The 242,954-nt window shown below is 45.7% G+C and overlaps 4 protein-coding genes across 8 annotated transcripts; 1 reads left to right on the top strand and 3 right to left on the bottom strand.

Annotated features, from left to right (window-relative positions):
* The first annotated feature begins 38,960 nt into the window (after positions 1-38,960).
* Positions 38,961-45,266, top strand: BSX (brain specific homeobox). Its single transcript, XM_035138848.3, has 3 exons — positions 38,961-39,228; positions 43,042-43,238; positions 44,982-45,266. Exons 1-3 carry the CDS (start codon positions 38,961-38,963, stop codon positions 45,264-45,266), a joined length of 750 nt encoding a protein of 249 aa, XP_034994739.3.
* A 14,045-nt stretch (positions 45,267-59,311) lies between these two features.
* On the bottom strand, positions 59,312-91,018 carry JHY (junctional cadherin complex regulator). 3 transcript variants are annotated; one of them, XM_035140007.3, is made up of 8 exons: positions 90,927-91,018; positions 88,419-88,826; positions 84,124-84,628; positions 69,821-70,494; positions 68,540-68,828; positions 64,309-64,389; positions 61,204-61,329; positions 59,312-59,764 (listed from the first exon to the last, which is right to left on the bottom strand). In XM_035140007.3, the coding sequence occupies exons 2-8, from the start codon at positions 88,763-88,765 to the stop codon at positions 59,561-59,563; spliced, it is 2,226 nt and encodes a 741-aa protein (XP_034995898.3). In that variant the 5' UTR covers positions 88,766-88,826; positions 90,927-91,018; the 3' UTR covers positions 59,312-59,560. The 3 variants fall into 3 exon arrangements, with proteins under 3 accessions (XP_034995898.3, XP_088513936.1, XP_088513937.1); XM_088657810.1 differs by having other exon boundaries at positions 90,553-90,954; XM_088657811.1 differs by lacking the exon at positions 90,927-91,018 and adding an exon at positions 90,609-90,800.
* A 1,454-nt stretch (positions 91,019-92,472) lies between these two features.
* CRTAM (cytotoxic and regulatory T cell molecule) lies at positions 92,473-118,184 on the bottom strand. 2 transcript variants are annotated; one of them, XM_060268309.2, is made up of 12 exons: positions 117,480-118,184; positions 114,314-114,463; positions 112,697-112,849; positions 111,739-111,882; positions 110,179-110,334; positions 108,923-108,997; positions 100,147-100,245; positions 95,301-95,399; positions 95,025-95,126; positions 94,205-94,348; positions 93,871-93,954; positions 92,473-92,824 (listed from the first exon to the last, which is right to left on the bottom strand). In XM_060268309.2, the coding sequence occupies exons 1-12, from the start codon at positions 117,532-117,534 to the stop codon at positions 92,691-92,693; spliced, it is 1,395 nt and encodes a 464-aa protein (XP_060124292.2). In that variant the 5' UTR covers positions 117,535-118,184; the 3' UTR covers positions 92,473-92,690. The 2 variants fall into 2 exon arrangements, with proteins under 2 accessions (XP_060124292.2, XP_060124293.2); XM_060268310.2 differs by having other exon boundaries at positions 95,025-95,123; positions 117,480-117,680.
* A 1,445-nt stretch (positions 118,185-119,629) lies between these two features.
* UBASH3B (ubiquitin associated and SH3 domain containing B) lies at positions 119,630-199,817 on the bottom strand. Of its 2 annotated transcripts, XM_035139190.3 has the most exons (14): positions 199,386-199,817; positions 146,549-146,602; positions 143,710-143,896; positions 141,461-141,659; positions 138,486-138,655; positions 137,770-137,978; positions 136,662-136,797; positions 136,424-136,544; positions 135,532-135,654; positions 129,642-129,734; positions 128,877-129,021; positions 127,293-127,399; positions 125,932-126,041; positions 119,630-125,115 (listed from the first exon to the last, which is right to left on the bottom strand). In XM_035139190.3, exons 1-14 carry the CDS (start codon positions 199,547-199,549, stop codon positions 124,978-124,980), a joined length of 1,956 nt encoding a protein of 651 aa, XP_034995081.2. In that variant the 5' UTR covers positions 199,550-199,817; the 3' UTR covers positions 119,630-124,977. The 2 variants fall into 2 exon arrangements, with proteins under 2 accessions (XP_034995081.2, XP_034995082.2); XM_035139191.3 differs by lacking the exon at positions 129,642-129,734 and having other exon boundaries at positions 124,189-125,115; positions 199,386-199,813.
* Positions 199,818-242,954: the final 43,137 nt, after the last annotated feature.

Genomic DNA, 242,954 nt, shown 5'->3' with positions numbered 1-242,954 from the left:
AAACCTGTGGTTGGAAGAAATGGATGCTTCAGAGCTCCCCAGCCATGGCCAAGAGGCAAACTATTTCTTGAAAGCAAAACAGCCGATGGGAGAATGCATATAAACGTACTGTATATAAAGTAATTGATTCTAAAATGAAATGGGAGACCTGTAAGAAAAACCCTGAGATACCCAGGCAAATTGCACGCTAGCTTCCATTTCATATAAAATACCGAGGGTGTGCTGTTAGTGTTGAGATGTTTGTACTAACTCTATTTCCCCCCTTGCTTTAAAGGGTGGAAAAAAGACCCTGACCGATCAACTTTTCCCTACTCTTGAGAGAGGGAAGAGGTTGCTTTCGAATTTCTGCTGCTTAAGTATGATTTATTAATAATAAGCCCTTTAATTAGCAGACAAATGGGTTCTAAGAAGGCAAAGGGGGGGGGAATATGTTCCTCGCTTTCCTTGTCCTCGCTTATTCCTGATTGATTTCCCAACAATACCTAATTCTATTATTCAAAGTGATTTCCCCACGGGCGGCAGTTTATTTCTGTCATCAAATATCTGATGAAATCTTTAGGCATGAAATATTACGCCCAGTAGCAACAAATCGCATATCGTGCTAACAAGTCACAAGCTACCCGGAGTTGGCGTTAGAGTGTAATTTGAAAGCGAGTGAAGTGATAATGCCATGTGCACTGCTTTTGTGAGCATGCATTAATGTGTCTTTGACTTGGCTGCCCATTGACAGCAAATTGACTTCTGCTAATAGAGTGCAGGAGGGGACAAGGCACTTGGGGGGGGGAGCTGGAGCGGGGGTGGATTGATGCAGCAAATAAAGAATATTGACCGGCAAACCGCAGTGCCTTGGTAGCCTTTAATCTACAATTGCCCTTGATGGGAATGTTTTAATGCAACTTTAGCATCAATTGCATTTGCAGGCCGATGGCCTGCCTGCTGGGTAGCGCTGGGCAAACGGCAGAGCTCAGAGTGTGTGGCCGCTTCAGAGCTCATGGCTATCGATTGCTCGGGGCTCAGGAGCCTGAGTTATAATTATTTCATTAAGCTGCTTAATGGTTATCAAATATGAACCCTTCCATAGCTCTGCTGAGGAAACGTAGGGAGTTGGCGTTTCCTCACTAATTCAGGGGGATCTCGTTTTAGGAAACTGTCAGATGTTTGCAAAGCATCTTGTTCCCTCCTGAAAAAGTAGGAAAAAAATATATATTCTGCAGCGATCAGCCCAAAGCAAAACCTAAAGTGCTGTATTCTCTTCCCATCACATCCAAGAACACACTGGAATCATCATGTTTCCCCATCATTGCCTATTTGGCTTCATGTATCAGTGTAATATTCTGGCCTGTAAAAAGTACAACCAATAGAGATTCAGCGGGAGTCTTCTGCGTTCTCCCTGTGGAACAGCCCTCCCTTCAGATGTCAAGAAGATAAAGAACTACAGTACATAACTTTTAGAAGACGTCTGAAGGCAGCCCTGCATTGGGAACTTTTAAATGTTTGATGTTTTAGTGTGTTTTTATATACAGTATGCTGTAAGCCACCCAGAGTGGCGGGGAAAACCCAGCCAGATGGGTGGGGTATTATTATTATTATTATTATTAAATGCCCATGGAAAACTTTTCTATAGTGGTTAATTGATGCCTGTTCTTAATTTTTAAATGGTTTATATTATATGCTTTTATTGCTGAAAACCACCTTGATTATATATATATATATATATATATATATATATATATATATATATATAGACACAGCAGTATACAAATATTTTAATGAATAAAATATTCATTTAGGACTCAGTTGAGCTAAGGGTTTTTTCTCCCACTATCAGGTGTTAAAATTACAGCTACAATGCCAGAAAGAGATCTGTTTGTTACCATTTTTGAGAATCATCACAGTGCTTCTCTTGTTTATGTTTTGAGTTTCCTGCTGAAGTGCTACATACTGTACCTTCTGTATCTTATGGCTTTTGGGTACCACTGTTCAGTTTCATTTATGTCTGTGCGTGTGTATTGCACGTGAACCCACTGAGACTAGCACTGCATGCATTCGATGAAATGGGTCTAGTCCAGTGGTTCCCAAACCTTTTCTCCCACAGACCCGTCAAAAACTACTGACTGTATTGGCGGCCCACCTAACAATTTCTCTGCCTGTTGTGATGATTGCAATGTACTGTGCTAAATGGTGTGTGGTTTTTAATTGTATTTATGCAGGCACACCGTGAACCACCACCTGAAGGAAACTCGTGGACCACAGTTTGGGAATCCTTACTTTACTCCAATTATCTTTGACCTTTTCACACCTAGGACCTACGTTTAACCCAAACATGCACTGGTGGGGGACCCAAGATCTCTTAATCTTTTACCATACATCTGCATGGCAGTAGTGCTCCTGTCTCAACCCACTTTGGATCAGGCCATGACATTATCATCATCACCATCATCACCATCGGCCTGCCACCCATCCGACTGCGTGCCCCACTCGTTCTTGATGGCTCCCAACAAAATATTAAAAGCACAGTAAGGCATCAAACATCAAAAACTTCCCTAAACAGGGCTGCCTTCAGATGCCTTCTAAAAGTCAAGTAGTTGTTTATTTCCTTGACATCTGATGGTAGGGCGTTCCATAGGGCGGGTGCCACTACCAAGAAGGCCCTCTGCCTGGTTCCCTGTAACTTCACTTCTTGCAGTAAGGGAACCACCAGAAGGCCCTCGGCGCTGGACATCGGTGCCCAGGCTGAACGATTGGGGGGGTGCACCTTCAGGTCCTGACCCACCAGCTGAAGACCAGCACACCTACTCCATGGAAACCTATGCACAGAAATGCTGTTGCACCAGCCTAACACAGTTGTCTCTCTGCAAGGTCTGGCTTCCAAAGCTCTCCTGCCTGACCATTCACCATTCACTTTTTGCTACCACACACAGGCCCCCTTGCCCCTTGGACCTGCTTCCAAACACAGCCTCATTCCTTTCCTGTTCTTTTTTTTTTGTGGGCCACAGCCTGTCTCATGTTACCTCCCATGTCACCTACCTTATCCTCATGTCCCTGTGTCTCTCAGCTCTCTGCCTGCTTTGTCCCTTCTCTTCCTTCTCAGGTTCTCTGCCTGCAATCTGAGAGCCCCTTAAGATGTACAACAGGGAAATCAACTCCTGTTCAAAACAAACAAGCAAACACACACCTGCCAGGCTACCTGCCGAGTCCTAGAAGCTGTTTGTCATGAAACCAGTCAGGGCCAGTCCAAGACATTATGCCGCCTGAGGCAAAGGACAAAATGGTGTCTTCCCATTCCATGCACTGAAGCAGACCAGGTCTTCCTTTAGTGTTGAAGATGGTACTGCTTCTTCCACCACTCCTAAGGGCAGCAAGCTGGGTTAGGAGGATATAGGGCAGGCCATGGAGGCTCACCCAGTGTTGCCTTTCAACACTTCACTGCTGTTCCCCACTTCCTGTGTATGCTGCTCAAGGCAATTGCCTCATTCTGTCTAATAGTAGGGCCAGCCCTGCAGCCTGTAAATGTAGTCAGCCTTATTTATAATAATTCCCCAATCAAAACAGAGCTTCATGGCTTCCTTATCACAAACAGCAGATGGGGGGAGAAATCTGTGACTGCGCTGTATGCAGTGAATGCTGTTTTCATTGGAGCAAAGGGGGCACTGCCCTACTAACTTGCCTCTGCCCTCAGCCAGCCCCCACCTACGTGCCTGTCTTCTTACAACCAGAAGGATAACCCTGCCTCTCAGCTTCTTCCTCCTCAGTCTCAGATTTGCCCTTGCAGAACTCTGCAGGGAGGCAGGTGGGGACAAAATGATAATGATCTCCCCCCAATCACTTACAGTTGGCCTCCCTGTCTTCCACCCTACCTATTCTTTATTATTATTATTATTAGTAGTAGTAGTAGTAGTAGTAGTAGTAGTAGTATTTTATTACTATTACTCTTATTATTAATTTACCTGTCCTTTACCTTTATGTCCCAGGCCAGCTTACAACAGCAACAGGGCGGGTTACAAGAACCTCCACTGACTGTACCACTTTTGATTACAGCGAGGCTCTCCTATTTAGTTTCATTTGCATGTAGGTTCTGGAGAGCTAGTAGGCCTTAGGAAATAGCTGGGTTTGTTTCATTACATGTAATCAAAATTGCACCGTTACTGAAATACAGAAAAGTTAGCATTAGCCCATTAACCTAGCAAAACAGTTGCCCAAAACTAGACCGCCGCCAACCATCTTCCAACCAAAGCGGCCCTGATGGAGCCAAAGAAGAAATCCGTATACACAATAATGATGTTCATGATGAACACGTTTACATCCTGGACTAAGTTTTCATCTCCCCCCCTCCCCAAAGTGAATCCAGAAAACTTTCCATGTCCACAAACACCCAGGTTATATCACATCAACACTGCACATCATCCCATGTTCAGATGGCGAGGACGGCATTTGTATTCAAGCTTTGTTTGAAAGCCAATGTATTCATTTTCACCTTTATGTTTTTAAAACCCCGGACACTTCAGGAAGGCTCAGCCCCTAATTTTAACAACCTGATTCCTAGTTTTTTTCCCCCCTGGCTGGGTAATGCAGCTCAGTAGACTCCTTTATCAGTATTCTCAACCGCCTTCCAACAGATGCTCATTTTCTGTTGCCTCAACCCACGCTGACCTCATTTTCTGCCGCAGAGCAGCCAAGGAGATGGTCAAAATTAGTTATATTAGTGGCTCCTGATACACTCCGTTTATTTGTGAGGCGACAAATATTTCAGCCATTAGGATCTTTCCGTCTCTTATCAGCTTAAATGCACTCACTTATATTCCAAATCACTTCCTAATTTAAAAGCCTATTTGTCTAAGATTGTCAAAGGCGTAGGAAAAGGAGGGGGAGAGAGGGGGGGGACAGACAAATAAATAAATAAATAAATAAAACCCTGCAGAAACCCGCCAAGCACTTACGCTCTGATAGGGCTGTACTCTTACGCGCAAAGTCCTAATCACATAGTGTGCAGCAGAAGCATGTCACAATCCCAGAGATGGAAATGCGATCCCCTCGCTGAATATGCAGCCTCAGAGGTCCTGGTTTTGAGAGGGGAGGGGGGAGGCGGCTTGCTGTGCCTCCCATCTGAGCAATGAGGGTAAAGGCCAAAGTCTGCACATGTTCCTGTTTTGATGCTTTAGCATTACTGTAATCCCAAAGTGTGGAAAGTCTACCTTTCCGGAGGGGCGACTGTGGCTCAGTGAGGAAGCACATACACAATGCAGTTGTTACAGAGTCTTCTTGGTTTTTCCAGTTTCCTCTTAAATCCCCTCACCTCATCAAACCCACCCCCCTTTTTTCAGATGGTTGCCACTGAGGTCACATTCACACCATACATTTAAAGCAACTACGGTGCCACTTTAAACAGTCATAGATTCCCCCAAAGAATGCGGGGAGGTGGAGTTTATTAAGGGTCCTTAGAGTTGTGAGGAGGTCCCCATTCCCTTCACTGTGCTACAATTCCCAGAGTTCCCTGGGAAGAGGGATTGATTGTTAAACCACTCTGAGAATTGTAGCTCCAGGGGATGAGGGACGGGGTTTCCTCAGGACTCTCAGTCACCTTTCACAAACTACCCTCCCAGGCAGCGGCAGATGAAGCCGCTCGGGTGCCTGGGGCAGTGTGCCCAGGGATTGGGTGAGCCCAATGGGGCTGGGCGCCTTTGGGGCTGGGCGCACCGCAGGGCCTCCGGAGTCTGCCTGCCTCCTCCCACTCAACCACCCTACAGCTGGGGGGGAGGGAGGCAGCGGGCAGACCATTTGGCAGTGTGGACCCTGTGTGCACCCAAGCCCCCGTGTCTCTCCTAGGAGAGATGTGTGGCTCGGGCACACTGCAGGCCCAGCAGTGAGTGCCGCCTGGCATTTTGTCACCCCCCTCGGGGTGGCCTACACCCACTGCACCCCTTTCCTCTGCCCCTGTTCCCAGGATTATTTGGGTGAAGTCATGAGTGTCTAACGTGGTATCATAATGCTTTAAATGAGGGGTGGCCAACTGGCAGTGATCTACCCCCTTTTGGGGGGGTCAGGTCAAAGTTGTTGAGCTTTTTTTTTTAGGAAGGAGGAAGGCCCATTTGGGGGGGGGTTCGGGTCAAAGTTGTTGAGTTTTTTCAGGGAGGAGGTAAAATGTTGAGCTTTTTTTAGGGGAGCCACAGTTGTTCAGCTTCTTTGGGGGGAGCCAATGATCTACTGCAGACGTCCAGTGATCTACCGGTAGATCACGACCTACCTGTTGGACATGCCTGCTTTAAATGCATGTTGTGAATGTGCACTGTGTCTGTTTACACACACACACACACACACACACACACGCACACACACACACACACACACACACACACACACACACTTAGTGTATATGACCGTGCATGCAGCTTATAGAATCATAGAATGGTAGAGTTGGAAGGGACCCTGAGGATCATTTAGTCCAACCCTCTGCAATGGGGCTCGAACCTGCAATCTTGGCATTATCAGCACCATGCTCTAACCAACTGAGCTGCAAGCTTCAACCCAGCAGGAGCCAGCTGCAAACCATAGCTTAGACACTGTGAGAGGTGTTCTGCCCTCCTCCACTCCCTTCTCCCAGTTAACTTCTGTCTCCATGCCTACTTCCCTGTGATACCACCAGGGCTGCCCCTGAGTCCCAGGTTTGCACCCTGAAATATCAGAGTCTGGGGTGCTCTTGACCTGGCAACTTTAGTTTCGCAACCTGTTTTTAGGTGCATCAGACTAAAATGTGACACAGGCTCTTAACTTAGCCCTGCAGTTTTAAGCAAATAAGAGATGTGATTTGTAAGAGACAAAAGGCAAGAGAAGCATTTGTTTAAACAAAAATCAATTTCTCTCTCCTTTTTGTGTCTGCGCGCTGTATTTTGTTTTCTTGTGTCACCATTTTGGCTAAGGACCTCTAAAGTTGGAACTAGCCCAGGCCTGTCTTGACCTCTGAGATGCCCTGCAGGAACTCAAGAAAATGTTAATATTTGATGGGACATAAGGACAGATGACCAGAGATCTACCGTAACTTACTGGGGATTTATTGTGAGGGAGCTGTGCTGAACAAACCAGATGACTGCTACAATCCTCATCTCAAGGCATGTGTTATTTTAAAGTCCTCAGCAGAGCCTAACAGGGTTCCCCTACCTTAGCAGTCTTGAGGCCTGGGAACATCACATGCTCTTAAAAAGAAAAAGATAAGGATCTCAAGATTCTGCAGAAGTCATGGGATTCAGTGACGATACCAGCATAGGTTCCCAGACCCTTTGTTCATGTCGCTTAAATGAAGTGATAACGAATAAATGCTCGAGGCTGATCAATCCTGTTAAACAACTGGGCGAGTGGCTCTATGCATAAAATCAGTAAGAGGGCAGTTCCCCTCCAGCGTTATCACTATCGACCAAAGGCAAGGCCCACCTGGACATTTAGCCAGTTACTGGAGACCAGCACAGAGGTCAAGATCATGATTTGGCAGCTATTGAATTACTGATGGCTTATATTATGACTGACGTTATAAGAAGCGCACTGAAGGCTCTCGTGATGTGGCAAAATGACTTGCTGCTGTTGCTAAATGGCAGGTCGGCTCTGAGTAAGACCTTCCTCATCCATGATCTGTTTATGGATGAGGAGGCTGATCAGGTCTGTATCACTGAGTCTTGGGTGGGGGAGCACGATAGAGTTGGTTTCTAGCTGTGCCCACCTGGGTACTCAGTACAGCATCAGGACAGACGAGGGTCCAGATGTTAGGCAGCAGAGGATCCAACCCCCACGGCAGGGCACCAGGAATGGATAAGACAAGGAAAAGTTCTTACCAACTGTTCTTTATTCAAGAGAGGCTTGGAAATGCTGCCTTTGGAATAATGGCGTTGCCCCGAGTGAGTCTCATGTGTAACAGCTACAGCCGCTGAAAAGTGCCCTCTGCCTTTGAGCTCTTTGCTCTCCTACTTTCAATGCTTGCCGGGTTCTGGGACAGGGGGGTCTGGAATGCTTTCTAAAGGCACTGTCTGTTAACTGTCGCCCCCCCTGGTGCTTCTTCTTCTTCCTCCTCCTCCTCTCCCATTATTTCCCAGATTTTCCCCTCATCTGCCTCTGAGCTGTGATCTCCTCCAAACCCCTCTTGCAATTCTGAATTGTCTTCTTCTTCTCTGGAAGGGTCAGGCTGAAGAGGCATTCTCAACCATTCCTCCTCTGCCCAGTCCCTGACACTGGGAGAAGGAGTTGCTGTGGTCTATAGAAATTCTCTCTCTCTCTCTCCTCTCCCCCCACTCTCCCCCAGGCCCTCTGTTTAGTTGAGTGGGTGTTCCTGGCATTGGGCAATTGGGAGTCTCGGGACATATCAGAGATTCTGCTGGCTTACCGCCCGCCTCACTGCCCAGCAGTCTCCCTGCCTGAGCTGGCAGAGCTGGTCTCAGAGGCTGTGTTGAGGACTCACGGACTGCAAGCTTTGGGAGACTTCAACATCCGTACCCTCCCACATTTCTCTGATGAAAATAGGGATGTCCCATTCCATAATGATAATTTTACTATTTATACCCCACACATCTTACTGGGTTGCCCAGCCACTCTGGGTGGCTTCCAATATTTATAAAAAAAAGCATAATTAAACATTAAGCATGAAAAAAAATCCCTATACAGCACAGGATTGCCTTCAGGCGGCCCGGGGGTCAGATAACTCCGTGCCCTCCAACATTTCTCCAATGAAAAAAAGGGACGTCCTAAGGATAAGTGGGCCATTCTGGGATCAAACCAGAAACTGGGATGGCTTCTCTAAATCAGGGACGTCCCTGGAAAATAGGGACATTTGGAGGGTCTGCAACATCCATGCCAAGGCAGCTGGCTGTGGTGTGGCTCAGGACTTCATGGCTGCCATGACACCTATGGGACTGCCCAATATGTCATCCACCCAATGCACATTGCACGCTAGCTGCCAGTTACTTTCTGGGCCCAATTCGAAGTGCTGGTTTTGACCTATAAGCCTTAAGCAACTCAGGGCCACAGTACCTCAAGGCCCACCTCTCCACATATGAACTGATGTGAACCCTGCAATCATCACCTGAAGCCCTTCTTTGTGTGCCACCTCCATGAGAGGTCTGGAGGAAGGCAACACAAGAATGGCTCCTCATTTCTGGAATGGCTGTCCCTAGAGAAGCTTGCCTAGTGCCTGCATTGCATTGCCTGCATTCAGGGCTGTCTTATCCATAGGCGTTAGGGTTGCAGGGTACCCGGGCGCTGGGCTCTCAGGGGTGCCAGGCTGAGAGTCTGGGGCCCGAGAGTTGATTCCGGGGAAGAGCCCACCCATTGGTCGGAGCGCCACTGCACCGTGAGTTTGGGGGTGACCGAGCCAGCAAGACGCTGAGGCAGCCGGCCGGCTCTGCCCTCCTGTGTACCTGGGACTGGGCAACCTGGGGGGAGGCACGCTGGGCGGATCTTTGCACCCCGGCGCTGCATATGCTTAAGACAGCCCTGCCTGCATTGCATATCTTTAGGTGCCAGGTGAAAACATTTCTCTATAACCAGACATTTTAAATGTGCTTGTGGGAGGGGAAGTTATTGGTTTGTTTTTGTTTCATATGTATTTTTGTTCTCATTTTGTGTTTTTATGTTGTGAACTGCCCTGTCATCTTCAGATGAAGGGTGGCATACAAGTTTACAACAACAACAACAACAACAGCAACAACAACAACATTGTAATAATAATTTGCTAGCTGGAGGTGATTGCTTAATGGCATCCACTGGCTAGTGGCTACTAGCCGTCTAATTAGTTTGGTGATTTGAATGTAGGCAGTGAAACAGGTAGAAGCCTCAGTTTTGTTGCTACATTGGGAAAAGGAACTTTGGGCTTTTTGAAGTCACCGATGACTAACAAAGACCCCAGTCAAAAATCCACTAGCCTATCTCTCTTTCTATCTCCGTCTCTCTCTGAAACTTGCTCAGTATTCAAATTGCTTAAAGGACCTTTCTGGGATCTACCATTCTCGCATCAATTATATTTAATGACTTACCATGTCACCCAAAAAATTAAAAATAAAATAGAGCACACTTCATAGTATTTGTCAAGTTTCAGCATTTGGCTCATGAAAACGCTGGGAGTTCAGCTGCTGATGGAAATGTATTGATTTTTGTCCCCATATTGAATGTTTCAGAAAGAAAGGAAGGCGAGGGGGGGAAATGCAACTCCCCTGGTTCCAATTAAAATCACCTGTTAACTTTAAAAAGTCCCTTTTAAAAAGGGTTTAAAAGATTTTCATTTAATTGATTCCCATGTAAAATGCCCTTTACAATTACCACCACAAACTAGTCGGTACCTGCTGGGTAAAATCCTATTTGAGATGTTGATCAAGACTTCCACACTTACCACTTTTCATACTGAGTTTTAAATTCCTTATTGATAGCTTGCATCTGTCAGCAACAGATATTTTTAGTGAGTTGCAAAGAAAAAAGAAAAGAAAAAGGAGAAAGAAAAGCTTTTAAAAGATTGGAATGGCTTTATTTTGATTGTGGTTGCAAGTGTTAGCTAAGCTGTGAAAGGCCTGAGACATACAGACCGCTGGGCACACACCTTAAACTACAGGGGTGAAATGGTTTGATTCTCTTGCACCCTCAACCCCCCCCCCCCAAAGTTCTCCTCTGATGACGTTTCCATCTCAGTGAAATGCTACAGTACAATTGTGCATGATGGAGCCAAACACATAACACATCCATGATTTCAAAGCATTCCTGCTACTTTGAGCTGTGTGCACATAACTCCCATGTTGGCTAAAGAAAATTTGAATCTGTGGCTGAAACTCAAGGATCCTGCATCTTTTCCCAGGGCACTCCATTTACCCCTCCCAACTGGTTTCCTATCCATCTCCCCAACAGACACCCAGCTTTCCCCAGCATCCTTAGGAAAAACACTGGGCTGTTGGGAGGGAAGAGTTTGCCCCTTCATTTCCCCTGTTTTCTGCTCTCCCCCCCTCTCTCTGCTTCTGGAAACCTGAGATTGCTAAGATCTGCCTCTTCCTTCTAAATAGCCCCATTTTGGCTACACAGCCATAATCACCCAGTACCAGAGTTCTCTATTTGTACTGTATATTGGATGTGCTTGCAATCAGGTAAACTTTGAGAGTCCGCTTCAGACCCTGGTCACTTCCAGCCACCTATCACTATACTAAATTGTGGAAACGTAGGCTAGGGACCCTTTCACTGTAGGATCTTTCCCCACCCAACCCAAGAATCGAAGGTGGTGATACAGTTATTTTTGCCTGTAGTGTAATGTATACAGTCAGAATTTTGGGTTTTTTTTAATCCTTATGCTTTCTATCTGTAGTTAAACAGTTTTCATAGCCCATCATAAACCTGCAAGAGTTGTTTGACCAGAGACAGTAAGTGGAAGGAAATTTCCTGCCCTTTTGATCTTCTTTAAAAAAAACCACTATGTATGTATGTATGTATATGTATGTCTTTTTTTGCCTACAAGGCACACTGCAGAGCACCATGGCTATGAGATCCCAGTCTCCCTCCAGCTGAATTTGTCCAGAGGCATCAATACGTATAAATTAGCATATGCAAATGTCATGCTGATTTTCTTCACAGGCCTATGTCCCTGAGTCCTTCAAGTGCCTAGCAACCTCCTGGCTGTGATAAACCCCTCCACATCAGCATTTGTTACCAGTATTTGCAAAAGAAATGAGAAAAGTTGCTTAATTTGAGTTTAGTGGCAACCAACTGCTGCTGACGTGAAGCAGTCATGTTTCTGGACAATGAAATTTTTGAGCTTTCTTTCTTTCTTTCTTTCTTTCTTTCTTTCTTTCTTTCTTTCTTTCTTTCTTTCTTTCTTTCTTTCTTTCTTTCTTCTTTTCTTCCTTTCTAAAAATCCTCATGGATTAGACTGCTCATTTGCTAAGGTTGAAAACATTTGGCCTGCATGTAAGCGGCAACAGACAAGACCCTCTGATCCCCTTCTTTCTTGTTCATTTAGGGGTGAAAAATTACCAGCAAGAACTCAATTAACCTCATATTCTGCTTAGCCTGGTTTGAACCACGAGCCACCTAAGCCAATACTTTTGCTCCATTGTTCTGACAATAGTGGCATCTGTTTTATTATGAGTGCCTAATTAATTCAAACATTGACACTTTTAATAGGTTAACATTGTCTTTTGGGGTGAATTTCATCAAAAAGGGGGAAAGAGGGTGTCCCTCAATACTTTCTTTATTTGGGGCATATTCCCACAGTTTGTCCTCACTCCAAGGAGATTCCATAGTAACAAGCAGACTGCAAATGTGGGGTTTTAAAATTAAATTAAAAATAATCACTTTCCCCTAGAAATACAAGTAATAGTCCACACACAAGATTACAATGTGTCATATTAAATGTCTGTCCTACTCAGAACAAATTTATTGAAATTGATTGCCATTATTAATTTGGGATATATTATTTTCAGTGGCTCTACCCTAAATAAAACTCAGTTGGATGCAACCTAAATAATACAAAATACATATTTCAGTGGTTAATAAGTAGATTCCTACCATAGGGTTGCCATATTTCAAAAGGTAAAAACCAGGACATCCCAAAATTGTTGAGCTTTTTTAAAGCAAACCACCGAAGGTTGTTGAGTTTTTTAAAGACAAACTCCAAAGTTGCTAAACTTCTTTTTACAAGAAAGATCCAGGACAAAGCTTTGCTTTTCGGAAATTCTCCCTGGAATACAAAATGCTTCTATTCTCTTCTCCTTTTCTTCTCATATTGATCCACTAGTTACATATTGACCATTTCTTTTCCTTTATAATGTTTCCATGATCTGTCTGTTTCAGTAAGACACCCATATAATTTGGCTCTGTATTTGTTATATAGGAAGATAACACTAGCTAGCTCTGTTCCTCCACATGCAAAAATGGGTACAGATCACACCAGATGACAATTTAATAGGCACTGGTTTTAGAAATCTACAGTATTATTAGTTTGTTTGTTTGTTTTTTAATCCACAGTCTTTCTGACTCCAAATGCAAATATCTTCTGCTATCCAACAAGGAAGAAATAAACTTTTAAAATGCAAGAAAGCCCTGAGCCCTGAGTTAGAAACCCTCTTCAGAATGAATTTCAGAATAAGGGCCGCATTTCCTTCCGGGTAACTTTCTGAGGGCCACATGCCCAGGGACGAAGGAAGGTGTTGTGACACCCGGGGCGGGCGTCACTACGTATGCCACATGCACCATACGTAGCGATGCCGCACATGCGCTGTATAGCAGCTTGCCGCCGGCGCCACTCCAGCACCGTATGGACGGTGCCGGGATCCCTCCGTCACTGCTACAGCTGTGAACGGAGGATCCCCCACATGCGGCTGCAGTGGTGCGATGGCTGCTCGTGCTGTTGCAAGCCCCCGCAGGGCGACTTCTTGTCACCCCCGCAGACATGGAACCCGGGGCGCACCGTGCACCACCACCCCATTGCGACGCCACTGCACATGCCAGTGGTGGCAGGGGTCAGAGACAAAAGTAGGTGGAACAGCAAACGTGAAATGTATCTTAGTACAGTAGCCTGTCTCCTATGCACACTAGCACACTCCTCTGTATCGCCCCACCTAGGCAAGCGGGAGGCATCTTGAGAGTTCAGGGGCACATTCCAAAATGTGTGCTTTTTGCGGGATGTAATACACTTGGAGCAGTCAAGTACAACATTCCTTGTAATGCTAGAGAAGACAGGCGAGGGAATGTTTGGTCCAGCCAGTCAAAACTTCCTGTTCCTCCTGGCTGGAGCATCCTTCCTTTTGCATGTGATAGAAGGTGGGTGTGACCTAACCTGTCCAGGTAACAAAAGGACAAGTCATGCAGCACACCTCCCTGTTTGACCTCCTTCTTCGTTTGACCAGCTTCTAGCTAGGACTGCTCTGCTAGCTCTCAGCTAGCAGAAGCACTGGGATTATTCACCCATATGGGATAGATCCACATGTATATATTTGTAACTACCATGTTTATCCGAAAATAAGACACCGTCTTATATTTATTTTTCCTCAAAAAAACACACACCATGGCTTATTTTCAGGGGATGTCTTATTTTTCCCCCTCCTCCTGCCGCAGCCGGCGTTGCTGCTGTACCTATCACTATGTCTTATTTTCAAGATATGGCTTATATTCCTTGAATGCTTAAAAATCCTGCTATGGCTTATTTTATGACTACGTCTTAAAATAGGGGAAACAGGGTAAGTCTGCCTTCAGGGGTCCAACTGTGAACTGATGTAAGTAAACTTCTTTTATTGACTTTGATTAAGATTGTGGTGTCTTTATTCTTTTAAGAGGGATTCAAGGGAACTTACCAGGAATGTACAATTCAATCTGAGACAGATTGAATTGTATAATAGCCAGAGGCTCACACGAGCCTGCAACCAACTATCTGCTGTGCATGTAAAAAGTAAACTCTGCTAAGTAAAGGAACTTGCTAGCACAAGTTAGGAAGGATATTAATAAACAATATATCCTATCCTCCCACTCTGAACATTCCCACATTTTGAAGCAGAGCCAGTAAAGGGGGGGGGGGTGACCTGGGGAGACAGAGGGGCTTGGACATCTGTATTTGGTCCACAGTCCTAAGGTTCTCCATTCCTAACTTAGAGGCATCCTATCTCTGCAGATATTTCTGTTATCACTAATAGACATTAATATCCTCCATTGACTGTACTGTACTCCATACTGTTCAGAAAGCCTTATAAATTGTTGCTGGGTCTTGTGACAGTGAGTTCTGTGAGTCAATTGTGCAAGTTCAGATTAGCTCTTGGATGCACTGAACAGACTGCAGTATTTACATTTCAGTTAAACATATATCAGGGATTTGAAAATTGCTGTTTAATTTGCATGAAGAAGCTGGTCAACATGTTTTGTAACAAAGGTTGTATAAACTTAGCAAAATATTTGCTTCTAGTATGAAAAATCATATGTTTTCTTTTTAAAAGAGCAAAAGTGTGACTCAGCATTTAAATTTTCTAGATTGGATGCAGGAATGTTAATAGGGCAATTAAGGAGATGATTTTCTGTATCACTTGGTTGCCAAATATTTGCATGCCTGGAATACGGATCGATCTATCATCTTGCTTAGTTATTAAGCCATTTTATAATATTGCATTATTTAGAGCTGTATTCTGCATTTCTGACTGGAATTTATTCAGTGCCGCGATATATTTTCATTTAGCATTATTTGTGATTCAGAAACAGTGCACTTAATTTTTGTTTTTATGTTTGTAATCAAATCCAAGATGGAGGAGAAAGAAAATAATTCATATTTCCCTGACTTTGCTGATTACTAATAGAAAGTGAAGCAGTACAATTACCCCTTACTGTGCTTCCATATCTTCACACACACACACACACACACACACACCTATCATTGCATAGCCTCCATTGCTGCATCTGCAGTGCCTCCTCACAATCTTGGATTTGCATGAAGTGAGGGTGGGGAAAGGGCGCAAAGGAGAAGACAGGTTTTAAAATGGCAGGCACAAACAACAGAAGATATTTGAATAAAAGAGGGGGAAAGTGGTCAGGGGCGGGCTTTGGCCATTCAAATTTCAGCAGTGCCCTGTGCGAGCCCAAAATTTGGCACCCCTCCCCATCTCTTGTCTTCCATTCTGCTCAATTCTCTATGCCATAGTTGCAATGCCCTGTGGTGCCCTCTAGGCTTGGCACACAGTGTGGTGGAACCGGCCACGCTGCCCTAAATCCAGCTCTGATAATGACAATAATAATAATAATAATAATAATAATAATAATAATAATTATTTATTATTTATACCCCGCCCATCTGGCCGGGTTCCCCCAGCCACTCTGGGCGGCTTCCAACAAAATATTAAAATACAGAAATCCATCAAACATTAAAAGCTTCCCTAAACAGGGCTGCCTTGAGATGCCTTCTAAAGGTCTGGTAGTTGTTGTTCTCTTTGACCTCTGGTGGGAGGGCATTCCACAGGGTGGGTGCCACTACCGAGAAGGCCCTCTGCCTGGTTCCCTGTAACTTGGCTTCTTGTAGCGAGGGAACCGCCAGAAGGCCAACACTTTGAATTGTGCTCGGAAACGTACTGGGAGCCAATGTAGGTCTTTCAGGACCGGTGTTATGTGGTCTCGGCGGCCGGTGCTTGAGTGGAGCAAGCAGGAGAGCAAGGGCAAAGGACAGCTTAAAATAAGGCTTGAGTATAATGAGAAGGGAAGTAGGAGGAAAGGCTTTGTTGTGCTAGCTTCAAATATTCCATAGTACGGTCTGAAAAATCATGCATTTCCCTCCTGGTACAATGTATTTCCTTCCAAAAAAGAGGAGGGAGTAGGAGGCATGGGAATGGGGTAGATGATGAAAGCGGGAGCATGACTGGGTCTGAAGAAGAGGAGAGGATGGTGGCTTCATCACTGGGCAGAAAGTGAAAGGGGTGCTTAGTAGTTGCAGTGTGTGGGGGAGGAGGACGATGCAGGAGGTTGCCATGGGGGTGGTTTTTGTGCAAGGGGTGTGTGAAAGTGAAAACAGGGCTGCAAAGCAGGGTTGCAGAGCAGAAGTGGCCTCAGAAATGGGGCTGGAAGCTGAAAAGCGAGCTCAGTGGTCTGTGCGTAGACAACACAAAGCCAGATGGGCTAATGGTGTGGCATGAGGAAATTTTTTGTGTTCCCAAATCACTTTTCACAGAATCATAGAATTGTAGAGTTGGAAGGGATTCCAAGGGTCATCTAGTCCAGGCATAGGCAACCTTGGCTCTCTAGATGTTTTGGAACTACAACTCCCATGATCCCCAGCTAACAGGGCCAGTTTTCAGGGATATCCTTCCTTGAAGAGCCCACAACCTCCGAAGGGAAACTGTTCCACTTTTATTCCTTTGCAGTCATTATTTCTACCTTGCAGGGTAGTTGTGAATAATAATAATAATAATAATAATAATAATATATTTAATACCCTGCCCATCTTGCTGGGTTTCCCCAGCCACTCTGGGCGGCTTCCAACAAAATATTAAATATACATTAAAACATCAGTCATTAAAATTTTCCCTAAACAGGGCTTCCTTCAGATGTATTTTTTTAAAAATAAATAAAAAACATTCAATCATTTTTTCAATACGAACAACAACTGCAAAAGACACATAAAACAAAAACCATAATAACAATAATAACACAATTTGACAATTCAGATTTGAATACACTGCTATACCTATGACTACATCTTTTTAACAATATTTTCCCACCTCTCTCTCCTTCCCCTACTTCCAGTACTGAGAAGGCCCTCTGCCTGGTTTCCTGTAACCTCACTTCTCACAGTGAGGGAACTGCCAGAAGGTCTTCGGTGCTGGACCTCGGTGTCTGGGCTGAATGATGGGGATGGAGACCCTCCTTCAGGTATACTGGGAAGATGAAACAAGATAAGACTTGCAGGACAATATGGTTAAAAATGCTGTAGAAATGGTGAATAATAATAGACTTCAGTGAGACCAAAACTGGCATAAATATCAACACAACTGATTTGTGGGTTTGGGTTTAAACAGAAAAATGAACTGCCCACCAGGGTAGGGACTACTGGGGAGGGAACAAGGTCCGCTCAGAACAGAAGAGGCTTAAGTCTGATATGTGTGTTGTGGGCGAAGTAGAGTGGATTGAAAAGCGTCAGAAGAAAGTGTCACATGCAACTCTTAACGCTAGAAGGAAGTGTTTGTGTTCCGCAGTCCATTACTGGAAATGCATATTGACATTTTGTTGTGGTGCACTCAAAAGGGTCTTTGCATTCTGCCAGAGGTCAGTTATTTGGAGGTGTTATTAAAAAGTTGTTACCTTGATTGGAATAAATACTTAAATATGAAAGAAATAAACACAAAACGAAGGCTGTGGGCCTTAATGGATGGATGCAAGGAAGGGCTGAACAGTGCGTAAGTAAACTCAGCCGTCCTCTCTTGTCTACTGCATTAGATAGTCACAGCGACCCCCCCCCCCTCTGCACTTTCCAATCACAACAGCTAAATTAGAAAAGATGGTCGCCCTTAATTCCCCCAAACAATCACTTAATGGGAGCCGCATTATTCCATGAAATAGGCGAATGGCGTACTGATCCATTTTATGGGCCATCAATAAGCGAAACCTTGCCTGCTTTTAAGATTAAGCCAAAAAGAGACATGGGTAAAGTGTGTGTTGCCGGGGGTGGGGGTGGGGGGAGAGGAGATGGAAGGAAAGTGGAAAGCAGGGAGGGAGGAAGGGAAAGAGTATTTATCTTTACACAAAATTTGTGCGCCAGCAAAGTGCAGGCAGTGAGAGGAATTTCAATTATTTAATCAGAAGGAAAATGGAAGCGCCTTTAAGTGTTGTGATTGGAGCCAGAGAAATCTAATGTGGGCTGACACCGAATATGAGGGAAATGGGAAAGAAATTAATGCTGCTCCTACTTAAATCATGGGACTACAAATGATAAATTAGTTTCTCGATGCTTTCATTTAAGTGTTTAAGTGGAAGGTTTTATTCTTAATGTAGTGTTGTCACACGAAATAAAGCCCTTATCCGCCTCTGGGGCTGGCTGCTTCTCTCTCTCTCTCTCTCTCTCTCTCTCTCTCTCTCTCTCTCTCTCTCTCTCTCTCTCTCTCTCTCTCTCTCTCTCTCTCTCTCTCTCTCTCCACACACACACAGACATATACACACACTTTCCCCTCTGTGTTTGCTTGATTTGGAAGCAGGCAGGGAGCTGGGGGGGGGGGGCGGCCCAGTTGAAGAGCCACAGTAACATTTAGTATTCTTTTGTCCAAGCAACCCCTGCAATATGCTTTCACCACACGCTCATTAAGGTAATAGATGAATAATGACTATTAAAATGCACTAGGCTAAATGAATTTAATGTGTGGGTTGGGAAGGGGGGGGGGAGTTATTAAGGAGCACATGGGCAAAGCTCATTTGGAGACGATACAATATGCATTTCTAAATCAAAGCTTCTTTTTGGGAGGTGCGTGTGCAAAAAAATAAAATCCAGGCAAGGTGGGCCTGTATGTTCAACCTGGTAGGGCAAACGCGCTGCAGTGTGTGAATTAAATTCAAGATCAGTTTTGTGTGAAAAATCCTTTGGTACACATGTTTCACAGGTTCCACTTTTTACGCTTGCTCAGCCAATTGATCGATCAATCACCCATCATTGCTTAGTTACAGGACTTACTTGAACAAGTGGTACACCTCTAGCAAAACAGCCTGTGCATTTGACATACAACCAGGAAAAGGGCTTTTAATTTAGTCATTCCAATAGAGTTTTTAGACTATCCTTCAGAGGGGGGGGGGGGACCACACTGAGTTAAATGATTTGACTCATTATATGGCAACTTCCAATGTGAATAACTATGGAAGAACCCTAGTTCAGTGGTAGAGCATGTTCCTTGCGTGCAGAAGGATCGCGTTGAGACCCCAGCCTGACTCCTTTGAGAGCCACTGCCAGTCAGTGTAAAAGGGACCCAGGTGGCGCTGTGGGCCAAACCACTGAGCCTAGGGCTTGCTGATCGAAGGTCGGCGGTTCGAATCCCTGTGATGGGGTGAGCTCCTGTTGCTTGGTCCCAGCTCCTGCCAACCTAGCAGTTCGAAAGCACGTCAAAATGCAAGTAGATAAATAGGAGCCACTACAGTGGGAAGGTAAACGGCGTTTCCATGTGCTGCTCTGGTTTTCCAGAAGCGGCTTTGTCATGCTGGCCACATGACCTGGAATCTATACGCCGGCTCCCTCGGCCAATAATGCGAGATGAGCGTGCAACCCCAGAGTCGGTCACGACTGGACCTAATGGTCAGGGGTCCCTTTACCTTTACCTTTGTCAGTCAGTGTAGATGACACTGAAGTAGGTCCAATGACTTGACCAATAAGGCAGCTTTCCACTGGGGGCTGATCTGCTGGTGTCAGAGGAGTACCACTTTCTCAACCCGACCCTGGCATTAAGTAGAACCTTTGAGAGGATGTCATTTCAATTGGGGGGGGGGAGAATTGTAGAGGGGAAAGGGTTAACTCAAAGACACTTCCCTATTCAAGGTGTGAATTCCCACCTGTGGCTGCTTTAGTGATGCATCTCCTGGGTCAAACATGGGTCACTGCCCCAAATCAAGAAAAGCTGCAGTTCCTCCTTCCCCCTTTTCTTTTACAACTCTCTTAAAAACTCTATAAGGAAAGGCCCTGCGATCTCATTGTTTGCTGAGACATGGGCAGAGAGAGTCTCTCAGTTTAACATACGGAGTATGTTGAAGTGATATTGGCTAAGATCAGAGGCCGTTTTTTTTAAATGTCATGCAAGGTAATATTCCTGCGTTCCTCCCCATCTGGAGTACCTCCTCTTTGGAAATGTACAAAATGGCATTTGGCAAATGTAATCTCCAGTTTAAAAGCAGCATTTGAAGATCCATTTACCTGATGCAGAGGAGAGACCTGCCTTTCCACCCGGAAGACCTGTCATCCACTTCTGGAGTGCTTAAAACTGAGTGCCCAGATATGGAGCAAGTTGAAACAGTCAAGAAGCAATCTAAAACAAAACAAAACAAAAAGCCATGTGGGTAATGCAGGTTACTTAGATCTTTCTAAAATACATGCCTCCTGTAGCCTGCTCTCTCTCTCTCTCCCCCCCCCCCCCCCCAGTTTCATTCTGAAGGTCATGGTACAGAAAAGTCCAGCTAATGGAACCTATATTTTGCTTTGATCCTCAAAATAAACCTCCCTCTTTTTCTTTTTTAAAGTAGTCTTGGTGCAGCCTAGATGGAGAAAACCAGATACAGAAGAGAGCTTTAATTGTTTGTTTGCTGATAAAAGAGCATCCCTTTCCCATTTTGGTGGGGAATAAATTGGTTAAAATTGCATAAAGCCTTGACCAGTTCTTTGTGACTGTGCATTATGATGGATAGATTGCAAAACTGTTTAATGCCCTTGAAAAACCACATAAAGGAGAGGAGAGCCATGATCCAAAGGGTCTGGGCATGCCCAATAGGAGTTCTGCCTCCTCTGTCTTGGACAGCCAGCCATCATGCCATAGAATAAACTGGTTTTTTAAAAGTCTCCTATGTGAGAAAAGATGCTAATGGCACAGTCTTAGTCCACAGTTGAGTGCATGCCAGTTGAGTAAGCAGGATGAAGCAGTTGTTTATGGGTTTTTATTTAGGCGTTTTCACAGACTTAATATATACAGTTACTTACAGTTTCTTTTGCTAATCTCATGTCAAAAGACTTCTACATTCACCCCATCATGGTTGCTTGTTTATTCATTGTTGTTGTTTTGCTGCATATCCTTTTAGTAACATTTACCGATTTTTAAAATTCCATTTCCTCCAAGGAGCTCAACATGGCTTACGTGCTTCTCTTCCTCCCCATTTTATCCTCACAACAACCCTGTGGGGTAGGTTGGACTGAGAGACTGTGGGTCACCCAGGGAGATTCATGGCTGTGTGGGGATCTGAACCCTGGTCTCCCAGGTCTTAGTCCAAAACACTAACCATTATGCCACCCTGGCTTTCAGAGGTTCCATTGGCTTATCTGTGGCATATCTGCAACCCAGGGTAAATGGGACAGGAGGGCTAGTCTGTCCCAACTATGTGCGTGGATATCTAATGTGTTCATAGAATTATGGGTAACTATTTTGTTGTTCTGCTCATCAAAATACTTGGAATTTAAGTCATTCAGAGATAACATTCTGAATCCTTTTTTTTAGCAGGAGATGGGATGGTGGATTTTTTCTTATTTTTTAATGGAAACTGGACCTTTTTGGTGTTGTTGTTTGGGCAGTGGAAGGAGAAGAGAGAGCATGTCCTCTCTGGTTCTAACATCACACCCAGAAACTTCCGTAATAGGGCAAATACTTGGCTGTTGGTGAACTTGGTCAAACCACTTGAACTCTCTGTGTGCTTTCATTTCTTCCATTATATGAGGGAGGAGGATAATTCAATTTCTTCCTCTCATTTGAAAAGCATTTTGAGATCTTGAGTGCATTGATTTATTACATCACCCTGTTTGTGGACAACGTCTAATGTTTCTTTTACTCAGAGTACAAATTGAGCAGCAGTGACAGGAGGAGAAATGTGGAAATGTAAGAAGACCTGAATTATTGTGTTGACACGAAGGGTGAAAGCGATTGCTCTTTCACACATTGCATATTACTAAGCCTGAGTTTGCTTCTGCACACAAACTAGAACCTCATGAGTGCTGTCTGAGTGCTCATGCGATGCTCATAATGAGTGCCTGAAGAAGTGAATTGAAATGATTAGGAAATAATAATAATAATATTATTATTATAAATTTTTATTTATACCCCGCCCTCCCCAGTCAAAACCAGGCTCAGGGCGGCTAACACCAATAAAATTACAATAAGACAATAAAAGAAAAGAAAACAATTAATTAAAATACAGATTAAAATACAATATTAAAATTTAAAATGCAGCCTCATTTTAAGTAGTCCATAAATCCAAACCATGAGGGAGGAAAACACAGGGGTCAGACTGAATCCAACCCAAAGGCCAGGCGGAACAGCTCTGTCTTGCAGGCCCTGCGGAAAGATGACAAATCCCGCAGGGCCCTGGTCTCCTGTGAAAGAGCATTCCACCAAGTTGGGGCCAATACTGAAAAGGCCCTGGCCCTAGTTGAGGCCAATCTAGCCACCTTATGGCTCAGGATCTCCAGAATATTGTTGTTTGTGGACCTTAAGGTCCTCCGCGGGGCATACCAGGAGAGGCGGTCCCGTAGGTAGGAGGGTCCCAAGCCGCATAGGGCTTTAAAGGTCAAAAACAGCACCTTAAACCTGATCCTGTACTCCACCAGGAGCCAGTGCAGCTGGTAAAGCACTGGATGAATGTGATCCCACGGCCGGGGCCCTGTAAGGAGCCTTGCCGTGGCATTCTGTACCCGCTGGAGTTTCTAGGTCAGCTTCAAGGGCGAGTTACAATAATCAAGCCTGGAGGTGACCGTCGCATGGATCACTGTGGCCAGATCAGGGCGAGAGAGGTAAGGGACCAACTGCTTGATACGGCGGAGGTGGAAAAATGTGTTTTATGTGAGTTACATTCGCACATTACATGTTGTGGCTATGCCTGAAATGCCTTAGGAATGTTCCCCTGATCTGCAACATGTGAATGTAAAATGTCTGCAAGATTCACAGAGGCTTATTAATTACTTATTGGGTTCCTGAGCCTGAAAAGCATTGCAGTCCCCAACTGCAACCTATGAAGATAGCCAGGTCCAACATGGCAAATCACTTGAGGGAAGTGCAGAGGAACTTGTTGTGCAAAGCAGATTAAAGATTTGGCAATGCTCTGATACAGAAAAAATGTCAGAAAGAAAAGAAAGGATTTTAGTCCCCCACTCTTTGCATTGAGGATTAGAAAGGAATCAATTGGCTTATAATGCACTTCTAGAGCTTCTGATGTCATGTCCTGACCACAAGTGGAACTGGTAAGGCAAGATTTTTAAAGTTTTGTTTTGTTTATTATTACATTTCAACCACACCTTTCTCCAAGGAGCTCGGGGTGGTGTGCATGGTTCTCCCCCTCCCTTTCATCCTCACAACAACCCTGTGAGGTAGGTCAGGCTGGGAGACTGTGACTGGCCCAAGCATCGCCAAGCAAACTTCCTGGTAGGTGGGAATTTGGACCCTGGTCTCCCAGGTCCTAGCCCAACTCCTACAGCAGTACTACTTAAACTATCTGATGTGGTGAATTGGCAAGTTCCCCCCACCTACCCAGTGTGCCATTGTCCAGTACCATATTTGGTCTCTGAAGTCTGGGAATGTTGAGGATAGTAGGAGAGGATATATTGATTAAATATTATCCTTCCTCATTCACGCTAGTGAGCTAGTAGCAGAGCACATTCCCTTGCACATTGCAGGAAGCTAGTTGATTCGCTCTAACCATTTGAGTTTAGTGATCCAGTCTGGCTTGTCCAGATTGGATTGTTCCTGGTAAATCCCCTTTAGTTCCCTCTTCAAAACAATAATGACACAACAGTCTTCTTTTAAAAGTAATGATAAGGTTTACTTACATTCAGTTCACAGTATGGTCCTGGAGGCAGGCTTTAAGCTTGTAGTTACAGTTACAGAGAAAAGTGTGGGTTCATCCTCTGTGAGGGATGAGCCCATGTGCTGCTGGCTGAAAGCCAGCACACAGCAAAAGGCAAGATGAAATAAGGCGAAAAAGGAAGATGGCTGCATGACCAGCCCTTTTGTAGGGTCTGCCAGGGTCATGCCCATCTACCTGTTCACACGCAGGGGGAGGATGCTCCAGACCAGGTGTGACAAGAAGTCCTTCTGGCTGGAGCAACATTCCCCTATGTGTCCACTCTGGGCAAACAGGAAATGTTGTATTTGACTGTTTCAGTGATGTTACATCCCACATGAAGCATCCCACCCAATCTGGGCTGTGGTGGAGTTGCTGTGGACCAGTCATATAGGACCAAGTAGAAACCCAAAGGCTAACATCTTGCTCCAACAAGTTCCAGAATCCAGCTGAGCCTATCAGATTCTCCTTCCACCTATCCACCTTTGATGTGCAGAGAACTTAAAGAGAGAGAGAGAGCAATCTCTCCTGGTCGCTTGCACCTTATCACCCTCCTGGTGTTTCCAGATGGGTTCATTGGCATATTTGATGAGCACAGACAGGAGATCGCAAGACTCTCTGTGGAAGCTGCAGTACTGTAGTATCTCAGGGGGTTCAGATGTTTGGATTCCAGTTGTTGGGTTGGGGGAGTCTGTACCATGGCCAGCTCCACTGCAGTCTGAGGTGTCCAACCACAGAGGACTGCTAGGTGATGCTGGCTTGAAGGTATATAAAGCAGGCATCCCCAAACTGTGGCCCTCCAGATGTTTTGGCCTACAACTCCCATGATCCCTAGCTAACAGGACCAGTGGTCAGGGATGACGGGAATTGCAGTCCAAAACATCTGGAAGGCCGAAGGTTGGGGATGCCTGATATAAAGTATCTTGTAGTTGCATTATTTGACCTTTCGCTCTTTTTCTGCTCCTGGTATCTTACTGTTAGATCTCTTTATGATGAACTGTTCAATGAATCAATTAATTTAGTCTCCATTTTATATTGACAGCAATCCTGTAAGATAGGCTAAGCTGAGGGATATTTACTCACCCAGTCAGAGTTTAGAAAATGAAGGGCCAATGACTATGGCACAGACAAAACTTCAGGCACTCCTTCCCAAGAAACAGAGATCTTTTCAAAACCTGGGGTAATGTTCAGTTCCTTAAGAACTTGAGGCTCAGGACCACAGCACAATTTTCCATAGCATTTGCATATGCTAAGACAGGTGTATAGATGCAAAGTTGGGTCTCTGAGCAAATTAAGACAGTGGGTGTTTAGTGCCTCACAGGTCCTGTGCTTTGCAGCTCTGTAAGATAAATAAAACTTTGTTTTAATAATGGGGGAGGAGATCTGGAGCCAGTGCAAAAGACTTCAGGTTCAAACTTCCAATGTCACCCTCTAATATATCCCCTGTACCCCAAATTCCTCATTTTGCCTCATTTAAAGCACTGTGCTATTGCTTTAAATAGTCGTGGCTTCCCCCAAAGAATTCTGGGAGCTGTAGTTTGTTAAGGGTGCTGAAAGTTGCTAGGAGACCCCAATTCCCCTGCCAGAGCTCCCATTTTCAGAGTTCCTCGTGATGAAGGATTGATTGTTAAACCTCTCTTGGAGGGGGGAAACGGGGTCTCCTAACAACTCTCTTTGAAGCAGTACCATTGTGCTTTAGACGTATGGTGTGCATGTGGCCTGAGAGAGCGACATGGGACACTAGGGGGCTATCGAGTGCTGTCAGACTGTGCAGCTGGAAGGCAGAGGGAAGATCCCTGCAGCTGGCAGCTGTGAATGAGGCTAGAGGTGCTGTTAGTGACCACAACAGTCTTTAAGACAGAGGTCAGCAACAGAGCACCCACAGGTGCAAATGTGCCCATCTGGTACTTCTCATGGCACCCATAAAAGGTCTCAGAAAACATTCCTTACAAAGTGGAAACCAAAGAGTCAGAAGAAAAGACACCTGTCTAATATGTAATGGGAGGGAGCATTTCCAAAGGCAGGTGCCACAACACTAAAGACACAAATCCTATATTGTGCGTAACAGTCCTCCTGATAAGGCAGTATCTCCATCTGGTACACAGGCTGAGACCCTACCTGCCCACAGACTGTCTCACCAGAGTGGTGCATGCTCTAGTTATCTCCCGCTTGGATTATGGCAATGAGCTCTATGAGGGGCTACCTTTGAAGGTGACCCGGAAACTACAACTAATCCAGAATGTGGCAGCCAGACTGGTGACTGGGAGTGGCTGCTGACATCATATTACACTGGTCCATAAAGACCTACATTGGCTCCCAGAACGTTTCCGAGCACAATTCAAAGTTTTGGTCTCAGCCCAGTATACCTGAAGGAGCGTGTCCACCCCCATCGTTCAGCCCGGACACTGAGGTCCAGCACTGAAGGCCTTCTGGCGGTTTCCTCACTGCGAGAAGTGAGGTTACAGGGAACCAGGCAGAGGGCCTTCTCAGTAGTGGCGCCTGCCCTGTGGAACGCCCTCTCATGAGATGTCAAGGAAATAAACAATTATCTGACTTTTAGAAGACATCTGAAGGCAGCCCTGTTCCAGGAAGTTTTTTAATGTTTGAAGTTTAATGTTTCATCATCATCATCATCTGAAGGAGGAACTCACCTGCAGAGTGCAGTGATCAACTGGGTATATTTGGGCTGGAGAAATCTTTCAGGTATTCTGGTCCCAGGTCATATATTCTAAAGCAGGGTGTCCCACTTCCAAGAGACTGTGATCTGCTCCCACTATAATTAAACTGGCAGTGATCTACCCATTGGATTGACCAGAGTTGTTGAGCTTTTTTTAAGGAGACGATCAGCCAAAGTGGGGGGGGGGCATCAGGGTCCCACGATAGACCAGGATCGACCAGGAACATCCAACGCTCGACAGGTAGATTGTGATTGACCTGTTGGACACCCCTGTTGTAAAGTATGAATGAGGATCCTGTGGTCCTCCTGTGGTCCCTTCAGCCCCAGACATCATGTTCAATTGTTAGAGATTGTACTCCAAAACCTTTTGAAGGACTACAGGTTCCCCATCCCTATTCCAAAGAAAGTGCAGGTAGCTATCTACTGGTTTAGACCTTTGGAGTTGCAATGGGTGGCATATATATATATATATATATATATATATATATATATATATATATATCATTGCACCAGCATGTAACCCATCTCAGCACAGATGCAGGACACAATGCCAAATTAAGGCAGAGAAATAAAAGCTGGAGAAAACCTACCAAAGGTTGTTTGCTGGGAGGGTGCAAACAAAAAGCCCCGAGATGTGAATGAAGATGCGGGATGATGGCAAGATGACCTGAATGAAGGAAAATTAACCAAGTTAATGGGCTATGGCAACAATAGAATGGATCTATAAGAGAAGGGGGGATTAACCAGGATCTCAGCGCACACAGATGGGGTTTGGTTTAATAATTACATTGGTCTCCAGGGTACAACTGAGACCCACATGCATACCATGGTTGCTCCGGGATAATTAGTATGTGACCAAGTGAAGAAGAAACTTAATTGAAAAACAGGATTCCAGGGAAACATCTGAGCTTCTCAATTCTGCCTCGACCAGCATCCTGTCTGGGGTGAACAATGGGGCACGTGTGACACAGTGAGTGCGGCCAGGTGATCTAGCCGCAACAGCAATCATTTGGTATGGACAGTTCCCTTTCTTAGAAAGCCTTGAAAGAGCTCTGCCTTCCTCGCCATCTGATTTTCCATGAAGCACCACCAGACAATATTCCTGATAATGTGAATGTTAGCCCCCCTCCCAGGAAAGGAAAAGTATAATTAAGGATTGGCCAAGTGGCATCAATGGCAAAGGACAATAGTGCAGTTGAGCAGGAAAGGCAAGACCCACCACTTATTTCACTGACCCTGACACACTTTTAGTTATTTATTGACTTATTTGTCCCACTTGTATCCCATTTTTATTCTCAGAAGCTCAAGGTGGCATCAGTGGTTCTCCACCTCCTCAATATATCCACAACAACCCTGTGAGGTAAGTTAGGCTGAGAGTGAGTGGCCAGCTCAAAGTGAGCTGCATGACCCAGTGGGGAATTGAACCTTGGTCTCCAGGTCCTAGTCCAGGCATAGGCAAACTCTCCAGAAGTTTTGAGACTACAATTCCCATCATCCCTGACCACTGGTCCTGTTAGCTAGGGATGATGGGAGTTGTAGTCCCAAAACATCTGGAGGGCCAAGTTTGCCTATGCCTGTCCTAGTTGAATGCTCTAGCCACTACACCAAAGTGGCTCTGTTTGCCAACCATCTGCATGTGAAACAAATAAGCTTCTCCACCATCACCACCAAATAAGCTGAGCACAGGAAGAGATTTGTTCCATTGTTTATTTATCACTTATTTAATTTAGAGTAGGATTCCTCAAACTCGGCCCTCCAGATGTTTTGAGACTACAATTCCCATCATCCTTGACCACTGGTCCTGCTAGCTAGGGATGGTGGGAGTTGTAGACCAAAACTTGGAGGGCCGAGTTTGAGGAAGCCTGATTTAGAGCATATGTACTCCACTTTTCAGCTAAAAAAAAATCTCACAGGGAACCTGGCATGCAATCAAGTAAAACAAGGCAGTTCCTTTTCAAATAGGGTTGCCAGACTCAATAGAGGACAGGACTTCTGTGCCTTTAATTGCCCTGCTCTCTTTTGAGTCTGGAAACCTTAAAGAGAAACCAGCAGACCTTTTGCTTGGAAATTAAACAAAGGGTCTGCTGGTTTCTCTTTAAGGGTTCCAGACTCAAAAGAGAGCAGGGCAATTAAAGGCACAGAAGTCCTGTCCTCTATTGAGTCTGGCAACCCTATTTCCAAAGGCTAACAATCTTAAAAAGAAAAAGAAAAAAGGCCATGGCATGCAAGGGGAAAGATACAGGGAGGGAAGAGGAGAAAAACAAACTCAGGCACTGGTTGTTATAATAACCAGCTGGCACAGTTCAAAAGCAGGAGGTGGCTGGTGGAGCCGATCTTTTGGTCAAGCTGGTAGAATGAGCTCTGCATGAGCATGAGTAGCAAAAGCTTAAGGAACCACTTCATTTTGAAAAAAAAACCCAGTTTCTTTATTAGAGGAGTGGAGAACTTCAGGTCTGGGTGCCCTTAGGATTCTCCCCTGGCCACACCCCCTTTGCCCAGGACACACCCTTTTCCACCCCTGCTTTGCTGAGTGCTTTTGCCTGGGAGAAATGTGTCCTTGAAGTCTCTGATACTTCTTGCTTTCTTGCCTGGAAGGAGGATCTACAGAGCGGTGTGCGAGTTTTATAATCTTAAAAAGGAAGTTCTGAGCATCTCCCCACATATTATTATTGTCTTCTGGAACTAATCATCACAAAGAGGACCAGAAACATGATTCTTATTTAAAGTGAAAGTGTAATTCTCAGGGGGGGAAATATTGACACAACAGTGCTACAAAGGCTTACTTTAAAAATCAACAGGTGCCTTCACTTTTCTGCTTCCCAGGCTACAAAAAAGGAAGCTCTTCCTTTCCTTTCCACCTTTTCTGGACAGGGGATTGATCTTTGAGCACTCTGCCTTGTTCCTTTTAACCTTAGTCCTCCTGCTGTACAGTACATGCTTTCTCCTCCCCCACCCCCACCCCCACTCCACACCTCCCCTCCAGCTTCTCTCCCACAACCCTCTAGGATTTGCTGAAGTCCCATTTCTTTAATCTTCGAATCTTCTTTGAAAAAGAAATATCGCTGATAGCTAAAAGAGGTGCTCCCTCCCTCTCTGAGAAGTAATTGCATTAGATGAAATGGGGAGGCAAGCCGCTTAGCTCTCTCTCCCTACCATGGCTGGCTCCATTAATAAGTTGGGTTTGTAAGCCTGTTCCATCACTATTAATTCATTTGCCTCCCCCGTTTGCTCCTAAGAGAACACTTGTTAGCCTGTTGGCTTTCTAACGCATTGAGCCCAAATCCTAAAGTGATGGAGGAGCTAGTTTTTCAGGGAAGGGGCAAAGCATGGAAGAACCCCTCTCCAATTTGTTCTGTGGGCACAGGTGACTATAGAATTCCACCCCAAATGAGACCAACTCTCTATGCATGGCTGGGTGGATAAAATACTTAACCATTTGTAATATTCAAAATATTGTTGCCTTCATCCTATTGTACTACAATGTATTTGATTTTGAATTTTATGGGTTTAGATACTGTGATGATAGCCAAGTTGTTTGCTGGTGTTTGTTGTTTTCTGAAAAACAAGGGGGGGGATTCATACAGGGTCTTTTTTATAACCATTATCCATTATAGTTTGTGTGTCTGGTTTATCGGTGGCGCTTTTCACTGCAGAATTTGCTCAGAAGTAGACTTACAATGTATGGCTGTATCCAACACTCTCTGTCCACTAGTGCAGCGACTCTTTCACTAGTAGGTGAGTGAGTTTTAATGTGCAATTTGTGGAATCCAGTGCAACAGTGTCTCCACCCCCCATTGTTCAGCCAGGACACTGAGGTCCAGCTCCAAGGACCTTCTGGCGGGTCCCTCATTGTGAGAAGTGACGTTACAGGGAACCAGATAGAGGGCCTTCTTGGTAGTGGCGCCTGCCCTGTGGAACACCCTCCCATCAGATGTCAAGGAAATAAACAACTATCTGACTTTTAGAAGACATCTGAAGGCAACCCTGCTTAGGGAAGTTTTAATGTTTGATGTTTTTTATCATATTTTTAATATTCTGTTGGGAGCCGCCCAGAGTGGCTGGGGAAACCCAGACAGATGGGCAGGGTATAAATAATAAATTGTTGTTGTTGTTGTTGTTGCTGTTGCTATTATTACAGTATGCAGGATCTATTGCACAACAAGTTACCAGTAACCTGCTTATTCATCACCTTGCATAATAATGTTTGATTGGCACAAAACATTTCACCAGCGGAGAAATTATGCTGCTAAGTGATGTTAGCTTAGCTCTACACTTGATACAACCCATAATCTCTCTAGGACACTGTCACCTGCACACTACTAAACCATATCCCCAGTTTTCAGCTACTTGCCATTTATAATTTCCTTTCAGCACACTTAAAAGCACCTGTGACCAAAAAACCCCTAAATCTATTGATTTTTGCCCCAATCAATGTTAATATATTGGGGTGGGGGTGGGGAATCCCATGTGGTTTGTAAAAAAAAAAAATGAATCAGAGAAGCAGACCTATGTAGCCTTATTTGGACACAACACACATGTCATTTGGGACATTTTACTACTCCAAGATGTATTGGATTTGCCTTAGGGCAGTAAAATGTACCCCCCCCCAAAAAAAGATCTATGTCAGTTTCTTTGTTCCCAAGAAGGGTTAACTAAATGTAATTATATCCAATTGCAAGGTGTTGTGCCTGATTAAAGAATATATCTAAGTCAAAATGAGTTCTTATATCTCAGGAGGAGATATCAACCATAGTCATAAAACTCACTGGTGCATGGAGTCATATAAATCTAGAGCAGGAAGGGAACCTTAAGAGCTCATCTCATTCAACCTCTGCTCAGTACTGTACAACCACCACATCTGTCAAAGTGTCTGCTGAAATGCCTCCATTACTCCTGAGATAGTTTGCTCCAATGACAAACAGTGATTGCGGATTGGAGCTTTCCCATTGGGTAGAAGAGCATCTGCTTTGCATGCAGAAGGTCCCAGGTAAAGTTCAACCCCATCATCTCCAAGTAGGGCTGGCAGAAAACCCTGCCTGAAATCCTGGACAGGTCCTACCAGTCTGTGCGGAGGACTCTGGACCAATGGTCTAGCTCAGTTTAAGGCAGCTTTCTATGTACATAAACAGCTCTTACCATTAGGAGGTTCTTCTTATCGTTTAGCCAACGCAGTATTTGCTTCCTCACAATATCTGCTCATTAGTTCTAGAGAAGCAGAGAACAAGTCGTCTCACTTTTCTATGAGTCAGCCCTTCAGATACTTGAAGGCTGTCATCATGTCTCCCCTTAAACTTCTCTTTGCCAAGTGAAACATGCACAGTCCCGTCCCCCCCGATCCTTTTTCATGGGACTTGGTTTCCTGACCCCTCACCAGCCTGACTGTTCTCTGTACATGCTCCCATTTGTAAGCACCCTTCTCAAAAGGTGGTGCTGAGAACTGGACAGATTATTCCAGGTCTGTATATGTGTATAGAGGAAGGCACTGCCCCAGTGATAAACATGGAAGAGGCAACTACTATTAAAACCAAGGGGAGTTTTACCACTAGGTCTGACTAGGGCAGGAATCCCCAAACTCGGCCCTCCAGATGTTTTGGGACTACAGTTCCCATCCTCCCTGACCACTGGTCCTGTTAGCTAGGGATGATGGGAGTTGTAGTCCCAAAACATCTGGAGGGCTGAGTTTGGGGATGCCTAGACTAGGGGAACTCTTCGCCTTCCAGATATGGCTGAACCAGAAATTCCCATCAACCCCAGCAAGCATGGCCGATGGCTGGGGATGATGGGAGTTGTAGTTCAGCAGCATCTGGTGTACCAAAGTTCCCCCACCCTTGGCCTGGGGCCTAGGACCAATATATCTTCTGGAGCTGAAATCCCAAAAGAGCTACTTTAGGTGTCTCCAAAGGGTGTGTTTTGGCCATGGCCTTTTCAGTATTGGCCCCGACTTGGTGGAACGCTCTCTCACAGGAGACCAGGGCCCTGCTGGATTTGACATCTTTCCGCAGGGCCTGCAAGACGGAGCTGTTCCGCCTGGCCTTTGGGCTGGACTCAGTCTGACCACTATGTTTTTCCTCCCTTATGGTTTTGATTTGGGCCATTTTAAAATGAGGCTGCATTTAATTTATTTGTTTTTTAAAATCTGGATTGTCTTTTAATCTGCATTTTAATCAATTGTTTTTCTTTCTTTTGTGTTTTGTTGTGAATTGTGATCTTGTTGATGTCAGCTGCCCTGAGCCCGGCTCTCGCTGGGGAGAACGGAGTATAAATAAAAATTTATCATTATTATTATTAGTAGTAGTAGTAGTAGTAATAGTAGTAGTAGTATGTGTTTTACAGGCAGATATCAAGTCCTTCTTCCAAAATGACTTGAGCATGCCCAGTGGGATTTTCTCCATACCTATATGCAACCCCTTTCAGTGGAGGGTAGTCCATTAGGGCAAATGGGGCACTGCCATCAGCCTGCCCTCAGCCACCACCACCCCCACCTGCCTGTCTTCTGACTTACAACCAGTGGAAGGAGTAGTCAAGCCTAACAGGTTCCTCCTCTTTGGCCTCAAGTGTTTCCCCTTGTGGAACTCAGCAGGGGGGTGGGGCGGAACAGGAATTCGTCTGCTCTGGCTCTCCCTCCTGTTGGCTCCCTGCCTTGTGTTCCAATGGGCACCAACCACCAGTGACCCCATCTAAAATGCAGTTCGGTGGAGCTGTGGTGAGCATCCCAGGAAGGACGCACACCCAGATGATATCCACTGCATCATCTTCCACAAACAGCAGCTCTCACTTGTTGGACCAGGGGAGACTGACTTTTGCACAAGCTTCTGGGCCCTCTTGTTTTTCTCTAGTTTTCATTGCAGCAAAAGGAACATTAACAATCCAATAAAGCAGAGTGATGAAGTGATCTCTGGAACACCGAGACATGCTGTGGCTGTTATCTTCCTGAGGCCATTTTCATTATCCAGCAGACAAACATGTGGGAGTTAGGGTAACATTAACTCATGTTCTCTGAGTTGCAGGTTCATTAAACTATCATGATTGCCGTTTCTATTATTTTCGGGGTTTTGCCATTTATTTACCATTTACAAGCTCATCCATATGTATGGCATGGTTTACACTTCCTGGAGAACTGTACTTTTCAGCCTAATTGATTCTGGTAATTAATTTGTTCTACCTGCTAGATCAGATGGAGCTGCTGTCTGTGCGCCCAAGGATTACCACTTGTCTTCCTAACATCCCTCCTAATTATCTAATAGCATGGGTTGCGAGAATTCTGGCTCTATTAAAACATTTTGACTATTAACAGCCCCTGACTGGAATTGTGATGACAACTCGATTTTGACAAATTAGAGCTTAAAATCAGGAGATGAAGGAGGAGTGCCTTCTTTTAATTTCCCCGAATTTAACATCAATAATTAGAGCAATTTTCTGAGATGCGAGCCGAAATTATCTCGGCTATGATGTGGTGTATCACCCTAATTTTAGCAAATTGACTCTGGGGAAATGAATGTTACGGATAAGGAGGGGGTAAAAAAAACAACATAACAAGCAGAGGGAGAGGCGAGGAAAAGCAGGGGAAGGTAATAAGGGGTGAGACATAAGATTAGAAGGCAAATGAGCTGGAGGAAAATCCCAACAGGATAATGTCTAGGAGGAGCAGAAGGAAGAAGTCAGAAAAAAGATGTGATGGGGGGGGGGGAATTGCAATAATTCAACTTCATGGGGAAGGAGAGGAGGGGAGGGAAGTTTCAGCTAAAAGTTCCTTGTTTTTCTCTAAACATTTTTGGCTTAAAAACACCTATTGCTCACAATCATTGTTGGAACACATCAGGGCGGTAGAACTAATGGAGCACAGCACAATAGACATCAAAGTTTACCTCCCCGCTCAGTTATGCTGCCCCCAAGCAAATTATATTGGTCTTGCCTACCTCACAGAGCTGCTGTGCAAATAGATTTAAATTATGGTAGTTATCAGAATCACCACTGATTGATTGATTGATTGACTGACTGACTTCTAAACCACAATCTCAGGGTGATTTATATACAAGAGAATTAAAAGCAGTTAAAAACAGCAAATACCATACTTTTCCATGTATGAGACCAGGTTTTTTTTAACTCAAAAATAATGTTTAAAAACCTGGCTCGTCTTATACACAGATAGTGAAGGGGGGATTTGAGTCCCCCCAATACATGGGGGTGTCTTATATATGGAAAATTATGGTACATTTAAAACAAGACTAAAATTTGAACATTGGGGGGGGGTACTCGTGGTAAAGACCCATTTATCCAGCTGGGAAATCCTGTCAGAACAACAACAAAAAATCTTCAATTGTTTCTGGAAAATGCAGGTAACTTGTCGGATCTTGACAGGAATGGTTTCCCACAGAACAGGGGCAGCCGTCCTTAAAGCCCTGCTCTGAGTGACTGTGGAGTGGAATTCTTAGATCTTTGGAACTCATAGGAGAAACTCTCCCGCAGACCACAGCGATCTATTGGGTTTATAAGGGGCAAGGCAGTCTCTCAAGTAAGCATCTCCAAAGTATGACTGTCTGGCCTCTGCTTGAAAACCTTCAGCAAAGGTGGCAAGAACTTTATTGGCCCCAAAATGGAAACTACAGGACTTACCGACTGTTGAGGAGTGGAGGACAAAGATGATGGATTATGCAGAACTAGCCAAGTTGACCTCCGGGATCCGATACCAGGGGGAAACAAGGTTCCAAAAAGAATGGAGTAAATTCGTTGAATACATGGAGAGGAACTGTAGAAGTTTAAGGACACTTGCAGGACTAAAATAAATCCTACGAACTGACTTTGAATAAGTAGGTAAAAGAAACTGCGGGATAAGAGTGGAAAAACAAAGCCGAAGGATGGGAGGGAGGGAAGTCTAAGCTCGGTGGAGCGAATTATATTAAGATACAAGAGTATAAGATGCAAGAGGTTGTGTTATGTGTGTATCTCTTTGTGTGTGTTTGTTTTATGTTTGTTAATCTGTGTGTTTATGTGAAAAGCAATAAAAATATTTTAAAAAATAATAATGAAAACCTTCAGCAAAGGAACAAGGGCGTAGCCACGGGGGACAATGGGGGCAGTTGGCCCTCCCCACAATCAAGCAAATAAATAAATATAAAATACTTAACTAAAAGTAGAATTAATCAGAATATTTGAAACTGAAATGCTCAATGAGCTATCAATGGACTGTGCTTACTGAGTATGCACAAAAAGCTGCATCAGGAAAAAGGAGGAACTTGAGAAGGAAATGCTGAACCCCCCCCCCCCAGCAAATCCAGGAAAACTTGTTTTAGTTTAGATTTTCTTAAAATAAGATGGAAAAGGTGTGTTCTTTATAATTTTGCAAAATATACTTCTTAACCTCATGAAAGGTACTCCCTGATGCTATTTTTTAAATTTATCTTCCTAGCTTTCAAAAAACTGAAGATTTTGACATATTTTGACTTGGAGTCAAAAGAAAAGTGATTTAAAACAACTGTTCTTGAGACATTTCATTCCGAATCTGCTAGACAGAGGATGATGAGAGGTGGGTGTCCTGCCTCCCCAACGTAAATCCTGGCTACACCCATGCAAGGGAGAGCTCAGCCCCCCCCCCAAAGGGAATTGATTCCATTGTCAATTGTCAAATTCTTCTTACCATCAAGAACCGGGGTCCCCAAACTAAGGCCTGGGGGCCGGATGCAGCCCAATCACCTTCTCAATCCGACCCGTGGACAATCCAGAAATCAGCAGGTTTTTACATGAGTAGAATGTGTCCTTTTATTTTAAATGCATCTCTGGGTTATTTGTGGAGCATAGGAATTCGTTCATATTTTTTTTCCAAAATATTGTCCGGCCCCCCACAAGGTCTGAAGGACAGTGGACCGGCCCCCTGCTGAAAAAGTTTGCTGACCCCTGATCAAACTAAGGCCCGGGGGCCAGATCTGGCTCAATCACCTTCTAAATCCGGCACGCGGATAGTCCAGGAATCAGCGTGTTTTTCTATGAGTAGAATGTGTGCTTTTATTTAAAATGTATCTCTGGGTTATTTTGGAGTCATAGGAATTCATTCATCCACCCCCACCCCCCCCCAAAAAATATAGTCCGGCCCCCAACAAGGTCTGAGGGACAGTGGACTGGCCCCCTGCTAAAAAAGTTTGCTGACCCCTGATCAAGGAGATTCTACTAAGGTTCCATCATGGAGGAGATAGGGCTATATAAGTGGCTTCTAACCTTGATGGCTATGTTCTACCTCCACTGTCACAGGCAAGATGCTTCTGAATACCAGTTAATGGAAACCGCAGGAGGGGAGAGTGCTCTCTTGTGCTCATGATGTCCTGCTTGCAGGCTTCCCACAGAGATCTGTGAGGTCACTGTGAGACCAGGATGCTGAACTAGATGGGCCATTTGCCTGATCCAGCAGGTCTTTCTTATGTTCTTAAAATTTACTGACTTAGAACTTAAGCCAAATAGATCGAGTCCTTCCCACTAGGGCATCAGATAATCAATCTTTGCCCTCTTCTGTGTGACAGCCCTTCAGGTGTTCTGAGACTGCTGTCATGTCCCCACATGATATCATCTTCTCTTTGCTAAACATACCCAGTTCCTTCAACCTTTCCTTCTAGGTTCCTTCCCCACTCACTACCCCCAATATCCCCGAGCATTTCTGTTGCTTTCCTTTCTCAGTTTTTCTACATTTTTGGAACCTGGAACTGGATACAGTGTTCTGGATGATCCCCGACTAATGCAGAATAAAGTGGAGAAACAAAGTTAAGACTGAAAGACCTCCTAAATGTACATGTGGGTCAGAGGCTGTTTGAACATCATTAGCTGAAAGCCACTCCTTTAAACTCACTTCCAGTTTCCATCAGATGCCATTTGGACATTTCTGTTGTTGTTAGATACATCGCCACTTGGATGTCTTCTTGTTTTTGCTGGGAAATTAAGGTGTGGTTAGGTTACTCCTGTTGAAACCAATGGAATATAGAACCTGATTCTGGGTAAGTGAAATCAGAAGTGATCCTCACTGGATTTAGCGAAGTTTGCTCCCAAGGATCTATGCATGGGACCACAGTTTTAGGCCTTAGGAACATTTGACTTTGGCTGACCAGGTCTCTTCTGCTGCTACAAACACTGTTAATGATGCATTCTTAAGCACCCTTAGTAGGAAGCAAGTCCTATTGCATTCATGGGCAAATGTGCATAGGATTGGGTTGTTAGTGTCTTGGGACATTGTCCTAACCTAAACCATCCTATAATCCCTCTCTGTGCCAATGCAAACATGCAACCGTATCTCAGACAATCTGCACTTCTTTCTCAAACAGAGGGATTCTCTCAGTTGTGATTTCTGATCATATCTACCACAACTTTATTTGTTTCAACATCTATATACTGCTTCGTGCCATACTTTCCAAGGCTCACTTTAAAAATGTACAAAGCAACTTGTTGGTCCTGGCTGTCACAGATGGAGAACTGAGACTGGGAGATTGTAGCCCCCCCCCCCAAGGCTCTGCAGCTGAGCTACCGGTATCATTCCACCTCCTATTTTTCCCAAGCCTTACCTCTAAGTCACAGAGCCACGCGGTCGCCCAGGGATGCACAAATAACCACCTTGAATTTGACACTGAAAGTACTTCTGTGCCTGAGAAAAAGAGTATGTGTTGTCCTGCATGGTGATCACACCTGCCTCGATTGCAGTGCATGGCCAATTGTGGGGGAAGCTATGGCCAATTATGGCTTCTGGTTACACCCAGGAAAAAAACATTCCTGGCAGTCTAGAAAGTAGACTGCATTTTCCATGGGAAGGTGCTGGTGGTGCTGGTGGTAGGAGGGGCCTATCCCTCTGAATCCCCTGTCCCAAAGTGGACACCCCTTCCTTCCCACCCCATCCCTTGGCGCTCCTGCTCACTGCCCCGCAAGCAGCTTCCCTTGCGCTCTTTTCAGAACCACGGACAGCGTCTCCCTCCGTGGTTCGCCACTCCTGTGGGTGACATCGGGCAAAGCCGGTTTTTCCCTCCGCCCTGCTAGCCCGCGATTGGCTCGCTGGAGATCCCCCTTCGGAGCGGCCCTCAAAGGAGCAAATCCTCCCCCTCCTCACCCCCACCCCCAGCTTCCGAAAGCCCTTGAAGGATCCACCTTGCTCTTTTCTCTTGGCTCCCTCCAAACCGTGAAGGGAGGAGGAGGAGGAAGAAGAAGAAGAAGGCGACTGAGAGAGAACCCTACTCCTGGTTGGCTTAAAAAGCAACAAAAAGACCCGGAGAGGCAGAGGACAAGAGCCAGGGAGTTCCTTCTGCGCCCCGCATCCCGCATCCGCGTTTCCAGAAGCGGGGAGATGAACCTCAACTTCACCTCGCACGCGGTGGCCCACTCGGTGTCTTCCCACAGGCCAACTTCCTTCTTCATCGAGGACATCCTGCTCCACAAGCCCAAGCCCCTTCGGGAAGTGGCCCCCGAGCACTTCCACAGCCCCCTAGCCTCTCGGGTCCCTCTGCTGGACTATGGGTACCCCCTGATGCCCCCGCCGACCATCCTGGCTCCTCACCCGCACCACCCGCTCCATAAGCCGGATCACCACCACCCTTATTTCTTGACCACTTCGGGTAAGCGCGCCTTCGCTGTCGCCTCTCTGCCTTTGGCTTTAGGAACCGCGCGAGTCTCTGTTGTGCGCGTTGCTTGGTACCCAAACTCGTGCTGGTGTGTGTCCGGTGCCACAGGTTGGCTGCTGTTGGTGGGTGAGCTTTTTTCGGGGAAGGGAGGCTTTAAAAAGGAGTGGAAGCTGCCCGCTTTGCTGTCCAAGAAAAGGCAAAGCTGTCCAGTGAAGTCTAGCCGCGCTGCTGATGCGAACTGTTTAGTCGAGAGCCCCCCAAATCCGATTTCATCCAGGTGGTTGCCAAACTTTCTTCTTTACGCACAAAATGACAAGACGCGGGTTGAGGCTTTATAAAAATTCAGAGCAGCGAGGGCATCTTCCGTCCCTGCTCTCTTTGATGAAAGAGAGGAGAGATTTAATCAAATAAGCGGGGAAAGGGCGCTGGAAGTTTGGGAATTAGCCCCTTGACGCAGAGATCCTCCGCTTGCGTCGCGGGCACGAAAATCCCTCAGTCTATATGAGTTTCAGTTCGTCCTTAAAAGAATCAGAAGCCCTTGGAAGTAAAGTCCTCTTGGTCTCTAACTTCCAAGGTTTCTGACTTCCGATGCTCAAAAATAAATCAAGCCAAACCTTAATAACTTTTCAGCGATGTCATGATTGAATCTGAAATTCTAAAATAACTTCTTTCCCACGGAACTTCTTTCCCACGGAATACAAATAAAAAATGAACTCACGCGGTTGCTGTTTTCCTTCAGACTTTTAAAGAGGAAGAGAAGACAGCTTAATATTTTGTGGAGCGACCAGTGGTTGAAATTATAATTTAATATGAATCATTCTCCGTTTATAAACGAAAACGAATATTGGATTTCTTTTCGAACCAAATTCATCCCACAATTTAGACTCCAGTATTTAGAATTCGTTAAAAACAAGACGCTAATTAATTTAGAACAGAGACGGAAACAACTGTCCTTTTGACAAAAAAACAACAACTACCGGTATCAACCCGTTACATTTTAGAATGTATAAGACTTACATATTTACAAAGGGATAGAAAAGGAAAGGGAAGAAAAGCCAAAATGTCAGACGAAAACTTAAAATTTATTTCCTTAAAATGTATTCAACTAGAAATTATAAGTAATATAAGGGGACGTTGCTTGAAATTGCACAGGATTGCAACCCAAAAGACTAGGAAGCTTTTCAAGAGTTGCCAAGCGCACAAGAATGTTTCCTTGAGATGGTTTTATTCAATCCCGTTTTTCCAGTCATGAAAATGCAAAATCAAACAAAAATAAATATTTTTTATTATTAAAAAAATGTCGATAAAGGAAAACATCTTAGAAATACGAAAACAGTAGTCGTGAAAAGAAACACACAAGCCTTGCATCTTGCCTATAAGGAAAGTAAACGATACTTTACGATTATACGATTTAAAACGTGGAAGGTACCCCGTATAGAGTATCGCATATAGAAATAAGGAGCCGCAGTGAGCGCGTGTTTTTAAAGGCTTCAACGTAATCAGATGCATGGGTGTCGACTCCCTGCGGCCCTGGGTGCCCGAGCCATAGCTGCCAAGTTTTCCCTTTTCTCGCGAGGAAGCCTATTCAGCATAAGGGAAAATCCCTTTTAAAAAGGGATAACTTGGCAGCTATGGCCCGAGCACCCACAAAATTCCCCATGAAGGGGCCGCACACCCACAAATTTTGACGCCAGGCCTTGCACGCTGCAGGGCACCCACGGTCGCGGGGCCAAGCTGGCATTCCTGATCCGATGTGAAATCAGGCTGGCGGGTGCAGACCGCCTCTCTTCCACATTCTGCTCCCACCCGCAGATCCACCTGATAGGTGATCAAATAAAGTCTTCCTTAGGACTCAGCAGGATGATAGATAAATAGCTCTGTTTTGCCGGCCATTACTTGCAAACCACGGTGAACTGACACCCGGTAAAAAGAGTCGTCTGGAATGCATCCACTCTGGGACGTGGAATTACAATCGCACGCCCAGAGGGTTTCTTTTTAAATGACGGACTTTTGCAGAGTCTTAAAAGCCAGAAAACAAAGGAGAAAAACGAGGGTGGAAGCGAAAAGGGGAAATACGGTAGCTGCGGAGTTGGTCACAAATATTTAATGACCCATTTGGACTCGCATTTGCATTTGGGAGATTAGGTGAAGGGTAGATCAACTCTAGGAAACCTTAGCAATGAAAGATGTCAGAGAAAGCGGTTGGTGCTGCCCTTAATGGCCTCCGGACTTGCAGGCTCCCTTTATTTTTCCAGGAAGGCAGAAATTCAGCAGGAAAAGCTCTCCCCGCCGTTGTGTTGGGGATGGGGAAAGCTTCACCAACAGATTTTCTGCCTGTTACGCCGCAAAGTCACAGGAGCTCTGCCATGGCTAAAGAAAAGTCCTCTCTCTCTCTCCCCGCCCCCAATTGATGTAGTAGCAGACAGCGAAGAAGTCCTGAGTTCAAATTCTAGCTTGCGGGGTGAGGGTTAGGACTGCTGGCAGGATCTTCGCAGGGACACGCACGCAATTTGCTTCTATCGCAACCTTCTGCTTATCCACTCAGAAGTCGGTCCTACTGACTTCAATCTACGTAAGCGTGTAAATGTGTGAGATTGTGGCCTTTTAGCTCTGCCTCTGAAGCCACCGCTAGCTGTTTTGGTCGGCAGACCTTTAGCAGAGACTGTTCGTTCCGTTACCCTGGAAGAAAGGGGAGGGGAGCTCTGTGTCGTCCAGGGAACTGGGGTAAGGGGGGCCGGGGGGGGCTGGAAGAAGAACGTCCCACTTCTGTCATGATCGACGGGGGAGATTTTGGACCGGGACGCAGGAACTGGCTCAGGTGCTGAGCTAAGAACACACCACCTCCCAGTTCCCTGAAAAGGCGTCCCGCAGGCGTCCAGACTCCAAGCACTCCAGACCACGGAACATAGCTGCCAAGTTTTCCCTTTTCTCGCGAGGAAGCCTATTCAGCATAAGGGAAAATCCCTTTAAAAAAGGGATAACTTGGCAGCTATGCCACGGAATGAGTTGCTCCGGGGCTCTTCAACCACCGTTTGTTTCTCTTGGAAACCCGCCCACACACCTCCGCCCCAATTTTGAATTGTGCTCACTCACGTGCGTAAAAGAGAGGTTTGGGAACAGGAAAGCAGACCTCCCGCTTAATCCGTATTAATTAATCCGGGCCAAACGGCAGAGGATTTTCTTTTACCCCTTCAGGTGGCTGCCTCATGATCTGAATTCAAAGAAAGTGGAGTGCGGGGGTGGGAGGGAGATGGGGCCCAGGAAGGGAGATGGGGCCCAGGACTGGGTGCGAAATGACACGTATTAAAACGAAGTCTAGTGAATAGGGGGCATAAGAGGTCCAAAGGTTACGCGGGGAACATAGAATTAGGGAGCTCAATGCTACTCCTAAGAGGCAGTGTGGTGGTGCTAGGTGTTGGGAATGGCAAAAAAACAAACAAACAAAAAACAACACCACCTACTCTGGCGGTTGCAATGCCGCGGCTTCGCCATCCCGGGCTGCGTTCACATAAACGAGGCCTCTCGGTAGTTTGCAGTCGATTTACTGTTGAGGCCTCTCGGCGTTGAACCCGCTGCTATGGCTACATGGAGCTTCCGCGGGCAGGGGCAGTCTACCTCTGTTTGGCGGAGACCATGACACCTCCACTCCCAGTGCCTGGACCTCTTAGAGGGCATTGGCCTGGGACTCCACGGACCTTTCCTCCCACCAAGAATCTATATCTATCGATCTCTCCTAAAGGTGGGCTGTGGGTTGTCGGTGGGGCGCCTGGCAGGCTCGCCACGGATCCGCTCGTGTCTTCCTTGCAGGGGTGCCGGTGCCCGCTCTCTTCCAGCCTCACCCGCACGCCGAGCTGCCGGGCAAGCACTGCCGCCGTCGGAAGGCCCGCACCGTCTTCTCGGACTCGCAGCTCTCCGGCCTGGAGAAGCGCTTCGAGATCCAGCGCTACCTTTCCACTCCCGAGCGCGTCGAACTGGCCACAGCGCTCAGCCTCTCGGAGACCCAGGTAGGGCCGGGCTGGAAGGATGCGGAGGGACGAAGCGCGGTGGGTGGGTGGGTGAGTGGGTGCAGTCAGGCACCCCGCAAAAGCCCTCGGCCCCCAATGGGGGGTTTAAGGAGAAAGCAGCTGTCTTAAAGGGGAGTGAGGTGAGCCCCGGAACGTTTTCCTCCCTCCCTCGAGAGCCTTGGGATGCTGGGTGACCGAGGCTGCGGTCCTCCTGCCTACGGCCTTACTCGGGAGTCGGTCCCATGGAGGACACGGGGGGGGGCTTACTTCTCAGGAAACGTGCGCAGGATGTTGCTTGCAGCGGTCATAAGTCCTGGCTCAGTATGTTGAGAGCCTTTCTGTGTCGTGGAGGCGGAAGGAAGGATTCAGGCGGCACAGAAAGAATTTAAACAGTAACAGTAAACCAAAATGTTCGTGTCGAATTACTTTTAATTGATTTGAGTTCTCGCCCTTTGAGTTGCAGTCCCGGCCCACGGGACAGTTTATGATATTTCAGTAAAACCCGAACAATAGTAAAATAGTAGTAGTGATGGTAGCAGTAGAAGAATTAATAATAATAATAATAATAAATTTTAGAGTTGGAAAGGATCCCGAGGGTCATCTAGTCCAACCCCCTACAATGCAGGAATAATAATAATATTAATATGCTATTGGGACAGAATTTAATATCATAAATCAGCCATCCCTTAAGTTCACCAGAGAGATGTCGGTTCTCAAATCTGCCACCCCGAGGAGCAAATGGAGCTTAGTCTGTCGTCTGAACTGGATTACAAAGGACCATCACTTCACTTCGCAAGGTTCCAGAACTGACACAGAAGCTCAAAAGACCTGCCCCGAGGACCCTACAGTTTGCATGTCAATAATGGGAGGGCAACGGTGAAGCTAGCGGGGCGTGGAGATGAGCAGATGAAGTTCTGCTACAAAGTCGTGCAATGAAGCATGTGCATGCATGTTTACTCGGAAGTAAGCCTTAAGGATCTCAGTAGAGTTTACTAGCAAATTAAGCCTACATAGGATTGCAACCTTAGGTTTCCTTCCCTTGCGCAACTCCATGCACGCTTTACCTGGGAGTAAAACTCCGCTGAATTTATTTGCGAATAAAGAATGAGGCATCTGGCTTGGCTTGAACCCAATCAGAAACCTACGGTGAATGTGGAGGGCAGTTTTTCTCTCCCCATTGCGGAATCGCTCGCGCCCGCGTGTGTGTGTAAGAGAAGGATGGGCTGACATTGCGGGGTGTTGAATAAGCCCCCCTTACACAACCTCAATTTCCCACCTGCCTAAGGCGCCCGCTTCTTCTCGGGAGTTGTGGGCAGAACACTTTGCAAGCTTCCGTGAACCTTGGAGCGGCCACGTGCTGTGTTTAATGGCAGGCGTGCGCTAGGATCCCCCTGAAAGAGTCTAAGAAACCCAAAGAAAACTGGGCTCCTAAATAGTTGTCCAACGTGTTCACAATGCAGATGTGATACACGGAGGCATTTCAAGCCCTCCCCGGACTTTCCACTTGCCCTACAAAATGTAAACCGGTTTCGAAACCGGATCATCATTTCCCGCTTTCTTTTTCTTTCAAACTTTTGTTTGTCCACTTGGCAAATGTACCTTTCCCATTCGGTCCCCTCCCCTCCACCCTTTTCCAATGCCATCCCACCCACTGCGCAGGGATGGCGTTTGGGAGGATGGAGTTCCGAATATCTCTCCCTTCTGACGTGCTCCCGAGCCAACCCTCGCCGCTTCTCCTTGCAGGTGAAAACGTGGTTCCAGAACCGTCGGATGAAGCACAAAAAGCAGCTGAGGAAGAGCCAGGACGACCCCAAGGCCCCCGGCGCGGAGGACAGCGCGGAGCAGGGGACTAGCAGCGAGCCGGAGCTGGCGCCACCAGACAAAACGGCCCCCGGCGCTTCTTCGGCCTCCTCCTCTGCCGAGCCCCGCAAGGGCGGGCACCCGCCGCCTTTCCTGCTAGAGGAGACCGAGGACGAGGTGGACATAATCGAAGGGGCGGAGCTGTGCGGCCCCCAGCACCTCATCTAGGGCGAGCTCGGACTCCGGGACTCAACCAAGATGGGCTGGGGTGGGGCTGGCCCGACGTGGCGGGGAAGAGTGGGGTGGGCGCCTGCTGGCAAAAGACTCCTGGGTCCACTTGAGGACAGGTGGCCGATGGATCTGACCCCAGACTCTGATCCGAGAAGACCAAACCCCGGACAGATGTGAGAGAACCCCACTGACCCATTCATCCATCTTCCCCCCTCCTTTTTAGGACTGGGAATCTCCACCAACATTTCCCCGCCCTGCCCAGTTAGGCAAAGGTTGTGGGAACGGGGCGGAGGAAACTGAGCGAGGCTCAGAATCCGGATTAGATCCATCCAGGTGATCTTCTCAGCTGGAGGAGGGATTTGGACCATGGCATTTTTAAACAGCTGTATTTTTGCGCGCTGGGCTGAGTGGATTTCACCCCCCCCATTCCTACGGTAAATGCATAGCTGCCAAGTTATCCCTTTTTTCCTCGCGAGAAAAGGGAAAACTTGGCAGCTATGGTAAATGCAGAAATTAAACTGAAGTCGGGGGAATGAATGGCAGTTTCTCTGAATGCAAATATAAACCATGAACTCTTCCATCTCTGTTACGTGGAAGATGCAAAGAAGGGAACGTCAGCAAGGCCATTTAATAACACGCATGAAAAACATATCATTTCTAGGAAATTTAATTCTCAGAATGCTTGAGATTCCATCCCCAAACAGCCCGATCCTATGGCGCGTGTTTGCTCAGAAGTAAATCTCTCCGCGTCCACTAAGGCTTGCTCCCGAGTAAGCCTGCACAGGGTTGCAAACTTAGTAAGACCGTTGCAAGTAAAGGCTACGATCCAAGCAAAGTTAGAAGCACTTTTCAGTCCCATTAGTTTCAAAATGGGAGTTAAAGTACGCGCTTAGATCTTTCTCCTTGGGATAAATGGACTTTTAGGGTGCTTAATTATAAAGGGATTGTGTCTGAAATTTATTCCATGCTGTACATAGGAATTTTTTTTTAAAGTCATTTTCTCTAGAAAGTTGGGCGTCTGCTCTCAACAAGATTGCTATAATACAAATGAAGCTACTGTATGGATTTTTAAAAATGTGGGCAAATTTAGCACTGAAAATTTTAAGAGATAAAAGTCAGAATTAGGCATTTGCCTTCAAACGCTGTACTGAAAGGCGTGGAGCTGGGGAAAGGTACCTCTACAGAAAGGTAAGGAGTTTTCTTCCCTGAAAAAAGGTAAGATTTGTACTTTGCTAGGCTGGATGACCTCTGGAATGTTGTTGTCGCTGTGGACATTCTGCAAGGGCAAGGAAGCTGCACTAAATGACCTCTGAGGTCCTCTCCAGCTCTGAGATACTAATGAAAAATAATACCCTCCCAAAGTATCCAGGAGGATTGATGGCTTGAAGAAGCCATTAAATAAAATCTGTTCCAAAGAGAGGGAAGACAGATGGAACCTGCAAAGATTCTCAAGCTATTTAAGCGTCTGGCTGTGTGGAAATTCTACCCTCTTGCCTTCTGCTGCTGCAAAACAACAGTCTGACGAGTCTTTAAAGACTGCGATCCTATGCCCACTTCCTTGGTACACGGTTTCTTGGGAGGAAGTGCCGTTGAGTTCAGCGGGAGGAACTTCTGAGCAAACAGGCACAGGGCGGCCGGGGATGCGTGTCTTTAAAAGAGCAGACAGTCGTGAGTAAGTCCTACTGATTTCAGGCCAGTCTGCACAGAAGAAACGCGCAATTCGGTGCGTGCTCATCATCCTCCAGAAGTAAGGCCTGTGGCATCCCATGTTACCCACCCAATAAGTGCGCGCAGGACTGAAGCCACAAACCCTGTTGTTCTTTGTAAAGTGCCTGAGCGCCCTCTCAGAAGAACCCCGCCTTTGGAAGAAGAAAAAATTCACCCTGTCTAACGCAGAAGCTCTCAAGCGTATGACATGGTTGTTTTCCTGTCCTTATTAAACGCCCCCCCCCGCAAAAAAAACAACAACAGCTTTTTAGGGTGGTTAGAAAAGAAGTCTGTTTGCAAGGACAGAATAGAGCGCAGCGCCTTCCAAGAAACTTTTTTTGGGGGCGTAATTGACCAATTTGCAAGTGGGAAGAGTAAGGAAGTATGGGTGAGAGAGACAGCGAGACACTCCTCTTAATTTCACCCCTATAACCGTGTCCAAATTCCAGTTAATTTCCTGCTTATTCTCTTCTACTAAGCTTTCTCCCACCGCCATTTGAGCAAGCCACACATTCCTCATACCATGTTAGAAAAGAAAACCTCCCTAGAATTGAACCCTTATAAAGACCCTGGTGATGGATATCTGCTGCCTGCAGTGCAAGGAAAGGATTTCCACGTTCAATTACACCGTAGGACTAAAATTCCCTTCGGGTCTAGTTTACTTAGATCTTGCCTAAGCCTTGTGCAGAACGGGAGCATTTCGGGATGCGTTTGGAAGAGAGACACAGTCCTTGTCTACTTTGCCTTGAGGAGGGATCCTTAAAGTCAAACTTCCCGCGCCTCGGAGCCTGTGGCCAGATTACAGCTTTGATCCTGTGTTTCGCTCGCCACTGTTTCCTTGTCCCTTTGGCCTTTAGAGGTCCCGATTTTTCATCTCCACGGTCCGATGATCCTTTCTCGAGTTTTCCCCAGCCAACATCAGACTTGTTCACTCATGTATACAAAAGTTAAATGCTTGAAATAATGTATGTTTCCCCGTTTTTGTGGGTTTGGAGAATATTAGCGAAAATATACTACTACTACTACTACTACTAAAAATATAATTTTTACAAATCGCACGTAGGGAAACAAAATAAACATTCGGAGAATGGATGATTGTCATCTTGCGACTCTCTTGCGGTAACGAAACCAACCCAGATAAAAGATTCATCCATGCATATTTACTCCGAAGTAAGACCCTCGTGCTACGTTCGAGGAGACAGTCTTACTCCCAAGTAAGTGGTTGCAGCAGCCTTAATGGGTTGATGTATAAGGAAGGATGGGGTTTATTTTCCCTATCCCTCGTTCCTCTCCCTAGTTAGCTCCCCGCCAGGATCTTGCAGAACGGTTCCCGCCACAGCAAAACGGGCCATTCCCTCTTACTTCACCCCACAGAGTGAAATGGGAGCAAATGCACAGGCTCCGCTCCTTCTGCTCTGAGGCTGCCTTCGAATCATGCAAGACTTGATTGAATGCCCCACTGAAATCAGTTTGCAGATATGGTATTCAGAAAAAGAAAGATTTTTTTAAAAAAAAATATTAAAAGAAAAGTGGGAAGTGTTTCTCAAATTATAAAATATTTGTATCATGTCAAAAGGAGCAGTGTAGCCATTTATTTGCAAGACCTGATTTGTGCTGCTGATTCAAAGCAGCCTTTTTAAAAATCTATGGTTAGTTAGTTCCAGAGAAATAAGCCTGCTCTTTTGGAAGGAAGGACAAGAGAAAAGTTAAAGAAAGAAAGAAAGAAAATCTCTGTCATTTTAACAGCTATGCTAATCTTATGACAAAGTCAGTAATTCAAAAGGGCATTCCCCTTTCCCCAGTTAAGGACTGCAATCCAATCAATTGATTACAAACATTCACTGTGTAATCCTATATATGTCTATTCAGAACTAAATCTCACAGAGTTCCAAGGGGCCCACTCTCAGGTAAAGGGGCACAGGTGTACAACCTTACTTGACTAAAATGGGGCCCCGATATATTGGCCAGATTTATTTATTTTTTAAATGTATTTTAATACCAATATATGGGGAAAGAGTGGATAGTCACCACTGTCTTGCCAGAGGCACCACCCACTTCTCACACCCAGGATGGGAATATATCCTTTATGGGGGGCCTGTGACTTGCTGTATGTTCTTAGACTACAACCACCATCAGCTCTGCCCATTGGCCATGCTGGCTGAGGCTGATGGGAGCTAGAGTCCTATGTGCCTCCAGCAAGACAGATGTGTACCATCTGAAAACGAGCAAAGCATGTTTCTTGATTCAGAACTACTGTGTTTACTCATATGAAAGTGTAAGCAAATGTAATCAGTGGCTTGATCAACTAATCAAATTAAACCCATATGATTAATCAGATTAATCAACGACATAACTTGAAGTGGCCGGGGGGTGGGTGGGTCTGCTCTACTTCAGTCAAAGGAATATAGGGTTGCATAGGAAGATGGATGTTTGGGGGGGGGTAGAGGGATTAAAATCACACACTCCGAATGAATCAGAGTGGAATGTCCCCAAAGTCCTATGTATTTATTTATTTTCCAAAATTTATATGCCACTGACTCTAGAACAACAGACAGTCTAAAGTAGTCATTAAAATTCCAATAAAAAGGCAAAACATTAGAAACAAGTTACATAAACATTTGAAAACCTGAAATAAAATCAGTACGGCAATTTTAAAACACTTACACTTCCTAAAACTACGTTGACAAAATTACGTGCCAAAATTCTATGGCTAGAACAAAGTGTTTTGCAGAGTCCAAAACCAATACACTGAAGGCACCTGCTTAAGGCAAATATTTAAAAATGTAGTATAAACACCAACAATTGGGAAACACTGGCCTGCGAGCGCTCCAAGTGCAGAACAGCTCTTATCAAAGGTGTCACGGGCTTTGAAGACACTCAAACTCAGGACGCTAGGGAGAAATGTGCTAAGAGGAAGGCACGCTTGGCAAACCCTCACCAAGATCAACTTCTGCCCAGAAACCTATGTCCCCACTCAGGAAGGATGTGTGGATCCAGAATTGGCTCCACAGTCACTTACGGACTCACTATTAAGACTGTGTTTATGGAAGACAATCTTACTCAGCTACGAGTGATTGCCAAAGAAGATGTCAAACATACAACATTTTAGGAATTTCTAAAATGACCCTGTAAGGCAGGCCAGTATGTTTGTCCCCATATTATAGGTGGTGTATGTTTGTGTGCACTTATTTTACAAGTATTGCATAAACAGCAGGGCTGAGCTTTGCGTCAGGGACTTCTGCCACTGACAGCTGCTTTTAGTGGGTCCACTTGTGGGAATGTTCAGGGTCGCAGGAGAGGATATATTGTTTATTAATATCCTTCCTAACTTGCACTAGCAAGTTTCTTTACTTAGCAGAGTTTACACTCCCCTTTTACATGCACAGCATATAGCTGGTTGCAGGCTCGTGTGAGCTTCTCACTATTATACAATTCAGTCTGTCTCAGATTGAATTGTACGTTCCTGGTAGGTTCCCTTGAATCCCTCTTAAAAGAATAAAGACGTGGCAATCTTATTCAAAGTTAATGAAAGAATTTTACTTACATCAGTTCACAGTTGGATTCCTGAAGGCAGACTTAGTTACAAATATGTACATGTGGATCTACCCCATATGGGTGAATAATCCCAGTGCTTTTGCTAGCAGCTGAGAGCTAGCAGAGCAGTCCTAGCTAGAAGCTGGTCAGACGAAGAAGGAGGTCAAAAGGGAGGTGTGCTGCGTGACTCGTCCTTTTGTTACTTGGACAGGTTAGGTCACACCCACCTTCTATCACATGCAAAAGAAAGGATGCTCCAGCCAGGAGGAACAGGAAGTTTCGACTGGCTGGACCAAACATTCCCTCACATGTCTTCTCTAGCTTTACAAGGAATGTTGTACTTGACTGCCTCTCATGGATCACAATCCACACACCACTAAGATGTGTTGACAGTAGGCCCTACTTCTCCAAATCACTTCACCCCTGAGCACAGTTCTTGATCGGTACCCATTGAAATGGGCTCAAGGCTGACACTGTTAGATGCAACCAAATGCTGAAAGACCGGGGGCTCCGGGTGTGTGGTGAAGCGATCACACATTGGCTATCCCATTCTCTCTGAGGAGAAATGCCCTTGACAGAAATCCAGTTTTCATTTGACCCTCATCTCAACCCCCTTGTAAATGGGCTGGTGAACTTGCTATAAAGATAAATGATGGTGGATTTCAGGCTTTCTGTCCTCATGGAACGCACTCAGTTTGCACAGGGACACACCCCCCCCAGTCACATGTTGCAGGAACACTGCTGATAGCCTAGTAGACACACTCAATTCATAAACAGTTCTGGCCAAAACTCTGTCTGAACTGAGGCTACATACAAATGACCCACAAATTAGAATTGGGGGTTCGCTCCAGTCTTAGTTATCCTTTGGCTCATTGAGATCAATGGAACCTTAACAAGTACAGTATGACTAGGGCTGCACCCATAACTATGTCTACTCAGAAAACAAGCCCTATCTAATTCATCACCCCCCATCGTTCTGCCCGGACACTGAGGTCCAGCGCCAAGGGCCTTCTGGCGGTTCCCTTGTTGCGAGAAGCCAAGTTGCAGGGAACCAGGCAGAGGGCCTTCTTGGTGGTGGTGCCTGCCCTGTGGAACACCCTCCCATCAGAAAAACAGCTACCAGATTTTTAGAAGACATCTGAAGGCAGCCCTGTTTAGGGAGGCTTTTAATCTTTATTCGATTATTTTATTCTTCTGTTGGAGGCTGCCCAGAGTGGCTGGGGAAACCCAGCCAGTTGGGCGGGGTATAAATAATAAATTGTTATTATTATTATTATTATTATTATTATTATTTAGGCTTATTCCCAGGTAAGCAGAGTTAGGATTGTAGCCTAAGGCTTCCTACATATAATTTATGTTTAGGGCACTTGGGTTTGCCTAAAAATCCTGGGAACTCTAGTTTGCTCCTCACAGGGGTACAATTCCTAGCACCCTTAAACTACAACTCCCAGGATTCTTTGGGGGGAAGTCAGGTGCTTTGAATATACAATGTGCACACAACCAATGTCTTGATTCAGCTCTATGGTTTCCCCCACTTCTGAGTCTGGATCTCTCCCTTCCCTCCACTTCACATCTTTGCCCTATATCTGACAGATGTACTGGCCAGCCATTTGAATGTAGATCTTGTTCATCTGATCTGCACTTGCCCCTGTGCTTCAGACAAACTGCCTGCCTTTAAATAAATATTTCTAAGGACTGAATGCATCTGTATCCAATCAAACATACACAGGTCTCTTAATTCTTAATAAGAGTACAACAATGTTGCCTAAATGCTGAAAAACTGCTCATTTTGATACAGGAAAAAGTCACACTGATATGAACATTCAAAAAGGGCTTGCAGTGAGTTCATTGCGTCACTGGTTCTAGCCAACTGATGCTGTGTACAGACAGGTTCTGCTGAAAACATGTATAACTGTCTCTCCTCGAGCTTGATCCACGAGAAGACTGGCGATTGTACATTTGAACACACAGCAGTGGGTGCATTTCCACATTGACTCCATCCATCAAGTGCTGTACATTTGTGTATGTGATGTGTTATGTAGAACATAATGTGCATTTCTCTGCAGCTATTCGATTGGTCTGACACGGTCGCTTGTATTCTGTGATGGATAATTTCATCGAGTCACTCAAGATCCGCTTCTGAGGAAGCCCTCAAGGTTCTCTGCAGCACAGTTTGAAAAACAACGTCTGCTGATTAATGCAAGCTTGAAGGTTAAACCATAAAGACTGAGCCTTTTAGCCAAGGGAAACTCCTTTTCCTGACTGCACAGAAAGAAAATATTGTTGATCTGGAAGTTTAAAAGGGCAATCTGACCTGTTCTTTTGGATAACAAGCTACAGTGAGCGCCCTCCACATTTCATTCTAATGATAGGATAGCAAAAAGCTATCATTCCGAAACGGGGGAATCATGTTGTCTAGGATATAATATAAACACAGTCATTAAACATGGTTAGGAAGGTAAAAGATTTGTATTCCAGAGTATTCTACCTCTTGACACAAAGACAACACTATATTTACAGTATAATTTTACAACCCTCTTTTAAAAATCAAAATCCTCAAAGTGGTTGACAGCCTAAGTAAAAATAAACATTTCCCCTTACTTGCTAGCATTTCCATTAAATCACTTCTGCTCGTCCTCCTCTTGTGACCTTCTACTTATTAATTTTATTTTTCTCATGCCTGGCTAATATTCCTGTAAGATAGGGATCAGTCTTGCGACCTTCTACTTATAAATTTTATTTTTCTCATGCCAGCCTGACTAATATTCCTGTAAGACAGGGATCAGTGCGGAACCTTTGGCCCTCCAGATGTTGCCATGCTCCAACTCCCATCAGTCCCAGACAATGGTCAGGGATGATGTGAGCTGTTGTCCAGAAACATCTGGAAGACCATAGACACCCCATCCTTGCTCTAAGGCAGTGTTTCCCAAACTTGGGTCTCCAGCTGTTGTTGGAACACAACTCCTATCATCCCTAGCTAGCAGGACCAGTGGTCAGGGATGCTGGGAACTGTAGTCCAAAAACAGCTGGAGACCCAAGTTTGGGAAACCCTGGAAGCTTAGAGCCCAAGCATGCTTACTAGAGAGTAAGCCCCTTTGATCACCATGGGACTTACACGCACTGTGCATCTTTCTCAAGCTGGGGACATGGTTACTTCCCAAGAACGCCTGGAATTTCAAAGCAACTCCATATAAGGAAGACATTACAGACATTCATTGACTTACAAAGGTATTGCAAGGCCTCCCTGTCTTTTAATCACTGCTGTGAATTAAAAAAAAAAGCAACAGAATGTCTGGCCTCAAAGGATTCAAAAAAGAGAAGTCAGCACTTTTCAATGACCCTTTGGTAAGTTTTAGCCACTCAACCTTTGGAGGACATTCACAACATAGGAAACTACCACCAAGTCAGACCATCTGGGTCCACCCAGCTCAGCAGGTCAACACGGACTGGCAGCAGCTCTCTAGGGTTTCAGGCAGCTCTACCTAGAGACACCATTTGCATAGACTGCAGTACTCTATGCTCCACTACCCAGCAATGGCTCTCTCCCCTTTCCCAACTATCCCGGCCGACAACAATTGAAATACCATTCTGCAAAGAGAATAAGCGAAATGTCCTAAGACTCAGATGGAGTTCTCCAAGGGTATTGAAAATGAAAGTATAAAAATATTCATTGATTGCTCAAGTTCACTGTTAAAAGAAGCGACAGAACATTGTTAAAAGTTAAAGTGCTGTGGAATTGATGGGTACAATTTAGGGGTTTAATGGGTACAATTTGAATGTCTCTAAAAGCTGAGGTTGTACCTGCCTTTTTCAAAGGTGTCCTCATTTCCAGGTGATGTGGAAGATGTAAGGAAGGCACGGACAGTACAGAAGGTGATCAATTAAGACATTAAGCATTTCCCAACACATGGCCTCATTTGCATTTTATCCTAATAACAAGGCCATCAGCTCATTTTCAGGGGAGCACGGGCTACTTCAGCTAAATCCTTGGATCAAAGCAAAAATGCCCGCTTGCATTTTCTAATCGGAAAGGGGAATGCTAATTTAGAGCCCTTAATGTGTGGTGGTAAGAGACTCCTTCAATTAACCAAATTCTATGGGCTCAGGAAAAAAATAATAATACTAATAAAAAATAGATACAAAGAGAGTCAGTCTGGAAAGGCAGAAATGCTTATTAAATCAAAGAGGTCCAGCATTCATTACCTCCAGCATCTGGGGCCAAACACTAGGCGTGCAGCTCATCAAAGCAGTGTGTGTGTGTAATGGGTTAAATTGAGAATATAATCTAATTAAAATATTAGATGCGAGTAAATAGTTCTTTGATATCCCTCTGAAGCTTTCATTAAAAAATAGGTTCTCCAGCTTTATGTTCGAGGGATTATCACATCTAATCAGAGAAACAAGTTTTGGGCCCCACTGAGAGATGCTTCAAAGTGTTACCATTCTGGGGTGGGATGATTATTATCTGTAGATAAGCAGTTCTTATGCAGTATGGAAATGTTACTCTGTCACAGGCAATATCTGGGAGACCTAAGTCAGGGCCAGTGCTATAATGAAGTTTGCTGAGGCAGCTGCCTCAGTAGCACTCTGGGGGAGAGCTGAACCAGGCAGAGGGCCTTCTCAGTGGTGGCACCCGCCCTGTGGAACACCCTCCCATCAGATGTCAAGGAAATAAACAACTATCTGACTTTAGAAGACATCTGAAAGCAGCCCTGTTCAGGGAAGTTTTTAGTGTCTGATCTTTTATCGTGTTTTTAATGTTCTGTTGGGAGCCGCCCAGAGTGGCTGGGGAAACCCTGCCTGATGGGCGGGGTATAAATAATAAATTATTATTATAGCAGATTTGGACATGGGTGCTCACGCATCTCCCTGTCACCTAAGTGAATATATAGGAGGGGAGCTAAACTGGAGTAGACCCAGAAAGAAAGAGAACTCCACCCCTGAGTGTGGGCCACTTCAGCATGGTGCAATGCCACATTGTCACAGCAAGTATGGGACTGCACATGTTGGCAGGGCGGATCACATGGTTTGGTGTTTCTTTTTTTCCTGGGGAAGGCCATTCTTTGAGAACGGCCCACCTCACATGCACACCATTGCAATGTGGCGTTGTGCCCTGCAGAAGCACCTCTTGCTTTGCAGGGAATATAGGAGAAGAAGACACAGCATTTGCTCTGCACAGGGTAGGATTTAGGTTTGATGAGGCCCTAAGCTACTGAAGGTAAACGGGGTCCTTTATATGTCCAGCTGTGCTTTGTCAACAACAAATTTTTGCTTTTTTGTGTTGAATATATGCTATATGGTAGTTTATGGACCTAATAGGTATCTAAAGCCATTTGCACATGTTGCCGTGCAACCAGTCCATGCAGAATGGAGGCACCCTATACAGTGGAACCTCGGTTTATGAACACCTTGGTTTATGAATTTTCGATTTACGAATGCCGCGGACCCATCTGGAACGGATTAATTCACTTTCCATTACTTTCAATGGGATGGGAAAATTCGCTTCAGTTTATGAACGCTTCAGTTTATGAACAGACTTCCGGAACCAATTACACCCATGCTTCAGGTTAAGTACGCTTCAGGTTGAGTACTCCTTGGACCCGTCTGGAACGGATTAATTCACTTTCCATTACTTTCAATGGGAAAGTTCGCTTCAGTTTATGAACACTTCAGTTTATGAACAGACTTCCGGAACCAATTGTGTTCATAAACCGAGGTACCACTGTATATAGCAATGAGCAAACCAGTGATATTTTAGGGAGCAGGCTAGCAGGCAGGGCCCATTAGTTACATCACAGGAGCCTACATAACACAAAACACTGTTGCTGTATGAGGTTTTATTTTATTTGTTTTCCTTTAATTTTTTGGGGGGCCGCCAAGAGAGTGGGGCTCTAAGCTATAGCTTGTTTAGCTTATACGTAAATCCAGCACTGGCTCTGCACGAAGGAGGTCCCAGTTTTAATTCCTGATGGAATCTCCGAAGCAGGACTGGGAGAGAACCGTCACTGAAATCCTGGAGAGCTTCTGTTAGTCAGTGTATACTGAGCTGGATCGACCATGGTTCTAACTCTGTATATAAGACAGCTTCCTAGCTGTGAAGGGGTCCAGAAACAGAGCACCTTTCAATTTATGGACCTGCTAAATGCTTTCTAGTTTGGCTTTCCAAAGGAGCAGTGGAGCCACATTCTTGGGTTGTGCGAGGTTCCGCACCTTGCGCAAGGTATGTAAGATTATTTATTATCTTATTTGTTTTTTTTAAAAAAGCCACTTCTGCATCTCAGCTTCACAAAAAGATAATCAAAGCGGTTCACAATGAAAACCACATGCAAATTTACAGATCACCTGCTGACTGTTACAGGAAATATGTGGTCTGTGTAAGTCTGGCAGCACAGAAAGGCTTTCAGCAAACATTTAAAGGTTTAACATTTAAACATTTAAAGCAAACATAGAAGATGCCTGCTGGATCTCCTTAGGAAGAGTATTCCACAGGACTGGGCCAATTACACTGTTCACTATGTACCAGACCCCTGGAATTTGCCATGGTTTTTGAGTATTCACTTGAGGTTGTGTCAGACAGCCTTTGCATTGTGCATTCATGACCATTTGTGCTCAGGGTGGTATCGGGGTGGTTATATTCATTCCCACTTTCAATAATATTTGTCTCTGCAAGCATTTTGGGGTGGATATGCTGCTTCATTTCCAAACAGTGCATGTCCTGTAGCTTCCCACTGAAATCCTGTAAATTTTTACATCAGGATTTTCCCCGATTTTTCTTTTGTTGTGCTATCATGCAAGAGTTGCCCCTCCAGACAACAATACTGTGGATAAGCTTGGGGAAGCATTACAGAATCCCTAATAAAGTGGAAGGATGTGTGGACTAGATACAGTATGAATCTACCACTGGTGGCAGAGGGGGCCTTCTCGGTGGTGGCGCCCACCCTGTGGAACGCCCTCCTATCAGATGTCAAAGAGAAAAACAACTACCAGATTTTTAGAAGACATCTGAAGGCAGCCTTGTTTATGGAGGCTTTTAATGTTTAATAGATTATTTTATTTCATTTTTCTGTTGGAAGCCACCCAGAATGGCTGGGGAAACGCAGCTAGATGGGCGGGATATAAAAAATAAATTATTATTATTATTATTATTATTATTTCAGTGATATGCTGCAGAATATTTCTTCCTTCCTTCCAAATGTTGGTATACTGCTTAACTCTAAGGCAGTCTCTAAGCCATTTTCAAAATAAAAAGCACCATATGGAGATATATATATCTATATGCATAACAATGAAACTGGAAGAACGTTGATTTGGGAATCGTTTCACACTGTGCAGAGTAAGGGCTAAGGAAGCCATATTGCTCACTTTGATTCCTGAATATAATTTGTAGAGTCCTAGAAGGCACAGAAGGGTGACTTTTCCATGCCACTGTTTCTGCAAAATGAACGCCCAAGTAACTGAAACCATGATTTCGTTCAGTACAGGCAGCTCCCTGTTTATATGCATTCAATATGTGCATGACCGTGTATACATGCGTCGTGCTGAACCCGGAAGTGACCTGGAAATGTCATAAAGATGTCACTGAAGCATCACTAAAAGGGTGGAATGGGGTGTTTGCAGGCTTTTTCATGGGTTTCAATTATACATGATTTCATCAACATGTGAGCAGGGCTGGATTTAGGTTTGATGAGGCCCTAAGCTACTGAAGGCAACGGGGCCCTTTTTATGTCCAGCTGTCCTTTGTCAACAACAAATTGTTGCTGTTTTTTGTGTTGAGTATATGCTATATGGTAATTTATGGGCCTAATAGGTATCTAAAGCCATTTGCACATAACAAATAGGAGCCTACACCACACAAAACACTGTTGCTGTATGTGGGTTTTATTTTATTTGTTTTTTATCTTTTATTTTGGAAATGTACATCCAGTTTTTCCCCCTTTAGATTTTTTTGGGGCCCTAAGCTATAACTTGTTTAGCTTATACGTAAATCCGGCACTGCCATAGCTGCCAAGTCTCCCGTATTCCCTGGGAAATCCCCGTTTTCCCAGCTGTTCCTAGCTGAAGAAACAGATTTTTTTTTTTGTTTTATTCTGGCGCAGCGGCCATTTTGGAACTGGGTGGAGCATGCTCAGAAGTGACTTTTCATGCTGCTCTGCCCAGTTCCAAAATGGCTGCACAGTGCGACTTCTGGCGCAGTGGCCATTTTGGAACTGGGCAAAGCAGCATCAAAAGTCACTTCTGAGCATGCTCCGCCCAGTTCCAAAATGGCGGCAGCGCTACTTCCGACCCGGTCCCTTATTTCTCCGACAGCAACTTGGCAGGTATGGGCACTGCATGTGAGGTGCCTTGGGATGTAACCCCCACGTAAACAGGGCTGGGCTGGGTGGGCTGCCTGTAGTTCACTAAGCTTTTAGTAGTTCAAGTTCCCGATCAAGTGTCACCTGCGATCCTTGGGGAAGGCACCAAAGTTACACCTTGGCTTAACTGTTGCTTTGCTGTTTTTCTTCATAGCAAGCCACCCCAGAGCATTTACTTCAAGTCAGCTTGAGCATTTGACAGCATTTCAACACACATCATTAGCATAAAATCATATGTATTTACTTTAGCTGAGTTGGCTGACTTCTGCCTGACTGGAAAATACAGCGTTCATTAACCCCCCCAAACAACAACAACAACAACAACACAACCCCTCACCAACCTGGAGTGGCCCTAGGTGTAACATGACATTGGCCCAGTGAAGGATTTGGCAAGGAAATAATAAAAGGGGAAAGGTGGTGTAAATAAATTAAGACCGTTCTAGAACATTACCTATCCAACTCTTTAATTAGCAACAATAAAATCTGACATAAAAATAAAAATGAGGGAGGGAGGGTGAAGGAGAGAAAAATACTTCACATCTTCAAAGTTCATTTTGTGATAGCAGAAACTCATAATTCAATGCCAGTCCTTGGGCATTCGGGGAGACCATCAAAAGACAAGAGCAGAGCAAAACGGTCCAGTTCTCTGCTACCTCGGAAGGCGTGCAGTCAGTCCCTGGGACTTTGGGCTCAGTCTCATACAATATGAAGGGTTTTGAAAGCTGCAACAACTTGCTTCTCCTTTTCGTGCCTGTTCTGCAGGGATTCGAGGGATGAAATGGGAGGAAGATTCTCTCCGTTTAAGGTGCGTGCCAGATTCTTCTCGTCCTTGGGCTCTTGTTCCGACGACTTCGACACATAAAGCTTGGGCTTGGGGATGGTCTTGGCGTACTCGAGGGCCTGAAGGAAGCAAATGAAAAAAAATGAATGAACACAGCAGGGGGACACACTGTGCTTCCCAGGAAAGGGCACAGTTACACATCCAGCATTTACTTCACGTCTGGAAGTGCCGGTGGCGGCTGGGTTCAGTTTTCAAGTGGGAAGCCGTATGCTGGAGGAGGGGTGCTTAACCCTCTGCCTGGCTTCTGTTTCCACACAGAGTGGGGGATCGTTCCACACAATGATCTCCCACTCACATCCCTCACACACTGTTCCCCCCCCCCAGCTGGGATTCCACATGCAAGTTTGGAATATGGGAGTTTAGAATATTAGGACCCTCGTACCTACGGGACCGTCTCTCCTGGTATGCCCCGCGGAGGACCTTAAGGTCCACAAATAACAACATTTTGGAGATCCCGAGCCATAAGGTGGTTAGAATGGTCTCAACTAGGACCAGGGACTTTTCAGTACTGGCCCCGACTTGGTGGAACTAGGAGACCAGGGCCCTGCGGGATTTGACATCTTTCCGCAGGGCCTGCAAGACGGAGCTGTTCCGCCTGGCCTTTGGGCTGGACTCAGTCTGACCCCTGTGTTTTCCTCCCTGTGGTTTTGATTCGGGCTATTTTAAAATGGGGCTGCATTTTTAAAATTTTAAATTGTTTAACCTGTATTTTAATTGTTTTTTCTTTTATGTCTTGTTGTAATTTTACTGTGTCAGCCACCCTGAGCCCGGTTTTGACTGCTGAGGGCGGGGTATAAATAAAAATTATTATTATTATTATTATTATTATTATTATTATTATTATTATTATTATTATTAAAAGTAACTAGGGTTGGGGAAATCTAAAAAATTAGGAAGTGGGTGTTGGACGAGGTAAGGATGCTTTACCATGCCTGCCATCTTCCCAGCCACTGGTCTGCTGAAATCACCTTCATGCTGCTTTAAGGGAGAAGCAGCAGGTGAACAGAGATAACCATTCATTAAGTGGTGATTTACCGTGTGAACCGCATGTTTTACAGCACAGAGAGCCTCTGTGGGCACGTCCAAGTGGCAGTTTATCGACTCGGCGTTCCTCATGCGTAAAAGCTTTGCTTAGTGCCTGCACCACACCGTCTTTTCATCAAAAGGCCACCTCAAACCATCTCCCCGCTTAATCTGGATTCAAAGTTTCCAGCGGAAAATCCATTATGTAAATAAAATCCTAGTGAAATGGCAAAAGTGGATTGAGCTGAGGTGCGAGGACGAGAAGCGGGATGGCCTTTTGATGAGAATGGTGTTGCATGGATGGTGCCAAAAAACAAAACAAAAAAACACCCCACTTGCATGTGATGCATGAGCAATAAACTGCCACATGGAAGCATCCTATGTGCTGTTGACTCAAGGAAAAGAGCTGAGCATGTCCACCCAGTGCCTCTTATCCCTCTGCTTGCTGAGTTTCTCTTTCTGGGAGCTGACTCACCTTCTGCCTCGACAGGGCCGATTTGTTGTCGTGCCTCGGCTGTGGTTTCCGAGCGCTAGAGATGTTCTTCATGTTTTGTTCCTTAACCTGCTTGGCATATTCCTTCTGTTGCTTCATCTTTTCCGTCTGTCGGGAGACAAATGGCAGTAGTCGTAGGGCTGTTTAACAAGTCTGGGATGCAGTGTAAGGATGCGGTGTGATGGTTGGCGATAAATTTAGAGACAAGAGCAGAGACTGTTGATATCCCAACTGCCCCTATCAGCTCCGCCAAGCATGGCCAATGGTCCAGGATGATGGGAGCTGTAGTTCAGAAATATCTGGAGGGCACTGTGTCAGCTGCTCCTGGAAGAGGATAGAATGCTCGACTTCTTAAACCCAGGAGACCTGGGTTTAGAAATCCCTGCTCAGGAGTACAAAGATCTGTGGGTGGTATTTGTCAAAGCATGGTCTCTCGCCCTAGCCTACATCACAGTAATGTTGTGAAGATGAGATGGGGTTTATGCCACCGTAAACATCTTGAGGAACACACAGGATACAAACATGACTAATGACTTAAATAAATTATCTTCTGTTCTCTTTTGTGTTTCTGATTGTGTGGTCAGATCACCCATTTTACTTTGAGGGTGTGGATAGGACACTTAAAGAGAAGTCACTGAGAGTTTAGCTCACTTTTGGCTTCATAAATGATATGACATGTGGATATTCTATCAGGTTGAACAGGACTATCAGCCACCATTCCTGCTCCTCCTCTCATGTTCCAGGCAGGTTGTTCATCTTTTATGTTTTTTAAACAACCGAAACAGTTATACAGTGGTACCTCCGGTTATGAACGTAATCCATTCTGGAGGTCCGTTTGTAACCCAAAACTGCTCATAACATGAGATGCGCTTTCACTAATGGCAGCGTTTGCAAGGGGGACGGTACGTAACACAATGGTCCACTGTATATCCATCTGCCTTATTTCAACAATGGAGACATGTTCAAACTCAAGTTTATTTATGCATTAAATTTATATAGTCACCCATCAACAAATAGCCCCTGGGTGGCTTACAAGCAAGACAATATTAAAAATTTCAATATTTAACTACTGGAATTTATAGTAAGTGGATGAGACTTTCCTTAGAAATGATTTTTCATCTTAGACGCCACTCGTGCCATTCCAGTCATACCCGGTGATGGATTAACCACTGGTTGGACGAAGCACGCGCTTAAATCTTTATTTTATGGTTTAATATTATTTTTATTTAAAAATCATATCGGGGAGGGCGTATAACCTTTTCAGTGCTCAGGGCTAACAACAACAACAACAATAACTACAACAAAAAATATTAAAAACACGATAAAATATCATCATTGTGGCCCTAGTCATACCAGAATGGCATGTTATGCTTGACATGTAAGTTTATGGAGAGAAAAAAACCTCATGGTTTCACGAAGGCTGTATGTGTTGCTATGGACCTCTGCATTTATTCCTATTTCAGCTGTCCAATCTGCTTCATTTCACACACAAGGCCAAAGGAATCAAAGCAGCTTTTAAAGTACTCTGGACCGGTGCTGTCTGCTGAATTATTTCCCCCACTGCAACACCCCGCGGTGCTCTCCTAGACTGCAAATGCTATATGACTGTTGCCTTATCAGTAGGGTGGAAGGGCAGCCAGGATTATGTTCTCCCATCTATCTGCTCAGAGCATCTTGCAAAATCATCCACGGTAAAGGGGGAGAAAAGAGGCTTCTTTCAGGCCCTTTCTTGGATGATTGGCTCCATCTTCTTCTTTGGTCCAGCAACACCTGATGTTTCTTAACAGGGCCTAATGTGCATTCAGCTACTCTACGGCTGCATTTGCTCTGCTGTGTTTACTTTCATTTTCCTCCCTTCTGCAATAAAGCCAGGCCATCTGAATTCGCAAGGGCAGCTCAATTGCATTAAAGTAATGCACACTTGAACCAGCCGGAAGAGAATAAACTTGGGTGTACTTATCTGCAATTGGAATTCTCCGCAGGTGAGTATCGACTAATGGATACCTTTGCCAAAGGGCAAAGAAAACGGCAGATTGAAAATATGATCTATTTTGAATGCGCCTGGGTTCGGAGGACACAGTGTCCGCCCCTGCCCCCACCTCTGTTTCTTTGGGTCAGGAAGAACAAACAGAACCACAGGGATGGATGGGAGCGGATCATCTAGTCCAGATTCCCTCAGGCTGCCCCCACCAAGATGTTTTGGGGACTCCAGTCCGCATCAGCCCCAGACATATTTGCCATTGATGAGGGATGATGGGAGTCCAAGTCTCCACATCATTCCCGACTTTTCAAACCTCCACTGCCCCCAATTTCAAATCCATTGTCCTTTAGGGATGCTGCTACATAACACCAAGGATTCATTCGGGAACAGCCCCACACCACAAATTTGTGTACTATTTGCAGGTGCTAATTTAAAGGTATAGATGCCTCCAGGAAAATGGACAGTGGGGGTGGCTGGGGTCTCACCGGGACTGTGCTTCCTTGAAAAAAAAAAGGGGGGGAAGGACAGCAGGCTCAGGCCCCTTAAGCCCACCCCCATCCCAATTTTTCTGATTGTAAATTGATTTAACTGATTTTAATTCTGCATTTTTACATTGTTGTGACTTGCCCTAGGAGATAGTGGTGAAGGGCAGGTAACAAGTCTAACAAATCAATTAAAAACATAATAGCAACAACAACAACAGCTTGTATCCAAAGTAGCACTGGTGGATTTCTGCTGGCCCTGTGGCACTTATGTTTCCTCTCCCCACTCCAGAGACGATTTTGGAGGCACACCAGAGGCTTCAGGGGAGAGGAGAGGTCCATTCTGATAGTGTACATAACTTGTGCTAGTGGAAGGGGAGCATTTGATACTGCCCAATATTAAAGATATTAATATTAACAACAATAATATTAAAATAAAAAAATTCCTTCAGTAGCACCTTAAAGACCAACTAAGTTTTTATTTTGGTATGAGCTTTCGTGTGCAACACGGCTACCTACCTGTAACAATAATATTGCACCTGTTGTTGTCCCCAGTGCAGGACAGTTGCAAGATGTGCAAAAGATTTAATTTTTTTTTAAAAAAATGCCATGCATGCTGCTTACTTTCTCTTTGATGGTTTCATAGTCAGGTCCAAGGCCTCCAAGCTTGAGGTCCATCTTCATGTAGCCTTTTGTCCTCGAACCCTAAGCAGAGAGTTGGGATGAAGTTTTGCTTCCTGAGCAAATGGCAAAGACCTCCGCCATTCATTGTTTGACGACTTATTTAACCAGGACTGCAAGGATCAGTAATGACCACAGGAAGAGCAGGAAAAAAAACAACAACTGGAGAGGGGACCTGAAGATATTCCCCATGATATTCAAACTCATGAAACTGTGGTTGGGTTTCAAACTCAAGTTAGTAAACAAGTGAGCACCTGAAACTTTGCTTTGATCCTGGCTTGCTTTCACTAACTGGAGCATAAACAAGCCACAGTTCCTTGAGTTTGGGAACATCAAGAGAAACTGTGGTTTGTTCATAACTGGAATAAAGCTTTTATTTTCCTCTTGCATGCACAAGAGGAGGACAAGGTATTGCACATGAGTTCCTTGCCATAACTTACTCCTGTATGGGAAACAGTGGCTTCCTGTGACAACTCAGCTGAGCCAAAGATAACCCAAGTGTTGACAGGAAGGCTCTGAATTCACTGGCACAGGCCCAATTGCAAACTCAGGAACTGCAATAGCAATGGGGATCTTCCTTTTAAGTTTTTCAGTGAGCGTGCCTGGGCTGTCGCTTGCCCCACACAGCTTTAACTGCCAAGATACAAATTTCTGTTTTCTCTGAAGCATCCAGCATAATAGCCCCAGAGAATTTGGCTGTGAGAGTCCCACCCATAGGTTGGGGGGGGGAAGGAAGACTCGGGCCAGCAGCTTTTGATAAGGAAAACTAGAATTAGAAACTGATATCCCTTTCTGTCAAGGATCATTTTCACAACTTGGTGTTGTTGTGGCTATATTTGAGGAAAATGTAAACATTTCCAGCAAGCAAGCAAAGAGAACCTCTCAAAGTTGGGGGCCAGGTTGTATTATGAATGGCAACCCTCTGTGAAATTCTTCAGAAGCCTGCGTGTTAAGACCATTATCCAAAAAAGGGAACAAAAGATGATAGTCTGGATATGGAGGAAGAGAAAGGGAAGGAAATCTGCCCTGCAGTTATGGTTCTAATCCAGCTAACCCCCTTCTTAGGGGCAGTGAAGCAGCAATCCACAAAGAGCCATCTGAGTAGCCATCTGAGTCATCACTCATGGACAATTATTTCAGCTTAGCTTGTCTGCTCTGGGGCCAGAAGCCACCTTCTTAAACAGTGTAATTTGTCATGGGTGCATGAGGATATTTTTCAAAACCGTCCTGTCCCAGTGTCAGGATGTAATTGCTACTGCATGGAGTCTGGACATGCTGTTGAAAAAAAAGGAACCACAAAATCAAAGCTGTAGTGAACTGGGACCCTGGTTAAGTTTGTTGTGAGAATATCTGAGCTTCAGAAATGCTGTAGCATCCGATGGGTTTGGGTTCATTTCCCTCGGGAAGCGGGGTGGGTATATTGATGGGCAAAATGGGCATGGCAAGGGTAATGGTTCCCTCTCGGACTTGCAGCCTGGCTTCCTGCTGATGTATATAAATGGCTGTGTTTGAAACCGTTTTTTTGCGGATGCAACAGCTTAAAGGTGAAACAGTGCCCCCTGCATCCTTCCATATGACAGATCTCATAATGCGGAGGCAGGGGAGAAGTGGCAAATGGATTGGTTAGCACAGATACTAGGAATTAAATACTAGCAAATGAAATATTATTTTTTAAAACTCTCCTTTCTCAATAAGCTTTTGATTCTGTTGTTCCTCGTCATGTCGCTCGTGAGTGCTGCTCCTCTTGTTCTTAATGCTGTTGCTTTGAGTTTGCTAATTTGTGCTTTAGTGGGGAGATCATGGGTTTTTTTTAATAATAAAAAAGCTTTTATATTAAGGTTACCAGATTTTTTTCAATGAATCCGGGGAGACTTTTCAACTTCAATGGATTTTGTATGGGGACTGATTTGTAAATCTGGGGACTGTCCCTGGGAAACGGGGACGTCTGGTAACCTTATTTTATATTGCGAAATTGCTTTGAGCAAGTCCTTTGGGGAGTGGGAAAGAGGATAAAATTTAAACATAAACAAAATACCCCTCTCCGGCATTTGCAGTTAAATACACCCTCCCGTTGCTTATTTGCTCATTTGTTGCAGGGCCTTAATTGCAACACTTTGGTGCTTTCCAAGATTACATTTCTCATTGCGGGGTTGACAGTATTGCACAATGGATTAATTCCACAATTAGTTTGCTAATGGACAGCTAATTGGGCAGCAGATTTTCTTTCCTTACGAAACTAAACTAGTACTTATAAAGAATGTGGGTGGCAAACATAATCTTAAAAGGCACCACTCCATTCCTCACTGGACAACAACTCCCATCACTCCTGACCACTGTCCATGCTTCCTGGGGGGATGGGAGTTGGAACTCAGTGCATAGCTGTCAACCCTCCCTTTTTTTGCGGGAAACTCCCTTATTCCAAGCCACAGCTGTCAACCTTCCTTTTTTTGCTGGAAATTCCCTTATTCCAGCGCCGTTTCCCACTGCTATCCTGGATTGTTAGATATACCGTAGACTGTCCCTAGGACAGGTGAGGCTGCTGATCCCTTATTTTCAAATCCGAAAGTTGACAGCTATGACTCAGTAACACCTGGAAGGGCCACAAACTCCCCATCCTTGAATTAGGCTGCTGAGAGTTCCCTGGGAATAAAGGCTGACTGTTAAACCACGCTGGGGATTGATAGGGACCCAGGTGGCGCTGTGGGTTAAACCACTGAGCCTAGGGCTTGCTGATCAGAAGGTCGGCGGTTTGAATCCCTGTGACGGGGTGAGCTCCCATTGCTTGGTCCCAGCTCCTGCCAACCTAGCAGTTTGAAAGCATGTCAAAATGCAAGTAGATAAATAGGAACCGCTACAGCGGGAAGGTAAACGGCATTTCCATGTGCTGCTCTGGTTTGCCAGAAGCGGCTTTGTCATGCTGGCCACATGACCTGGAAGCTATACGCCAGCTTCCTCGGCCAATAATGCGAGATGAGCGCGCAACCCCAGAGTCGGTCACGACTGGACCTAATGGTCAGGGGTCCCTTGACCTTTTAATAACTCTCAGCATCCTTAACAAACTACATCTCCCAGAATTCTTTGGGAGAAGCTGTGAATGTTTAAAGTGTTGTGACACCAGGGCCATCTTAAGCGCCCCTGGCGCCGTGGTGCGCCGCATCCCTCCGGTGCCCCCCCTGCCCCATTTCCCAGCGTGGTGGGCGGGCGGGCGCAGTGCGGCTGCCACAGGCGCTGCTGCGCGGTGGGTGGGCAGGCACAGCGCGGTTGCCGTGAGCGCAGCTGTGCGGCGGACCGGCCAGTCAACGGGCGGGCGCAGCTCGCGGCGTCCACCTGGTGGGCTGGTGCCGTGGTGCCCTGCGCTACCCAGCCTGGCCGTAGGGCCGGCCCTGTGTGACACCGCTTTCAATGCACAGGGCAGATGGGGCCTCAAAATGCTAATGAAGTTGAATTGCTCCCCTTTCAGGAGTCCCATCACACACACAAAAACACACCTGATTCCCCCCACCCACGCCCCCAAATACCTTCTATATCTCATCAGCCTAAGGTGGGTATTTTTTAAAACAACAACAAAAAACAACAACAATCAATCAGTACAGTATATTAATTTTAGGATATAAATAAATAAATAATTTGAAACAGTTGTGGTTTTTTGGGGCCACTGTCCCTTTGTGTCCATAAACTCCTCCTTAGTGCCTTCTACTAAGGGAGATACTAACTCAAAATTCAAAACAGTAATAATAATTTATTCAAAATTCAATTAAAACTATTTAGCTTTGTTAATTAAACAACCAAACAACCAAATGGTGTACTTGCTCTGGTAATACCAGCTTCTCAAAGCCTGATAGTCATTTATACATCCTGTTACCACCTACTTTGTGAACCACTGATTAAATTATTTTTGGTAAGATTTTATTAAAGTTTTTTGGTTTTTTTTTTGGTAATGTAATAAGACAAAAGAAAGTAATCTAAATTAAAACAAAAACGGAAAAACAAAAACAAAAGGAAACATAGAGTCCTCTCTTAAAGGTGGGAACCACTGATTTAGAAGGAGGCGGTAGGATTGCTGCTCAAGGAACTGAGAGCCAGAATTCCTTGCAGATCTATCACAAAACACTATAGGAGACCACAGGCCCGCTTCCACCCACCCTTGCTCTGCTTGATGCTCTTCCCAGCTTACCTTCCTGTTCTCCTTCCTCTCCTTCTGCTTTTCCATCTGAATCAAGTAGCCTTCGGAATTGCTGCGGCTCAGAATGGGCTGGCGGGTCTGTTCACAGCTCTCCATGTTGAGTTGCGAGTCGCTCTCTCCCCTCTGTATAATGGGAGGAAACATGGCCGTGAACTGGCTCACAGCGAGGTGATCATCTGCCAGCTGAGAGATTTCTCGGTGATGCCGCTCTGCCGCCTGGATGAGCCGGGTGGCTGGGGAAAGGGCTCTTACCGGGGTGTGAGCAGATGGCTGAGACGGCCTCAAGGAAGAAGAGCGGGAAAAGGGAAGCAAAAGGAAACAAAGTAAAATGGAAGACAACGGAAAGCAGCAGCGGGGTGAGAATCATTTTTAGACCTATCTAGGTAGTCATATGCGTTGGGAGATGTATAAGGTATAGCAACAGTACCACTCTATTCTGCCTTTGTCAGACCCCATGGAGAGTACCTTGTCTAGTTCTGGGCACCACAGATTAAGAAGGATATTGACAAGCTGGAACGTGGGCAAAGGAGGGGCAACCAAGAGTCTGGAAACCAAGCCTAATGAGGAACAGTTGAGGGACTTGGGTATGTTTCGCCTGGAAAAGAGGAGACTGAGAGAAGATATGATAGCCATCTTCAACTAATTAAAGGCCTGTCACATGGAAGATGGAGTAAGCTTGTTTTCTGCTGCTCCAGAGGGTAGAATCTGACAGAACCTTCTGACAGTAAGAGCTGTTTGACAGTGAAACAGACTTCTTTAGAAGGTGGTGGATTCTCCTTCAATGGAGATTTTAATACAGAGGTTGGATGGCCACCTGTCATGGATGCTTAAGATTCCAGCACTGAAGGAGGTTGGACAAGGTGACCTCTGGGGTCCCTTCCAACTCTAGGATTCTATGATTCCATGATGCGAGCCTTCTCCTCCACCCCACTCACCTAGCTGCTATGTGGGAGAACAATAACCTGTGTGTGTGTGAGAGAGAGGGGGGGGGGAAGATGCATGCTGAATGCTAGAAGCAGCATAACAAAATATTTTTTTGAAAAAAGCTCTTTCAGTGGATGAGAGATATTGCAAGAAAATTGTATAGGTAAATACATGGGCAATGCTGCAGAAAAGTTAGTATCTGTTATGTACTAATTGGGGACCACAGTCCGTATTCATGGCAATTTCAGGCACAAATCAAGAGAAAATGAGCTAGTACTGGCTATACATCTACAATGCTCCCCTGATTCTCTGACTCTTTTAATAATATTGATTATCCTGCATCCTTACTCTGAGTTACCAGAAACATAGCTGCCGAGGGTCTTCTTTGTATGAATCTGTCTGGGGTTCCAAGACAAAACCTCTCCGTTTACAGGCTGTTGAAGACCTGCATTGTAGGCATCCGAAAAGCTCTTGTGCTCTACGAGGTTCCAACACTTGCCATGTCTGGCGGTAGACCAAGGCTCTGAAACTGTATACCTATAGGGATACTGGTGGTGGGACCCAGAAGCGTTTTCAGGATCACATCGGTATTTCTTCTTCTTTTCACCAGTACATGGTGAATGAAACCCTGTGAAGTTCTGGTAGGAGCCTGGCTGAAGAGGATTCCTAGCAGAGGTCAAGTTCATGGAATTTTGCTTGCCATCCTGATGAATAACATAGGCTGAGTCTGGAGAGAATGGGCTGTCCTGACCAGATCTCTTGGGAGCTGAAGGAGCGGCAAATGGATTTGGATGCAACCTGTGATGCAACGGACGTCTGGCGTCCTGCTCCAAATCAGGCACTTCTCTATAAGAGCTGGAATCTGCACAAGCATTCTCAAATTCTAACAGATTGTGACATCCACCATACTGGCTTCTTAGTTCTACTTGGGCTCCCAATGGATGCTGGAGAGAGTTTTCTTTCGGGGATGCAGCTTGGCTTGGGTCTGTTCTGCCTGTCTTGGGCCATTGGTATGGGTGAGCCTAAAACAAGCAAGCAAAGTTATCATGAAACTCAAGATAGCCATCTTGCATTCATGAAGAATCACGTTGTGAAAATGCTGGCAAGCAACACAAGCGACCCTTCTTTATTATGACATCTTTATCCCAGCCTCTCCAAGGAAGGGGTTGTGATGTGGGTTAGGCTTAGAGGGCATGACTGACCCATTGAAAACTCCGCAGCATAGCGGGGATTTGGAACCCAGTGCTAGTCCAACACTAACTGCTATACCACGCAGGCTATCACACTATATGCAACAGCAGCCCTAAACCTGGAGGGCGATGGTTCCTTTTTGTGCATGTACCTATCAAATAAAATTTGATACCAATGTGTTGTAGTGGAGAGAGTTTTGGAAGTGAGTCAGGGAGACCCGGGTCCAAATCTCTGGTCAACTGAGAAGCTAGGTGGATGGCTTTAGGGCAATCCACCACCTCTCAGGTTGTAGTGGTGAAATGGGAGAAGCTCTTGAAGAGGATAAGTGAATAAAAAGAAATGGAATACAAATAGACGAAGACTCTTATAAAACCATGCCTACCCGCTGGGATATGGGGAAAAAGGCTGTAGTTGAATCCAGACAGGAATGAGGGGAAGACTCATAGACCTTGTAACTGAGATAGATAGGGAGAGTGGAACTCTATAACCTTAAAGTTGAGGTGCTCAAGGACTCATTGCTTTGAAACATCAGGTCATGAGCAGGCTTGGCCAACTTTACTACTGCCTGTTAAAATTTGGAATTGTGATAATACTGATGAACCCTCTCTCCCTAACATTCTGAGGTGGCCTCAATCTTCAAAAGAGTTAGCATCCTAGCTTGTCAAGAATGCATGCTTTGCCCATGACCTTGGCTGCATTCAATCCAGAGTCAAAATGAAGGCATCCGCCTTCCCTCCAAGTACCATGTAAGCAAGCTTTAACTGCTGTGTACACATCAAGTATAACACAAAGAGTAAGCAATCAATGAATGGAATTTTTGCATCTAATGATGTACCGGTTCTGCACAGGAACGTTTGCAAGATTATCAGCTCATGCGAACTACATATGTCACAAGCGGAAAATGATTACTTCATGAAAAAGAAGCAAATTGGATTTTGTTTGACCAGGACAAATCAAGTGTATGTGTAGTAAGTGGTCATCTTTTTAAAGTTCAAGGACTGCTCCCTTCCTGCCTTCCTTCCAGTGCAGTGCTTGGAGGCTCAGGAAAAAAAAAAGTGAAATTGAAAAATAATTCAATTTCAGAAGAGTTTTACATTTTTTCTGCATCAGTCAATTGTGCCCCACTGCATCCTAAAATAAACAAGGCAGCAATGTGTTAGTACATTCTTCCTTAGAAACAAACACCCTCCTCCCTTAGGAGGCCTGACACTAAAATGAAGAAGACGCGGGGATAATTATAAGTGCAAAAACACCAGTGTTAAAAAAAAAATGAAGTCTTGGGGCACCCTAAAAGTAACAAATTTATTATGGCACAATAATGCCAAAATCACCAAACAGCAACATCACACCAAATAATGTTAGACTAATAACAACTCCCATGATCCCTAGCTAACAGGACCAGTGGTCGAGAAAGATGGGAATTGTAGTCCAAAACATCTGTAGGGCCAAAGTTTGGGGGTGCCTGTCTTAGTAAGAAATTCTTAGCCCTTACCATCCACAGAGGGACAGCAGCTCCTCCCAGCTCTCACCTGGGATCTTTTATTTCCCTTCCCAGCCTCTCACCCTGGGTGGGAGATGTACTTTTCCCTCTCTTCTACCCAGGGCCCTCCATTAACCATCTACCACCCCCAGGAGTATGCAATCCCTGGACCTTAATAGAGGCGCCAGACATAGGATTCCAAAGAAAAAAGAAAAGAGGGAAATTCTTCATATTCATCCATAAAAGAGAACATGCCTCTTTGAAGAGGATGCTTACTAAATGACACATATGTGATCATCTTAAAAATAAAGGAAGCTGCTTCAGAACTCTTCATTTTGCCCATATGCAAATTTAATCAGAGGAACATAGGAATATGCCTTATAATGAGTGAGACCAGTGGTCCACGCAGCTCAATATTGTCTACACTGACTAGCAGCCTTTCCCTGCCCTACCTACTGAGATCCCACTGGTTGAATCTGGGACTTTCTGTGCACAAAGTGAATGCCTTACCACTGAGCTACAACCTGCCCTGGTATAATTGATGAGCCAAAGTTCCTTTAATTCTCCAACAGCCCTACAAAAGAGGTGTAACACTTGTGTTTAAAAAGGGAACAAGATGAAGGAAATCGAGGACTGACCTGAAGCATTGGGAGGAGGGCATGCTGCTTCTGCCACCGTGCCATGAAAATTAATGTGTGCTCTGTGTGTTCTTCATGCAAACGTCCATATTAGAAGAGTCTGAATCATACCAGCATTGTACCTCCTCTGTCAAAGGCAGGATGCCTCTGAATATCAGCTGCTGCACTCATGCCCAGTTTGCAGGTCCCCCACAGGCATCTGGTTAGCCACCAAGAGGACAGGATGCTGGCCTAGATGGGCCATTGGCCTGATCCAGCAGGCTCACCTTGCGTTCCTATCTTAAGCTCACCTCTTTTTTCCTATGGGTAGAACTGCCTGATTTGGCCTTTGGGGGAATGGGCTTCTGTTCTGTGCCCACATCAAACATTGCTTTAGGTTCGCGGTGATGAGGGCAAAAGATCAATCGGCTGCTTCTAGGGCTGGTCCAAGGTGTTTTGCTCCTCCATGCAAAGGACAGGAGGGCACCTTCCCCCGTTTCCATGTACAAAAGCCAACCAGGCTGGCGGGTTAATCTGACTTGTCTTTGACAGTGGCAATAATAGAGGGACTCATTCAAGGGCAACAGGCAAGCAAAGGCAGGCCGCAGGCAGGCTATGTAGCACACAAACAGCTCTCTTCACTCACCGCCCCCTCTGCAACTGCCGCCTGAGGCGCCTGACTCACTTTGCCTAATGGCAGGGCTGACCCTGGCTGAGTCAATGTCTGAATAGGAGCTAAGAGGTCTCCGTCGCCATTTTAAAGAACCATCAAACTCGAAATGGATTGCCGGGGGGGGGGGGAGTTAAAGCTTCATCAAGTTCCAGTTAAGGCCTCAGGTGCCACTCCTCATGAGGTGAGACGCTGGACTCCCCAGAGGTAACGCACAAAGCCATTCTCAACGCATTTAATCTTTGTCCGCACTGAACTCCTCCATTTCATCCTCCAGCCTCCCCAGGGTTCCTTTGTGTGCAACACTTGCATTGGAGGCAGAGTGTATGCACTCAGAATAACTGCTTAATGGTAGGTATTAAGTCACATATAGAGCAGAATGTTTTAGTGAAAGCTTTAGCACTAGGGAATCCCAGCTCCCGGTGACAAGACGATAACCTGTTAGCCAGACCTTTTCTCTAGTGATTAGTGTTTATATGCAGAGCCAAATCTTGCTTATAGCCCTACAGTCTCGGCATGAGACGGAGGCAAGCGGTGAGCTGGCCATCACTTTCCTGCTTGGGTGCATTGAGTGGTGTAGTAAAAAGAAAAAAAGGGGGAAATAATTAAAAATTCACTTTTCAGCAAAGAAAAACTTGCATCGCTTTACTTTCGCAGCATAACATTCCTCCTTGGGCTGTCTCCTAAAGAGCAGGCAGCTGGAAACTCAAAACAGTATGTTCAAGAGGTTCCAGCATAATCTCAAGCACACAATCCAACTAAAAGAGAGAGAGAGAGAGAGAGAGAGAGAGAGAGAGAGAGAGAGAGAGAGAGAGAGAGAGAGAGAGAGAGAGAAATGGCCTTTCTCAAAGCCATCGTATGGGGAGAGTCTTTGCCAGATACAGCTATACATACAAGGGCTCTCGAAATACTGTTTAAAAAATGTGGACAGATTAGGGGCAGAGCTCACCTACACAATACCACTTGCCCCATTGCATCCATCAGAACACTTACAGACCGTCCAAGTGTCCCTATTTTCCAGGGGCAAAACAACAACAACAACAACAACAACAACATGTCCCAATTGGCATTGGAGAAATGTTGGAGGGTATGCACTCTGAAGAGACTTTCATGGGTGAAACTGACCCAGTTGAAAAGTACTGAATTTGGTTTTTTAAAAAAATAACATTTATTGATTTCCAAACATTACAAATTACAAAAATTCACAAAAAACACAAAAAAATAAAAACATAAAAAAGAAAAACATCAATTCTAACATTTTAATTAACATTGTAGACTTCCTCGATTCCCCTCACACTGGGTCCATTTTTAACTCCAAATTAAGCAATTTTCATTTATTATCTTAAATCATTCTAACACATTTTTCATTACCTCACAACTATTTCTATTCTTAAAAGCATCGACTATCTTCCACCCCTAATTCATCTTAATCGAAATTGAAATTTATTTTCCCATCCATCTATCCTCTATTTCTCCCCTTAGCCTCAAATTTATACCCCCCAAAATTTCCATACATTCAAATATTATTTATTTTATCATAATAACATTTAAACACTTAAATCTAATTCACCCCCCCCCCCCTGGACTCAGGGTCTCCCAGATGAATCAGCCAGTTCCATAGGTCATTCCAGTTTTGGGCCATCAGTCAGAAAATAACATCCATTATTACTCCTTACCCCACTCCCGCTATTTCACCACCTATCCACCACTCTCCCTTCTTTGTCTCCTGCTGCCTCTCCAATTTCCTAGCTATTGCACAATACCATCCAACTACATTTCCACTTTTCAGCCCTGTCTCAATTTTGGTTCCCCTTAAGTTCTGGCCCCAGCATGGATCCTGTCCTCCCTCTCTCACTGGGAGGGCATTATTCCATGCTGGTTCTTCTTTGAAGGCTCTTTGAATCAAGCATGAGTCCTGTTCCCCCCTCTCACTGAGGGAACAATGTTCCATGCAGCTTCTTCATCATCTTTGAATTCAATTACATTGTCCATGGCTGATGATTGTTCATCTTGCTTCTCTTCATACTTTGTTGGGATTAGTCCTTTTCCACTTTCCGCACAGTTCTGTTTTATTTTATCAATCTGTATAGTATTCTGACGCAGTTCACTTTTAAAATCCAAAAGCAATTCCAAAAGTTCCTTTTGAAAGTCAATAATGTCAGAAGATGTTTTGTCTACTGACATCCTGGCCGTCTCCAATTTCGTGGGAACAGCGCAGATTACAAACAGGAAATGGTGCAGTTCGTATTTCCAAACTTCAGAAACAGAAATTATGCCCGATCTGGTTACAAACTCTCATTTTTAATTCTTCTTCATATCTTAAAACTCATATATCCATTTATGAAAAGAACATCTATCAAACTTCTTATTCACAACCTTATATTTTACGCTCTCTTCAATGTTGACAGTTTTCAGCCTCAAAGAGATAAATAAATTCAATCCTATTGTGATGTCATAATAGCAGCTCGCTGATCCCTCCAGGGACCAGACTCCAGCTTCCAGGGGGACTTTCCCCAGACCAAATTAAAGAACCTTTACAGGGATTTTGTAAAGTCCAACCTTTCTCCACTTTACCCTGTCTTAGGGGGGAAAGTTTTAAGTCCGATTTTTGGTAATTAAAAACTTCCTGTCAGCTTCCCGGCTTCGGTCAAGTTAACTGCGTCTCAGTTTGCTCAATGGGAGAAATCGACTTCCTTTTTAAATCTCCTCCCGTGTCCAAATCTTTTCAATTAAATTTTTTAAAAAGCCTTTCCCTTTACTCACGGTGTCCAATGTTTTCAAATCCTTTGAATCTGGAAAAATCCACTGCTCCACAGGCTGCTGGCTCGGAGCTTCACGTTGTGAGGGTAGCAGATTAACTCAAGGCACCACGTCTCCACTCCGCTCGCTGAAAAGGGCTTACCGGGGAGTGGAGAAGACAGAAAAAGGTGCTGCTGAGTCCCCACATCTCCAGAATGCTCAATCTGGAGCTCTTTTGGGGGTCCACGGCGCTCTCGTGGCTCCCCCTCCCTCACAGCACTAGAGAATCTCGGAGCTCGAGATTCTCCCGCCGGCCAGCAATGGCGGTAGACTGGAAGTCCAAAAAGTACTGAATTTGAATGTTGATTCAAGAGTCAACAATTGCATGACTGCCTCTTTCCATATGAACTTACCCAGTCCTTAAGATTATTTTCTGAGACCCTCCTTCGTGTGCCTCCTCTTCGATAGGGCCAGAGGGTGGCAAAATGAGAATGGGCCTTCTCTGCAGTGGCTCCCCGTCTATGGAATGCTCTCCCCAGGGAAGTTCACCTGGCACCTTCATTACCCACCTTTAGGCGGCAGGCAAAAATGTTCCTTTTAAACCAGGCCTTTGGTTGATCTTAATGACATCCGGCACCCTTTTAAAATGTAGCTTTTTTGGGTGGGGGTTATTGGGTTATTGCTTTTGGTTTGATTTTGTATGTTGTGGTCTTGTTGTGAACCGCCCCGAGACCTCCAGGCAAAGGGTGGTATATAAGTTGAATTAATAATAATATTCATTGTGTGGTGTAGTGGTTAAGAGCGGTGGACTCGTAATCTGGTGAACCGGGTTCGTGTCCCCGCTCCTCCACATGCAGCTGCTGGGTGACCTTGGGCTAGTCACACTTCTCTGAAGTCTCTCAGCCCTACTCACCTCAGAGTGTGTTTGTTGTGGGGGAGGAAGGGAAGGAGAATGTTAGCTGCTTTGAGACTCCTTCGGGTAGTGATAAAGCGGGATATCAAATCCAAACTCCTCCTCCTCCTCCTCCTCCTCCTCTTCTTCTTCTTCTTCTTCTTCTTCTTCTTCTTCTTCTTCTTCTTCTTCTTCTTCTTCTTCTTCTTCTTCTTCTTCTTTGAATCATAGAGTTGGAAGGAATCCTGAGAATCATCTAGTCCTATCCCCTGCAACTCAGGCATCTCAACTAAAACATCAATGACAGATGACCAATCCTGTGAAAGCTCTCCTTCACACATTCAACATTTGCCCAAATATATGCATTTTTATACACATTGTTTGGTTGGAGAACAGTGTTACAAAATTCGATGAAGGGTGAATTGTGGAGGATAGCAGATTGGTCTGGGTATGGATTCAGAAAGCGAGAATGATGCGGGTTTACCTCTGAAAGAGAACTGAACTGAATTTCTCCCCCACCTCTGATCTTAACTCCCAGCTGCCAAGGCTCTGTGCTGCACCTGCAAAATGGCCACTTAACAGTGGTAGTGATGGAGTCTGGGGCAGGCAGATGGATCCTGATCCCTGTGCCATCTCCATGCTGGCACAGTGCCGACGTGGAGTCAGGGGAACACGACTGGTTTGGTTGCACTGGGCACGGAGTTTGAGAGGTGCCACCGGGGGGGGGGGACGGGGACGGGGACGGACAACTATGATGTAGAATGGAAGGAGAGAGGCAGCGGGGCACTAAATGTTAGCTTTGTACAGGGTGCCACTGAAATTTGAGACCCCCAAGGTCCACCGCTGCACAGTGATCAGGCCCGTACTGTGTCTGATGCTGGCCAGTGCTGGTAGCGAGACCCATCGGATTCTGAGCTGGTGCAGTCCCATGCTAAGAACCCTCCATTTCAGGGCCTTCTGCCCGACTCCGCTGGCAGAGGTACTGTGAGTGTGCCTCCTGCCTGTTCAAAAGCCAGCTGAGCTGGCAGAAGCAAGGGAAGGGATACTGGAAGGGGAAAGGCTTTAGCTAAGTGGTACAGCATCTGCTTTGCATGTAGAAACTCACAGGCAGAAGTTATACGTGCTTCATTTATTTGTCGCCACCACTGATTTCAATCATATTTGGAAATTTTCCCATACCATTTTTTTTCAAAAAAAACTTTTACCAATAATTTTAATGCTTTCTTTTATATTGTTGTAAACTGCTTAGAGGTTTGTTTGCTTTTTACAATCAGGGGGTATATACATTTTTAAAGGGTGGGGGTGGATTTCAACCTAAGAAGTAGCACTTGTTTGTCTCCTTCTCCCTCCCGAGTCTCTTTTCCTTTTATGTCATGACATTTAGGTTGTAAGCCTGAGGGTCGTGACTATTTCATCAGTGACATCTGTAAGCCTTTTCTGTGGCTGAAGAACAGGATGAAGGTGCTTTAAACAAACAAACAACCAACAAATGGGGAACAGACATTTGCCCCTTCTCTCCCCCCCACCCGTGTGAGGTGGTTTGGGCCACAATCTGTTTATCTACAGCATGAGTTGGCTGCTCCTTTAAACATGCCCCTAATTATTAATCTTGCAAATCCTTACTCCTCTTTCAATTGCAGGCATTACCACTGCATTTCTCTTTTATTTTAAGAGCACGAGACCAAATGAGCCCTTTAAGCCTCGTATTGTTCCAATCCCTTTTTGCATTACACTCTAAGGAGGAGGCTAAATTAATTACAGTCCCCTGCCCCCCCCCACCTCTCATTTAGGTCTGCCTGAACTGTAGCTGTACAGTAATTAACGTGTTTGTGTCTGAATAAACAAGGAAGCTAGGTACAGCAAATGCCCTTCCATGGTGCTGTCCTGGGAGACAATCCATCCTCCAGATGTTGTAGGACTACAACCACTGTTAGCCCCTGACCCTTGGCCAGGCTGGCTGGGGGCTGATGGGAGTTGCAGTTCAGCAATATCTGGAGGGGACCCTGTTGGCTATTCCTGATATAAAGCATGCTCAGTGAGGTCCTGCTAGGGGTAGAAATAATGTGCTGAGCAAACATAGCATGCAGCTGAGAATGACCCAAAAGGAGCAACGGCGTAGCCATTGGTGGCCTGACCCCATTTGCCTTCGCTGCTCCAGGAAGGCAGATAGCACTTTGCAGCTGGGTAGCCATATCAAACCAAGGGAAATTCAGAACCATAACTTTCAGGGGTCTTCAGCTCATGTAATTAATCCTCTCGCTGAGTCACATTGATCCAAATACTAATTAATGGCTGAGCCTATCAGCCCTCACAGCACCATAGGGCAGCTAAGAAATATTGAGAAGCCACCCGAGAGCTCAGCTCTTCCAGAACATACGGAGGCAGACAGATTTTTGCTGCTGGGAGAAAAAATGTTTTGGTAGCGCCACAAGCCGCACAGTGCGCCGGGCAGGCAAGAGCATGCTTCTGCATTATCTCTTTGAAAGAAGAACAGGACAGAACTTCGACCCACTCTCCTTCCTTCCTTCTTCTTTTTTTGGGGGAAGCGAACTGTTCTATTAATGCCAATCAAATTGAGAAAATGATCAAATGAAATTGCATTTTGAGCATCATAAGCTGTGTAATGTCTATTCTGTTAAATTGAGGCCCGTAATTGCTTCTCTGCTGAAAAGATACAACAAAGGCAGCAATCATGAGATGTCATTATCCCGGACTAGAAAACCGGCCTTTGCAGGGAGGACTTCAAAGGCTTGTGGTTCTCGAATTGCATTTGGCTGCTATTGTTGGAGCGCAGGCAATCTTGATTAGGTGTTTACACGGAGGTAAGGCACAGTGCACAGAGAGTCTGAGTGCCTTGGTCTAGAGCCATTAAAAAACCGTACATTATGTTCCTCGCTTTGAAGTAAGGGGTTTACAGGGAGGAAAAGAAACTCAGTATGAGCACAGCGCAGCTAGATAGGCCCCGCTACTTCTCTCTTGCGCTCAAAGAAACTCATCATCGGGTTCTTAGGGAATCAGGCAGCACTGCAAAAGAAGTTGATGCTTTAGAAAATATGATCTGAACGAGGGAAACATTCACTTCAGCCCAGATTTGTACAGCCTGGCGCAGATGTATACCCATTTAACAACAACGGGAGTAGCAACAATAATTATAATTAGCATTTATATAGCTTTCCCCGCTAACTGTTCCAAGATAACCCAATCTTAAGGCTGCTTTGCACATTACATTCTTATAGATGGGCATCTTTCAGGTGGATACTCAAGGTCAAATTACATGTGGTTTAATGTTGTGTTTATCTGCCCCCTCCCAGGATGTAAATAGCAGCTGATGAAAGCCCAGATTTGGAGCAGAAGATGGATTAACCCTTTCCTCCCAGCAGGTCCAAAAGCAAGCAAGCAAGCAAGCAAGCAAAAAACCCTGCCCCCGCTCTGCAGCGTCCATTAACAAATTAAGTACGTTCCCATGAGTGTCGCCTTGGAAATAAGCCCCCAAATGTTACTGAGGGTGGGATTTAATGTTGCGCCATGACAAACATTTCACCTGTGCAAGCATTTGGGCTTGCCAATCAGGACAATTCCACCCTCTTCTCCCTGCGCACTGCTCCGGACACTCTCCAGACTCCCCCTAAAGTCAATTTTTTTTTGGGGGGGGGTGCACAGGCAAAGGAAAGCCCAATTGCACAAGCGGAAGTCCTTGCGTAGGGCCTCTGCTTGATGAGGCTTGTTAGGAGAATCCTGCCCAACCAACCCCCCCCCAATGGTTGTAGTCTACTAAGAGGCTAAGTAGCCTGTGTTTTCAGGCTGGATGTAGAGGAGAGGGTGCACAGCCTATTAACTTCTTAGAAGGCTAGTAAAATAAATTAAAGGTAGCCTTTTACCTAGTTGGCTGAAGAGGGACCAATCAATTTATGGTATCTCTTCTCCACTAGTTATGCTCACTTTTCCATACGGAATTCCAGGAGGGTGGTTAGAGGCAAAGATGTGTTAGTGCTATTGGACGTCTCCCTCCCAATGCAAATGGCACGAGCCGAAGGCGGGTGGAGTTGTCTACTATTTATAGTGTTCACAAAGGCAAGACCACAGACAACATCCATGGGACCCATAAACAGTGAAAGAGGGAGTCAGTGCTGTTAATAGAAAGATCAGCGCAAAATATTTCAGCAAAATAATACATAAAAATGCAACTGAAACTGAGTTGGGAAGAAACGTGTGAAATAGACTCATATTGTAGCCAGATTACCACGAAAGAGGTTGAAAATACAAAATCCCCTTGTGAAGCTAATCTAAGATTTTTATTTTAATTGTTTACATTTGTATTTATATTGTTTCATAAGCTAATACTTTTCTTAAGGGACACGTAAGCTGCCAAGCATGAAAAATCCCTTATTTTTAAGTTGGATTCGACAAACCGGTGAATCAAGATACAATCTGGAGCTCTCCTCAACTGCTCTGCAGTAAATTCTTCTTAGATTCAGCTGCTTATGGGCTCCGCTGACTTTGTCTGTGGTTTGAGGGCTGCACAGAAACATGCCAAAGGAAAGCTCATTCTTTTAACTGCTGCCTTTAACCAGCAAACAACAAATGTATTTCCTTAGAGTAGGTTTTGCTGAAACTCTGTGCCAATTAAGGTGGCATTATGTTATGCCAAGATTTAACTTCCAGAGGCTAACAGCATTAATCGATTTGACATGCCAAGAAACATAGCTCCATTGAGTTGATTGCTAAATATGTACAAACCACAAAGTATTCAAGTGAAATCTGTTGGTGGGTGATTTCTCTCTCCCAGCACCAACACTTATCATCATTCCACATTGCCAGTTATTTACTTATGGGTTCTTTTCCTTCTGCATTAGATCAATAATTCAATTCTTTTGAATAGGTTTGCCTATACCAGTCATTAGAATGTTAGAGGCATGCTATCAACGCAGAAGAATTCAACCTACTCTTGCGTTTCAACCTCTGGAAATATTTTAACCAAGAACTATTGAGAATGGGTGGATTATTATTATTATTATTATTATTAATAATTACAAATAGTTATAATGGAAAAGGAAGTGGGGAAGGAAGGAAGAAACCATAGCCATATATTTCATACCCTAATTCAATGATGGAGAACCTGTGTCCCAGACAGAGGGACTACAACTCCCTTCAGCCTCAGCCAACATGGCCAGTGGCCTGGGATCATGGGAGTTGTAGTTCAGAATCACCCACCCTGTCCTAATGCTTCATAAGCATAAAAAAAACATTTGCACACTTACTTGGCAGTATGGCTTACTGAATTCTGTGAGACATACTTTCAAGTAAGCATGCATAGGATGGGGCCATGAAAGACCAATTTACAAATGAAGTGGTCCCCGAGTTTGAATCCTGCCTCTCTTGTAAATTCACTAGGTGCCCCCAGGCAAGTCATTCTCTCAGCCTCAGCTTCTCCCATCTGCAAAATGGCAATATTAATAATGGCCTACTAGGAGGTGCACCAAAGAGAGCAAAAATAGTGGTGTTCCAAAGGTGGGTCCTTCTTGCTATGGGAGATTATTCAGAAAAAGTGTTTGTACATTTGAATTTTGCTGCATAATTGCTAAAGCTGCAGCCCTAAAAAGGCTAAACCACATATCATTATAATTACTTTTCACATTTCAAAAATAAAGACCTGTTATACTGGAAACAGAAGGGACCCAGATGGCGCTGTGGATTAAACTACAGAGCCTAGGGCTTGCTGATCAGAAGGTCAGCGGTTCGAATCCCTGCTATGGGGTGAGCTCCCGTTGCTCGGTCCCAGCTCCTGCCAACCTAGCAGTTTGAAAGCACATCAAAGTGCAAGTAGATAAATAGGTACCGCTACAGCGGGAAGGTAAACGGCGTTTCCGTGTGCTGCTCTGGTTTGCCAGAAGCGGCTTTGTCATGCTGGCCACATGACCTGGAAGCCTCCCTCGGCCTATAGAGCGAGATGAGCGCCGCAACCCCAGAGTCAGTCATGACTGGACTTAATGGTCAGGGGTCCGTTTACCTTTCTACTGGAAACAGTGGCACATTCTTAAAGGAAAGATGGTGCTTAAAGGTAAAATCTGCGGGATGGCGTGACTCTAGGCTACAGCACACATATTCCCAATTCTGCAGCAGTGGCAAATATAGAAAAATCAACACATCCTTTATCTTCCTTCATTCGAAGTGAGCAATATTTGCCCCAGATGAATTCCATATGCAAAACCTGCATTTCCAAATATTGCTGTCAGGAAATGAAATTGCCAGGACTCCAACTATCATTAAAGCATTCCTTCAGTGCCCCCTAGTGTGTGAAGAAGTTTATGTCAAGTTCTGGAGATTAGGACTGATGTAATGTAGAGCATCCTTCAAGGAAATGTCTGATTTGGGAGTATGTAGGGGTTGAAGCATTGTCTGTGAAAAGGATTTCATTTTGTCTAGATTGTAGCTTGATTTGAGAAATCCTTTTCACAATCAATGCATGTTTTTTATATGCAAGCACATCTACGTCATCTGCCACATAAATCAGCACTGTGCCATCCTATACACATCTACTGAAGAGCAAGTCGCAATGAGTTCAACCGGATTTACTCCCAGGCAAACCCCCCCCCATCTCAAAAATATGTTAATAACCCTGCACTCCATCTGGTGGAAGTCCTGGTGCTAATTTATTAATTTATTGTATTTCTATCTCACCTTTCTCCCAAGCTGGGACTCCAGGAGGCGTACAACATTCTAAAAACATTGTTATGAAATACAAAGTGATAAAAATAAGCTGGTTAATTGGGCAACTTCATGGAATGCAAACCCTCGTTTTATTGGATGGTTTGCAAATGTTGCATTGCACACAGCACAAATTAAATAAAATAAAATCTGAGACATGAAGTGTTTTGAACACATTGACATGTAAATAATTGCTAAGTGCAATTATCGTTTTATTGGATGGTTTGCAAATGTTGCATTGCACACAGCACAAATTAAAGAAAATAAAATCTGAGACATGAAGTGTTCTGAACACATTGACATGTAAATAATTGCTAAGTGCTGTCAGAATGTTCTAAGCAGAGGTCATTCACCTACCTCTCCTTCATGGTCTTCTCTTTGCTTTTTACCATGGCGCTGAAGATATGAATTGTTCTCTTGGATGGCTAGTCCCAAAGTGAGCTTGTTCTTTTCTACGAAGTCCTTCTCAGGCCTCGGTTTAAACTCTTTCATCAGAGTAGAAGAACTGTCGCTGTGTATACTAGAACAGCTGTTATAATGGCAAAGAACTACAACTTCCTGTTCCTTGTTATACAGACCACAAGATCCATTGCTGGCCTTTGCAGGCTGATCGCAAGAGTTCAAGAGATCCCGGTCAAACACAGGTGGTCTGTTTTGTGGCCTTTCCTGGCGCTGACGATGCCTGTATATGAATCTGAACATGGAAGGGCTGCCATTTGAATCGAGGGAGAGAACGGGCAAGTCTTCGTCTTCCTCTGGGGGAGAGCCATCTAATTTGACAAAGCCTGCTGCCTTTTTATTATTCTTCCAGTTGGGATTATATCTCAGCTCTGAATACCTGTCCACGGTTTCCTTTTCATTACTAAAAGGAACAAACGAAAAGGAAGTTTTGATCAAGAAAAGCATCATTTTCAAAGGCTTCTTGTTTTACAATCCCAGTCATGGGCGCTAACTGTTATAAGAATTTTTAGGTTCAGACGCAAGGAATATACCTGGGTGTGTTAGTGCTTACAAAGGCAGGTTATGGTTTTTGCGACAACCAGAAAGCAAGTTATCTACAGTCACTTGAAACAATTGTTCCATTTTTGATAAACAGCAGACGGTGACCACCAGACACTAAAAATTCACTTGTTAGAAAACTGCTTTGAAGTTTTTAGGAAAGGAGACAGAAACTTAAGGATATATAGGAATCTCTCTGCAGGAGATTCCTGTAGCCAATCAGAAGCCGTGCTGGAAGGGGTGGCGGCCAGAGGCGCCCGCAGCTTCTGATTGGATGCAGGAATCTCCTGCAGCCAATCAGAAGCTGTGGGCGCCTCTGGGCGGCGCCCCTTCCTTCCCGCTGAGCGGCGGCGGCCTCAGAGGAGGATCGCCGCCCGCATCCTAAATGGAGGCGCCGGCCCTGGCTACACGGGCCACATGCCGAGGTCTGGCGGGCCGGATTTGGCCCGCGGGCCTTGTGTTTGACACCCGTGATGTAAATTATTCAGTGAACTTCAGCCATAGGAGTCAACTCCATACAATATTTGAGAGGGATGCCCCCCCCCGCAAGTTGATGAGCATTGCCATTCAAATTGTGTGTGCCCAGTGTCATGTGATCAATTATGCAGGGCGTGGCTTTCCTGCCCCCCCCATATTTTATTCAAGTTGGCACCCCTGACTTCAGCTAATGCCTGCAGCTGGCTAGGCTAGGGACTGGAACACACTATTAATGTCCCTGCAGGTTTAACTGGAGGATGGTCCAAAACCAGCCATGATTATTCATGAATGCAAATGATATGCACGCAGGAGAGCTTTTCTGAAGTGGCGCAAGCCCAGAAATATGTCGCACTGGGCTTAAAACAATGGAAACACTTCTAACAACAGAGTGTGATCCTTGCCAAGCTCATTGTATTGAAATCCAAGTGCATGAGCTCTGCTGCACCGTGCTGTCTATCTAGGGTCAACCTGGTGAATCCAAATGGGGGTGAATAGATTCATCTTCAAAACAAGACAAAAAGAGGGTCTCTGTCGCTCTCTCTCAGTAATCCTGTGCCCCGCTTTCTCTGCTGAATAAGGGTTATATGGACTCTCTCTGGAACAACAGATGTAGGGGTTCCACTTCAAATTCCGAGCTCAGAATAGAGGCAGACAGGAAACATCACAGGCACAGGGAATGATATTTGTCTCCATTAATGGACTCCACCTGAACACGTACTGTGATAATTTGGAAGAACATAACATCAAATTTCCATTGAATGAAGAGCTTTGTGCTCTGTCAGAATCCCCCTCCCCACAAAGGCTGGAGCATGTTTCCTACACAATTAACATCCTTTCCCACTTGCAATAAAATGTTCAATAACTAGCCACTTTGCCCATTGAGGAGGTGCACCAAAGCGCACCGTTAATAATTTAACCCTCTTTCCTTTTTGCCATGTTTGTTTCTAAGCGGAGCATGAAAATGGATTGTGTTTATCGTTTTTTGATTCAGGCTTAATTTAATCCTTTTAAACAACAATTATTTTGCATTTACGCAGCATTAAGCCTTCAGTGCACGCAACAAATCCAATTTCTATTTGCACAGAATGGGAAAGTTAATGCACCTCTCAAAGTAAGCAGGGGAAACAAATAACCACTCTGGAATTTTTTAATTTGCCATTTATGCAGTTATTGAATAAAAAGGGCAACTATTTCATTGGCACGTCCTCACAAGTCCTTTAAAATTTATAGCGCCTTCTAGCATAAGCAGATACCTTAAAAAATGTGATTGAAGGACTCTACACACTTGAAACCAATAGAATCGAGGCCCATTTTACAGCTGGTAACTTGCCAGTGAGTGCAAGTAGTCTTGTAAGCAGTCTGTTTGCCTTGCTCAGCCAAGAGATGACCAGAATGTTATTTAAAAATATAAAGGAGGGCAGCACCAGTCTTCAGGCCAGAGAAATGAAATAAGAATGTTGTATGTATTTGCAGAACAATTTTCCAGTACAGCAGGGTCTTTGTCAAGGACAGCTAAAAATCAACTCAATACATCATGCAAACAAATGTATTATGGGAAAGAAGCTTGGGATCCTCCTGGTGTTGTTGAAATTCAACTCAACTCCCACCAGCCCTGGACAGAATGGCTAATAGTCAGGGATGATGGGAGTTGTAGTCCAACAACATCTGGAGGGCCACTGGTTAGGGACCCCTGGGATAAAGATTGTGACACACTGTGCTGTTTAGGCTACAATCCTCTACATGCTTACCTGGGAGGAAAACTTATCATTGACTTCAATAAACTTAATTCTCATGTCATAGGACTGCACTGTTAAAAGCATTGTTTTAATGATACCATTGTGATCTTAATGTTAACAAATATGTAGAACAATATTCTTAAACAATATTTAAATCTCACTGTTCTATTAGCATTTACAGTTACTGGATTATGATAAAGAAAAAAGTGTGTCAACTCTGTTTCTATTGCAGTCGTACCTTGGATCCTGAACACCTTGGTACTCAGACGTTTTGGCTCCCAAACGCCACAAACTTGGAAGTGACTGTTCCCATTTGCAAATGTTATTTGGAACCCAAACATCTGATAGGGCTTCCGCAGCTACTGATTGGTTGCAGGAGCTTTGTGCAGCCAATTGGAAGCCGAGCTTTGGTTTCCGCACGTTTTGGAAGTTGAACGGACTTCTGGAATAGATCCCGTTTGACTTCCAAAGTACGACTATATTTGATAACACAAGAGAATGTTCTACTTAGAAATATTGGTCACTAGAAGAAAATGGAATGCTTCTGCAAACAAATACTGTATAGCAATTTTCTTCAGCATTTTTAATTTGCTGGAAGTATTTGTATACCACTGTTCAGGTTCCTACCGTAGGCTAATCCCCCTTAAAATATTAAGGGAATAAAATAAACAAAAAAATCAAGGTCATGTAAAGGACCAGGTAAATGAAAACCGGCAGATTAAAGGTAATCAAAACTTTGAGGTTCATCTCTATAGGTGCTTTTAGACCATCACTATTTTTGTGTGGGATTTAGTCACATGCCAGCAAAATTCAGGTTGTTCGATTAAAGCTGATTTGGAGCTCTTGTGCAACAAATTCTCTTTCCCCTCCCCAAATTGGACCTTTAATGAAGAAGAGAAGTGACAGAAAAATGTACTGGAAAGTATAGCATAAATTTTGCTTGACTGCATTGCCTAACTTCCCTGCAAAGAAATCAGGATCAATGCACAAAAAACTTTGAGCAAACAAACCAGGCTAAATGTTCAAAAAACAGTCATCAAGAAGCAATCTTTGATTTTCACTTCTGCAGAACTGCATGGAAGCAGTAGAGTATACCGCGATAACGTATTACTTGGTAAATGACCATCTTGTCATTCACTCTATGTGATTAAAACCAGGCTCAGACAAGTAAAGGAGAATAGGTCTCAGCAGCCACTAGCCATGAAAGCTAAATGGAACGTCCATATAAAAAAACACACAGTCTACAGTACTTCAGGAGACAGAGGAGGGTTGCTACTTTCATGGTCTGCTTGTAGTCACTACCAGGTCTCTGGACTAGACAGATCTTTGCCTGATCCAGCAGGGCTCATTTTAGGTTTGTCCTTATATTTTTAACATGCCCTGACTGAAAACAAAAGTGCAGGAATGCCTGTACTGTACATTAAAATGCAAATGCTTTACCTTGCATGGCTGCAGTTTTCCTTTCCAGAACCACTTCTGCTTGGAACTTGTGTTTCTTCTCCACCAGAGACTTCTTCTCCTCCACCCAGACATTTTTCCTCCAGGCTGTCTTCATCTAAGCTGTTTTCGTCTAAGCTGTCTTCTTCCAGCTCATCACCAGACTGGCCCACCAGCTCTTCACTTTTGTGGATCCGCTTCTGAAGTTCAAGCTGATATTGAATCTCCTGAGCAAGGCTTTCAGAATCAGAGTCACTCTGTGACAATCCTTCAGATGCCGTTTCCAAAAAGGAGTAATGGATGTGTGGCCGAACTAAACCATTTTGGGATAATGGGCTCCTTGTGTTCATGGTGCAGGGGAAAAAAAGTTTCAGAATGAGCAGAAAAATCCACTTCACGTGTGTGACCCTTCTGTAAAACAAAGTAAGCAATACCCTAATTATTGCTGTCTGCTCTGTTTCTGAGATGGCTTACAATTATATGGAAAAGAGGTTTGTGTGTGGACCATATGATCCCAAAGACCATTTCAACTCTTCACATTTCCAACGAAAGAAAAGCCAGCATTTTAAAATAAGCAAGTTTAGTGTTTTCAAGATTTTACTTTGAAAGCTCAGAAACCCCTGGAATCCTCAAGGTTAAAAACACACACCCAAGAATAGCCATTCTTTAATTTTTAAAAATGTTTTCAAGCTAAAATGTGGAAGGTCTGAAAATCTGAAAGTTGCTTGAAAAATGACCAAGCCTTCTAATGCAACTTGCAATAACCGTATATTCCGGCGTATAAGACGACTGGGAGTATAAGACGACCCCCAACTTTTCCAGTTAAAATATAGAGTTTGGGATATACTCGCCGTATAAGAAATACGACCCGGCGTATAAGATGACCCCCGACTTTTGAGAAGATTTTCCTGGGTTAAAAAGTAGTCTTCTACACGGGAATACACAGTAATTGTTTATATTCAAGTCATGTAAACACTGCATGTAAAAAAGGGCATTACAGTCTTGATCTATGTTTTGTGTTCGCAACAATGGGCCTGAACTGTTTTTGTAGGCAAAGACTCCTCAGCAATCTCAGTGGCCTTAAGCACAAGTGATCAAATGTTACTATTACTTTATCTAAGGCTGTGTATAACCCCCCTCTGCATCCATTACACACTCCATCACTGGTTTTGGAAGCATCGTACACATCAGGGATGCCATCTCACCCTCAGGATTGTTGGTGCTCACCCCATACATGCAGGTGTGTGCAGGTGATGTCTCGTGTCCGCGTTGTAGTAGCAACGGTGGCTCCTCTCCCTCCTCCTCCTCTCCGCAGCCAGTGAGGCACCCTTTTCTGCAGGGAGGGGTTCGGGCTCAGAAAAGGGTGCCTCGCTTGCTGGCCGCAGAGGGCAGAGCTGGACCGCTTCTGTCTCGGAGGCAGCGCCACTGCCACCTGCCAGCTTTTTCCATTGACTTTGTGGGTGCCCAAGCACCCATGGCCCCCTGGAGTTGGCTCCTACAGTACATGGCTTAGCCGCAATCCATATCTATCCCGCATCTATCCTGTTGTTTCTTGTGAAATTCTGCCTTCTGATGCATTCCCCCCCAAAACCAGCTTCAATTTGAATTGAGAAAAGAATGACTTAGCTGCACTTTAAGCTAGTAATGCGCAAACAGCCTAAGGCTGGAACACCTAGGCCTATGTACGTAATCCCCATTCTACAACATAGGAGTTAGTATTCCTGCATAAGGACCACTCTGTACTTTCTGGAGTGTAAACGAAAGGAAAGCAGTATGTGGTTCTGACCACATTCCTCTCTTTTTCAATGGTGGGGGAGAGCAATACCATTAGAAGCAGCCATGTAAATTGACCATCCTAAGGTCTCCTTGCCTGGAAAAAGGGTAATATCTATTTGGTCTCAGGGCACAACACAAATGGAATAAAGAAGACATCACATATGTGCTTCTTGCAATAATTCAGGCAGCTGGTATCATAAGTTATAACAACACATTTAAATATATTGATATCTATTTATTACTTTTAACTGTGTGCCTTAAACACACCAGTCTTCCAGGGCAGCTAACTCAACAAGGCAAAACAGCAACAGCCCAATACAAGCCACCACTGCAAAACCATAAGACAAACTTTTATACACACATTTTTCTCCATGTGGATCTGTGATAAACCCTATGAGTCAAACCGGCCCCTCCAACCTTGGAGGGGTGGGTGTCCTCTGAGCTGCTCGTTGCCCTCCTTCCACCTCTAGGTCCATTTAATAGCTGCATGACTGGCAGAAATTCAACCGGGGAAGCGTTTTCCGCCACTGCATCCAGGAGAAGCTGCTGCACCTGTTGGACTCATTGCACCTCCAGCAGCTGGCCAAAGGGTGCAGGACTTCGAAAGGGGTGCAGCTTTTGTTCCCCACTGGCATCATGCTGAAAAATGCCCACCCCGTTTCCTTCCTGTCTCTTCTCAAGTGATACCTGCCTGCTTCCCCCCCGAACCCCTTTCCCTTTTTGCTCCCCAACTACCTTTTAGCAGCGACGCCGTAGGCTATTCACAGAACTACTCTCCGCAGCTCCCGCTGCTCCACTAGCGCCACGTCTCCATAGCAACGGCACACAGATACACAAACCTTCGCCCCGCCCTCTCCGCTCTTTCTGGGCAGCTACCAATACTCCGTAACGGGGGGGGGGGTTGTTGTGAGAGCAACGTGGTCAGGACGGAATGGTACCTTCCGACCCAAGATTGCGGAGGACGTTGAGGATACTCAGCTGGCTATTGGGCGACTTTTGTCTCTGCGGATCAAGATAAACTGGTGGCAGCGAAGAATTTTAAACATCTGGCAACTGAAAATTGAAATAAGCAGCCACGACGATGCATTCTATGTTTTAAATTGGATAGTATTTAATTTTCGTCTGCTTGTGTTTATATATGTATGCGTTTTGTGCACGAACCCTTATAGTTGGCAGCGGATACAGATTGATACTGTACCTGTCTTGGCAGAAATGGAAATGGCAGGAGCAATTCCCTTTCCTCTCTCACAATAGGGAAAAGCCTCGTTTAAAGCCCACGTGGTGCACGGCAGACTGGGCTAGTCCAAGATATTTCGCTGCCTGAGGCACAACAGCAAACGGTGCCCTTTTTCCAAGTCAAGGCTGCTCCCACCCAGATTATTTTAGCACCTGAGAACAGAAAACCTTGCATTTGCCTCTCGGTGGGGTTAAAAATAAAATAGCAATACATTAAATAGCTTAGCAATTTTTGCCATTTCATGACACCCAATGTCAGCTACCTTTGTCACCCACCTCACTCTGTCTAACAATAGTGCTGTTCCCAAGGGCAATGAACAGCATTGTCCCACAGCCCATTGGGCTCGGAGGGGGAATGACTGGTCCTAGGTCACCCAGGACCATAGCTGTCAACTTTTGGATTTGAAAATAAGCAGCCTCACCTGTCCCGGGGACAGTCTATGGTATATCTAACAATTCAGGATAGCAACGGGAAATGACGCTGGAATAAGGGAATTTGCAGCAAAAAAGGGGAAAGTTGACAGCTGTGGCTTGGAATAAGGGAGTTTCCCGCAAAAAAAGGAGGGTTGATGGCTATGCCCAGGGCCTCCTGGGTTCTTTAATGCTTCTAGCAAGTTCAAACCACAGCCTTGGTCAGACACCAGATAAGTCAGTTCAGCTCAACTCTCTAGGTCAGGCATGTCCAAAGTCCTTTTTGGAGGTCTAATCCGGCCCACCAGTCAATTTAATTTGGCCCCCGTGGCAGTATATGTCCTAGGGTAAAATCCTTAAAAAAGCTCAACAACTTTGGCCGGCCTTCACGCATGTCATGTTCACTTCATCAAATCTGGCCCTCTTTGAAAAAAGTTTTCTAGGTTGTGCTCTAGGTAGCCTCAGTCTTCCCATCTGCAATATAGGGATAATTATTCTGACCTGTACAACATTGTTGGGAGGGTTTACTGGGAAAATGTGTGAACTTCTTTGTATGTTCCAAAGTGCTAACGTATTGTATTTATTGAGATGCTGGCTGAATCATAACATATACAAGTTGCAGATTCTCAACAGCTTTTGCAGTATGGTTGTCTTTTTATTTACAACACAATTAGCCCAGCTTGAACCCCACATTTATAAACCAGTTGTTTCCGCTGTTTTGAAATCCTGTTGAAAATATTGATTGTGAAGGGTTTTTCACAGAAAGGTGGAATATTTAGCCACAGGCTAATTCAAGTGAATGCCGTCCTGCGCCATTGTACATAGTCCAATATTGTCAGTAGGAAGTGATGCTCACAGGTCAGTTTGCTTAACGGAAGGCGAATGTTTTTCAAAGACTGATGAATCTTGACTCCCCTCTGAATTCTTTGTTGTCCTTGTGCACGATCCTCCAATTACATATTTCTTACTGATCTTCCAAGGGATAACTGGATAAAAAAAGTAACCAATATGTATTGCTATTGCCCATCATACAGAGGAGTGCTTATTTTGCCATGTAATATGACATGAAGTTATCTCTGTCAGCCATTACTGAAATCAGAACCTATTCATGTATTTCGAAGCAATCTGGGACCTAAAATTGTATATATTATTATTTCTTGCAGTTGCGTCCCACCTCAAGGTGGTGGACAAGGTTCTCTCCATCCTCATTTAATCCTTGCAACAACAACCCTATGTAAAGTAGGTTAGACTGGCCCAAGGTCACCCAGTCAGTTTCATGGCTGCATTGGGGGTTCAAAACCTGGTCTCCCACTACACTGACCTTGCCACATGGGTTGTCAGGTGCCAAGGACCTTTTCACATCAGGAAGATTCCCTTCCTTGAGAATGCCATTTGGCCCCCCCTCTCTTGCTGCCTTCAGATGAACCCTCCCCCCTTTTTATTCTTTTAAATTTTGCTGATTTTACTGTTGACTGTACTGATGCTGTTTTAAAAATACAGTCATACCTTGGAAGTCAAACAGAATCCGTTCTGGAAGTCTGTTCGACTTCCAAAACGTTCAGAAACCAAAGCACGGCTTCTGATTGGCTGCTTCCTGCAGCCAATCGAAAGCCGCTGAAGCAGCGCCGGACGTTTGGCTTCTGAAAATTGTTCGAAAACCGGAACACTCACTTCTGGGTTTCGATCATTTGGGAGCCAAGGTGATCAGGATCCAAGGTATGACTGTATTGGAATTTATTTCATCGTATCATTTATTCCAATCTCCCTTTTAAATTGTAACCCCTTCTTGTAGACACTTTCTTTGTGTCCTTTCTGGACATAGGCCTTGAATTGTGGGGCTTGTGGTACAACTTTGTTTTCATGGATGAAATCCAGATTCATTGCTTTGGAACAATTGTATAAACCGAGAACAAAAATACGATTCGACTTTAATCCCTAGTTGATCCGTCAGCTATCACCTTGGTTGCATTTCTTAATTCCAATCATTCCCTCTGCCCCCATCCACACAAACACAAAAAAATTCCATGCTTACCATTTCTATTCTTCTCCTGCCCATGGTTGTCTTCATTTGGTCGAGATTTGTTACTTTCAAGCGTCTGATCCGAAACTTCATTTTCTACATAGGTGACATATGGAAAGGAAAATAATGAGCAGCTGTGTGTGTGTGTGTGTGTGTGTGTGTGGTGACATTTCTTCACAAAGAGGCAGGGGTCAATTGCAACCTGAAGCCCCACTGAATTCATTGGGATTTACTCCCAGGTAAGTATGCATAATGACAGTCCTACCCCCTGCGCTGCTTTTGGGAGGGGAGGGGTTGCCAAAGCATCCAAAATACACACTCTGTTCATTTGTTTGTCCTCTCTAACCTTTCTTCCATTCTCTGTGTGCCTTCCACAGTTTCACCACAAAAAGCAGGACAATAATGAAGAGAGCAGAAAGTAACACCGTCACAAGGATGGGAAGCAAAAGGCTCGCTCGTTTCACGATTCCTTCATGCGTAAGATTTGTTCCTGTTAACAAAAACAACAAAAACAGAAACGTGTGTTTTCATGCCTTTGGTACCTTGTCCTCTGAGTGTTGCAGAAACATCATATTCCTGTAACAGCCATGGTTCCTTTAGGCCCTGCAGTGGTGTCCAAACTTTTTTCAAAGAGGGCTAGATTGGATGAAGTGAAAGGCCATTGTTGACCTTTTTTTTGGATTGAAGTTGTTGACCTTTTTTATGATTTTACCCCAAGTTGTTAAGATTTTTTAAGAATTGAAGTTGCTGGGTTTTTTTTAGGATTTTATTTACCCTGGGAAATAAACTGCCACAGAGGCCAGATTAAACCAACCGGCGGGCTGGATTAGGCCCCCGAAACAGACTTTGGACATGCCTGCTAGGGGCAATGTCTGATGGATCCCCACCAGCAAATGAGTTAACAGCAGTGCCCTGGGTTGGTTGCAAAGTTTCTCTTCAGCTGGTAGAATGAGTTTTTGGTCACTTCCAGATGACCCGTCTATTGAGTGTTTCCAAAAAGTTTAGATGTTTTTATTGAGCATTCATTCCACAAGTTGGACTACAACTCCCACCATTCCTGACCATTGGCCATGCTGGATTGGGTGATGGGAACCGGAATCCAAAACATATGTTGGGCACCACACTGGCTGCCTGTATATCAGGACGTTAACATTTCACTAGCTTACCAATTGTTCTCTGAGAATTCATAGTTGCAGTGTCAGAACCTGGATACAGTGTTTGTGTACTAGAATTTCCTTCTGTCACATTGGATATTTTATCTGATCCTGCTGAATTGAAAAAAGAAGAAGGTTTATTCCTTTCATATCCTGAGAGGAGTGGATATAGCAATGCTGATGTTACGGTGAATAGCTTGGAATAACCTGTATATTTAAGGATTAGCAGCAGAGGTCAATTCCATTTTTCCATTTGGAAACGATTATTTTAATATTATTTCAGCATACCTTTAGTGGCATAAGAATTCAGGGTTGCTGCTCCTCCAGTTGGAGACAGAGTTGGTATACTAAGGTTTTCTTCTGTTGCATTTAATATTTTTTCTGAGCCTGGAGAAAATGAAAAGAGAAGTGTTGTTCCTTTAATTCCAAAGCAAAAATTTAAGAACTCATAAAGAAACCTACTAGCTCAGCCTCAGACCAATGCTCCATCTAGGTCAGCATCTTGTTACCATGTTGGCCACTGGATGCTTCTGGAAATAATAGAATTGTAGAGCTGGAAGGGACCACAAGAGTCATCTACGCCAACCCCCTGCAATGCAGGAAACTTTTGCCTAACATGGGGCTCGAACCCACAACCCTGAGATTAAGAGCCTCATGCTCACAAGCAGGTCATAAAGGCAAAGGCTCTCTCCTGCTGTTGCTTTCTGCTGTGAGGTTCTATTTAACCATCTGAACAAATAGGCACCAATAGCTTCAGCCTCTATGAATTTGCCTAATCCACTTTTCAAGACGTCTAGACTGGTAACTATCACCACATCTAAAAGCAATGAACTAAGCAATGTTCTGCATCAATAATAATAATAATAATAATAATAATAATAATTTATTATTTATACCCCGCCCATCTGGCCGGGTTCCCCCAGCCACTCTGGGCGGCTTCCAACAAAACAGAAATTCTAAAATACAGAGATCCATCAAACATTAAAATACAGAAATCCATCAAACATTAAAAGCTTCCCTAAACAGGGCTGCCTTGAGATGCCTTCTAAAGGTCTGGTAATTGTTGTTCTCTTTGACCTCTAGTGGGAGAGCATTCCACAGGGTGGGTGCCACTACCGAGAAGGCCCTCTGCCTGGTTCCCTGTAACTTGGCTTCTCGTAGTGAGGGAACCGCCAGAAGGCCCTCGGAGCTGGACCTCAGTGTCCGGGCAGAACGATGGGGGTGGAGACGCTCCTTCAGGTATACCGGACCGAGGCCGTTTAGGGCTTTAAAGGTCAACACCAACACTTTGAATTGTGCTCGGAAACGTACTGGGAGCCAATGTAGGTCTTTCAGGACCGGTGTTATGTGGTCTCGGCGGCCGCTCCCAGTCACCAGTCTAGCTGCCGCATTCTGGATTAGTTGTAGTTTCCGGGTCACCTTCAAAGGTAGCCCCACGTAGAGCGCATTGCAGTAGTCCAAGCGAGAGATAACTAGAGCATGCACCACTCTGGAGAGACAGTCAGTGGGCAGGTAGGGACTCAGCCTGCGTACCAGATGGAGCTGATAAACAGCTGTCTTGGACACAGAGTTGACCTGTGCCTCCATGGACAGCTGTGAGTCTAAGATGACTCCCAGGCTGCGCACCTGGTCTTTCAGGGGCACAGTTACCCCATTCAGGACCAGGGAGTCCTCCACACCCGCCCGCCTCCTGTCCCCCACAAACAGTACTTCTGTCTTGTCAGGATTCAATCTCAATCTGTTAGCCGCCATCCATCCTCCAACCGCCTCCAAGCACTCACACAGGACCTTCACCGCCTTCACTGGTTCTGATTTAAAAGAGAGGTAGAGCTGGGTATCATCAGCATACTGATGGACACCCAGCCCAAACCCCCTGATGATCTCTCCCAGCGGCTGCATATAGATGTTAAAAAGCATGGGGGAGAGGACAGAACCCTGAGGCACCCCACAAGTGAGAGCCCAGGGGTCTGAACACTCATCCCCCACCACCACTTTCTGAACACGGCCCAGGAGGAAGGAGCGGAACCACTGCATGACAGTGCCCCCAGCTCCCAAACCCTCTAGACGATCCAGAAGGATGTTATGGTCGATGGTGTCAAAAGTCGCTGAGAGATCCAGCAGAACAAGGAAACAGCTCTTACCTTTGTCCCTAGCCCGCCGGAGATCATCGACCAGTGCGACCAAGGCAGTTTCAGTCCCATGATGAGGCCTGAATCCTGACTGGAAGGGATCCAAATGGTCCGCTTCTTCCAGGCGTGCCTGAAGTTGTTCAGCAACCACTCGCTCAATCACCTTGCCCAAGAATGGAAGATTTGAGACTGGGCGATAGTTGGCCATATTGGCCGGATCTAAAGATGGTTTTTTAAGAAGCGGTTTAATAACCGCCTCTTTCAGCGGGTCTGGGAAGGCTCCTTCATGAAGAGAAGCATTTACCAACCCGCGAAGCCCATCGCCCAGCCCTTCCTGGCTAGCTTTTATAAGCCAGGATGGGCAAGGATCAAGGAGACAGGTGGTTGGTTTCACTCGTCGAAGCAGCCTGTCCACATCCTCGGAGGTAACAGATTGAAATTGATCCCACAAAACTTGACTAGACAGGACTCTAGCACTCCCCCGCCCCGGCCCTGCTCCCACGGTGGAGTCTACCTCTTCCCGAATCTGAGCGACTTTATCTGCAAAAAACTTTGCAAAATCATTGCAGGAGATCATGTGGCCCGTACTGGGCCCGGATGGAGCAGGTGGTTCCGCTAAATTGCGAACCACCTGGAAGAGTCTCCTGCTGCTGTTTTCTGCAGATGCGATGGAGACGGTGAAGAAGGTCCTCTTCGCTGTCGCCATTGCCACTTGGTAGGCTCGAAGTTGAGCTCTAGCCCGTGTCCGGTCTGATTCAAAATGAGTTTTCCGCCACCGGCGCTCTAGCCGTCTCAACGACTGTTTCATCGCCTGTCCGGGCTCCATGCAATCTGAGAGGGCGCTTCGGAGCCAGACAGTCAATAGCGCTGGTTAACTCCGCATTCCAGCGGGCCACCAGGGAATCAGCTGAAAGGCCATCGACATGGGATAAAACATCCCCTACCACTCTCTGGAAGCCAATTGGATCCATTAAGTAGCGGGGGCGGACCATCCGAATCGGTCCCACCTCCCTGCAGAGGGGAAGGGTTGCGGAGAAGTCCAGTTGCACCAGAAAGTGATCTGACCATGGCACTTCTTTTGTTTCGCTTTTACTTAATGTCAGATCACCAACATCCATAGAGGTGAACACCAAGTCCAAGGCATGTCCGCGGCTATGAGTTGGGCCAGACTTATTCAGGGACAGCCCCATGGTGGCCATGCTTTCCACGAAGTCCCGAGCGGCTCCTTGTAAGGTCGTGTCGGCATGGATGTTAAAATCCCCTAAGACAACCAAGCTAGGTGTCTCCAGGAGCACATCCGACACGACCTGAAGCAGCTCGGGCAGGGAATCCTTGGTGCAGCGGGGAGGTCGGTACACCAAAAGGAATCCTGTACTGCCCCTATTGCCCAACTTCCAGAACATGCACTCAGAAAACTCCGTCTTACCAATAGGACGCCTGGTGCAAACTAATGACTTCCTAAAAATCACTGCAACCCCCCCTCCCCGCCCAGATGGCCTGGGTTGCTGTGCATAAGAGAAACCTGGTGGACAAGCAGCGCCAAGAACGGGCCCATCGGCTTCATCCAACCAGGTCTCTGTCACACATGCCAGGTCAAATCCTCCATCCACAATCAGGTCGTGAATGGCAGTGGTCTTATTCATCATCGACCTGGCATTGCACAGCAGCACCTTCAGGTCATGTGGGTATCCCTTGCTGATTCCAATATCCGTCCGGTCAGGACCAGACCCGGAGGCAGGGATAGTCCTCAGACAACGACTAAGTCTGTCTCCTCGGTAATGACATGGTCTGGTCTTAGCGTAACTCCTCCTCCTACCCGTGACCACTGAGATCGGTTGTCCCAGTGCATCACCCCCTGTGGAATCTGCCCCAGCCATTTTGCTTGCTGGGACCCCCTCCCGGGCAGCCCTGACCCCTCCCCTTAAAAACAAAATAAAACCTCTGTAAAAACAGCAAAGAACAGAACAAAAGAAAAACACAAAAAACACAATAAAACAATAAAACCAAAAACAATAAAAATTACAAATACACTAAAATTTAACAGATTCCCACACCCGACTAAAAATCCCTCCCTAAAACCTATGTAAATCAAAAAATACAGTAAAACAATACAAAGACAGAAAATTACAAACTAAAATTGACCCCTCCCCTTAAAATCAAATTTAAAACCAATACAGAAAACAAACTAATGCAATAAAACAATACAAACAAAGACAGAAAATTACAAACTAAAATTAACCCCTCCCCTTAAAATCGAATTTAAAACCAATACAGAAAACAAACTAACAGACTAAACGATAAACAAAAACCAAAAACAATAAAAGTTACAAACACATCAGAATTACAAGAAAAGCAGCAGCGGCACTGTTTCAGGCCTCCTAGGAGCCTTAAAGCTGTGGTAGAGTATGGGTCCCGCCCCCGGGCCCAAGGTGGAAGTGGGCTTCAGGGGGAGCAGTCCTTCCAGTACTCACAGCAGCAGTGATGTTCCAGGCCTCCCAGGAGCCTTAAAAGCTGTGGTGGAGTGGGGGACCCGCCCCAAGCCCCAGGTGGAAGTGGGCTTCAGGGGGAGCAGTCCTTCCAGTACTCACAGCAGCAGTGATGTTCCAGGCCTCCCAGGAGCCTTAAAAGCTGTGGTGGAGTGGGGGACCCGCCCCAAGCCCAAGGTGGAAGTGGGCTTCAGGGGGAGCAGTCCTTCCAGTACTCACAGCAGCAGTGATGTTCCAGGCCTCCCAGGAGCCTTAAAAGCTGTGGTGGAGTGGGGGACCCGCCCCAAGCCCCAGGTGGAAGTGGGCTTCAGGGGGAGCAGTCCTCCCAAACACTCCCTGGCAGAGCAGCAGCAGCAAAAGAGCAAAAGAGTCATTTCTTTTGGTGAGCCTAATGTAAAATGCTGCAATACTGATATTCCAGGAGATGAATTGAAGCAAGCTGCATGTGTTTCGGTTATCATCAGAAATCGCTTTCATTTTTTAACATCAGGAAATAATTGTTAAACTGCTTCATCATACCGTTGGTAGCATTAGAATTCAGAGTTGCTGCTGCAGTGCTTGTGTGTGGTGTTGGTGTTCCAGGGCTTCCTTCTGTAATATTTAATGCTTTGCCTGGCCCTGTTGAAATAATAAAAAATAATTTTTTATTTTTTTTTGTAAATTATTTTTATTAAAGAATTTCTTAGGTTACAAAGGTAGTGCAATGTCTCTTTCTTTTCATGCATCATTTTTACACATCAATTTTTTACTTGTTGAGACATTATGAGGAAGGGGGGGAAAGGGGGGAAAGAGGTAGGTGGGATGGGGAGTTGGGTGTGGTGGATTGCTGATGTTTCTGTTTTTCTTGATATGTGTAGGGGTTCAGCGTCAGCGTCATTTGTGCAGGTTCTCTGTTGTTAGTTCGTGCTTCTTTGTTGGTGAGAGAGGTCAGGATTTGTCTTAGAATGTGGTTGTTCATTTATGGTTGGCTGTGATGATCCTTAATTTCTTGCGTGAGTGGGGAGGGAGGGTGTTTTGATCAAGTTAGCCATATTGATTTGTATGCTGACGGTAATTTTTTGTCATTGTCCTGTTGGGTTGTATAAGTGATGAAGGGGAACCATACTGGGGTGAAGGTGTCTTCTTCTGTTTGTCCCCGTGTCAGTTTCAGCTTACTGGTTAGTTTTTCTAGCAAGGCTGTTTCCCATACAACTTGGTACCATTGGTCCAAGCCCACTCCCGATAAGTCCCTCCAGTGCCTGGCTACGATATTTCTGGTTGCTGACAACAGATGGATTATAAGTTCTTTATGATTTGCGTGAGCGTTGTTATCCTGAAAGATATTTAGTAAAACCAATTCTGGGGTAATTTCTAGCACTTGCTTAGTTATGTTACAAATTTCTTGCATGGATGTCTTCCAGAATGATTGAATTTTAGGGCACTCCCACCACATGTGGAGGTACGTGCCTGTGGAAGTGCATCCTCTCCAACATTTTGATGAGATTCCTGATCGTATTAGTGATAATTTTCGTGGAGTCAGGTACCATCTGTGAATTAGTTTCAACGAGAGTTCTTTTCTTTTCATTGATATAGATTTGAAAGGGGGTTTCGACCACATTTTAGTCCATTGGGTAGGGTTGATTTCATACCCTATGTCATCCTCCCATTGTCGTTTTATCTTGTCCAGAGGATCTATGGGAGTCTGAATTAGTATCTTGTAAATTGCAGATACCATCCCTTTTCCGTGTCCTTTTGGCAATTGGAGGAGGCTTTCGAAAGCTGTCAGGGGTCTAGTTGCTGCTGGTTTTACAGTTGGGTTGTTCAGAAAGGCATGTAGTTGATGTTGTGCTAACCAGGGCATTGGGATGTCTTCTAGTTTGTCCTGTATTTCTTGTGGTGTCAAAGGTTTGTTGTCTTTATAAAAGTCTATTAAGCGATGTAAACCTTTGGTTTGCCAGGTCTTCATCTGGAGGTTTTGTGCTGCATGATGGAACAATGGATGGTAAGCCAGGGGAGTTAATGGGGATGGGGTTGGAGATAATTTACTAGTTTCTGCTTTCCATGCTTTGAACATGGTTTGTGTGTATCTGTTGAGTGTTGTGGGAATCTTCCTTAATTTGTTTGGGAGAAATGGATATGCTGTGGTGCAGATATTTTCAATTGAGTCCCTTTCCAGATGTACCCATTGTTTAGTCTCGTCTTCAAGTATATATGGGATTATATGGCGTATTTGGTTGGCGTTGTAGTATGTTTCTATGTTGGGGATTCCCCATCCTCCTGCTGAGGTGGGGAGGTGAAGGTATTTGATGCTAATCCTTGGTTTTTTATGTGAGAAAATAAAAGAATGTAATTTTCCCTGCCATTTATGAAGTTGGGTTGGGGGGATCCAAATTGGAAGGGTTTGGAATAGGTAGGTTAGTTTTGGGAGGATGACCATTTTGACCATGGCTATTTTGTCTGAAAGAGTGAAACTCATACTGTCCCATCTTTTTAGGTCTTTGTTTATTTGTCGCCACAGGGGTTTGTAATTGTGGAGGTATAATTTGTTGAGGTTCTTGGTTATTTGTACTCCTAGGTATCTGAATTTGGTGTGACAGAGTTTTATTTTGGTGATATTGGTAAGTTCTTTTTGGATGTGAGGAGGGGTGTTGAAGCACATGGCTTCTGATTTACCAAAGTTTACCTGTAAGCCCGACACCATTGCAAATGCGTTGAGTTCTCTGATTAGGGAGGTTGCTGTATTTAAGGGGTCTGATGTTGTGACCATTAGGTCATCTGCAAAGAGCCCTAACTTATAATTTCTGCCTTTTATTTCCACTCCTTTGATGTCTGTGGCTGCTCGGATTCGGATCGCTAGGGGCTCCAAAGCCAGGATAAATAAGAATGGAGACAGCGGACATCCTTGTTTTGTGCCTCTTTGGATTGCTATGGTGTTTGAGTTCATATTATTAATTCTGCAATTTGCTGAGGCTTGAGAATATATTTGTTTGAGAATTTGAAGGAAGTTGGGGCCAAATTTCATTTTAGTTAGTACCGCTAATAAGTATTTCCACTCTAAGCAATCAAAAGCTTTGAGGATATCTAGGGACATAATTGTCAGTGGAAGTTTGGTTGTTTTGCTGTGTTCAATTAAGTTCAGTAATTTCCTGATAGGGTCTGTAATGTTGCGACCAGGGACGAAACCGGTTTGGTCTGGGACTATTAAATTACCTAGGAAGATTTTTAAGCGATTGGCCAAGATTGATGTAAATATCTTGTAATCCTGATTTATTAATGAGATTGGGCGGTAAGATTCTACTTTGAGGTTGTCCTTCAATGGCTTTGGGATGGAGACTATTTTGGAGTGATTCCATGTTTTGGGGATAAGCCCCCCTTTCATGATATCATTAAATAGGCGTAACATATAGGGCAGCAGGGGTTCCTTAAATTTTTTATAGAATTCTGCTGTGAAGCCATCTGGGCCCGGTGCTTTGTGTGATTTCAAGTTTTTAAGAACTGTGTCTATTTCCTCGGGGGTGATAGGGCTGTCCATGCGTTCCTGTTCTTCATCGGTTAAAGTGGGCATGGTCAGTCCTGCCAGGAATTTTCTAATTCCTTCCTCAGATGGGTTGTGGGAGGTGTACAGGTTGGAGTAGAATTCTGCAAATTCAGAAGTTATTTCTTTCGGGGAAAATGTTACGTTGCCATCTTTTTTGGTGATGCAGTGTATTCTTGTTTTAAGTGCTTTTTTCCTGCATCTATTTGCTAATAGTCTGGAGTTTTTCCCTCCGTACTCATAGAAGCGCTGTTTAGAATATAAAATATTGATCATTGTTTTGTTGATTTCTAAGGAGTCTAATTCTCTTCTCTTTTGTTCTAGAAGTTTAAGTAGTTTTTTGGAACCTGTTTGTTTGTAACGTGATGAGAGGGCAATAATTTCTTGTTCTATTTTGTTAATTTTTGAAGAGGTTTGTTTTTTAAGGAGTGCTTTCTCTTTTATGCAAACTCCTCTGGTCACCGCTTTCATAGCGTCCCATAAGAGGGGGGTATTTATATTGTCTACATCATTCTCCTTAAAATAGTTTTGGAGAGTTTTTGTGATACTTGCTCTAATTTGGGTGTTTGTGGTTAGAATGGGACTGAAAGACCATGATGGAGTGGTTTGCGTTTCTTCACCTATTTTAACAGTGACTTCTACTGGGGCATGATCTGTGATTTTGATGCTGCCTATGTTTGTTGATTCTACCAAGGGGATCAGACCCTGTGTGAGCAGGATGCTGTCCAGTCTGGACGTTGTACCATGACGTCCGGACTGGAATGTGTGGGTGGTGTCTCCTGGGTTGTGTTCGCCCCAGATGTCATAGAGACCCCTGTTTTTTAACATTTTTAGTAACTTGTAAGAAGCCTTAGTTGTTTGGGAGGGGGGGTTGAGGAGGGTTGCCTGTAAGTTTACAGGATGTGTGTTTTCCAGAGTTATGCCCTTAATATTTAAGTTAAGGTCGCCTCCTAGAATTGCTTCCCCCTCAGAGAAAGAAAGGAACTTGTTTAGTGTTTTTTGAAAGAATTCAAGTTGTCTCGAGTTAGGGCCATATAATGAGCCAATTGTCAGTTTAATTTTGCCATCTAGTATTCCTTTAATGAAAATGAATCTACCTTTTTTGTCCTTTAGGACTGTTATGGATTTGAAATTTAAGTCTCTACTAATTATTACAGCTACTCCGCGAGCCTTTCCTGAGCCTTGTGCTACCCATTGTTGACTAAAACGAGGGTCATTCAGGAGTTTGTTCCCTTTGGGTGGGTTGTGTATTTCTTGTAGGAAGGTGATGTGTGGTTTCATGGTATTTATGTATGAGGTGATACGTTTTCTCTTGATGGGATTTCCCAGCCCCCTCACATTTAGTGTGATTGCTTTTAAGCTAGCCATCTTGTTTATTCATTCTGTAGGATGGTTCCTTGCCAACCCGTCTGGGTTGTCCTATGTCCCTCACTTCGTGTTGTGTATTGAACCATTGGAGTTGCGCTGACTTATGATGTGGCGGGTGGGGGTTCAATGGGATTAAAATTAGAATCGGGTTAAAGAGTGGGAGGTAAATTATAGAGGGTTTCCTATATGTAGTTATATAGGTGTACGTTTGGGGTATTTTGGACCTTTTGGCAAATAGCCGGTTGGTCCTTGATCTCGGCTGATGTGAAGGGCTGTACTCAAGGACAGGCCTTCCCCCTTGTCGTTTGTGACAGGGGGTGATCAGCGAGACGGTGTAGAGTGGTTTTGTAATGTTAGTGTCAGGTATAAGGTTCGTGAGCAATGTTGCCAATGTTAATAGCAACATCACTGATGTGTTAGAGTGTGTGTATGTGTTGGCGCGCTCTGGTGCCACCATGTTGTTGAATAGGTATCATGTTTTAGCCTGATAGTGAGTTGTGTTATGGATGTTGGGGGAGCTGTTTTTCTCTTGTTTGGTATGAAAGGGATACTGGAGATATGGGCTGTGGTTGATGGGGAATGTGATTGAGGTTATCTGGACTGGTGTCGGGGTGGGGTTGGGATGGGGTAGATTCTATGGAGGTGTGGTGTTGGGGGGGGATATTGATGATGATAGTTATGTTCAAGGCCTATGGGGAGGGGGGAGGGGGTAGGGGGATCACCAGTCCTGCAGTTTGAGATGCTTTCCAGTTGCCTCATTCAGCTGTGGTTGTTGTTGTTGTTGTTGTAGGGTTGTTCATCAGTGATGTTTTGGTTCGGTTGATCGTGGTTTGGCGTCCTGTGGAGAATGTTCGGTAGAATGATTTTGTGCGCGATGGTAGATGGTTGAATCGACGAGTCTTGATGTATTGCTTCTGTTGTCTCTTTCCCCTCTTTACTTCCATCCATTCATTTACTGTTATTCCACTTTCTTGATCTCGGCTGTCACTTGGTGGGTCTTTCTGTTGCTGGTTCGATGGAGGGTCGAGTCCAAGGTTCCTCAATAGTTGTTGGGCTTCCCTTTCGTTGGTAGCCATGTATTGCGTTGTATCGGTTGTCACGATGAGACGGAAGGGAAAGCCCCAACGGTATCGAATCCCTTTTTGCTGAAGAAGCTGAGTGTATGGACGTAGGTTTTTTCTCCGATTTAGGGTGTCCTGGGATAGATCCTGTAGGACCAATATGGAATTGTCTTTGTAATGGAGATTGGTTGAGTTCTTGAGGCTGTTCCATATCTCCTCCTTTTTTCTGTAGCGTGAAAAGCACACTATGATGTCTCTTGGGTGGGCACCAGGTTTTGGCAAAGGTTTTAGAGCTCTGTGTGCCCTTTCCAGATCGGAAACCTCGAGTGTCAGATTTGGGATTGTATCTTTCAACCAGCTCACAATTAGGTCTGCTGGGCTTTTCTCCTCTGCTTTTTCTGGGAAGTTGCGGAAGCGGATATTGCAGCGTCTGTTTCGGTCTTCGATGTCTGCTTGTTTAATTCTCAATTCTTCATTTTCTCTTTCCAGTTCGCACAATTTCTCATTCATGCGTGTGGTTTCATCCCGATATTGCTCTATTATTCCTTCTTGCAGTTGATTCTTCTTTTCTAGAGCTTCCACTCTGGAGGTAAGATTACTGATTAGTAGCTGTATAGGGGTCGTTGCATTTTCCACTGCAGCTTCCAATTTACTTGTCATCCTCTCTTCCATTTCTCTTAGGTGTTGTAATATTTCATCATTTTGAGGAGGTGTTGCGGTCTCATTGTTTTTTACCATCTTTTTAGTTGGTGACACCTTCATTTCCTTGACGTTCTTGGTTTGAGGTTTGTTTGGCATTCTCTCAGAGTGGGACGTGTTACGGTTAGGAGTTATGGCGATGATGATTTCTGGGTGTTGGGTTATTGGATTAATCAGGCGTTGTTGACTGGTGGCTTCTGCAGAGCGTTCGGTTTAGGCAATCATTTGTGTCATGCCTTGGTGATGTTATAAGGACGCCTCTGAGGTTGTCGTGTTCGCCTCAACAGTGTTGTCAAAGCGGTGGTCTGGTACTCAGAGAGGTGGGTGTACCAGTGGACAGATAGACAAACAAGCAGAGACAGACAAACAAACAGGCAAATGAAGGGGGGGTTCGATTTAGAGGTGATCAAGTAAGCAATCTAGCAAGCAAAAAGGGTATAAAACAAAAGTGAGGGTGGGGTGAGAAGTGAGGTAGAAGGGGAAGATAAGGAAGAGAAGAATAAAGGGGAATCCAGCTTCTGGGAAGGGGTTTAAGGAGAAGGTTTATGTATTGGAGAGAAGGAAGGAAGATAAAGGTTTATGTATTGGAAAGAAGGAAGGAAGATAAAGGTATAACAGAAGTGGGGGTTTTTTGTTTTGTTTTTTAAGTTATTTTACTTTACTTTATTTTATTTTTTAAAAGGGGGAGGTGATGGGTGGGAGGAAAGGCTACCCTATTGGAGATAGGGTGATAAACAGAGTAGATGGGGGGGATTCAAATTAAAGGGAAGAAGGAGTCGAAAAAGAGAGAGAGAAAAGGGGCAGAAGTAACAAGTGGGATGGAGGGTAAAAATAAGAATTTTTCTTAGAGGGTTAAAGTGTATGAAAAGAGGGGGTTTGGGTGTTAAAAAGCGAAAGGGATAAAGGGTAATGATACTTCTTTTTTTAAATATATATATATATATATATATATATATATACAGTTAAAGATAAAAAAAAGGAAAAAATATTATTCTCCCTCTCTCTCTTCTTCTAAAAAAAGGGGGAGAGAGAGAGGGAAAAAAATCACTTCTATTTTTATAGAAGAAAAATTAAAATTTTAAGGAAAAGGAATATTTTCTAAAAGAAGGAAACGAGAAGTGTGTGTGTGTGTGTAATACGTAAATATCTTAAAAAATTTTTTTTTAAAAAAAATTATATTTCTTTTTTTTTAAAAAAAGAACCCTATATATATATATATATATATATATATATATATATATATATGTTCAAAAAAATTTTTTTTTATAATAATAAAAATAATTCAAAAAATTATAACAATAAAAAATTATAACAATAAAAAATTATAACAATAAAAATAAATATATATTTGAAAATAGAAAAATCGAGGCCTTTCCACTGGGCCTTCCTCTGGGCCTTTGGCTCACTTGGCGGGAAAGTGGGCTCAGGGTGGGCCTACCTCTCTTTCAATATCGGCGGCGGAAGAAATGGCGGTGGCTCGGCAGTGGGGCAGCGAGGCCAGGACCTCTTTCCTTCCCTAGGCACCCCCGCACTTGCCTCCTGGGTCCCTCCAGTCCCAGGGCTCCGGATAGCCGGGCGACCCTGGTGCAGCGGCGCAGCAGCAGTAGGGAGGATGATTGACAGGTCGGAGGTTGGAACAAGGTTCCTCTCTTCTCCCCCTCCGAGTTGAGCGCGGCGGCGATGGTAGTAGTAGTAAGTGCAAAAGATCGCCCCGCTTACTCTTCGAGGCTCCGGCGTGCCGCGAGGCGGGAGATCCCAGGCCTGCGGGTCCCGGGTTCCCGCCTGATCAACGGCTGATTAGCAGCCGGGCGCCCCAGATTCCGGCTCCAAATTCCGGTTCGCTGGGGGGGGGACTCCTCAGCTGGTCTACCGAGCCTCCCCCCGACCCTCGCACGGCAACGGCGGCGATCCCCGCGGCTCAGGAGTCGCTCAGGCAACGCGACCACGTTGGCTGCCCTTAGGAGCTCCGTGGCGCCGTGGCACGCGCCATGATGCCTCGGCGGAAGTCCCCAAACCCACACTTGTATGAGAACAATTGCAAATGCAGAAAATCCCAAGCTGACAGGTTAGGAGCAGACCAGCATTATTTGCCATCGATGGCTCTGGAGCAGGGGCCGGCAAAGTTTTTGTGGCTTGGGCCGGTTCACGGTCCCACAGACACCGCGGTTGGCCGGAGTGCCATAAAAAATAATTTTTAAAAAGTCTTCTTCCTCCTTTTCTTACCCCAGGATCATGGGGGACAAAGTTTACAAAACCTAGCTCTCAAAACAAACTGCTCATTGCAGACTGAACAGATCAGTTTATCCATGTACCGTGGTACTTCAGTTCTCGAACATAATCCATTCTGGAAGACTGTTCGACTTCCAAAACTTTTGAAAACCGAGGTGCAAAGGGCTGACTGCAAATTCAATTGAGAAAATTGAAAAACATGCAGCAGAAGCTGTTCAACCTCTGAGGCTCGTTCGAAAATGGAAGCATTTACTTCTGGGCTTTCAGCGTTTGAAAACTGAAACATTCGGCTTCCAAGATGCTCAAAAACTGAGGTACCACTGTATTGGATTTGGGGGGAAAGGCAGGAAGTGTCAGATAGCATTGGATGAGGAGAATGTAGTGTGTACACCACACCCCGCAAAATGGTGGTGGAATATTTTACCTTTATAATGGGGAAAGTTTTCTGGAGTTATCGTAGTAACTGCAAGTGTTGTTGGGGTGGCGTCTGTGGTAGGCTCTGGAAAACAGAAACATATTTGTTCAGAATTTTCCTCATTTCCTCCATGTAAGGTTGTGGTGCATATATTGTCAGATTCCCAACTGCCACCAGCCTCAGCCAGCATGGTTGTGGATTAGAAGTCATGATGGGTGCTGCAGTCCAACAAAGTCTGGAGGGACACAGATTCCCGATCCCTGATGCACAGCATCAGAGCATCCACTGTACCTCCAATAGCGAAGGACACAGAACAAGCCCCCCCCCCTCTTCTGCTCTCACATAATATTAGAACTCAGGGTCATTTATAGAACTCACTTTCACAAGAAATGGCAAGGGCAATTACTTTCGGTGGCTTTAAAAGAGGGTTAGCAGAGTTTAGGAATGGCAGAACCTTCACTAGCTATTCTGCACAACAGCTAAATAGAAACTCCAGTTTCAATGGCAGTCTACCTCCATGCACCTAGGCTAGGGAGCAAAAATGGAAGAAGGACTATTTTCTTCACGACTTTCTCGATATATCCTTGAGGTTTCTGGTTGGCTACAGAAAGAAATAGAATGCTGGAAAAGTCAGGCCTTTGGTTTGAGATTCAGCTGAGCTATTATTACGCTCTCATGTTCTTCTGTTCTTAGTAAGCAACGAGATTAGCATGGGGCCTGGCAAAATTGTAGAAGCCTCAACGAGCAATTTTGAATTCTGCCTGGTTTTACTAAGTTAGATTAATATAATTGTTGAGTTGGAAGGGATCCTGAGCATCATCTAGTCCAGGCATCCCCAAACTGTGGCCCTCCAGATGTTTTGGCCTACAACTCCCATGATCCCTAGCTAACAGGACCAGTGGTCAGAGATGATGGGGATTGTAGTCCAAAACATCTGGAGGGCCGAAGTTTGGGGATGCCTGATCTAGTCCAACCCCCTGCAATAGCAGGAATATGCAGCTGTCCCGTACGGGGATTGAACCAGCAAGTGGGGCATTATCAGCACCCTGCTCTAACCAACTGAGCTAACTTGCTGTCATAATGGGGCAGCCCCTCCTTTTTAAAGCAGGCTGCCTCTGCCACAATCTGCGCTATTGATTTGCCATTGAATGTATTTTGATGTGAAGAAGACATAATTTGTGCCTTCTCTCCTCTCAGTATTGCTCTGTCTTGAACACTGATGACACAGAGCCACCTCAGCGACACTGTGTGCATTTGGCACTTACCTTTGTGCCCAAGGTGTAAATTTGCTGTTAAATTTCCTCCTTGTAGAGCTTTGTGACGAATAACACAAGTAACACCAGACTTCTGGGTGTAGGTGTGGACTGTGAGGGTGCTAGTTGAATTCCATTTCTTCTCTTCCAGCTGATGTTTATCATCACCTAAAATGCATTTGGGAATACAAGGAAGAAAATAATAATAATTATGGTTTTTAAAAAAAGAAATAGCAAGCAATTAAAACTTTTGGAACTTTAGTCGACAGCTAGAGACCTGTCAATTCTCTGTTTTCCTTTCTCCCTCCAACTCCTTCCTGTTGCCTTTTCTGCCTTTTCTGCCTTTTCTCCCCCCCCCCCCAAGAACACTCCTGTCTCCAGGCTTGCTTTATTTGAACCCCTTTATTATTTGATCCCTCCTTTGCTGTGTTCTTCTGCCCACATTGCCCTTTCTGAGAATCACCATAACCAAACCAATCACTGCCAGAACGCCCTTTCAATTTGTCATTTTCTGCAGGCAAGACAGTCACTCTGAGAGTCTCTGGTCCTGATTGGACCGCCACAAAATCCCTTATAGTGCCATACCATATCGATCTATTCAGAATGATTGGGACATTTGAGATATTCTAAACCTGTCTCAGGCATAGTATCTAGAACAGGGGCGGGGGGGGGGACATTTTTCAGCCCAAGGGTCACACTCCCTTGTGGGTATCCCTTCTGGGGCAGCATCACAGTAGTGTGTAGGGGCAGTGCCAAAAGTGGGCCAACCACTTGGTACACAGTAGGCTACACTCCAGCTGTGCAAAAGCTGGAATTATCCAGAGTTCGAGGACATTTTATTCCATCCAGGCAGAAGCATCAGGAAAAACTTTCTGACAGGAAGAACTGTTTGGCAGTGGAATGTTCTCCCTCAGAAGGTTGTGGATTCTCCTTCCTTGGAGGTTTGTAAGCAGAGGTTGGATGGCCATCTGCCTTAGTCGAGATTTCTGCATTGCAGGGGGTGGGCGGGCTAGGTGATTCTTGAGGTGCCTTCCAACTCTACAATTCCACGATTCTATGATTCACTCAAGAGAGGGGTGGTGTGAAGTGTGCCCAGGGAACAGTGCATGGCCCGAGGGAGAGTGCTGAGGGCCAGACACAGATGCCTACACAACCACATTTGGCCCCAAATCCAGAGGATCCTTATACTTGATCTGGAGTGTTAATTTCAACCCAAACTCTACCAGCATTTGCTTCTAATAAAATTATGAAGACCTGGGAGGAAAGTCTTTAAAAATGTATTTGGAAGAGAAAGGGAAACCAGAAAGGGGGAAAGATTCCTGCATTGCAGGGGGTTGGATTAGATGACCCTCGTGGTCCCTTCCAAACCTACAATTCTATGATTAGTGTATCTGAACGCAGTTATTAAAAGGTGATTTTATGGAATAAAATTTGGTTATTGTGCATGCAAATTTGCTTCAGTTAGAAGGGCCAACCCATCATTCCTGACCAATGGAACAATCTGGTTCTAGAACGGCTTTTAAAAGACAAAATACACTGCACAAAGAAAGCAAGTGGCAAGCAAGTTCATACCAAAGAGTTCCATCCCATTGTCCAGCAACCACGTAATTCGAGGAGGGGGTTTAGCACCCCAGGTGGAGCACCTTAACACCATCTTTTCCTCTTGATTGTGAACTCTGACTCTTGATGCTTCCAGCAGAGGTCTGGAAGGAGCAGCTGTAAGAAGACAGAATCAGATTTGGAGGTGACAGTCTCCCCACCGCAACTTCATTATGGCAAAGAATGAAGGGTTCGCTCCAAATATTTCAACACCTGCAGATAAGAGATGTTCTCCTAGTGAACAACCCAAGGATCACAAGTCAACAACGAGCCATGGTTTCTGGGAGGCGTTCATGGTGAGTTCTGGCACCTCTTTTTCTAGAAAAATAGCACTGCTTAGAGGTTTTCTGAAAACTGTATTATTTAGACAGGCCTTTGAAATGTGAATTTTCTTTCAACCAAGCCAATTATGGCTTTTTATACTGATGTTTTCTTGATGCTTTTCATACCATTGCAACTTGCATGTGCTGCCACACCGCCTTGTTGCATTTCTTATGAATGCGAGCTGTATAAACATTTAAACAAAGAAACAAATACATTTTAAACTTTTTGCCTCTTAATTTTAATTTGGCTGTTTTAACCTTTCTTTATCTCTTACTGTTAATTTCAATTAGCTTTCGGCGTTTTCAGTTGCTTTTTAACAGATAATATCAATATTCCTTGTCAACCACTTTCACTACAATCGAGCGGCATACAATTTTTGTCAAATAAATGAAATGCTGCTCATGCAAAAGGAACCGGGATCAGCCAGCGACTCTGGCATCTTTGGAAGTGCAGATGCAGCCGCTGATTTTCAGCCTGGTTCCAGCTCCTGTCTTTGATCCTGGGATGGACAAGGAGTTCGTGGCGCCTGCTCAGCAGCTGTTGGCGGTTCCACTCTGACATCACCCATCCCATCACTACATCATCCACTGAAAGCCTGGAGGCTCACCTAAGACATTGATTTTCACCTGCTTCCTTCTGGTTGGCACCGTGTAGCGGAGGCATGTATAGACTCCTTCATCGTGCACCGTGACGTTGGAGAGACGGACAGAGAAGTCAGCCGCTGAATGATGGACAAGTGTATACCTTGGATCTCTTATGCCTGCAAAAGAGATAAACAATGGAGGCAAGTCAGTAAAAGATTGCATAGCAGTGCATTAGGTTTTGCCTCATTATGAAGGGGAGTAATGGGCTGTGTTGCAGGGATAAGGGGGCAGAGAGAAGCATGCCTCCACTTTTAATCCAGGAAATATTTTGCCCCAAGAATCAAAAGTATAGGCAAAACACTCCTGTAAAGTGGAGTCTTTAAAGACCTACCTATTGATTGATTGCATTGCATTTATATCCCACCTTTTTCTCCAAGGTGCTCAAGGTGGTAGACATGGTTCTCCCTCTCCTCATTTAATCATGATATAATAGCAAGGGGTTCTCAGGTAGAATCATAGCTGCCAAGTTCTCCCTTTTTTAAAGGGAAATTCCCTTATGCTGAATAGGCTTCCTCGTGAGAAAAGGGAAAACTTGGCAGCTATGGGTAGAATGTGCCAACTTAAATGTTGCAATTGACCACTATTTTATATAGTTCTTTTCTCCTGATCTTCTTAGCTGCCAACGCATATAGTGCTACTTTATAAGTTACAAAGTCATCAGTATCACTCAGCAGCCATTTCACCCTTTCCACCCTGTCCGAGTGTTCCATTCGTGAGCAGGGGTTTTATAAATCGGTCTCTTGGTTCTATATATATAGCGGACATTGCAATACATAGTGGTACAGGTCCTCTATGCAAGGTTGCCCACACAGACAGAGTCTCTCCTTGTACTGTACTTTGCCGTACCGACCATCCACCACCACTGAGGGCATCGATTGGAATCGTAATTCTGTAAACGCGATTCTTAGTATGGCAAGTGGGAGCTTTGTCAAATAACTAGCTCGGATGTGCTCCGTTTTGATAAGTGGGAACGATGGTGAACTTTTGGTAGAGGCAATCGTGGTTAAATCCCTTTCTGCATCGGACCTGAAGAGACAATATCTTAAGTGCCTCTTATCCATCTGCATGATCACCTGAAGATCTTGTAATTGATATTGGGTCAAGAGGTGTTGGATTCATTTAATCCTCAAAACAACTCTGTAAGGTAGGCTAAGCCAGGAGGCAGTGACTGGCCCAAGGTCACCCAGTGAGCTTCATGGCCAAGTGGGAATCTGAACCCTGGTCTCCCAGGTCCAAGTTCAGCGCTCTAACCACTGCACCACACTTGTGGCACATGTTAGAGCCCACCTGAACAAACCGATTGTTGGAAAGAGTGGTGGGCCTTTTTCCGTTCCTTTTTCAAATGTAGGGGTGGCATAATAAACCCGTTGGAAGGAATTGCTGTATTCACACATCCTAACCACTGCAAAGGGGGCCTTCATTGCATTGACTTCCTGCAGGGGTGTGGCTGTGAGTGAACCTGTCAAAACTGAGTTGTGTTGGTGTGTGTGTGACTCTCATCGCTGTTCCGTGGGAAGTATTACTTGTTTCCTCTTTTCAGTGGAAATGTTATGGGGTCCCTGCCTTCCCCCAACACCTACCTCGCTCGGTGTTCCTGAAGAAAATCACAAACCCACGTGGGTTCTTCCACTCCACAGCAGATCCGGTGTCTCCAGCAACAGGGCAGTGTAGATCCAAATTTCCCCCCTCCACTACAGTTACGTTTTCAACGGAAACTTCTTGAAAAGACCCTGCAAAAGAAAATGAAGGGTTGCTCCGAGCCAACAGCTCACTTTGGAGTGAGATAGAACAGCTCTCTCCTGTTTTAAAGAGCTGATATTTCAGTTCAGTCACACACCTTTAAACATGTGTTTATTTTCCACATCAGTGCACACAGCGCAATGGCGAACTCAGGTGGTGAGTGTCACCAGCATTATAGCCAAACTGGGCCCAATGATCATGCTCAGGGGGGACCCTGAGGTTAAGTGCAATGAAAAAAAACCCACACTCAAGAACCACTACCACAAGTACAGTGCAGCGAGGGGAGAGCCTGTTCATTTGCCACAGAACAATGAGTTGCAGCTGGAAAACAAAAACCCCCGAAATGAGTGGTGAGCCCTATGTGACAAAGGTACACAACTTAGGTTGGGTTAGATAAAGGAGCATGCTTTATTTGCACTGAATTAGCCAGGCTGTCTCCTTACCAACACAACAAACGAGCATCAGTTCTGCACTGTCTGGGTTAAGCCTGATTCTCAACCTGATTTATCTCACATGGCTGTGGTGACTATTAAAGGAGGCTGCCTCAAGGGATATGATCTCTGACAGAGAAACAAGTAGGACTGCAACAAAATGTTGCAGCGTTGAATGTTCAGAGTTCTCACCTTCTATGTTCCTTCCAGGATACCCCTCCTGTCCTCTCCCTACCACATCATTCATTGCATTTATGTGCCACCTCCAGGCAATTTTCATAGACAAGAAAGTGCAAAATACAATTAAAATGCAAGCCCTCAAGACAATAAACAAACAAACCACACAGCAGAAACTTAGCAAGAAACTTAACAGCTCAAACCATTAGCTAGTGTCCCATGAGCAGAGCAGACCACAAACCATGCTCAATTCCTCACTGGGCTGTTGTGTGTGTGGCGTTTCTTACCATTATTATGGTTTTTTTTTCTTTCTCTAAAGATTGCTTGTGCTTCTGCAAACCTTGGTGCTTTCCCCAAGCCTGCTGATACCTCCCCGCTTTGTGAGGAAGGTACTGTTTTGGATGCATAAGGATTGCCGCTCATATAATGAAATTGTTAGGGTACATGAGAACCTCCTGAAGCTCTGACTTGAAAGAAAAACATTGTGAAGTTCACTCTATCAAGGCGGAGAAAGCTGTGCTTGTGGTTTTCTATGGGACCTTTCTATAACTTCACTGCTTCCTGCCACTAGCATCAGTGGGGGCAAAAAATATCTCCGTTCAAAAGCTTTAAACTAAAAGAAAAAGGAAGTTTATGTGTGAGCGCACACAGCTCAGATTCATTTGTGCAAAAAACCCCACAGAACTTTCCCATGTAAGGCATTAGAAAATCCAGGGTTACGACAGGCAACCCTAAGTATATGGCCTAAACTATCAGGGAACCATCAGTCTTCAGCTGGTGGGTTTGAAGGAACCTGCAGCTTGGTCATAGCTTGATCTAAAGTGGATCGCAGCAGTACTGCCATACCAATGCATGGTAAAAAAAAACTTGAGAAGTGGGGCCCCCAAGGTATGTTTGGGTTCAAGGTCTAGATGGTGGTTGCACATTCTCAGTCCAGAGTGCAGGGAATGCATGCTAAACCCACTTGAATGGCACCCAGTTGCACCTCATAAGCAACATCATTAATTGTGGGCTAAATGCAGCACACCACCTTCAACAGGACTCACCGAAAGCTGACCACCCCTCACATAGCTTATATATAAGTTCCAGTTAAGACCCATGCAGTCATGTTTTTGTCTTTGTAGAAACATTCAGAGCTGCTTCAAAGCCCGTTCCCCACCCCAAACAGAGCCAGGTTCTGCATAGGCTTGGGAGAATAAGAGGTGGCAATTGTCGGTTCGGCTCCCCAATTGGAAGCCGTTTGGTGGCTGCCCTCACACATCCAGCCATAGCAGACCTACTGGAAAGACAATGGCTTCCCACTCCATTTCCTGAAAGGACTCTGGCTTGCCAAGCTTTCCAGCCTGGGGATCTAGTGTTTCCCTGTACAAGCTAATAGGAGGATAAAGCAAGGCGATTATGGGGAAGGTAGAGATGGCTTCTAATGAGCAGTCCAGGCCCACAGTGAGGGAGGCAAGTGAGGGGCTATCCCAGCATGGCCTCGCCTGGTGCTCTTCTCTGCAGGCATCAGCGGGATATGCATGGCAAGGGCCATGTCAGCCGAATGGGCTCCTCCCTGTGCGGGTGGGCAGGTGGTGCAGTGCAATCCTGCTTGGCTCCGGTGAGGGCGGGAGCGCTCCAGTGGTGTCAGTGGCTTGCCTGCCCTGGGTGCCAGCAACCCACGCTATGCCACTACAGGCAGGTGAGGCCAGGCTGAGATTGGTGGGGCAGTGGGACTACGCACGTGAAATGGATTTTGTATTTATAAGATGTAACAAAGGCGCTGTTTGTAAGGAGGGAAAAAGTGGTTGGCAAGTGAAGGGTGACAACTGGACACTAAATAAGAAATGATGCAGCTACGGGAGGAAATGATCATTGTTTGCAACAGGAGCGGGAAATCCAATTTTAAGAAATTGTATTGAATTAAAGTAATTTGGTTTGATTTGTAATCATTTGGAAAATAAAAATAATAAGTTGAGATTGGTAGGGCAGTAGTGCCCCATTTGCCCTGGTGCCCCAGCCTCTGCTGCTCAAGTTATCTTTGGGTAAAGGTGGGTATGGGTCTGAAAAAGTTGAAGTGTGTCACCCTAGGCCATTTCCCAGAATCTTCTGGGTGTCCTGTTACAGGGATGGCTCTCCCTGAACTTGGCAAGTTTGAACATCACCCAAATGAGCTCAGAGAGCCAGCGGTGGTGTAGTGGTTAGAGCACTGGACTAGGACCTGGGAGACCAGGGTTGAATCCCCACTCATCCATGAAGCTCACTGGATGTCCGTAGGCCAGCCTCTTGCTCTCAGCCTACATCACAGGGTACTTGTGAGGATAAAATGGGGGAGAACTACGTACATCACTTTGAGCTGCCCAGATGAAAAGTGGGATACAAATGCAGTACATAATAAAAAATAACTGCTGTGACCTACCTTGTAGCAGTTGCAGCAGCAAAGCCAGCTCAAAGAGTGCCGGGACGAGGGACATGTTGAGATGGTGCCTGCTTCAAAGGCAGCCCCCGAGTTGCAACCTAAGAAGCTTCCTCTTTGCTTCTGAAGGCAGGGGACTGTAGATGGCTCCTCCTTTTCAACAGGCAACCAGGCACATGTACCATGACCTCAGCAGTGACAGGATCTGCCCCCTTTCCTCTCTCCGTTCACATCTTTCAGACGGGGGACACTTTCCTCTGTGGCTGAAGTCAAGAAAACCTGTAGCCACTTGTTAGGCTGCTCTAAAATTAACTTTCTATGTGGGCAGTGCTGACATCAAACACCTCTGCTGATTCCCCTCTGAAGGCCAACATACACTTCATCTTTCCTTGCTGCTTCATATATGGAAAAGGCAAAACTATCTCACACAATTTCCAGTTCAGCCTGTTAAGGTGGTTGTGCATAAAAAGGTAAAGGGACCCCTGACCATTAGGTCGAGTCGTGACCGACTCTGGGGTTGCGGCGCTCATCTCACTTTATTGGCCGAGGGAGCCGGCGTACAGCTTCCAGGTCATGTGGCCAGCATGACTAAGCCGCTTCTGGCGAACCAGAGCAGCACACGGAAGCGCCGTTTACCTTCCCGCTGTAGCGGTACCTATTTATCTACTTGCACTTTGACGTGCTTTCGAACTGCTAGGTTGGCAGGAGCTGGGACCGAGCAACGGAAGCTCACCCCGTCATGGGGATTCGCACTGCTGACCTTCTGATCAGCAAGCCCTAGGCTCAGTGGTTTAACCCACAGCGCCACCCGTGTCTGCATGCTTGTGTTTATTTACCAAGCTGCGTTGGGTCGTTGGGAATTTTTTTCCTAAGCTGCTTTATCAGAACTCCATATGGTAGGGTATCCCACTCAAAAACGGGATGGTGAGAAATTTGGTTTGGATTTTCACAGGAACCCCTCTTGTTTGCACTTCCTGAAATAACATGTGAATCGAAAAAAGCACCATCCTTTGAAACCCACGCTTCTCCAAATTTCGTGATGCAGTTCCTCAGCCAAAAAGGGTGAGCAAAATGCATGTTCATGAAAATAACTCACACACAAAAACATCGTACAAAATGGCTTGTAAAATGTGTAGTAGACAAAACTGTGTATGAGAAGAAATGCATACTATCCTGATTACAAATTTTCATTATTATTTTTTTGAATGCAGAATGCTGCAGAAATGTGACAAACAAGACAGGAGAAAAAGGGAAACCAAGAGAAATGGGAAGTAATGGATGCATTTGGCCATCCCAAGTTATGTAATGAAATACACTGGAGAGACAGTGTGGTGTAGTGGTTAGTGTCAGACTAAGGCCTGCCAGAGCAGAGGTCCAATCTCCACCCAGCCATGAAACTCTCTTGGTGACTTTGGCCAGTCACCAACTCTAGTCTACCTCACAGGGTTGTTGTGGGGATAAAAATGGGGAGGAACAGAACCACGCACACCACTTTGAGCTCCTGGGAGGAAAGGTAGGATATGAAACGTCAGATGTATAAATGATTAATGCCCTGCCTGTCTTGATCCTGCTACCAGTCAACACTATTGGCGGACTCACAGCAAAATCCTGAACATGTTTACACAGAAGTGAAGTCCTACTGAGCTCAAAGGGGCGTTACACTCCAGTATGCACACTTAAGATTGCAACTCCATAGTTTGGATATTATGAGAGGGGCTGAAGAACGTCTCTGTGTCTTGCACTTCCATCTTTTCCACAAAAAATTATTAAGGCCCCCCCCCCAATTTTAAGAACATAAAAGAACAGCCCTCTTAGATCAGGACAAAGGTTAATCTAGTCCAGCACCCTGTTCTCACAGGAGTCAACCAGACCCCATATGGGAAGCCCGTAAGAAGTGCCTGAATGCAAAGAACTCTCCCCACTTGTGATTCCCAGGCAAATGAGATTCCGAGGCACACGGCCTCTGACATTTCTCTAAATTGGAAGGCTTCCAGTGCTTCTACTTTTCCTTGCAGGGAAGGTTCTGCTCCCCTTTTGTCAACACACCCACCCCCTTTTCTGCAATCTTCCTGCCACCTGCTCCAAAACAGAAATTTGGTGGGAGAACACAACACTTTTGCGGAAGAAACGGGCATGATTCAACACTTTCAAGCTTTGTGATTGTGAGAAACTCAGACGGAATACTTTTTATTATTATCGAAATCAATAATTTTCTAGTGACAAAAACATGGAAGATGAGCTGTAACACAAAACATAAGCAGCAATTTTCCCTCTTCTTGGTTTTTTTTTTAAAAAAGCATCCTAATGAAATCTTGTGGAGGAGGCAAAAGGTTTTCCCTTGGTATTGTAAAGCGCTTCTATAATTGGAAGTGTGTTGCCTTATTAGCACCAATTCTTCTAATGCAAAATCTTTCTCCACTCTGAAAATACTGGAAGTGCCAGTGGTATGGGTGTTATTTTTTTTTTTTAGAAACCCAACATCTGAGAAGGAAAAGAAACATCTTTAACATCCAAAAATATACTTTTGTACAATCATCTTCCTCCCTCACTGTCCATTTTCTGGAATAAAATTGGATTTTAAAAATACACACTCTTCAGCATGCTTTCCCCAGAAGTAAATCCTATGATTTTCAGAGGTGCCTACACCCAAGTTAAGTGTGCATAGGACTGCAACCTAAATAGCCAAGAGAGCAAAAATGTGCACTGATCCAGTCATTCCACAGGGAATGGGTCTCGTCTGATGTTATCAATAACATTCCAGCAGGACCAGGGAACAAAATGTTCCATTCGTGGCAGCATCCTGATGCATTTTTTACCATTGTATGCTGTTCAAACATACTTTTGTACAGTACATAATAAAGAGTTAACGACTCGCAAGCCATCAGTGCAAAGAACAACAACTGTCCCACCCTGGCAAGCTATCCTGCCCCCAGAATTAAATATATACCAGTAACCAACATTTTGGTCATGATTGTCATTCAGTTCATTAAAACTCTTCCTCAGAAAGCAGATCTGAAGAAGCCGCAAACCAATTCATCCTCAGAATGTCTGTACATAGCCAAAAAATAGTTTAAATTACATATGCATATATAGATAGATATATATATGTATTTCCAAAAATACCAGCAGCTAATAACAACTGCAAACAACACAGTTTGCTTCCCTGCTGTCGTGTAACTTTTATCTCCCCGACTTTTCACTATACATCCCTGGTAAAAATAATGCATTTGAGAATGTCCTGTGGCATTTTACATGTCAAATGTACACGTTGCGAGTTAAGGAAATATACATATTGCACTCAAACAGCATTCTGCCAACTCTAGTTTAGCGCCTTCTGTTCACTCTTTGAAAAAGCTCCCTATGGGAGCGGATTCTGTCCTGTATGTAAGATCAAATGCAACTTGAATTAATCCCAGCTGAAGCTGGCTGTGTGGCAAAGCTGTTGGCTAATTGGTCTGCCACTCATTCAGATCACCCAATCAGTATACATGGAGGGTTTTTTTTTTTTTAAAGCAAGTATGCATGGGTGGCAAGCTGAGGAAATGAAAGAGAGCAAACAGCCTGGTTAAAGAAGACCAGCAAATGTAGGGGGACCTGTGGCCTTTCGGATGGGAGGTATGACTGACTATAACTTCCATTTTTCCTGAGCACTGGCTGTGTTGGGCAGAGCTAATGAGAACAGTGCTCCAAGACCAGGCATCCCCAAACTTCGGCCCTCCAGATGTTTTGGACTACAATTCCCATCATCCCTCACCACTGGTCCTATTAGCTAGGGATCATGGGAGTTGTAGGCCAAAACATCTGAAGGGCTGCAGTTTGGGGATGCCTGTCCAAGACCATACCAGGTTGGGAAAGTCTGCTTTAGATTATCATAGGAATGGAGATCTTGGGGCTCAGGGATGAAGCAAGATGCAGTCTAAAGCTTCTGGAGCCCTACAGGTTCTCCACCATTGCCTTGAGCCACCTCCATCAAAGAAGGTTTTCAATGACATTAGTGGTTCCTCAAAGAAATAATTTGGTCAACAAATCTCAATGACACATCCTTCACTTCAGGGTAATACTCCAGGTAGCATTGGACAAACAGAGCTTTCATTATCTGAAGTTGTTACTCAGTTTTTTCCTATGTACTTCCTACTGGGTGTCTGGAAGCCACCATTTTAATTTCCCATAATGCCTTGGAATGCTTCTACAATGGGAACATTGTGGGACATAAAAATGGTGGCCTGGAACTGAGCAAAAAAAGCTGTAATGGTTTCCCATGGCAGGTGTCAGTAGTGGGCCTTGTGGGGCACTGGGCCCCCAGAAGCTGCCCAGGGGTGCCAAGTTGTGACACTGGGCTTGACGACATGCACACTACAGCTCCCTCTTCCTCATTTGCTAGGGTACATCTGATGAAACCAATGACTAACTCAGATAAACGTGATTTGCTGACCTGACTAAAGCACCCCAGTGGTCCTTTTGAAGACAGAGCTCACTTGCCAAGAGTGTTTTCTTACACAGCAAATTTGGGAGTGCAAACTTCACAAAAATATAGGCTACGGCAATGTGAGAGTGTGCCCTGAGCAATAATGATAACAACAAACTCTCAGCTAATAGCGGTCATTACTTTAAAAACTGGTTGTCTGCTAGGGTGGCCCTGTGTCCCTACTTTACAGAGCGTAGTCTTCTGTTTGAAGGGCTGTCCGGCCCATATCCAGTTTAATGATAAAGAAATGCTAAGAAGGGAGAGCAGCTGAGGGGCCTTGAAGTTGCCCATTTACTGATAGCACCAGGGCAGCAGATGGAGGAGGCACCCAGATCCCCTGGTCACAGTCTTCCCCACCATGGTGAGATGTACTTCATTTCAATTTCTATTACAGTGATCATTTATCTATGTGCGTCTATACATATAAATAAACAGATGCAAAGATTATGCAAATCAGTGTCCCCTTTTGTCCTCTCTCTCCTTTTTTGGAAGGGGTCATGCGTTTCTACTTTTTTTTTTTGGCTGCACGAGTCAGAAAGGTGGCTTCTCTGGAATGGCGTGGCATTTGGATTTGGGCCTGTTACAGAAAGGAATCGTCATATTGGGAGTAAAAACACAAATGGTCGAGAGACATGTCCTTAACAGCCCTTGTCCAAGGGGCTGGTCGTCATACAAAAGATAAGGAAACATGGAAATAATCTGTAAACATGGGAAGTTGTCAGAGTCATTGGGGGCATCTTTGGGCGGCACTGCTGAGAATGCATGTTTGTCACAAGAGACGCTTTGCCTGTGTGAGAATGCCATCAAGGTTCAAACACCACATATGAAACTTCCATATGACATCTAAACACGATGCTCAAAACAGAAGGCCACCTCGTTGAGAGTTATCAAGTACTGGGAGACCAAAGCGATGTGTGAATGAGCCCTTCCTCATAACAATTCTGTCCAAGAACCAAGACCCATTTGGGCTCATTTCAAAAATATCTGAAATATCCAATGGTGGCAGTAAACTAGCTATGCTATGGGTTGTTGTTTTTTAAAAGCAGATCCTCTAATTGCACAAATTCCTCGTCAGACACCCCAGGTTAAAAAAGCGAGCACAAAAAACGAGCTTGGCTCCTTGCGGTCACCCTGTATCAGTGGTGGTTTCTCCACACAGGTTTCTGAATCTATTCTGATATTTTCAGGTCTGCTGAAATCTCAGCAGATCTACTGAAATGTATACTGATCTACAGATTGTCAGAAAAACACACACACCTTCAAACAATATCTACTGGTGTTTGGGCCTTTAACATGAATTCTACAATGGAGAATCCATAAACTCTGCAGAAGTTGCTCCTTCAAGCCAGGCAACGCAGTGGATTAAAAGCAGAGTCAAATTGGCAGCTGTGTTCAGGGGACTCTGCAAATGGCAGGATGGTCCACTTGGCCCCCTCTGCCAGAATATTTTGTATTGTCTGCAGAATCAAGTTGCCAGTCAATGAAGCTTTTTCCGAGGGTTTCTGGATGGTCCGTTTCAGACTCAGGCCAGTCCTATGGCTGGTCTGGCCAATCTGAATGACCTGATTAGGAGATGGAGGGTTTAGTGAGCCGAGCCAAAACCAATCAATAAATTAGTAGTTCTCTGGACTGGCTCACTAAGTGGATCTCCTCAGCCTCTCACAACCACCTGAAGTTCTTGTGTTGGGGATGGATGGGGGAAGGGAAATGGTGTATAGCTTTCCTCCAAGAAAGCAAAAAGCAAAACTATTTTCGCCGATTCGATATTGGACATGAAGTGTGTGGAGAGCATGCTCTCCAAGGCTTTGAGGGACAAGGTCAAATTCTCTGCAGGGTTGCCAAATTACAAGAGTGCTGCTCTGATCCTCGCCTGCCAGATCTCATAATGCCAATGTTGAGGGGCTCGTATGTGCAAGTGCTGTGCTCAAAAGGAAAAGCAGGGCCTGACTATCTGTGGAAAAAGAAAACTTATACCTACATGCATTATAATAAGCCACCGTTGGCTGAGTGGGACACCAGACTAGTTATTTTGCATTGGGGGGAGGAGGAGGAACATAGGGTACAAGCCGGGCCTAAGGTGCAAAACCAGGAGTACCTTAAGGGCATTTACAACAAAGTGTTACCTGCCCGAAGATGAAGTAGAGGAGCTTCTGGCCCAAATGAAGAAGGTGTTGTAATGTGTTTGGGCAGTTTAAGAACAGAAACTGAGCACATTCTACCCTTAAGTAATTTGTGCACACACTTTCCTTGACAGCGCCTGTCATTTAAAGGCTTAAGAAACACATACACCTAATCTGTCCCGCTTTCACCCCATTTTCCAAGTACACATCATCAGCTTTCCAACTACACATTTTTCATTCAACTGCACTTTTTTTTATAAAAAAAACCAAACAAACACAAAAAACCAAAACCCCTGAGGCGCATAATTCTACACTAGTTCTGATTGGGGGAGCCATTCCACTTTCTTCTGTCACATGTTTTTTTGGGGGGGAATCTTGTGGAATGTAGATGTGGCACATATAATACAGTACGGTGTGGGGGGTGTACTTTACCCGAAATGGCTTGGAATGAAACGGCAAAGGTCAATCCTGTGAAAAATTAAAAGTCTAACAAACAAAAAGTCCACAATTTAGAACACAGTCCTAATTGTCACTAATGTTATACGGAAGGCAGTGAAAACTGGTTCTCCTCCCTGGAGCTTAATTCATTTTTTTTTTAAATTATATATTAAAGCTCAGTAGCTTACGTCACAAAGACATTTCTGCTGGACAGAAGCCTGAAGAGAGAACGAGAGAGTGTTTGAGTACACATATATTGTTCCACAATCCAAGCATACGTCTATATTGAGCTATTTTTCTAGACGCATGAATGCCACTCTGTGGAAGATATGCTAGAGTGCTATTTTTTAAAATCCATCTAAAAGGTTATGAATAATTTTCTCCACCATCAGTAATTAGAAGGGGGAGAGGGAGAAGAGTTCCAATACACGAGACGTTCTCCAGTCTTTTGAAAGGCCAGCTGGTTGGTCACCCTTCCTTATTCTTGTAGCAAAGTTTCTCTCCAGTTAAAGCCGCCGGTTGGTCCATGAGTGAGAGGGAGGATGGGTGGATCAGTAAGTTGCCAGAGACCCGTCTCTCCAAGTTCTTCACAGCAACAGAACCCCAAGTATGGAATCTGCGGTTCATAAAAGAGATGGATTAAAAAGGAGTAAGAGAGAGGAGAGGGGGACTACAGTGGAATAATGATTATAGCAGAATGCAGCATGGAATTGGCACTCATTTCCATATTATTTGCAAACAGATTCTTTTTCTGGAAGCAAATAACTCAGAAATGAGCATTAAGCTTGCAGAAGTGTCTTTTATGCCATGCAAAAGCTCAGATATACATATACAGCTAGGGAAAAAGTCACAAAAATGGAACACAGCCATTAATTCTCCAGCCTTCTGGAGCTCAGACAATAGGATACGATGATCTTTGTACAGTTGTACCTTGGATCTCAAATGCCTTGGCTCCTGAAGAAATCGGCTCCCGAATGATCAAAACCTGGAAGTGAGTGTTCCGGTTTTCAAATATTCTTTTGGAAGCCGGACATCCAATGGGGCTTCTGTGGCTTCTGATTGGCTGCAGGAGCTTCCTGCAGCCAATTGGAAGCTGCACTTTGGTTTCCGAACGCTTTGGAAGTCGAATGGACTTCCGGAACGGATTCCCTTCGACTTCCAGAGTATGACTGTACTTGGAAGATTTTTCACTTGGGGGCAACAGAGTTCCAAATTGGACAAGGAGCCCCCGTGAGCCAAGGGGGATTCCTATTTTCAGAGGCTGACCCTCTCACTTGTGGAGGGTAGTAAGTAAAGGGGGGGTTCATGTATTTGAGGGGGTAGGGCTTCCTGCCCACACCACCTCACATGACCTCCACTCAGTTACGTGCTTCTGCAGTGATATGTCGCTATACATCTAAAGATCTTTCCATTACTGGTGGGTTCCCATTACCTTTCTGACCATCTGCACAAAGTCCTTGGAATTCTGAGGAGACAGTCCTTGCAGTTGGCAAGTACAAGCTTCCAGGGAGGATGCATGGGCCACTATCAAAATGTTATTCCCTGCAGGGAGAGAACATAAAAAAATTGGCACATCACAGTCACCTGTTTGTGATGAAGTTTATAATGCAAAACCAACCTCAGGAGCCTGTGATTTCGAGTGGGGAAGCACTGGGAAGGGTAGAGTGCTTAACCCTCCCCCCTTCCGACTATGTTCACTCCTTGAAATCACCTTCTAAATGGGGTTCCAAATTGGACAAGGAGCCCCCGTGAGCCAAGGGGGATTCCTATTTTCAGAGGCTGACCCTCTCACTTGTGGAGGGCAGTAAGTAAAGGGGGGGGTCATGTATTTGAGGGGGTAGGGCTTCCTCCCCACACCACCTCACATGACCTCCATTCACTTATGTGCTTCTGCAGTGATATGTCGCCAAATTGGGTGGCCATCGTGCCTAGCAGGCAAATTCATGGAGGAGAAAGCTCTCGATGGCTACTAGACATGATGGCTATGCTCTGCCTCCACATTCAGAGGTAGCAATGCTTCTGAATACCAGTTGCTGGACGCCATAGGAGGGGAGGGTGCTCTTGTGCTTGGGTCCTGAGTGTCTCTGGCAAGCATCTGGGTGGCCACTGTGAGAACTGGATGTTGGACAAGATGGGACACTGGCCTCATCCAGCACGACTCTTCTGTTCTTAAATGTGTGAAGGGCAAAAATGCCTGAGCAGGGCTAGCAAAAAGGCCAATTTACACATGCACATTCATCATTAGGTAGCTGCAAAAATGCTCTTGGGATTACTTTTAACACAGACAATTGGGGCCCTCAACAAAATGCTGCTGCCATTCCATTCCATTCCATTCCATTCCATTCCATTCCATTCCATTCCCTGCCCCTTTTCCATCTCCCCACTCTGCCAGTCAGGAAGCATTCCACGCTCACCGAGCATGCCCAGTCATCACTGGGCTGGGTTTTTTTTTTTTGGTCCCTTGGGATTTTTCTTTTTTTGTACTACTACAAATCTTGCAGTTCACCAAAAGCAGCTTATACCTCTCCTGTTGTGCACGAATGCTGCAATTTTGTTACATGAGCAATGACACTCCAACCATTGGAATTAGAGAGAATGAATCTTTCACTCCACCTTGGGGACACTCCCTGCTGCTTTCTGTGGTTCAGCTGCTTGATCCTTTTAACCTCCCTTAGATGTATACGTGACACTACAAAGCGACTTATTGAGGATGCAATTCTGTACACCCCTGGCTTGGGAGTAAGCCCAACTTAACTAAGCAAATCCTTGACTGCAAGGTGGGGTTTTACTTGCCTTTGGCTTTGCATTCACTTAGGATCTCTTTTGTTACTTGGTAGCTTCTGCTGATGTATGTATCGTATGACTCTGAAATGCCTAATTTGCTCACCGGTATATGAGGTCTGTGGACAGAAAAACATCAGTGTAGAAGAAAAGCAGGAATGGTAGAGTTGAAGCAGAAGAAGATGTGGCCTGTCCACCTGTAATAATGCCTTGTAGGGTTGGGGGAGGCCAGGATCCAACCTTCCACCTCCGCATGAATTCAACAAACCCAACGACAATCCCAGGGACCCTCCCACTGAGCCTCCACTTCTTCAAATGCAAGATGGTTGGGATGAGAAGAAAAAGCTAGAAGGAAGCCGAACTCTTTGCCAGAATAAAAATGGCTAGGCTTCTACTTTGTGTTCTTGGAGCACAAACACACACACACACACAGTGGAACGGTCTCCCTCGGAAGGCAGTGGACTCTCCTTCCTTGGAGGTTTTTAAGCAGAGGTTGGATGGCCATCTGCCATGGGTGCTTTAGTTGAGATTCCTGCATTGCAGGGGGTTGGACGATATGACCCTGGGGGGTCCCTTCCAACTCTATGATTCTATGCTCCCGTTTTAAAAATGTATCTGTGGTATAAAATATTTTACATAAATATATCTAGCACTCTACAGTTCAGCATGGCTACTAGCCACGACGGCTATGCTCTTCCAACACAGGTGGAGTCAGCCATGCTTCTGAATACCAGTTATCAATGCCAGTTATCAATTAATACCAGTTATCATCTGAAAGCAGCCCTGTTTAGGGAAGTTTTTAATGTTTGATCACATTATTATTATTATTATTATTATTATTATTATTATTATTATTATTCCCCCAAATGGCCACAAACTACAGCTCGTAACTCGTCTGGCTCCTAACACAAGGAGCTTGCTCTCTGCCTTTAACTTTAGGTATTGTGCCTCCCCCCTCCTCTTGCAAAACATCTGTCTGGCCCTAACCCATCTTCATTCTCCAGCTGCAGAGATGCTTACAGAGCATCACCTTTCATGCTTCAATTCAGCTCCCTGGCAGTCGCGTCTTTCTTGCCGTAAATCCCATTGGCCTGAGTAGGCTGCTGATTAAATGCACCATGGATGAGCTGGTTGGGCTTCTCAGCATGCAGAACCTTTACCCGCAACCTGTTGCCCTCCTCCAGACGTTTTGAACGACAGAGGAAACTGCCCTATACTCCGACAGATTATTGGCCGACCATGCCAGCACCATGTCTACCTGGACTGGTAGTGGCTTGTCAGGATTTCAGATGGGAGCTTGTCCATCCCTACTTGGAGATGCCCAGGATTGAACTGGGAATCTTCTTCATTCAAAGCATGTGCTGTACTTCCACTGAGCCATGGTCCTTTCTCATCAAAAAGGGGAGAAATTCCCCAGATCACCTCTCATCAACCCCTGCCAGAATGAGCCATGGTCTGGGATGATGGGAGATGCAGTCCGAAACATTTGGAAGGCATTAGTCTGGGTAAGGCTGGGGTAGAGGAACACAAGCTCGCTATGTTCCATCTTCACAAGGTTCTCCCCCCCCCCCAATGCACCATATTGGCTTCTCTTACCTATAAGTTGTATCCACACTCAAACTGGCTGCAGCTAAGTCCACTGGAGGTATCCAGGCAGGCAGGGAGCTCCCAGCGACCCATTTCGTCCACTCGAATAAGCCCGGCTCTACACGAATCTTCAGATTATTTTCCTGCTGCAAGCCTGGAAGTTGAGCAGGAAAAAACAGGGCACTCTGAATAAGAAACACACTACAAGTTCAGGACAGGGACATAGATAGGACACTCCAAGGCATTTTCTCATTCCTGATTTTGCAAATATTTTGTGAGCCCAGAACTAAAAGTCCACTCTTTTTCATCCCCTTTGGGAGATGGAGCATTAGAAGCAAAGTAGCTGTAGGTTTTGTCCAGCTATAGTTTTTTTTTTTTTTTTTGGGGGGGGGAATTTTCACTCCAGGGCATCTGTGCCTCCCCTTGCATATAAATTCCTCCCCCCGCCCCACCCCCCAGTTATGGATATCAAAATGAGACATCACCCCTGTTTGCAGAAAGGACCACCAGAATTTTGAAGGAAGGAAGGAAGGAAGGAAGGAAGGAAGGAAGGAAGGAAGGAAGGAAGGAAGGAAGGAAGGAAGGAAGACAATATGAACAAAGCATGAAGCAGCCCTGTACCAGGAAGTTTTAAATGTTTGGTGTTTTAGTATGCTCTGATATATATGCCCAGAGTGGCTGGGGAAACCCAGACAGATGGGTGAGGTATAAATAATAAAAATAATAAAATTATGATCATTATTTAGTCCAGCTACCTTGCTGCCATCTTCTTACCTTTCAAAATATAGTGTGCAGTCTGTACGCAGCGCAGTGATGGGGAACAGTAGATGTGGTGGATAACTGTGTTACTTTCAAGGAGGGCCTCACCTGTTTGAACACACATACTCAAAATAAGAGTGCATTCAGACCTGGGGAATATTGCATCAGTTTTCCTGATTATAATGCTACAGATTCTTTCTTTCCCCCCTAATTATCCCACCTTATTTCTCCCAAACTCAAGGTGGTGTACAGTGGAACCTCGGTTTACGAACACCTCAGTTTACGAATTTTCGGTTTATGAACACCGCGGACCCATCTGGAACAGTTTAATTCACTTTCCATTACTTTCAATGGGAAAGTTCACTTCAGTTTATGAACAGACTTCCGGAACCAATTACACCCATGCTTCGGGTTAAGTACGCTTCAGGTTGAGTACTCCGTGGACCCGTCTGGAACGGATTAATATACCCCATTACTTTCAATGGGAAAGTTCGCTTCAGTTTATGAACAGACGTCCGGAACCAATTGTGTTCATAAACCGAGGTACCACTGTACATAGTTCTCTTCCCTCCCATTTTACCCTCACAACAACCCTGTGTAGTAGGTTAGTTGGAGAGGTCATGCGGTGAGCTTCATGGCAAGAGTGGGGATTTGAACCTTGTTCTCCCAGCTCCTACTCCAGCTCTCCAACCACTACACCATACTGTCCTGGCTCCTGCTTGCTGGTTTCCTATGGCCATCTGGCTGGCCACTGTGAGAACAGGCGGCTGGATTAGATGGGCCACCGGCTTGATCCAGCAGGCTCGTCTTTTGTTCATACATTCATAGCCAGCTATTATTATTATAGCTCCCGATCAATAGTCGGTTTGCTCCCAATCGATAGTCGTTTCCTGTTTAAAGTAGGGCATTTGCCGCTGGGGCCACAGCAGTTCCTTCGATATCTGGCAGATAACCATTTCAGTCTTGAAACAAACACGGCACAGTTTGGTGGCGAAGCAAGACTCATTTTCCACCAGCAGGGGGCAGCCGCATTGCACTTGCCAACTCATGATCCTGATAGAAAAAATCGACAGATTTCACTGTGACTTCCCATCTGGTTTAAGTAAAGAATCTTGTACTCTGTATGAATATAGGGCAGATATTATTTGAGCATCCCAGGTGATCTGTTTTGCTGTAAGCTGGGAAGACTTCTGGCTGCAATTGTCTTCTTTCTGCAGCCCACTGAAACTAACCAAACAATGGGGTGGGCTTCAGGGAGACTAGCCGTTCATCATTTTAAGGACTGCTTGTGTTTAGAGAACGCTTAATAAAATAGGAAAATAGTTTGTCCATGTATATTGCTGTTGTTGCAATCCGTTATTTCTCTTATAAGAAAGAAAGATTGTAGCTCAGTGGTAGAACACATCCTTTGCACGCAGAAGGTCCAAAGTTGAATTCCCAGCACCGCCAGTTAAAAAAATAATAGGTAGTGGGTTAGAATCATGGAGCTGGAAGGGACCACCCAGGGCCATTTAGTCCAACCCCCTGCAGTGCATGAATCTCAGCTAAAACATCCATGACAGGTGGCTATCCAACCCCTCCTTAAAAATCTCTAAGGAAGGAGAGTCCACCACCTTCCAAGGGAGACAGGTCTGTGTCAGGACTAAGCCAGAGATGACAATAATGAACTAAATGGACAAACTTGTCTGGTCTGGTATAAGGCAACTTTGTACTTTTGGCCAATTAAATCAATTGATTCATCCTCTTTCAATCTAAGGCAGGGCACTCCAACACATGCTGGAGACCTTCTTTGGAGGCCCTTGGAAACATTTGATGCCCCCTGCAGCCCTTGCCCTGCCTTCCCAAAGCCAGGTAAGCAAGGTGCTGGGCTTTGGGAAGGAGGTGTGAGGGTTCTGACAGGGTCCTAGAGTCCTCCCACCTGCTTCCCAAAGCCTAGTTTGCACTTTCCCAGCTTCGGGAAGGAGGTAGGAGGCTCTAGGACCCTGCCAGAGCCTCATGCCTCCTTCCCAAAACCTGGGACCTCACTTAGCTGCCTTTGGGAAGACAACATGGGAAGGGGGTGCCAAATATGGTCTTGCGCCTCACCCTGCACAACAAGGCAGTGTGTGGGCTCTCTTGGTATGGAAAAGTAGGACCGTCCTGATCCAAGCCATAAGGATTCCTTACTGGTGCCAAATCTACCGCCTTGATTTTTCTTCCCACAACTTCTGGTTGCCAACCCACAGATAAAGGAGAGGTCCTCTAGCAACATGAAGACTCCCTAGCAGGCCAATTTAGAAGGGCATGGCTGGAGCCTGCCCCCTTCCTACCTTCTCACGTGACCCCCTCCAGAACACACCCCCTCCTCCTATTGCAAATTGCATTGCAACTTACATCAACATCATGCCACTTAAATTAAACATTTCTAGACAATAACATTTCTTTCTGCATCTAATTATTACCCTGGCCTTTGGCACTTGAGATGCACATTTTCAGGGTGCCACCCTCTTCCTGCAACTGTAATCTGTTTTAACTGTTTTTTAAGACTGAATTTTAAATGGCTGGTGAAAGGTGGAACAATGAATTTAATAATGATACCAGAGCAACAATTCTATTGTGCTCACAATAAGATCCTGAGGCTTCTACACACAGAGATGGGTAACTGGACTGCCCACAGTTTGCTGGGTGATAAGGCAGGCAACTCTCAGGGTTGTGAGTGATAGTCACAGCCAACAATTCCACATGTGCTAAAATAATGCTTTGTCCCCTGCTGTATGACTAGGTGTTGAATGTCTTGCTTCCCTGAGATATTTTGCATGGAAGAAGCAAGGAGCTGGCATTCTCACGCAATGCTTGGAGAATCTCAGCATTGGAAAGCTTCCCCAGCAACTCGCTCGTTTCTCAAACAGGCACTCAAATCGATGTGTCACTACAGCAGCTCATGGATTTGCAGCCAAATGTTTTTTCGCTGCTGAGCTGACAGTTATGTGCAAATAGAGATCACAGCTTAAGTCGTCGCCTCCAAAGTCACCCTGACAATGGCTGCTGCTCGTCTCGCACAGGAACTGGTACAAATGGCAGCACAGAAGGGCAGCAGGGCCACCAGGCAAGAACTGGAAACTGCTGCGCTCATGCAGAATTTAGGAAAATTGCAACAGCTCTCTATCTAAATCATATACTTGACTACGTGCTGGCTGGGGCTGATGGGATTTGAAGCCCAAAACCTCTTTAGAGCACCAGGGTTGCAAAGCCTGGCTTAAACCAAACAACCAAAGAGACTTGCAACAATCCTAGGCTCAAGGTCCATTCAGGGACGTAGCTAGCTGCTCTGGCACCTGGAGTGGCGGGGGCGGGGCGATTCGCCCATGAGGCTGCAGCGGCGATCCGTGCACGGGAGCGCCATGCTGATCTGCCCGGGTGTGTGTGTGTGCCATGGTGAGCTACCCAGAGAGTCCGCCTGGCAGACGCAAGCCCCACGCTGCCATTTCGGGCAGCACGGGACCCGAAGCCACCGCGTCACTCCCAGGAGAGACACGTGGCTCGAGTGCGCTGCAGGCCAGGCCCTGCGGTAAGTGCCCCCCCGCGGTGTGCCATTTTGTCACCCCCCTCAAGGATGACACCCAGGGCAGACCGCATCCCCGCCCTACGCCCCTGGGTCCATTCTCCCAATGGCAGCCACTGCTGAATAAGATTACCCTTTGGCAGGAAGATCACATTTAATGGGCCGTGTTTTCCCACCTCTTTCTCTTCTCTCCCCTTCACCACACTTGGAGTATTTGGTTCAGAGCCAATACAAGATTGGTTCACTGCCAGTTAATGACTTACAACAATAGACAGGGTGCCCAAGTGGAAAAGATGTCAGTGTAAAGGAAATAATTTCTCTGAACGTAAGAGCATGTGGAGAGCCTCATCTAGTTCTTACAGTGTCCAACCAGATGCCTGCCGCAAACCTGCAAACAGGACCAAAGCACAAGAGCCCTCTCCCCTCCTGTGGGTTCCAGCAACTGCTTTTTCAGAACCATTCAGAGCACAGCCATTGTGGCTCGTAGCCATTGATAGCCCTTCTCCTCCATGACTTTGCCCAATCGTCTTTTAAATCCATCCACGTTGTTGGATATCACTGCCTCCTGCGGGAGTAGGTTCCACAGTTTAACTACACGTTGTGTAAAGAACTTCAGCTTGTATAGCAAGCTGCGCCAGCTGAAACCCCAGCTTCTGCTGCTAGTGTGTCTAGATGCAAAAACAAAGGGCAGGTCTCCTGCACTTTCAATAGAAGAGGGCATTTCACCAAATGTAGTTTGTCATCTAAGCTGAAATTCTCTTTTTAAAAAAGTCTTTTATCTTCTCTTGGTATTTTCTTCATCTATTAAATCTTTTTTAAAAAGGGCTTTCTATGTATGCAACGGTGGCGGCAAGAATGTGACTAGCCCAAAAATGGAAAGAAGAAGAACCAACAACAAAGGAAGAATGGCAGATGAAATTGATGGAATATACGGAAATGGCAAAACTGATGGGGAAGATCAGAAACCAAGAGGATCAAGTATTTCTAGAGACTGGAGTAAATTTGTAGTTTACTTTAAAAAAACCCACTGTAAACAGTTAAAAACATTGGTAGCATAATGACATTTGTAATGTGAAACTGATTATGATAATCAGAAATACATAATAGTTGGACAAAGCATAAGACGCAGAAAACTTAACCATTTAATATAAGAACCCATTGGAGGGAGGGGAGAAAGTCTGAAGGTTCAGAGAACCTTGTAATTTAATGTTTGAATTGGTTAGAGATAAAGTGTATAAAAATGTGAAAATCTAATAAAAAATTTATTTCAAAAAAATGAAATTCTCTCTCTCTCTCTTTTTACAAAGCTATTAAAAGCGCAGGAGCCCCTCCTCTTTTTGCATCCGGGCATGCTAACAGTCAAGCACAGCTAACTGGGTGGCCCTCCAGGTTTTGCTGGGTCTCCACTCCCAGTTGGCATGGTTGACAGCCAGGGATAATGGGAGTCATAGTGCAACACCACCTACAAGGCGCCACACTGGCTACCCCAGGAGTAGAGGATCATGGGAAGAGGTGAGAAGGAGGGACATGGCGAGGAATGGGTTTTTTCTTTTGATGAGATTGAAATCTGAGCCAGAAAAAGAATTGGGAGGTTGTAATCTGAGGTGAGCATTACAAGCCCCAGGGGCTCATATTTCTTAACCTAGAAAATCTAGACTCTGAGACATCTCCAATTTCCAGCTCATAAAGGCTTCTTTGCAGTGGGCCTAATGCACTTTAATTCAAGGTGATGGCAAGTAGGAAAAACCACCCCTTAATTGGTACCTCTTGTCCTCTAATGCCCAAGAGCCAGAGAAGTTTTGGAAGAGTTGCAAGACAGAGCAAGCAGGCCTGATTTTATTATTACTACTATTGTGGTTGATGTGCTACAACTGCTCATGTTGTGGCTGGGTGTTTGACAGACGAGGATCCGTTAAGAGAGCAAGAGAGACTAGAACCCAAAACTCTCAAGGAGACAGGTTTTGAGTACCCATAAAAAAGGTAAAGGACCCCTGACAGTTAAGTCCAGTCGCAGGTGACTCTGGGGTGTGGCGCTCATCTCACTTTACAGGCTGAGGGAGCCAGTGTTTGTTTGCAGACAGTTTTTCCGGGTCATGTGGCCAGCTCTGCGAAACCAGAGCAGTGCACGGAAATGCCGTTCGCCTTCCCGCCAGAGCGGTACCTACTTATCTACTTCCACTTCGGTGTGCTTTCGAACTGCTAGGTTGGCAGGAGCTGGGATCGAGCAACGGGAGCTCACCCCATCGCGGGGATTCAAACCACCGACCTTCCGATCGGCAAGCCCAAGAGGCTCAGTGGTTTAGACCACAGCGTCACCTCAAATACAAAAAAAGAAAAATACTGTTCCCTAAGTGGGGAGCTTACCCACAAGCCGTGCTTGAGTGCAGCCAAACACGGTGATGGGGGCATCCTTTTCATAATCCCTGAAACCACCACTCCGTTGAGGTAGGCTGTGAGGCATATTCAGGTTTGTCCGCATGTACCTTCCTGTCAGGAGACACAGAGAGCAAGGAGGCAAAAATTTAGGTGATTCCCCCAAGTGGTGATTCCTTCAGGTAGCAGTTCTCAAATTGAAATGTGAGTTCCCCCAGCCATCCAAGGGAGGCAACAAAACATTTGGAAGATCGTGCGAAGTTCCAGAGAGGGAGAAGATCCTGCAGCAGGGAGTCTCAGGGTGTTTACCTGAGGGTAGCTAGTTCCCCACCCCAATACAGTTCCTCCTGAGAGTGAGAATGTCAATACGTCTCTTGTCGTTCCCAAACAGAGCTGCTTTCTATGCATTCAAAGTGTACAGAGGTCAAAAGCCCTATGCATTAGACCAGGCATGTCAAACCTGCGGCCCTCCAGATGTTTTGGCCTACAACTCCCATGATCCCTAGCTAGCAGGACCAGTGGTTGGGGAAGATGGGAATTGTAGTCCAAAACATCTGGAGGGCCGCAGGTTTGACATGCCTGCATTAGACACTTGGGTGGGGGGGGGCAACTGAAAAGCAAACACCCTACTTTACAACTTTAAAAGAAAAAATATATATGGGTGTGAGTAATGGAGGCAGGGTGCATCCCTTGAATATGTAATGGAATCTACCAGACTGTAGATTCTGAAGAGGATGATTGGTCTGGTTGGATCTGTGGAGTCCACTTTGACATTTCAGTAGTGCAGATTTCTCCTCTGTTCCTAGCAAACTAATGTCTGCTCGCATGGCCTTGGATGTCCCCCAATAAAAAAAGTAAAACACTGTGACAGAAACAAACTCACCTTTGGCATCAAAACACTGTGAGAGCCAGTATTTTCCAAACACAACGTCCATCCTTTCGCCATGTCGGCAAACGAAAAGGCACCTCTTCTGTGGCCCAGGTGGGTTGGCGATCCTTACGGGCTGAGGATGAGGTTTAAAAAGCAACACCTTAGTATGATAAAAAAAAAAGGCTTCCTTTCCCCCTTCCTGGTGTTTCAGCCTGCCTTGGAGGCAGGTAAAGGTGCAGATGAACCTTACCTGCATACTCTGGCAAAAGATTGTGAGGGGCCCAGTATCCCCTGGTCCTTGGTCTTCCTGCAACCTTCGATCCATCACTCCATCAGTGAACATCAGGAGGGAGGGGGACGAAGTGGCATTCAGAATGGAATATGACCTGTCAAAATAGACACAAGTTTTTTGTGGATGCTTTTTTTTAGATTTTTATTGAAGTACGAGAATTTTTACATACATTATCTTCTCTCCTTCCAATTTTTAATTTCCCGTACCATTTTTCCTTTCCCTCCCCCCTCCCCCCCATAATCCATTGGAAGGGTTCAAACAGTTGTCCTCAGCCACGGGCACAATGTCTTTGATTTTCCACTGAATGTCCTCTGGTCCAGTAGTTGTTATCCATTGAAGATAGGAGTTCCATCTGGTCCTTATTTTGTGGATGCTAGCACACATTTCATCTGTTTAATGATTTACAGCCCACTTTTCCCCATAATAAAGCATGTACAAGGCATCTTACAAAAGGACTGGACAGACTCTGGGTGAGATAATCAGCCAGGATTTATGGGTTGCAGCTTACTGAGTTCTTAAAAAAAATTATTAAAGATTTCCTTGAATTACAAAAGTATGTGCAATGTCTCTCTCTTTCTCTCTCTTTTAGATCATAGAGTCTCTGAGTTATGCTCAACGTTACACAATGCTGTGTCTAGTACAGGGTTGAAGGGGAAGAGAGGTGGGAGGATAGAGTGGCTGGTAAATTTACATATTATTTTTCCTTTCCCCCCCAAAAATGTTATATGCGTGAGGTTTTTGTGTCAGCGTCACTTGGGCAGGTTCTCTTTCTATTCATTCATTGGTTTACATTGGCAGTGAGAGAAGACCCACTTAAATGAATGAACCTACGTTAGATAGGTGCATGAATGGCAAAGGATTGAATATGACCAGGGAAATATAAATAAATACAGTATAGTAATCACAATCATAGTCAATAATTGATGCCCGAACCGAAAATGACTTGTTTTCCCCTCATCCGTGAGTCAGCTTGAGTTTCCCTACCACCATGCTGTGACCTTCTAGTGGCAGACTCACCCACAATAAAAGCCCTTGCCACCCATGCAAGCAGGATCAGACCTCTTACCCATGGAACACCCATGTGCCGCACTCGTCTGCTTTGGTGATGTAATTCTCAGGCAGCAGCCCAGAACACCCTGTCGCCAACGAAGTGCCATAGATCCAGCCTTCGCTGGTGGTGACTTGCTCCACGGGAGACATGAAGATGAAGTCCCCTGGGACGAGCTCCAGCTCGTCATCGTTCTGCGGGGTGTATGGGTAGATCACCTGGAGGGTCTGCAAGGGGTGGAGAAGGGGGAAAGCCTTAAGCCAACAGTGAATGAGCAGAAGAACATCAGAAACTGCCTTGTTGCAAGTCATTGGTATATCCAGCTCAGATTGCTTACAATGCCTAGAAGTGGACCTTCAGATTTTCAGAAAGGGGACACCTGCAGCCTGACCTGGAGATGTTTGGGACTGAACCAGGGGACCTTGTTTATGAAGAGCACGTGCTAATCAATGGCTCTTCCCCAACCAACCAACCAACCAACCAAAAATAAATATTTTTCCTCATTAGCAGTTGCCCTCCCTACCCTAGTGCTCCTACATCTTAGGTGGATGGGCACTGGGTTGAGAAAGAAGGACAGACCTTGTGATCTGGATTAAACCCTCAGAGCCACAACTTCCCTGTGCCTACTTTATATTAAAGCAGACACAGATCCTGCTGCAAGAACAACTCCCACCCTGGGAACGCAGCAACCGCCTTCATTTCCCCCTAAGGGAAACAAGGAGTCCCACCCTTACCTCGTGATTGGCAAATCTAATATCCCGGGAGAATATGGCGGCCACCCAGTCGCAGCCCAGCTTGACGTCTATGCTCTGAGCTAACTTCTCGAGCGTCGGCAAGTGGCTGGCTTGGAAGTGATAGGCCAGGGTGACATGGAGCTGCTTCTTGTGGGGTTCCACGTGGACATCTGCAAATTGGAAATCTGTGGTCAGTTGGGAGCCACTGGGACGATGGGTGAATTGGATATCAGCCAGGTCAGCCTAGCTCAGCGCTGGTGAGTCAGGTGCTTCTGGATGTTTTTGTTGTCTTTTCAACACCTATTGAAGACATTCCTTATTTTTTTTAAATAAAAAATAAGCCTTGTAAGAGATGATTAAGGCCCTATCTGCACTATGCATTTAACGCAGTATCATGCCCCCTCAAACAGTCATGGCACAAGGAATCCTGGAAAGTGTTATCTTCTGGGAGTTTTCTGGAAACTTCCATTCCCCTCACAGACCTGAGAGGCCAGATTCCTACTCAGCCATGAAGCTCAGGGGGTGACTTTGGGCTAGTGACTGCTTCTCAGTCTACCCTCACCTCACAGGGTTGTTGTGGGGATTCGAAAGATAAATAAAAATCTCTCTACACAGGGGCTCTGGGAATGGTAATTCTGTGTGCAATTCACCAGCATTTTAGCGCAAATCTCTCCTAATGTACACATTTGCACACCCCCCCCCAAGCATACACATTTTGCAAAGCAATTTTCCCTAATAGTGAATATGAAATACAAAAATGCATTCTAATATACAGGCGAAACTCGGAAAATTAGAATATCATCGAAAAGTGCATTTATATCAGTAAAGCATCTTAAAAGGTGAAAACAATATATGAGATAGATGCATGACATGCAAAGCAAGATATGTCAAGCCTTTATTTGTTGTAATTGTAATTATTTGTCATTAGGTGGGTCAATTATAAATGGAATGGAATTGATGAAATGTAATAGTGATGTTAATTTTTGTATTATTGTAACTATTTGTTTTATTACTGTGGAATTTCCAAAAGAAAGCATTTGTAAAAATTAAAAGTAAAATAAAAAATAAGATGCATTACTGAAATAAATTCACTTTTCGACAATATTCTAATTTTCCAAGTTTCACCTGTATATATACATTTCTATGTATATTTTAGCCTGTGCATTTCTGGATGCATGACTTGACTACAGAGCTGCGTTGCAAAATTTCAGAGATGTGCAAATTCCAAAGCAAGGTTAGTTTCGGTCTGCCTGTTGTTTCAGAAAGTGCAAATGAGAGAACTTTGCCTTTGAACGCAAACGGAACGGCGCTTCTCCCCCATCCCTTGCCCATCAAGGAAAGGGTTTTGTTTACAGGCATCTTGAGACACCGAGAGGATGCAGGAAGCACCAGCATAGCAAGCACAGAACAAACACGCATCTGTCAGAAAGGTTAAAGAACTGCCGAAATGTCAGCTTCCTTCTCAGGAGATAATGAATCAGAGGAAGTATAGATTCTGTTTTACTTTTGAAGCAATGAGAGTGGGAGGGCTGAGGCAGAACACAGTGGGGCACCTCTCTCTTAAGCTCAAGAACGAAAGTTCAAATCTCCAGGAGCTCAAAAAAAGAAAAGGAAAAATAGTCTGTTCTCTTGGGACTGGCTCTTGATATTTTGCATCACAAAGTGTTGGAAAATAGAAGGAGCCCCACAGGACACGGCCAGAGACTGGAAGCCCCATTGTACAATCTGTTTATTTTTTGGATTGTGAATATTATTTATTTTTGTGTAGCTGAAGCAATTACGAAAATGCCAAAAAAAACACCAAAAAACAAAATACAGTGCATATAACAATATATAATTTACACAGTTAAAATATCTTGTGCTCCTACATAATCTCAGCACATGCAGAAACTTCACTGTGTGTAAACCACAGAGCAAATTAACTGCCAGAAGTGGAGGAAGTGGGGGAGTAGATTCAGCAGAGGGCTCCAGCAAGTGAGCCAAACTGCATATTGAAAACATGGTGAAGGTGGGAATAACTGCAAACTGGTCATATGTCGGAAAGATAAAAGGTCCTTTACTTGTGTTATGAAGGGCATATTATACAGCATGGAGTCTAGAGCCTCTGTAACTAAAAGACTGCCCCCCACTACAAGAAGCTGCCCTCCACCAGGTGTCCTTGCACCTTCAGAAAGTTAGGCAAGCACTTCCAAAGACAGGGCCTTTTTTGTGGTGGCATCCTGGTGGTCGGACTTTATTCCAATACCTCACCTGGCACCATGGATCTCTTGGCACCAGTGTTGCTACAGTGTTGTGGGACAGCATGAGGACAGCAGCAAAGTCAGGATAGTGTAGTAGACACACCATTGAGAACACTGGTATATTGCATGCAGGAGGCCAGGTCTGCAGTTCTGCCCTTCCCTGCCAGCCACTCTTGCAACAAACTGAGTTTAAAGACCTGGATATTTAAAACATTTCAGCCTGGTGCAGAAAGAGCATAAGTGTGAGCAACCAGCTTACAGAACTAAGAATGTTTTATGAGTGGGTGCCAACACAGAAAAGGCCCCGCTCTCTCTTCACTGCTCACCTGCTCTTAACAGATGGGTGGACCTAGGAGAGACGTCTCACCGACTGATCTTAGAAGTAGGTTTTGGGAAACTTTAGTCTTCCAGATGTTGCTGAACTACAACTCCCATCAGCCCCAGCAACTATGCTCAATGGCCAGGGGTGGTGGGAATTGTAGTTCAGCAACTTCCAGAGGGTTAAAAGTGTCCCACGCCAGTCTTAAGAGCATGGAGAGGTTCATATGGGAACAAGCAGTCCTTGAGATACCTTGGCCCCAAACTTTATAGGGGCTTTCCCAACTTTGTAAACTACCCTGGGAGGCTTTTAAAATCATAAATGCAAAGAAGTCTAAAAGGTGGAACAGAAACATCTTGCATTAAAGAAATAAAAGATAATAGTTAAAGAAGTTGCCTCCTGTCCTGAGCACCCACCGGCTTTAGAAGTGGCTTCCATAGCAAAGTCTGCGGCAAATTTCTTGAGGACCTCGGCGCTGTCCTCCTTCACAAAGAGCCCAATGAAGTTGGACGAGGTGTAGAGCTCCAGGGGCAAAGGAACGGGGAACTTGCACCGCCACCGGGTCACAGTAGCATGGAGAGCTTCACAGAGTGCCTCGACTTTGCTGTCTTCGCACTGCCAAGAGACTGTGGTCAGTTTAGAGGCCATGATCCTATGCACCACGAGCACTGGACCATGATCCTATGTACCACGAGCACGTGTACCTTTTAAACCCCCAAATTAGTTGGATTGTCTCAAGATTCTGCAGCCCAAGGGTAGCCAACACAGTTTCCTCCAGTTGTTGTTGGACTAGTGCTCCTATTACACTTGCCTTATTTCCCCACATGTCTTTCAGTTAGCAACCCACACATTGCATTGCCATAGCATGCAAACCAAAATGCAGTGGTCTACCAGGTGAAGTTTCCATGGCTGTTACTTTCATACCGACACCCAGACATGCATGACCACAATACCAAAAAAAGTATGAAGTTCAGAGAACTTTATCTAGGTAGTGTTTTTCAATATTTCCTGTAGGTGGAATATAATCAAGAGATGCACAGAGAAGCAAGTCCTACTCACCCTGCCCATTTCTTATAGAGATGAAAAATGTCCTTTCTTGGTGGAAAGTCAGGGAAACCTATTCAGGTGACAGCTCAGTGTGGACACTCCATGGATTAACCCAGGCATCCCCAAACTGCGGCCCTCCAGATGTTTTGGCCTACAACTCCCATGATCCCTAGCTAACAGGACCAGTGGTCAGGGATGATGGGAACTGTAGTCCAAAACATCTGGAGGGAGGGCCGAAGTTTGGGGATGCCTAGACTAAACAACTGCTGTCACAAGCTACGATATTTTTCGCTCCGTAAATGCACTTTTTTCCTCCTAAAAAGCAAGAGGAAATGTCTGTGCGTCTTATGGAGTGAATGCATGGTCCCTGGAGCCAGATTGCCCAGGGGCGAAAAGCAGTTCGTGGTTTTTTTTTTTAGGAAGAGCTAAACCCCAGAGTCGGTCACGACTGGACCTAATGGTCAGGGGTCCCTTTACCTTTTAAAGCCTAACAAGAGGGAAAGAGGGAGTTGAAAGGAACCCACTCAGCAGCTGATTGCAAGAGATAGGGGGGAGATAAGGGACGCTAGCTCCCTTCCAGGCCCCACCCCCTTGCCCAGGCCTCCATTGTCGAATGTTCTGCTTAGGGAGGCTGCAGCCACATGTGACTGGCTGATTAGATTATCTGTCTGGAAACTGTAGAAATAGCTCCCTTTCCTTTCCTAAAGAAAATGCAGAACTGTGAGTTAAACCCCATAAAAACAGGATTTTTTCCCTTTGCAAGCTAAGCTCAGCAACTTTGAGCTGATCCTCAAAAATGGAGCTTTCCCCTTTGTAAAAAAAGCTGCACAACTGAGTTGATCCACCCAAAAACGGGGCTTTTCCCATTTGCAAACGAAGCTGCACAACTTTGAGCTGATGTTAAAAAAAGGAGCTTTCCTCCTTTGCAAAAAAGCTGCACAACTGTGAGCTGATCCCCCCCAAAATGGGGCTTTTCCCATTTGCAAAAGAAGCTGCAAGAAGCTGCACAACTTTGAGCTGATCCCCCAAAAACAGGGCTTTCCCTTTCCTCCTCTAAAAATTAGGTGCGCTTTTTTTTTGTCAGGTGCGTCTTATGGAGCGAAAAATATGGTGCTTTGTAAACTGGACAGTAGCATAGTCTCAGAAAGCCTGCCTTAAGTAGTTTGGTACAACTTATTGTAGCTATAAGAACATAAGGAGAGCCTGCTGGATCAGGCCAATGGCCCATCTAGTCCACCGTCCTGTTCTCACAGTGGCCAAACAGGTGCCTGCAAGAAACCCCCAAGAAGACACAGGAACACACCGCAAAGAAATCAGGAGGAATACTCATTGTTGTATAAACTCCTTGGGAAGCAAATCAGAACAAAGGCTCAGTGAAGACCAGGCATGGTGTAACCTCCACAGAAGCTTTGTGTAAGTCAGTGAGGACAAGTGCTCCACAAACAGGACACCTGGAGGAGCCAAGTACTTTGGCCCACAGATCAATGCAGGCTGAGTGGCTTCATTCCTCCAGTCGCTTTTTGCGCTTCACAGCATCATGGGTCAGTTTCGCCCTTAGAATTCAAGTGGATGCAGAAGAGGACGGAGACAGCAAAGAAGGGGGAAAGGACCAACTCACCATAAAGAACTGGCAGAGCGTGATGTGGGGGAAGATATTGTGAGCTTTGTTCTTCCCGCACAGCTGCTTCGACTGCTGCCAGAAGTCAGAGAGCTTCTGCGCTAAGGGGCCGGTGGGGCGCAGGTAGAGGACGTACTCCCGAGGCAGGGGGTCATCGAGAAAGGGGTCGCATACGTGCGAAAACAGCCTGTAAGGGAAAACGGGGGGAAATGAACAGCCGTTGCAAAAGAGAGGAGAAGAAACAAGTCTGGCAAATGAATGCAGTCAGAAAAGATGACCAGTACAGAGGCCGTGATGCAAAAAATATCAGTCCGGAGCGAGAAAGAAACAGTCAAGAATCTAAGAGTCTTCAACGCATTCCTGGGAAGAAAGGAGAATGCCTTATACAAGGTCAGACTAAGGATCCATTTAAAGGGAAAGCTGTCTGCAGACAAACCCTTGGTCTAAAAAGCGAGATGATGATGATGATGATGATAATAATAATAATTTATTACTTATACCCCGCTCACTCTGGGCGGCTTCCAACAGAAAAATAAAATACAATAATTTATTAAACATTAAAAGCCTCCCTAAACAGGGCTGCCTTCAGATGTTTTCTAAAAATCTGGTAGCTGTTTTTCTGTTTGACATCTGATGGGAGGGCGTTCCACAGGGCGGGTGCCACCACCGAGAAGGCCCTCTGCCTGGTTCCCTGCAACTTGGCTTCTCGCAGTGAGGGAACTGCCAGAAGGCCCTCGGCACTGCACCTCAGTGTCCGGGCAGAGCGATGGGGGTGGAGACGCTGCTTCAGGTATACTGGACCGAGGCCATTTAGGGCTTTAAAGGTCAGCACCAACACTTTGAATTGTGTTCGGAAACGTACTGGAAACTTAACCGCCCAGGGGCCCCTTACCTTTTGTTTTGGCCACACTGGCTTGCTGCAATGACTCTCCAGGATTTCAGTCATGTAAGTTAGCAAAAGCTTTATGGGAAATGATGTATAAGGAGTTGAAAAAAATGCTGAAGCTAACTTTTGTGATAAAACCAAAAGCTTTTCTTCTAGGCATAACTGGTGGAGAGGTACCCAATGAACAGGGGGGGAAACTGTTTATGTACACTACCACGGCTGTCCGAATGATTTATGCCCCAAAATGGAAAGAACAAACAGTTCCAACAAAAGAGGACTGGCAGCTAAAATTGATGGAGTACATAGAAATGACAAAGCTTACTGGAAGAATAAGAAATCAAGATGAGAGACTTTTTAAAAGCAGAATGGGGAAAATTTATGGATTATCTGAAGATACATTGTTAACAAATTAAAACGTTAGCAGGGTAGATATAAACACGTGCAGTAAGAGATAATTAAAAGGGAAGATTAAGAAAAATTAGTAAATAGGTTTGAATTGATATGCATTTATAAAAAAAGATATAAATTAAATAACCACAGAAAGGAGGGCAGGGAAGTCGAGGGAAATGCAAATTAAATTTGCAAAGGTTCTGTTTTTCTCATTAAAAATGCTTGTAAAATGTGAAAATGAAAAATAAATTATTTTTTAAAAAAGGATTTCAGATGGGGATCCCTCCCAGCCCTGCCTGGAGATGCTGGGGATTAAACCTGGGACCTTCTGCCTGCAAAGAAAATGCTCAACCACTGAGCTACAGCCCTTCATAGAGCACCAGAGCTCCGGGGTGGAGGAAGGGGGGGGTGCGGTAGGTGCAGTCTGCCCCGGGTGTCACCACTGAGGGGGGTGACAAAATGCCGGGCAGCACTCACTGCGGGGCCTGCAGCGCGCCCAAGCCACTGCGTCTCTCCTGGGAGAGACGCAGTGGCTTGGGCACGTGTAGGCTCCATGCTGCCAAAATGGTCTGCCCGCTGCCCCCTCCCTCAGCTGTAGGGTGGCTGAGTGGGTGGAGGCAGGCAGACTCCGGAGGCCCTGCGGAGGCCCTGCGGCATGCCTCCCCAGGCACCCAAGGGGCTTCCTCTGCCGCTGCCAGAGCTCTCCAGATTTTTTGTCCTGAGGACAAATCTTGGTGATATTTCATAAGTTCTCCTTGCCAGCTTTCTAGAACAGATTTCAGTGGGGTGCAATGGGAAAGGTGGTGGTGGTGTTTCAAGAGCTCTGGGTTGTGGGTGAAAATCTCCCATACACAGATGGAAGCTCTGCCCACGGCTGTTTGGCTGCAGCTCTTGATGTGGGGGCAGACCATGCGCCTCCATGTATGGAAACGGCATTCCAATTGCCATGACTGACAGCGCTGCAGTGCAATGGCACCACACCATATGCTCCCCAGTGTCCTTGTTTGCAAGGGACCGACCCACCCCCTCCCCAGTTTCTGGAACATGTCCCTGGGAAAACACCGTCTCCAAGACTGTCCCTCCTTTTTGTCCTTGTGAAATGCCTTGTGAAAACCTGGTTACAGTGAGATCTAGGCTGCGTCAACAGAAGTATAGTGTCCAGATCAATGGCACAACTCTATTCTGCCTTGGTCAGGCCCACACCTGGAGTGCTGTGTCCAGTTCCAGGCACCACAAATTTAGGAGGATATCGACAAGCTGGAACGTGTGCAGAGGAGGGTGACCAAGTTTGCATCGGGAGCTGCTGTAGTTCAGCAGCAGAGCATGCGGGGCATCCCAGGATCAACCCCCAGCATCTCTAGGTAGGATGATGTGGGGGGAAAGAAAGCAAAAAGGGCCCTTGCTAGAGACACTGGATAACTGCTGGTGGTCAGTTCGGGCAATGATGAACCCCACAGTCTGCTACAAGGCATCTTGCTGCATTCCTATTCCAAGTACTTTCTCCCGATACGAATATCAAAAATTTGATTTTGCAGAGTGTAGAAGGTCATAATTCATACCAACCAGTCACAAGCCGCCTGGACGCTTCGGCCTCCTGTAGACGCCAGAGCTTTCTGCCTGCAGGAAAGGAAGGAAGGAAAGAAAGGAAGAAAGAACTCCTGTCAGCGCTCTCGGCTAGCACTAGATGGCAATCGCAGGGTGAAGTTGCTGCCATTCCTTTGAACAAGTTAGCAAAGGCTAGGGGTCAAAGTTTGCCACCTGGATCCATTTCTTGCACCGGGATTCTCCCTCGGATTATTTGAAACTTACCACCTTCAATCTATTTTCATTCCCCAAAAAAGCAGAAGGGGGAAAAAAGACATTTATGCCGCTTTCAACGAAATGTCCACTCTCCCTTGAAAACTTTCGCTTGCACTGAGATTCCTGACTGATTAACTGGGGAAGGCGAGTCCAGAAAGACTGAGAAAATGGAAACTCTATGGAGACAACATAACATGAATTCTATGGTCTTAATAAGTAAATAACCAGGTTTTTCACGTGTGTGTGTGTGATTTCTCCCTCCTGCCTACCTTGCAAACCCTCACCCCCATCCCTCGAGAACCTTCCTCAATGACAAATAGTTCATGCAGAAGTCTGCAGCTGCAGTTTAATGGCAGCACAGAGTTTTCACTGGCTGGACTGTCACAACGCCAGTAACTCTTACGGGAGGGGGAGGGGTAAAGAGGCAGCAGCGGGCGGCGTGTGGAGAACTCTTGAGGCCAATTTCCAGCTTCCCAATTATTTTCCAGCTGCTGACTTTCTCTAAAAACAAAAACAGCCTTTGTTTTTTGTTTTTTTGCAGTCAACACCACAGGCTGCTTCAGAACTATTTTGCTGGCTGGTAACAGCAGCCATTTATTCTTTTAAGGGGGTCTTCCCTGAAGCCTGAACCAGCTGTGGTTGATTTTATAAGCCCACCTTTCCTTGAAGGAGCTCAAGGTGGTGTGCTTTGTCATACTCCACCCACGGCCCCTGCAATTTGTATCCTTGCAACAGTGAAACAAATATCTCAAATTCCTGCTCAGCCATAGGTGGCCTTAGGACCAACACTCTCCCAGCCTAAGCTACATCACAGGGTTGTTGTGAAGTTAAAATGAGACAAAGGCAATAACTACACGTACTGCCTCGGCACTGAGCTCCTTGGAGGAAACAGGAGAATATAAAAAGTGTACCGGTAACAACAAAGAAACAAACAGCCCCAAACACTTGCAGCTGTGTGTATGTGTATTTCAGTCAAGAATGAAAACGGGAAAGGGATTAATCTTTCCTTGCTCTCTTTATCACAGTCCTGATCTAAATCTAAATCAAAACCCCAGCCTCTATTTAATTTAAGGAAGAAAAAGCTGCAGAAGATCACAGATTGAATTCAAGTAGGTTCTACTCGGAGTAGGCTCATTGAAATTAATGAACCCACCACACATGGTACTTCTATTTTGCATCTAGTTGGGACCTCAGTGACGGCACCGTGGTGCGAACACAAAGGCCACATTCACACCATGCATTTAAAGTGCTATGACACCACTTTAAACAGGTATGGCTCCCCCCCCAAAAAAAACCTGGGAAGTGTAATAATAATAATAATAATAATAATAATAATAATAATAATAATTTATTATTTAAACCCTGCCCATCTGGCCAGGTCTCCCTAGCCACTCTGGGCGGCTTCCAACAGAAGAACAAAACACAATAATCTATTAAACATTAAAAGCCTCCCTTAACAGGGCTGCCTTCAGATGTCTTCTAAAAGTCTGGTAGTTGTTTTCCTTTTTGACATCTGTTGGGAGGGCGTTCCACAGGGTAGGCGCCACCACCAAGAAGGCCCTCTGCCTAGTTCCCTGCAGTTTGTTCAGGGTTCTGACAGCTGTTAGGAGACCCCTCCCCATTTCCCCACCCCACCCCAGAGCTGCAATTCTCCGAGTGGTTTAAGAGTCAAATCCCTCTTCCCAGGGGACTCTGGGAGTTGTAGCCCTATGACAGTAGCAGGGGTCTCCAAAGAACTTTCAGCACCCTTAACACAACTGTTCTTTGGGGGAAGCTGTGATTGTTCAAAGTGTTATCCTACTGCTTTAAATTTATGGTGTGAAGGTGGGCAATCTCTCTCTCTCTCTCTCTCTCTCTCTCTCTCTCTCTCTCCAAAGAGAGATGCACACCCCTCTAAGATTTGCAAGATATAAAGATATAGGCCTCTTCTTAGCCTCCGCACTGACGTCCTTTGCATTATTTATTTGTAAGAACTTTCCATATCTCTACATCCCCCCCTATAGTTTACACATATGTAAGGCAAACCCCACCCACTCTCTCCAGTAAACAATGCTCCCTTTCTGTCAGGTTATCTGTGGCATCGAGCATCTATTTGTATTACAAATTTATTTCCGCCAAAGACCTTCCTTGCTTTAGCATATGCCAGTAATAGCATCACTAGGAGCAAACTAAGGGGAGTCAGGTAGGAGTCGGCTGGTTCTTCCAACTTTTTTTGACAGCCACCAGCCGCTAACCCACCCCCCTCCAGTCTCCCAGCACTGAGTTGTACATGACAGAGCAGGAAAGACCTGCCACCTCCACCCACCCACAGTTTTTGCTGACTCACTCCACTGAAGAAGAGAAAACTCCTTGGGGAAACCCTGCCTTGTGCTCCCAGCTTTCCAGAGCAGTGGGAACATGCAGTGGGTAGCAGTTTACTAAGCCTGCTTTCTTGCCAGGAAACCATATGGGAGATAAAGGTAAAAGTAACCTTGACCATTAGGTCCAGCCGTGGACGACTCTGGGGTTGAGCACTCATCTCACTCTATAGGCTGAGGGAGCCGGCGTACAGCTTCCGGGTCATGTGGCCAGCATGACTAAGCCACTTCTGGTGAACCAGAGCAGCGCACGGAAACGCCGTTTACCTTCCCGCCTGGAGCGGTACCTATTTCTCTACTTGCACTTTGACGTGCTTTCGAACTGCTAGGTGGGCAGGAGCTGGGACCGAACAATTGGAGCTCACCCTGTCATGGGGATTCGAACCACCAACCTTCTGATCGGCAAGCCCTAGGCTCAGTGGTTTAGACCACAGCGACACCTGCATCCCTCTAGGTAAACTGGGTAGCAGTTTACTGAGCCTGTTTTCTTGTCAGGAAACCATATGGGAGATAGGTAGTGCCTAGTATTATTATTTATTGAATTTATATTTCACTCCTTCTCTGAGGTTCACTGTACAAAACCACAAAAATACAAAACAATACAAACAAACCAATAATACCCCACCGCTCACTGACACCACACACAGTTTAGAAGGCCCTAAATTGTTTAAGTAACCAAAGGTCTGAGAAAAGAGGATATTTTCTTTTTGCCTGGCACCTAAAGATATGTAATGATACCTTCTGCAATACCTGTGTCGTTATCAGATACCCAAACTCTTGTTTAGGCTTTTTTGCCTTCAAAATAGTCGACACACACACAAAATAGCAGATACACAAAGATACAGTCGTGGTTTCCCTCCACTCCCCATAATTCTGGGATCTGTAGTTTTGTTGGGTTGCTGAGTCTTGCTAGGAGACTCCTGCCCCCCTCCCAGAGTGGTTTTGACATTCAATCCCTCTTACAGGGAGCTCTGGAAGGGGAAATAGGGGGTCTCTTAAAAGCTCTCAGAACCCTTGACGAACTACAACTCCCAAACTCTTTGCAGGAAACCATGTGAATGTGGCCACTCTTTGTTTTTAATTTTCTCCATATTGAATATATCAAACCATTTCATACACCAGGTTTGCTTTTGCTGGTTTGGAATAATTTATTTCATTTTTACCTCAATCTTTTCCCCCATCACTTCTTTGGTATGCTGGGATACAGGAAACACTGACTCCTTGCTCAACAAAAGCTGTAAGGCAGTTCACCTCATTGATATGAATGAGAGAGAGAGAGAGAGAGAGAGAGAGAGAGAGAGAGAGAGAGAGAGAGACGGCTCCACTTGAGGCTTCTTGGCCCTAACCAATACTTGGGTGGGAGGCAACCTACATACTCTGATCTCCCTGGAGAAAAGGGCAAGGTACACCCACAAACCCTCTGGCATTGGGCACTCCCCATTCCTTGCAAACCCACTTGCTCCTAAGGCAGGTGTCAGAGGCTTCCAGCTCTCTGCATAAACCTCCAATGGAAAAAGCACATCCCCCTCACACTATGTAATGTTCATGGCCACATAAAGGTTTTAGCTTCCCATACAGTCCATTACGGAGAGTAAGCAGTAACCGCAAAGGATGTCCATTCAATACAGAGGTGCATGTCAATAAATGTGAAGGTATAATGGCGACATTTCCATTTACTTGAGAGGAAGCTACTGCAATAGGAAATGAGGCATTAGCTCTTAAGAAAAGCAACCAGATTCAATAGCTTCTCTGAATAAGTGGCATGACTCTTTACTGGAATGGTTATTAGCCTATTAGAATAAAATGAATGAATGTGTGTGTATTACACATAGACACATGCATATATACATAAGTACGCAAAGTTGTAGAATTTCTCATGTTATTTCCCCAAATATATGCACACTTTCCCTTTTATATATGCATTATTATATACATATTTTGTTTGGAGAACTGCATTTCCAAACCTGGAGAAGTGGCAAATTTTGAAGGATAACTTCTTTTTGGGGCTATAGAAATCAGCCCTGAGTGCTCACTAGAAGGACAGATCCTGAAGCTTAGGCTCCAATACTTTGGTCACCTCAAGAGAAGAGAGACTCCCTGGAAAAGACCCTGATGTTGGGAAAGATGGAGGGCACAAGGAGAAGGGGACGACAGAGGACAATATGGGTGGACAGTGTTCTCGAAGCTACCAACATGAGTTGACGAAACTGCGGGAGGCAGTGGAAGACAGGAGTGCCTGGCGTGCTCTGGTCCATGGGGTCACGAAGAGTTGGACACGGACATGAAGTCCTCCAAATGTTGATAGACTACAGCTCCCATCATTCCTTGCCAGTGGCCATGCTGACTGGGTCTGCTGGGAGTTGGAGTCCAAAATACCTGGAAGGCACCAGGTTGGGGGAAGCCAGAGGAGACTAACTTAGTTAATAACTAAAGCAATAAAAACATAAGAAGAGTGCAGCTGGATAAAGCCAATAAGCAGTAAGCAAGATGCCTTTGGAAGCAGTGAGCAAAAGAGCCCTCTTCCCTCCCATTTTTTCCAGCAACTGGTATTCAGAAGCATTACTGCCTCCAACTGTGGTGGAAGAACATAGCTATTGTGGCTGCAGAACCCACTCACGGTCTTTACCTCCATGGATTTGTCCAATCAACTTAAGTTTCAATAGGTCTAGTCTAGGCACGGCTGAATCTGGATCCAACCTGTTATGTGTGGTGATGGATGCCCTTTTTTAAAAATTTGCATTTTATTGTTTTCAAATATCCACAAAGAAAACATCAACAGCCAACTCTCCTACCCGCCCCTGACAGAAGCACCGAGTTTCAGCACATCAATCGTTTTAAGTCATTCCAGTTATTATGAAATAAAAGTACTGCTCCACAAGTCACCATGTTCCACTGGAGGCCTATAAGAATGTAAGCAGAGCTGGCTGGATCAGGCCAATGGCCCATCTAGTCCAGCATCCTGTTCTCACTGTGGCCAACCGGATGCATTTGGAAAAACCCACAAGCAGGATTCAAGCACAAGTTTCCAGCAACTGGTATTTAGAAACATTGCTTCCTCCGACCGTGGAGGCAGAGTATAGCCCTCATGACTAGCAGCCACTGATAGCTTTCTCCTCCATGAGTTTGTCTAATCCTCTTTTAAAGCCACCCAGTTTGGTGTTCCTGCAGGAGTGAGTTCCATAGTTTAACTACCTTCTTGTTTCTGTCCTGAATTTGCTAACATTAAGCTTCATTGGGTGTATTCTATCATGTCAGCGTTTACTCGCCTTTTCTCTAAACGAAAACATCCCAAATGTGACCACCTTTCCTCATAAGGGAATCGTTAAAGCCCCTTGATCACTTTTGGTTGCCCTTTTCTGAACATTTTCAAATTCTATGCTGGCCTATAGTGATGTCCTATTGATGCTGCATATAAAATAAAGTTACGCCAAGCTGAATGAGAAGCATTAGATTTCTTGCCCAGTTCTCAGGAACATGCATTGTCAACTTGTCCCCTGATATTAAATCCCAGAGTTGTGAAATACAGACTTCAAATAGATCTGGATGTAAAGTCCTCCCAAATCTTGCACTGGTAAGCCTTGCCACAGTCATTAGGTAAGCAATAAGATCAGGGGTCCCCAAACCTGCGGGCCAGAGCACGCGCCCATAAGCATGCGCACATGCGATTTCCAGCACACTTCCGGGTCGCCGGAACACCGGAAATAGCTTGTGCACATGCGCATGGGTCTCCTCCGCCCCAGAAGTGCGCCGGAAATGACGCTTGTGCATGCACACAAGCTATTTCTGACGCTCCGGCAACCCGGAAGTGGGCAGCCGTGCCGTGCCAGTAAGAGTAGGCGCTGGGTGGCGGGGGCCGCATAAATGAGCCTCACGGGCTGCATCCGGCCCCCGGGCCTTAGTTTGGGGAAGCCTGAATAAGATCTTTAACGAGAAAGGTTTTGAGCAATAGCTCAATAGTACAGTAAAGGTTTGGGGCCTGAGTGTGCTTCGCAGGCACTCACCCCAGCATATCAAAAACCCTTGTCCATGGTTCTGTAGATGCTGTCAGCCTGCCCAAAACTGGCTTGTACATGAGGCACTGTAAACATCACATGACATACTGGAGGCAGTAAGGAGGTTTGCCTCCAAAGCATTCCTATGCATCTCTGGACCATGTCCAAACGCAACAGTCAGTTTGGTGTAGTGGTTAGAGTGTTGGACTAGGATCTGGGAGACCAGGGTTCAAATCCCTGCTTGGCCATGAAGCTCCCTGGGTGACCTTGAGTCAGTCAATGCCACCCAGCCTAATCTACACCACAGGGTTGTTGTGGGGATTAAACAAGGAGGAGGAGAACTGCATATGGCGCCTTGTGCTCCTTGGAGGAAAAGATGGGATATAAAATACAACAAACAAACAAACAGGCTGTGAAAGGCTGAACTGTACAATAGGGTAGTTTCCCTCTCCCCCTCTCTTTCAGCCTAGCTGAGGATCTACTGAAGGGTAGAAGAACAGCCACACATACACTGCCTTGGAGGAAAAGCACAATAAATCAGGCTTTGTTCCCAGGGTGTGGTGTGAAGACACACGGGGTGGTATTGCACAAGGATTTCTGTTTGCGCAATGGGACCATCTCCTCCCCCTGTGTGCAACCTGATTCCTCCCCCTACATCTGCTCCAGAGGGTTGGGGGAATAAATGGAACAGATTTAGAGGGTGCATGGAAGGAGGAAGAGGGGGAGAATGTTCCATTGTGTGAGCAGAACTCCTTATGCTGACAGAACAGTCATGTGCTACTACAATGCCTGCAATCCATGATGTCACAACTTTGCTGCAGTTAAGCTGGTCTGGGGTTTAGTGAGTGCCTGGGAGGGAGACCATGTGGTGCTGCTTTGAAGATAGGTGGGATAGACCATGAAAGTGGAACTGGGAAGTGTTTCCTCTTGCAGCTTTCAGAGGCTACTGCCCTCTTCTTATAAAATATTTTTAAAACAAGATTTGCAAATACAGTACAGCAATATATATATATATAATAATAATCAAAATAAAATACATAATAAGAATGCCATAGATGCAAGAAGATTAAAAAATACAAGATAAAAAAGAAGCTTAAGAAAGAATGAATAGTGCAAGACATATCCCATACAAAGCTCGTATTTATACAAAATATATCAAGTATTCATAAACATTGCCATGAAAAAATCCCATATTTAGTATGAATACACCAACCATGAGATTGTAAATCATGAACAGTCCCCAAACAGATGCAAAATCTGAGAGGTCTGCGTGGCCCCTGGAGGCATGTATATTGTGGGTCAGTTTTTCAGAGATTGCAATAGAACGACTTTTTAAACCACAGAATGTGTCCTTCCATCCTTGGGCAATCACCAAATGACTGGCGACTAGCAGATATATAATTAATCATTGACCAGTAAGATCAGCATTAGCACCCACCAAAAATGGGCAGAAATCTTAAGTTGGGGGTCTAACGTGACCTATTTCAAGAGGCACAAGCCCACACCTAATACAAGAAAGAGGCTAGAAAAAACAAACAAACATGGAGGTCTCTTCTTTGCCAAAGATGCTCCAGCAGCAATGCACAAGCCGGACAAGCAATGGAGAGAGAGAGAGAGAGAGAGAGAGAGAGAGAGAGAGAGAGAGAGAGAGAGAGAGAGAGAGAGAGAGAGAGAGATGTTGGGGGAGGGCTATAGGATACATTGACTCTGCTGGGTGCTCAATATTTCAGTTACGTAACCTCTTGCAGGCTGAAGATTGCTGTGTCTGCTGCAGAGGCTCCCTGTCTCCTCCGCACATGTGTGCCAGCCTTTAATCTCCTGCTTGGCTGGCTCCTTAAATCAAAAGCGTGGATGGGAAGCACAGCGGTCTCATTTAAAGGGGGGGGGGGAACGCAATGGGAAAGATAACCAGAAAAATGTGCTGTCTGGTTTGCTGTCCGCTCCCCCCCCCTCCAAAGGGGTCTGTTGCTCCTGCCTGACATGAGATCATTAACCCACATGGCCTTGAGGAAAAGGCGCAGGGGACATTCTAAGAATACAGATAATCAGAAGTTTGGATAAAACTAGAAGGCTGCTTTGAGAGCTTCAAGGACACGGAATTACAGGGGCAGGGGAAATGTGCCATCAATTAGCACAGAGATGGATAAGCTCACTCCCCTTCCCCCAGCTCAGGTCTCAGAAGTGCCGATTTGCTACAGACCACATGGAATCCATGTGGGTCATGGCACAGGGGCTGTTCCAAAGGGGACAGCAGCCATTTGCGCTCCCTGTGTGAGGCACATGCTGACTTCTTTAAAATGATCTCAGCATTTCTTTTTAAACCAATGTTAATTTTGCATATATATATACATGCATTCACAGACTGCATTGTATTATAAACAGAAGACAGAACCGGCTCCTCACTTCCATAGCAGGGATGTAAGGCAAAGAAGGGGCAACTAGGAAGGTGCTGTTTTTGTAATTAAAACAAAACGAAAGGAAAATAAAGAAAGGAGAGAGTGGGAATGCAGTTGGAGGTTTCAAATACGCTTGCAAATGCACCATCTGGAACGCCAGTGATAGCCAGGAAAGGAAATGGCTGTCGTGCTGATTTGAAATAAATAAGTTTCTCTCCCCATGTTGGAAGACAAATAGGATATTCACACGCCCTGCTCCCCTCCTGTTTTCTACGTAAAAGCGGGAGGGAAACTGGAATCAAAATCCCCCTTTCTGTTCTCTGAAGCCACAAATGGTGGGATGCCCTCAAAGAAATTTCTCAGGAAGGTCTCTTTTGGGTCACGGGTATTGAAGGGGCACTTGCTCACTCCAGAGTAAGATGAACAATGGATCAACCCTCTGAAACCATAAGAGGAACCCTACTGGATGAGGCCAATGGCCCACCTAGTCCAACATCCTGTTCTCAAAGTGGCCCACCATATGCCTGTGGGAAGCCTGTACGCAGGATCTGAGCAGAAGAGCACTCTGTCCTTCTGTGGCTTCCTGAGTTGATACTCAGAAGCAACTGTGGAGGAGACCATGACAGATCAGGCTCCTCCCAGACCAGCTCCTGCCACATCCCCCCTTAAACTGTGTACATAAGAAGAAGAGCCCAAGGGCACACCTAATACAACACCCTGTTTTCACAGTGGCCAAGCAGATGCCCAATAGGAAGCTTCAAAGCAGGGCTGTTTCAGTTCTGTTTCAGATATCTCCAGTCAAGATGGTTATTTCTCAAAAAAAACAAAAACAAAAAAAAGTCAATACAAACACATCACATCAATCCAACAAGGGACACTTTTTGTCCAAAAATGGTCGTGTTAAGATTCTACCCCCCCCTTGTGGTTTTAAAAATGTATGTTTGGGGGCTGGTACCGGTTGCCCAACAAGCCAGAGATCTGCATGGGAAACTAGGTTGCATGGCTCTCCCTGGGCCATTTTTCCAGATTCTAAGCAGAGATCTTGACACGCTGTATGGCTGGACCAAGCAGCAGTCAGTGAGGTCTGAACCATCCTGCCCAACAGGTTTCTGAGACTCTACCTTCAGTTCATACAAGGAGGAAGAGGCTCCCATGGCTTAAAGGGGAAGATGCTGGTGGCGATAAAAAGAGACAGCTCACATTTCATTCGCCCACCGCTTTAAGCCTTAGGTAAGGCAAACCATGGTTTAAATCAGGCATCCCCAAACTGCGGCCCTCCAGATGTTTTGGCCTACAACTCTCATGATCCCTAGCTAACAGGACCAGTGATCAGGGATGATGGGAATTGTAGTCCAAAACATCTGGAGGGCCAAAGTTTGGGGATACCTGGTTTAAATGCAGCAGGATGGTGCACACTGCTGAAACCATGGGGCCTGGCTCCACCCTTGCTATTAGCTGCAGTGAACCTCAGAAAACCAGTTGCTGGTAATTGCAGCAGGGCAATGTTGGTTGTGCTTGTGTCCTGCTTGTGGTCTTGCCACAGGGATCTGGTTGGCCAATCTGAGAACAGGATGCTGGATGAGATGGGCCATTGGCCTGATCCTGCAGCCTCTTATTTATCTATGAGCTAAGCCATGGTTTGGGTTCAGTGTAATGGCCAAACCTGGGCTTGTGGTTTGTTTCTCTCTTTAAAAACACACTAAAAAAACCCCACAAGCTGTAGCGAAGATTCATTCTTGGTTTCCTGCTCATTTTTGGCATGGAGGAAAAAAAAACATGAGCCTAGGTTCAGGTGTAATGCTAATCTAATCCATGGCTAAGTTCCCAGCAGCAGGAGCAGGGGAGGAGCGCAATGCCCACAATTTCAGCAGGGTGCACAACCACGCACCTTTAAACCATTGTTTGGTTTAGTTATTGTTTAAAGTGCCTTGCGAACAAGGCCTTTAAATGGTCTTGGCACTATGGACTGCGAACGGCGGGTTTGAGTGCTTAAGCAAAGGCCCACTCATTCAAGAACATGTATATCCTGCCTCCCCAACCATTTGATGCCATTTACAAAACACTCTTAACAGTCATCAGAGTAAAAGAGGGGCAGTGGAAGCTGGGTGAGAAAAAGCATACAGTATTTGAGAGTCGGGTTATAATGACAGCTCAGATTGCAACAGCTTGCCTAAATAAAGAATCAAACTGCAAGGGTGCAGAAAGGGGGTGTGGGGAAGAGATATCGATCTTTTCCTCTTACACCACAAGTGTGTGTGAGGGGGGAGTGGGGAGTGATTCTGAAAGGGAAAATCCCACGCTTCCGCCATTCCTCTTTACAGCCTCCAGTGGCTGTTTATTCAGTACGTGCCTTTTTGGATCATCATCATATTATACTGAGTTGTATCCTGCCTCTTCCCCAGACAAGGACTCAAGGCAGCTTAGACAAATTAAAAAAAACACAGATGAAAATGCAAGATTGTTAAAAACATAAAAATACAATAGTTTAAAAGTAATCAAACTATAATAGAATTAAAACAATATAAGAAACAGGTCTATTAAAATACAGGTAGTAAAAACAGCACAGCGCTATTTAAAAGCCCATTCCTTTAATAACAACAACAACAACAACAAAAACAGTCCCCAAAGTCCTGTCAGAATAAAGTAGTCTTCACCTGCCAGGAGGACAATGAGGAGGAAGCCAGTCCAGCTTCTCTATGGAGAGAATGTCAAAGTCTGTGAGCAGCCACCAAGAAGTGAGCCTTTAAATTTATTGTTGAAAGCCAAAAGAAAAAAGACAAAGGGGGGGGGTTAAGCTGCCACATCTCTTCTGGAATCTGAATCTACAGTCCTGGGGGTGCTATGGAAGAGACCCTGTTTCTTTACGCCATCATCCCGATCGCCCTGGATGATGGAGTTCTGAACATCTCCCTGATGTCTTCATTAGATGCAGTGGGGTGTTCAAGCAAAAAGCAGCAGCATCTAGTCACATTGGCTGGTCATGCATTGGTGCATATGCTTCTCTCACTGCTTAAACTGAGATACGGTTTATAGCAAAGCATGGAGTTTCAGCTGGAGATATAAAACCGGAGGATTGAAAACAAAGGATCAGTGCACTCTGCCTGGAAGCAGAAGACCAGAGTGGAATTTGGGTGAGAGAAGCCCCTGCTGATGAGCCACTCCCGACAGATGGTAGAGGGAGAAGGACCATGCCCATAGGCCCTGATCCCAACACCTCTGCCCCACTGGATATTGCAGACTGCATGGAAGCCCCCATCCCAGAGGTGCCATCTTCTTAAGGTCCCCAATACATTCAAGAGACATAAGAAGGCCTCATCGGCACAGCCCCCAAAAGAATACAACACTCGTCTTAATCAAAATAATCCCAGTCAAAATCCTTGACGCTGATGTGCAGTCATATTGAGCTAGGGTGACCACATTTGGTAAAAATATCCCAGAGAGAAGTTAGAGATTGGCTGCTGAAAAGGCAAAGCCGAGAGACTGGGTGGGTGGGAAAGGGAAGTGTTCACACAGCAAGAAGGAAGTGGAAGATCCAAGGAATGAGGAAGGAAGGTAATTGTACAAATGTTGCTATGTCCAAGGGTAATACATGGTTTGTCCTGGTGGGACCTTTCAGCTTCATGGTGCTTTCAGATCTCCTATTCATGAAGCTGTCATCTGTGCATGCCTGCCCATCTAAGCATGTGCAAGGACTGAACAGCAGCATTTGAATTGACATGGACTGCGGCTAATGTGGTGTGGACGTGGCTTCAAAAAGTAGAAGCGGGAGAATGGTGGATGCAGAAGAAGCGGTAATGGGAACAAACCCTGACTGAGGACGCTCTTGGGTGACCTTGCAGATGAAGCCACCTTAATGCCAAGGCAGCCCACTTGCTCATACGATTCAGGAATGGGGAACCTGTGGCTCTCCAGTTGGTGGTGCACTCCAACTCCCATCAGCCCGGCCAGCGTGACCAAGAGTCAGGAACTTGTAGTCCAACACCACCAGGAGAGCCACAAGTCCTCCATCTCTGATCCAGTTGCTTCTGGAAGCAGCTCTCTAGCAGATGTCCTGTAGCTGGAGATGGCAGAGAGTGGTCCCGGGGCTACACATATCAGCACACCAGCACTGCAGGCCCTCCCCAGGAGAGGCTCTCTCAGACTGTGTGCAATCTAATAGCATGCCGGCCAGGCCGGCATATGGAACAGAGCACTTTGAAGCAATGGTGGTGCAGGAAGTGGTCTGGGATGATTCAGTGTCAAGCCTAATTCTTACCCTGACTCACAGCTGAATTGTTTGCCCCTGATAAAGGTTTAAGGTGGGGGGAGGGGCAGAATCAGGAACTATCTTGCGAGGAGGAAGTTCTGTTCTCTGGAAGAGTCACAAAAGCAAGGCCAAAATGATTACACATCATGCTTTTCTGGAACTTATTTAAAGGACTTGGCATCACAGCAGGGATGGGGAGGTTGTGGTCCTCCGGATACTGTTGTGAAATGAGGCACATGGTCACCCTAACAGCCAGCCAGCCAAGATCCAAAGGATGGTGGTACACACTGAGGTCTGCATGGTTTTCACCCAGCCGATGAGTTGCTCAGGACTGAAGATCCAACACTGAGGCTGGGTGTTTATACGACTTAAGTTATGTACGCATTCCTGTTTTCATCTGGCGCACTCCCACCACTGGTTTGGGAAACAGCGAACACAAAACATTAGCTACAATCCATATCAAACCTACCGTTTCTCATGAAATACAGTATCTTGGTGTGTTTTCATCACCCAAACCAGCTTCGATCCGAATTGGTGTCACATTTGATCCTGTAATCAGCTGACGGAATGCTATAGGTCAGATGGGACGAGATGCCCTTTGTACAATCAGCATTTGTGTGGGTGGCTTTTCAAAAGGAAATTGCAGGGACGCACTCCCCCTTCCAATCAGGAATGCAGTGAGGAGAAAGTGATGGCACAATCCTAAACCTGGGATTTACTCCCAGGTAAGTGTGCACAGGTTAAACAGCCTCAATGCAAAGACAGAAGTCCTTTGACAAGAGGGCACTTGCTTGCTAGGCTTAAACACACATGGGATTGTCAACTTAGAGTTGCTTTTTGAAATTAGAAGTGAAATGGAGCAGAGATGCTCATAAAACTGAATTGTGTTCCCAGTGCCATAGAAACTCTCACAGAGCTACAACATAGACTCAACCCCACCAAGCACATGGCAGTTAGTGGGACAGCAATGCTGAAGCCATTCAGACCAGACTGAATTCTAAGTGTGTCTTTATCACAAGAAGGCATGTGAGAAGAAGTCACTCGCTTTGCATTTTAATGCAAACCATCCTAAATCCACACTTCCCAAATCAATTCACAAATTGAAAGGCAGCTATCCTTTGAAACTTCGCACTCCTCTGAATTTTGCAATTCAGTTCTCTAAACAAAATGAGGGGAAAGACTGCAGAAAATAGAGGCCCTGTACATTATTGGAAACAAATAACAGCAAAAGAATGATGTTAGGGAAAACTGGGGGGGGGGAGTGTATTAAAGGAAAAAAGCACACAAAACTATGCAGGAATTGCCATGCATATATATCTTTTTAAAGATGCAAACTATACAGAAATGGGGATGAACTGAATTAAACATTGGAAAAATGAGGAACTGAAATTGACATCCATCCATCTCAAATTGCAAGATGAGTGCGGACGTCCAGTCCTTAGCTGTAGTAGGCTGATCAACTGGCCAATGTGGCCATAGTTGCAAACAGCTCAAACTTGCAGACAATGAGGGAGGGCAGACCTGCACCATATATTTAAATTCAGGTAGGTAGCCGTGTTGGTCTGACACAGTCAAAATATATAAAAAATTAAAAAATTGTCCAGTAGCACCTTAGAGACCAACTAAGTTTGTTCTTGGTATAAGCTTTCGTGCAAGAACAAACTTAGTTGGTCTCTAAGGTGCTACTGGACTATATAATCTCGACCATATATTTAAAGTACATTCAGTGCATATCTAAAGCACATGATTTCCCCAAAGATTGCTGTGAACTGTAGTTTCCCCCTCACAGAGCCCCAATTCCTAGCACAGGTAACAAACTACACTTCCCAGAATAAGGACTGAGCTTCTGCACTCATCTGTTATTAACATTCCATATAGTCTTAATTGTATGGTTTTATGTACTGTCATTGTAAACAGCTTTGGCGTCCCCCCCCCCACCACAAAAAGTGGCATATAGATATTTTTTATAAATAAATAAAAGGAATAAGAATCTTTCCATGAGAGATGGGTGAGTGTCAATTTCAGTTTCTCATTCCCCCCCCTATCTTAAGTTGATCTGCAGATCAACTGCAAGACCAGAGTATTAATAAGGGATGCCCCTTCCTCCAGAAAATCAGAGGTTTCCCAAACATACTGCATGCCACTTAATTCACAGCTCTGTGGCTGCATCCTATACTCCTCCTAAATGTAAACGGACCCCTGACGACTCTGGGGTTGCGGCGCTCATCTTGCGTTATTGGCTGAGGGAGTCGGCGTACAGCTTCCAGGTCATGTGGCCAGCATGACAAAGCCGCTTCTGGCAAACCACAGCAGCACACAGAAACGGCGTTTACCTTCCCACCAGAGTGGTACCTATTTATCTACTTGCACTTTGATGTGCTTTTGAACTGCTAGGTGGGCAGGAGCAAAAACCGAGCAACGGGAGCTCACCCTGTCATGGGGATTCAAACCGCCGACCTTCTGATCAGCAAGCCCTAGGCTCAGTGGTTTAACCCACAGCGCCACCCTCATCCTATACTCCTCCTACTTGGGCCTTATTTATACAAGTCCTTTCACAAACACTGTAAAGACACACTTAATATGATTTCACTTCCCACCGATAATGCTGCAACTGAATTATATATTTTAAAAAGCAAGCTGTGGGGAAATCTAAAAGGAAAGTGAAGAAAGGAGAACTGGAGGTGAACCTTGAAAAACACTGAGATGTAGCAAGATTGCCATAAGAAAGGTCATCAAGTGAAGAATTCTCAGCCAAGGGCTTGTCTGGTCTCATTAAAACCAGGAGGCGAGACTTAAATTGGAAAGGATGTGCTAATTGCTTACTCACGTGTCATCTTGTTGATATGAGAAGGGATGACTCACCCAGTAGTAAGGACTGTTCCAGGAGTCAGCAAAAGCAGACAAAGTCAAGCTCTGATTCAGAAGCTGGTTCTTCATTCACCAAGAGCATGGGTAGGCAAACTAAGGCCTGGGGGCCGGATCTGGCCCAATCGCCTTCTAAATCCGGCCCATGGACGGTCCAGGAATCAGCATGTTTTTACATGAGTAGAATGTGTTCTTTTATTTAAAGTGCATCTCTGGTTTATTTCTGGGGCATAGGAATTTGCTCACACACACCCCAAAAAATATAGTCCGGCCGCCCACAAGGTCTGAGGGACAGTGGACCGGCCCTCTGCTGAAAAAGTTTGCTGACCCCTGACCAAGAGGGCTTGGATGAAATCATGGACAACAGAGCCTTGTCCACGTGAATGTGAAGGCTTTAAGGAGGGCAAATCCAGAAGCAGCTTGCCCTCTGGGGCAGAACCACACTGCTAGCCTCCTGGTGTGCTTGCGCCAAACTGACCTCCTCACCGCCTTGGGCCCCGCCTAACCCCCCCTTCCCGATAAGCGACAGTGACCCACCTGCTGGGAAGCTAGCTAGCAGCTTCACCCCATCCAGAGAGCATCTTCTTGCACCCTCCTAACTGCAAGGGGACGTGGGTGGTGCTGTGGTCTAAACCACTGAGCCTAGGGCTTGCCGATCGGAAGGTTGGCGGTTCGAATCCCTGCGACGGGGTGAGCTCCCATTGCTCGGTCCCAGCTCCTGCCAACCTAGCAGTTCGAAAGCACATCAAAGTGCAAGTAGATAAATAGGTACCACTCTGGCGGGAAGGTAAACAGCATTTCCGTGTGCTGCTCTGGTTTCTCCAGAAACGGCTTAGTCATGCTGGCCACATGACCCGGAAAAACTGTCTGCGGTCAAACATCGGCTCCCTTGGCCAGTAAAGCGAGATGAGCACCACAACCCCAGAGTTGTTCACAACTAGACTTAACTGTCAGGGACCTTTTTAAGGGGGTGGAGCAGACAAATGGCTGTGCCAGCCTGGAGCTGGCAGAGTGACCAGGCTCAATGCTGTCACATTGACAGTGGTGGTGCTGATTTTGGATGCAATGGATCCAGGGCCAGTCCAGCCCCTCAGCCTCGCTGCCCTGTAATGCCCAGTTTTGGAGCATCCGCCACCCACACATTCAGCGGTGATAAAGGAGAGCTCCATGCCAGCAGAGCGATACTGGCATCATTCCACAGGTGGAGGCAATCAGGGCTTGAAAGAGGGACACTTCTACCCAATCAAAGCCGCTCCCGACCCTGTACAAAGTACCGGTAATTCATTATTGTTAACTAAATGAAACGCCTGCCGCTATGACCGGTAATACAATACTGAAACACTTAAAATAAGTTACAGTCCAAAGATCTGAGTGGGTCTTAAAATATTTCTCTTTCTCAGGTGTTTCTCAGCATACCATGCAAACTACAAAATGAAGTTGCCAGACACAGCTCTGTGGGGTGGGAATTCCACAGCCTGGCGGCTGTCCTAATAATGCGTTGGAAGGAAGTATTTGATTCCTTCAATTCATTTCCTAATTTCAATAGATTTGTATCCTACTTTGCTATACAAAGCAGCTCGTTGAAATTAGAAGCAGTAAAATGCAACACACCCACTCACCCCCATGATATCCAAACAGAGAAACAAACACAGCATTGATAGATTATTATTTTAAAAATCCAGCAACAGAGGCCAAATGCTTGCTGTAAAAAGCAGGTCGTAACTGCCTGCCTGCCAACCAACCATCCAACCATCAAAGAAGGAACCTAGGAGGCATCTGCACATGCTCTGTGGCCACCACAAAAAAGGCCCTGCCTGTTTGCACCCATCTAACGCAGCCTTCCCCAACCGAGTGCCCTCAGGGTGTTTTGGACCACAACTGCCAACAGCCCTGTATAGGGTTCTAATGTGGATCTTAATGCTCAGGCATGTTCAGATAAGACATTTCTTAAGGTACTTTGCACCTACCCATTTTTAGTAATTTCTTTCTTTCTTTTTGCAGTTTACTGTAGGATTGAGCTACAAATTTGTATTTGGCAAATAAACCTCAGGCATTACTGGGGGCTATGCAACTGCCACACATCCCCTCTCTTTTTCAGGATAAAATATGTGAATCAATGAAGCAGTGTGCATGCTGCAGGAGCGAAGCAATTAATGCAGACATTTCCACAGGAATAGATTTATTTTTATTTATTTTTAAGGAAAGAGAGATAAGCCCTTAAATGGCAGGGTATGCAATAACACATTCTGAATCTGGCATATTTTTTTTAAAATAAAAAGCAGTAACTTTCGGGATACAGGCACAGGGAGATGTAATTTGGTTGCCATAGTACACTTCCTTTTTGCTCTGGAACAGAGGATGATGGCAGAAAGGTTTTTCTGTCTGAAATTATTCATGATGCAGACGGCTTTATGGTGCAAATCAAAACTTGTTTGCATGTAGCCTTGAGATGTCACCACCTACATCTCTCTAAGAAGTATAATTTCTTCCTTGTGTGGAAATGCAAGCTCTGAGGAAATGCACACAAAGAATCCTGCACTATGCCTACTCATATTCTGTACACGCAAACCGAGGTTTCTAATCTATAGGTACTGGATCAGATAAGTGCAAGTATTCTGGCTTAGTTTACATGCAATTCTAAGTCAAACCATGGCTCAGTGTGAAGCAGGAAATAAACCAACCGTGGTTTAGTGCAGACAAGGAAATGTACGGGCTCCCGAAGAAGAGATCACAGCTGCATTGCTCCTCTCTGGTTCTTTTGCTGCTGGCCTGTATTGAGATAAACCATGGCTTGGCTTAGTCTGAACCTTGGATCATGATTTAGCTCTCCCAAACAAACCAGGAGTTGCAAACCATGGAGGAAACCTTGGTAGCAGCTCATGGTTTGTCTGAAGAGAGCACGTGCTATGAGCCTAGATGTGGATGACATCCTAATCATAAACATGGCTTAGTTCAGTGCAACACAGCAGCAGAATGACCAGGGAGGAGAGAAGTGGCCCTGATACTCTCTCCAGCAGACCAAACTTTTGCTTGTGCACACTAAACCATGGTTTGGTTTCATGTGGGTAAGAATAAATTAGAAGGAGAGAGATCATGCATATCGTAGCATAGCCAATCCTCAGGTAATGAGTGCTGTGAGTTGTTAGGAAACCCTTCTAGAGCTACAGTTCCCAGCACCCTTTTACCAAACTATAGTTCCCGTGACTCTTCTGGAGAAGCCACAAGTGTGATGTAAGAGCGTTTTAGATGTATGATGTGCATGTGCCCAATATCCTCTGCAACCATTGCAAGAGTCAAAATATTTAAGTCAACAAACAGTAGTGAACACATGCAAACCGAATCAATAAAAAAGTTTCTCATAATATCCATATTATGGGAAGAAAAAAAAAGTTTCTCCTCCTACCATATAGGCTTTAAAAAGTTATTATTATTTAAAGTTTGCCTTTAAAAAAAATGCAAACTAGAAAAGCCAACTCAATGGGGTCGAAAGCTGGAGGAGGAAGCATTTGCATTGTACGCACGGAAACTTGTTGCTTTGGAGAAACTTGTGTGGTGGAGATAAGAATGCTTGCTGGATGCGATAAATCTGAAGGACTGTCTCAAATTTGGCATGAAGCAGCAGGAACGCAGTGCCGTGGAGAGGAGAAAACAAGAGCCTTATTCAGGGTGCCGCTCAACACCATAGCCTTAAACAAGATTTATGTCCTTCCCAAACGTTCTGCCAACAAATGCACCTCTTCTTCCCTGGCGGTAAATCCCAGGTGGCAGATGGTAAGCGCTGGTGATGTTAACCCAACTAATTACCGCCAACATTATTTCATGGGCACTTTGAGCCCAGCCTTGCGCATGCAAGTGTGCAACATTCAGTGGGGTTGCTGGGCCAGCAGAATTTCAAATTTGCAAGGCGTTATCAGTGAGGATGAACTTTAGGAATGGGGCCATCAGCAGTTCCATATTTAAAGGGGTGGTGGCAGCAGGAATCTAGTCTATTTGAGGATACTTTGGAGTTAACTTCGAAGCACTGGATCTGAAAGCAGAGTCTGGGAGGTAGATGGTGAAGCAACCTCCCTATAGTCAATGTCTGAAGGGGAATCCACCAAGAAATCCTATGCAAGTGAACCTTGGATTTGTGCTAGGAAATCCTAAACACTAACCTTCCCTAACCTGGGGCTCTCTGGATGTTTTGGGGAACAATTCCTGCCACCCCCAGACAGCAGGGCCAATGGTTAGGTGTGATGGGAGATGTTGTCCAAAACATCTGGAAGGATCCAGGTTCAGGAAAGCAGTTCTATACCAAGGAAGATTTATTCTCCAAGTATGGATCCTCATGTAGCCCCATAGAATATTACCCTGGAATGTGGGGAACGTATTTGGCCTCGTTTGCAGAAGTGCAAAACCCCCGCAATCCCAAACATCTCCACGAGGACTGGGCTTGCTCAGCAGGCACATTGAGAGTTTGAAATTCGCCAGGCGCATTGTGCACCTGGTTTTTGGTCTCTTGCAACTCAATGTGCATGCCTGGGGATCCTTGGATCTTGACTGTTTTCGCAGACTATCAATACATCCTGTAGAATTCTTTCCATTATATTCTATCTGCACAATCAGAACGAATTTCAGGAACCAAAAAACTGTTCTGAAAAAAACATGACTTTAGAGCTGTCTGGCAGCCAAACGGCAATGAGGAATTCTGTTTTGGCAACTGAAACCATGGCTCCTTAAACCAGGGTCACAGTTGCCAAAATGGAATGTCTAGTTGCCATTTGGGGGTCAGATGGTTTGAAAGTTGTATTTTTCAGTACAACGTTTTGGTTCCTGAAATTCGTTCCGATTGTGAGAATATCAAAGGCAGAATTCTACAGGATGTGTTGATAATGTGTCTGAAAGCACAGTCAAGATCCGAGGATCCCCAGGCAAGCAGCTCCTGACGGTTGCATCAATAGGAGTATAGCATTCTGGGCTGCATCAATAGGAGTATAGCATCTAGATCTAGGGAAGTAATAGTACCACTGTATTCTGCTCTGGTCAGACCTCACCTGGAGTACTGTGTCCAGTTCAGGGCACCACAGTTCAAGAAGGATACTGACAAGCTGGAACGTGTCCAGAAGAGGGCAACGAAAATGGTCAAAGGCCTGGAAACGATGCCTTATGAGGAACGGCTTAGGGAGCTGGGTATGTTTAGCCTGGAGAAGAGAAGGTTAAGGGGTGATATGATAGCCATGTTCAAATATATAAAAGGATGTCATATGGAGGAGGGAGAAAGGTTGTTTTCTGCTGCTCCAGAGAAGCGGACACGGAGCAATGGATTCAAACTTCAAGAAAGAAGATTCCACCTAAACATTAGGAAGAACTTCCTGACAGTAAGAGCTGTTCGGCAGTAGAATTTGCTACCAAGGAGTGTGGTGGAGTCTCCTTCTTTGGAGGTCTTTAAGCAGAGGCTTGACAGCCATATGTCAAGAATGCTTTGATGGTGTTTCCTGCTTGGCAGGGGCTTGGACTGGATGGCCCTTGTGGTCTCTTCCAACTCTATGTTTCTATGATTTCTAGGGACACTGCGACATGTGGGGCACCTGATCGCATGACCCCAAGCTGCCTGCCAATTCAGTTAAACAGTTGAGAAAAGGTTTGGTACAAGACAAAGCTTAGACTGGTGCAGGTCACTTCATGGCTGCATTTGCCTTAGGACTGAGGATCCTGCACTCACAGTGTGAGATTCCAAAATTTGCACCGCTGAAGAAACAACCCCGTTTCCTCTCATCCAAGTCTGCATTCGACATTCAGCAATGGAAATAAACATGTCTCAGGGAAAGGAAGGGGGAGAAAACCAAAGGAAAAACAAGCTTCTGTTAAATTTCATCACTTCCGTAATAAACAAAACATTATTCTCTTTCAGTCTTTGCTTGGGCGCCAAGTTCTGCTTTTGCAACACAATGGCTACATTGTTCTTCTAAACCGGCAGCCTGGTATGTATTTTGGTTATGGCAGCTCTTTGTCGTGCCATTCTCCAGTGACAATTATTTTAGTGTATCGTTAACACATTACGAGAGCTGCTTTGCCCGGGTACAATACCTCTGGATAGGAACATAGGGCTGTATCTGATGTTCTCTGTCCGCTAGCACAAGAGCGGGCGAGTTTGAATGTAGCACAACAGAAGAGTCCAGTGCAACAGATGCGCTTGTGGAAACTCACTGCACAACAGATCATGCAATTTATTGCACAACAGAGTTACCAGCGAACTGCTTATGCCTTCTCTTCTGCAACAACGTCCTCTTGGCGCAAAACCATTTTGCCAGTGAAATAAGCATAACCCTAAGTGACTGTCACTCGGTGCTGCATTGGATCTTAATGGAGCTACATTGGACATTGTGTACTTTAATATGCAGTTCAGTTCATAATGCATATTTTCAAGTGCTGATTTTTAATAATATTTTGAATTCTTTTAAAGCCAATTCATTTTTAACAACCAAGAGGTTTCTGTTAACCCTCTGCCTTTGTCTCCCTGCTTGCTTAGCAGTGGCTGGTGCCTGTTGGGAGGAAAGGCAGGGAGGCCGACAGTAGGTGGCGCCAGAGCTAATGACAGGCAGAAGAGCCAACTCACTCTACTTTTGTCCTCATCCTCTTCCTCCCTTCTGAGTTCTATAAGGACAACACTGAGACAGATAAGGACTCAGGTAGCACGTGCTGCATGCTGGACTGGATGCAAGTAAGAATGTGGGCTGGTTGATGGAAGACTGACATTGGTGGGGCAGGGTCCAATTTACCTAATGGACTATCTATAGAATAAACCTACCCCCCCTCTCTCCCTCTGCGTGTGTGTGTGTGAGAGAGAGAGAGAGAGAGAGAGAGAGAGAATGTGTGTGTGTGTGTGTGTGTGTGTGTGTGTGTGAGAGAGAGAGAGAGAGAGAGAGAGAGAGACTGAGTGCATGTGTGAGAGATTCCCCGCCCCCAATAAAAAAGCTGTAACAAAAAACCAAACCAAACAAATGACAAAGCAAAGGCCTCTCTGTAAGCAGCAACTTTGGCTCCTGTCCACCTCCCACACACAGCTGGAAATAACTTAGTTTCCGTAATTTACCCAAATACATGTATATTGCAATTAAGCACTGAACAGACTAAGAAGGGGCAGAGTTCCAAAACCTGGGGCAGCTTGTCAACTGGTTTTCTTTCTTTCTTTTCTTTTTCTTTTAATTCCTCCAGGATCATAGCAACTGTGGAGGTTTCATCTTTGTTGGCGCCTCATCCCACAGACTGGACTGAATTCAGAAGAGCAAGATGGACATAGCCCAATGACGGAGGAGTGGGAGAGGCTGCCGGCAGCTACCACTCCCATCATCACTGGCCATCCTTGCTGGGGGATGATGGGAGCAGCATCTGAAGGGACACATGTTCTCCATGTCTACCAATGGGGATTAGTGGTAGATTGCACATGTTTTTCATGCAGGACGACACAAGTTCAGTCCTTGATATCTCCAGGGTTTAATACACACACACACACACACACACACACACACACACACACACACACAGTATATTATTATGATTAAAAGGCTCAGATAGCAAATAACGCAAAATGATTCTGTCCCAGATTCTGGATAATTGATGCCAGTTCAGGGTAGACAAATTTTGAGCTAGATGGACAATATAAGGCATTTTCTTACGTCCCTTTACACATTTTAGCTACATTCTTCTAAGGCAGGATGCAGCCAAATGGTCTCTAGGGTCCCTATTGGTGTGAACAGTGATGGATGCCCATCAGAATGGCTCAGTGGTAGAGCATCTCCTTCTCCTGGAAGAAGATGAAGTGGGAGGATCACAGTTATTGATCCCCAGCCCTCTACCAATTGCAGCTTCCCTGTGATAAGGTAGCGGCCCTAGGAACCTGGAAGAGTGTGTGTTTTGTTTCCACCCTGGACGGCTTTTGGAGCCTATAAAGACCTAGGAAAGCACTGAGGAGTGGGACCCCAAGGGTGATGGTGCCAGGGGGACACAGCCAGAGGACCTTGCTACTTGGGCAAGTCTCTTTGGCAAAGAGTAAGGCTGTGAGGAAGGGTGGTTTGTCGCCCATTTTGCTGATATCGTTCTTCACTGTGACTACTTAAGGCAGTGAACCTTCATTTTAATTCAGCACCTATGAATATCAATGCACATTGAACTGGTTTGCATCTCCTAAACCAATAGGTAGGCCTTCCTTTGGAATGTGGACATCTCAGAATTTCACAACACAGCTAAAAAAAAGATTATCGGTGTGTTTTTTTAAAAAAAACTTTATAGATAACATGCATTTAGGAATCTGTGCACCGAGATAAAAAATGCACATCTAAATATGTTTTCTGTGACAAAATACATTATCTACATGTGAATTTTTATTTTTTATTTATTGCATTCATATCCCACCTCTTTCTCCAAGGAGCTCAAGGTGCCATACATGGTTCTCCCCATCCTATAATCATCGCAATAGCCCTGTGAGGTAGGTTAAGCTGAGAGAGTTCAGCTTCAAGGCTAAGTGAGGATTTGAACCCTGGTCTCCTAGGTCCTAGTCTGATACTCTTAAACGCTACACCCCACTGACTCACTTGGGGAAAAGAGACAGAATGGACTTAGGATCGAACACGTACAAAATGGATGTGGGCCAGAGACTGACTGCTTTGCCCATTCCAAGCCTAGGTACAGTCCAACCTTAGCTCTTTCCCAGTTCATACAAACCAGACCCATCACAGAAGGTCCTCAGGGGGAGGTTTGCTAAAGCACGCGCCATCTGCTCCTGCAATTTAGTGAACAACAAAAGCCACCCAATCTTTTAAAGACCATTTTCCCTCTTTGATAAACACACATGCTAATTATAGCCTCCTTCCCTTGAGGCTGACAATTACCAATGACACAAAATAACCCCCAATGACAGGCAACTGCTGCTGCTCATTATCAAGGGGTTCTAAGCCACATTTCCTTTCTTCCTTTGACGGCTACACCGGCCAAAAAAGTACGCAGGCACTGCCACACTGAATCAATTCATTTCTGGGGCAAACCAATCTTGTTATGAGCGGTATGGAGAAACCACCCCCCCCACCACATTCTCAAATAGTAGGATCTTCCGATGAAACTGGTTGACAGGTAGGGTGCCTATTCGCCCTTCTTTATATAGGTCGGTCCTCTATTTGAATGGCCATCTGGTCTATGTCAAGTCTAATGATAAGATGGGAGAAGAGGAGAGGTTTAGAAATTGCCCATCAATGGCCAGCACCTGAATAGAGGAATGAGGAGACCTGCAGGTCAGCTGTTCCTAGTACTCCCCAGTATGGGGAGAATGAACACAAGAACATAACAGCAGCTCTGTTGGGTCAGGTCAATAGCCCTTCTAGTCCAGCATCCTGTTCTCACAGTAGCCAACCAGATGCCTTAATAGGAAACCCTCCAGCAGGATCTGAGCACAAGAGCACTCTCCCCTCCAGCGGTCTCTAGGAACTGGTTTTCAGAAGCATTCCTGCCTCCATTTGTGGAGGCGTAGCAGAAGTTTCACGGCTAGCAGCCAATGAGAGCCGCCTTCTCCATGGCAATAGCCTTCTCCTCCAGGTATTATATCTCTATTTGAATAGCTATATCTAAAGTTGTGCGGTAGCACAACTTTAGATATAGCTATTCAAATAGAGATATAATACCGCACAATTGCGCTCATCTCACATGCTAGCAAGGTTATGCTTAAAATTCTACAAGGCAGGCTTAGGCAGTATGTGGACCGAGAACTCCCAGAAGTGCAAGCTGGATTTCGAAAGGGCAGAGGAACCAGAGACCAAATAGCAAACAAGAGAGTTCCAGAAAAACGTCTGCTTCTGCTTCATTGACTATGCAAAAGCCTTTGACTGTGTCGACCACAGCAAACTATGGCAAGTTCTTAAAGAAATGGGAGTGCCTGATCACCTCATCTGTCTCCTGAGAAATCTCTATGTGGGACAAGAAGCTACAGTTAGAACTGGATATGGAACAACTGATTGGTTCAAAATTGGGAAAGGAGTACGACAAGGTTGTATATTGTCTCCCTGCTTATTTAACTTATATGCAGAATTCATCATGCGAAAGGCGGGACTAGATGAATCCCAAACCGGAATTAAGATTGCCGGAAGAAATATCAACAACCTCAGATATGCAGATGACACAACCTTGATGGCAGAAAACGAGGAGGAATTAAAGAACCCTTTAATGAGGGTGAAAGAGCAGAGCGCAAAATATGGTCTGAAGCTCAACATCAAAAAAACCAAGACCATGGCCACTGGTCCCATCACCTCCTGGCAAATAGAAGGGGAAGAAATGGAGGCAGTGAGAGATTTTACTTTCTTGGGCTCCTTGATCACTGCAGATGGTGACAGCAGTCACAAAATTAAAAGACGCCTGCTTCTTGGGAGAAAAGCAATGACAAACCTAGACAGCATCTTAAAAAGCAGAGACATCACCTTGCCGACAAAGGTCCGTATAGCTATGGTTTTCCCAGTAGTGATGTATGGAAGTGAGAGCTGGACCATAAAGAAGGCTGATCACCGAAGAATTGATGCTTTTGAATTATGGTGCTGGAGGAGACTGTTGAGAGTCCCATGGACTGCAAGAAGATCAAAGCTATCCATTCTGAAGGAAATCAGCCCTGAGTGCTCCCTGGAAGGACAGATCGTGAAGCTGAGGCTCCAAGACTTTGGCCACCTCATGAGAAGAGAAGACTCCCTGGAAAAGACCCTGATGTTGGGAAAGATTGAGGGCACAAGGAGAAGGGGACGACAGAGGACGAGATGGTTGGACAGTGTTCTCGAAGCTACGAACATGAGTTTGACCAAACTGCGGGAGGCAGAGCAAGACAGGAGTGCCTGGCGTGCTATGGTCCATGGGGTCACAAAGAGTCGGACACGACTAAACGACTAAACAACAACAATCTAAAGTTGTATCTATGCATCCAAATTAACACTGGGAGGAAGGGTCGTCGCAAAGGCTTGGAGCATCTGCTGTGCCTGCACATTCAACCCCTGGCACCTGCAGGTAGGGCTGGGAGAGAAACTTCTCTGAAATCCTGGAGCACCACTGCCAATCAGTGTAGACAGAGCTGAGCTAGATGAACCAATGGTCCGGCTTATTTTAAGGCAACATCTTATGTTCAAATGTAACCGATGCCAATCTTACACAAATCTGTGTCCCCTTTGTTTGGTGACGTGCAAGCGGCCATGAGGACAGCACACAATTTACCTATGCATGTTGCTGCCACACGATGTGCGCATGGACACTGAGAGCTTTAAAAGACAATTAGGCAAGTTCATGGAGGGGGGAATTCCCTATAGCTCCCCCCCCCATGATGTCTGCATGCACCGTTATGGGTTTGGGGGCAGCATGAGACTGAATGCTACTTGTTGCAGAGTCAGGGCAGGTGAGGGCTCTTCATGCCCTGCTTGTGGGCTTCCCAGAAACATCTGGTTGGCCACTGTAGGAACAGGATGCTGGACCTGATAGGCCTTTGCTTGGATCCAGCAAGGTCCATCTTACCAGTGGCATGCAGGCTATTCCACTAAATGTCCCCAGTAAATCAGAGTATTAAAGTATTGATGCCTGATGCCTCCTTCCCAAAGCTTGAGAAGCTTCTGCTCAGCTTAGGATGCTCACACGCCCCCCCCCCCACATCGCCCTCGCAAGCTGGCACCACTGGACCTAACTGTTCTCCTATGGAAAATTTCACCACACGCCAGTGACTTCTTACGTTTTTATGTCAACCTCAAAGATGGTTGTATGAACGGCAACCCCAATATTACTGGATGGAAGGACGCTTTAAAATGTAGCTGCTTTAAACTGCAATACCGTGTTTCTCATATTATAAGACATGTCTTATATTTATTTTTTCCTCAGAAAAACACACTATGGCTTATTTTCAAGGGATGTCTTATTTTTTTCCTCCTCCTCCTGCCGTGGCCAGCATTGCTGCTGCGCCTATCACTATGTCTTAATTTCGGGGTATGGCTTATATTCTTTGAATGCTTAAAAATCCTGCTATGTCTTATTTTATGGGTATGTCTTAAAATATGAGAAACAGGGTATTGCTTTTAGAACATTGTAACTGTTTTATAGCGTTCTTGCTTTGTTTTCTAATTGTATCCATGCTTGACACCCTGGGCTGTGTAGGGATGAAGGGTGGGGTATAAATTCAAATAATAATAATAATAATAATAATAATAATAATAATAATAATAATAATGCGTTCTGCTGCAAATTGCTGGGAAAGAGCATGAATCAACCCTGTCTCTGTAGCAACCTTACAGCTCCTTATTTTACTCCCTGTACCACATAAACAGCCCTGGGCCTCTACGCAGAAGTGTTTGGCTGCAAGGCAAGCCAGCCAGGATATTAATGCAGATTCTGAATAATCTGCACATTAAATGCAGGGATCTGGGCACACCCCACTGGAAAACACTTGGATGGGTGGGGGAAGGAGCTTAAAGCTCTAATTAGCAAGCCCAGAAAGCTCTAATTAACAACCCCAGATGTAAACCTATCTGGCTAGAAGATAAGGTTGTGTACACTTCCTGCGAATTCAAGGAGCCACAAAGCACATAACAAAAATTTATTGGTGCAATTAATCCTTGAAAAAACGAGAGTGGGGTTATCAAAGACAGGGAGATCACTCCCAGCACTGTGTTGGCTTATTTTGCGCAGCAACCATATTTGCACATGCAGTGATCACGATTCGGGAAATCTTTTGGGTGCAGAAGGTCCCAGGTTCAATCCTCTATGTCTCTTAGTAGGGATTGGAATAGAGATGGGGGAGGAACCTGCCAAAATCACATTCCTAAGCAGACTCACATGATTTAATCCAGGCAGATTGCTACCCAGATTGAATAATTGGACCAGTTCAGTACAGCCCTGGGGATTCCTTTGGGAGAGGCTCTGAAGGCTGCAGCAGCCCTGCCTCTGTTTCTTGGGAATATATTTTCTTTCAACACACATTTGTTTTCAGGATTTCCCATTAAAAATCCTTGCAGGGATGGGATGGGGCAGATTTAGTCCTTCCTCCTTGCAGAACTAGGATGGATTGGATAGATAAAATTAGCTACCCTGTCTTGGTATAGCGCAACTTCTTATGCTGCTATCTGGCCTGCCAAGCAATTCAAACATTACATTATCTACCTTTTACATGGTAAAGCTTTGATGTGCATATCAGTGAAACCTCAAAAAGGATGCCCTTTGAACACTGAAAACAGCCCAGGTAGCTTACAATTTAAATAAACAAAAAAGGCCATCCATTTTTGGAAGGAAAGCTCACCTTAAATATTTTTATTTTGCCTCCCATTATAAAAGCACACCAGAACACACACACCCCTACACAAATGCACCCAAAACTAATTTATATTGGTGCCATGGATTAATTGGCAACTTCTTAGTACATTATTCTACCAGTTTATGGTTACAGGTAGGTAGCCGTGTTGATCTGACGTAGTCGAAACAAAATAAAAAAAATTCCTTCCAGCAGCACCTTAGAGAGCAACTAAGTCATTGATACCAATGACAAACTTAATTGGTCTCTAAGGTGGTGCTGGAAGGATTTTTTTTATTTTGTTTCAACTGAAATATGGGTCACTCGCTTCCAGGAGAACTTCGCTGAAAAGGGCAAAAGAAGAGGAAGTGGGGCAGACAGTCAGAGCTGACTACTGCTCTCTTAACCAGGAAAGAGAGTGTCACACCAAAAAACTGGTGAGTCAAAACCTCCACATGCAGGAGTGGTCTACCTCTGACATGGAAGGCCCTCCCTTGTCTCCATTATCACCCATCTGTGGTCCTCTGAAGGCCATCTATCTGGTAACTCAGGGGCAGGGAAGTATACTGGGGTAGATGGGGTCGTGGCCCAACCCAGGCATCTCCTTGTGATCTTTTAAGCACCACCTCTACCCAATTAGACACAGAAGGATCCAGAGAACAAGTTCCACCTGTGAAACCAGTGTAGGAGCTGTCACAGTGCACAACCAGATGCCTGGGGGAAACCTTGCAAGCAAAACCCAAGCACAAGAGCCCTCTCCCCTGCTGCATTTCTAGAAACTGGTAAAGGTAAAAGGACCCCTGACAATTAAGTCCAGTCGCGAACAACTCTGGGGTCGTGGCGCTCATCTCACTTTAAAGGCTGAGGGAGCTGGCATTTGTCCGCTTCCACAGACAGTTTTTCCGGGTCATGTGGCCAGCATGACTTCTGGCGAAACCAGAGCAGCACACGGAAACACCGTTTACCTTCCCGCCAGAGCAGTACATATTTATCTACTTGCACTGTGTGCTTTTGAACAGCTAGGTTGGCAGGAGCTGGGACCGAACAATGGGAGCTGACCCCGTCGTGGGGATTTGAACTGCCGACCTTTCGATCGGCAAGCCCAAGCGGCACAGTGGTAATCAGAAGCATTATCGCCTCTGACCACGGAGGCTGAGAATAGCCCTTGTAGCTAGTAGCCATTTGTAGACTTCTCCACGAATTTGTCCAATCCTCTTTTAAAGTCATCTAAGTTGGTGGCCACCACTGCCTCCTGGGGGGAGCAAGTTTGAAGTGTAAATTAGTACATTCTTGCAGGGCTGGCTCTAAGGCAAGCCCGGGGGGCGCAGGGCGCCAGGGGGGCGCTGCGCGACTGCGCCCGCTGCAGTGGCACTGCCCGCTGCGCCCGCCTGCTGTGGTGAGAAACGGGGCGGGGCGGGGGGTGCCGGAGCGATCATTGCACCATGGCGCCCGGGCGCCCAACATGCTTAAGACGGCCCTGCTTTCTTGTACCTGTCCCGAACCTTACAACATTTTGCTTTGTTGGATGTCCCTGGGCTTTCTGTGTTGTGAGAGAGGGAGATAAACTTCTCTAGATCCACTTTCTCCACACCAAGCTTATCTATATATATATAAAGTAAACTGGCCATGTAAGTTAGTATCCACGTTTCTTCAAAACCGCTTGATTGATTGCATTCAAATTTTGACACAATGCCGCATGCGAATATGAGAGTGACCCCATACTGTTTTCAAGGACAGATGTCACACCTGTGCCAGGTAAAAAACCCGTGTTTCAAAACACACCACTCAGACGAAAATGCATGCTGGGAAAAGAACCAGGTTGCAAACCAGCATCCTCTAGCGGCAGCTACGCGGTACTGCACCTATAAAACCTTCCCTCTCAACAGCACCTCGGCTCCCAAGGCCGAAGCCTTTACAGACTAGGCCGAATGCAGGTACTTACTCGCCTGGGTGGGGGTTGGGGGGAGGAGGGGACAGGATAGGTCAGGACACAGTGGGACCAGTCACAGGGATGAGCCGGGGGTGGGGGCAAGAGGGGGCATTATACATCATGGGTTGGGACAGGGTGGGGGGAATCACAGGGATAAGCCGGGGGTGGGGGAGGGATATGTCATGGATTGGCACTGGGTGGGGGGAATCACACGGATGAGCCACAGCAACGCGTGGCAGGGCCAGCTAGTTTTTAATAAACGTCTATCGTGTCACCTTTTATTTGCCTTTTCTCTGAACTAAGAAGTCCCAAATGCTGCAACCTTTTCCTCATAGGGGAGTCACTCCATTTCCATGATCATCTTGGTTGCTCCTCTTTGAACATTTGTGCAGATCTAAATTATCTTGGACAGCGCTAGGTGCCAAGCAGTTTCTAGGTATTAACCAGGCCAAAGAGACGGCAATAGCTGCTCCCCAATAAATTTAATTCATTTAAAAGAAAATGTGTATATTCCATACCACACTGTAATCAAACAAATAAACCTTAGTAAAAGAGCGGGCAGCTAATGAACTGCTCGTGATGATAATGAAAAATGAATGCTGCACTATCAATTTTCAAAAAGTCACAGGAGTCAGCAATGATGGACCTTAGCAAATGACCTTCAGTAAGAATTTGCTCTTTTCAAATCTATACTGACAAACCAGCCAAGGTCCATCACAGTTTCCGCTGGCCTACTCACATCCATTGTACGAGAGGCTAAATTTGGATCTCTGGTGGATTCAAGACTCTTGCATTTCGTTTCCTCCCCTCGTGTTTGCTCGACAAGGGACTGCTTTGGTATGCACCCTGCATCCTGTTCTTTAGAAAAATCTCCCCAATTTCTATTATTTTTTGCTGTACTATTTGCAGTACCAATCATCTGCTCAGTGGCAACTCCCTTTTGCTGGGGTGCGGGCAGTGACCTTCCAGATGTTGTGGGGCTCCCAACACCCATCAGTCCTGGCCAGAAAGGCCCATAGCCAGGGATGATGAGAGGCATAGGCCAGCTGCATCTAGAGGTCTCCCCATCCGGGTTTCTTAGGCCAAGTTGGGGAAGCCAGTGAGTAAAATGGTCTCTCATCACATGGACAAGGAAGCATGCAGCTGGAAGCTGGCAGATTAAGTTAGGCTCATTGAATTTATGCATCGCTTCTCACAAAAAGCGATTTATAATGAGAATAAAGTGCCATTAAAAATACATAAACATAGAATAAAAGCATGCCCAGAAAACAAATGTCTGTGGCTGCCTGACATCGTAGTGATGACAAAGGCCTCCTCCACATTGTACATTAAAGCAGTAACAGTTGTTAATGCATTAATAAACTCCAGTTCCCAGGATTCTTTGGGGGAAGCCATGACTGCTTAAAGTGGTAGGATACCGCCAAAGTTGGTGCCCAGTGGGAGAATATTCCTCAGACAGGGAGCTACCACAGAAAGTACTACTTGAAATGTGCAATGCCTTGAGATATTTCTCACAAGTCCTGTAGAGGAGATTCTGCCCACCATTAGTGGATTTCAGACACACTTTCCTTTGATGTCACATTCCCCCACCCTTACTCACAAGGCAGGCTGATGGGGGGGGGGGACACATAGAATCATGCACTGGAATACATAAAGCTGGGTTGTGTTTGTGCTTGAGCCCCTTCAGAAGCAACTCATTGGGTGGGGACTCTATACTAGCTTCCTGGAAGGCATATTCCTCTTCCTTAGTGAGAGGGAGATGAGGAGGGGTGAGACAGCAGGGAGGTCGATGAATGTTCAAATGCACTGGCTCCACAACAACCTCCACACCACCTCATCACTCCCCAGTGGTGCGTAGATTTGGGGTTGGAGACTGGTTTTGGCCACATGGTGCCTGACATCCTAGAGTCACCCAATCAGCAAGAAAGAAGAGCTTTTGAACCACTGCGAAGAAGTTTTTTCACCTTTTTGTGCTGACAGCAGCCAATCAGAATGAAAAGAGGCGAGTCAGCCAATGGGGATGGACTCTGGAGAAGGCGCTTGGGAAGAATACCAAGTTGTCCTGTAATCTTCAAAGCTAAGTTTTGGGAGACATTGAGAAGACAAGGCGCTCCAGTTTCAAGAGAATGGGGCACATGCTTTGTTACGTACAACAGCACTTCACAGACAACATAACCTACGATGACACCAGGACACTCCAAGACACCTGCCCATCTACCTGCACAGAAAACAGCAGGTGAAAGGCAACACATGGAGATCTGCATTGATCATTGAAATACATCCCCGGTTGTGATGACGATATAATCATACAATGACTGTATTATTAGAATAGGGTATAATCTTAGAAGGGGGCATGAGCTGAGAGGGTGTGTGGCTGCGACTGTCATGAAGGGGCCCTGCACTTCTGAATTTGCCGCCAGACTACTGTGTCCTCCAGATATACAATGGTGATTGGGGATCCAACTGCCAGGAAGCCAGCACAGTGGCTCCACCCCAGCTGGCAACCTGCTTCTGGACCAGAGAGCCATGAAAGGGCAGAAGTGGCCCACTTGGCCCACAGCCAGACAACAATTCACTCAGAGGTACAGCATCTAAGATCTAGCACCCCTCTGCCGTGGCTGTACACCAAACAGTCGGCTTGGTGGAACTGTATTTTATTTGCAACAAATCGTTGCCTAATAAACCTAGTCCTCTATGCAACGCAACGCAGAAATATAATAATATAATAAAACATCAAAAGTTAACACCTGCACACAAAGGCCTCTGTAAATGCACAAAGAGGGTGGCAATGATCCTGCAAGGATAAAAATAAAATGCTTCTTTCAAGCTTCTGTGACTCTGCAAATGAGTTATATAATTTGGGGCAGTTGCTGAGATACAGAGATAAATGAATAAATCACACTTATTTATTTAGCATTGCCATCCTGCCTTTCTGCCACCAGAACACCACTTGAAGCTGTGTGTACAAGCTGCAAACAAAATAAAAACATATTGTGTTTTAACGTTTAGAAACACACACACACACACACACACACACACACACGAGTAAAGCTCAAAATGCAGTGGGGTGGAGAAGGCGGTGCTAATTGATGGAATCCATAGTCACAGGATGTGGTGATGGCAACTAGTCTCAATGGCTTGAATGAGGGCTGGGCAAATTAATAAAAGTGGCAGAGATGCTCATCATCAGCTACTAGTCACAGCAGCTATGTAAAGGTAAAGGTAAAGGTAAAGGTAAAGGGAACCCTGACCATTAGGTCCAGTCGCAGACGACTCTGGGGTAGCGGCACTCATCTCACTCTATAGGCTGAGGGAGCCGGCAGACAGCCTCCAGGTCATGTGGCCAGCATGACTAAGTCGCTTCTGGCAAACCAGAGCAGCGCACGGAAACGCTGTTTACCTTCCCACCGGAGCAGTATCTATTTATCTACTTGCACTTTGACATGCTTTTGAACTGCTAGCTTGGCAGGAGCAGGGACCGAGCAACGGGAGCTCACCCCGTCATGGGGATTTGAACCGCCAACCTTCTGATCAGTTAGCCCTAGGCTCTGTGGTTTAACCCACAGCGCCACCTGCGTCCCTCATAGCGGCTATGTAGGACCCCTAAATATAAAACGTCAGGAAACAACTTTGAGGCAGGGCAAAGGCGTCCTTGCCTCTCAGAAGCATCTGGCTTGGCCGCTGGGAAGTGGAATGCTGGATGAGAAGATGGACCCTTTCCATCTGGGTCCAGCAGGGCTTTTCCTATCTTCTTAAAACACCATTTGCACTCTAAGTCAATAACTGAGATTTGATATCCCACTTTATCACTACCCTAAGGAGTCTCAAAGCAGCTAGCATTCTCCTTTCTCTTCCTCCCCCGCAACAAACACTCTGTGAGGTGGGTGGGGCTAAGAGACTTCAGAGAAGGATGACTAGCCCAAGGTCACCCAGCAGCTGCATGTGGAGGAGCGGAGACACGAACCCGGTCCCCCAGATTACGAGTCTACCGCTCTTAACCACTACACCACACTGGAGGCTTTTGCATCACGAATGCTTCCCTTGAAAATGTTCCAGTGCTCTATGTTTACATTTCTGAGGTTTCATTTAGGTTCTAAATTTTGTATAGCATAGACTTTTTACGGTTGCCAGCTGCTTTGAGACCTAGATGGCTAAAAGTGGGATTTACTTTTCAATCCATCAGCACGAAACCAAATCAAGGAACCTTCCGTCAGCACAAAAATCCCTCTTCCTCTGGCTGCTAAAAACCAGAGATATAACTTATGGTAATTCGGGCAGAGTCAACACCACCACATAGCTACATCCCTGTGCATTTAATAGGGGTGATCACTAAAGACAAGGATCCCTGTGGTTGAGCAGAAAGGCAGCAAATGAAGGTCAGGGAGATGCAGGAAGGAGGGTAATGGAGATGGGAAGGTTTCTCTCTCTTAAGCAGTCTACTTCACCTGTCTTAATGGCTCGCTGCCTCTTCTTTTACTAATGCAATTAAGTGCAACCCAATCAACCAGTTTCACAGGAGGAAAAACCCAACAACAATCACTCAAACATTTTTTAGAAAACCATTTTAAAGGAAATAGATTGCATGAGAAGCACAATATTCAGCACAAGCTGCTAATTTTTGCTATCTGTTCCAATGTGAATAGCCCATGCAAAACATCACTTCCTACAGACACACAATAAATCACTGCTACTTCTGGACTCCAGCAAAACTTCAGGTCATTTTTATTACTTCAAGCTGCAGTTGCTTCCTGCAATCTGCAATTCAGAGCTCAGGGAACAAAATCACCGATCAAGCACCCGTTTTCTCCACCAAGTTGTCACAAAAGCAACAGAGGCTTGCAGAACCCGAAATGCTGAAGGGGCCACGAGACTCTTTGGTCCACTTTGGTACAACAGACCAGCAGCACAACTTACAATGTTACGAGTTCTTACAAATTCTCAGTTATATCAATAGTAGTCTCTTGCTTGCACAAAGATCTCCAGCTTCACAAAGGAAAGCACTTCCATCTCATTGTTTATGAAACAAGGAAATGTTACTGATGGTTTCATTTTAGAAGACGCAGGGCGAAAGGCAGGATACTGTCTGGGACAAAGTGGGTGGATATTTACATCAAGGGCCTGGCTACCTGCTTAATTATTGGGATGCCCAGGTACAGAAAAGGAACTTTCAGCAAATGCTAGGGCTGGGTGATATATCGGCCAAAACTGGTTTGAGTCTATACAGTGATACTGGTTTCATAATTTTTGACCTGGCAATATATTGCAAATCATGATGTGTGTGTGCTATGCAAAAATCACAATGTGGGGAAAACCGTGAAGCCAGGCAATGCTTCTCTTGATTCCTGCAGCCCCTGTTAACTTTGCCTGCTCAGTTCTTGCCTGCCTCATGCAAGGGGCAGCAAATCACAATAGAAGGCACCAGCAAAAATCACAATGTGAGAAAAGCTTCTACATAGCTCCATTCTTATTTCAGACATTGTGATATCAGTATATCACAATGTTTAACTGGCAACATATCATGATGTTGAAAACCAGGTATCACCCCGCCATAACAAACACTGTAGTCAGATGGACTAGATGGCATTGTAAGTGGGAATGCAGAGGATGAGATCAGGAGGCAGTGTTTTCAGGAACAACCCAGAGGTAGTGACAGAAAAGGAAGTCATCACTCAGTTTCAAAACTTTGCATGCTCCTAACCTGTGAAAAGGGCTGGGTGAACCTGTCAATTTCAGTTTCTCTCCATTTCTCATTTTCCCCAGTCTTAAGTTCAGTTGGCCACATTCCATATTAGTTTCCTTTTCTACTTTAAGTCCTCATGAAAGTCCGCCAACACTTTAATGCAAACTTTCCCTAACACACTCTTTTTGGTAGCCAATTTCCCTTAACACGCGTATCTTTTCTTGGAAAGCATATTTTCCCAATTGTAATGCCTTTTATATCATTATTTTCACTTACATACCGTGTTTCTCATATTATAAGACACGTCTTATATTTATTTTTTCCTCAAAAAAACACACTATGGCTTATTTTCAAGGGATGTCTTATTTTTCCCTCCTCCTCCTGCCACGGCCGGCATTGCTGCTGCGCCTATCACTATGTCTTATTTTCGGGGTATGGCTTATATTCCTTGAATGCTTAAAAATCCTGCTATGGCTTATTTTATGGGTATGTTTTAAAATATGAGAAACAGGGTATGCATTATCACGCACACTTTACCCTAATAGATACATTTTGTGCTCAATACATGACTAGAGAACTGCACTGCAAAATTCAGGAGATGTGCAAATTTCAAAAGATGCGTTTCAGGTTGTGTATTGTTTCGGAAAGTGTGAATTAGGTAGGTTTGTCTTTAAATGTGAGCCAAACTGAGTTTCTCCCACATGAATGAAATCCAGAAAGCCTGGATGTGCTGTGAGCTGCTTCTGCTACCCCTTCGCTGGAAAATAAGGAGTGTATCCAATGCAGTGCTGAGGAGCACATTCCTTAAGTTCAAGGATTTGTGCTTGAGCAACAGAACCTCCCCCTGCATGCCCCTAAAACCTGTTTTGGCAGCTTCTCCAGAACAGATTTGGTAAAGGTGGAAGGCATACACAGGGGAAGTTCCATTGTGCAAACAAAAATCCACACACTATTGTAATGAGTGCATCAAGTACCTTCTTGAAGTTTGGCAAGTCAACTGAAGCAAACCTCCCACTCCATGCTGAGGGTTAAGAAGGCCTGGTGCAGTCGGATAATAATAATAATAATAATAATAATAATAATAATAATAACAACAACAATAATTTATTATTTATACCCTGCCCATCTGGCTGGGTTTTCCCAGCCACTCTGGGCGGCTTCCAACAGAAAAATAAAGCACACTAATCTATTAAACATTAAAAGCCTCCCTGAACAGGGCTGCCTTCAGATGTCTTCTAAAAGTCTGGTAGTTGTTTTCCTCTTTGACATCTGTTGGGAGGGCGTTCCACAGGGCAGGCGCCACCACCGAGAAGGCCCTCTGCCTGGTTCCCTGCAACTTGGCTTCTCGCAATGAGGGAACCGCCAGAAGGACCTTGGTGCTGGACCTCAGTGTCCGGGCAGAATGATGGAGGTGGAGACGCTCCTTCAGATATACTGGACCGAGGTCATTTAGGGCTTTAAAGGTCAGCACCAACACTTTGAATTGTGCTCGGAAACGTACTGGGAGCCAATGTAGATTTTTGAAGACCGGTGTTATGTGGTCTTGGTGGCCACTCCCAGTCACCAGTCTAGCTGCCGCATTCTTGGTCAGAATCACTGACAAAGAGAGCTAGAGGGGAGGGGTGTGTTCCCCTGGATGTATCCTGGTCTCCCAAACCCGGAAAAGAGGCTGTGACTAAGACCTGTGAGGTGTAGCAACATCCTCTGCGAACCCTTTTCTCCTACCCTTGCTATGTCACTCTGCATCCCAGAGGTGGCTGTACTGCGCACGGAGTCTGTAATTTGTAAATCATTCTGGTCTGAAGCACCCTCTAATATGCAAGATATTCTTGGAAACACTCCCTTACCCTGTAATCTGTGGTCAGGAGGACACATTAGAGGTCAGCCCAAGCCTGCAATGTTGCAAGACAAATTGGGCTTGTAAAACCAGAACCTTCCCACACATTCCTTCAGTTGTATCAATCACTAAATACCACTTAGGGTCACCCTTTATGTACCATTCCAAAAGAGAAAAATGCATCATCATCATTTCAAAAAGAAAAGAAAAAGAGGATCTAGATTTATATGTAATAGATACAAATGTAGAAATAATGAGTATCATTTCAAAGGGAAACACAATATAACCCACCAAAGTGGCGAAGACTGTGTCTACTTGGGAAAATGCGTATTTTAGGCAAAATGGCACACAGGAGTGTGTCTGTTAGGAGAGATGAACACTAAACTGCTGACCAATTTTTGTGAGGACCTAAAGTCAATAAAATGAATTTGCAAGTTGATTTGAAAATGTGGTGAACTGAGCTTCAGATTGCAAAAATGAGAAATGAAAACTGACCAATTCATCCACCTCTGCCCCCTGAACACACCCCACTCACAAAGCAAAGGGCCCCTTTTGCTGGTAAATAATCACATAGAAATTGCCATCTCTTGTGCAGCTGACTAGGAATCCTTTAACACTCTCCGGCTCACAGACATCTGGCCATGTTTCTTGGAGATTCATGCGATGTGACACTCGTTAGAAGGTCAGTGGAAAAAAAACTGTCAGACAGGAAGTCAGCCTGTCAGTGTCAGCACACCAGGCACTGTGTGAGAAGCAATGGGAGCACGCCGCAAGCCCTAGTCTCAAACCACCAGTCATTTGCCAATCAGGACTATGTGATGCCAAAGGACAAAACTCACAATGCAAAAAAACACACGCTCCTGAAACATTCTTCAGCTGGGCCTTTTATTGCAGCAGGGGTCTCCTTCCTTGCCAAGGAAAAAAAATGCAAGGCTTATCAAATGGGCAAAGCAGGCATTATCGCCGCACAGAAACAGTGGGCAATGCTCAGTCTTGCTGGAGTATCATGTTTTCATTTCATGCATCCGTATCTCTCATCTGTGTGGCTGAGTCTACAGTTCCTGCAGGACATGAGAAAAGCCCTGCTGCATCAGACCAAAGGTCCATCTGGGCCAAGGTCCTGTTTCCCATAGTGGCATCAGAATCCCTCTGGGGAAACCCACAGCCAGAACATGAGCGCAACAGAACTCTCCCACTGTTCCACTCCAGCAAATGACAGTCAGGGACACATTGGCTCTGAACCTGAAGGTCCCATCTATCTGTTGTCCCATCCATCTACACCTCTCATCATGGTCTTCCACCGTCAATTTGTCCTAGCCTCTCTTAAGCCATCTCAGCTGGTTTCCATCACCACAGCTTGGGACAATGAATCCCACAGGTGTTGCATGAAGAATACGTTCTCTCGCCTGTCCTGAATCATTTGCTAGTTGGCTCCACCGGGTGGCCCAAACTCTTTGAATGGGGGACCACTATCTCCACACTGTGCATGGTTTTATAAACCACAATCACCCCCCTTCCTTTAATCAGCCAAGCAACAAATCGTTAGGCAAATTCATGGCAGAGAAAGCTATGGCTATGCTCTCCCTCCATAGTCAAGCATAACGGCTATGCTCTCCCTCCCTAGTCAAGAGGCAAAATGATGCTGAATGCAAGTTGCTGGGAATCACAGATGGGAAGTGAACTGCTGATGCACTCAGACCCTGCAGGCATCTGGTCCACTACTGTGAGAACAGGATGCTGAACTAAATGGCAGGCTGTTCTTTACGTCCTTGCATAGAAGGCAAGACTAGATTTCATAGGCGTAAGTTACAAGAGGGTAGATCTTGGTTGCACACTAGGACAAACTTTTAAAAGGAACTTTTTGACAATGGAACAAATTGCCGGGGATGGGGTGAATTTGCTTTCGCTGGATGGCTTCAGACAAGAAAGTGGGCAGCTGTCTGCTGAGGTTGTTCCATCTCTGGGTTTGCCATCTCAAGCAGAGGCTTGTTCCAGGTGACCTACAAAGCCATTTCCCCCATTGCAAGGCTGCCTCCTCTGTCCCTAGAGGGCGCTCAGATGGGGGTCACATGGCAGCCTATCCAAATGCAGAAAGTAGTCCCTGAAGCATCCGAAAACTCCTGTGCAGGCAGATAGTCGTCTCAAGACTAAAAGAGCAGTTGTAAAAAAAATGTCTAGGTTGACATAATGTATGTGACACACAGTGAGCATGTGTGTTCAATGCCTTCCTATTAAGCACATTTTAAAGACAGCTAATTTCCGGAGGATGGGTCAATTACAGTTCCTTATGTGGAACGACACCTTCTCACCCCCAGAATGAACGACTCCAAATGGTAACTTCCCTTGCCAGTGTTTTCTTCCCCATACAGCTGCTATTTCAATTGCTGAATCTTTGTTCGATTGCAACATTTGATTCTCCCAGCCCTTCAGCTCTCCCCCTCTTTGGGCTCATTTCCAAACCAGATGTGCAACAGAGAAAGGACCTAGAGTTGCATGCAACGTTAATTTTCAAATTCGTCAAACTATCACGGAATCATAGAGTTGGAAGGGACCCCAAGGGTCATCTAGTCCAACCCCCTGCAGGAATCTCAACACGCTGCCCCCCATCTCAGTTGAAACCATACCAGACCCTGCTTAGCTTTGCAAATGTACATATATAAAATAATATAAGAAGACCCCTGCAGGGTTAGGTTAATCGCCCATCTAGCTGAGCATCCGAAAACCTGCAAGTAGGACATGAGTGCAATAGCAGTCTTTGCACCTGCGATTCCCAGCAACTTGTATTCTGAGACAGTTACCTCTGAGAAGCCCACAAACAGGACTGAACATGATAATCCCCCCCACAGCTACTCCACACACAACAACTTTTATTCAAGTCTGAAAAGGGAAGTTTATTTTAAAAAAAAAACAACCCCGATGGATCTGGCCATGGACCTACATGACCCAGTTCTCCTTTCTCACCGTCGCCAATCAGATGCCTCAGGACCCGAGTTCAACAGCAGTATTTCTAACTGTAATTCCCTGCTTATTGCCTCTGACCATGGAGCATAGCTGTCAAGTTCTCCCTTTTTTTAAGGGAAATTCCCTTATGCTCAATAGGCTTCCTCGCGAGAAAAGGGAAAACTTGATGGCTATGCCGTGGAGGTAGAATGTTGCCTTAACCTCCCTCCACAGATCCTCTTCAAAATCCATCTAAGTTGGGGCCGTCATTGTGGAACTAAATTCCATAGTTTAAATACTTCCCATGTGAAGAAACACTTCATTTCATCTGTCCTGAATGTTCCAACATTCAGCTTCATGAGATGTTCCCGAGTTTGAAGTGGAAGTCCCTTTGAAGAAAAATGTTGCAATCGGTGTGCTTTAAAGAAAGAACAAACCATGTAACAATTCTGACAGTTACTATTGAAGCAGTGTGAGGTTCTCTTTCTAGTATGGAATAATCAAGCATCTTTTTCAAAGAAGCAGAAAGTATCTTACTCGGAGGCTTAGGAAGGGCAGCAGGTCAGGCGGGCCAGCTTCTCATTGGCCTTATGCCTGGAGCCTAACCAGTAAATGGAAAGCACACTGAGCCAGTGAGTACTGCTGGAATGAGATGGGAAGAAAGGGTGCGGGGTGAGAAGCGTCAGAAAAATGTCACACTGGATTGGGTCAGGAAGCTATTGTTTTGGTCAACAGGGTTCCAGGAAGGAGCTGTCCGAGCAGCGAGAACTTGGAATTTCAAAGTCCACAACCTGTACTGACTCAGCAGACAGCCAGATCCTGAGTGTGTGTGTATGTGCGCGCGCGCACACACACACACACACACACACAATTAAGCCAACTCAGGGAATAGAAAAACTGTAAGAAATTCTCATAACACTAGCAGCCACGGACATCCAATGAAGCTGAATGTTAGAAAAATCAGGACAGACAAAAAGAAGCACACAGTGCATAGTTAAACTATGGAAGTCCCTGCCACAGGAGGCAGGGATGGCCACCAACTTGGATGCCTTTAAAAGAGGATTGGACAAATTCATGGAGGGTAAGACTACCAATGGCTACTAGCCACAAGGGCTATCATTGCCAGATTAAACTCTGTGGGAGGCCCCCTAGGCAGTCAAAATCTTGGGACCCCTCCCCCCCACTCTAGTGGGATAACATTGAACTAAGAAAGCTTGATTATAATTTTCTTTAAGATAAAATCAATATTATTTTGATGCGTTGCTGTAGGGCCCCCTAAAAGCTGTGGGTCCCATAGGCCTACTCTGCCTATTTGGTAATCTGGCACCAATGCCTAACTTCTGCCTCCTTGGTTGGAGGCAGTAACACTTCTGAGTGCCAGTTGCTGGAAGCCACAAGAGGGGAGAGAGCTCTTGTGTTTGAGCCTTGATGGCATCTTCCCACAGGTATTTGCTTGGCACAATGAGAACAGGATGCTGGACTAAATGGACCATTGTGTTCTTAGGTTTCAGCTCTGATGAACAATGCTATAAAACCGAGCTGAGGGTTGCTGAACTACAGCTGCCATAAGGTAAAGGTAAAGGGACCCCTGACCATTAGGTCCAGTCGTGACCGACTCTGGGGTTGCACGCTCATCTCGCATTATTGGCCGAGGGAGCCGGCGTATAGCTTCCAGGTCATGTGGCCAGCATGACATAGCCGCTTCTGGCAAACCAGAGCAGCACATGGAAACACCGTTTACCTTCCCGCTGTAGCGGTTCCTATTTATCTACTTGCATTTTGACGTGCTTTCGAACTGCTAGGTTGGCAGGAGCTGGGACCAAGCAACGGGAGCTCACCCCGTCACAGGAATTCGAACCGCCGACCTTCTGATCAGCAAGCCCTAGGCTCAGTGGTTTAACCACAGTGCCACCTGGGTCCCATAACCCCAGACTATTGACCATGCAGACCCACCTGGGGGTGGGACTCTCAACAACATGTACAAGGGCTGCTATAAAGCCTCACTCTCAAAAGGTTCTGAGGAAAAGGTCGGGAGAGATATCTCTGGGAGAAACCAGCTGCTGGAAGAGATGGCATAGTCTCTCCCCCAAACTTCCACAGAGAAATCTTAAGTGTCCACAGAAGAGGGATAGAGAAAAAGGCGGATCTCAGATCCTGCTCTCCCGGCCAGTACCTACAACAAGCAGACAGGTAATGATGCCAGTCTAGAAGTGATGGGCAAAAGGGAAAAGGCTGCTTTTGCAACAAAACAGACCCGGCAGCCTTGCTTAAGGAGTGGGCAGGAAAAGTGGCAGAGCGACACTTACAACTCCTTTTGCAACCCGGTCCTAGAAAGAACTTCCTACTGAGTTAACTGGGCCAGTTCTTTCAGGTGTACAAAGTAATATAAATCCACAGTAATTATACGTGTTTATAATGTTCAAAGCACTTGGCTCTTTTGCATATGCCAGCTGTGTATAGCAGGACAGCATTATTACCCCTATTCTACAGGTAAGGTATCAAGGCTAAGAAGAACCGCTCGAATAAGGGCCACTTTTAATAATGTCATTAGTCCTTCCCGTTGAGGCAAAGGGTGAACAGGATTAAAACTGTGACCCCATCGCAGTTCTGATCTGAATCAGAGGGGCCCACGCCTTGTGTGGCTTTATTTTGGAGTTCGTTGCACTGCAAAGAGTACACAGGATTCCAATGGCAGCAGTTCAAGTTGTTATTTCAAGTTCACACATTTTTACACATGATTGTTCCTAACTGCAGAACAGAGGAGGGGGTGTGCACACATGTGGGGGAGATACTTTAAAACCGAAAACCAAGAGAGCTGGCAGAGGGGATAGATTTGTGTGTGTTTTTTGTTTTGTTTTTAAAGAAATAAGGAGCGCAGTCGCTCAAATACTTATTGCAAGCTACTTAGGAGACCAAATATGACTCACTTGTCTTTGGATAATAAACGGCACAGAGAGCCATTCTAGACCCCCAAGCCCAATTCCTCTTTAATGCTAAGTTTAATTTCTGCCGTCTGTTTGCAGAAGGCTCCGGAGGCTTTTGCTAAACAACAGGACTTTTGTGTTTGTGTCTGTTCCTCGCAAGATCACCCCAATCTCCTAGGAGAACACCTGACAAAAGGCATGTTTGGCCTCCCATCCAGCTGCCCGCTTTCTCCTTTCACGCCAGACATTCTCAACATTTTCTTACTGAGGAAGAAAAGGCGCCCTGTTGACTTCAAGGCTTCTGTCAGAGGCGAATTAGGGCAGTGACGTGCCACATACAGTGTCGGTTTGTGGATTTTGCAGAACAAGCAACTGCCAATGTTTGGCACACCAATACCTTGATTATGGCGATGATTCATGAAACTTGAATCCTTCCCTTCCTCCCAAAAGTAGCACAGGGCTGCAGGCACCTCAGGGATAAAACAATACAATTAAAAATAAAAATGTATTTAAACCAATTAGGGGTGTAGTCAATCCTACTTAAGAGTAGACCCGTTGACATTAATGGAGATGACTAACCTAGGTCCATTAATTTAAGTAGGTCTGTAGAATAGAACTTAGCTGGGTACAACCCTTAAAAACAATCACAAACCCTCAAACTTAATAATTTTCAAGGTTACTGGGGCAGTATTTTGCAGCCATCAAATGCTTGGGTGGAATCATAGAATTGCAGAGTTGGAAGGGAACCCCAAGGATCTAGTCCAAGGTTACTTCATCATTGTACTCTCATAGATTCCCAGATATTCAACGTTTACTCATCTGCTGAAACAGAGGCAAAAAGGCAAATTGAAGGAACTCAAAACGCACAATCCAGGTCCAGTAGTAGAGCTAAAAGCCCCTCTCAGCAACATTTTTCTCTGCCAGCACTAGGGCAACACAAGCCCATTCTCTTGCCCCTGATATTTCTGGATGGTACATAAGGTTCTGTTTAAAAGGGGGGAAAAGTTAATGCACATTAAAAAAGGTAAAGGGACCCCTGACCATTAGGTCCAGCCATGACCGACTCTGGGGTTACGACACTCATCTCACATTATTGGCCGAGGGAGCTTCCAGGTCATGTGGCCAGCATGACAAAGCCACTTCTGGCGAACCAGAGCAGCGCATGGAAACGCCGTTTACCTTCCCGCTTGGAGCGGTCCCTATTTATCTACTTGCACTTTGACGTGCTTTCAAACTGCTAGGTGGGCAGGAGCTGGGACCGAGCAACGGGAGCTCACCCCGTTGCAGGGATTCAAACCGCCGACCTTCTGATTAGCAAGCCCTAGGCTCTGTGGTTTAACCCACTGCGCCACCTGTGTCCCATTACAGTGGTACCTCGCAAGACGAATGCCTCGCGCAACGAAAAACTCGCAAGACAAAAGGGGTTCACGATTTTTTTGGTGACTCGCAAGACGAATTTTTCTATGGCTGTGCTTTGCAAGACGATTTTTTTACAATTTTTTTTGTTCTGGTTTGTTTTAAATCGTTTATTTTCACAATGCAAACGACTCAAGGAACAAATTAATTCTGTTTCCATTTACTTCCTTAAAAAACAAACAAAAAAAACACAGAAAATCATAAAATGAGTGAAACTTCATAGCTGAGTACACGCCAGACTTTTGCTGGCATAGAAGATAAATAGGAAGTGGGAGATCAATACAAAGTCTTTTTTCAGAATTACACAGAGGCGGTGAGAGAGTCAAAGCTTAGAGGTGAATGAGGAATTAAAGACAGCTCTGGAGAAGTTCAGAACTTAAAATCGTGGAGGTGGAAGGAAGTTAAAAGCCACTGGATCCAAGCCCAGCTCTGACACAGGACTGCTGTCAGACTGAGCAGCCGGTTATCATTTAAGGGGAGGTGGGAGATCAGAGCCAAGGAATAGAGTGACGAACACATCACAGCATACCTGATCCAGGTAGAATAGTATCCAGGCAAAAAGCCCAAACAGAATGCTTTTTTAAAACAGCCTTTCTGATCTAGGTCATTGCTGTCCAGTTATTATGTGGAACAGGAAAAGGAGATCAAGTCACCTTCGGACAATGCACCGCTTGCCCATGAGCTACCAGGCACAATTCAGGCATGAGCAGAGGGGTTGGCAACACGGCACCCATGGGTGTAATGTTGCCCTTGAGTATTTCCCCTAGCGTCTGTGAACCCCACCCACTGCCACTTACTCACCGCCTTTTTGGCCACGAATTAGTGAGCGTAGCTACCTTTCTCATCCCTTGAGAAATGCATATCGCTAAAGGAGGAAGTTATTAGTTAGTTAATTAATTAATGGTATTTATAACCTGCCCTTCACCCGAGGGTCCCTGGGTGGGATGACACTCTTTCCGACTTCCTCTTTCAGCTCAGTGTGCTTTTCAAGGCTCAAATTAAATTGTACTGGCTCCGATTCCCACCCCACCCCCAATCACTTGAGAAAACTGGTATGTGTGTGTGTGTGCACACTTCTGTGCCTTGTGGTAGATGGGGACTGATCTGGGGGAAGAGGTAGCCAGAGGGATGTGGAAAGAACAACCCTTGCTCAAAAATCCAAATGTGCCCATAGGCCTACAAAAGGCTGGTAGCCTCCTGAGTTAATGCTTCGGTACAAAGTCCTAAATGGCTTGGGAGTCAAGGGCTAAAAGGAGCACAGGGATCAAGGTGGCTCCTTGGTTGTGGCATACCTGCCTGAGGGAAATCAAGCAGTCCACCTTTTCACCTACAACCAGTAAGCACACAAGGGCCTGCAAAATTTATTTATCCAGGCACTCGGTCAAGAGTTTTAGGACTTCTTACACTTCTGGATTTGACCTTCTGTCTGCAGTATGTGGCAGTGCAGTTCTATGTAAAAAGATGATTCATGCAAGTCATTCTAGGCTCCCTTTGGGAGCAAGGGTGAGTTATAAAATGTAAATAAATAACAATAAAATTACATAGGAGGCCCCAGTGGCCGGTCTAGGTGGGTAAGGCCAGTCCAGTGCTTGGGATTACATCGCTGCTCTCTATCCTGCAGTACTCTGACTCGCCAGATGGATGGATCTGTACACAAAAGCAAGGGTTCCTGGAAACTATGTTTCACCCCACAAGTCCCACCACGTATCAGCTTACCTAGTCCAGATCATAGTGTGATATAGAAAGAGAACGTGGCATAGGAGCTCAAAATAACCCAAGCAAGGCAGCCAAACAACAAGCAGCAGGATAGGAAAAAGCACCCTGGCATCATTGGATAGCCTGGAACATTCCTCCCCAGGTTCAAGACCGAGCCAAATCCCTTTAACAGAGGCCCGATTCACACATTTATGCACATTGCATGATTTCTTCACTTTCCACAACCAACAAGTGAGCACTGAGAATGTAAGAGAAGCCCTGCAGTTGGATCAGCCCCATCTAGACCAGTACCTGGCTTTCATAGTGGCCACCCACATGACCACAACAGCAGTTTCCCCACCTGAAAAGCCCCAGAAACTAGCATTTACTGAAGATGGAACATAAATCATTGTGGCGAAGCTATTGATACTGGCTCCATTGCAAAGCATTGCATATGAGGATGATGGAAGACAATATGAATATTCTACCTGGGGGCGTTGTGTCTGTGCTAGTGAGAGCATTTTGCTCGTGCTGGTCGGTTGAAGATATGCCTCAAAACACATGGGAAACATCGGCTGGGATCAGGAGTCAAAAAGGGTAGGCTAAACGAGATTTGCAGAAGTTACGGAAGCACCTTTGTGCCCTTCCCCTCTCCCTCTCCCAGCTAGCAAAACCATAATCGTGTAAGAAGCATGCTTAAGTTATGCAAGTCACAAAAACCGAGTCCCCTCCCCCCACCCACAATAGGCTTTGGGTTGCCATGGAGCACAGCGTAGTACACACAGTCTTGGTTCCATCCAAGAGGCGATGGGAGTCAACTTTTGATTATGGGTGGGAAAGGAGGAGCTGGAATTCACAACTGTAAGAGATGCTACGATTAAAAAAAAAAGAGTCCTCTATAAAGTCATAGGGCCATACGTCTTTCACAAGCACACAGCAGCAGCAGCAGCAGCACAACAGGCTGAAGTGCAAGACACTTGCACACCTCTGTGACAATGTCTGGAGGGTGGGGGGGGGGATTGGGAAACTTTGCTTGGGTACACAGAGGTGATCATCTCTGAACCCAAAAAGCTGAGAAAAAATGTTACATCCAATTGTTCTCTCTGTATAGACCAGCTCTAGGAAAAGCATATTGCAGTTTACTTTAATTGTTCATATCCAGATAGCATCTGGGTAGGGAAAAGAGCCTCCCTTAACCTGGGGGTGTTTGGAGGCCTGCTAAATCTCCTTGGCTGTCCCCTCCTGCAAAAAGCAACTCACATTTGGCTTCTAATTATAAATGCCTTTGCTTCATTAGCTTCCTGCAGTCTCATCAGCACATTAATTAACTTCTTCCCCAATGTGACCTCATTGGAACACCTCCTATTGTGAAAAGCAGTATTTTAAGGTGAGAGATGGGACACTTGCTCCAAACACCTTATTTGTAGTTGTGACAACCCAATTGGCTTCCGTTTCAGATCTTCAAACACCAAGGCATAGAAGCATAGAAGCGCGCATATATATAATATACAAGCAGCTCCGCACTCTCAGTCAAAATTTGAATCTGGATATAGCCAGGGTGTTCAAATATGGATAAGTACCAGCCATGCAAATTGTAATCCCAAATCTCTGCAGTGAGCAATGACAGGCCAGTGCATTCCCATCTGAGCCCATAGTCCTTCCTTTCTCAGCCAAAGCAATTTGCAAGTGCTGCATTTCAGCAGTAGCTCTCAGCATCTATATCTGGCTCTTCATCATTGACATACATAAAGATAAGGAAGTAGGGCAGTGGGTGGGGTGAGGTTGACGAAACACACCTCACAACCATGGGGGTACAAAGGAGGGGGTGTTGCTGGGGTGGGGGTGTCCATGGGGCACAGACTCTGAACCTTTCCCCCTGGTATCTCTGGGTAGGTAATGAATTCAGGAGGTTTTGAATTTAGAGACTGGTTGGGTGTGATTGGGACATTACTTTGTGGAAATCAATTACTATAAGACGACCTTATCTAGAGATGATTTGAGGGGATAATGAATGAGGACATAATTAAAGAGGAACTGAACAGCCATACAATCTGTTGGGAAATTAATTAGGGGTAAAGTGAACTGAAGAGGAACCGGTTTGGAGTGATCTGGGGTGGGGTGCAATTTGCAAATGGATTGATCTGGGATTATTTGGATGGGAAATTAGTTGGCCTGTTCAAATTTTAAAGCACACCTATGCATATAAAATATAGTACCTGTACAGTATATGGAAACATCACACATTTTTATTTTCATTTTCATTTATGGAAGAGGTGCAGAATCTTTTAAATATCCAGCAATGCAACACCATTCCCCCTCCCACCGCCCCATCCAAAGGCCATTAAGTACAGTGGTACCTCGGGTTACGTACCTGATCCATTCCGGGGTGCCGTTCGCAACCCGAACAGCGCTTTCGTGCATGCGCAAAAGCACGATATATGCGCAAACTGCGCAGAGCGCTTCTGTGCATGCACGCGCGGTGAACCCGGAAGTACATACTTCCGGGTCTGCCACGTTCAGAACCCGAAAGTACGCAACCTGAAGCGTATGTAACCCAAGGTATGACTGTAGTGCTGCATATCCAGGGGCCAGGGAAGAAGAAATTTTGGCTGGAACAAAACTAGCCAAGTGCTGAGAAGTGCTTGATATTTTGTTATGCCTTCCATAGGGCTGAGTCTGGAGGGTGGGGAGAAATAGCACTTGGGGCAGAGGGGGGGGGGGAATCCAAGCCTGCACTGAGCCATGGTGCTCTATTGATGATTTAAAAATAGACCCACATTCAATATGCTGGTTAGTTCATGATAGATTGACTATAGAAGGAAAAGCTAAGCAGATCAAAACTGCCATGACCAACCTGGCCCAACACTTTCCTAGTTCAATTTCATCCTAAATCTAATAATCCCACATATTAGACATACTGTCCAACACACATATGGAGAGAGAGAGAGAGAGAGAGAGAGAGAGAGAGAGAGAGAGAGATTGCTTAAGCAAAGCGCAGGCTCTAGGATTACAAAGCTTTATGTTTCTGAATAATCTAGTTTGAACGACTTCCGACACACATGACACTCATTGCTTCCCTAGTTATTAAAGTCACTGGAACAACAGCACATGTGATAATGATTTCAAGGCCAGTAAATTGGTCATTTCTTTAATAATGCTTTTTGCTGTGCTCCTGTGCTTTCGACAGCAGCCCTAGCATGCAAATAGCAAAGCAAAGCTTTGATTGATACGGAGGCGAGCGTTGCAAAAAGCTTTAACTGCTTGCATTTCTGTGTGTCCTTCTGCTGGTTAAAGGTGCTGGATTATTACATAATTGTAGCCAACATCCATGTAGGCAGCTGCTACCAGTAGCCACAATGTCTGTGTTTTACCTTGACTGCCAGAGGAAGTGTGCTACTGAATACCAGTTGCTTGGAATCTCAGAGGGATGTTGCCCTCACATTTGGGCATCTGACTGCCCCCTGTGAGAAGAAGATGCTGGACTAGATAGGCTATTGGCCTGATCCAGCAGACTCTCCTTACATTCTTATGCCTTGTACCAAGTCAGAGCATTGGTCCACCTAGCTTAGGAAAGAATCACAGACTTCTAGAGTGGGAAGGTACCACCCAAGGGTTATCTAGTCCAACATTCTGCAGCACAGTGATGACAGCATGGTCTACTGGGGTGGCAGACATGGTGCCCTCCATCTGTTTTTTGTTGGACTCCAACTCCCAACAGCCCCAGACCTCATAGCCAAAGGCAAGGATGATAGCACCTGTGCTCTGACTTGGGTACCAGGCAGCTTCCTTTGTAGACTGTGTCTGGATAGATATCGCTCCCCAGGAAATGATCATTTTCTGAAAATGGGTAGGGGGCAACATCTGTTAGCCAGGCATCATCGACCAGAGTCGTGGGCCTGCTGTCTCCAAGAACAGCCTGAAGCTTTCAGTAGGAGAGCATCTGCATCGAACACAGAAGGGCCCAGTGCCAATCCTCAGCATCGGAACTGAGAGACACCCTTGTGATGGTCTGAGACTGGTGGCAGTTGCCCAAGGTCCTCGGTCCTGAAAGTGGTGAATCAGTGGGTTCGACTGTGTGCATAATGAAAGCTTCCTATATTCCTATGGGGATTCTTTCCTCCATTCCTGAGAAGATGAAGAAGCCAGAGTCTGCAAGATGCCCTACCTGCCTGCTTCCCAGATGCCATGCCATGCCAGATACCCTGGAGAACAATGGCTTTACTACAAGGAGGCCTTGCAAGGAGGAGGCTGGATGCGGCCACCTTCCTAGAACTAGCAGCCTTCGCAAGCTGCTATTTAAAGGCCAAGGGCTCCACCAGAAAAATAAGAGGAAGGCAGGGGCTCAAGCATCTGCTGGGCAATTCCGTTCCTCCTTTAAACTGGGAGAGGAGGGAGGAGGCAGCATTCTCGCCACCCTCTGCATCGCCGCTGAAGCTGCTGGCTAGCGCCTTCGTAAGAAACGTGCCGTCTATCTCCCCGCACCCGCACCAGCCCCACCAATAAATGCACATGACACTGCAGTGCGTGTGCGTGTGTATGTGTGTATGCATGCGAAGGTGCGCGCGCGAGGCAGATCGGCCCGATGCACAAATGCAAACGCGCGCGAAAGAGAGCGCGCAGCAGCCGCTTTAAAGCCCCTGGACGCGCGTCCCACAGGACAGCTCCAGCAAGATGTCAGCGGCGCTCCTGCACGCGCGGCAGCGCGGACAAGCCGTCCCGGAGCTGCCTCGCTTCTCCCGCCATCGCATCGGCGCACACACTGGGGCAACAAACCACACAGGCTGCCAAATCGCTGCCATTCATCATCCTCCTCCTCCTTTCCTCTGCGGGTAGAAATGCAGATCCGATCCAATCAATTAATTAATTAGCGTGGCTCCGCCTTCTCGGTTCTGATGACTCAACCATTCTTTTCCCCAGATGCACAAAACAACAGATCGGGATTTTTTCCCCCTTAAAACAATAAATAATAGGGTGGTACCGTGTGGCGCCCCCTGCCTCCCCTCCAACTCACCCGCTGCTGGTTTTTAAAATTATTATTATTCCGGCCTAACTCACGCTCTGGCTTTGGGAAAACCCATGGAGAGGAGGATATCCAGGGAAGAGCCGTGTTTGATGGTCCCCGTGCGCGGCTGCCTGTTCCTCCGGGGGGTGACTTTGCTATACAGGTCTTCCTTCGCTGCCATGGTGCGCGGCGTGGCGGGCTGGTGCCGAGCGATCATCCGGCCATCGCGAACACAAACAGGGCAGGCGGACTGGTGGATTCAGCGGCAATAGCAGCAGCAGCAGCTCCTCCTCAAAGAGGCTCCACGCGAGGAGTGGCGCGCCTGGCGCGGCGCGTAAAAGAAAGCGCTTCTCGGGTCCTGGGGCGGCGGCGGCGACTTCCTGGGTCGCCGGCGAGCTTCCTTGCCGAAGTCACTCGGCCGCCTCTCGCCGCTCTGGCTGCTTTTGCAAAGGTGCTACGCGCCGCTGACGCCTCCCGCCCTGTCCGCCCCTCCCCTCGGCCGCACGTGCGCCCCAAACGAGAGCCATCCAATCCGCGCGCGGCCTCCGCCGCCTTCCGGAAGAGGCTGGCCCCCTCCCCTTTTGTTTTCCTTTCGCAATCAGGAATTTCTGAATGGATCAAAGAGGAGCACCAAAATAATAATCCGGGCATGGGCAGGCGCGAGCGCGCGCTCTCCCCGCCGCTCTCTCTCGTCTTCTCCCTCCCCCGCACCTCTTGCCAATGAAGCCCCGCCCCCTCTTTTAAAGAGGCAGCCGCAGCCCCTGTCACAGAAACAGACGCGTCAAAGAGCATGGAAGTCTTGCTGAGACTGAGCCTCCGCTTTCTGCAAGAGGGGAACTGGACCTCCCGAGATCCGGAACCTCTTGCTGATACTAGTATCCCGCCCGCATCCACAATATGTGGAGGAAAGAGGCACGATTGACAATATTCATTCATTTGGGAGTTTGGTCCTTCTTATCAGCCCCAGCTCCCCATCTGTCAGAGAGACAGTCCTGGTGGGGGGGGGGGGGCGCGGCGGCGGGACTAGTGCTTTGCCACATAGTCGGACCCATTAAGAACCAAGGCAGCCCCTTTTCACATAGCCCTTTCCTGAGTGAATGCCTGATATATGCCTTTAAATGCGCTTGGGTTTTAAAAAACCGATCAGCGTCCACGCAGAGAGAGGAGTTGCTTTTCGAACTTTCCATGGTTTTTGTGTTCTATGTGAGAAGAGCTAAAGCCAATTCTGAGGCCCCGGCACCCGCCCCCGCCCGTTGTACGCACACATGCATTTAAGCGTCTCCTTCCTACGCGGTAGGAAAGTCGAGACACTTTCACAGATGCTGAGCTCCTCCTCTGCGATCTAACGAAAATGACCAGGCTGGAATAAACCCCAATGGACATGGAGAGCCTTCTCAGTTTCAGCGATGCCGAATCCTACCCACCCCTACCAGCAATGAACACGGAGGAGAATTTTCTTCTCCAGGCCAGGGATGAGGGCTCAAGTGATTCTTTGTTCCTGTATCTGGAGCTTTGTTCCTGTATCTGGAGTCCCCAGTCAAAACCCATTGGGTTCAATGGCAGGTGGGATTGCGAAAGTCATTTTCCCTTGAATCTGCCCCCCCCCAATATATTACCACACACCTAAATCTGAATGTGCATGTTAAATGCATGCAATTTTCAGGCTTACTGGGTTCTCCACCAGCTTTGTTCATGCACAGTCATGTGTTCAGCACCACTGGAAGAGGATCTGGCCAAAGAGGTTGCTTTAGCACATCGTTTTCAACCAAAGTGGCCTCAGGAATCCCACTGATTGCTTTTATATATATATACATTTCCAATTAAGGGACCCAGGTGGCGCTGTGGTTAAACCACTGAGCCTAGGGCTTGCTGATCAGAAGGTCGGCGGTTCGAATCCCTGTGACGGGGTGAGCTCCTGTTGCTTGGTCCCAGCTCCTGCCAACCTAGCAGTTCGAAAGCACGTCAAAATGCAAGTAGATAAATAGGAACCGCTACAGCGGGAAGGTAAACGGCGTTTCCATGTGCTGCTCTGGTTTGCCAGAAGCGGCTTTGTCATGCTGGCCACATGACCTGGAAGCTATACGCCGGCTCCCTCGGCCAATAATGCGAGATGAGCGCGCAACCCCAGAGTCGGTCACGACTGGACCTAATGGTCAGGGGTCCCTTTACCTTTACCTTTACATTTCCAATAATAAAGGATTTGAATATGTCTCTGTTGCAAAATAAACTTTGGACGACCACACGCCATATTTCCATATCACGTCACAACCAGGTCTATGAGATGCTGTTAAACCACAAGCCCCCAACACAATCTAACAACGCTTGACTGCTAAATCTTATCTTTATGGCAATTACACTGCCCTCCCCAGTAAGGAGCTGGAGAATAACTGTCATCAATGGAAGGAGTGATTCATACATCATCAGGTCCACTGATTTGATGAAGTCTGATTGGTTGGATTCCACTTTTGAGATGCCTTGCTTACTCACTTGGTATATAATGCCTTGGCTCATTAATCCCCCCACACCACAAGCTTCAGTGGACTGAAACCATGAGCCCATCCCAATTATTGAGGGAGACCTGTTATACTGAAATTTCCCTGTGCTGTAGTTTTGATGGGACTTATTTGCTTGGCCAACACAGGAAACTTGCATACAAAAACATAAGAAGAGCCTGTTGGATCAGGCCCAAGGCCAGGCACCCCCAAACTTCAGCCCTCCAGATGTTTTGGACTACAATTCCCATCTTCTCTGACCACTGGTCCTGCTAGCTAGGGATCATGGGAGTTGTAGGCCAAAACATCTGGAGCATGGGTGTACCCAGCATGGCGCAAGGGGGTGCAGCTGCCCCCCTAGAAGGCCAAACCGCGGGCCCGACTAGGGAAGCAAATACCCTGCGCAGGCGCCCCGCTTGTTGACATGGGAGAGGGGGGGAGGAAACGCTGCTGGTGCCGTGCCTCCGCGCCGGCGCCTCCTCTCAGCCCGCCCTGCCTACATTTGCACCAATTCCCGCCCACTAAAGCCTTCGCGCCTCCCAATGGAAAGCCCTGCTGGGCGGCAACCTCTCCTGCCTAAGAGTTCTGCTGGGCTGGCAAGCGAAGGAGATGCGGCTCCCTGCATTGGTTGCAGCCGCTGCCGCGCTCTACCTCCCGGTAGGCTGCACTGCGATCATCGGCGCCGCGAGCTGGGAATCGCCCCTTCCCCCCTCCGCACCCCCTTCCCCCCCTGAGTTAGGAGTTGCTACTGAGACTCCTCCTGGGCCAGAAAAGGGAAGTGCACCGACAGGAGCCAGTTCAGCCTCGGCGGGCAGAAGCCCGCAAAGGAGGAGTGGGGGGGGGCGGCGCCCAAAGGCGGTGGTCGTGGCTGCTGCAAGGAAGCTGTGTGGGGGCGTTTGCGCTGGATTGCTGGCGGCAGGAGTAGCCTAGCGGCAGTGACCCTTCCTCGCCACCCCCCGCCCCCGGCAATAGGAAAGGAGCTGCCTTGGGGGGCGGCACAGCTCTCCGCTCCCCCTGCGTGCATTGCCCTCTCCGGGAATTGGCTGCTGTTTCCTTCTTTGCAATGCGCCCCCCCCCAGCCACTCTCCCTTGCTGCCCCTGCCGAGAGAGGGGCGTTGAGGGCGGGGGAGCCACCGCCGTAGGGTCGCAGCTGGGGGGGCTCGCTCGCCTGCGCCGCGCCACCCCACCTTTCCCATCTTTTGCTCCCTTGCGATGGGGAGGCGGCGGTGGCAGCTTCTTCTTCTTCTTTGAGGGTCTCAGCTTGGCGGGGGTCCCCAGTATCCTCCCAGGCCACAGGGGGATGGCCCCCCAGGACTAGCAGACCTCTGAGCTCCTTCCCCATCCCAGATATATAGGGTGGGAACTGGCAAGGCTTCGGGGGGACCTGGAGGAGGGAAAGCAGGGCACAAAGGGGTTTTTCAGGGGGGTGGCTAGCCGTAAATGGATGGGAGCGGTGTTTTCAGAGCAGGGCTGTCTTAAGCATACCTGGCGCCCTGGCACTGTGGTGTGCCGGATCCCTCTGGCGCCCCCACCCTGCCCCGTTTCCCGGCGCGGCAAGCACAGCTCACTGCGTGGCTGCCGCCTGGAGGGCCGGAGCCCTGCACAACCCAGCCTGGCCGTAGGGCCGGCCCTGGGCCAGGGGGTGCTACCCGCCCCCTGTTGCAAAGCCCCTGAGCGCGGCAGAGGTGGCCCCAGGCCCGTGCGCCTCCGGAAAGCAGCCTGAAGCCGCTGAAGAGCTGAGAGGTATGCCTGGGGCGGCCTCCGCTGCGCCTCTCAGCAGGCGCAGCGGCACCCCTGGTGGCCTGGTGGCCTGGCGCTCTGCGCCACCGGACCCGGGCCTAGAGACGGCCCTGCTTCAGAGCAGGGGGATTTCACATGAGAGAGTTTAGGGGGTTTATTTAACGGCTGCAGCCGCTGCCGAGTCGTTGGGCCCGCTGGCCCTGTAGCCCCGCCCACATTCCCACTTGTGGCCCCTCCCCTCCCATGCCTTGGCCCCACCCCTGAACGACCATGGCTTGCCCCCCCCCCAGTTTTGATCCTGGGTACGTCCCTGATCTGGAGGGCTGCAGTTTGGGGATGCCTGCCCAAGGCCTATCTAGTCCAGTATTGTGTTCTCACAATTGCCAACTAGATGCCTGTGGGAAACTGCAAGCAGGATTTGAACAGAAGGGCACTCACCCCTCCTGTAGGTTCCAGCAGCTGGTATTCAGAAGCATAATTGCCCCTGAGCATGGAGGCAGAGCATAGGCATTGTGGCTAGTAGCTATTGATGGCCTTCCCCTCTATGAATTTGTCCAATCGTCTTTTAAAACCATCCAAGTTGGTGATCGTCGCTGCCTCCTCTGTGCATGAGTTCCATAGATTAACTATGAACTGTGTTAAAGGAGCACTCCTTTTTGTTTGTCCTGAATCTTCCTACATTCCTCTTCATCGAATGCCCATGAGCTGGCTTCACTGACTGTGCATAAGTGTCTGTGTGTGTGTGTGTGTGTGCGCGCACACACACACACACACACACACACACACACATTTTCAGGCTTTGGCTCTGTGCTGAGTCAGTATGGGCTTTGACTTTGCAATTCCGAGTTCTCAGACTGCTCCTGCCTGGAACCCATTGTCCAAAGCAACACCTGTCCGTTCCACAGTTTAACTGCGTGAATAAGTACTTTCTTTTATCTGTCCTGAATTTTCAGAAAGGAATTGGAGTTGGTGTGTGTGTGAGAGAGAGAGACAGGCACAAGGAAACAAACTGGGTAATGTGCATCAGTGAAAAATAATCCTCTCTGTGGTGTGTACAACAACCTAAAAAGGCAACTTAAAACACAGCAGAGGAAAACAACTTTACTGTCTTGTCTTTTAAGCTGCACGTGGGAACCGGACATGCCGTGTGATGACACCAGGCCTGCTCTTAGCTTTTCTGAATATTTGCAAGAGCAAGCGACAGGCTCATGGTAGCTCCCCCCATCCCGAACTTAATTCTGCTTCCTTTTGCCCCATATGAAGCCTTTCTATAGGCTAACAATAGCAATAGCATTGTGAAATAAGAACAAAGAGGAGGAAATGCAAAGGGTTTCCGTGGCTCAGCTCTGGGTTGCTGCCCGCAGAAAAGGGCTCCAGTGTTTCCAGGAAATGCTCTTGCAAGAGTTTACTTGTTTCAAACCATGTTGCAAAATTGAACAACGGTGGCCAGGATCCAAAAAGCTACTTGAAAGCATTTGCTTTTGCAAGTCTGCTTTCAGAAGTGAGGCTCACTATTCAGGCTGTGATCCTACTTGAACTCTAGAACTCCCTTCTAGGACTGGGTTGTATGTTAACTTTTTTTAAAATTGTTTCTTATCTCCCTTGCATAAGCAATTATCTCAGCAGAGCAAATCCTGCCATTCAAGCAGGCAATCAAAAGCTGTCCGACAACATTCCTGGAACTGCCATCAACATACCTTTGCTTACTTCTCGGGAACATCTGGGATGTTGCAAAGATACCAGAGCAATATGTGCTGTCATGGCTCATGAAGATAGCTTGCTTCTTCATAATGTGTCCATGTGTCCAGGGCCAGGCCACCTGTGAGGCAAGTTGAGGCGTCTGCTTCAGGCTTCAGGATCCACAGGGGCAGCAGTTACTGATGCAGGTCTTTTTTATCCCCTTTTTTCCTGATGCAGATCTTCACTCACCCCTTCTTGGGTTGGCCCTGTTTGTGTCAACAAGGACACCAAATGTTTAGAAGGTAAAAGATAAAGGACCACTGGACGGATAAGTCTCAACTAATTCAACTATGGGGTGTGGCATCTCCACTTTCAGGCCAAAGGAGACTGTGTTTGTCCGCAGACAGCTTTCCGGGTCATGTGGCCAGCATGACTAAACTCATAGCTGCCAAGTTATCCCTTTTTTAAAGGGATTTTCCCTTATGCTGAATAGGCTTCCTCGCGAGAAAGGGGAAAACTTGGCAGCTATGCTAAACTGCTTTTGGTGCAACGGAACCACCATGGCCAGAGCTCACGGAAACACCATTTACCTTCTCACCGCAGCAGTACCTATTTATCTACTCTCACTGGTATGCTTTCAAACTGCTAGGTTGGCAGGAGCTGGGACAGTACAACGGGAGCCAAAGAGGCTCGGTGGTTGAGACCACAGAGCCACCAGCTGTGTTCAGAACACAATATTGGCTAAGGGTTTTCATGTGGCGGGTGGTGAAGATACACAAGTTTATTCTGAAGAGAAGAGAAAGCAATTCATTCTTTGAAAAAAATCTCAGGACCACTCCACACACAATACCTTCCCCTCCCCAGATATGTGTACCTGAGACAAGTGTGTACCTAAAAAGGTGAATGTGGGAAGCACACATTTCCAATCCCACACAAGGTACATATATTGGCAACCAGAGTGGGCTGGATCTTAGTATTATAGAATCATAGAACTGTAGGTTGGAAAGGACCCCAAGGGTCATTTAGACCAACCCCCTGCAATGCATGGGTCATAACTAAAGACTCCCATCTCTGTTTACAAATCTCCAAGATTGTTTACAAATCTTCTGAGCTACCCTTCGGTCTGGAGGCACCCACAGTACTGCTCTGATTCAAGGTTATAATTTCAGAGTTGCTGTAGGCTTGTTCTTTTTCAGAGATGCTTTTGTTATGGGCAAAAGTCTCCTGTGGCATCCTCTTGCTGCTGCTGCTGCTGCTCCTGCTATATTGAGGCTGTCTTCCTCCCCCTTTCTTTGATCTTCTGGTTTTTGGCGTCTTGAGGAGGGGGAGACTTAACTATGCAGCTGTTTTTGTTTTTACTACTGTTTTCTTTTCATCCTGTGGTTTTGTTGGGGACCAGAGCTTATTGCTGCAACATGATTTCATTTTGCTGCTCTAAGCTCCTCTGGTTTCTTCTTTTGAAGAAAAGTAGGCTATTTGCATTTCTTATGATAAACAATTACTCTGAGCTACTAACAACCCGAGTTTGCACACATGCAAGGAATTCTGGGACGCTGCAGTCATATCCCCTTTCTGGTGCTCACTTAATCATTCCCAGATCACCAGTGTCTTTATGAGCCGCACCCATGACCTCCACTGCTGCTGTGTATTTTTCTCATCCCACCTTTCCCCACACTCCCTTGTCTGTGTGAGCCGGAGATCATCATCTGGTGAGCCAGAGGGTGGCAGTGGGAAATCAGGTATTTTTCTGTAAAGGTAAAGGGACCCCTGACCATGAGGTCCAGTTGTGACCGACTCTGGGGTTGCGACGCTCATCTCGCATTATTGGCCGAGGGAGCCGACGTACAGCTTCTAGGTCATGTGGCCAGCATGACAAAGCCACTTCTGGCGAACCAGAGCGGCACACAGAAACGCCATTTATCTTCCCGCTGTAGCGGTACCTATCTATCTACTTGCACTTTGACGTGCTTTCGAACTGCTAGGTTGGCAGGAGCTGGGACCGAGCAACGGGAGCTCACCCCGTCGCGGGGATTCGAACTGCTGACCTTCCAATCAGCAAGCCCTAGGCTCTGTGGTTTAACCCACAGCGCCACCCACACCCATTTTTCTGTAATAACTCCTAAATCCATGGAATGTTCTCTCCAGGGAGACCCTTTTTGTTTTCCTGGGCATTTGGACATAATCAACTGGTTGTTTTTAATTTGACTACTGTGTGTTTTTTAACATGCATTTTAGTATTGCACATTTACTTTAGCTGTAAATAACTTCAGAATTTCATCATAGTAAAAAACAACAACAATAAACAATGGTGTACTGCTGTAGCTCAGTGGAAAAGCATTTGCTTAGCGTGCAGAACGTCCTAGGTTCAGTCCCCAGCATCTGCAGAAACTTTGGAGAGCTGCTGCCAGTCAGTGTAGACACTACTGAGCTAGCTGGACCAGTCACTTGACTCAATATAAGGCAGCTTCCCATGTTACCTAACCTAACCTAACCTAACCTAAGAGCGTCTCCATCCCCATTGTTTAGCCTAGACACTGAGATCCAGCTCCGAGGGTCTTCTGGCAGTTCACTCACTGTGAGAAGTGAAGTTACATGGAACCAGGCTTAGGGCCTACTTGGCCAGTTGCTATTTCCCCTTCGATGAATTGCTGTGTGTTGAGGATATTTTTTCCTGTGTGCATTCTGCCCCTCCTTTAAGCAGCATACAGGAAAGTTCCCAGTGGTCTCTCTCAGACGTGGAACATGAGACTTGGTTAGCAGCTGCGATGGAGCCACATTGGACCAGCCCAGCCAATTCTCTGTTTTTACATTCTTGTTGGTTAGCTAAGTTTCAGCTGGGAAGCTGGCTGTTCTTCAAAATGGTGAGATGATCTTTCAGGTGATTATCAGGAGGAATCTTGAGGCTATCATAAGGTTGCCACATTTCAAAAAGTAAAAACTTGCCTAAGATCCAGAACAAACCACCACATTTCAGAAATTCCCCCCAGAAATTCAATTCCACCTTTGAAATCCTAGCAATGTCCGGGAAAATTTGGATGTATGGCAGCCCTAGGCTATCAAGGCGTAATAACAATATTTCCTCTTCAGGTCCTAGAGTTTGCTCTGATGTTCAATAAAACATTGCCTGTTTTTAATAACAATAAAAATATGAGGATTTGCTTTTGTACATATAAAGTGGCATCTTCCCTCAACCAATTTCCCTTCTTATAAGTGAACGAGCTGAAAAAAATGCGACTTGTGCAAGGATGCTTGGGATGAGAATGGATGAACCAAACTTTGAAGCTCAGTCAACCAAGCACACAACTGAGCATAAAACAGCTCCACTGTCTACTTAGCTATTTCAAAGTGCTGGTTATGACCTACTAAGTCCTGTGCAACTTGGATCCCAGCTATCTGGGGGACTGTATATCCTGATATGAGCCTGCCTGGACTTTAAGATCTTTGTGGGAGATCTTCTCTCATTCCTGTCCCCCTTGCAGCAATTTTTTTTGGGGGGGACGACACAATGGAAATGGCTTTCTCGGTGGCTGCTCCCAAACCCGCTTCCTAGTGAAGCTAGACTGGCTTTTTCTTTGTTGTCCTTCCACTGTTGCATTCTACCTTCATTTTATAGTAAGCCACTTTGTGTATTTTAATAGAAAATGTGGGGGTGATGATGTTCCAGTATGGACTAAGACCTGAGTGACCAACGTTCAAATCCTGAGTGGGTGTAGCAACCGAGTAATTTCGTTGTCCCCGCAAGGGGACAATGACAATAAAGATCTTATCTTATCTTATCTTATCTTATCTTATCTTATCTTACTCAGCCATGAAGCTCAATGGCTGGCCTTGGGTCACTATCCTGCACCTCCACAGGGCTGTGGCGAGGACAAAGTATGGAGAGGATCCATGATTGCCAGTTTGCAGGAAGATGGGATGCAAATGTATTAAATAAATAAAAAATCATAGATTTGTAGAGTTGGAAGGTACCTCAAGAACCACCTATTCCAACCCCCTGCAATCCATGAATCACAGCTAAAGAATTCCTGACAGGTGGCCACCCAACCTCTGTTAAAAAGAAGGAGAGACCACCACCTTCCAAGGCAGTCCATTCCACTGTCAAACAGATCTTACTGTTAGAGAGCTATTCCTAAATAATAGAGGGGAGGAGCCAATCTTTTACAAAAAGGTACTGCTGGGACCCCATTGAGAACATCCCAGAAGTTCCTCAATGAGAATGTCAGAGAAGCTTCTCTAAAAGACAAATCACCCATCACGGTGCTCCAGGCCATACGTCAGACAGATGTACACCCAAGGGCACCGAGCTCTTTTGGGGCCTCCAATAACCTTTGGGAGAGGGAGGAGGAGGCCGAGCACAGCATGGCTTCAGTGGCCAGCTCCTCCTCCTCCTCCCACCATGGAAGGAGGCCGAGCACAAGAGAGGAGGAGCTGCCAGCCATTGAAGCTGCACTGTGCTTGCTTCCATGCTTGGCCTCCTCACGAGGTGACATCGCTCATGGGACATCACACGCATGTGTCGGATATGTGACACCACACACGTAATGCCAGGCCCCCTCAAGCTTCAGCGCAAGCTGGCACCTCTGTCCACACCATACATTTTAAGGCACATCCAATGTACTGTACATTTAAAGCAAGCAACTTTCCTAAAGAACCATAGGAGTTGTTGTTGTTTGAGCAAACTCATGTGCTTTTGATATGCACTGGGTTGTGCTTTAGATGCATGTTGAGATAGAATTTCTCTGCCATCTTGTGGAGAGGGGAGTTGGTGCACCCAACATCACTAGAACATGAAGCAATGGAAGAATTCTCACTGGTAGGTGCTGCTGACATTTGATACAGGGGAGCAGATTTGCTAGAAGGTACATAGATTATATAAACCAGGAGACTCAAGCTTGATTCCTAAAGCTGGAGAAATAATTGCTGCTGTTTTGGGTTGCGTGTTTTTTTTTTTTAAGCTTCAGGAAAAAATACAAAACTGGTTTAAGATGCCATTGATGCTACATTTATTCCACTTTTATCCCACCCTCGTCTAAGGAGCTGGTAACGATGCCTCAAACTTTTTTTAAGCTAATGACAGCCTGTGAGTCTGATCTTGAGGGCAGCAGCATTCTCAGCGGGGACCTTTTCCTCATTTTGCACACTGAGCCAGACTCTCTTAACTTTTCTGCCATTTGCTTAATGATAGCAAACCTGCCAATTGTTTAATTTTCAAAGGCCAGGATAATAATAATAATAATAATAATAATAATAATAATACTTTAATACGGTCAAATACCAGCAAGAGAATTATACAGTTCAGTTCATAGAATGGGTATCTACATAGTAAAATTGCAGTTAAAATGTTACAAAATTCAAAATTTTATAAAAGTTTAATATACGGATCTCAGCCACCTGTTGACGCTCCTGTGATAATCCTGCGATAGATCAACTAGGTTATCTGTCACTGGTGTTTGCTGTCATCACGACATGTCTTATTCTTGTCGCTATGTAGCAAAATTTTGCTACAATCCTGGTAGTCTCTATGTCTTTGTCAGCTAAAAGGTGTCTGGTGTAGGCTTCCTCTGATCGGCCGGGCTGTTTCACTAGGAGCGGTTTGATCAGCTCTTTCCTCGTAACACGGTATAATTGGCAATATAAAAGGACATGCCCGATGGATTCGATCTCATTGTCATCACAGGGGCATAGTCTTTGGTCAATCGGAACCTTATTGTATCTACCGACTAATAAAGCTGAGGGAGGGGGCATTAAAACGGGCACTGGAGAATGCCCAGCGATGTTTGGGATTATCTAATGACTTGAGGTAATTTGCTAAGTGGATCCTTCGATGGTCATAAAGGTGCCTATAAATTGTTGGGAGTCGGGTAAGATCGTTTTGGATCAGTTATTCTTTCTTTGATTAGGTTTTTTCGCTCTTCCCATTTCCAGGCTTAAAAGATGCTCTGTTGAAAGTCCATATGAGGATAGTTTCCTGCGGGTGCTCTTCTCCCAACTTGATTGAAAGTTATCACAGTGTATCAGGGGGAGGAGGCCAGTTGGTGTCTTATTAAATCTTAGCCAGAAGGAAAAGGCAGCTTGCCACATTTTAGCTTCAACCCTATGTAGGCCTGTTTCCAGATGTAGGACTGCAAGGCCAGGATAATCAGCAACTGACAAAAGCATCTCCCTGGGGAAGGAGATCCATGTTCTTGGGGCCATCACCAAGAAGACCCTCTCACAAACCCTACCCCACCCCCCATCATGAAGAGCTTTGTATTCAAGTAAGAAGTTAAGAAGTCCTTAAAAATAACAGAACACCACTAGTCATCACATACAGCTCCCAAGCTAAAACAGTACAACGCATCATCAGAGATCTACAGCCTCTCCTGGACAATGACAGCTCCCTTTCTCAAGCTCTGGGAGGAAGACCTTTCATTGCCTACAGACAGCCACCCAATCTTAAACAACTCCTCACCCACAATAATACAACCACCAGACTTAACATGGACACTGGTACCAGAGCCTGCAATAAACCCAGATGCCAACTTTGCTGCCACATACACCCAGACAACACCATTACTGGCCCCAACAACATCCAACATACCATCTCAGGACTATTTAATTGCTCATCCTCTAACATTGTGTATGCCATCAAATGCCAACAGTGCCCTTCAGCTCTCTATATTGGACAAACAGGCCAAACCCTACGCCAAAGGATAAATGGACATAAATCTGACATCAGGAACCAGAAGACAGAAAAACCAGTAGGAGAACACTTCAATCTCCCAGGACATTCTATACAAGATCTCAAAGTAGCTGTCTTACTACAAAAGAATTTCAGAAATAGACTGGAAAGAGAAGTTGCTGAATTGCAACTTATCACCAAGCTCAAAACCATGGAGGGACCTGGTTTGAACAGAGATATCGGGTTCTTATCTCATTATACATGATAAGCGATCTTCAGCCATCTCAACCCTTGCTTTTTCATGCAAAACCATTTGCAGTCGTTTGCGGTCATCAACAGCTATCAGTCAGTCAATCACCCATTTCCACCACCCTTCTGGGTGATCCCCCCTCCCCATCCCCTCCCCTCCCCACCCCTTCTCTACATAAGTGCCTGGAAACTTCCATTTCACTGTATCTGAAGAAGTGTGCATGCACACGAAAGCTCATACCAAAATAAAAACTTAGTTGGTCTTTAAGGTGCTACTGAAGGAATTTTTTTATTTTACTTCGATCCAGACCAACACGGCTACCTACCTGTAACCAGAACTATGGAAGGCACCACATTGAGCCGCATGAAATGGAAGTCCATCAACCTCACCAAGAAACTTGCCCAGGTACAAACTGACATCCTCTTTCTATCTAAATGCAAAAACCTGGACATTGTACCTAAGGGTCTTAGAATTAAGAACCCTCTTCAATCAACTTATCCCACAGAATATGCCAGAAAACTATGCCACACTTTATCTAAGAAACTGCTGAAACATCTTATCAGCGTTCTGTATTCCAAACAGAAGTTAATAAAGGAGGAACTCTCTGCACTGGAGAACTCCATCAGGAATCACCCGGCCTGGCAGAAGTTCCACAAGGAAAAACAAACCATTTACCACTCTCAACTGGAGTTACTGAAGAACCAGAAAAATAAAAAACTCTGCAACCTTTCCAACCTACAGGCCACCAATCAAAACAAGATCAACAACATTGTCAATCTTTCACAGCAAACACTCAGCCCAGCTGAGGAATCCGTCCTTTCACGGGGACTATCATTCTGCCCTGCCAAATCCCAACACATGATTCAGTTCTGCGGGGACCTGGAAGCATTTTTCCGCCGTTTACGCCTGAAGGAGTATTTTCATCACACACAAGAACAAGACAAAGTAGAACAAACTACATCCCCACAACACAACACCTCTCAACTTACTGGGGAACAACCATCACCCTCCAAACGCATCAATGAACAGAACATTGACCACCAACTACCACCGAAAAGAAGTTACACAAAAAGGGACTCCACATGGACCCCTCCTGATGGACGCAATACCACACTAGATCTGTACATCGAATGCTTCCGCCACAGAATCCAAACGGATGTGACCAGAAAACACCATCGCTTACAACAAAATCTAAACCATGCTGAAAGGAGAGCCATAGAAAATCTCAGGAACAACCCAGACATTATAATTAAAGAGGCAGACAAGGGTGGAGCTGTCGTCATCATGAACAAAACTGATTACATCCAAGAGGCCCACAGACAACTTTCCAATACTGCCTTTTACATGAAATTGGACTCAGACCCCACACAAGCATACAAAAAAGAACTGAACAAGATTATTAAGGAGCTACCCCTACACATCCAAGAACAGATCCTCACAAACACACCAGCGGAACCTCGGCCAGGAACTTTCTATCTTCTACCCAAAATACACAAACCAGGAAACCCAGGACGCCCCATCATCTCAGGTATTGGCACCATTACAGTGGGTGTTTCCGGCTATATGGACTCTGTTCTGAAACCATATGCTATCAGTGCTCCCAGCTACGTACGTGACACCACAGATTTTCTGAGGAAAATACAATATTTGAACAATCTTCCTAACAATACTATACTAGCCACTATGGATGTGGAATCTCTATATACCAACATCCCACACAATGATGGTTTACAAGCCATAAGGAACACCATTTCAGATAAAACCACAGCGGACTTTGCTACCAAACTCTGCCACTTTGTCCTTACCCACAACCACTTCAAATTTGGTGATGACCTGTTCCTCCAGATCAGCGGCACAGCCATGGGCACCCGCATGGCCACACAGTATGCCAACATCTTCATGGCAGATTTAGAACAACGTTTCCTTAACTTCTACCCACTCAAACCTCTCCTGTACCTGCGATACATTGACGATATTTTTATTATCTGGACACATGGACAACAGACCCTGGAAACCTTCCACCAGACATTCAATGACTTTCACCCCACCATCAACCTAACAATGAACCAATCTATGCAAGAAATACATTTTTTGGACACTACTATAAAAATACAGGATGGACGTATAGACACCACCTTATACAGAAAACCAACTGACCGACAAACATATCTACATGCTTCTAGCTACCATCCCAAACATACCAAACAATCCATCGTATACAGCCAGGCCTTACGTTACAACCGCATCTGTTCCAACTCTACAGACAGAGAATCTCACCTAAGAGATCTACAGCAAACCTTTTTAGAACTAAAATATCCACCTGATGAAGTTAAACAACAGATCAACAGAGCCAGACAGATACCTAGAGAGAACCTGCTGCAAGACAGACCCAAAAAAGAAAATAACAGAACACCACTAGTCATCACATACAGCTCCCAAGCTAAAACAGTACAACGCATCATCAGAGATCTACAGCCTCTCCTGGACAATGACAGCTCCCTTTCTCAAGCTCTGGGAGGAAGACCTTTCATTGCCTACAGACAGCCACCCAATCTTAAACAACTCCTCACCCACAATAATACAACCACCAGACTTAACATGGACACTGGTACCAGAGCCTGCAATAAACCCAGATGCCAACTTTGCTGCCACATACACCCAGACAACACCATTACTGGCCCCAACAACATCCAACATACCATCTCAGGACTATTTAATTGCTCATCCTCTAACATTGTGTATGCCATCAAATGCCAACAGTGCCCTTCAGCTCTCTATATTGGACAAACAGGCCAAACCCTACGCCAAAGGATAAATGGACATAAATCTGACATCAGGAACCAGAAGACAGAAAAACCAGTAGGAGAACACTTCAATCTCCCAGGACATTCTATACAAGATCTCAAAGTAGCTGTCTTACTACAAAAGAATTTCAGAAATAGACTGGAAAGAGAAGTTGCTGAATTGCAACTTATCACCAAGCTCAAAACCATGGAGGGACCTGGTTTGAACAGAGATATCGGGTTCTTATCTCATTATACATGATAAGCGATCTTCAGCCATCTCAACCCTTGCTTTTTCATGCAAAACCATTTGCAGTCGTTTGCGGTCATCAACAGCTATCAGTCAGTCAATCACCCATTTCCACCACCCTTCTGGGTGATCCCCCCTCCCCATCCCCACCCCTCCCCACCCCTTCTCTACATAAGTGCCTGGAAACTTCCATTTCACTGTATCTGAAGAAGTGTGCATGCACACGAAAGCTCATACCAAAATAAAAACTTAGTTGGTCTTTAAGGTGCTACTGAAGGAATTTTTTTATTTTCCTTAAAAATAGATGAGCTTGCTACTTTTCTGAGTGGTAGCTTCTGCCCTGAGGCAGAACTTGCCCCTCATCATATGGTGCAGCCCTAATCCATCTTGGGCCTTCTTGCATCTTCCGCTTATCTTTTAATAGAAGAAGCCGCATATATGCAACTTTCAGGGATGGGTTCAGCATCTAGTTTGTCCCAGAAGTTCCTCTCTGAAACCAGACAGGGGGAAATAAGCACAGGGACCCACTTTTCATGTGAACAGAACGGTAGCAATTTCAAGTTCACATTTTAGGAGCAGCAACCCTATTGGAGCAGTTGGGAGGCAGGGGAGCTCAATGGAATAAAGGAAAGAGCATCCAGTGGCAGGGCTGAGACCCATAGACGGCATTCAGCTTTTGTATCCATGGTGCTGGATGAATCTCTACAGCCTGTGCCTTAGATGATCGACATGGGAAACATATGGACAGCCTGATAAAGGGCCTATTGTGAGCTCCAAATTCTTGCGCCCCCAAAGAAAAAAGAAAACAAGATGTTTTAGTCATCCCCTGGGGAGAGCAACCGCCTGACGGGATGAAGGCCATACAGTCACTTCCCCAGGGGGTACCATGAAAGGCGTTTGTGCTCATACAATGGGGTAACTTCTATTGGTTTGCTCTACCCCCCCTTTAAAACTTTACTTGCAGCAGGTTTTTCCCCTGCACAGAGAGAACTAGATCCTGGAAGGGAAAACAAGCTCCAAATTTGGGTGCAATGCACCTGCATTTTTTGGGGGGGGCATATAACATTTCTGTGCTGTTTTACCAAAATGCTTTACATGGATTGGATGGGGGGAGGTGGGGGGAAGCTGCCAAAGTATGAAAAAAAACCTCCGAATGTTTTGCTGGTTTTCATCAGTTAGAAACACCAGCCCACCAAGATGAACCAAATGAGACAGGGAAGGCTTACAGATCTTAACCAAAAAAGTGGAAAAGAAGAGAATCTTTTAATGCAGGGGTTGCGTGGGTTTATGGCTCTCTCCAGATGTTGCTGAACTACAACTCCTATCATTGCTGACCATTGGCCATGGAGCTGATGGGAATTGGAGTCCGACAACATTCAAAAGGCACCAGGTTTTCCCTTCCCTGCTTTAGGGTATCTCTAAACAACAGGCCCACCAGCTCAACCAATCTTGTTTCCTCCAAAGATTCTTTGGAATAGGAGTTTGGTGATCATGTCGCAATTTCAGTCTCTTCAATCTCTAGCTTTTCTCACAGATTTGCAGACCTCTCTGTGGCTAATTAGCCACTTCCCTCAATGCCCTCTTTATTGTGCATTCATGGTGATTTGTGCTTATGATGGGGGCAGTTATATATGATCCCTCTTTCAATACTCTTTCTTTGCAGCTACAAATGTTTCCACCTGCTTCGTTTCCAATTGGTGCATGTCTCGTGACTTCCTCCTGAAATCATGTAACTTTTCATACCACAAAGGTTCCAAGTTGTACTAGAGCACAGGAGAGCCCCTCCAGATGGCAATGATGTGATAACACTGGAGAAGTATTTCAGAACAATTAATAAAGTTGAATGGTGTGGGGATGGTCCTGCATATATGGATCATTAATGCACTATTTTTCTGTTAATGACAGATTGCACTCCAGAAATGTATGTATCCCCAGTTGTATATCCTAATCTGATTTCCACCAGTGGATCCTGAGGTCAATGGTCTGAGACAATTGGAAGATATAAGGAAAGTCCAGCAAGGTTACTTGGCCAGAGAAGAGACTGGCAACTCATTTGGGAACTCCAAGAGCCAGGCCAACATGCAATGGGAGAACCTTTTTTTTTATGCAGAAAGTCCCTGGTGCAGTCTCTGCCATCTTCACATAGGGCTGGAGAAGACCTTGCCTAAAACCTTGGAGATCTGCTGTCAGTCTATGTAGACAATACTGAGTAAGATGGACCCATGGTCTATGTACTGAAACTCATACCACCAACTTCTTGTGGTTTGGGAAGAAGAAGAGGCATCAGTGGGGTATAGCTCACTTTACTAGCCCACACAGCTGATGTAGGAACCTGTTTATGGTGATGTCCCAGGTGGAAAAGTTTGTTGAAGTTAAAAGTTTGTTGTTGTTGTTTAGTCGTTCAGTTGTGTCCGACTCTTCGTGACCCCATGGACCAGAGTACGCCAGGCACTCCTGTCTTCCACTGCCTCCCGCAGTTTGGTCAGACTCATGTTGGTAGCTTCAAGAACATTGCCCAACCATCTCGTTCTCTGTTGTCCCCTTCTCCTTGTGCCCTCAATCTTTCCCAGCATCATGGTCTTTTCCAGGGAGTCTTCTCTTCTCATGAGGTGGCCAAAGTATTAACATGCATGAAATGTAATGTTTGTATGCACTGAAGTCAAAACTTATGTAGAAGTTTGCATTTGCAAAGCTGATAGGTTTACATTTAGGGTAGATCTACACAGATAAAAATATTTTATAAATAAACTAGGAATTAAAAGAAAAAAAGCTATGGAAAACTGTAAAGAATTTTCTCTTTCTCTATCGCCATCTGGTGTTGCATGTTTATAACACATTCGAAACGCTGTTTATTACTAATGTAGCTGAGAGGTTCCACTGTAGGTGAAAGCGGAATCCTGGTGTTTCTCATTTTCATAGGGTTTAGGCTACCTGATGACTCACTGCTGGAAACCTGAGCTGCAGATCTCTTGCAGCAGGAAAGGAGAAGTCAGGGGTGACTACAGTGGTACCTCGGGTTAAGAACTTAATTCGCTCTGGAGGTCCGTTCTTAACCTTGATGGTGAACCTTTGAACTGAAGGTGGTCCCTTGCCTACGAAGTACTTGCAAGTTTTGGACTGATTCTGCCCACCCAGGTTGATCATTGGGTTTTCCTGGGCAGTAAGGAGTGTTAAAGCCTTCTTGTTTCAGTTGAGTCTTGCTGGAGCAACATAGTCGTCCTGAGGTTTGGTGTGTTCCTGTATCACAGTCTGCCCTTCAGTCTTGACTTCTGCCTTGATCATAAGAAAACCTCAAAGCAGCTTACAAAAAATATAACATAAAGCAATGAAAGTATAGATTTAGGAAACAGTTAAATACAGGCATTTAAAAATATTGGAAAGCTTATTAAAACCAACAGCAGCTAAAAAGAAACAAATGTCTGGATAGGCTTGCCTAAACAGAAACAAAATGAGTGTGAGAATTATATGGCAACTGTAACAAAGCTAGTTTCACTGGTCGATCAGGCACATATGGGATAAGGTGATTTTGCAGGCAAACTGGTTCTAAGCTATTAAGGGTTGTGACCCAGGTGGCGCTGTGGGCTAAACCACTGAGCCTAGGGCTTGCTGATCAGAAGGTCAAGGGTTCGAATCCCTGTGACGGGGTGAGCTCCCGTTGCTTGGTCCCAGCTCCTGCCAACCTAGCAGTTCAAAAGCACATCAAAATGCAAGTAGATAAATAGGTACCACTCTGGTGGGAAGGTAAACGGCATTTCCGTGTGCTGCTCTGGTTTGCCAGAAGCGGCTTTGTCACGCTGGTCACATAACCTGGAAGCTATACGCTGGCTCCCTTGGCCAATAATGTGAGATGAGCGCGCAACCCCAGAGTCGGTCACGACTGGACCTAATGGTCAGGGATCCCTTTACCTTTTTATATATACTAATAGCAACACCTGGAAACCAGTGTAGATCTCTGAGCAGGGGTGTTATATGCTGACAGAGCTTCACTCCTCTTAGCAACCATGCTGCAGCATTCTGCACCCACTGCAGCTTCCGGATCAAGTGCAAGGGATGTCCCACAAACAGTGCATTGCAGTAATCCAGCCTTGACTGATTTGCCCCACCCTAGCCTTGTGTGCAAGAAAGAAGCAGGACACCTTCCAGCCAGTGTTCCAGTCAAGAGACAGGTGGAGGTGCATGCCTGTCTGTCACAGCACCCTTTCTGTTCCCTCATCACCTTCTCTTCCTTTTTTTCTGCTTGCAAAGAAACAAATAAAGAGGAAGTGTTTGACATGGTATTTTAAAACAAGGCCTGCCTCCTGGGCGTCACTGACAGCTGCGGTAGGAATATGGGAGAGAAATTATGATTCCTTGATTATAGTTCACTGTATTTCTTCATTTCTTAGCTGTCTTTCAGCACACCCCTTTTCCATCACTAATGCCTGTGTTTTGGGGGCTGTGCAATGATGCTTACTTTGGTGGCCCGAGTATCAGAGGCATTAAGATTTTAGCCAGTGGCGATGAGATGCAAAGCAGACTTCTCACTGGCCAATCAAATTGGAGGGTGTACATGCCCCTTGATAGACACCCAGGTTTGATGCAGCAACCATCGAGACGCCAAGTACATTGTTATTCTTTGCAACAACTTGCAGTGCAATCCTAACCATGTCTACTCAGAAGTAAATCCTAGCGAATTTAGTGGGCTTCGCTCCTGGCTAAGTGAGGTTAGGATTGCAAGCCTAAGAGCTGCTTGCAAATTAAAGGAGAAATTCAGGATGTAGGCTGAGTGGCTCTTTCGAAATCCACTGCATTTTCAATGAATCTATGCTTGTGGCCTGATATACATGTGCTCAGATCACTTGATTGAACACACATGTCCATAACTCAGTGCCTCCAGCATGAAATAGCCTTGCAGTCTATCACCTCTGCTTATTCTTCATAAGTCTTTTGGAGCTCTTCAACCTTGCAATCGTTTAATATCTTCTCTGTTGAGCTCCATTGGTTTGGGGGATTTTCCCACCATCAAGTGGATCATGCTGAGGTTCTGCTTGTGGGTTTCCCACAGGCCCATGGTTGGTGGTGCTAGATTTCCATATAGGCAAAGTAGGCACTGGCCTATGGGCCCCATGCCTTTTAGGGGCCCTGCAACAATGGATCAAAACAATATTGATTTGACCTTGAAAGAAAATTACTGACTTCCGTAGAATGAAAGTATTAATTTTACTGCATGCAGTGCACTTAAAGAAAATGTGATGAAAATGATAGATAGGTGGTATTTAACACCAACTAAACTTGCTAAAATGTATAGGACAAGAACTAAAGAGTGTTGGAAATGTAAAGAAAAAGAAGAGAGTTTTTATCACACATGGAGGACTTGTAAAGAGGTAAAATCTTACTCATATATAATAAGTTTAAAATGTATAAAAATACTTTTGTCAAAAACAACAACACAAGCATTTTTACTGGGCATGGTTGGGGAAGAGATACCAAAGGGAGATTTTATTTTATTTTTTAAAAAACCTATTTATGTATGCAACAACTGCAGTAAGGATCTTTCAGCCCAAAAATGGAAACAACAAGAAATACCATTGAAAGAAGAGTGGCAGATGAAGATGATGGAGTTTGCGGAACTGGCAAAGCTGACGGAGGAAATCTGAAACCAGCGTGATCAAGCATTAAAAAAAGCCTGGAGTAAATTCATACGATATTTGAAGGACCATTGTAAGCAATTAACAACATTAGCAGGGTTGTAAAAAGACTTGTAATGATAACTGTTCTTACCTTTTTACGTTTACTTAAAAACTGTGATATTTTGAATGAGCGAAACGTAAATTGGAAAATGTATAAATGCTATGTTATAAAGATTAACTCTGGAAAGTAAGAGGCAGGAGGGAGGGAAGTCGATAAGCTCGTAAGAGCAAAAGAAGTTAAGTGGATAACGAGAAAAACTACTAAAATGCATTAGGAGATAATTTGCGATGGCCCCACCCTGAGATTTTGACTGCCTAGGGGCCTAGGGCACTGCTGGTTGGCCACTGTGAGAACAGGATGCTGGACTAGATGGGTCACTGGCCTGATCCAGCAGATCTCTTATGTTTTAAGGATGCAGTTGACTCCCCAGCTTTTTCATTGCCCTTTTCCATTGTGGTCCTTCTTGTTTTTGCTGGCTGACGTTCACTTGGCACATTATTTCCTTTCTTTCAGTGCCTCTCCTTTTCGTTTTGCTAGACTTGTATGCCTCTTTTTGTACAGTGATGGATAAACATAGTGATGGGTGTGGCATAAATAAAAGAAGATGAAGGTGGTGTGTTTGTCACAGACAGAACTGTCATATTGCCTCAAAAACATCAACCCCTGCTTTCTGTGGTGTCTATTCACATGTTCAGCTGCCTCAGTCCTCTAGAGCAGGGGTCCCCAGACTTACCGGTGTTTGGGCCGGTTCCCACCGCGCCGATCACACGGCGGGCCGGAGGGTGGGGGAGCGTGCGCCTGTGCGGGCCGGCGGGCGGGGGAGTGCGCGCCCGTGCGCATGCGCACGGGCACTTACTGGCGCGGCGGCACGCTTCCAGGGCAGGGAAAGCGCCGAAAATCCGTTGTGCGCATGTGTGTGGGCCTCCCCCGACCCGGAAGTGCACCAGAAATGACTTCTTCTGGGTCGGGAAAGGCCCATACGCATGCGCACAAAGGATTTTCGGCACTTTTTTCCCAACCCGGAAGAGTGCTGCCGCGCTGCACACCATAAAAGCGGGCGGCAGCGGTGGGCGGCGGGGGTCGTCGCGGGCCGGATTGGCAGGCTAATTGGGCCACATCCGGCCCCTGGGCCGTAGTCTGGGGACCCCTGCTCTAGAGTATAATATCTATGTAGCAACAATAAGGGACCTTGGAGAAAGTTTGTAGATCAGTGACAGGCTTTGCATGCAGGAGGTCCCATCCCTGGCGCTGAAGGACTCGCATTCAAAACCCAGGAGAACCTCTGCCAATCAGTGCAGACAGTACTAAGCTGGATGGACCAAGTGCTTTGATGCAATAGAAGGCAACTTCCTGTGTACCTAAGACCATTTAGTTGCTATAAATAGCAGAGTTGCTGGGACAACTTTATCACTTCAGATCCCTGGTGTGCAATTCCGGGAATTATAGTTTTCTACTGGTGCTGAGAGCTGCTAGAAGACCCCTATTCCCCCCCCCAAAAAAACCTAAAATCCCCAGAGTTTCCTCGGAAGAGGGATTGCTTGTCAAACCACTCTGTAAATCGTAGCTCAGTGTGGGGAATAGTGGCCAGCAAACAATTCTCAGAAGCCTTTATAAACTACAGCTCCCAGGATTCTGTGGAGGAAGCCCAAGCTGTTTTAAGTGGTATGATTCTGCTTTAAATGTACAGTGCAGATGGGGCCCAAGCAACCACCACCAGCATGCTCAGTAGGGAAAACAAAAAGAATTGAAGCTCCAATTTCATCCTCTGGGTTGCTGTCTTAGAACTCTGGCCACTAGGTGCCACTATTGCATTGCACTTGTGGGTTGTGCTGTACGGGATTTCCACACTAGAACATTTCCGAGGCTTTGGAAGGATGTGAAGGGCTCCTAACTCTGCAAACAGGTAAACAAACAAACAAATCTGCAGCTGCTAAGAGTTTTGGGTGCCACTTGTTAGGGGTCTTTCTCTCTTTTCTTCACTGCGTGGTCCAAGCCAATCAGGGATCACAGACTGAAAGTGGATGATGTCATGACAGTCAGGCAGCCAAGCAGATTTTGGTTTCCTGTTGACATCGGTGGGGGCAAATAAAGCCTTCTGTTGCCCTCATTCTGAATGTGAAGAAAATGGAAGGCATTGCCACTGCCAAGGCTATCAGGCCAAGGCTTTCTGTCTTGCTGCAATGTGCTGGTGGTGGCTCCCAGCACAATGACCAGCAAAATGTAGCATTTTTGCTCCACCAGTTTCCATGAAATTCACACGCAATCAGGTGCCTCTGCCTACTCTAACTTGCCTGTTCTGTGCAAGCGGATTAGGGCAAGAGAGTGTTGCCCAGTTGTGCTGGCAATGGGGCCACATACCCTCTTTCATCCCAGCTAGTTGGCACCTTGTGAACACTTCCATATCATTTTGTAACTGGACAAGAAACAATGCCCACAATGGGAGTCGCTTCTTGAAGGGCTGGCAGGGGACTGTCAGTGACAGGCGAACCGTTGCATAGAATCCCTCTTTGGTTCAGGACTTCTTCTCACATTTAATATACTGTTATCCCACTTTGACAAGCATAGCTTCCTCCAAAGGATCATGAGAACTGTAGTTTGTCAAGGGTGCTGGGAATTGTAGCGCTACCGTGTTTCTCCGAAAATAAGCCATACTCTGAAAATAAGCCATACCCCGAAAATAAGCCATACCCCAAAAATAAGCCATAGTGATAGGCAGTTTAACATTGTAGGTTAAACTGTACCATACTTAATTAAAAAAACAAAACAAGACATCCCCTGAAAATAAGCCTCCGTGTTGTTGTTTTTTGAGGAAAAATAAATATAAGACGGTGTCTTATTTTTGGAGAAACATGGTATGAGGAGTCTCCTAACTACTCCAAGCACTTTTAACAAGCTACAGTTCCCAGGATTCTTTAAGGGAAAGCCATGACTGTTATATCAGATGTGTGGTGTGGATGCTACCAAAGTTTTCTTTACCTTGCAGTGAGAACAAGGAGTTACCTTCATTTTAATAATATATCCTATTTTCCTGGAGAGAGATGCTTAGGGCAGTATCCAATGCTCTTGTTCCATTATCACTAGCAGGGCCTTTTTCAGCTGGAACTCACCAGAACTCAGTTCTGGTGCCTCTTTTTCTAGAAAAACAGCACTGATCACTAGGTTTCATGCTTGCGCAACATCCTTCCCCAAATCTGCTCCAGAAGGTTGGAGGAACCCTCAGATCAGATATAGGGAGGGGAAAGTTCTGTTGTGCAAGCAGAAATCCTTGGAGTAATGGAATGAGTTTCTTAAACACAACTTTCTATTTTTCTTTTTAAAGCTTTAAACATTAATATAATAACATGGTGAAATGGAAAGAGAGGAATAGACTCAACTGAGCTCAGTGCATAGCTGTCAAGTTCTCCCTTTTTTAAAGTGAAATTCCCTTATGCTGAATAGGCTTCCTCACGAGAAAAGGGAAAACTTGACAGCTATGGCTCAGTGTCGCCAGCGATGCTAACAGAGAACTTACTTGTTTCTGAAAGTGAGATTATAGCTATGAGGTGGCATTAAGTCTGAAAATGTGAATACAATCTAGATTTCACCAAGAAGCTGGTTAAGAATGCAAGAGGGGCATTGCTTGATCTGAGGGCCCATCTTGTCCAGCACCCTCCCCACATGTGCTCCCTGGCAACTGGTATTCAGAGACTTACCTTCTCCGTCAGTGGAGGTAGAACATAGCCCCCATGACAAGTAGCTATTGATAACATGATCCTTCATAAAATTGTCTAAAAAAGTAAAGGGACCCCTGACCATTAGGGTCAGGGAGCCGGCAGGGGCGTAGGAGCGGCGGGCTCCAAGGGGTGCCATTGTGGGTGCCCACAAAGCCCCCAAAATGTGTGCCCCACCCCCGGAATGCATGCCACGCCCCTCCGGGAGGCATGCCATGCCCCAGGAGGTGCGCCCCTCCCCTCCGGGAGGCGTCCCCCCACCCCAGAACAGGCGCCAGCCCCGCCCCCGCCCCCAGTGCCGAAGCATGAAGCTCCGCCACTGGGAGCCGGCATACAGCTTCTGGGTCATGTGTCCAGCATGACAAAGCCGCTTCTGGCGAACCAGAGCAGCACACGGAAACGCCGTTTACCTTCCCGCTGTAGCGGTACCTATTTATCTACTTGCACTTTGATGTGCTTTTGAACTGCTAGGTTGGCAGGAGCTGGGACCGAGCAACGGGAGCTCACCATGTCGCAGGGATTCGAACCGCCGACCTTCTGATCAGCAAGCCCTAGGCTCTGTGGTTTAACCCACAGCACCATCCTCCTCTAAAGCCACCCAAGTTGGTGGTCATCACTGCCTCCTTTGGGAGCAGGGTCCATAGCTTGGTATGTGCTGCATGAAGAATTCCTTCCTTCAGTCTGTCCTGAATCTTCCTACACTAAGCTTTGTTGTGTGTCCCTGAGTATTATGAGAGAAGGTGAGAAACACCTCTCTTTCCACTTTCTCCATACCATGTATATTTTATACACCTCAGTCATGTCTTTTTTAAAAAAGTTGCCAACCCCCCCCCCCCCGAATGAAAAAGCCCCTACTGTTGTAGCCGGTCCTCAGGGAGTTGCTCCAGCCCCTTGATCATTTGGGCTGCCCTTTGCAGCACCTTTTCGGTATGGTTTCCATACTGGATGTCTTGGGGAGAAATGAGCTCTTCCTCTCAGTTCCGGCTTTGTCTGGTTGTACTTCAGACAGAGTTAATTTGTACCAGCGGGCAGCCCCCAGCATCTGTTTCCAATGCCAGGACTGGGGATTGGAATGTATGACATCAGACTAGTTGAATGCTCCTAAGCAGGTGCAGGGTGAGTGGTTTCCCCTCACCTCTGAGGAACAACAGAAAACCCCCACATATCTGAGTTTATAGGGAAGAGCTCTTTCATTAGAGCATGGCTTTCTCCTCTTCTAGAACACCTTCTGTCCCAAGAGCTGTGCATTGTTTTTATATTATTATTATTATCTATATTCCACAATTCCTCCAAGGAACTCAAGGTGGTATAAATGGTTCTCCCACTCCCCATTTTACCTTCACAACAACCCTGCAAGGTAGGTTAGGCAGAGAGGTGATGACTGGCCCAAGGTCACCCAGGGAGTGCATCTCCTTCTCCTCACCAGACCTGCTCCCTCCTCCTATGCCACCCAGATAACGCCAGGTGGCATAGGAGCCAACTCCTAGGGGCCGAGGTCCCTTCAGCCCCCCCCCAAGTTCATAGGCATTGCCATTCAACTGGTGTGTATGCACTGCATCTTGTGATCGATTGTGCGGGGTGGGGTTTACCTGTCCTTCACACCAAATTCTATTCAAGTTGGCACCCATGCTGAGTGGACCCTATCCAATCCAGGGTGTTCTGGGGCTGCCTCAATCCAATCCAGCCCTGGCCCAGTTTGGTTTGGGCTCTGGCCAGGTCCTGTGCACAGCGCTAGCTTTAAGCTGCTTTGAGAATTCTTTGATGAAGCAGTATACAAATTACTTATACATACCAATAAATAAATGGGTAATGTTACTGCCTTCAGGATTTATATGGGTGCATCACAGCACCTGAAATTCCAAAGAGAATGTGATATTTGATTAACTTTTGAAGCAAGGAGTCTTGGCATAAGAATTATTGTGCTTGGTATATAGTCGTACCTTGGAAGTCGAACAGAATCCGTTCCGGAAGTCCGTTTGACTTCCAAAATGCTCAGAAACCTAGGCATGGCTTTTGATTGGCTGCAGGAAGCTATGAAGCAATGACTCGTCCAACACCCTCTCGGCTTTTGGGTTGCGGTTGGTGAGGTGTCGTTGATAATAGCAGGCAAGCACAGCGACCAGGCAATAAAACAACAAAATAAAGCAATAAAATGGGCTGATAAGGTAAAAACAACGTGGGGGAGACTACAAATAGAAGTAAAAAGCTGCAATAAAACGTTTAAAACATTAAAAACTGGGCTATAAAACCAGAGGTCCGCTTGAAGCTGCTGCCTCAGACACCATCTTAACCCCCCCCTTCCAGAAGTCCGTTTGACTTCCAAAATGTTCAGAAACCTAGGCGCTACTTTTGAATGGCTGCAGGAAGCTCCTGCAGCCAATCAGAAGCTTCATGCTCGGACACCGGGGGGGCAAAGAGCAGGCGGGGTAGGGCTGACGTGCACCCTGGGGGTGTGGCATGCTGCCCGCATGGGCGTGCCATGCTGCCTGGGGGCATGGTGCCTAGCGAGGGCAGGGGGGCAGCTGCAATTGCACCCTACCAGGATTGCGCTGCCGGGGGCGGTGCGCTCCCCCCTCCTCTTCGTCCGCCACTGTGCGGAAGCCGCGTTGGATGTTCAGGTTCCAAAGAACGTTCGGAAACCGGAACACTCACTTCCGGGGTTGCAGCGTTCGGGAACCAAAACGTTTGACTTGCAAGGCATTCGGGATCCAAGGTGTGACTGTACTTGATCCAATTGCAACATGTTAGACAATCTTCAGACTTGAGAGTGTCTCTGCATTTCTCCTCATTTTATCCCATGGTGAATCACAGGTACATTTGCCTTCTAGGTATGTGGACCTCCAGACTTCAGAAAGACCTTTCTTCAAATCGAGGCTCAACTGACATGTTGACCCTTTCCGGATCACCCGGGGCATGTGTCATGATTAGTAAGAGTGTGGGAGTTTAAAAATAACCTGTGGAGGAGGCGCTTTAATGAGCAATTATCATTCCTTTCCATTGACTTCTGTGGCATGGATCTCTGTGTGCCTTGTCTTCCTCAAAAGAGAGAAAGAGAAACCTCGCCAGATGTTAGACTAAGCGACTCGTTAGGTTCCGGAATATTCTTCCTACTGGTGCACTGAACCATTGTCGACTATTAAAATAATTGGGCTCTGAATATTCTGACCTGATAATGTGCGAGAATCTTGGCAGGCTTTGCTGTGGACTGCGATTGTGGAAGAGGAGGAGGGGCCGGGGAGCTTTTGCGGGAACAAAGAAACACAACATTCTGTATGCAAAAGCTCACCTCTAACTTAATCCTAAGGGGGGGGGAATCATGTGGCCTGAGAAATTGGGCCTCAAAGGAAGGAGAGGAGGGGGAGAGAACCCCTGACTTTTGTATTTCAACATCCTGAACTGTTCCTCTTTAAGGAAGCTTTCCCTCTTCACACACAGGCAATGTTCTTTTCCCCAAAGAAGTAGCATTTTAGAAATCATCGGCAACGAGGCCGAAGGTGACCACCACACCAAGAGATGAAAAGTGTAAGGAGTTCTCCAGCACACATTCTGGAAATGGGGGTGGGGCATTCTCCCCTCCTGCTCAGCCCAGGATGAAGTGGATTGAAGAAGAAAAAGCCCCACAAAGCACTACACTGGGAAATTAGGTGGCAAGGATACTCTGCTTGTGGGTGGTTCTCCCCCGTTTTGTCACATTGATCAAACTCAATGAATTGCATCGCCTCTGTTTTCCTTTCGTCTTTTGGTGTCCCTCGGTGGGAGCTCATTAAGCTCGGAGGGGTTGCACTGGGGGACTAGCACGTCTAGGAGTTTTGACTTTGATCTGAAGAAGCCGGAGAAGAAAAGGACGGAAATTGTAGCCGACTGTGTGGAGTGGCTTGATTAGACAGCCCAAACTGATATGTGTGTGTGTGTGTGTGTGTGTGTGTGTGTGTGTGTGTGTATATATGTGTGTATATATATATATATATATATGTGTGTGTGTGTGTATATATAATTCCACCTGGTTTGGAGCGAATGGGCTCTTTGGAAAAAGCTCGGTAACAAAACAGCTTTGTAGCTGTGTGTTCCCATTGCCCCTCATTATTGTCTTGCTCTTGGATGGCTGAAATGAACCTTGAACTCCAAGGGTCCTTTGAGGGGGAGATAGATGGGCTCCAAGAAGTCAACAAATAATTTCCCAGGCAGTCCATTTCTCCATGCCCTCTCTAATACGACCCTTTTAAGCTGATGTGTTTCAGCGTTAAGCTTTCGCTGTTTTGCTGCTGGCTGTGGGGGAACATTGGAATGAATCCACTCGATATGCCTCTGGGGCAATCCTATGGCAGGATCTGTCAGGATCAGCACCTTGGGAGGCAGCAGATCTCCAGCTCAGATTGCAGATTCCTGACTCCTCCCGAAACTGGGCTGAACCAAAGATGTGTTGGCATAACTTGCTTATCCTGGCTCAGCTTGAGTGCAGCCAGCTGAACCTAAGCTTGGCTGAGCCAAGGTCAGTGTAAGTCTGTAAAGGGGTATTCTGGGTGTATGGCAGGGCCAAAACCAAAGGGGGCGGGGTTGAGACGGGATCCTAAGCCCAGTCAGCTTGGTCATGTGCCCGGCATAGAACAATGGTTTGGATCTGGGGTAACTTTATACCAGGCATCCTCAAACTTCGGCCCTCTAGATGTTTTGGACTACAATCCCATCTTCCCCGACCACTGTTCTGGTTACAGGTAGGTAGCCGTGTTGGTCTGGATCGAAGTAAAATAAAAAAAATTCCTTCAGTAGCACCTTAAAGACCAACTAAGTTTTTATTTTGGTATGAGCTTTCGTGTGCATGCACACTTCTTCAGATACAGTGAAATGGAAGTTTCCAGGCACTTATGTAGAGAAGGGGTGGGGAGGGGTGGGGATGGGGAGGGGGGATCACTCAGAAGGGTGGTGGAAATGGGTGATTGACTGACTGATAGCTGTTGATGACCGCAAACGACTGCAAATGGTTTTGCATGAAAAAGCAAGGGTTGAGATGGCTGAAGATCGCTTATCATGTATAATGAGATAAAAATCCGATATCTCTGTTCAAACCAGGTCCCTCCATGGTTTTGAGCTTGGTGATAAGTTGCAATTCAGCAACTTCTCTTTCCAGTCTATTTCTGAAATTCTTTTGTAGTAAGACAGCTACTTTGAGGTCACTGTTGGCATTCAGCTCTCTATATTGGACAAACAGGCCAAACCCTACGCCAAAGGATAAATGGACATAAATCTGACATCAGGAACCAGAAGACAGAAAAACCAGTAGGAGAACACTTCAATCTCCCAGGACATTCTATACAAGACCTCAAAGTAGCTGTCTTACTACAAAAGAATTTCAGAAATAGACTGGAAAGAGAAGTTGCTGAATTGCAACTTATCACCAAGCTCAAAACCATGGAGGGACCTGGTTTGAACAGAGATATCGGATTTTTATCTCATTATACATGATAAGCGATCTTCAGCCATCTCAACCCTTGCTTTTTCATGCAAAACCATTTGCAGTCGTTTGCGGTCATCAACAGCTATCAGTCAGTCAATCACCCATTTCCACCACCCTTCTGAGTGATCCCCCCTCCCCATCCCCACCCCTCCCCACCCCTTCTCTACATAAGTGCCTGGAAACTTCCATTTCACTGTATCTGAAGAAGTGTGCATGCACACGAAAGCTCATACCAAAATAAAAACTTAGTTGGTCTTTAAGGTGCTACTGAAGGAATTTTTTTTATTTTCCCCGACCACTGGTCCTGTTAGCTAGGGATCATGGGAGTTGTAGGCCAAAACATCTGGAGGGCCACAGTTTGGGGATGCCTGCTTTATACTGTCTCAATGCACACCAGCTTACTCAATGCCAGCTTCTCCTGCAGAGGATCGGTCGCTAAACCTAACACATCCTAAAACTCTGCAGCTAAGAACATTAAAACTTCATTGAACACAGCAAGGAGGGGAGGAGAGGCAGGACTTGGTATGAAAACTAAAGCATCCAATAGATTGTAATTAACAGGTTTTTGAAGAACAGGAAGGCATTCACTTTGTGCCCAAAAAATAATGGCGTAAGTGCCAGGTGAGCCTTTTTGCCTTTTCTTCTTGGGTAAGTCACTTTGTCTAGGGTTTTTTAAACACCAATGTAAATGCCTAGGTAGGTGACTGCCTGGGAGTCACTTGTGTTGCTGCCTTAGGCTTCATGATGGAATGAAGGCAGGATATAAATATAAGCGAATAAATGAATTAGATGGCTTAGATAGGCTGAAAAAAGAGGGAGTGCCCCACCCCTACTCTGGCATTTATGAACCACTGTAACAAATTGGCTCTCGGTCATTTGTCCTGCCTGTGAGTCTGAACAATCACAATAGGTTCCCCTCCTTTTAAATGAAGCCACTTCATGAAATTCTTCCATCTCTTCTCATTTCTCTCTCTCTCTCTCTCTCTCTCTCTCTCTCTCTCTCTCTCTCTCTCTCTCTCTCTCTCTCTCTCCCTGTCTCTCTCCTGCACCAATATTCTTTCTCTGGTAAACTCCTTTGCTAGAGTATCACACATTGTTGTTGGAGCTGGGGGTTTCTTGTGATAGGGAGTGATTTATTATTTTTTTGCAATAGGAAACACATGACATGGTCCCAAATCAAAGGTGCTGCACACATTCGCTTTTCAGGAAGTCGCCTGTATTATGTTTTGAGGAAGCAGACCGCCTGGAAGGGAGAGGGGAATCTTTGAAAAGGAGTGAATGTGCACAAAGCATATTCACTGTTTGCCAGATGCAGTTGTTAAAACGAGGTTACTTCTGCAACTTGAACAATTCTGCAATTGGGATTGCACAGGAAATTCCCAGGATTTAGGGGAAGTTGTAGGGGAAGATTGTATAGTTTCAAGAGATATACTGTAGTTTCATTTTCATTGTGATGTGGTCACTTGTACACTAAAGGGTAAAGGTAAAGGGACCCCTGACCATTAGGTCCAGTCGTGACCGACTCTGGGGTTGTGGCGCTCATCTTGCATTATTGGCCAAGGGAGCTGGTGGTACAGCTGTGGCCAGCATGACAAAGCCGCTTCTGGCGAACCAGAGCAGCACACGGAAACGCCGTTTACCTTCCTGCTGTAGTGATACCTATTTATCTATGGTACTTGCATTTTGACGTGCTTTCGAACTGCTAGGTTGGCAGGAGCTGGGACCGAGCAGCAGGAGCTCACCTGTCGTGGGGATTCGAACTGCCGACCTTCTGATCGGCAAGCTCTAGGCTCAGTGGTTTAACCCACAGCACCACCTGCATCCCCACTTGTACACTACTTAGAAGCAATTTTAATTCAGCGGTATATAAGTTGTTGAAATAAATACTAAATCTACTATCCATTTTGGAAAGTGGTCTGTTTGTCCTTTTTGTATAGGTTCGGCTTCTCGAGATATCATTAGGCAAGAGGGTTCACAAGGTAAGTGCAGCAGTTTTCACTGATGTTGGGACACCAGCCGCCATTTTGAATCAAGATGGTGAATGAAAATGCGACTGGCCCAAAGTCACCCCAGTGAGCTCCATGGTGGCGTGAAGATTTGAATCCTGGTCTCCCAGGCCTTGGTTCAACACCCTAACTCCTATGCCACACTGAGAAATAGGGAGCTGCCTTACAAACTCCAGTGTGCCCTCAGCCAGCCTCAATCTGCCTGCTTTCTCACTTACAACAAGTCCAAGGGGTGGCACTGCCTGACAGCTCCCTCCTCCTCCTTACTCTCAGTGTTGCCCTTGTAGAGTTCAGCAAGGAGGAGGATGGAGAAGAAGACCAGTATTTGGTCGGCTTGGGTTCCATTCACTGTGGGCTTCCCTGCCTTACACCCTACCAGCCTCAATGGGCACCAGCTGCCCCTGTAGAGTGGGTGTGCATACCCTAGATATCAAGGCACAGATGAGCTTATTCCAAAAGGAACTGCCAGTTTTTTATTCACTGTGCTATGCCAGCAACAGCTCCTCCTACTCAAAGGTCTCCCTTTCTCTGCTGTCTTTTGCTCCATCACTGCCCAGTTTCCCAGTTACCAGCTTTTTAATCTCCCCCCTCCCACTCTTTCTTCCGCACACACCTGCATTTTCTTTACTCCTTTGCAATTAGATAAGTTTTAAACTCGCTCTCCTCTCCCTTGCACAAATACACTGTGGTCTACAGCCATTGCAAAGAAAATGAATGGTCTTGCTGGCTTTCGGAAAATGCTTCACGGTTCCATCACACTCGGACACAAGGGCATAGCCAGGATTTTTTCGGGGGGGGGGGGGAAAGGCTTTTTGTTGGGGGGCATGCCTTTTGTTGGGAGGGGGGCAGTACATAACACTCAGTTAGCTGGGTACAGTCATACCTCGTGTTGCGTTAGGTATCTGCTGTGCTTCCAGCTCACAAGGAGACCAGATAGAACATCCTCTTCGGGTTCTGGTGAGTGCCTTCTTGCAAGTCACTAGGAGCCTCTAGGATGCTCCCCATTTCCAGGCCCCTGCACAAACTAGAGGGGAAGCGGGGCTTTCTCAGCTGATGTTCAGGGAAACAGTAGTGGCTGCTGCACTACCCCACATACCAGCTGTTAGGTGGGAAGGCTGAGCATTGCAACCTCAATAAATCTTGCATCTTTTCGGCTTGCGTGCGCAGAAGCACTTTGTGTGCTTTGTGCATGCACAGAAGCACTCTATTACACTGCGCACATGAGCAGAAGCGGCACTCTAGTTACAGACTTTTCAGGGTGCAAACGGTACCCCAGAATGGATCGAGTCCATAACTAGAGGTACCACTGTATTTTTATTTAGGGGGCAGCTGCCCCTCCTTGCCCTCCCTGGCTACGCCCATGCCTGGACAATGCCCAGACCTTTCTGAAGAGAGATGCCTAAGTGTACAGCCCTAAAACAGACCCTCCCTTGCCACCATGAGGACAGGGTATGGCGTGCCAGTCTCTCTTATCTCAGTCACTGCACTCCAGACAAAAAAGCTTTGTTGAACCAGATTTTGTCCCACTTCTTGTGAAATTGAATGATCCAGGCAGCTATATATAGTGAGTGGGGAAAAAACCAGGGCATTGTGGAACTGTGAAAGTAGGCCAGTGGGCGTCAGGAAACAAGAACGATAAAAACAGGAGCATGTCATGATGCAGGGGCTCCACAAGGAGGATATCCAAGCCCAGGAATACTCTTCTCACAGAATAGCAGTGGATCAGAATGAATAGGGTCGGGCATGAGTTCAGTCTTCCCTGTCACACGAAAGGCTGGCAGTCTTCCCTGCCACACAAAAGGCTGGCTGGTAACATGCTCCCATGGGTTTAGGGTTCTGTGGAAAAGGCTGTAGCGCAATGGAAGGGCTTCTGCTTTCTGTGGAGAAGCACTGGCCGGCAGTGGCTCTGCAGGATTTCAGGCCAGGGGTCTTTCCCAGCCCTACCTGGAGATGCCAGGGATCAAACCTGAGCCTTTTTACATGCAAAGCCAATGCTCTTCCATTGAGCTACAGTCCCACTTAATTCAAGAGAGGTGACAAAGCAGAGTGGATGGCAGAATATTAGACTTGAATCTGAAAATCCTGTAGTCAAATCCCACGTGGGAAGAAAGCTTGAGTTCCTTTGGCAGGAGGGTGGGGCAGAGGGCAGTACGTAATTTTATTTGTATGAGGTTTAGAATCAATTTTCCTTCTCCTAGATGGGCTACCTTCCAAGGTTGACAAGCCTCACCTGCCCCACACTTCCCTCTACAGCACACACAGAAATCACCTTCTTAACTGTAGGACCAACTACCGGTATTGGTCTCGTCCACTCAATCCACCAGAGCCTGTCTTCGAATGCAGGGCATGTTCCTAACTCACCGAGGGTCTGAGACCCATTGGCTACCCTCACCTGGTTTAGCTGGCTGGTCAAAGGCTGCTGTCACATGCTGATAGCTACTACAAGCCACAGGTGAGAGCTGAGTGCAGGAGAGGGGGGGGAATCAATGGTGGATTAACTACACAGAAGGAGCATGATGTGTCCTCTATCAGTGGTCCTGCCCCTCCCCTAACATTCCATAACAAAATTAGTCATAAGAATATATATATATATATATATATATATATATATATATATATATATATCATTAAAAATACACAGCCAAACAGAACAATTTCCACATAAATCACAACAAGATCTGAAATAAAGATATGAATCATCCTCATCAGCAACAACTCCCCCTGCTAACAAAACACACCAGCCCAAAAATCTGATCAGCCACCTCATTTTGTAGATGAAGTCAATCAGGGCTCCCACCCTCTCAGGCCAGGTGCAAAACACTTGCAAAGCAGGGAGTGGTTCTTCCAGGACTCACAGCCAAGATGGTCAATAAGGTAAGAAATGATTTTTTTAAGATAAATAGAAATAGCACTAAGTGGCCTTGGATCAGTTGCCACCTCTCAGGGGTTAACTCTCTCTCTCTCTCTCTCTCTCTCTCTCTCTCTCTCTCTCTCTCTCTCTCTCTCTCTCTCTCTCTCTCTCTCTCTCTCTGTGTGTGTGTGTGTTTATTTCAGCTGTAGCCAAATCCTGTTAGAACCATTGTGTTTATGTGGTAGGAGGGGGAGTATGGTTTTGTAGACCTGTCCTCATGTTTCGTTTGTTCCGCAAGCATAATCTACCCCACAGGGTGGTTTTGAAAATAAAATGAGATATATTCCCCACACATAATAAATAGCACCAAGAAACTAGCCAGTGTGGTGTAGTGGTTAAGAGCGGTAGACTCGTAATCTGGGGAACCGGGTTCGTGTCTCTGCTCCTCCACATGCAGCTGCTGGGTGACCTTGGGCTAGTCACACTTCTCTGAAGTCTCTCAGCCTCACTCACCTCACAGAGTGTTTGTTGTGGGGGAAGAAGCGAAAAGAGATTGTTAGCCGATTTGAGACTCCTTTGGGTAGTGACAAAGCGGGATATCAAATCCAAACTCCTCCTCCTCCTCCTCCTCCTCCTCCTCCTCCTCCTCCTCCTCCTCCTCATCTAACTGGGTTCAGACAATCATTACAAGTGCATAAATATTAGACAAATATTTATATAAATATTAATATTAATATAAATATTAGCTTGCTTTTTCTAACTTTCATATATCAATATTGGGACGTGGTTCTGAATTAGCTAGGTTCCATGACCTCGTGATTTTGATGTCTAAAACCAGGCGTAAGCAAACTCCAGCCCTCCAGATGTTTGGGAGTACAATTCCCATCATCCCTGACCATTGGTCCTGTTAGCTCGGGATGATGGGAATTGTAGTCCCAAACATCTGGAGGGCTGGAGTTTGCCTATGCCTGTCTAAAACAGTCTCCCTCTCCTGTGCTTAATGCTGTGCTGCTGTAGCCTGCACAATCAGCATCTCACCTGCACTTTTAAATCACAGTTCCTGCAACCAACAAGAGCTCATCATTCTCCCTAGGGCTCTCATTGGCTATTGGAGCAGCTGAGGGTATGGGAGCAGAAGAGGTTTACAGACAGCTGATTGGCTTACAGACACCCTGTCTGGAGGGCTAGGCTTACTGTAGATCTGAAAGAATGGCAGGCAGGTAATTTTAACAAGCCCCTTATGTTTTCAGTGTTCCTCAGCGCTTAGCTCTGGAGCATAAAGATCAACTCCTCAATGTTCTACTCATTCTTCAGTGTTCTACCCTTCTTCAGAGTGACCCTAGGAGCCAGTCCTCAGTGGCTGACTTGCCTCCTTTCATTCTGATTGGCTCTGATCAGCACAATGGATAAGAAGACTTTTCAGTGACTAAGTTCTCCTTTCATGCTGATCGTTTGGTTCTAGGATGCAGGAGATAGCGGCCCTGCTGCAGAAATAGGAACGGCTCTTCAACCCTCCCCGTGACTCTGGACCTTTCTGCCTCTGGTTAGGCCTTCAGCAATTTCTGCTCTGGACCCATGGCTGGGCAGGGATTTCAATTCATTCCACGCTTGATATACAATTCCTTGACTGCACAGGGTCCTGGGTTAGTCTGCTTATTGCTAGATTTCTACTCTGCCTTTATAGCCCTAAATGTTCTCTGTGCCCTTTTGTATTGACAGTAAAGGAGGACATTAAAAAGCTAGACACTGTCGTTGTTGTGGTTGTTTAGTCATTTAGTCGTGTCCGACTCTTCGTGACCCCATGGACCAGAGCACGCCAGGCACTCCTGTCTTCCACTGCCTCCCGCAGTTTGGTCAAACTCATGTTCATAGCTTCGAGAACACTGTCCAACCATCTCATCCTCTGTCGTCTCCTTCTTCTAGTGCCCTCCATCTTTCCCAACATAAGGGTCTTTTCCAGGGAGTCTTCTCTTCTCATGAGGTGGCCAAAGTATTGGAGCCTCAGCTTCAGGATCTGTCCTTCCAGTGAGCACTCAGGGCTGATTTCCTTCAGAATGGATAGGTTTGATCTTCTTGCAGGCCATGGGACTCTCAAGAGTCTCCTCCAGCACCAGAATTCAAAAGCATCAATTATTTGGCGATCAGCCTTCTTTATGGTCCAGCTCTCACTTCCATACATCACTACTGGGGAAACCATAGCTTTAACTATACGGACCTTTGTTGGCAAGGTGATGTCTCTGCTTTTTAAGATTCTGTCTAGGCTTGTCATTGCTTTTCTCCCAAGAAGCAGGTGTCTTTTAATTTCGTGACTGCTGTCACCATCTGCAGTGATCAAGGAGCCCAAGAAAGTAAAATCTCTCACTGCCTCCATTTCTTCCCCTTCTATTTGCCAGGAGGTGATGGGACCAGTGGCCATGATCTTGGTTTTTTTGATGTTGAGCTTCAGACCATATTTTGCGCTCTCCTCTTTCACCCTCATTAAAAGGTTCTTTAATTCCTCCTCACTTTCTGCCATCAAGGTTGTGTCATCTGCATATCTGAGGTTGTTGATATTTCTTCTGGCAATCTTAATTCCGGTTTGGGATTCATCTAGTCCAGCCTTTCGCATGATGAATTCTGCATATAAGTTAAATAAGCAGGGAGACAATATACAACCTTGTCATACTCCTTGCCAAATTTTGAACCAATCAGTTGTTCCGTATCCAGTTCTAAATGTAGCTTCTTGTCCCACATAGAGATTTCTCAGGAGACAGATGAGGTGATCAGGCACTCCCATTTCTTTAAGAACTTGCCATAGTTTGCTGTGGTCGACACAGTCAAAGGCTTTTGCATAGTCAATGAAGCAGAAGCAGACGTTTTTCTGGAACTCTCTAGCTTTCTCCATAATCCAGCACATGTTTGCTATTTGGTCTCTGGTTCCTCTGCCCCTTCGAAATCCAGCTTGCACTTCTGGGAGTTCTTGGTCCACATACTGCCTAAGCCTGCCTTGTAGAATTTTAAGCATAACCTTGCTAACGTGTGAAATGAGCGCAATTGTGCGGTGGTTGGGAGCATTCTTTGGCACTGCCCTTCTTTGGGATTGGGATGTAGACTGATCTTCTCCAATCCTCTGGCCATTGCTGAGTTTTCCAAACTTGCTGGCATATTGGGTGTAGCACCTTAACAGCATCATCTTTTGAAATTTTAAATAGTTCAGCTGGAATATCATCACTTCCACTGGTCTTGTTATTAGCAGTGCTTTCTAAGGCCCATTTGACTTCACTCTCCAAGATGTCTGGCTCAGGGTCAGCAACCACACTACCTGGGGTGTACGAGACCTCCATATCTTTCTGGTATGATTCCTCTGTGTATTCTTGCCACCTCTTCTTGATGTCTTCTGCTTCTGTTAGGTCTTTACCACTTTTGTCCTTTATTATTGTAATCTTTGTACGAAATGTTCCTTTCATATCTCCAATTTTCTTGAACAGATCTCTGGTTTCCCCCATTCTATTGTTTTCCTCTATTTCTTTGCATTGCTCGTTTAAGAAGGCCCTCTTGTCTCTCCTTGCTATTTCTTGGAAATCTGCATTCAGTTTCCTGTATCTTTCCCTATCATCCTTACATTTTGCTTGCCTCCTCTCCCCCGCTATTTGTAAGGCCTCGTTGGACAGCCATTTTGCTTTCTTGCATTTCCTTTTCCTTGGGATGGTTTTCGTTGCTGCCTCCTGTATAATGTTACGAGCCTCCATCCATAGTTCTTCAGGCACTCTGTCCACCAAATCTAAATCCTGAAACCTGTTCCTCACTTCCACTGTGTATTCATAAGGGATATGATTTAGATTGTATCTTACTGGCCCAGTGGTTTTTCCTACTTTCTTCAGTTTAAGCTGGAATTTTGCTATAAGAAGCTGATGATCTGAGTTACAGTCAGCTCCAGGTCTTGTTTTTGCTGACTGTATAGAGCTTCTCCATCTTTGGCTGCAGAGAATATAATCAATCTGATTTCGATGCTGCCCATTTGGTGATATCCATGTGTAGAGTCGTCTCTTGTGTTGTTGGAAGAGAGTGTTTGTGATGACCAGCTTGTTCTCTTGACAGAACTCTATTAGCCTTTGCCCTGCTTCATTTTGAACTCCAAGGCCAAACCTGCCAGTTGTTCCTTTTATCTCTTGATTCCCTACTTTAGCATTCAAATCCCCTGTAATGAGAAGAACATCCTTCTTTGGTGTCATTTCTAGAAGGTGTTGTAAGTCTTCATGGAACTGGTCGATTTCAGTTTCTTCAGCATGGTAGTTGGTGCATAAACTTGGATTAAAAGGTAAAGGGACCCCTGATCATTAGGTCCAGTCCTGTGCAACTCTCGGGTTGCGCACTCATCTCGCATTATTGGCCGAGATGCTTCCAGGTCATGTGGCCAGCATGACAAAGCTACTTCTGGCGAACCAGAGCAGCACACGGAAACGCCGTTTACCTTCCCGCTGTAGCGGTTCCTATTTATCTACTTGCATTTTGACATGCTTTCGAACTGCTAGGTGGGCAGGAGCTGGGACCGAGCAACGGGAGCTCACCTCGTCACAGGGATTCAAACCGCTGACCTTCTGATCAGCAAGCCCTAGGCTCTGTGGTTTAACCCACAGCGCCACCTGGGTCCCCTTGGATTACTGTGATGTTAAAAGGTCTGCCTTGGATTCGTATCGAGATCATTCTGTCATTTTTGAGATTGCATCCCATTACAGCTTTTGCCACTCTTTTGTTGACTATGAGGGCCACTCCATTTCTTCTACGGGATTCTTGCCCACAGTACGGTAGTAGATATGATAGTCACCCAAACTGAATTCGCCCATTTCCTCCCTTTTTAGTTAAATGATGCCCAGGATGTCAATATTTATTCTTGTCATCTCATTTTTGACCACATCCAGCTTACTTTCATCCATGGTTCTTACATTCCAGGTTCCTATGCAATATTTTTCTTTACAGCATCGGACTTTCCTTTCGCTTCCAGGCATATCCACAACTGAGCTACCTTTCGGCTTTGGCCCAGCCGCTTCATCAGCTCTGAATCTACTTGTACTTGTCCTCCGCTCTTCCTCAGTAGCATGTTGGACGCCTTCCAACCTGAGGGTCTCATTTTCCAGCGTCATAACTTTTATATGCCTGTTGTCTTTGTCCATGGAGTTTTCTTGGCAGGGATACTGGAGTGGCTTGCCAGTTCCTTCTCCAGGTGGATCATGTTTAGTCAAAACTCTCCAAGATGACCTGTCCATCTTGGGTGGCCCTGCATGGCATAGCTGATAGCTTCTCTGAGTTATTCAAGCCCCTTCGCCATGACAAGGCATTGATCCGTGTAAAACGTACATTTAAACAGGCATCCCCAAACTTTGGCCCTCCAGATGTTTTGGACTACAATTCCCATCATCCCTGACCACTGGTCCTGTTGGCTAGGGATCATGGGAGTTGTAGGCCAAAACATCTGGAGGGTCACAGTTTGGGGATGCCTGATTTAAACACTATCTAGTCTTAGTGATCATTAGGACTGGATGAGGAACTTTAGGACCTCCAGATAATGGAGGACTCCAACTCCCATCAGCCCTTGTCAGCATGGCCAATGTTCAAGAAATATGGGAGCTGTAGACCAGCAATATCTGGCAGGCCACAGGTAGTCCCCATCCCTGCTTTATAATGAGTCTAGAACTGAGGATGTAGCAGTTAGTTGCTCCGGAATAATGAGGCACCAATCTTTCGTGTGTGTGTGTGCATGTGTGTGTACACCCTGATGTCCTGCTAGCAGGCGTTCCTTTGCCCAATGAACTTCATCCAACAGTGTGGGGCTCACCCCCCCCAACTAAGGTTCATGTTGCAGCAAGCTGGGGGCAGGGAAAGGAGAACCTCACGAAGGTCTTTATGCTGCCACAAAGGGCTTCAAATTGCAGAAGAGTGAAGGACCTACCTTAAGGAAGCTTCTGCTCCCATTGACAGTTTCATAGCAGCCATGCCTGGTTTATACTGCCTTGTCTACCAGAATAAGGAGGGGAGGCGGGTGGAAGGAAGGAAAAGCACCAATTGCTTGTCCTACAAAAATGATTTGTTAGAGAAGTACAGCAAGAGCTGACGTGAGGGTTGGAGATGAAAAGTGTCTGTGTGTGTGTGTGTGTGTGCGCGCGCGCTTATTTGTGTGTGTGGAGAAGCGAGCCTTGGAATGGATTCAAGAATGACTGATGAGCCTGGCTGGACATTTCACCCGCCTGGAGGAGGAGAGAGGGAGGTTAGCTTCTGCAGTGCCATTTATGCTTTTTAAAAAAATTCCGTCCTTGAATGCAAAATCGATTGCCAATAGATATTGCGATAAAACGAATGGAGCGTGCATATCTTTCTCTCTGTCTCTCTTTCCTCTTTTTCTTTTCTTTTCTTCTCCCCCCCCCCACACCAAACAAAGGATAGTGAGATTTATACAGGAAACAATGAATGGGCTTTACTCCCTCCCCACCCCCCTCTCATGCATTCATCCTTTATTAGAGGACTTAAGAAAGAAAGAAAGAAAAATCTGGGCAAAGGAGATGAATTAAAACGGTGACCTTGAACAGCGATAGTTGCCTCCCTTGAGTTGAGATGGATTCAAGTTCAGGCTCTCAGTCTGTGGGGGGATGACAGGGAACCGACAGACAGATAGACACTGGGATCCCAGAATTGTTCCTGCCTCCTTGCAAATAACATTGTGCATAATCCCGGGTGATGTCCTCCCTTCATCTCTTCTTTCTTCACCTTCATCCTTTTCCTTCACTACTTCTTTCCACATGCCCCCCCCCAAATCCTCCTCCTCCTTCTCTGCAGCTCAAGCTCCCTCTCTCCCCCCCCCACATACTTTAGCCTTTCCTTTCATCTCTGGAATGACCTGGAATGACCTTTTGCCTGGCTTTAGACGTGACTCAACTGATAATAGTGAATACTTTGGGGCCCCCAAGTGATGGAAAGTCTGAGCACGTAGTGGAGGGGTGAGGAGGAGAAGGAGGAGGAGGAGACAATCTTATTCTCCTTTAAATGCACTTCTAAAGTTTAAAAAAAGAAAACACAAACGTATATCACTAACCATTGACTGTTTCCTCCAGGGCTGCTATGAATGACACCTCATGCTACCTAGAGAAATGCTTCCGAAAGAATCCTCAGCTATTTGGTCTGTTTAGCTGTAGGAAGATACTTATTTCCAACAAAAGTGTGTGTGCGTTGGGAAGAAAATTCTACACGGCCTGTGCACCAGGACTCTGCTCAAGCATTCCCCCCCCCCAAAAAAAAAACCCCCTATCAGTTGCACTTTGAAAATTGGATTCATTTAAATAAATCTGCATGCCACCCAATCCTTAGTTGAAGTGCCACTCTTACTTTCCTTGAGATCATTTTTGTTTATAAAATCAGAAGGTGGCATCTATTTCTGGAAGGAGAGACTGTACCTGATACTGTTCTTCCATCTCCTATTCTGGTAATGCCCTGGCAACAAGGATGCCCTAATTTTAAAGCCCTGCAAGTAATATTTCACCTCTGCTGTTAATAAATGACAGGGTTAGGCTGTGATCCTATACACACTTAGCTGGGGGTAAGTCCCACTGAACGTAACAGGCGATCATTCATTCATTCATTCATTCATTCATTCATTCATTCAAGGAGATCAAGGTGCTGTATATGACTCACCCCTTCTCACTGAATCCCCACAACAACCCTTCAAGGTAGGTTAGGCTGAGAAGCAGTGACTGGCCTAAGGTCACCCAGTGAGCTTCATGGCTGAGTGGGGATTTGAACCCTGGCTTCCCAGCTTCTACTCTGGCACTTTAACCACTACACCACACTGGCTCTCTGAGTAAGACCCATGTAGGACTGATTCATTTTGTTAATTCAGACTATATGTTCCACCTACACTCGGGGTTTGCAATGTCACCTTAGGCCCAATTCAAATGTCATTGTGACGGGACGATGGCTACTTAAAAGCTTTCCTACGTGGTTGAGGTTCTAGAGCAGAGCTGTGATGCCTGTAGGGATGTAACTGGGTGGCAGAGCCCTTGCCTTGCATGCACAAGGTGCCAGGTTCAATCCCGGGCATCTCCAGGTAGGG

The sequence above is a fragment of the Zootoca vivipara genome, chromosome 14 (genome assembly GCF_965207765.1).
Source record: "Zootoca vivipara chromosome 14, rZooViv2.hap1.1, whole genome shotgun sequence".
Classification (NCBI taxonomy): domain Eukaryota; kingdom Metazoa; phylum Chordata; class Lepidosauria; order Squamata; family Lacertidae; genus Zootoca; species Zootoca vivipara.
This window is presented reverse-complemented; position numbering and strand designations above follow the sequence as displayed.

Excerpts from the sequence above, each read along its gene's own strand:
- JHY (XM_088657810.1), bottom strand. The coding sequence starts at position 90,680 with ATGCAGCTATTAAATGGACCTAGAGGTGGAAGGAGGGCAACGAGCAGC. Across the intron at positions 88,827-90,552 it reads AGATCCACATGGAGAAAAAT|AAGGGTCACACACGTGAAGT; the intron begins GTGTGTATAAAA and ends TTTGTTTTACAG. Across the intron at positions 68,829-69,820 it reads TATGTTTCTGGTAACTCAGA|GCCGTCTCAGCCATCTGCTC; the intron begins GTAAGGATGCAG and ends TTCTTCCTTGAG.
- BSX (XM_035138848.3), top strand. The coding sequence starts at position 38,961 with ATGAACCTCAACTTCACCTCGCACGCGGTGGCCCACTCGGTGTCTTCC. Across the intron at positions 39,229-43,041 it reads TTATTTCTTGACCACTTCGG|GGGTGCCGGTGCCCGCTCTC; the intron begins GTAAGCGCGCCT and ends TCTTCCTTGCAG. Across the intron at positions 43,239-44,981 it reads TCAGCCTCTCGGAGACCCAG|GTGAAAACGTGGTTCCAGAA; the intron begins GTAGGGCCGGGC and ends TTCTCCTTGCAG.
- CRTAM (XM_060268309.2), bottom strand. The coding sequence starts at position 117,534 with ATGTCCCTCGTCCCGGCACTCTTTGAGCTGGCTTTGCTGCTGCAACTG. Across the intron at positions 108,998-110,178 it reads TTTACACCTTGGGCACAAAG|AGCCTACCACAGACGCCACC; the intron begins GTAAGTGCCAAA and ends TCTGTTTTCCAG. Across the intron at positions 94,349-95,024 it reads GAATTCTCAGAGAACAATTG|GAACAAATCTTACGCATGAA; the intron begins GTAAGCTAGTGA and ends TTTTGTTAACAG.
- UBASH3B (XM_035139190.3), bottom strand. The coding sequence starts at position 199,549 with ATGATCGCTCGGCACCAGCCCGCCACGCCGCGCACCATGGCAGCGAAG. Across the intron at positions 137,979-138,485 it reads TTAGATTTGCCAATCACGAG|ACCCTCCAGGTGATCTACCC; the intron begins GTAAGGGTGGGA and ends CACCCCTTGCAG. Across the intron at positions 135,655-136,423 it reads ACAGTGTTTTGATGCCAAAG|GAAGGTACATGCGGACAAAC; the intron begins GTGAGTTTGTTT and ends GTCTCCTGACAG.